We start from the raw sequence: 260,699 nt of genomic DNA, 5'->3' as shown, positions 1-260,699 counted from the left end.
TATTGTTTACTATATATATTTTTTTTGCGTCTGTGTCATTGTGGGTTTTGGTTCTTCTGCTGTTGTCGTCTGTAAGGACCTTTTAAAGCAACTGAAATCATTTGGTGAAGTAATATGGAACTGTAATGCGGTCAAAACCTGCTGGAATGTTCGTCAACCAATCAAATTCAAGCATTCAACAGTTTAAAAAAAAAGGTTCAATGGAGTTCTATATAGAACTCTAGTGTTCTTGACTTAATTATAAAGAACCCTTTATGCCAAAAAGGTTCTATATCCAGGATCCATCTAATTGTAACGTAAGAGTGGCGCAACCATTTGTAAATGTTTGAATGTGTCTGACTTCTGCAGTCATTCGCTTCCAGTTATATTTAGCTGTTTAAAACAGTTTGTTATGCTGCTTGATATAGTAAACTGGTGTTTATTATATTATGTAAGGTCATAATTTTAAACAATGGTTTGTTGCGCAAATAGTTTTACCGTTTAATGCACTTTGTTATTCTTCTAGTCAATTCACAGAAAATAGCTTACTTCCACGTTGAGAAATATAGGGAGAAATGTCTTTAATAGCAGTCAACAGTCAAACTTTGTAAGACAAAGCTTTGTTAATGTTTCTCAGTTGTCAACAATGTAGAATCAAGAATAAACACCAACCTGTTTGTTCCTCAGTATCTTCATGTTTTATTCTGGATGGTTCTGGATCACTCATGTCTTCAATCTCCTCTTTAATAAACTCCATCTTTACTCTAGTACGGCACACAGACTGGAGTGTCTCCTGCTTGTTTAGATGCACTTCTAGCCTTGATGATGAGAATATTCCCAGCATTTATTGCTGAATTATTTTGGAAGGGCTGTGATCACTCTGAGACAAAAAAACCTAAGAGAAGAAACATAAAACACAATCTCACAAAAATTATAATCTTTCTTCATTATAACTCATTCTGAGATTCCTCAGATGTCAACCAAAATTTGAAGAAACTGTAACCAAGTAATGTAAAAAAAAAAAGAAAGAAATGACAGCATAATATAGAAATTAATGTATAAATAACAACAGATCTTCATGTTTGTCTACAACAAATTTAACTGACTGATGAATAAAATGCTCTTATGCTCCTCTAGGAATAATATAATGAAAATGAATAAAACTAAAATAATGCAGTTCTGACAGCATCTTTATTTAATCTGCAGTCAAAGAAATATTTAAAAATGCCATAGTGTATTATTCCTAACGAAAAATAGCATGGAGTAACAGGAATCAGGTTAAAATTAGGTTTAAATATATATACACATTTATGACCAAAGTGATTAATTAAGTAAATCTTAATCATATATGTATCACATAAATATAAATCATATATGTATTTAAAATAGACTTTGCACAGAAAAAGGACACGATATTCTCGGGCACTCTAGTAAAATAAAAAAGAAGGCATGTGCTTGTAATAATAATTACTCATTATTATAATAATACCTAAACACTAAATATTAAACGGACAGGTATGAATTTCGCGTTTGTTTACAAAAGATCCTTACGCTGTCTACTGGTCTACTGCCATGTTACTGCCGCAAACGTGTTCAGAACTGTAGTAAACATCTACCGTACGGCTCATGCGAGTGTCGCATTGAGCAGCAAACACAAGGGGCGACGAACATAGACGAATGACTCCGAAAACCGAAACCTTAAAGATCAAAAGAGTTTGTTTAGTCTACAAAGTATTATAGTTTAAATATATTAAGGCCAAATAACAAACAAAAATTACACAAGATAAATCTCCAGTGACGTGTTAAAACACAGACAGTAAGAAAACAAACACAGTTTGAACCGTGGGTGAAAAACTATTTGTGGAGTTTCCTTTAGTTTCCTCTAAATCAGAAAAATCAAACCATTATTATTATTTATTTTTTTTGCATTCCACAGAAGGACACAAATTAAAGGGACAAAAGCAAAATTTTACTCTCAGAGAATACATCATTATTTTATTTATTTTTGTTTGTTTAATTTATAGAAAAGGGACCATGTACAATTTTTAACATAGGGCTAAATGTTTCCATTTAATGCATTTATTTGAAAACGTATTTTCCATTGCACAACAAACAAAGCAAATTCTTTTAAATAATGTGAGCAGCAGGTCTTTTACATGTACATAGACACAGCTTCATTTTATCATTAACTTTATAAAATACTGGACATGCTAAGGCAATATTCTGGTCTGTTTTGACATTTATTTGATTGAGCTATTGATTTTTCATTATTGAATTTTTTGAGGGACAATGCGCAATTTTTTAAATTTATGATACGGTTGCTTATGTGATTCGTAAGGTTCCCTTTTTGCACAAAACTGTTTTCACACCGAGAGCAAGTGAAAGTAAAGTGGTTTCTTTCTTCATTTAGTTCTTCCCTTTCCATTTTTACTTCCATCAAGTCTAAAAACGAACATATTAAATCATCTAAATAAAATCAAATAGAAAAGCAAAAAGTAACATTATGTAATCTTTAATATGATATAATATATATGAATAATGTTCCTCGGTAGTCAGTAATAATGAAGAATCAAGAATGGACACCAACCTGTTTGTTTTTCAGTATTTTGTTTCATTTTGCATGTTTCTGGATATTGACGTCCTTATTCTCCACTTTAACAAACTCCATAGTATTAGTAACATTTATTTACCATAGTATGTCAGATAGATTACAATTGTTGTTACATCTTGAGTTTCTCCTGCTTGTTCTTCTCTTGTATGTCAGGAATATTCCGAAAATATTTTATTTGATCTGACAAAACCAAAACTATTTGATAATAATTTACATATTTAGTACATCGGTTTAACTGATTATCGACATAATTTTCTTTCATTTTATAATATACTATAACATAAAATAACATATGACACAAATTAAATTGAGCAGTGTAAATTTAACACTGGGTTTGGCGGCGCGCGCAAGTGCAGCGGCTTTGAGCTCTCTCGTTCGGTGCTTCTTAGTATGTTTAATAGGTGTTATGTGGCAATTGTATGGTGAACTTTGCCAAGCACAATGTGTATATAGTCGCATGAACCTGATCAGCATTGGTTTACGAAGTAGTGTTCCTATCACGGACTATTTTCAACAAGAAAACAACATACCGCTCGAAATATCGAGGACACCGGGATCTCCGTGGACTGTCACAGGCTCCTGCAGGCAGCGTCGTCGGCGGAAAAACAGGAAGCAGAAGCGAGGATGTCGAGCCGGCCTGCTATCGCGGCTAAAGAAGTATCCACACAAGCCCCCTCTTCCTAGTGTTTTCCTCACAAATGTAAGATCCATCGTGCATAAAATGGATGACCTGGAATTACGGATAGCAACTAACAACTTTGTCCGGGATTGCTGTGTGATGATCCTGTCCGAAACCTGGCTCCACCCTGCTATCCCCGATAATGCTGTACAGCTAGCAGGCCGCACCATACACCGACAGGACAGGAACAGCGATTCCGGTAAGAACAGAGGAGGCGGACTCTGCATCTACATTAACAATGACTGGTGTTCACAAAGCCATGTAACATATAAATATTGCTCTCCCCATCTTGAGGTATTAACTGTCATCTGCCGCCCCTTTTACTTACCTAGGGAGATAACTGTAGTAACCATCACGGCCGTTTACATCCCTCCAGATGCAAATGTAAATATAGCCCTCAGCTATCTTCATGGGTGTATAAGTAAACAGCTGCAGGCGCACCCAGATGGGGTACATATAGTAGCGGGAGATTTTAACCGGGCATGCTTAAAAACTGTCCTCCCTAAATTCACCCAATATGTGAAGTGTGCCACCAGGGAGAGCAGTACACTTGACCATGTTTATTGTAATATAAAGCATGCATACAGAGCAGTGCCCCAGCCACACGTTGGTCTGTCAGACCACCTCTCACTGCATCTCATACCTGCCTACATTCCTCACATCAGGAAAAATAAGCCTATCATCAGAGTGATTAACACCTGGTCAGAGGATGCCCTCTTCCAGCTCCAAGACTGCTTCTCAACCACGGAGTGGAGTCTATTTGAGAACCTGGAGGTGGAGGAGTATACAGAGACTGTCCTATCTTATATTACATTCTGTATTGAAAATGCAACCGTCCCTAAACAGATCAGGGTTTTCCCAAACCAGAAACCCTGGATGACAAGGGAAGTGCGGCTCCTTATTAGGGATCGCAACACAGCATTCAGATCAGGGGACAGGGCACAGTACAGCTCAGTTAGAGCTAATCTAAGGAAGGGCATTAGGGCTGCTAAGGTAACATACAAAAGGAAAATAGAGGGATACATCGTGGACAAGAACCCACGTCAAGTGTGGCAGGGACTACAACACATCTCAAACTACAAGGGATACAATATCACATCTAACCCCCCTGATGTTACACTGGCAGAGGAATTAAATAGTTTCTTTGTCCGGTTTGAGGTGAATGGTCAACCAACTCCTCCCCCAGCCTTCACCAGCACCTCACTATTCCTTCAGGAACATCAGGTGAGAAGAGCACTAAGGGATGTAAACCTGAGGAAGGCGGCTGGCCCCGACGGAGTACCAGGGAAGGTACTTAGGGCCTGTGCAGACCAACTAACGGGGATTTACACCAAGATCTTCAACATCTCTCTGACCCGAGCCATAGTTCCATCTTGCTGGAAATCCGCCATCATCATCCCAGTTCCAAAAACATCAGCTTGGAAAAGCCTGAACGATTTTAGGCCGATTGCACTAACATCACTTGTAATGAAGTGCCTGGAAAGGCTGGTTGCCAAGCACATCAAGGCCTGCCTCCCTCCATCTTTAGACCCTCACCAGTTTGCCTATAGGGCAAACCGCTCCACGGAGGATGCTATCGCCATCACCCTCCACTCAACGTTGAGTCATCTCGAACACCCAGGCAGCTATGTAAGACTACTCTTCATAGATTTCAGCTCAGCCTTTAATACAATAATCCCGGACATTCTGATTAAAAAACTTTTGGGCCTACACCTCCCTCCCTCCACCTGCGCTTGGATAAAAGATTTCCTCTCAAACAGACCACAACAAGTGAGACTCGGCCATCATCTCTCCTCCCCCCTTACAATCAGCACTGGCTCCCCTCAAGGCTGCGTGTTGAGCCCACTCTTGTTCACTCTTTATACATCTGACTGCTCCCCCTCTTATCCCTCCAACCTTATCATAAAATTTGCAGACGACACCACGGTGGTCGGTCTCATCTCAGGTGGAGTTGAGACAGAGTACAGAGACGAGGTCCAACTACTGTCCACCTGGTGTTCATCAAACAATCTACTGTTGAACACAATAAAAACTAAAGAGATCATTATAGACTTCGGACGAAACAGCACAGCCCACGCCCCACTCCACCTGAATGGAGAATGCGTGGAAAGGGTCTCATCTTTTAAATTTCTGGGAGTGCACATTACCAAAGACCTCTCTTGGTCCACTAACACTAAAGCAATAACAAAAAAGGCCCAGCAGCGACTACACTTCCTGAGAATTCTGAGGAAAAACCATCTTGAACAGAAGTTGTTGGTGTCCTTTTACCGGGCAATCATTGAAAGTGTACTCACTTATTGCATCATAGCATGGTATGCGGGATGTTCGGTGGCAGACAGGAGGGCTTTGCAGAGGGTCATAGGGTCAGCCCAAAAGACCATAGGGTGCCCCCTTCCCTCCCTGGAAGAGCTGGCCAACTCCCGCTGCCTTAATCGGACTAGATCTATTCTCAAAGACACTGTCCACCCTGCACACCACCTGTTCAACTTGCTTCCCTCTGGCAGGCGCTATAGGTCAATGAGAGCACGCACTGCCAGATTAACAAAGAGTTTTTTTCCCTGGGCCATACGTTCACTGAACAAACAATAACCTTGTGAAATAAAGGAAATTCCTCCTTTCACTATCCTCCTGTCACGTCCACCCACATTACCTCTAGATATGATCTCATCTTGAACATTCTCTTTTTTAATGCTGAAACCTGCTGCTATGTCGAAATCTGCTGCTATATTATACATATGTGTGTGGGAGGGTGTGTGTTGTATGGGAGGGAGGGGAGTAAGGGATGGGGGGTGTTTGTTGCTTTCTTGTGTGTGTTTATATTTATCTATTTAAAGCACTGATCTGGAGTAGCTCTTGAAATTTCGTTGTGTTAACACACTGTACTTATGCAATGACAAATAAAGCTTGAATTGTATGCCGCAGTTGTACATGTTCAAATGACAGCAGCAAATTTATCTTAGCTACACTGAAAACAATGAACATAGCAGATCTTTGAAATTACACAAAAAAGCATGCACAACTCAATTAATTTATGTTTCATCAACATTGATTCCAAAATTAGATCTTAAGTATGAATATGACAATGAGTGGGTCCTGACACATGTTGCAACTGCAATAGAGTTTAAGATGTCTGTAAATGTCAATCTCAATGGATCTTTTTCATTATCCACATGATATTAAAATCACAATCACATTATGAAATAAATGTTTTTTTCCAAAACATGTTGGCCACAATTATTGGCACCCCTAGAATTTTTTTATGAGTAAAATATCTCTTTAGTATATTCCCATTAATATTTACATAAACACATTATATCTATTGAAAAATGATAGAGTTCCCTAACAAGGATGTGCAATTAAGCTATACTATTTAAACAATACTCGACTAGGAATGACTGCTGTTGCACAAGTTGTTATCTCGTCTGTCCATGAACAAATTTAGATTAAATAAACTCATGACCATTTCTCACACATTTCTCTGTTTTTTTTTCCTTCAGATCAGCCATCAGTGGTTTATCGATATGGAGGCCAGTCTAGACCAACTGGGATGCTTTTTCATGCTTTTTTTGCGTATTGCCATAATCTCATAATCAATGGCACTGCGAATTGGGTAAGAGACAAACATAAATTACGTAATTGGGGAAATTGAGAGATGAAACCATGCTGATGACCTGGGTCTGTTGTGGAGTGGTGAGTTTGACATGTTATTAAAATCAGGGTTCTGTGGGGTGCGGACTGGATCGACTCCATTCCTAGGGCTTGAGGACAAATCTTTGGGGTGCAGACTGATGGGGCAGTGAACCCGTGACTTAGTCCTAGAGCTCCTCCTGTACGATTTTAGGGAAAAATCGGGTCTATTGGATACGTCCAATAGATTTCTAAGGTGCGCCGCAAGAACACCACAGACACAGTGTGATCACCATGGGAAAATCTCAGAGTAAAATTGGGAGTTGTGAAAAATATGATACTCCAGTGTTTTGCCAGATGGAGAATTTTATCTATCATATTTTTACTCTTTTAATTCATTTTATAACTGTATCGTACATCTACTTTGGCTACTGACGTAACCTCAGTTGCCTGAGATGAGGGAATGAAGTATTAAGTAAGCTAGCTTACGCTATGGGAAAACCCCTTTTCTCGAGAATACTGAAGTCAAAACTTTAAAACGCAGTGTAGCTGCACAACAGACACAGATGAGCGCGAGTGCGGTCATTGGCTGTGCTGCGGCAACTGCTCGAACCTATGGCGAGGCAGCTCAGACGCTCGAACCAATCACGGCATTTAGCGCCCTGACACGTCAGAGCCCGCCAAAATGGGCGTGGTCCGTGTCTATAAAGGGACCAGGCCTCGTCTAGGGAGCCCAGGTTTAATCGACTGAAGCGATACCCAAACACAGCACAATAGCACGGCGGGTTACGCAATACTTCGTTCCCTCATCTCAGGGAACTGAGATTACGTCAGTAACCAAAGTAGTTCCCTTTCGAGAGGTCTCTCATATTGTGTAAGCTAACTAACGCTATGGGAACCCACTTCAAAACGCTGTGCGTGCTTAACTTCACTCCATACTATAGCCCGAAGCAAGATGCCTAAGGCCCATAGATGAGTAGAGTTATGAATCCCAATAGAAACTAGTCATTTGACGAGCCTCGTATAGGAAAGCAAGGAAATGGACCTAACAGGCCTAAATCCTTATAATGTATGTATATAAATATATAAGGACCGTAGTCCGAGTTTAGCCAGGACCAGATATGTATCGGGCCCTATGGCCTAGGGCGGTTTGTGCTTGCACTTACACTAAAAGACCTCTTGCTTGCAAAGCAGGAACTTCCAGATTATAAAATCTGATAAATATGGACGGCGAGGCATAGCCGGCCGCCGCACAAATATCTTTCATGGGTGTTCCACTTGACCAAGCCCATGCCTCTTGTGGAATGAGCTCTTGCCTTGGCTTTAGGACGACTCTGGAGTCGTTAGGCCCAAACAGGAAGCGTTTATTGACAGCACCTATAAATCGCCCACTCTTGACTGAGGCGAGCGTCCGTAAGAGAGCGTTTTTTAGCGAGGGATGCTTTAGGTCCGCAGACCGCAGCAGCTCGAATGGGGCCCCTTTCAGTGCTTCCAGGACCGTGGAGATGTCCCAGATAGGCACAGAAGGAGGTCGCGGAGGGTTCAGCCTCCTTGCCCCTTTAAAGAACCATACGACAAGGCAGTTGGCCGGACACAAGAACGTGAGAAGCTGTCATGGCCACCACATACACTTTGAACGTGGAGGGTATATTACCCGCACCCAAAAGCCTTTGTAATAAGGCGAGTACACTCGATACTTCGCAAGAATAGGGGTCCAGGCTCCGTGCAGCGCACCAGTCAGAAAATACCACCCATTTCTGAGCGTAGAGGCATCTAGTTGATGGCACTCTTGCCTCAGTGATAGTTTTCAGCACCCCTTTCCGGGAGATACCCTGGTATCCTTCGAGGGACCAACATGAAGGGCCCACAAGTCGGGACGGGGATGGCAGATTAATCGGTTTGCCTGTGTGAGGAAGTCTCTCCTCAGCGGAACCCGCCATATGGCTGTTTCCAGCAGCTGTGCCAGCCCGGAGAAACATAATTGGGTCTTCCAGAGAGGTGCTATTAGTACACAAGTACTGCACACTTGCTCTCCTTGATCCGTTTGATGACCTGTGGTAACATTGTGACTGGAGGGAATGCATACAGCGGATGGCTCGGCCAATCGTGGTCAAGCGCGTCGCTGCTCTTTGAGAAAAATATTTGGCAATGAGCATTGTCTTTTGAGGCGAAGAGGTCGACCTCTGCCCAACCAAAGATGCTCCATATTAGCTGAACCATCTGTTGGTGAAGAGACCATTCCCCTGGGGGAACATTGTCTCTGGATAACATATCCGCACCCTGGTTCAGAATGCCTGGATCATGCACCGCCCTTAGGGAGTGTAGGTTGTGCTGAGCCCATAAGATGAGGTTTTTGGCCATGGCATGCAGGTTGCTTGACCTGAGACCACCCTGGCGATTTAGGCAAGGCAAGGCAAGGCAAGGCAAGTTTATTTATATAGCACATTTCATACACAATGGTAATTCAAAGTGCTTTACATAGAAGAAATTAAAATAATCAAAAGAAATCAGAATAATTAAAACAGTTTAGAATAAAAAGATAAAATACAGAAATCAGAATAATTAAAACATAAAATAAAATACAGTGCAAACAGTCGGACGAACAGTGGCACAGTGCTCATTCAGTAAATGCACAGCTAAACAGATGTGTTTTGAGTCTGGATTTGAATGTGACTACTGTAGGAGCACATCTGATCTCTTCTGGAAGCTGGTTCCAGCTGCGGCTGGCATAGTAGCTAAAAGCAGACTCGCCATGCTTAGAGTGAACCCTTGGTATTTCTAGCCGATGTGATCCTAATGATCTGAGTGATCTGTTGGGTTTATATTCAGTGAGCATATCTGCAATGTATTGAGGTCCTAGGCCATTGAATGATTTATATACCAGTAATAATACTTTAAAATCAATCCTAAATGTAACTGGCAGCCAGTGTAAAGACCTGAGGACTGGTGTGATGTGTTCATATTTTCTGGTTCTGCTCAGAATCCTAGCAGCAGCGTTCTGTATGAGCTGCAACTGTCTTATGGTCTTTTTGGGAAGGCCAGTGAGAAGTCCATTACAATAATCCACCCTACTGGTGATGAAAGCATGCACAAGTTTTTCTAAGTCTTGACTGGAAACAAAGCATCTAATTCTTGCAATATTTTTCAGGTGATAATATGCTGATTTAGTTATTGCTTTGACATGACTACTGAAACTAAGGTCTGACTCTAGAGACACACCCAGATTCCTGACTTGATTTTTAGTTGTTTGACCCCTAGACTGAAGGTATGCGTTCACCTTGAGAACTTCATCTTTGTTTCCAAACGCAATGACTTCAGTTTTGTCTTTGTTTAACTGAAGAAAGTTTTGGCACATCCAATTGTTTACTTCATCAATGCATTGGCAAAGGGAGTCAATGGGGCTGTAATCGTTAGGCGATAGGGCTAAGTAGAGCTGTGTGTCGTCTGCATAGCTATGGTAAGCGATTTGGTTCTTTCTCATTATTTGGCTCATTGGGAGCATGTACAGGTTGAATAGGAGTGGCGCAAGAATTGAGCCTTGAGGGACTCCGCATGTCATGGATGTCCACTCAGACTTATGGTCTCCTATACTCACATAATAACCTCTGCCTCCTAAGTATGACCTGAACCATTTTAGGACTATCCCAGAAAGCCCGACCCAGTTTTCCAGCCTGTCAAGAAGTATTTTGTGATCGACAGTGTCAAATGCAGCACTGAGGTCGAGTAGTACCAGCACTGATAATTTGCCTGTATCAGTATTTAAGCGAATATCATTTATTATCTTTATGAGCGCGGTCTCTGTACTGTGGTGCGGTCGGAAACCAGATTGAAAATGGTCAAAGTATCCATTCGAGCTTAAGAATTTGTTCAGCTGATTGAAGACAACTTTTTCAATGATCTTGCCTATGAAAGGAAGATTTGAGATCGGTCTATAGTTGTTTAATATGGTCTTATCCAGATTGCTCTTTTTCAGGAGGGGCTTGACAACAGCAGTTTTCAGGGAGGTCGGAAAACTCCCAGAGAGAAGTGAGGCATTTACCACTTCTAGGAGATCTGCTTCTAAGCTGTGTAACACATTTTTGAAAAAAGATGTGGGAAGTGCATCAAGGGCGCAGGTTGATGTTTTTAGTTGCTGTACGGTTTCTTCCAAAATTTTGCCATCAATTTCTTCGAAATCAGACATAGTTGCTACTTTCTCGTGCTGTTGTTTGATCTGCCTGACCCCAGCGCAACTCAAGGATGAGCTGATCACCTTTCTGATATTATTGATTTTCTCAGAGAAGAAAGAAGCAAACTCACTGCACTTTCTCACTGAGAGCATTTCACTGGGAATCTGGCTTGGGGGGTTTGTCAGTCTCTCTACAGTAGCAAAAAGAGTGCGCGTGTTGTTTATATTGCTGTTTATAATATTCGAGAAAAAAGTCTGTCTAGCTTTGCTTAGTTCCTTATTGAAAGCATGGATGCTGTCTTTGTAGATGTTATAATGGACTACAAGTTTTGTCTTCCGCCACATGCGCTCTGCTTTTCTGCATTGTCTTTTCATATTTTGCACTGCTGTTGAGTTTCTCCAAGGTGCTTTTTGTCTGCCACTCTTCTTCCTGACTTTCACAGGAGCAATATCATCAATTACACTCTTAACTTTTGAGTTAAAAGAATCAAGGAGAAAATCAACAGAGTCAGCAGATATGCTTGGTGTTAAAGATATAGCCTTCATAAATAGTACACTAGTATTCTCATTTAAGCATCTCTTCTTGACAGACACAGATCTAGCTTCAATGGCAGGAGAGATCAATATATCAAAGAAAATACAAAAATGATCAGACAGTGCTACATCCTTAATAACAATTGATGAAATGTTTAGACCCTTACTGATAAGTAAATCTAGAGTGTGTCCACGATTATGTGTGGCTCCATGTACATGCTGAGTCAGATCAAAAGTTTTTAAAACAGTTTTGATTTCTTTTGCCATATTGTTTTCTGCATTATCTATGTGAATGTTAAAATCTCCAGCAATGGCAAAGCAGTCAAACTCTGAGGAAATAGAACTTAACAGTTCTGTTAAGTTCTCAGCAAAAGCTGGAGAGTATTTTGGAGGCCTGTAAACAATGATAAGTAAAATGCGTGGAGCACCTTTTAACACAATACCCAGATATTCGAAAGACGGGTAATTCCCAAATGATATTTGCTTACATTGATAGACATCTTTATAAAGAGCAGCTAAACCTCCGCCTCTTCTGACAGCTCTGCAGACACTCATAAAAGTAAAGTTAGGAGGGGCTGTTTCATTGAGGACTGTTGCACTGCAACTTTCTTCTAGCCAAGTTTCATTTAGCAACATAAAATCCAGGTTGTATGTGGTTATTAAGTCATTGACTAAAAGTGATTTATTTTTAAGTGAGCGGATGTTTAAAAGTGCTAACTTAACAGTCTTACTTTTTGTCCCCACAGCAATCTTGGTATGTCGTGTAATAGGCACCAGATTAGATGGGTTTGCTGTACGGCTTTTGAAGGCCTTAGACTTTCTATCATGTAATTGAACAGCAATAGAAAAACATACAGGCACACTGGGTTCCCGCTTGTTCCCGCTTGATTTATATAGGACACCACTACCATGTTCTCTGTCCGGACCAGGAGGTGGTGCCCTTTAAAGTACGGGAGAACAGCTTACAGCGTTAGATCTACTGCTCTCATCCCTAGACAGTTTATATGCAGGCCTTTCTCCAGGCCTGACCATAGGCCAGAGAGGGGCCTGCCCTCGTAAAGGGCCCCTCAACCTAGATTGGAGGCATCTGTCAAGATCACTTTTCTCCTTGTAATCACACCCATACTCACTCCTTACTGATACCAGTCGTCACTCTGATGTGAGGCGCGCTTTCATTTGTCTATAGGCTATCATGGAATTGATATTACGGTGGTCTCATTTATGTGTAGGGGTCCACACTTCATAGTGGGCAGGCGGATTACGTTCATTAAACTCTCTGCTGGAAAGCCTGTACTGTGTCAACAGTGCTTTTGCGTAGGAGTGCGTACTTCATAGTGGGCACATTATCTACTTTTAATGAGATCTCCGTGTGTGTGAGTAGGGGTGCATGCTTCATAGCGGGCACACGCACTACGGTCATTAAGCTCCCGGCATGAGCTGGAGGAAAACTTGATACTGTGTGAACAGTGTTTGCGTGTAGAAGTGAGCACTTCAAAGTGGTCACATGACCTACAGTTAATTTGTTTCCAGCGTAGATTGTGGGAGAATTTAGGACTGTGGGAACAGTGCTTGTGTGCAGGGGAGCATACATTACAGTGGACTCATAACTTGAGCTTGAGCTAGAGAGGATTGCTGTTCATGCTTAGTCCAATTGTTTTTCACTTATGCTGCGCTTAGATGGGGGGTGGAGACAAAGTTGAGCCCGACCAATCCCCGTCTTCGGACGCTGCCAAAGAGAGTGAGTCACGCAGGGCGGGTGTGCGCTCGTCTGCTTTGGTGAAAAGATTACGTTGGGAGACACGTAGCCAGGATTCGAACTCGGGTCTCCGTTGCGAACGTCTTATATTCCACCACTGAGCCACAGGGTGGAGTGAATAACAATGGAGAAACTCTCACTTAGTAGAGAATGAATCTATGCAGAATGTGAATCATGCGGGGCCGGTGCCGGCGTGGACTCACCTGTTTTTGAATGCTCTGAAACGGGAGGGGTGGGGTCGCTTCCTGTACGTAAGGAAGCTGGCCGCGAGCGCAGTGAAGAGAACAGCATGTCCTAGTGAGAACAGCTGTTGTGACTTTGAGTGAATGCAGTTTCAATGTGGCTGTATCCCAGGCAAGAAAACACATTCATTGTGTCCGTCCGAGTCATGTAGACAGTTCATACATGACGTGCAAATCGGACATTAAAATGTGCTGAATCCATATCACCTCCTATCAGAGCTGGGATTCGAACACGGGTCTCTGGTGCGGAAGTCTTAGAATCCACCACTGAGGCATAGGGAGGGAATAACGCAAGACAAGTTAGCGCAAGTACATAGGAGAGCGGCATGTTCTCAGCCGAGAACAGCTGTCGTGAGAAATGCAGTTTCAGCGTGTTTGGTTGCCAGGCCGGAAACTCACTCACAGTATCTGTCTGGGTTATGCAGAAAGGTCGAGAGGGCTCTGCATGACACATGACACAGAGCGAGGCATGTGAGGACTGGCCCGGTGTGCGTTCGCTCGTGTCTGTCCGCTCTGGCATCCTTAGTGAGCGTCGCTTCTTTTTGCGCGGCTCAATCAAAGGGAGAGAGGGAGCGGGAAGCGCGGGGTCGTCGTCCGCGAAAACAGCCAGTCGAGCCAGCATTGTGGGTCGATCCATTTCGTCACACTCAGGGCAGCCACCCTTAGCGAGTGCAGCTTCCACGTGGTCCCGGCCCAGACAGGAAGCACAGATGATGTGACGGTTTCCGCCGTAGAGAGGGCCTCTGACGAGGCGCATTTTAGAAAGAGGCATTTGAAACAACGCCTCGGAAATTGCTCTTTTAGAAAAAGTGTGACGCAACGTCAAACACACTACTGCATTAAAAGGATATAGCGCGCCTGATGGCACAGCAGAAACGGCGGGCTGAAGGCGGTGAAGGGAGCCGACGTCCTCAGAACTGCGATGCAGCTGCTCATCCCGCTGAAAGCTTTTCAACGGTGCGAAGGCTTGTATCCGGAGGTCAGCAAAGTCGAGGTTCACTGAAAGAGTTAATCTGGGCTCGCTAGGCGAGGCCTGGTCCCTTTATAGACGCGGACCATGCCCATTTTGGCGGGCTCTGATGCGTCAGGACTTGAAATGCAGTGATTGGTTCGAGCGTCTGAGCTACCTCGCCATTGGTTTGAGCAGTTGCCGCATCACATACAATAACCGCACTCGCATTCATCTGTGTCTGTTGTGCAGCTACAATGCGTTTTAAAGTTTTGGCTTCAGTATTCTCGAGAAAAGGGGTTTTCCCATAGCGTAAGCTAGCTTACGCAATACGAGAGACCCCTCGAAAGGGAACTCTTTTAATTCCTTATATAACTGTTTTAAAGTGCCCCTATTATGCTATTTTAAATTTTCCTAATGTTGTTTTGGAGTCTCCTACAAAAGGTTTACATGCATCAAAGGTCAAAAAACTGTTTCATTTTCTCATAATATACATTTGCACATCATCACATTTTTCAATGATTCTCAAACGACTCGACAGATGAATCAATCTCTCTAAATCCCTCTTTCCACGAGCTACTCTGTTCTGATTGGTCAAACAGCTCAGTCTGTTGTGATTGGTTTACTGCGTACAGCGGTAGAGAACGTGCTACGATTGGTCAGCTCTGTAGCCGTTATCTGATTGGCTTGAGTAAATGGTGGGTGGAGTCCACTTATTTGTGGATTTGTCTGCACATCCATGCTAGAAGTGTTTCAAAATCCACAGATGCGTGAAGGTATTTACAAATGCACAGAAAGCTGTTCTCAAATAAATGCCAGACAGAGTTGTGTTTGTGACATAAAACACATTTGTAAATATATATTTTTGTATTTGCAAATCTCATTTAATTTATTTGTGTTAATTGAATTTGATAAATTTTTGTGAATCTCAATCTATTTACTTGTAATAATGCAAGGGAATAGAGAACGTTCTCTAATAGAGAACGACTGACATCTCTCTCTTTTCATACAGATTAGCCTACATAAACAGAGAATATTTGTTTTCGTTTTGAACTAAATGATTATAAAGATATATTGCTCTTGCCTGTGTGACTAGTAGCTATTTGCTGAGTTTTGTTCAAGTTTAGAGACGTGCTCCAGAAAAAAAAAGTTCACATACACGGAGAGGCAGAAAGCACACCCTGTTTATTTTCTTTATTTTACAAAAGCACAATTTTTTGTTTCAATTATAAGTGGACACATAAAAAAGTAGAAATTTAACAGTTTATTTTTTCATATTTCTTAAGTCTGAATGATCCTAAATGACAGAGTATTTTAAGTATATTTTGCTGCCGCGTTTGTCGACCCAAGAGGGTTAAATTGTTTTTTTTTTTCCCAGAGTGAATGTGCAGATGATACTTGAGTCTGGATGAAGACGTGAAACTCTTTCCACACTGAGTGCATGTATACGGTTTCAGTAGTACGGCTTCTCTCCACTCGCTCGTGTGATTTCAGAGATTTTCAGGATTTTCTCCAGAGTGAACACGCAGATGATGATTGAGAGCCGTTTTATTTCTAAAACTCTTCTCACACTGAGTACAGTCGTACGGCTTCTCTCCAGTATGAACGCGCTCGTGTGTTTTCAGAGATCCAGACTGAGTGAAACTCTTGTCACAATATGAGCACTTGTACGGTTTTTCTCCAGTATGAACCCGTTGGTGCAGTTTCAGATTCTCAGCTCTAGTAAAGCTCTTACCACAGTCACAACACATATAATCTCTCACTTCATTGTGTGTTTTCTGGTGCAGTTTAAAACTGTCCAGCCGTGAAAAACTCTTTCCACAGAGAGAACACACATAAGGCCTCTCATCTGAATGAACTTTCAGGTGATATTTAAGTTTTGATGATGAAATAAAATCTTTACCACACTGATCACAGTTAAATTGTTTTTCTCCAGAGTGAATGTGCAGATGATACTTGAAAGCTGATGAATGAGAAAAACTCTTTCCACACTGAGTGCATGTATACGGTTTCTCTCCAGTGTGAATTCTCATGTGTATGTTAAGGTTTCCTTTCTGTGTGAAACTCTTTCCACACTGAGTGCAGGTGTGCGTCTTTTTGGCTTTTGTTCCTTGAATTGTTAAGTTACGATGTTCCTCCTCCACTTCATTCAGTTCTTGTCTTTGCTCTTTCGCTCTCACCTGGTCTAAAATACACAGAAATACAGTTAGAATCAGTTCAAGTGAATCATTCTTTATAGCAGAAAGCAAAAGAGATCAGATCTTTCACTTTTTGAAAAAGTCATTCATTGTTAATATAGTAAAACTATATTAGTGGGGTGGTGATGGCAGAGTGGATAAGACACATGCCTGAGAGACCCGGGTTCGAATCCGCTGTGAGACACCAATGTGTCCCTGAGCAAGACACTAACCCCTAACTGCTCCAGAGGCGTGCAACCTCTGACCTATATAGCAATTGTAAGTCGCTTTGGATAAAAGCGTCAGCTTAATGAATAAATGTAAAATGTAAATGTACATACTGCTATATACAAGGTTATGATCATTTGGACATATGCCTCCATAATCATCCATATGCTTAATAATTCACATCAACTAAGGCAGTCACAATGAAGAATCAAGAATGGACACCAACCTGTTTGTTCCTCAGTATCTTCATGTTTTATTCTGGATGGTTCTGGATCACACATGTCTTCAATCTCCTCTTTAATAAACTCCATCTTTAACAGTCACACAGATTTCAGCTGCTACTCCTGGAGTTTGTCCTTCTCTTGTAGGATGATGGGAATATTCCCAGTATTTATTGGTGAATTGTTGTGGGAGGGGCTTCACTGCAGGTGTGAACTGTGATCACTGTGTTTTTATCCAATCTGCATTTAAAAAGTACAGGGTCATCATGTTTAACTGAGCTGCTGAAAAGCCTCTTTGTCTCCAAAAGTTCCCTGTTTTCAGCTCATTCATTATGGTGATGTCTGAGATCTTCTGTAAATTGTCACATTAAATCGTTTTATTGGTGTCAACAGGCTGAAACAAACTACAGCATCATCACCTTTAACTTCAGTTCTTGTCTTTGCTCTTTCACTTCCATCGGCTCTGAAACATTAAAACATATTCAGTCGTTAGAATGAGTTCTGGAGGATAAATGTGAATTCTCAAGTGAACCATGATTTAATAACAGAAAACAAGTGAGATCTGTTTATCAAATAGGCCTATTATATTTTTGTTGTACCAAAGGTTAGTTTTGTCATCCTCTTGTTAATAGTCAAAATGTGAATGACAACTACTGTACAAGATTATGATCTAAGTGCATTCATGTAATATATTCCTAGATTAATTGCTCATTTTTCACAGCTCTTATGATTGGTATCTAACAATATAAAAACTAAGCCAAACAGTCTGTGATCATCATAATAATAATAATTTGTTACATTTATATAGCGCTTTTCTGGGTACTCAAAGCTCTTTACATAGAAGGGGGAATCTCCTCAACCACCTGGATGATGCGACGGCAGCCATATTGCGCCAGAGCGCCCACCACACACCAGCTTACTTGTGGAGAGGAGACAGTGATGAAGCCAATCAGTATATGGGGATGATTAGGAGGCCATGATGGACAGAGGCCAAATTTGTCCATTATGCCAGGGTTACATCCCCTACTCTTTTTTTTGAAGGACATCCTGGGATTTTTAATGACCACAGAGTCAGGACCTCGGTTTAACGTCTCATCCGAAGGACGGTGCTCTTTGATAGTATAGTGTCCCCGTCACCAGGGCCGCATTAAGAGCTCACTGGGCCCCTGGGCTTTGAGTTACTTCAGGGCCTCCCCCACCACTTTAGGTCACCAACTACAGAATGAGAGAAAAACCCTCCCACATATATTGTATAAAGTAATCAAATATACAATACATAGTTTTCACTATAAATTCAACAATCATTCTTATTTATTTTACAAAAGTGATTCAGTCAAGGGCAGTAAATTACTTTCCTTCTGATGTTTGATTAACATTATTGACACAAATGGCGACAGCAGCTTTATTAGCAGCTTCTGTCACTTTAAGACCTCAGGGTCGGAACTCAAGTGCGCTGGGCAAAAACCGTCTCAAGTTCACCATGGTCTCAAACCTGGCACTTACAAAATGAATTCTCTCCCACTGCTTACTGTGCCTGAGCAGTTTAAAATAATTTGTTTCTAAACCACAATGCTTATAAACGCGTTTAAATTATAAACTTACATCATGATGGCGCAGCAAAATTGACATATTTCTAACAGATATATTATCGCCAGCCCTTTAGGCGAATATAGAGTTTGATCAAACACAAAAAGCAATATCATACATCCATCAAGTTAATAATCAAACTTAGACAAAAATTGGTGGGGTCGATGATGACGCTGTGTCTTTATCTGCTCCAACATGTGCCCGGTGTTCTTACGATTTGTGCTGCCTTCTCAAAAAATGCTACCCAAGCGTGAATCGATCACAGCGAATGTCAATTCATTCTCTATTGTTTCCATAATGGTGTAGATCTCACAATATTATAACATCGTTACTTCATTTAAATCAGGGTAAGTGTATGGGGAGGATATTTTGATATTTTAAATGAACTAGCAATTATCACATTTGATATAAGAAGTAAAAATGACATTATTATATGAAATACAATTAGGCCTATAATAAAATTCGAAGTTATGAGTACTGTATACTGTACTGTTTTTATTTTTAAAACGGTGTGAAAAGTAACAATTATCATCAAATATTCATCTTTGACCTGTCAAAGTTTCCTACAAGTCTCCACAGCAAGGATGCATAGATTTATGGGCGTGGTAAGCAGAAGAAAAATGAGTCTGAACATGCACATTTAACCAGTAAGTAGCACATCTCGATGGGTAGCATGAATAGTCAGAACCATGGTCAGAACACCGGCCCACTTGCTGTTCCACAACTTCTCCGTGATCATCAGCTTTATATTTTTTTTATATTAGTAAAATAACCAGATAGCTTGGGGATTTTACTGAGCAACTCATGTTTCCTCTGCTGTTTAGCTTTTTTTTTAAATCCTTTTTTGAGCGCCACTCAAACATGTTTTTTAAAGATGACATTTTTAGCTATGCTATCGAAGACGAAGATAATAAGTGACAATTTTAAGAATAGTCTAGAATGAAGTGAAGAGTGGAGGCGATTGATTGGTTGATGCGTATATTCTAATAAGGCGCAGGCAGCCATCATCTGATAGGCCTACGTGCAGCAGCAGTTCGGTCGTTCACAAGTTAAACATAGAACAAATGTATTTGAGTGGTATATCAAATTAAAACGTGACGTTTCAATTCACCATGCCCTGCTGCCCACGGGGGTTTGATTGACAGGCGACCTGACCAATCATAACGCCGAATACGCAATTTTGTCTGACAACAAAGCTGTCAGTAGATTAACGTCGGTGGACTTGAACTTGAAAAACGGTATTGTTTAAATTACTTAAATGACAATATTTGAAAGTTGAGACTTTGATTCATATCAACAGTAAGCTGCTCTGAGCTCTCTCTTGTATGTCGGTGCGTAGTCACTCAGTGTAACGTTAGTCTATGCCCCGCAATGTATTTTTCACTGCGTGAGTGAGAACATGATGTGCGTGACTCGTTGGAGCCGGCTTGTCACACATGAACTGAAAAAGGTGGGTCTTTGCGAACGGTCACTATAGTATTAATGATAATGATTCCATGATAATGCATGGAATATACCGCAAAGCGACACTAAATAACAGGGATAAGTTGTAGGGGGCGTGGTAAGGCTTTGGCAATCAGATGGCTAGTAGTAGTAAATCTGCTCCACAGCCAATCACGGGCCCCCTCCTTGCTCGGGCTCCGGGGCTTTAGCCCCGCCTAGCCCTATTGTTAATGCGGCCGTGCCCGTCACTATACTGGGGTCGTTAGGGCCGACACAGACCACAGGGTGAGCGCCCCCTACTGGCCTCACTAACACCTCTTCCAACAGCAACCTGGTTTTCTCAGGAGGTCTCCCATCCAGGTACTAACCAGGCTCAGCCCTGCTTAGCTTCAGTGGGCAACCAGTCTTGGGCTACAGGGAGTTTACCATTCCCGACGAGTATGAAAACTGTGTTGCTATTTGTCATGTAGTCAACAAAGGGACAGACTTGGAGCCTGACTTGGTGATTGCTGGTGAGAGCTGTTGCTGGGTCAGACAAATTCGTGCCTTGGATTGTGGAGAAGATACAGGCACTGACAACCAGGGAAGTGTGCATACTAGGGGTGTCACGATTCTCCAAATCCTCGATTCGATTACATTTTCGATTCTAAGGTCATGGTTAGATTCGATTCTCGATTTTTTTTTAAGCACAGGTTGCTGTTGCTCCTAAAAAGCTGACATCAGTTCATCGCAATCTCACACATCTGTTATTATCAGTGAAGCTGACTGTACAATGAATCTTTCATAATATATATCCTACACTTTGTTTGTTATAATTAGAGGATTTGCCAGCTTACAGAATTCAGCACTGAACAAAAAGTCCGTTTTGAGCGGTGAGGAGAGTCTATCTTAAATGCTTCTGATTGGTCATGGCGTTCAAGAAATCAACACATATGTCAGTGATTGGCTAAATCGCTCAACGCTGCAAATGTTATAAATAGAAACTCTGGCCTGTAAATCGTTTCTATTTTGTTTTAGTTGTTCTTGTTGCTTTTCTGCAACAGATGAAAAAAATGTATTAGTTTTTATGTTTTATTCATAGATATTTCTAGTTTGCAGGAGTCCCGCGAATCGTTTTATTCTCCCGCACACATAGAGTGAGTGCATCACCGCCCGCGCTCGCACTTGGCCATCAGATCTAGTCCCGCGCCGTACTCTATTGCGTTGGGAGTGCATGTCTATAGATCAAGAGCCCTGCCCGAGGATAGTGACGGGAAATATCGGCCAAGTTCGGGCTCGGGCATAGAATCCAAGTTAGAGGACTCACAGCCTTTCAACACGTGTGTTTTTTTTCCGCGGCGTGATGAGTCGTTCATGAACGATCCGTTCATTGCCTCTGTCACGCGACAAATGAACAAAAGACTCGGAAGGTCAAGTAATTATTAATGTTCCCTGTAAATTACTTTTGACTGCATTATAATGATTTCTTAATTCAGAATATGATCAAGATTGCGTTGGTGGATGTACTCGGGGAATTTGCCTGTTAAAAGTATAACATTTAAAGCACCTGAAATGACTAGAAAAAAGATTAGTTAATTTTGATGAACGAGATTTAACAATAGAGTCAGTAAAACGATCCGAACTTTCCATCACGGGCACGACATGGGGGCGTGGCAGTATCGACGATTCCATTTTTTATTTCGATTTTTGAGTTTGTGAATTAATTTCGATCGATTTCGATTTAAAATAGAAATCGTGACACCCTTAATGCATACCATAATGGGCTATAAAGTAGAAGAGCTGGTAGATTTCCAGAAGAACGATCCTACCATCAGTTCTTTCAGAACCTTCTGCGATTGCAGGAGAAATCCCTCCCGCTCTGAAATATCTTGCCTTTCGAAGTCCACCTTATCTCTGATAAAACAGTGGAAAAGTATCCAGGTTGCTCCAGTCGCATGGTTTATTTTATCAGATTGTGAAGGATCAACATCAAGGTGAATGTATTCAAATGTATTCGTATATCGAATTGCAACAGTTGCTCTTACCTGAGTGTTTAAAAGAACCTGTCCTCGAAAGTGTGTAATGAATGAAAACATGGGACATCAGGGGATTGAGCACACCATTAGTCTGTGGAGACCGCGGTGCTTCTGGGTGGGTATGTACAACGATGTGGAGCAATGGATCAAAAAGTGTCAGATATGCATCTTAACAAAGATGCCACAGCCCAGAATACATGCTCCGATGAAGCAGTTTCTAGCGTCTAGACCCCTTGAAGTAGTGGCAGTTGATTTTACTGTGCTTGAACCTTCCTCTGATGGACGGGAAAGTGTGTTAATCGTGAACGACGTCTACACAAAATTCACACAAGCATTCCCAACTAGAGATCAGAGAGCTGAAACTACTGCTAAACTCTTGTTGGGGGAATGGTTCATGAAGTATGGTGTTTGTGTATGCGCTTTAATCGAACGCTCCATGATTTGCTCCGCACACATCCTCCTGAAAAGAAAAGGCGCTGGCCAGAACACCTTGATGAGTTGTTTTATGCATACAATGTCACGCCCCATGCAACCACTGGATACTTACCATACTACTAACTTTTTGGAATCCATCCACATCTTCCCATCGATACCCTGCTAGGTCACGAACAACCTGTGGACAGAAAACAAGACCGGTTAGTGGTTCATCAGGAGAGATTGAAGGAAGCACACAAAAAGGCACTGAGAGTTTAGCCCCTCTGAATGACAAGATGTATTATCCTGTGATCAAGGTTGGTCTGCAGGTGTACCTGCGTCACCGACCTTTGGGTAGGAATAAAATACAGGATTCATGGGGTCCTACCGTTTACAAGGTCATAGATGTGCAAGGTACCACACATACCGTTGAGCCTCTTGAGGGTGGCCCTATAAAGAGACTGCATAGAGCTGACTTGCGGCCCTGCGTCACTTATGCTCCTGACCCAGAAGTGATGGAGAACTGTCCTCCTACAACACCACAGCCAAAAAGAGTTTCTGAGCCGATTGAAGTGCATTCTGATCCTGATTTTGTTGGTCTAGAGGAAGTCACTTACCCCAGTTTGCAGGAGACAACACAGATTGGAAGTTCTGCGGAAGATGAAGAAGCACTGGTAGATCAATCCAGCTTGGTTTCAGCTAGTACTGAACAAAATGATTCTGTACTTGAGCAGATTGCCCCTGACACTAGCTGTGCTCTAGAAGTGGAAGAACCAGTACTGAGAAGGCCTGTACCAACGCATAGGAGAACAAAAAGGGCCAATTCTGGTCTACACTCAAACCCCTTTAATGAGCCGAGATCAGTATGTAATGCAGTGTCACTTAGCCCCAAAGTCTTTTCTCAGCTGTTAACAAGTTTAGGCAGTGATTTCTTTGAGAAGCTGTCAAAGAAGTGAAGGATATGTATTAGTCATTGAGGACAATGACATTTAGCAGGGGAGAATGTAGCCAAGTGGGATGAGTTTTACAAAATATGACACTAGACATAAATTGGTCGTGGTTCCTTTAAGAGATGGTGTTGCAACTCTCACTTTACGGCATTGCCTCTTGTAATGTGTATGCAGTAGTTTCAGCGAAGAGAGTGATTGCACTCAAGAGCTCCTGGTTTTGGTCATATACACCTATTTAAGGTTTGGTGAGGTAAATATTAGGGCTGGGTAAAAATAACACATCTCATTTTTACGAACCGATATCGATTCTTAAATCCCAAGAATCGATTAGTCATCCTGTTTTCAGCTGATGAATGAATGGAACATTATAGCGCGCATCTCATCCAATAAACGCAATAATCTTTGTGCTTTGTTACTATTGATATGAAACAAAGTCTCAGATTTCAAATTACGTCCATTTTCTTACGAAATTCAAGAACATAACCATTTTGGCGCTGTGGCGTGAGATCGCTCTGGCGCGTGCAGCTCAGCTCAAGAGAAGCAGCAGCGCCGAGCACACATGATCTTCTCTTCCGCCTTAATATTACCAGTTACAGCGCGAAATAAACATGAACAAGCATCTGAAAGTGTGTTAAAAGATAGAGTATAACTTATCGAAATCCTTATTGTCACATGGAATCACTCAGTCAGTGTTTCAACCGTGGAAAGACGTCAGTGAAACAGCTAGCTTGTAAACAATGTCTTGTAACGTCACATTTACCTCAGAAAAACCATATCCAGTGACCATGAACTCGTTAGTCAGCTAGAAAAATTAACTCTAGAGAGGAGCATTTTGCTAAATATATGCACCATATTACATATGCATTTTATGTTATTTTATAATTACTTTATGCTCTTCAATATTTAATGCATGTTTGAATAAATCTGGCAAGTTTTTATGACAGCCACATTTAAATATTTATATTTCATATAACTTTATTATTAGAAAAAGGCTAATGAAACAATTTTAATGATACAACTGACTCCCATAGTTTACAACATTGGTTAAGAGATCTGTTTTCCTTGAGAAAATTTGCCATGTATTGTACCTGATATCCAAAATAATCAATATTGAATCGAATCGTAATCGAATCGAATTGCAGGCTTGTGAATCGAAATCGAATCGAATTGTGAAATTTGCGTCAATACCCAGCCCTAGTAAATACACATTCTCATACCAGTGAACAAAATGTTTTAATGTTATATTTGCGTATCACATATGTGTGTTCAATGGGAAATGTTTTATAGATCGTCTTTTAAGGACGCCTGTGAGTGTATGTGTGAGCTGGTTTGATCACGCGTGGGACACGTGTTGTTGTAATAAACGTTAATTCAATTTTGTTCGCCTTATTCAAAGCCCAGTGTTTGTGAATGTTTAAATTAAATGTGCATGTTAAAAACAGTGGGTTCTTAAAACATTTAACATCTGGTTAAGAACTATTGAAACTTATTGAATGCTGTTTGAACAGTATATTAATTTCTCTTTATTTAAAAGTGTATGCAGATAACTGAACTTTGATGGTAGACTAATGTACTGTATTCGCCACTGCTGGAGATACGATAAGCTAGGAGAGATCCCAAATTATCCTAGAGAATACAGAACGGTTTATTTTCCTTCAGAAAAATTGATTATTTTTGCAAAAATTGCTAAATAATATGTTGAATTTATTGACATTACCAGTCCTTTAAACTCATTTGACAAGTATAAGAAATAAACACAAAAATAATTGTGCATTTCCCCCTTACTACTATTTTTTATTAGGCTAGTTGTTTTAATATTTTTTATTGAATGGGAACCGGAACTCGTTTGGCGGAACCGAAAAATTTCTTAAAATTCCCAACCCTATACCTGTTAGACATAAAAATACACTGTCTTTATGTTGTTTCTACATTCATTTGGAGATTAACTGTGAAATGACTACATTAAAAAATATATAGCTTTTAATGTAGTCTATAAAAAATATATAGACTACATTAAAAAATATATAACTACATTAAAAAATATAAAACTTGTGTTATATATAATAATATATAACACAAGTTTTTTAATTGTGAACATAACAGAAATAAAACTGTGATTAATCTAGTTAATTTTTGCAATCGATAAAAATAAAAAAGATACATGAATAAGTATTGTTCATGTTTCTTTTTATTTAATATTATGTGTGCATTTATGTTAATATCTGCGCAATTAATGTGTATTTAGCCTGCCTCTGCCATCCAGCACCCCCCATAACCCCCCAGGTATTTTCAGGTTATATGGCAATGTGTAAAACAATTACCAAAAAAATGTTTAGTTTAGACTGGAGTGAGGCGTAACAGGAAAAAAAAAGTGCAAAGCAAGTTCTTGTTAGCTAGTTGCTATTGTATTCAATTGCATATTGTAGAAAATTTGACTATTAGTTAAAATAAACGTTTTAATGCAACTTTTTTAAATTGATATGATTATATACCAAAATAATGATTTGATCTAGCAAAGAAGGATTTTATCTTACAAAGCTATAAAAATCCAGTGGTAAAATCACAGCTTTAAAAAAAAAAGGGTAAGAAAGGATGACAGTGTCCGTCGGCCACCATCGAAGAACAATTTTAACCCAGTAAACAATCGAGAAAGAAAATGGATGCATATTATATTGGATCCGTGCATTCATCTTAATAAACCCTATAATATAAATCGCAGCTGTTTGTCACCAATGTTAATCAAACAACAAAAAAGAAAGAGAAAATTACTTTTGCTGCTTTAACAAAGATAATTAAATTAATTATATTTAATTTATTGTGAAGACTATATGCAGTGTTATTACATTTGATTATTCAATGTCTGACTCTGTAAATCTAATACAGTTAGATTTACCTAGAAAAAAAGTCATTCATATCTTTGTTCTATTGTCTATGCTTGTAATTTGTTTAATTTCTATGCAGATTTACTTAATTACAAATCACCCCAGTCATTCTAGAATGATTCATTCTTTCCAAATTTCTTTCTTTCCGAAGCTATTCAAGTCATCTGGTGAAATTGTTTTCATATCGCTGAAAAATAAAATATCGCAATGTGATTTTTTCCTAATATCGTGCAGCCCTAGAGACAATCAACACACACACACCTTCGGATTCACTCTTTCAGGTGAAGGATGCATGAGAAAAGACACATTAATTGTCCTCCCTAACAGTAACTGCAATTCATCTAATACACAGGACACAGATATGGCTATAAACATACATTAACATCAAAATAAAAGCTAAACCCATTTAAACGAAATTTCCACAGACTCAATCCACCAAAATGATATGCGGAGATATATATATATATTTTTTAAACTCGCTTTAAGCAAACACAACAGTAGAGACAAAGCAACTCGTAATCTGTAAACAGGCATGAGGTCAGGCCAGCAAACTTACATAAATCAGGCCACAATAGAAACAGTCCAGGGCAGGCAGCAAAGAATCACGAAGAGCATAAACAGTCCAAGAGTAATCCACTGGAAGACAAAACCGCAGGCAGAAACGCTCAGAGATGTTCACCAGGGCAAAACAAAACTTCACAACGAGGATCTTCTTAATTGCAGTTTGCAAACAATGTGCATTACCGCCATCTTCTGGATTGAGGTGTAAACTCATTGGGATGTCATTTTAAATATGTTACAAAACAAAAAATAAATACAATTAAAATAAAAAATAAATAAAATAAAATAATAAAACCTAAATCCTGAGTTTCTTTCATAAAGTTCATAACATCCTTAATAATAGATTGTGTGCCAGGCAAACTCAATATGTTTTTTAAACTCAGTCCATTTTCCCTCTCTAGTTCTTTTCTTTTTTCAGAGTACTTTCTACATATCAAGAGTATATGTTTTACATTTTTCACTTCTCCACAATAAATGCATAATCCAGTCTGGTGTTTTCCTATTAACTTCAGGCAGCTAATTAATCTTGTGTGCCCTATTCTCAACCTTGTAGTTTACTCCTGTCATCTTATACTGTTCTTTTTAACCATCACTTCTTTTTGGATGCTTTTAGTGCAGCAGATTAGTAAAAAAATCTTCACTTTGGTATAGAAGCATGAAATTTGGCACAGATACTCTCTAAGGACCACTATTTTGGAAAAAGCGTTGGCCACTCATAAATTCAATGTGGCGGCCAATTCTCAAGATGGCCACCATTGCCAAAGGCAAAGCCCCAACTTTTGTCCCCAACCCGCATCTCCTCCCGCAGCTTTTGCCACAGACCCACAAATGAGGCATCAAATCGTGCGGATTATTAGGAAATGGTGTGCTATGACTTTTATAAGTGATCGGGGGTACGATGTTCGCCCCAGGGCCGAAAAAGCGGCCGAAAAAAATCCCATAGACAGAACATTGCGACAAACTTTGACGATTCATAGCTCCGAGTGAGGATTTCGCAGAAACGTGCGGTTTACCACATTTGAAGAGGCTGGCAGGCTCTGTAAGAACATACCTCACAATGGGGTAAAAGTTGCACCCCTGGGGGGCAGGAGCTGCCCAAAGTTGCCCCATTGACTTACTATGGTGTAGGACGGCCCATGAAATTGTCACGTGATGAGGAAAATAAGGAAGACGAGGATTCAAGTGCAGGAAGGTAAGTTTAATTAAACGACTACAAAACAACATGAAAACTGAAAACCAAAACTGCCCCGTAGGGGAAAACCAGAGAGCTATCAGGCATACACAGGAAACACAAGGGAAACAGATAATAACGAAACAACACAGGACTGCAAACACAAGGAGACTAAATAGGGAACAAATGACAGAAGGTAACAAGCAAGACAGGTGAGGGAGATAATACAATTAACAGGTAACGAGATGGAAGGGGCTGACAATAGACAGGAGAGCACATGGCACAAAGGAAACACATGACAAGCCATGTGCTCACAATAAACAGAACTGGAACACAAGAACATGACAAACCAGGAATGTCAGACCTCTGTCACCAACTTAAGCCTAGTTCACACGGCAGGATAATTAGGCCGATTTTAGCCCCAATTTACCCCTTCCAACAATCTTAAGTATGCTCCGATTATCGTAAAATAATCTGATCAGATATTCCTGCTGTGTGTGGTGTTAAGTCTGCTCTCGTCTGCTCGAAAGGACGTCGGGACCGCTCTGATCTCAAATCGGGGATATCCAACATGTTGGATTTTTTGGGCCGATTTCTCCTCGTGTGTGGTGTCCCCTGGGGACAAACGAGCACGCAGCCTATGGACTGTGGCATGTAGCCAATCAGAAAGCGAGGTGACGAGGCGCAGAGGAAGTACCGGGAAACAAAATCAAAACAGCCGTCCATGCTCGCGTTGTCTCCACTTCTTTGACCATCGACTTTTCTTTTGATAACTTTTTTTTCGGTTAAAAACAAACTACAAACTATCGCCACTGCATCCTCCTCGTCCGCCATGATTGTTTACTCTGAAGTCACGTTTGATCTCGAGGGATTTTGCGAGATTTTCCGTCTGACCTGGGAATGCTCGGGAGTCAAATCGGTTCGAGTGTGATGTGTTGATTTTGCCGTGTGGCTGCGCACCACACACTGTACGACCAAAACTGTTAGACCCGTGATTTTTTATCGCCGTGTGTGGGGTCTCTCAGGTTTGGAAAATCTACCGACAATTTTAAAATCGTCCTGTGTGAACCAGGCTTAAGATAAGACCAGACAGAAGTGACAGAACCCTGACAGAAATGGGCAGTCATACACATTGCATAGGGATTTTGTATTGAACATAGCTCTGGATCACAGTGTCATAGAGACAAGGGGACGTGCTCATTTTACTCAGACGACCAATCAGTCTCTCAGGATCATTGTGAAGCTATTAAGCCACACCCTAGCAACCATTTACAGCACCTTAGCAACAAGTTCCATTGACTTCCATTGAAAGAGATAAAAGGGATATCTCTGGATAGAAGTATCATAGAAAGATGAGTGTGGTCTCGTTTTACCCGGGGCAGCAAACATTCAATCATGAATTACCTGAACACTTCTAGCCCCTCCCTAGCAACCATTGTTGAGCACCTTAGCAACCAAAATCCAAAGAGGTATATCTTCTATTCTTAATGTCACAGAGACATGGGAGTTGGTTTATATCATTCATAGTGACACGCAGCCTTTAGAGTTTCATGATTGGCAGCTGCCAAGCCACTCCCTAGCGACCAAAGAGAGTACCCTAGCTACCATTTTGCAAGACCTATACTGCCCTACAAAGGCAAAAGACCTTAACTCGCTAGAGTGTGGAACTAAGAAAAATGACTAAAGATTTTTAGTTGTCCCGCCAAATTAATTATAGGTAGGACACTGGAAATCTGGCAATTAGATGTTTAAGTAATAAAAATTATCTACGTAAAGAAATCTTGAGCTCAAACTTGACTTTTGACCACTATTTTAAAGTTACTGTACTCTGCCTTTGTATTGTCAGCAAAAAGTGAGAAGTCATTCCAAGGCAAAAGACAGTAACTTCCACATTATCAATATTTGGTTGCTGATCACCATTAACAAAATCATTATAGTAACACCTGTATACAATCTAGTGATCATGCCATTTATTTTGAATGATTTACAATTACTTATAGCTATCTACTTATTGTGCTTTGGTTGCATTCTGGTGGCCCTATTAATTCATTAGACATGACAAAATACTTCCGTAGCGGTAAAGAGTATAGGCTATCTTCAAGTGGTACTGAGTGGCATAAGACTTGCTAAACACGCGTTCAAAATGATCACAATAAAACAGATCCTCGCGCACATTCGACCCGGAAACTGGATTATAGCGATGGATCTGAAAGACGCATACTTTCACAGACGCTTACCGAGATTCGTGTTCAAGGTGTCACGCTCCTCGTCCGTTCACGAAAAGTAGCCTATGCAGTGCTTTTCCCCTTGAGACTCAGTAGGTAGCACGTTCTGGACTACCTAGACAACTAATGCATTTATAGTACAACCTTCTGTGTTCTGTGTCTTTTCAGTATGCAGTGGTTTCAGCTGCATATCTGCCCTATTATTGTGCTTGTGCACTTCGCTCGTCCCGCGGATTTATTCCGGATGCTGTGATTGTATAACCTGCTTGTAACAGCTGAGCAGGTCTGATGTTGAATGCACCAGCACTTGTTTCATTATGTTGTATGCACCAATATACCCTTGTTGCTTCATTATTATCACTCCCTGTGATATATTTCTTGCGTCGGCTCGACCGTGTTCAGGGCGGTGCTGAAGGCTAGGGCTGTCGCGATAACCGCAATATTGTAGTACCGCGCTACTGACAGGCCAGCCGCAGAGGAATGCAAGTAACTGCAGCAACCGCAGAAACCGCAAACCGCGTTTTCTTTTTTCATAAGGCCACCCTTCGTAGTTCGTACCATGTGTATTGAATGTTAAATAAGTTAATAATGATAACAAGACTGTTTATCATGGTGATTTGTACAGAGGCTTTGTGGATTTGGACTTAAGCCTAAACAGACAGTGAATGAGATCGACTGAGCGCGTGCGAATACCTGCGTGCGTCTCTTTGAAGTCAAGTATATTCGTGAAAAGTTTGCAGTTTCCAAGGAAAGCGAAATATTTGTCGTATCATCCTTTTAACGTGTGGTATTTACCATGAATGGCGTCAGCGCTGGTCAGCATTACACAGCGCGAGGAAGCCGTGGGGCGGGAAAGCAGCGAGTCACGCATTGAATCAATGCCATTGGTCTCTATTAAGTGAAGCATTGCTTCGGCTTTGCCCAAAAGTGAAGCATTGCTGGCCAGCTGAGCCTTTAAAAGTGGAGCTCAAAGTTAAAAAATAATTAACACCTTGTTTCATTACATCTATCATTTAAGGAATCAGCTTTTTGAACGTTTTCGTTGAATGAACGGGTTTGTCATCCTCATTTATATAGCGCTTTTAACAATGTAGATTTAACAAAGTAGCTTTACAGAGATAAACATATAATTTAAGGTAACAGAGATTGGTTTGGTTGTATAGTGGCTCTTAAAAATTTTTTTTTCCAGCTAAAGTTAGTTTTGATTGATTCACTTCCGTCTAAATGATCATTTGTTATTAAATTAGGGGCCGCTAAGACGACACCGTTCTCTCTAAACAGACTTTAAACGTGAACCTGTGATAGACGCTGATGGCGTTCACATGCGCATTAAGAATTGATTCTATAGTTATGTGCGTTTGAATATATGTGCGCAGGTTTGTAATTCCTTACAAACCATGCCTAAACAAACTACTTGTCTATAAATTTTGATGCAGAATTTTTATTTTATCTTATCACTTTGGGTAGGTACGCGAACCGAAAAATTCCACAACGCTTTATCTGTAGAGTGGTATAGGGATCCTCCATAGGGAGAGGCACTAGTTGGCACTTCAGCACTGCATTGTCATCAGGTCCAGGCGAAAGTCCTTCGTCAGATCTGGAAACGGCCTGGATCCAGCAGGCTGCGGGAAAACCTCGGGATAAACAAAGACACTAAAATTAGCGTAGATGCCATTCTTCTTATGATGTAACGAGTACATCAGGATATGAGGGAAGTGTTCCCAGTTCCGGCTGACCTAATCTAAGCAGCCTAATATTGAATTATAGTTATTAATAATCCTAATATATAATTATTAAGTCTATAGAGTGTTATGTGAATGCTAGGTCAAAGAGATGTGTTTTTAGTCTAGCTTTGAACTGACAGACTGTGTCTGCTTCCCGGACAATGTTAGGAAGATTGTTCCAAAGTTTTGGTGCTAAATAGGAAAAGGATCTACCGCCAGCAGTCGATTTATATATTCTAGGTATTATCAACTGGCCGGAGTTTTGAGATCGCAATAGACGTGAAGGTCTATAATGCGTTAAGAGCTCGCTCAAGTACTGGGGAGCTAAACCATTTAGTGCTTTGTAAGTAATCAGCAATATTTTAAAATTTATACGATGTTTAATAGGGAGCCAATGCAGTGTTGACAGAACCGGGCTAATATGGTCATACTTCCTGGTTCTGGTAAGAACTCTAGCGGCTGCGTTTTGAACTAGCTGTAGTTTGTTTATTAAGCGTGCAGGGCAACCACCCAGTAGAGCATTACAATAATCTAGCCTTGATGTCATGAACGCATGAATTAGTTGTTCCGCATTTGTCAATGAGAGCATATGACGTAATTTAGATATATTTTTAAGATGGAAAAATGCGGTTTTACAGACACTAGACACGTGACTTTCAAATGAAAGATTGGTATCAAAGAGCACACCCAGGTTCCTAACTGACGACGAAGACTTAACAGAGCAGCCATCAAGTGTTAGACGGTATTCTAGGTTATTACGTGTGGAAGTTTTTTGTCCAATAATTAGGATCTCTGTTTTTTCAGAATGTAGAAGTAGGAAATTACTAGTCATCCAATTTTTGATATCAACAATGCATTCCGATAATTTTGTGAATTGGTGAGTTTCGTTAGGTTTGGAAGAAATATAGAGCTGAGTATCATCAGCATAACAGTGAAAGCTAATTCCATGTTTCCTAATGATTTCTCCTAAAGGTAGCATGTACAGAGTGAACAGCAGCGGTCCTAGTACTGAGCCTTGTGGTACGCCATACTGAACTTGTGATCGATAAGACATCTCTTCATTTACTGCTACAAACTGATAGCGGTCAGATAAATCTGATTTAAACCATGCTAATGCAATTCCACTAATGCCAACATAGTTTTCTAGTCTATTTAAGAGAATGTTGTGGTCAATGGTGTCAAATGCAGCACTAAGATCAAGTAACACTAATAGAGAGATACAACCACGATCGGATGATAAGAGCAAATCATTTGTGACTCTAATGAGAGCTGTCTCAGTGCTATGGCGCGGTCTAAATCCTGACTGGAAATCCTCGCAGATACCATTTCTTTTAAGAAAGGAACACAGTTGTGAGGATACTGCCTTTTCTAGTATCTTTGACAGAAAGGGTAGATTTGAGATCGGCCTGTAATTGACTAATTCTGTAGGATCAAGTTGCATTTTTTAAAAAAGCGGTTTAATCATAGCCAGCTTAAAGGTTTTTGGTACGTATCCTAGAGACAAAAGATGAATTAATGATGTTAAGAAGAGGATCTATGACTTCTGGAAGCATCTCTTTCAGTAGTTTAGTCGGTATAGGGTCTAACATACATGTTGTCGATTTAGATGAATTAACGAGTTTGCAAAATTCTTCCTCTCCTATGGCAACAAATGAATCAAATTTTACCTCGGGGAGACTATAATGCACTCCCTGATGTGATGCTGTAGTAGACGGTTGCATAGTTATAATTTTGTCCCTAATATTATCAATCCTATAAGTGAAGAAGTTCATAAAGTCATTACTGTTGTGTTTCTTGGAAATTCTTTGATAAAATCTTTATGGTGCCCTGGTGGCCTGTAGACAGTTGCCAGCAGAATTCTCAAACTTGATTTATCGTTTACATTATATATTTTTACATTAAGCACCAACACTTCAAAATAAATATATTTTAAACTAGATTTTTTAGTGGTTTTGAAAATATTACTATAAATTACAGCAACACCTCCCCCTTTACCTTTCAGGCGAGGTTCATGTTTATAACAGTAATCATGGGGGGTGGACTCATTTAAAGTAATGTAATCGTCTGGTTTTAGCCAGGTTTCTGTCATACACAGCACATCTAGGTTATAATCTGAAATCATATCATTAACTTTGAGTGCTTTTTGAAGTAAGGGATCGAATATTCAGCAACCCAAGCTTTATCGTTTGCTCATCTGTATTATATCTATTTTTTATTTGTTGAATATCAATTACATTTTTAACCTTAGATCGGTTTGGACGTTTTTTGGATTTCCAAATTCGGGGAACAGACACAGTCTCTATATGATGATATCTAGGTGAAAGAGCCTCTATGTGATGGGATTTATCTGACCTTGGTGACGCGAGGCCGCTAGCAGACGGTCGGTTTAGCCAGTTTGTCTGCTTCCTGACCTGAGCCCCAGATTGTCATGTTTTGTCTCTAAGACTATGAGCCAAATTACTAGAGAGAAGAGCAGCACCATCCCAGGAGGGATGAATACCATCTCTTTTCAACAGATCAGGTTTGCCCCAAAAACTTTTCCATTTGTCTATGAATTCTATATTATTTTGCGGACACCACTTAGACAGCCAGCCATTGAGTGATGACAATCTGCTAACTATCTCATCACTCCTTCGAACAGGAAGGGGGCCAGAGCAAATTACAGTGCCTGACATCGTACTTGCGAGTTCAAACACCTCTTTAATATTAATTTTGGTGATCTCCGACTGGCGGAGTTGAACATCATTAGTGCCGACGTGAATAACAATCTTAGAGAATTTACGATTAGCATTAGCCAGCACTTTTAAATTTGCTTTGATGTCAGGCGCTCTGGCTCCCGGCAAACATGTGACTATGTTGGCTGGTGTCCCTATTTTCACGTTCCGTGTAATAGAATCGCCAATTACCAGGGACAATCAACAGAATTCTTAGTGGGTGTTTCACTGAGTGGGGCAAATCGATTTGTTGTGGTAATCGGAACGGAAGAGTGGTTTTTTGATCCGTGACTAGAGCGATCCCTCGCTGTCACCCATCTGCCTGGCTGCACAGGCAATAATTCAGCCGGAACCGAATCATGTAAAGAGTTCACTATGCTAGGCGCATCCAAAGTAGAATCTAAAGCTCTAGCACACTTACTATCCTCAATTAAAGTTTGGATGCTTGTTTCTAATTCTGAAATCTTCTCCGCCAGCCTGACTGTTTCCTTGCATTTATCACATATAAACCCTATATTGCCGACGGGGAAGGCTATGCTAAACATGTAACATGAAGTGCAGGTGACAATAACAGGACAAGTAATTACTCACCGTGTTTGTTGACTGATTCTTACTCACCTGGGCTTTTTATGAACTCAGAGGCGCGGGCGCGCGAGAGAAAAATAAAGAAATAACTGAGCGCACGGGTGGCGCGTTAACAGGCTAGCGAGTTACTAGCGTGTTGTTCTAACAATAACGGAAGCTAGCGATGTCAGGTTAATCTGAGATGTTGTCTAAACTGTATTTAGTAGTATAAACAACTAGAAATGGTAGTAAATGATGGTTCAAAACAGAAAGAAATACAAAGCTAATACGAGGCTTAGACGGAGCTTACAGCCTCGAAGCAAACAAAACACAGAAGGCAGCAAGGAAGACAGGAGCAATCGATCAGGATCAGGAACAGCAATCGAACAGCAATCCAAACAGTGACAGGTTTAATGACTCACTCGACAGTCCGTTGGCGTAACAATGTAACTGCGCGCTGAGTGACAGTCTTTCAATGCGCAGAGACGCTGTTTAGTTCGGTTACATTGTTTTTGTGAATGCTGACCATATCATAACACGTATTTATATAACAACAAATAAATAGAAATAAATAAATGGCGGTAATACCGCATATCGCTCTATTGAGCCACTCAAAATTACCGCAAGGGAAATTCCTTCACCGCGACAGCCCTACTGAAGGCGCCGGCGAAGTTTTGGCACTCTGCCAGCTAAATGCATGATTGTTTCAACCAGGTCCGGTACCCGAACTGGGTGAGGCGGGGCTTTAGTTCTTTGTTGTATTCACCTGCTAAGGCATGTGTAACACTTTTCTGACAACTCTGCACATATCCTTCGCGATCGATATCACACGTTTGTCGATGGAGCGGGTTAAGAGCATACTATCTGACCGCATCAGTAGAGGACAAGGCTTTGAGGACATCAGAAGTTACAGGGACTGATGGCAGCTGTAAGTACACAGGCCAAAAATGTGCCAAAAATATCAATAACTCATTTTCAACCAAAAACGAAGTTACGGTCTTTTGCCTTTGCACGGCAGCATATCTCTACATCAGAACATCGTATAGAGATGGGGGTTAACTCTTTTGACTCATGCTAGCAAACAGGAGTTCCAACATGCTACACATGCTAGCTGTGAACAGCTACATGCTAATAGCGACTAAGTAAGTGCTCAATCATGCCAAGAAAATGCTAAGAACTCCAATAGTGACCATCTGTGACAACTACTAACCACCTACCAACACCATAACAACCACACAGAATACCCTAGCAACCGCCTACCAACACCATAGCAACGACCCAGAACACTCTAGCAACCACCTAGCAACCACCTGAACACACAAATAAGCCATATCTCGGCACCAGAACATCGTACAGACATGTTTGTTGGCTCGTATGCAATCATGTGGCGAGTTTTGCCACTGCAAGCACCCACTCACATTTTCTTCTGGAAATGTACATTCTATGGCCATCTTGAAAATGGTCGCCATCTTGAATTTTTGATTGGCACACACCTTTTTCCATGATAATGTTCCTTGAAGAATATTTGTACCAAATTTCATGATAGCATCACCATTTGAAAAAAATATGTAAGGATTCAAGAAAAATGGTGGCCATCTTGAAAAATGGTTGCCAACTTGAATTTGAGGGACAAGCACTGTTTTCCAAAAAAACATTCTGAAGAGAGTATTTTCACAAAATGTTATGCCTACATGATATCAATGTTTGAACGATTGACATAATGAGCATTTGACAGAAATAGCGGCCATCTTGAAAAAATGTCCGCCATGTTGAATTTTTCGGTGGCCAACGCCTTTTTCCCAAAAAATGACCCTTGGAGAGTATCTGTGCCAAATTTCATGCTTCTATACCAATTTGAACGATTCTCTTGAGATATGCCATTAATCTGCTGCACTATTTATAAATGTCTTCATTTCTCTTCCTGATCCCATATATCCTGCCACTTTTTATTCATAGTGTCTTTAATGATAACTTTATGGAGTGAAAACAGTCTCAAATCCTTCCACAAATGCACGCGAGAGATCCACATGTGCGCGCACCGATCCACAAATGCAAGCGAGAGATCCGCATGCGCGCGCACCAATCCACAAATGCACGCGAGAGATCCACACACGCAAACCAATCCACAAATGCACACCAGAGATCCAGACATGCAAACCAATCCACAGATGCACGCGAGAGATCCACACACACACACACACAGCAATCCACAGATGCACGGGAGAGATCCACACATGCAAATAAATCCACAAATGCACGCGACAGCTCCACTCAAACACAGCGATCCACAAATGCACGCGAGAGATCAACACACACACACACAAAGCAATCCACATATGCACGGGAGAGATCCACACACGCAAATCAATCCACAAATGCACGCGAAAGATACACACACACACACACACACACACACACACACACACACACACACACACACACACACACACACACACACACACACACACACACACACACACACACACACACACACACACAGCAATCTACAAATGCACGCAGAGATCCACACACACAGCAATCATGCATTGTTTTCCTTACTCACATTGCTTTGCTCACAATCTACAAATCAGAATCAGAATCAGAATCAGAAAGAGCTTTATTGCCAAGTGTGCTTGCACACACAAGGAATTTGTTTTGGTGCTGAGGCTTCCAGTGGACATATACAAATACAACAAGAAACATGAAACATAATACTACAAATTATAAGAATAAAGAATAAAAATATAAATATATGAGAATAAAAGTATCACAGTTGGGTTTAGTCAGAATAGACATTTCCAGATTTACAGATTATGAACATATATTTACAGTGTTTTGAATATTATAAATAAATAAATCTACATATAAGTATCACCTGAGTTGTAGGATATTGCACTAAACAGTGGGAGTATTGCACTTAAAGGCGTATGCCTTGGGAGGTGTGTTAACTGATCAGGAGGGAAATGGCCTGTGGGAAGAAACTGTTCCTGTGCCGAGATGTTCTTGTGGCCAGTGATCTGAGTCGCCGTCTTGACGGTAACAGTTCAAAAAGGAGGTGTCCAGGGTGAGTGGAGTCTGTGATGATTTTACCTGCTCTCTTCCTCACTCTGGAAGAGTACAGGTCCTGGAGGGATGGCAGGGGGGCACCAATGATCCTCTCCGCAGTCCGGACTGTCCGTTGTAGTCTCCTGATGTATGATTTGGTAGCTGAACCAAACCAGACAGTGATGGATGTGCATAAGACAGACTCAATGACGGCTGAGTAGAACTGAATCAGCAGCTCCTGTGGCAAGTTGAACTTCCTCAGCTGGCGAAGGAAGTACAGTCTCTGCTGGGCTTTTTTTTACAATGGAGTCAATGTGATTGTCCCACTTCAGGTCCTGAGAGATGGTAGTGCCCAGGAACCTGAATGACTCCACTGCTTCCACAGTGCTGTTCATGATGGTGAGTGGGGGGAGTGCTGGGCTGTTCCTCCTGAAGTCCACGATCATCTCCACTGTTTTGAGCGTGTTCAGCTCAAGGTTGTTGTAACTGCACCAGACAGCCAGCTGTTCAACCTCCAGTCTGTAAGCAGACTCGTCACCGTTCCGGATGAGACCGATGACAGTGGTGTCGTCAGCAAATTTCAGGAGCTTGACAGTGGGGTCTTTAGAAGTGCAGTCATTAGTGTACAGGGAGAAGAGCAGTGGGGAGAGAACGCACCCTTGAGGGGCGCCAGTGCTGGTGGTGAGAGTCCTGGATGTGTGTTTCCCCAGTCTCACTCGCTGCTGCCGGTCCGTCAGGAAGCTGGTGATCCACTGACAGATCGAGGATGGTATGGAGAGCTGGGTCAGTTTGGCTGTGAGAAGATCAGGCATGATGGTATTGAAGGCTGAACTGAAGTCCACAAAGAGGATCCTTGCATAAGTCCCTGGTCTGTCGAGATGTTGCAGGATATAATGCAGTCCCATGTTGACTGCGTCGTCCACAGACCTGTTTGCTCTGTAAGCAAACTGAAAGGGATCCAGCAGGGGTCCAGTGATGTCCTTCAGGTGTGCCAGCACCAGTCTTTCAAACGACTTCATGACCACAGACGTGAGAGGCGACAGGTCTGTAGTCATTAAGTCCAGTGATTTTGGTTTTTTTGGGGACAGGAATGATAGTGGAGCGTTTGAAGCAGCAGGAACTTCACACTGCTCCAATGATCTATTGAAGATCTGTGTGAAGACCGGGGCAAGTTGGTCAGCGCAGGCTTTTAAACAAGCAGATGAGATGCCGTCTGGGCCTGAGGTTTTCTTAGTCTTCTGTTTTTTGAAGACTCGGCTCACGTCCTCCACACAGACCTTAAGCTCAGGTTGGATGGCAGGAGGGGGGAGTGGGATTGCAGGAGGTGATGGTGAATGTGTGAAGTGCAGGTTAGAGCCGGTGTGTGGTGTGAATGAGGGCTTTTCAAACCTGCAATAAAATGAATTTAAATCGTCAGCCAGGTGTTGATTGTCCACAGATCGGGGGTATGATGACTTTTAGTTAGTGATGTTCCTCAGGCCATTCCAGACTGATGATGGGTCGTTAGATGAAAACTGGTTTTTCAGTTTTTCAGAGTAGTTCCTTTTAGCAACTCTGATCTCCTTTGTCAGTCTGTTTCTGGCCTGGTTATACAAGATTTTATCCCCACTTCTGTAAGCATCCTCTTTGGCATGACGAAGGTGTTTGAGTTTCCCAGTAAACCATGGTTTATCATTAGTGAATGATAAGAATGTCCTGGTAGGAATGCATGTATCCTCACAGAAACTTATATATGATGTTACAGTATCTGTGAGCTCATCCAGATCGGTGGTAGCAGCTTCAAAAACAGTCCAATCAGTGCAATCAAAGCAGGCCTGTAGATCCTGCTCTGCTTCATTAGTCCATCTTTTAACAGTCCTTAACACAGGTTTAGCTGATTTCAGTTTCTGCCTGTAGGTCGGATTAATATGAACCAAACAGTAATCAGAGAGCCCCAAAGCTGCCCGTGAGACTGAGTGATACGCATTCCTTATTGTGGTGTAACAGTGGTCCAGTATATTACTGTCTCTTGTGGGACATGTAACGTGCTGTCTGTATTTTGGTAGTTCACGGGAAAGATTTGCTTTGTTGAAATCCCCAATAATTATTAGAAGAGAGTCCGGGTGCCTTTGTTCCGTTTCAGCCATTTCTTCAGCCAGCTGTTGTAGCGCCGCGCTCACACACGCGTCTGGAGGGATGTAAACATTCACGAGAATGAAAGATGAAAACTCCCGTGGCGAGTAGAAAGGTTTGCAATTAATGAAATGGGTCTCTAAGTTAGGAGAGCATATCTTGTTCAGTGTTGTTATATCTGAACACCAATTTTCGTTAATGTAGAAACACAATCCACCACCTCTCGTTTTCCCCGTTAGCTCCGCGATGCGATCAGCTCGGAACAGCTGGAAGCCCGGCAGATGTATTGCATTGTCCGGTATGGCTTCACTCAGCCAGGTTTCAGTGAAGCACAGAGCAGCAGAGTTAGAAAAGTCCTTGTTAATCCTTGTGATATAATAATGACTAAACACAGGACAAACGAACAAAAACAACACAATAGCTGGAGAGCTCCACACCGAGGCAGCCATCTGCGGCGCCATCTTGGATCTTGGTCAAGATGGTCATCTTGGATCAAATGCTTTATCTGTACCTGTAATTTGATGCACAGCAAATCACGTGACTTTTGAGACTGTTGTTCCGCGGCCTTGATTCACAAATGCACACAAGCCTATCTGTATCTGTCCACATTACCTGCAAGAATGCGATTTGGTGTCTTCCTCCAGAGGGCGCTAACCGGCCTTCGAGCTGAATCTTTCAAAGGGCTGGATTCATTTCGTTGCCGGACTTGGGAGACAACTGAAGTCTAAACATTTTTCACTAAATACCATATACATAAATGCAAATATAGAGTAAAACCAAACCTATTATTTTTTATTTTTCAACGTATAATCAGAATATATAGCCTATTAAGAAAACCATTCGGATAACAGGACAGCTTTAAAGTCTTTAAATTATCTTATAAATTATTTTCTTTTTTTATATTATTGTAATTCTGAATGTACTTTGTGGTAATGTAATAACCCCTCCCCCGACAGAAATATTAAATGGAAAATAATATATTTTCAGCAATTACCTATATGTTACCTATGTGAAGCGCTTTGAGTGTCCAGAAAAGCACTATATAAATGTGATGAGTTATTATTATTATTATCTCTACTTTTGTATCTTCCGGACATACTGTATCTTTCTTTGTAATGAATTAAACCTCTTTGTTTGCCTTAGCTAAATATATATAGTAGGTTACGATAAAATTTAAATATAATTTAAGCACGGTGAAATTAGGCATTGGTAAAGATAACATGCTTGCTGGGCACATAATTATCATGATTACTTGATGCACATGATGTTGAATAACGTTAATGGTCGCGGAATATAACCACACAATCGCGTTAACTGTTATCTACATCACAAGAGAAATGGACGAATCAGTCATATAAAAAAGTTAGTAAATCGCTTTGGAAAAAAGCGTCTGTTTTGGCCTGTTAAATAACATATTGATAATAGATGGACAATAACGAATGTCACCAATAACATCTATAAGTAATGGTTGCCCTTTTCATAGGTTCAAATACTAAACTTTTTAGCTGCACTGTTACACCATGGCCAACAACAGAGGTAAGCCGTGTAGCTATTGTATACTTTAGAAATATAGTATAAAATATGGAAAGCAGCATTGACCAAGACAAGTTACTTGTGTGTGTTAAAATCTGTTTACTGACACTGACAAAACAATGTTTTGATTGTGATTCTGTATGCTATTTATTCCTCTTAGAGGAAGAGCAGCCCCGGATGTCCTGCTGATTCACTGTGGTGGGAACGACTCGGGATGCAGGAAGAACATCGATCTCGTCGCAACAATGAAGCAGTATCTGCAACATCTCCATCGGTGGTTCCCTCAGATGATCATCGTTCTGTCTAACATCACACAGAGACATCGGTGGAGATCGGCCTTCCGGGGAAGATTGACAAGTCCCGTAAATGGGTGAACAGTGTTATGGTATCTTGGAAATGCAGGGGGGTATCGTCCATCACCCTCAAATTGTATTTGACAAGCCTCAACTGTTTCTTAGGGACGAAGTTCATTTATCCACTAGGGGTAATGATATTTTTTTAAATAATTTAGCTGAAGGCTTGAGAGCCTTAATCCAGTAGGGGTGATGCTGGATTAAACCTCTCAACATGTTTTAAACATGAAACAGTTGAAGATTGTTAAATTATTTTGGGGTTGTGTATGTGCCTTTTTTCTTTAGTTTAACACATTATCACATTGGTAGGCATAACACTGTTCAATAGTCACTGCTCTTTCTCCCCTCCGTGCCATTTATGTATCACCCTAGCCATCCACCCCATGGCCACTCTCTTTTATTCCCCACGACGAATGTAGCTAGAGAGGGGATAGGGATTTCTTATTTATTATTATTACTTTTTTTAAATTGTTTTTATTTTTGTTTATGGTTTAAATAAAGAAATATTTATTAACCAAATTATTGAATATGTATTATCAAAACACACAGTAGACACTTCAAGGAGACATACTTTGACAGAAATGTCATGTGGTTTTATTACTTATGGTTTAGAACTTCGTAATGATACATATTCAATGTCAGTGGCCTACACAGTGAATATTGATAAGGGAGGTGTCAAGACAAAAAAAAAAAGACCTGAAAAAGCTTAACTCGTAAGAAGAGACTTGTCACTTGGAACACATGTATGCTACACAGCAAGACATTTTCGCACGAGGCACAATATGCTGGCAACAAGTAAATTGTAGTAAATGGGAAGATGAAATCACAAGAAGAAAAAAAAGGCAACAAAATACAACCTATAACACAATACTTGTGTTGAATGATGATCAGAAGTTTCCAAGGTCAAAGTATCACGGCTCTCCAGAAATGAGGGTTTTGACTAGCCAGATGTTATCATAGAGCGCAAGCAAGCTAAACTCGAACGGTCAATGATAACATAATATAATGTATATTAATATATTACAATAATATTAATATAACATCTTACGCTATATAAATACAATATAACATCTTACATTAAAACATTATAGGCCTGACAAAAGTGGCTAAAATCGTCTTTAAAATATAGCCTACCTTTGGATTGTAATCGTTTGGGTAGCCTATCTGCAGTTCTTAGTCATTTTAGTTTAGTTTATTTTGAACATGTTTATTATACACACACACACATGCACGCACGCACACACAAATGCACACACACGCGCAGACACACACATGTACACACACGCGCAGACACACACACACACACACACACGCGCGCAGACACACACACACACACACACACACACACACACACACACACACACACACACACACACACACACACACACTGAACCTAAACCTTTACTTTTATTTCTAGCGAGTGATGATGAAAGAATATGATGATGAAAATCATTAAAACTATTCTTACACTAGTCTCTCCAGTTTATAATGTGGATCATCCTCCAGATCCTTCAGCAGCTTCACTGAGTCTCCTAGTTTATTCTCAGACAGATCCAGTTCTCTCAGGTGTGAGAGGTTTGATCTCAGAGCTGAAGCCAGAGCAACACAACCTTCATCTGTGACACCACAATCCCTCAACCTGTAGAGAACAATGACACATTAAGCTTATATCCAGAGATAAACATAATAATAAAATAAAAAAAGTGTGTGTGTGTGAGGGTGGGGGTGGGGGGGGGGGGGGTTCAGATAATTTTTTGTATATTGTGAAAAAATATAATTACAGTTACAATACATGTCAACTCCTATTTTCACTGTAGGAACATTTTAAATGTAAAGCGATTTCAGAGACCCCTATTGTGGACCGTACCATTTTTAAAGGGCATCTGGCAGGTAAAAAAAAAGAATTCTAAATTAATACATAACCTTGTATGAAAATACCACATGAAAAGTTAATGCAGGATTTAAAATGTTTTAGAACGCCATAAGGGCACCAATTTAGTAGATAAAGTGAGCGTTTCTTTGACTGCTCCTAAAAACTGCTTTTTTTCACCATCGCTTCATTTTACGTCACGAGAGGGAGTTGTGTGTGTGCTCTGCGTCAGCTCAGTGCAGAGTAGGTTGGTATTCAGTAAGAGCGGTCATGATTCAGTGTTTTCGGTAGTTTTTGTATTTTAATTTATCATCGTCATGGTAAATTGTGTTTGTGGAGGTTGCAAAAAGTCTCAGTCCCGGAGAGAGGAGCGGAATAATGCCAGTGGGGGGGGTTTGTGTGACGTCCACCTGTGAATGCAGACACGATGGCTGATAGCGTTTACATTACACTGAGATCCGATCACAATGCGTCCTTGACTTCCTCTGGACCGGGACACGCTGATCGAGAACATTCCCATCAGAAGCGCGTTTGCACTTGTGTTTCAGTGTGTGTGTGGACAACATCCGGATACAGGTCGCATGTTAATGCCAAGTGTGAACACAGCCTAGGAGTGTCGTAATATCCCTCTCAAATGGAGCGTGGAAGCGGCGTGAGACTGAATCAGTGTTGCCGACTTAGCGCATTTGCCACTATTTTTAGTGACTTTTCAGACCCTTTATTGACATTTTTTCAAAAAAACGACTAGCTTTTAAAGACATGTCTTTTTTTAGACATGAAGGCTGATGTAGTAAGAGAGAATCAGAAGAACGGAGAGAACGTGGAGGAGTATAAGGGCTGATGAGATCACAAAGGTACTCTGGTGCAGTCGCATGTAGTGCCTTGTATGTTAGTATAAGAATTTTAAAATCAATTCTCGCATTTATGGGTAGCCAGTGCAACTGTGAAAGCACCGGTGTAATGTGTTCACAAGGAGAAGCACGAGTGAGCACACGGCGGCAGAATTGTGAATATACTGTATCCTGCTCAGAGTTTTATCTGGAAGACTAGAGAACAAGGCATTACAATAATCTAGCCTACCTGTAATAAAGGCATGTATAAGCCTTTCTGTGTCTGCAAAAGAGAGAAAAGGCCAAAGACGAACAACGTTTCTCAGATGGTAAAAAGCCGTTTTAGAGATGTTTTTTATATGTGCTTCAAATGTTAGCAGTGGATCAAAAATGACAACAAGTTTCCGCATGTGTGAAGTGGGAATTACCATGCTAGAGTCCACAATCACACTAATCTCGGCCTTACGAGTAGCCGTCACTGTACCAATCGCATCAATTTAGTTTCAGGAAGTTAGTCTGCATCCATAAACTGATCTCTGCTAGACAACTACGCAAAGCTATTAATGAGCAATGAACTTCAGGACTAGTGGTGATGTAAATCTGCGTATCATCCGTGTAGCAGTGATACCCAAGACCATATTTCCTGATGATCTGCCAAAGTGGAAGTGTAATTGTTCCTTTTGTATGTAATGGAGTGATTCTACTGTTTCGAAAATAACACAAAATAAACAAAGTAAAGATGAATTTGACTGATAGCATTATTATTATTATAATTTTTCAATATTTCCATAGATATGGTGATATATAGTTATCGTGTGTAATTTTGGCCATGATAATCACCAGTGGGTGATGATGGCGCAGTGGGTAAGACACATGCCTTTGGTGTGAGAGACCCGGGTTCGAATCCACTGTGAGACACCAATGTGTCCCTGAGCAAGACACTTAACCCCTAGTTGCTCCAGAGGCGTGCGACCTCTGAAATATAGCAATTGGATAAAAGCGTCAGCTAAATGAATAAATGTAAATGTAAATAATCATGCAGTGATAAATCTGATATGCTGTCAGTCCTGGTTCAGGTGAAACACACACCACTTCCCTCTTTTCAGCTGCACACACACATATACACTCACCTAAAGGATTATTAACAACACCATACTAATACTGTGTTTGACCCCCTTTCGCCTTCAGAACTGCCTTAATTCAAGGTGCTGAAAGCATTCTTTACAAATGTTGGCCCATATTGATAGGATAGCATCTTGCAGTTGATGGAGATTAGTGGGATGCACATCCAGGGCAAGAAGCTCCCGTTCCACCACATCCCAAAGATGCTCTATTGGGTTGAGATCTGTTGACTGTGGGGGCCATTTTAGTACAGTGAACTCATTGTCATGTTCAAGAAACCAATTTGAAATGATTCGAGCTTTGTGACATGGTGCATTATCCTGCTGGAAGTAGCCATCAGAGGATGGGTACATGGTGGCCATAAAGGGATGGACATGGTCAGAAATAATGCTCAGGTAGGCCGTGGCATTTAAAACGAAGCCCAATTGGCACTAAGGGGCCTAAAGTGTGCCAAGAAAACATCCCCCACACCATTACACCACCACCACCAGCCTGCACAGTGGTAGCAAGGCATGATGGATCCATGTTCTCATTCTGTTTAAGCCAAATTCTGACTCTACCATCTGAATGTCTCAACAGAAATCGAGACTCATCAGACCAGGCAACATTTTTCCAATCTTCAACTGTCCAATTTTGGTGAGCTCTTGCAAATTGTAGCCTCTTTTTCCTATTTGTAGTGGAGATGAGTGGTACCTGGTGGGGTCTTCTGCTGTTGTAGCCCATCCGCCTCAAGGTTGTGCGGGTTGTGGCTTCACAAATGCTTTGCTGCATACCTCGGTTGTTCCGAGTGGTTATTTCAGTCAAAGTTGCTCTTCTATCAGCTTGAATCAGTCAGCCCATTCTCCTCTGACCTCTAGCATCAACAAGGCATTTTCGCCCACAGGACTGCCGCATACTGGATGTTTTTCCCTTTTCACACCATTTTTTGTAAACCCCAGAAATGGTTGTGCGCGAAAATCCCAGTAACTGAGCAGATTGTGAAATACTCAGACCGGCCCGTCTGGCACCGACAACCATGCCACGCTCAAAATTGCTTAAATCCCCTTTCTTTCCCATTCTGACATTCAGTTTGGAGTTCAGGAGATTGTCTTGACCAGGACCACACCCCTAAATGCATTGAAGCAACTGCCATTTTATTGGTTGATTAGATAATTGCATTAATGAGAAATTGAACAGGTGTTCCTAATAATCCTTTAGGTGAGTGTATAATAATAATAATAATAATATATAATGTGTGCAGATACACATTTTGAGGCAATGCTCACGCTTTAGCAAGGGTCTGTTTGCACAAGCATTACAAGGCAAGTTGATTTACAACAAACATTTGTGCTTTAAAAAACCTCTTCACTGTAACCTGCATCTGTTGTCTGGTTCGTAGTTCGTCCGGTTTATTTAACTGTAAGTTTTACTGTGTTTTGGGGATAATAATATAGTGAGATGTAAATGTTCCTCTTCAGGGAGACTCCTCACCGCTGCCTTCTACCGCCGGCAGGATCTGACGGATCAAGCAGGAATCTGTAGCTGAACCGCCGGATGGGGCTTACGCCAAAAATTTATTATATACATTGTCTACATATTAATACTTATTCACTCAGAGTCTTTTTGGTAGAGATGATCTTACCACAGTCTCTCCAGTTTACAGTGAGGATTCTCCAGTCCAGCAGAGAACAGCTTCACTCCAGAGTCTCCTAGTTTATTCCCAGACAGATCCAGTTCTCTCAGGTGTGAGGGGTTTGATCTCAGAGCTGAAGCCAGAGCAACACAACCTCCATCTGTGATACCACAATCACTCAACCTGTAGAGAACAATGACACACATTAAGCCTATATCCAGAGATAAACATAACAATAAAATAACAAGACAATGCTGTCAATATAAAATAATAAATATATAAAATACTCATTAGTTCATATTGTTAAAATACATCAGTTAGGATTAGGGGATTGAATACAGTTTAACAGTATAAAAATCATTATTTATATGGAAAGTCGCCATAAAACATGGAAACCCAACATTAGTGTGACTGAGTGAGTGTGTGTGTGTGCGCGCTTAGTGTATTTGTAAACATTTTAAGGTTCTGTGTGTGTGTGTGTGTGTGTGTGTATTTGTAAACATTTTAAGGAATGTGTTTGTGTGTGTGTGTGTGTGTGTGTGTGTGTGTGTGTGTGTGTGTGTGTGTGTGTGTGTGTGTGTGTGTGTGTGTGTGTGTGTGTGTGTGTGTGTGTGTGCGCGTAAGGGATGGGAGAAAAAAAACGATTCACCTATCGCAATTTTTTTGTTTAAGATTTTAAAATATTGTTTTTATTCCAATATCGATATTGATTCAAATTAAATTGCTTTATTTTTGTCCTTACTTATAGCCGAGGTTAACAGAAGTTAGCCACACTTGTTCAACAGAGGATGAAGTGTGTCGTTATCTATGAGTGTCGTAATATCCATTTCAAGGGGAGCGTGGAAGCGACGCGAGACTGAATCGGTGTTGCCGACTTATCGCATTTGTCGCTAAAAATATATATTATTTATTTTTATTTTTTATTTTATTTTTTTAGCGACTTTTCAGACCCCTTTAGTGACTTTTTTTTAAGCGATTAGCGACAAATCTAGCGACCTTTTTTTGTGGAGAGTTGTCATGAAACAGCTTCACAAAAGGCCTTTATAGTAGTATCATTATTTCTGTGATACAACATTTCAAATGGTCATAGAAGTACTGGGATAAAAGTTTAAAGTTCAAATATAAACACTGATGTCTACGGTAGCGATCACAATAGAGTAAATCAGCTTTTGATAGAAACTTGGCGCTTAAAATAACGCATTTATTGATTACATTGTTTCTCCACTAGGTGGTGACAAGTGACTTAAATTTATTTGTTATTGAATTATTTGTTCAAGAGAATGTAGTACTGTATGATGCTTCTGAAATGAAACTCAGAAAGATGTGATGGATTGTTTTTGTATATATGACTCATCTTATACATCATGTAAAGTCTGTATTAGGGCTGAACGATTTTTGAAAATAATCTAATTGCGATTTTTTTCACCAATATTGCAATTGCGATTCGATATGCAATTATTTTTTAAGCTCTTTGTCTTCTGTATGAAACGGTTCTTTCCTGGAAGCCAGACCTCTGTTATGATGACAATAGGTGATGCATGAATTGATGAATGACATTTTTATTTAACTACTTCACTCAATAGTATATTTGAACTTGTAATCTTGTAAACATCAGAACATAAATATAAATTTAAAAAATCTGTGGCTTTACCAAATTACCACACTCAGTTTTTCAGATAATTCACTTTAATTGAGTAAGTTAAGAAACATGATATATAAACATGTGGATTTCACTTTTTAAACGCCATCTGTGAACTGCTAGACAGTCTTTAAATAAATACATAAAAAATATACACACATCTTCCTGATCTCTCCAGTCAGTAACATTACACACAAATTGCAGAAAAATAAAAATAAAGGAGAGCAAATACCTGCCTGAACCTCTTTGAAAATATTTAGGTAAATCAAAATTAGGGCTGGGTATCGTAACACAATTTTCGGTACCGATACCGATACCTTGACTTCGATACCGGTTCCTGAACGATACTTTTTTCAATACCAATTTTATCAATATAACATTACCTAAAAAAAAAACTTTTATTTTTTCAGTTTGTTGACTTTTTTACACTCATATTTTGAGTCTGTAAAAAAGCACCAATGCTAAAGTTTTCTAAGTTTCCTAATCATTTAACAACATGTATTCTTTACTTCAATGAGCTCATTGTTTCTGCCTTAACTTAATGCATTGTTTAACAATGAAACTGAATGAAAATGAATTGAAATGCATTACACACAGTCACCCCTGATAACAGATCACTCTAAATTGTAATTTAGACACATGCATTTTCTGTAAAGCTCCTTTGAAACGATATGTTTTGTGAAAAATGCTATACAAATAAATGTGAATTGAATTAAATATAGGCTACTGGGGTGCGGGATATATCCCTCTTGTCAGCACACATGAAGCTTGCGCAAAGCACTGGCAGAAGTAGCCTAATGATTATGGATGTGTCGGGAAACGATAGCAAGGAGATATTTTAATTGTTTATTAATGAACAAGTGTTTACTAAACGTGTTGGCTGCAAAGATGATTATTGCGAATTTGCGATGCTGACTCGTCATCCCTGCAGTAGTGAACGCGCACGCGCGCCTATATGGATTAGGTAATCAAACTATTTATATCTAATTGTTTAGTTTAAAAGTAGACATATTTTGAACATATATAGAACTATTTCTCATGTCTGTGAGGCAAGTATCCTATACGCTGAGTTTTGGTTTATATGTGACGCGCTCCAGTTCTTGTAGTCGAAGGCTGATAAACTTTCTACTCTCGAGTGTATTCTGTGCGCTTTTAAGTGCCTTATCAGATTTACCTGTGTTGGTGGTCTTGGCAGCAATTATCTTGTCGAAAATATTGCATCGTGTGCTTATGGCATCGAGTCGGGTACATAGGTACACTTTTGATCATTTCCACATATTTTCTATCTATCTGGGTTGGACGCTTACACACACACACACACACACACACACACACACACACACACACACACACACACACACACACACACACACACACACACACACACACACACACACACACACACACACACACACACACACACACACACACACTACAGCCTCACGTGCGACAAGCCACGTCTCTGGGCAGCCGCGTAAACTAGTGTTTTTCCGCCACAGCCAATCATGCTGCATGTTTATTGTTTCACTGACGTTGACGAGATTAACCACTTAGGTACCGAAACTTGGTACCGAAAAACAAGACATGTTTCGGTACTCGGTAGTATCGAGGCAATTCAGTCGGTACCTAAAAAGTACCGAACTCGGTACCCAGCCCTAATCAAAATTAACAAAATATAACAATTGTAAAAAAATAAAAAAAATATTTATATATATTTATACACACTCTTTTAAATGAAACCTGCTGAACATCTTGGTTATCTCCAGTCACTAACAGCAACACACCACACAAACTAAAGTGCACAATGAGTAGCCTATGGCACTGACAGCCATAATGATCCTAGCTTAAAGGTTTTTTGCTTGGGTGATTTCCGCGTGCAGTTTTGAAGTGCGTTCATATGGCGTAACACTTTCAAACATTTCGGTCCATGATCCTTGCTGAGTACTTGGATTATTTTGCACATGCAATGTTCAATTTAGTAAAATTTTGTAAACTTTAATAGTAATTTAAATACCTTTACTCAATTATCTGGACTGCGAAACTTTAGGAGATTATTTATGAATGTCTATTCTTTGAAATTAGCAAAAAATTAGTTTTTCCACATAATCGGCCCATATCTTAAAATGGAACGTTGCGACTTCCGACTCATTTCGCCAGATCGGGTCACATTTGTATATAGTCTCTTAATATATTAACTAGAGCTTATAACTATTATATACTATACCTTAACTATAAACGAATAGTTTGAAAATGATTTATGAGCGCTTTGTTACTGTGTACTTGTGATAAAGTGTTACCATTATTTCAAACTGGTCGCATTGTGTAATTATTCCTTTTGTATGTGACGGAGTGATTCTTCTTTTTCAAAAATAACACATAATAAACAAAGTAAAGATGAATTTGATTGATAGCATTATTATTATTATTATTCAATATTTCCATAGATGTGGTGGTATATTGTTATAGTGTGTTATTTTGGCCATGATAATCATGTAGTGATAAATCTGATATGGTGTCAGTCCTGGTTCAGGAGAAACACACATCAATTCCCTCTTTTCAGCTGCACACACACATATATAATAATAATAATAATAATAATAATAATAATAATAATAATAATATATAATCTGTGCACACACACATTTTGAGGCAATGTTCACGCTTTTGCAAGGGTCTGTTTGCACAAGCATTACAAGGCAAGTTGATTTACACCAAACATTTGTGCTTTAAAAACCCTCTTCAATGTAACCTGCATCTGTTGTCTGGTTTGTAGTTCGTCCGTTTTATTTAACTGTTAGTTTTACTGTGTTTTGGGGATAATAATATAGTGAGATGTAAATGTTCCTCTTCAGGGAGACTCCTCACCGTTGCCTTCTACCGCCGGCAGGATCTGACGGTTCAAGCAGGAATCTGTAGCTGAACCGCCGGATGGGGCTTACGACAAACATATATTATATACACTATCTACATATTAATACTTATTCACTCAGAGTCTTTATGGTAGAGATGATCTTACCTCAGTATCTCCAGTTTACAGTGAGGATTCTCCAGTCCAGCAGAGAACAGCTTCACTCCAGAGTCTCCTAGTTTATTATATGACAGATACAGTTCTCTCAGGTGTGAGGGGTTTGATCTCAGAGCTGAAGCCAGAGCAACACAACCTTCATCTGTGACACCACAATCCCTCAACCTGTAGAGAACAATAACACACATTAAGCCTATATCCAGAGATAAACATAATAATAAAATAACAACATAATGCTGTCAATGTAAAATAATAAATATATAAAATACTCATTAGTTCACATTGTTAAAATACATCAGTTAGGATTAGGGGATTGAATACACAGTTTTACAGTATAAAAATCATTAGTTCTATGCAAAGTCCTCATTAAACATGTAAACCCAACATGTGTGTGACTGAGTGAGTAAGTGAGTTTGTGTGTGTGTGTTTGTGTGTGTGTGTGTGTGTGTGTGTGTGTGTGTGTGTGTGTGTGTGTGTGTGTGTGTGTGTGTGTGTGTGAGAGTGAGAAAGAGAGAGTGTGAGAGAAAGAGAGTGTATGTGTGTCAGTGTGAGAGAGAGAGAGTGTGTGAGAGTGTGTGAGAGAGAAAGAGAGAGTGTGAGAGAAAGAGAGAGAGTGTCTGTGTGTGAGTGAGTGAGTGAGAGGTGAGTGTGAGAGAGAGAGAGAGAGAGAGAGAAAGAGAGTGTGTGTGTGTGTGTCTGAGAGTGTGTGAGAGAGAAAGAGAGAGTGTGAAAGAAAGAGAGTGTCTGTGTGTGAGTGAGTGAGTGTGAGAGAGAGAGAGTGTGTGTGTGTGGGTGAGTGAGTGAGTGAGTGAGTGAGTGAGTGAGTGAGTGAGTGAGTGAGTGAGTGAGAGAGAAAAAAGAGAGAGTGTCTGTGTGTGAGTGAGTGAGTGAGAGAGAGAGAGTGTGAGAGAGAGAGAGTGTCTGTGTGTGAGTCAGTGAGTGAGTGAGAGAGAGAGAGAGAGAGAAAGAGAGAGAGAGAGAGAGAGAGAGAGAGTGTGTGTTTGTGTGTGAGAGAGAGAGTGTATGTGCTTAATGTATTTGTAAACATTTTGGGTGAATTGCTTAAAGTTATTGAAACTTTAGAGAGATTAAGAAGCACAGATACAAGAACAATAAGGAACGGGACGTGCTTGATGATTTAAAGGGTTAGTTCACCCAAAAATTAAAATTCTGTCAGTATTTACTCTCCCTCATGTTGTTCCAACCCCGTAAGACCTTCGTTCATCTTCAGAACACGAATCAAGATATTTTTGATGAAATCTGAGAGCTGGATCACTCCTCCACAGGCTTCTTGAGGGATTGAACTTGCCAGCCCCAAAAAGTTATTACAGATATCGTTAAAATAGTCCAAGTGACTACAGTGGCTCAATCTTAAGTTTATCAAACGACGAGAATACTTTTTGTGCGCAAAAAAACAAAAATAACGACTTTATTTCAACTATTAATTTCCTTCTCTGTGGGCCTCGAGTCAGTTCACTAGTGTAACAGCGTAAGCTTCTGTTGTTGTACGTCACACGCATCACACACATGACCAGCGTCGGCCAATAGTGAGCCTACGTGTGACGTAGCTCTACGCTATTACACTAGTTTAACTGACTCGAGGCCCACAGAGAAGGAAATGAATAGTTGAAATAAAGTCGTTATTTTTGTTTGTTTTTGCGCACAAAAAGTATTCTCGCCGTTTGATAAACTTAAGATTGAGCCACTGTAGTCACTTGGACTATTTTAACGATGTCTGTAATAACTGTTCGGGGCCTGCAACTTCAATCCCTCAAGAAGCCTATGGAGGAGTATAGAGGAGTGATCAAGCTCTCAGATTTCATCAAAAATATCTTAATTCGTGTTCTGAAGATGAACGAAGGTCTTACGGGGTTGGAACAACATGAGGGTGAGTAAATACTGACAGAATTTTCATTTTTGGGTGAACAATCCCTTTAAAAGCACATTAGAACTCAAATCGGCACTCACACAATGGCTTCTTGTGCCGTCTGTCAGTGTGTCCCGCTCCGTGGCGTTTGAATGGTCAAATACACACACAATTACGTAATAAACACACATCTTGCTTGTGCGCGCAATCATTTTTTGAAGGACATTTCACAACAGTCTGGAGATGATGTAATCGTGTCACATGACAATGGTAAGTGCTTATGATTTTGTATATTAAGATATGAAGTATTTCTTTTGGCCAGTTAGATTGGTTTATGCTGAACTTCATGGATTTATGTATTATAAGTCTGAGGTGTTTTTATCTGCACCATCATATTACAGACGACTGCTGGGGTAATTATGCAGTTGTGGAGACGAATGATGATTCCAACGCAAATCATGCATATACATTACAGTTACAAGTTTTGGATCGGTAATATTTGTAAGGTTTTTAAAAGAAGTCTCTTCTGCTGCATTTATTTGATAAAAAAAACAGTAATATTGTGAAATATTATTCCAATGTAAAACAGCTCTTTTCTACGTGAATATACGTGAAGTGTAACTTCATCAAAGAATCCTGAAAAAATTTCCACGACTGTTTTCAACACTGATAATAATAATAATTAATGTTTTTTGATATTAATTATGCACTATGACACAGTTGTGATTTGTGAACAGGCAGAAGGTCAGAGCTCAGAAAACCAGTTCAAACAAACTAACAAATCCAGAGGGTTTCAGGACAAGAAGGGTTTCTCGGCTCCACAAACTTAGGTAACTTTCAGGGTAAGTCAGTCGCCATAGCTTTCATAGGATTCATTGCTCTGTTGAGAATGTCTGGCGTGTTAACCATGAAATTAAACAATAAAACCAAAAATTGTGGTTTAATCAACCAAGAGTTCAGGGTATGTTTGACGGTAAGATAAGCCTGCTTTCTGGAACACCCCCCAGGACACAGGCAGATATCAAAACCAGGAATAGCAGAAAACAAGGAAAACGCGCAGTAATGCCGTGGAACTCTAGACAAGACTCTACGATGAGACAAACAACTGAACTGGGTAAATACGCAGACAGACTGAGGGATCATGAGGTGATGGGAAACAGCTGCACATGATTACACAGATGACACACAAAGCATGGTGGGAAACTGAGTCCATGCTGTGTGTAGAGTGAGCGGTAAGAGTGTCCTCTGCTGGCGTACAAGCGCACTCACAGCTGTGACAATATGAGCTCAGTTTCTTTAATATATTACTAAGAGCATAAGTGAAGATTATGCTAAAGATATTGATCCCCAACATTAACATTAACAGGACATTAACAGTCATAACATGAAAAACGCTTAACGTGGCTTAATGTACTAAGACAATATATTATTAAAAGGTCAAATTCTGTACACACCTTATTAATAAACCATATGTACAGAAAAAAGCTTAATGTGGTTTTCTATGGGAGGATGGTATTGCGGTTTCCACAACAAATCCTTTAAATGGTATTCAATGCAAAACAAAAATGAAAAATATAAGTAGCCTATAAAATAAACATAAATTATTGTGGCATTAATTAGCCCAAAACCAATATTTATTTTAAAGCCTAAAAGGATTTATTTAATGCAAAACTGAAACCAGCGTTGAGAGTTTATCTGTAATAGACTAAGTGTTGTATTTGTTTATATTATTATTAGTAGTAGTATTATTATTTATTATTATTTTATTACTATGTGCATTTTAATATTTTTCTATTCAGGATTTTTTTCTTTATTTTACAACAGAAAAACGTGTTGTTGTTATAATGAATGTACACAAAAATCGACCCTTTCCTGCGTTCACACTTGGCATTAACATGCGACCTGTATCCGGATGTTGTCCACACACACACTGAAACACAAGTGTAAACGCGCTTCTGATGGGAATGTTCTCGATCAGCGTGTCCCGGTCCGAAGGGAGTTGAGGACGCATTGTGATCGGATCTCAGTGTAATGTAAACGCTATCAGCCATCGTGTCTGCATTCACAGGTGGACGTCACTCGTTTCCATTACGGCATCTATCCACATTATTAGTGTCACGGTATATGGATCCAGTGTCTCTCTCTAGTCTCGTGCTTTGTTGTTTACATGTGTGTGAGTGTGTGAGTGGGTGTGTCCGGATCGTCACAGTCAATCAGCATCCAGCTGTGATCACTCACCAGTACCAGCTGCCACTCATCTCGCTTCCTATAAATACTTACCACTTTCTCACTCCCATTGTCAGATCGTTGTATGAAGTCTTCGTGTTACCTGTTCCTGTTCCAGTGCTTCGTGTCCCGTCTCGAGTTCCTGTGTTCCTGTTTTCTTCGTGTTGGATTTCGTTTCGTGTCTGGATTACGTCGTCACCCTTCAGGGCACCCTGCACTTCATCCATCACTCTGTGTCTGACCACCGAAGTCCCTGCGCCACCGCCTGCATCACCTGGACTATTCATCATCATCATCATCATCATCTTTATTTACACTCAATAAAGTGTTTGTACTTGCATCTTGTGTCCTCGTATCTAACGTAACAGAACGATCTGACCAAGAATGGATACAGCAAGTACACCAGCGCCGACCATGGAGGACTGTTTAAGTAACAGTATGGCTCGTCTGGACATCCAAGAGAAAAATTAAAACGATACTGGTCGCGCTGTTCAGGCGTTAGTGGCGCAGGTGTCCGAGCTCACCCGGCAGATCCAACAGCTACGAGCTCCCACTGCGCCGCCCACACCGGCCGTTCCTCCCACACCATCAGAGAACCCATCCCAGTCGGAGCCATGCCTACCTACCCCAGAGCATTATTCTGGTGATCCAAGATTTTGCAGAGCCTTTTTAACCCGGTGCTCCATGCATTTTTCGCTCCAGCCTCAGACTTTCCGGACTGAGCGTTCCAAGGTCGCCTTTGTGCTAACCCTCCTGACTGGGAAAGCGGCATTATGGGGAACGTGAGTAGATGCCATGAGTAGACGCCCTCTGGCAGGAGCCGAGGGGGCACGAGTTGGAGGCGGGGACGCGGTCAGCCCCGTCAACGATCATGAGCCCATGCAGGTGGGTCGAGCTCGGCTTTCCCGGGAGGAGAGGGAAAGGCGGAGGTCCCAGGGCCTTTGCCTGTACTGTGGTGGAACCGGACACTATGCTTACAACTGTCCGGTAAAAGGGCAAGCCCGATAGTAAGCATGAGGCTACTATCGGGTGGGATCTCCGCCGAGAAGACCTCATCAACATCTACCCTCCTTCCGGTAAGACTGAGGTGGTCAACACTCACACACGACTGTCGAGCACTCTTGGACTCCGGAGCAGAAGGTAACTTCATGGATCACTCATTCGCACGTCAATTCAAGATTGCCCTCAAGACCCTCACTCATCAGATTGCTGTACACGCACTTAATGGACAAACACTTCCCAACATCACGCTTGCCACAGAAGACATCACCCTCACCACATCAGGCAACCACACTGAGATCATCTCCTTCTATATCCTGAACACCCCCCTTGCACCCATTGTCCTCGGTCACCCTTGGCTCACTCTGCACAACCCTAAAGTGGACTGGCAACTCAAGTCTGTGTCTTCATGGAGTAATCAGTGTCATAAGTCTTGTCTAGTGTCTGCCTGTCCTTCTGTTTCTGTCCCTGTGTTGCAGGAGGAGGCAGTGGATCTATCTAACGTGCCCGCGGAGTATCTGGACCTGAAGGAGGTGTTCAGTAAGTCTCGGGCTGCTTCTCTCCCTCCGCATCGTCCCTATGACTGTGCCATAGACTTATTACCAGGTACGGCTCCGCCCAAGGGCAAGTTATATTCGCTCTCTACACCTGAGAGGGAGGCCATGGAGAAATATATTTCTGATTCTCTAGCAACAGGGTTCATCCGCCCTTCCTCTTCTCCGGCGGGGTTCTTTTTTGTGGGGAAGAAAGACGGGTCTCTGCAACCTTGTATTGACTACCGGGGATTGAACAACATCACGGTAAAGAATACTTATCCTTTGCCGTTGATGTCTTCAGCCTTCGAGAGGTTGCAGGGAGCGACCATCTTCACAAAATTGGATTTACGTAATACCTATCATTTGTTCCGCATCAGGGAGGGGGATGAGTGGAAGTCCGTGTTTAACACCCCCAGGGGACACTTTGAATCTTTGGTTATGCCTTTCGGGCTTTCCAACAGTCCAGCGGTCTTCCAGGCACTCGTCAATGACGTGCTGCGACATATGATAGATCAGTTCATTTATGTCTACCTGGACGGCATACTGATTTTTTCTTCTTCTCTCCAGGAACACGTGCAGCACGTCCGACGAGTGCTTCAGAGGTTGCTAGAGAATGGGCTTTTTGTCAATGCGGAGAAATGCGATTTTCATGCACAGTCTGTTCCATTCCTAGGATACATTGTGTCGGTTGAGGGAATGCGCATGGATCCTGAGAAGATCAAGGCTGTGGTAGAGTGGCCAAGTCCAGAGTCTCGTAAGGCCCTACTGAGATTTCTGGGGTTCGCCAATTTCTACAGACGTTTTATTCGTAATTTCAGCCAACTAGCCGCACCTCTGACCGTCTTGACCTCCCCCAGAACAACGTTCAGGTGGACAGACGCAGCCGAGGCTGCGTTTGCTAAACTGAAAGGTTGCTTCGTTTCAGCCCCCATTCTGACAACCCCTGATCCATTACGTCAGTTCGTGGTGGAGGTCAACGCGTCAGAGGTGGGGATAGGAGCAGTGTTATCCCAGCGCTCTCTTTCAGACGACAAAATACATCCTTGCGCGTTTTTGTCTCACCGTCTATCCCCTGCCGAACGCAATTATGACTGGCAGTCAAGTTAGCATTGGAGGAGTGGCGTCACTGGTTAGAAGGGTCGGGGGTATCTTTTATCGTTTGGACCGACCACAAGAACTTAGAATACATTCGGACTGCTAAAAGGTTGAACTCCAGGCAGGCTCGGTGGGCACTTTTTTTCGGTTGTTTTGATTTTACTCTTTCGTACCGCCCGGGTTCTAAGAACATCAAACCCGATTCTTTATCGCGCATTTTTGATCGTTCCGAACCCCCGTCTACACCCGAGTGCATTTTACCGGAGAACCTATTCATCTCCACACTCGTATGGGAGGTCGAATCGAAGGTCAAGAAGGCCTTAGAAGGGGTAACGCCCCGAGTCGGTTGCCCACCGAATCGTTTATTTGTGCCTGAGGGTCTGAGGTCCAGCGTTATTCAGTGGGGGCATTCTTCCAATGTGGCTTGTCATCCAGGAGTTAATCGCACTAGGTTTTTAGTCAAACAACGGTTCTGGTGGCCGCTCATGGCTCGTGACATTCACAGTTTTGTTTTGGCTTGCTCAGTTTGTGCCACTGGTAAGACTTCCAATCGACCCCCAGATTGGTTACTCCAACCGCTGCCAGTCCCTTCGAGACCCTGGTCCCATATCGCTCTAGATTTTGTTACCGCCCTCCCACCCTCCCAGGGTCATCCGGTAGTTTTGACCGTAGTGGACCGGTTCTCGAAGGCGGCTCATTTCATTCCCTTGCCCAAATTACCCTCAGCCAAGGAGACAGCGGTGATTGTCGTTGACCACGTCTTTCGGTTACATGGCCTCCCGACAGACGTGGTCTCTGACAGGGGACCCCAGTTTGTGTCAAAATTTTGGCAAGAATTTTGTAAGCTTCTGGGGGCGACTGTCAGTCTGTCCTCAGGGTTCCACCCCCAGAGCAATGGCCAAACTGAGAGAGCCAACCAGGATTTGGAGAGAACGTTACGATGTTTGGTTTCCAAGAACCCTTCCTCATGGAGTCAACAACTTTCTATGGTGGAGTACGCCCACAACACTTTGCATTGTCATCCACGGGCCTATCTCTGTTTGAGTGTAGTGTAGGTTACCAGCCACCAAATTTTCCTAGTCTGGAATCCGAGGTCGCGGTCCCCTCTGCACACGCCTTCATCCAGCGGTGTCACCGCACTTGGACTAGAGCCCGTGAGACTCTTCTCCACGTGGGGTTGCGCACCAAGGCTAAAGCCGATCGCCACCGGTCTAGGCCTCCCGTATACGTCGTTGGTCAAAAAGTGTGGCTTTCTACCAAGAACATTCCTCTCCGCTCCGTGTCTAATAAACTTGCTCCCAAATTCATTGGCCCGTTTACTGTCACCAAGATCATTAGTCCGGTGGCAGTCCGCCTCAAACTCCCTCCGGTGTACAGGAGAATTCACCCCGTCTTTCATGTATCCAAAATTAAACCCGTATTTCATTCTCGCATTAATCTGCCTACCCCGGTTCCTCCCCCGCCGCGGCTCGTAGATGGGGAACCAACTTATTCGGTCAATCGTGTGCTGGACTCAAGGCGGAGGGGGCGCGGATTCCAGTACTTGGTGGACTGGGAAGGTTACGGTCCTGAGGAGAGAAGTTGGGTACCTGCTAGAGACATTCTGGATCACTCCCTTATCGATGATTACAATCGACAGGTAAGGAGTCCTGGGAACGCCAGGAGGTGTTCCTAGGGGGAGGGGTACTGTCACGGTATATGGATCCAGTGTCTCTCTCTAGTCTCGTGCTTTGTTGTTTACATGTGTGTGAGTGTGTGAGTGGGTGTGTCCGGATCGTCACAGTCAATCAGCATCCAGCTGCGATCACTCACCAGTACCAGCTGCCACTCATCTCGCTTCCTATAAATACTTACCACTTTCTCACTCCCATTGTCAGATCGTTGTATGAAGTCTTCGTGTTACCTGTTCCTGTTCCAGTGCTTCGTGTCCCGTCTCGAGTTCCTGTGTTCCTGTTTTCTTCGTGTTGGATTTCGTTTCGTGTTTGGATTACGTCGTCACCCTTCAGAGCACCCTGCACTTCATCCATCACTCTGTGTCTGACCACCGAAGTCCCTGCGCCACCGCCTGCATCACCTGGACTATTCATCATCATCATCTTTATTTACACTCGATAAAGAGTTTGTACTTGCATCTTGTGTCCTCGTATGTAACGTAACAATTAGTACCTACAATTAGTACAGCCTCTTCATTCTCCTCATTCTGCCAGATTTGTAAAATGTCCCCCGACTGAAAACTGTTTTTAAAAGAAAACCCACCAGTTCAGGTCGACTTTCAACGTTCTCGGACACGTTTCTCTGTACCGTATAAAAATATATTAAGTTTATTAAACGCAAAGTTTTTCATTTCAAAAGCATTTATATATTCAGTTCATATTTCCAACAAATGAAACTCCGAGGCAAAATAATGAAGTAGTCCCCCGCCCATAAGCGCTGATATACATTAATAAGTTCATAAATAAAAATATAAAAATCCACAGTAACACTTTATTTTACAGTGTCCTTGTTACATATGTTACATGTACTTACCATAGTAATAACAGAAAATTATGAATAATTACATACAACTAACCCTCAAACAAACCCTAATCCTATAGCAAGTACATTTAGTTGCTTAATATTACTCAGTACTTAAATATATAATTACACTGTAACAATGACACCATAAAATAAACTGTATAATCAAATCCACATAGTAATAATAAATATAACAAATACAACAATAAAAAAAAAATCCTGCTAAAACACGATTTCACTTTTCTAACTTTAGTTAGTGTGTAATGTTCCTGTTTGAGTATAAACAACATCTGCAAAGTTGCAGTGCTCAAAGTTCAAAGCAAATGGAGATATTTGCTTTTAAAGAAATCAATTTCTAAGAACTACAGCAAACAGCCGGTTTTGGACTACACGACATTCCTCCAGGGTTGCTGTCGTCAGTAAACCCCATTATTCACATAAACCCCTCCTCCGAGAATAGTTAATAAGCGGGGCGAGGCCATTTTATATTGCGTTGGAGAAGAGTTGTTGTGGTATAGGAGTGTTGTTGCCGCCACAATGTCGTCGAAACGCTGTTATTTTCATCAGTGCCCGGATTGCAGGTCCACTTTGTTCAGCCTTCCTAGGGTCGCGGGAGTTGGGGATCAATGGTTAAATTTTTAACAAGGTCCCTAATAATTATGCCCCAAATCTCGCTCTCTGTGCTGCACATTTTACAGAGGAAAGCTTCCACAATCTTCGCGAGTTCAATGCAGGATTCGCACAACGGCTTGTGCTGAAAGATGGACCAGTTCCAACTTTAACAACAGAAGCAGTAGTTTACGGGACACAACCTGTAAGTATGATTTATTTTTCGTCGATGTGTTTTCCTGTAATAGTTCATATTGTTAATTGTACATTGCAGCAAGGAAGTAACCAAATGACAACGCTGTTTGGCTCTGCAAACCAGCTTGTTAAATGCTCATTCAAACCTAACGTTATCCGACAAACACCTAACGTTACAAACTTTTTCAAAATTTCAACAGCGAACTTGGAATTAGTGTAAATTATTCTTTGATTAGAGATTTAATGTTTATCTACATGCTTGTTAATCTACAGGCATGCTAAACATGGTTCTGTGTTTGATTTGGCTAACTTACTGTAGTAACGTTACAGCCGATGTTTAGTGTTCGTTTTGGGTTAATAGTTCTGTCGACAGATATTTGGCTACAATCGTTCTAAAAATACAAAAGTAACGTTGGCATACAGTCAGAAACGATCACTATAGATCCGCAGTCTTTACTCAAAATAATCCCTTTGAGGACTGTAGTATAATTTGTTAGAACGATTATATGAAATTCTTGTTTATGAAGCTTATTTTTTTGTAATACTATAATAATTAGTACAATTAAATAACAGCGTTTCTAAAAGGTAATGAGACAACAAAAAACAAACCTTTCTGAAACGTTGTTTAACAGCCGTTCTTGAACAGGTTCTGCTCGATCATCTTCACTAACATTCTCTGGGTCCGATTCGGGCTCAAATTGGTATGGTTTTATTGACGCCATTGTTTATAATACACCAAAGCACAAACTACCGGTTTGTAGTTGTAGAGAAACTCTCGTAGCTCTCCTCAAAAAAACGCTTGTTACACACACACAGTTTGATTGTGTCGGTAATTTCTGGCCAACCAAACGCCCGCAGCTAGTCTGGGCCTGACAGCATCACGGGGGAAGCCTGCAACACTTCAGCTCTTGCACTATGGACACACACACTTGCGACCCATGAACACCTCTCTAAACTACTGCGTGATTTTACCGTTTAAAGCGTCTGTCACAGAAAAACACCATGTGCAGTCATGAATAAGAGGAATGTCTTCTCATAGGATAAGAACACACAGTCTCATTAATAATACACACATATAGTGTACTATAGTGTTTCTCCATGTCATAATCTGTGACATTGACATGATGTAGATTTTAAACCTAGAGAAAAATCTCTACAATATCCAGTTTCCTCCTAAAATTACAATTAATGGAAAGTGTTAATCCTGACTGTGCTGAGATTGAGTGTGCTTAAAGTAAAGGGGGGTTAAATGTATATCATGATGTCAAAGTGTGTTTTTCAGTGTGACTATCAGTCCTGCAGTTTCAGCTTAATGAGAAGCAGCTCATGTGTTAATCATTTACAGATCAAACACATGAAATCACAGTGCAGGAGAAATACACCAAACGCTTCTAACTCAAACATATTAATCCTCTCACATCATATGAACAGACCTGAAATTAATTTAATGAATTTGATCATGGTGTTTCAATAGATTTGCTTGTAATGAATGCAATAATAGTTATTTGCCTGCATTTTATTCCATTTTGATTATACTTTATGAATTCACAGTGACAGTTTTATGCGAGTCACGTATGATCTTACCTCAGTATCTCCAGTTTACAGTGAGGATTCTCCAGTATAGCAGAAAGCTGCTTGATTCCTGAGTCTCCTAGTTTATTCTCAGACAGATCCAGTTCTCTCAGGTGTGAGGGGTTTGATCTCAGAGCTGAAGCCAGAGCAACAAAACCTTCATCTGTGACACCACATTTATACAACCTGTAGAGAACAATGACACACATTAAGCCTATATCCAATGTTTTTCTTAATTGTGTTTATAATTTGTGCAATCTCTTTTTTTAAACAATATATTAAATGTATCAGGAAGTTTAGCTGTTATTCTAAGAGAGTATGTCTATGTGAGGGAGAAAGATTATATAAAACTGATTAAATGTAATACATTGAATACATCTGATTTTTCCCCTAAATATAACTAAATTAAATTAAATATAAAAAGTCTAAATATAAATGTTTATATCCACACTAGGGATGCACTGCTCTGATATTCAGTATCGGTATCGGCTCCGATACTGCCATTCTTTGCCGGATCGGGTATCGGTCAGACGAGGCCGATCCAAATCCAATATTGTGCGTATACTATTCTGTGTTATTGTTAAGCCCCACAAAAGGCACAAAAACATTATAAAGCACCATAAAGTTTTCATGCACTATATTATAAGTGTTCAGAAGCCATTCTATAGTATAATAGAAATTAATATTTAAGTCGATAAATTCAAGTTCAAGTAAACTTTTCCCTCCGCTGCGTCTGTCAGTCATTCTCTGAATAAACTATTGCATAGATAGATACCGTATAATACACTACGCATCAATATGTTTTTCCTTAGTGCTTTGAACTTTAATGCGGACTCGAAGAGCTGCGCGCTGACTTGCTTCAAGTGCATCATTCTGCGCTCGGGATGCGGATAAGCGCTTTGTGCCGCACTGTATTGGAGCCTTTCATATCATAATACTTTTGCGCAGTGAAAGATTATTAATAGCCTTTCTTGTTCTGTCCTATCTATCATATGTTGCTGCCTCATTAAACAGCTGGGCTATACATTTAAAAAATGTCTTAATTTTATAGTATAGCCTACTTTTTTTAGTCTTTTTTTTCTTGTTTTTCATGAAAGTATTTTACAACAATACAAAGAGCAGTGTGTAACGTTTTACCAGATTTAGTACTACACTATTTGTTTCTTATTTGTTCCCCAAAATAATTTTTTTTCACTAAATGTTTAGATTTTATAAAATTATTGCGCACTCGTGATTTTCTCTAGAGTAAATTTTACTGCTGAATTATCCACTAATCTATTTTATAACAGCTTTTTTGTCATAGATTATGATCATATATTTTTTTGATTTGTTGTTTTTCTTTATAATGAAATGGTGCTGGTATCGGATCGGTTCTGAAAATAAGTTCTATGTGTGCATCCCTAATACATACATTATACATGCATATATTTGAAAATAAATTTCTCATACAAATATCATAAAAAACAGTTAAGATCATCACAAATCATGTCACATGGGTGGAGGGTTTAAAAGCTGAAGTGTGACACTAATATTATTTGTTAAACCATTCATTTATAATGTTTAAGTAAGAAATGTTATAATGTTTTAACAGTGATGCTTGTTCTCAGTGTTACTTACCAAGCTGATCTAGTTGCTGTAACCACAGGCATCAGCTTCTGAAGTACTTCATCTCCAGTGTTTTGTGGGACACTAATTGAAAATAAAAAATAAACAAGTTCATTATTAATGCTAACAATAATAATAATAATTCATGACATAAGTAAATAATACATTATACCTTCCTAAATACCCTCAAATATTGTTTTAAGTAAACACTGCTTTATAAAGGACATGCAAAAAGTTGTTTTAGTGTCTATAACTGTAGAAGCCTCGTATTCAGCAACACAGATTTGTTTTTTCTTTATCTTGTTAATGTCGCTTGTCAAGGTCTATTAGTCTACATTTACACTACAACACTATTTTGACATATCAGATTTTTTGTCCTGTCAAATGCGTATATTTTCATGAATCAAGAAGTATTTTGTGTTAAACAAGTGGTTTTGAAATGAAAAGTAGGCTAATTGTGATAGTCGCATTAGCTGTGCACACACACACACACACACACACCTCATTCATCCATGTCTCGTTCCTCCCTCACATTGCCGCTATCATAGGAGCGCCTGCACGAGATGCTTATAGCACATGGACATTCATCCATTTCTCCACTCTCACTTCCATATCCCGGTCATTTCATACACTTACACTGCACTGTCTCGTCGTTTCGGCCCTGTGTTGTGTGTGTTTGTGTGTGTGTGTGTGTGTGGGCGCAGTCAGTCTTCCAGCGGAAAGTTGCGCGGGTGTGGTAAACGAACGAATGATCGAGCGGCAGCCGCTGTTGACGTCATAGCCGAGTCACGCCGGCGCATCGCAACCGGAAGCTGACGAAACAGTCTAGAGTGAATAGGTGGTCGTGTGTGTATTTAAATGCAAAGATTATGTTAAGTGTAATATGTGTGAATGGATTATGTGTTTATTATTAATATATATATATATATATATATATATATATATATATATATATACATATATAATTGGGAATGGATTATTATTGATTATCAAATAGATGAAGTATTTGTATGTGATTTCCACATCACATACAAATTCCACACAGAGTTCCACTGGGTGGCGATCACCCTGAGTGCAAAATGAATGGGAGTCTATGGAGCTAGAACCTCTCTTTCACCCGACTGCCGTTGATAAATCACAGATTTGATTGTAGGTTTTTCAAGTTCAACATGGGTTATAGGTCGAAAGTTAAATGAACGAGTACTTATGTCCTTTCGGTTTCTTACAGGTTGAGTTGTTGTTGCCTATTACATGCTAGCATTCTGCTAATGAACGCTGATTGGTCAGTGAAGGACTGATTACGGGCAGAGATACCGCTTGATGGCATCGTGGCATCCGAAGCGGAACCAGAATGTGTGTGTGTATTTTCGGCGTGGTCTTTTAAAACAACAAAACAAAAACTCTTCTAGCACAAGTTTACCCATGTCAGCTGTGTTGTCGATGCCTCGAGAGAAAAGAAAGTGCAGAGCGCGAAAGCACCAAAGTGACTGATGGATTGCCGTAAAGCAGTATCTCTGGCCATATGATGTGTATGACGTCATTGACATTTTAAAAGACTTTTTAAAGCAAATAAGTGACTCTAAAAAATCTAACACCCAACAATGAGTAATTTCTTTGCATCTCCTTTCGAATACAACATTCAGATTACTAGACAAAAAAATTATATCCTGAGAAAAGTGGATTTTGTGGGGTATAGCTCCATAGACCTCCATTCATTTTGCACTCGTCCTGTGAGCGCCCTCATATGGAGCCAGAGTGGAACTGCGACCAGTTCAGAACCCGGAAGTTTACTGCGAGTGAAAGTTCTCCCCTTATTAGACATTCTCTGGTTACATGTACCCGAAAATGGTGTGGCACAAAAAGGGGCGGGGTTTGGCTTATAATAAGTCTATTGTGATTGTCAAAACATTTTAGTTACAAAACAGATTTTTATTAGGTTTAGTGACAACATGTTACAATGTTTACATGGTACAATTTCTGGTAAGCTACGTTTTTTTTATTATTGCTTGACACACATTTCACGATTTCAATTAAATTCTTGTGATTTGATTCAATATTGACTCATTTGGACAAATATTAGGTACACAAGATAGGCGTTAATTTTTCTCAAGAAAAAAAACCTCATTTAATGCTGTAAACATACAGAGAGTATGCTAGTATTATTAAAAATTAATAACTTAATTAAACTAGAATGTACATTTCCAGACGAAAATGTGAAGTGGTGCTTGCAGTGGCAAAATATAATAAATATGTAATATAGTACACATATTTAGCAAAATACTCTCTATAGCTCTTTTTTCTAGCCAACTAACGTGCTATATATTATGATCATTAAATGGCTTTCCTGAGGTAAATGTTATGTGATATAATTGTTCTTCTGCTGTTTTATTGACCGCGGTTGAAAAACACTGATTGATCAAGATTATGTATGAGGCATTTACATTTCGGTAAGTTGTACTGTATCTTTCAACATTGTTCATTGGTGATTATTTAGCTAGTAGAGATAATCGGTTCACTTGCCGTTGGAACTGAGGCACTAGGATCTGTCACGTCACATTTACAAGAGCCAAAACGGTATTTATTGTTTGAATTTCGTAATAGAATTGACAGAATCTGAGAGCTGATTTTTTATATCATAAGTAACCTGCTCTGTCTTGTCTGTCGGTTTCCGTGTCCTCTTTGCTTCACGATTTTTCTGTGCGTGAGGCGTGAGGTCGTGTGAAAAGTGTGAATTGCGTGAGTCTCCCGCTGAATGGCTGAGAGTTGGCAGCCCTGTTTAATATGCCCTGCGTGCCCATACGCTACACCACTGTGAAGACCTGAACGCCACCGGGAACGCCATCAAGGACATTCACTGTTTTATCAAGTTTACTTTGGCCGTCCGCATGACGTCATTTTCATCATCAGGAGGATCCGCGGATGTCCACTTGCTATTAAAACTTAATTTTGGAAAAATACTTTCTATTAAATGTTTTTATATTAACTGCCTTTTCAATTAATGCAATACAGTGAACGACAGCCGTCTGTGTCTCCCAGTGTCTTACATTATTGTCAGTTTAGTGTTCATTGATTAATTTACACAGAAGCAAAATATAACATGTATGCCTTCATCTCAGAATACATTATCTGTGTCTTACATTTCATAATGAACTCAGATAAACTCAGTTCCGACTCGTTTTCCATCAGTTCTTTTACATGAACTGGAATATGTGCAAAGGATTGAGGGAGATTGAAGAACACGAGGGATACACTTGATGCATCCTTCAAAATGAGCTGAATTAAAGACACGAAATGAAGTCTGTCTTCAAAAGATCTTTCAAACTGAGACGGCCTTCAGAGGCACTTGATGACGTGGCAGTCGATATATGCAGCCTTACTAGGACACAGCCACGGTTTGAGAAACACCCACAAATTAGTCTGTGCCCCGTGAATTAAACACCTCTAATCTCTGAGTTTCTCTTTGTTCAAAATGTTTTAGACTGTAATGATTGCACTCAGTGTTACTTACTGATCATTTCTGTCTCCAATTAAGCTGCTCAGGTTAAACTCCTGCAGTGTCTTCTCGGAGGACAACAACACAAACACTAAAGCTGACCATTGAGACGAGGAGAGTTTCACATGACGTAATCCGCCGCGGCTCATATGAGGTTTAGCTTCGTTCACTAGAGAAAGATCACCCAGTTCATTCAGACAGTGAAACAGATTGATGTATTTATCTGGAGAGGGATTCTCACTGATCTTCTCTTTAATATAGTCAACTGTTTTCTCATTGTTGTGAGAGCTGTTTGCTGTCTGTGTCTTTAGTTCTTGTAAGAGACTCTGATTGGACTTCACTGACAGACCCAGAAGGAAACGAAGGAAAAGGTCCAAATGCCCATTTTTACTGTGTAAAGCCTCATCCACAGCTCTCTGATGGAGATCAGACAGTGAAACTGTGCCTCCATTAGTTGGTTTGGTAATCTGGTCAAACACATTGATTTTATTGTTGATAAAGGAGAGATGCACATATAGAGCTGCTAGATGTTCCTGAATGCTCAGATGAACAAAGCAGAAGACTTTCCCCTGATACAAGCCCAACTCCTCTCTGAAGATCTGAGTGCACAATCCTGAGTAAACTGATGCTTCTGCCACATCCATGCCACACTCTCTCAGGTCTTCCTCATAGAAGATCAGGTTGCCCTTCACAAGCTGCCGATACGCCAGATTCCCCAAGTTGACAATCATGTCTTCATCTTTCACTTTCTTCTCATAGTCCTTCTCATGTTTGATGTTGGTCTGAATGAGCAGGAAGTGTGTGTACATTTGAGTGAGAGTCTTGGGAAACGTTCCTTTCCGTGATTTCCTAAACATCTTCTCAAGAACAGCGGCTGAGATCCAGCAGAACACTGGGATGTGACACATAATAAAGAGGCTCCTTGAGGACTCCAGGTGTGAGATGATCCTGTGGGCCAGACTCTGATCACTGATCCTCTTCCTGAAGTATTCCTGCTTCTGTGTGTCACTGAAGCCTCGTATCTCTGTCACTCGATGGACACACTCAGAGGGGACGAGATCCGCTGCTGCTGGTCTGGAGGTGATCCAGATGAGAGACGAGGGAAGCAGATTCCCTACAATGAGGTTCGTCAGCAGCTCGTCCACTGAGGCTGATTCAGTCACATCACACAACCTCACATCGCTCTGAAAATCCAGAGACAGACGACACTCATCCAGACCATCAAAGATCAACAGCACTTTATACTCATCACTGGATATGTCCATTTCTCTGGTTTCAGGGAAGAAGCGATGAAGAAGATCTGAAAGACTGAGTGTTTTGTCCTTCATCAAGTTGAGCTCTCTGAAAGCGAGTGGAAATATGAGCTGGACGTCCTGATTCTCTTTCCCTTCAGCCCAGTCCAGGATGAACTTCTGCACAGAGACTGTTTTTCCAATGCCAGCTACTCCCTTTGTCAGCACAGTTCTGATGGGTTTGTCTTGTCCAGGTAAAGGTCTAAAGATGTCACTGCATTTGATCGGTGTGTCCTCTGTTTCTGCTCTCCTGGACTGTGTCTCAATCTGTCTCACCTCATGCTCATTATTGATATCTCCACTTTCACTCTCTGTGATGTAGAGTTCTGTGTAGATCTCATTCAGGAGTGTTGGGTTTCCCTGCTTTGATATTCCCTCATACACACACTCAAACTTCTGTCTCAGATTTGATCTCAATGTGTTGAGGACATCAGCAGGTTTAGAGTCATGGCTGTAAGATTAAAATACACATTATTACACATGTCAGAGAAGTAAATAACCATAAATTACAGAAAAATATTTATGGTACACAGAACATTAATAGGTTTCTGAAATGTTTCAATTATTTATCATGTGTTTGAATGATGTGTGACTTGAATTGAAACACCTAAAATTAATCAACAACAACAAAAGTCCTGCATTTTACCTGAAACCACGATACATGCTTTCATTAAAGTCCTGTGGTTGAATCACAGGCATGAACAAAGTTTTGTTTTTAACTGGTCTGGATGGAAGATTTGACCTTAAATCAGAATGAAGAGTGTAAAGAATCAGACACTGATATTGATGTAATAGTGTCATTAACTGAGTAACAGACCAACAGCTTTTACAGTGTGTGAATGTATTAACAATACAATACATAAAGCTTTACACAAGAGCACAATGTTGATCATTAATAGACTGAAACTTACAGGATTGAACTTAGAATTGTTTGGTTCAAATTCAGATCATTAAACTGCTGTATGTTAATAATAATTTCATGAAAATCCAATTCTATAAGAAAAACATATAAATGATATACCTGAGATCAGACTGCGTGTCTCCACTCTTAAACTTTAGTGGCTGCTCCATAGAGCGGTTACTCTTCACAGACACACAGCTGGACTCTGGGTTTGAGCTCTTCTGCTGGACTGAACTGGTTTCAAAACTAAGTAAAATAAAAAACATACAGACTTATAAATGTTGTATACTTTTACAGGAATCTTCTGTCTTAGGAAACACCAGGAAGTGTTGTAACACTTTTGCTTTGGCGTCTGTAACTCAGTGATGTTTTGCACTGTGTTTCAAACTTTGATTATAATTATTTTGAGAAATTAACTTACTGGTTTGCAAATGTTAAGCATGATTCAAAAGATGAATCAAAGCAATTAAAAAAACTGTTATATTAGAAATTAGGAATTCAAAACAAACAAATTGAATACAACTATAGAATTATATAATGACTTAAACTCAGGTGAACATCAACAATGATCACATGACTCTTTTCAAAGGCACAATGGAGGACGAAGACTCAACCGACTAAAGAGAACAATGTGTTGCTGAGCTTTAAAGATAAAGCAGCTTACTGTACTCTAGTAACGGTGCTCTTGCTGTGAAACATCACTGTTCTGACCAGACACTGTGAAGCTTTCAACAAATCTGAACCAGCGGTTAGAAAAATCCTCTCAATTTTACACCTACTGCATTATATAAAGGTTGAGAAAATCTCAGCTTACATTTACTTGATGTCATTGCTAGTGTTAGACTAACTGACTTAAATATATAAATACATCCAACTCAAAAGTGTCATACTATAAGCACATCTTATAGAAATGATATACCTGAGATCAGACGGCGTGTCTCCACTCTTAAACTTTAGTGGGTGCTCCATAGAGCGGTTACTCTTCACAGACACACAGCTGGACTCTGGGTTTGAGCTCTTCTGCTGGATTGAACTGGAACAGAGAACAGATTAAATTTGATCCTCTAGATTACTGTGTTCATTCTTTATGAGAGGAACCATTTTAATATAAACACATTAATTTTTCATCAAAAAGCATTTTGATGAAACTTTATGATCTTTTTATTTAATATTTCATGTTAGTTTCCAAACAAAAACACAGGCAAAAACAAAACAAAAAAAACCCTGTAAACTTTCTTTGATCTGTGTGTCTGTGGGGTGGGTAACTCTTTTTCTGAGATGTGAGACAATATTTAACAGTGTTTGTTGAAAGTACCTGCATCCTGGAGATAAATGTCCATCTCTGGATCCTTGTGAATCAGCCATGATGAAGATGCAGGAGAATCTGATGAGTTTGATCTCCTCCACTGACTCTGAATGAAGAAACATTCACACTAAATTAAATGATTAAACGAATGAAACATCCTTCTTAATTTAGCTGAATATGTCTGGAGTGTGTGTGAAAAAGGATTGTGTGACTGTGTTAACTCAAGCTCATGTTTACACATATGCTGTTAAACTTTTAAAGAATCACAATCATCATGAAACACAAAAGAAACATTACAGTGAAAGAAACCTTTCATTAAATATTTCATATAAAACAATCACTTAAAATGTCCTCCAGAGATTCGTATTAATATGAGAAAGTCACACATGAACTCACCTTGATCAAAATTTTACAAGATACAGGATCTCAAATCCTCCAGCTTTAACATTATAAAGATACACAGAAATTCCTGCGTAAATGTTTCTATTAAACACTTTGATGCTGTTTTTCCGTATCGTATTGGTATTTTACATGCTTAAAATGTCGACAGGTGAACTCTAACTTACTTTCACTTTTGTTGAGTAGACTGTCAATGGAGGTACGCCTAACATTTAACTTATTTCGTTTAAAATTCATAAAATGTATACTGAGCGAGTACATCATAAATCAATCTTCCAACCTGTTTTTGCATCATCCTGAATGACTACGGTACGCCTATAATAAGTGTTTATTTTCGGAATATTTTAAAACACTGCGGGGTAGCACAGTACCTGCGTGACTCGTCATAGACATAAACAGAGAGAGGTAGATCCGGCGGCTACAATGTTCTTCCGCAAGACCCAGCAGTTTGTTTGTTAACCGCTAGAGCGCCAAAAGTTACATAGTTTAATTAATGCCTTTAAAAACATCTTCATTTGTGTTCTGAAGATAAACGACTCTCTTACGGGTTTGGAAGAATATGTGTGTGAGTGATTAACGACAGAAATGTCAGTCTTGGGTGAACTAGTAACACACAGAGCCATATACACAGACATCCCAAGTCTCCCGGAAGTTCTGCTTTTTTTTGTTCATATTTTTTCTATCATATTTTTATTTTGTTTAGGCCTATTTATTTATAATGTTCGTACTACTCAATTTATGTTCATTATTTTTTTTAATTCATATTTTATCACGGATATTTTGTTTTCTTAAAATCACAACAATAAACAGACAGTTAACAAAGAATAAACACTCACAGAGAATGATGTTCAGTCTATGTTAAATATATAATGTAATAATCTATAAGCCAAATCATATTCAATTTCACTCATTCACTTCACCTCGAAAGCAAGTATGATCCATATGTGTCCCAGTGCACTAAAATATTTCATTAAAGTAGGCTACTTACTATTTTGACGTTTGTTCTTCGTTAATATATCATGTTTTCTTCTTCACGGCACAGTCTGAAAAACACTTTCAGTTGAACTGAACTTTGTGTTTAGAAAAGAGTGTGTATAAAAGGTTTTTTTCTGGATTCGGCACATGACCTACTCTGACTGGAGAGAGAATATAAACCACCGAACAGCACCATCAGTCCCTGAAAATCAAACGAATCCTGCGGGAAAACTCTGATTCATGTTTTCAAATCAAAACATACACATACTCTGTAAAATACAGGATAAGATTCAGCAAACAGAATAAATAAACAAGGTGAACTCTAACTTACTTTCACTTTAGTTGAGTAGACTGTAAATGGAGGTACACCAAGCGGCAACCTCCCTGTCTCTCTCTTGAAACCAACACGGAAGTGAATTAAACTGCAATTCATCGCCTGGCCGCTTGAGGCTGGCAGCAAAGTGAGTCAAATCTGTGTCTCCCCCATGTTAAAATGCCCAACTTTACCGCAGAAAAAAAATGTTTACAGCCTGGTGTCCTAAGTTGTTTTGGTCTATACAGCTAATTTTGCCCTTCATGACAACTGTGAGGGGGGTGAATTTTTTTTAGAACTCATCCGTTTAAATTATATTAAGCCTTAAAATGCTACATAATCAAGGGCGTGGCCACTTGAGTGACAGGTGGATTGCCGCTGCTGTTACTAGCCGTTTGTCTGCTCTCTGTTAGCCATCATGTCACCTCAGCTGATTCCAGCTGCTGAACTTGCCATCTCTACCGTGTTTATACTTTTTTGGGGATTATTTCATACTGTTTACACGCCGCCCTTATACCTTCGCCCACGCCGTTGGATTCCGTTGTTGTCGAGGATCGAGAGAACAACCAGCGCTGTTCAGTTGTTTTCCTCTGTGAACATGCACTCATGGATGTCTGACAATATCGTTGCTTTTTGGAGTTCAGATTTAAAAACGTCTAAGATCTAGAGGCCACACTCGTTCTGCGGTGCCGTTGATCTTACGGAGCAGATAGACGATAATATGCTTATTTAACTTTATAGTGTTCAATAAAAAGTACTGTCAGTTGAAATCCTGCAGGTGTCAGTGCTTTCTCTTCGTCCCTTAAATGAGCGCAGATTTCTAGTGCATTTACTTGAACTTCTTAGGTAATATCAGAATTGAAAATGGACTGAATAAAGCTCTCTACGAACTTGACGTGCGATGCCGCGCTGACTGACATGTATGCGCATGAATCACTGTCACACTTACACACACGCTCAGAGCAGATATTGTAAGTTATTGCATGAGAATAATAATGCATCACAATACACATTGTCTCACGGTTAGTTATGTCTTTTAACTATTATAGTATTTCAAAGGGCAAAAACATGAACTTTAACTATTGGCTTTAGGTCTACTTCTTCAAGTCAGCTGTCACTTTAGCGCGAGGCCAGTAGCACATTAGCTTAGCCTGAGCAAACTCGATCACATCGAGCTAGGCGGGCGTAGTTTCAGCATCCAGGCACCTCAACTCCACCCACGTCCCGCCTTTTTGCCCATTTTCGTTTATCCGGGAGTGACGCACTGTGACGCGCTTCCAAGATGGCGACGAGTGACTCCGCCCACTTTAGGCTTCAAAAACGCTCTTCAGAAACCTACGGGTGACGTCATGGACACTACATCCATATTTTTTTACAGTCTATGAGGTACACCTAACATGTAACTTATTTTGTTAAAAAATAGGAGATAGAAGAGGACAAGAGGAAGAAGCCAAGCAAGAAATAAAGGGACAAAACGTGTTAATTCTGTGAAGACCAGCGGCGGCTCGTCAGGGGAGGCGAGAGGCACAGCCGACACAAAACTTAATGTGTCAGAATGTGTTTTTCTTGTTGGTCATTTGACGTCTGTAAGTGTAACCACTCCTCGCTTCTTCAAGAATGTGTCGAATCTGCAAAGTGCGAGTCTGAAGATCGAGAAGGAGAGGCAAATGCATAGCCGGAGACTTGTGTTTCACAATCACAACTGAATATTTCACTTTCAGCGTTTAGGAGTGTGGAGAAAAGTAACATGGCAGAGGAGGCTGAACCAATCATCACTAGTGATGGGAAGTTCGGTTCTTTTCCGCGAACCGGTTCTTTCGGACAGTTCGTTTCAATGAACCGGTTCAAAAAACTCGTTCAACGGTTCGTTTACGTCATCACGTAATGACGTCATAAATTCTTTCATCGCGCGAGGATCATCGGTTCTCTCTCAGATGTCGGACATGTCCGAAAGAAACAGTTTTCGGTTCAGTGTACTGGTGATTCGAAACTGCAACAATTCTTGAGAATCGCTGTAGCAAAACGGCGCTGATCGGGCGTGCGTGCGAGAGAGAGAGCTGGCGGCTCCATATGCTTTTGAACCGCTCTCGCTGTACTTTAATGAACTTATTTAGAAATAAGCTGTTCCTGAAAATATCATGCATTCATGTTAACACAAATAGCCTATATGTTTAGTTTGACAGTTTTACAAAACATGAATTGTTTCAAAGCTTTAAAATGTAGGAGTTGTGCATTCATGTTAATTATTTTGCTGTAATGCTTTATAAACGACATTCATATTTCTGAATGTTAGATAGCCTAATTAAATCTGTGTTCAATATTGCAAGATAATAACAGGCATTGCCTGCACTGTTAACAAATTTCTTGTATTTTTACAATACAGTACTGGCAGCAAGGTTGCCAGCAAGTTACTGTATTTTGATGTACAGTAATTGTACTGTAATTCAATTTACAGTACACATAAACAGTACTGTAAACTACAAAACAGTACTGTACTGTATTTTTACTGTATTTTGTAATTTTTGTCTACTTCTGCTGTAATTAATTATACGGTATTGTACAGTAATATCTATATTGATACATTATTGCACAATATTATAATTTTAAAATTACTAATAATGATGCTATAAATAATATGTAGCCTAGTCATTACAGTATATAAATCTATAGGTAATTAGAGTATAATGCAACTTCAGAATAACTGCAAATCAAAAGACAATCCAAATAATGTTCTTGTCAAAAATGTTTTTTATTCATAAATTACACTATTAAAACCATTTAAGAACATTGTATGTCAAGTACACCAGCAGTTTACAGGTATAAACAGCTTTTAAAGGGATAGTTAAAGGATTAGTTCACCTCAAAATGAAAATTTCCTAATAATTTATTCACCCCAATGCCATCCAAGATATCCATGTCTTTCTTTCCTCAGTGGAAGAGAAATTATTTTTTTTTAATAATGGACTTCAATGACAACCAGCGTTTTGAAGTCCAAATCAATGCAGTTTCAAAGGTCTTTGAAGTGCTTCAACAGTCTGTGCACGATCGCAGCTGAGGAGGAGGGGCTTATCTAGCGAAACCATAGGTCATTTTCAAGAAAAAATATATATATATACTTTTTAACTACAATTGTTCGGATTAAGCTGATCTGCAACGCGCCGGGAACTACGTCATCATGTTGAAAGGTGACGCTCGATGTCACCGGCGGAAGTACCGCCCCACTCGACCGTGCGAAGGAGGATAGTTCAAATTGTATTGGTTGCTTTGTAAACAGTGGGGCGGTACCGCCGACACTGGCGATATTGAGCCTGACCTTTCAACATGATGACGTAATTCCCGGCGCGTTGCAGATCAGCTCAATCCGAACAATTGTAGTGCTGTAGGTTTTTACAGTACTGTGCTGCTAAATCTACAGCGACAGTTAACAGTGTGAGTTAAATACAGTGCAAGTGCACTAGTTTTCAACAATTCTTCTTTGTTAAACTTTAATGGTGTATTGTTTGAAACACTTTGACAGTTTTATTAAAACAGTTTATTTAATACAAACTAAATTTGTGAATGTGTCATTAACTATAATTACAGTACAGGAATTTCATAAATCGCCATACATCTTTCTGTTAAAACAGCCTACTGTAACTCAGTTATTTTTTTCTAAAATACCTTATTGAGATCATAAAACACTCTTCATTTAGCCTTCAACAGCATCTTCAACTAAAACAATGCACAGTCATTTAAGATAATATATATAGCCTGTTTTTTTAAATAACAATTTAATACTTTCGCTCCACCAGTTGTATCAAAAACTCATACAGTGATAATACAGTAATTAAGTCATAAACATTTGCAATATTTTTTATTTTGTAACACTTTTTGGTTTGCAAAAAAAATAATAAAGTAGGCTAGGCTAGGCTAGCATGTATTTCGTCCGAGGAAAATAATTACACGGGGGATACTAAACAACAACAAAAAAAAAACAACAAAAAAAAAACTAAGTTTCTTTCATTATAAGTTTCTTTCATAAAGATCATAACATCCTTAATTATGAATTGCATGCCAGGCAAACTCAATAGTTTTTTTTTTAACTCAATCCATTTTCTGTTGCCTTCGAGTAGCAACAACTCGCACTAAAATTTTTGCAAAAAAGGAAGGTTGGAAATGGGATGAAAATGATTTAGATTGTCAACGTTTGTGTTAATTGTGTTGTGTTGTTTTAAATGTTGCCGGCACCACACCAGTGCACAGAGAATCATTTATAATACTCAGTACAGCAGGACATAAAATAGCAAAACATGATTGGAACAGAAAAGTTGGTAGAGGATCAATTTTGTCAATTATCTGTGCAAAATAAGCAGACCTTGCCAATGCAATTTGGGTCCTATATTCAAGTAATTGTTCCTTCCAGGCCCGGTGAAAGGCAGTCAAGCCAGACACACGCCACCTACGCTCCATTGTACGACACAACTCCTTCATAGCACACAGATTCTCATTATACCAGGGAGAAGAATGACCGAAGGAAACCAGACGTGATTTCAAAGGTGCAAATAAGTCCAGGTCCGATGAGAGAACAGAATTTAACATGAAAACTTTATCCTCAAATGCATCAGATGGAGAAAAAAATGCTCAAGGAAGAACAAATAAAATCAGAGAAATCAGAGGGTTCAATCGATCTTCATTTGCAATAGTTAGAACACAGTTATCCAAAATAAGTCAAAATCAAAATAAAATCTATTGTGAGCGAAGAGTGCTTATTTACTGACTTCATCTACTTACTCATCTACTCACTTTATTAATATGAACTCAGAACGCTCCCTTATATAGCGCAAAGGAAAGGGTTAAAGGACATGTTCGGTATTTTACACTTAAAGCCCTGTTTTAAGATCGTTTCTGATGAAATAGAACGGTTAAGATTGAAATTTGGACAAATGCTGCTGTCCCGAGAATTTTCGGTTTCTGTATTAGCACCCCCCCACCTCGACAATGGTTTCATAGGGGCACTGATAGAATCATTCATAAAAGTTTAGTTTACAAAGACATGAAACTCACCGAGTGGTCTGGGGTGTTCACTGATATGCTCACACAAAAATCGCTGCAAAAGATGCTTTCCAACAGGTGTTTTGCCATTCGCTGTAAAACTGTGGACCTATTTTTTCAAACGCCTCACAACCGGACATTCTTCCGTTGAGAGCTTGAATAATAGACACTCCAGCCCTTGGTGGCGATAATGCACCTTTGCCAACGTTTGGATAGCGTAGCCTACCAGAGTCCGTCTATGGAGAGTCTTGGCACTTCCTATTAGCCTCGTTGTATATCATCTTATTTGCAGTTCCATTAGAATTCCACTGGAGGTGATCGCGGGCGAGTGCAGAATGAATGGGAGTCTATGGAGCTAGACGGCTAAATGTATCCCTTTCTCCTGCTTTTCGTTGAATCAACGTAGATTTTATTGTTGATTCTGCAAGTTCAATATAGATTATCGACCAAAATTCAAATGAACGAGTACTTATGTCGTTTAGATTTCTTACAGGTTGAGTCGTTGTTGGCCGGAACACGCTAGAATTCTGCTATTATGTGACATCATCACATTTTTTAACGGATTTTTAGAACAGATAAGTGAACTTAAAAATGCAATTTTCAGCTGAGTGTATTATCTTAGCCCCCCCTTTTGAATGCAACTTTCAAATTACTTGACAAAAAATGACATCCTGAGAAAAGTGGATTTCTGGGGGTGAAACCCCATAGACTCCCATTCATTCTGCACTTGCCTGCGAGCGCCCCCGCATGGACAGAGACGTGTTACTGCAGCCAGTCCAAAAACCGGAAGTAATCGGACAGTGCCAATTCTCCCTTTATTAGACATTCTCTGAGCCTACGGTACCGCGACTGCATAACTACAGAAAGACTACAAACAACCCCATTTCCGTCTCCGGTTGCGGAGAGTAATACCGTTACCTCACAGAACATCCTATACAAGTCAATGGAGTTGGACAAAAACTACGATAAAACCTGTTGGAAAGCATCTTTTGCAGCGTTTTTTGTGTGCATATCAGTGAACACCCCAGACCACTCGGTGAGTTTCACGTCTTTGTAAATTAAAGTTTAATGCGTTTTATGAACGATTCTTCCAGTGACCCTATGAAACCATTGTGGAGGTGGTGGGGTGGTTATACAGAAACCGAAAATTCTCGGGACAGCAGCATTTGTCCAAATTTAAATCTTAACCGTTCTATTTAATCAGAAACGATCTTAAAACAGGGCTTTAAGTGTAAAATACCGAACTTGTCCTTTAAAAGCGCTACATGGGTATATAAGGGTAAGTGGCAGAGCAGTCTTTGGGAACCTGTAACCAGGAAAACCTCCATGCAGTGCTGTGTAATGTCTTCCCGAGGCTTAAACTCGTAACACACTCACACACCACTGTGTGTCTCTGTCAGGGATGCATTTCTTGCTCTTAGAGTCATCTTTGAGCAATTGGTGTCATGTATTTATTATTTCTGAATTGGCTTCTAATTATTTACATATATTTTTACCTGACAAATAAAATGTTATATTTGATTTAGTCTGGACTCTCCTGAAATCATTATGACCAGATTATGAGGCTGATGCTATCGCAGATCTGTGTCCAGGATAGATCAAATTAAAGACACATGTATTGTTGTATACAATATTTTACACAATTATGTATTGTTTTAAACAATACAATATACAATATTATTTTATTGTTTAAATCAATTTTGGGTTTATTGCCTCTATATCTTTGCTCTCTTACCCAACACAAACCTGTTGGAGTTTATTCTTTGCGCTCACAGGATTTGTATACCCTCTCAGTTCCACTCGCCCGAACTGAATTTGGAAAACAAGCTTTTCGGTATGCGGCACCCAGCGATTGGAGCTTTTTACAAAATGACCTGCAATTGCACACCCTGTGTCACGGTTGATGAAGTCGCTGTTTCCTTCTTGTCTCATGTGTATGTTGTGTGTGTGTTGTGCGTGTGGGCGGCAGCGCTGATCACCACCTCTGATCTTCACCAGCTGCGGCTCATCAGCACGCCAGCTGCAGTCGATCAGCACGCCCTATTTAATCCCTCTGTTTTCACCTTGTCTTAGTCAGTTCGTTGTTGGATGTACCTGTGATCCTGCTTGTCTCCTGTTCTCCGTGTTCCGGGCCGTCTCCAGTCCTGTTGTTTGTTTGGTCGTCTTGGCACTCAGTTTGTCTCAGCGATTCCTCCGATCTTCCTGTCACCTGGATTACAGACCGTTCTTCACTTCTACTCATCTGCCGTTTGTGGCCGGTTCACCCACAGCGTGTCCCTGTGCTACCTTGTGCCTTCAATTGGAGACTCTCATCATCCTTCTGTGTTCATTAATAAATTTACCTTTACTTGCATTTGAATCCTCCGCCTCTTTTTCCGTTACAGAACAAACTGACCAACATGGATTCAGCAAGTAGCACGCCAGAGTTAAACGAGTTCCTGTCTCGCAGCATTGCCAGAATGGATCAACAGGAGGAGAATCTGGCAGTCACCGGACGTGCCGTTCAAGCCTTGGTAGCACAGGTGTCCGAGCTCACCCAACAGCTCCAACACCTGGCTAGTCCCACCGCGCCCAGCCCACCGCCGGTTCCCCCACCTCCACAAGCACTCATTCGTCAGTCTGAACCACGTCTACCCGCACCCGAGATGTATGCTGGGGAACCAAACTTTTGTAGAGCATTTTTAACTAAGTGCTCTATGTTTTTTTCCTTACAGCCCCAGACCTTTAGCACTGAGAAGGCGAGGGTGGCTTTCGTCATGACACTACTACAGGTTGTGCAGCGATGTGGGGAACGGCGGTGTGGGAAAATCAACATCAGTGCTGTTCCTCGTTCCAGACACTATCGGAAGAGATGAAGCGGGTCTTTGATCGGGCTACTACCGGACAGGAGGCAGCTCGTCAGCACACCGACCTTCGCCAGGGGAACTGCTCCGTATCTGATTACGCCATCGACTTCCAAACCCTGGCTGCCGAGTGTCACTGGAACGAGGAAGCGCGGTGGGACATGTTCCTGCATGGGTTGGCTGGCCGCATCCAGGAGCAGATCTTCACACTGGACCTGCCTGGGAGTTTCGACGGACTCGTCGAGCTAGCGTTTAGGGTGGACGCCCGCTTACACCAACTGGAACAACGTAACAGAACGACTCAGTGCCCCGCAAGCATCAGAGATTTTCCGTCCAGCGGCAGTGATGCGGTCAGCCCAGTCTGTGATCCCGAACCCATGCAGGTCGGTAGAGCTGGGCTTACCCGGGAGGAGTGGGAGCGTAGAAGATCCAGTGGTCTTTGCCTCTATTGCGGTGGACCCGGGCATTACCTGAACACCTGCCCGGTAAAAGACCGAGCCCGGCAGTGAAAGAGAGGCTACTGTCGGGCGGGATCTCCGTAAGCAAGACCTCGTCCTCTACTCTCCTCCCGGTAAGACTGCTGTGGGGAATCTGGTCCCATCTCACACAAGCCCCTCTGAACTCTGTATCTGAGGGTAATTTTTTAGACCTCACCTTGACTCAGACACTTGGATTACTCAGATTTAATTTCTCCTTCTGGACTCACCAATGGCACCCATTGTCCTCGGTCACCCAACTTCAGCCAACTAGCCGCACCGCTGACTGCTTTGACCTCTCCCAGAGTGACGCTCAGGTGGTCCGACACAGCCGAGTCTGTGTTCGCCAAACTCAAAAGCCGCTTCGTTTCGGCTCCCATCTTAGTCGCCCCTGATTCCTCACGTCAGTTCGTGGTAGAGGTTGACGCGCCAGAGGTGGGGGTAAGTGCAGTGCTTTCTCAACACTCTTCCACAGACGACAAGAGGCATCCTTGCGTGTTTTTGTCCCATCGTCTGTCGCCTGCCGAACGTAACTATGACATTGGTAACCGAGAGTTGTTGGCAGTCAAGTTGATCTTCTGATCTCTGATCTTCACCAGCTGCGGCTCATCAGCACGCCAGCTGCAGTCGATCACCGCACCCTATTTAATCCCTCTGTTTTCACCTTGTCTTTGTCAGTTCGTTGTTGGATGTACCTGTGATCCTGCTTGTCTCCTGTTCTCCGTGTTCCGGGCCATCTCCAGTCCTGTTGCCTGTTCGCTCGTCTTGGCACTCAGTTTGTCTCAGCGATTCCTCCGATCTTCCTGTCACCTGGATTACGGACTGTTCTTCACTTCTACTCATCTGCCATTTGTGGCTGGTTCACCCACAGCGTCCCTGTGCTACCTTGTGCCTTCAATTGGAGACTCTCATCATCCTTCTGTGTTCATTAATAAACTTACCTTTACTTGCATTTGAATCCTCCGCCTCTTTTTCCGGTATGTGATTTGCAAAACGGCCGGCAGATTTTGAAAATACACAACTCATAAGGTCCTACCTACTTCTCCTCCAATGCTGGCTCTGACTCCACCCATTCGAAAAACATGGACGCGCAATCAAGCACGAGCGAAAACTCAGATGCCCGTACATAGATACAATCGCTCACATTAGCTTCCTCCCCAAACAGGTTGTTTAGCTAGCTAGTTCTACATATGGCTGGGCTATAACGTTAGAACAGCTACAATTCTCGTGCGCATATCGTCAGTAAAGACAGTTCCCTGATTAGTAGTAAATACTACAAGATAATCGGCTTCTCACCTGTCAAGCAGAAAAAATGCCAAAGCCGCATCTGTTGGAGGTCCTTCCTGGTCCTTCAGTTGCCGCCAACGTTGAAAAGCATCGCCTAGAATGACCCTTGTTTTAGACCTTTCTCTTTCGGCCGTTTTGTTTTGTTTTGTTCGCAATTGCTCTCTCGAAAATAGATTTCCTTTTCTGTGATGGTGTCTTGTCTGACATTCTCCAAACGGAAGCAACTATACCTTCTCCTTCTCTCTCTGTACCGAGGCAACTTGCACTTCCTGTGACCGGGCCACGAGCTTTGAGTATGCGCAACGAACGGGACACGCGCGCGATGGGGGTGGGGGGAGGGGGGCATGGTAAGACCGTTTGAGTGACGCATTCTCTGTCCAATGATTCTAGACGGTCTTGAAAATGATTGGCTGGAGTTTTTCGAGTCCTGCCCGTTCCACAGATGATTAAATTGCTTAATTTTCATTTCAGTGCTTCTAATTTACTGCCAGCAAGTGGGTCAGGAATAGGATTTCAAGTAATTTTGAAAAAATGGTCAAAAAAGAAAATCACATACCCCACCTTTAAAGGAAGAAACAATTTGTAAATGTTTTTAATTGTTTTGACGATATGTTTATACGTGGTGATTTATTTCTTTTTTTAAATTTTCTGATAATGTTGTGCTGCTCATCTTGGCCAAGAGATTTTTAAACTCAGAAAGTTTTATCTGGTTAAATAAAGGGCAAATAAAAAATGTATGAACGGAGCATTGTACAGTTCATCTGAAGACCTTTTAATTTCTGTCTGTCACTGACTTGGCAGGTTTTACGGAAGTGGCTAAATCAACTACACTTTCTTTGTACGAGTGAGCAGTAGGCAACTGACTAAAGAGGTGTTAGCAAACCTACACCCTCTGACCAAGATCAGACTGGCGAGACTGTGTCCGTGAGATCCACGTAGTCCCTTAATAAACGAATAATTGACGTATGGGATACCCAGAATAATCAAAAATCTAAATTTAATCATAATCAATATTTATGATCATTTTCTAATCAGATTTCTAAATCCGATCTAAATTTGATAATCATTTGAAATTTGAGTCAGATTAAGCACAGAGCTAAAGTAAAATTGAAACTAAATTCAACAAATTAAGTGAACTTCAAAGAACGCTGAAAAGACATACACGCATTATACCTTCGCCCACACCATTGGATTCTGCCATGGGCCGATGGGTGGCCTTTACACTAGATAGTGTTACATTAAGCACCATCACTTCAAAAGAATTATGTTTGAAATTAGTCTTCTCAGTTATACTGAAGATATTACAATAAATTACAGCAACACCTCCATTTTGCCTTTCAGACGAGGCTCATATTTATAACAGTAATCTTGGGGTGTGGACTCATTTAAAGTAATGTAATTGTTTGGTTTTAGTCAGGTTTCTGTCAAACACAGCACATCTAGATTATGATCTCTAATCATATCATTTACAAAAAATGCTTTTGAAGAAAGGGATTGAATATTCAGCAACCCGAGCTTTTTCATTTGTTCATCTGAATTATATCTGTTTTTTATTTGTTGAACATCAATTACATTTTTACCCTTAAATGGGTTTGTGAGTTTTTGTGCATTTACTAATTCGTGGAACAGACCCAGTCTCTATGTGATGATATCTAGATGAAAGAGTGTCTATATGACAGTCGGTTTAGCCAGTCTTTCTGCTTCCATACCCGAGCCCCAGTTAGTCAAGGTTCAACTCTAAGACTATGTGCCCTATCATACTCCCGGTGCAATGCAGCGCCAGGCGTGACGCCTACCATTTTCCCCGTTGTTAACCTAGCAAAAGTGGATTCGGACTCGCCCTAAGTGCACTTGCGCCTTGGACCATGAACTTAGATTGTTAAAATAGGGCCCTATGTGCCATATTACTAGAGAGAAGAGCAGCCCATGAGGGATGAAGACAATCTTTTCTCAACAGGTCAGGTCTGCCCCAAAAACTTTTTCCAAATGTCAAGTAAAGACGTGACATCGAGAATGACCAACTGAAAGGGAACATGTTTAAAAGCATTAATGCATGTATTATATTTATATTAATTTAAAAGCAAAATGTAATAGTACTCGTCAATTAATAGGATATAATAACTATATGAATATATTACATGAAACAAAATTAATTATAACTCAAATGATATAAATATAATAAATAATTAGCAGCAAAAGATGGACAATTTGGTCTCTAAAGTTTGTTTCACACTATAAACTTTCACACTTCACACTTTCACACTTTCACACTGCTTTGATTTGGAGTGAGAGATAAAGGGGGAGTGGCTTTATTGTATCAGATACATGTCACTGCACTGGTTAGTGAGTTTTGGTCTGCGATCTCTAACTCAGAATAAAACCTGCGCCAGAACAGGTTAAGCCTAGTTCACACTACATGATTTTAAGCCCGATTTAAGCCCGATTTGCAAATCGTTGAGCTCGCCGACAGGTCAGGGTGTTATCGCGTGCAAATCGCGGGGGATTAGCGAGCGATGAACGCTTGCCAATCTGTTAGTATGAAAGAGCCAACAACGCATCAAAGACCCTCGCAGACGCCTCGCAGACGCGTCGCCGAGCCTAGAAAAATATCTAGCATGCTAGATATCCAGAGCTGTCGCACAACTCAATCTCACTGATGTCATGAGCAACAGCCAATCACAGCAACGCATGAGTTTAGGTCACCGGGTAAATACGTGATTTTTGCCATCAGCTAAACATAAACATGCAGCTACATCTCCGATAGGCTATAAACATGCTGTACTCACCTCCAACTCTCTCTGTAGCACAGACCTGCTCTTCGCGTATGCAGATCCACTCTTTCCCCCATACTCTCTTATTTTTTCTTTTTTTGCGTTTTTTCTCAGAGCAAATCATCGCGCAAACAGTTTGCAGCACTAGTTTCTGTCTGACGTCCATATTCGCGTGTTGTGTTGTTCTTTGCTGTGTATTGGCGCGTTCTGTTTCGCGTCAAGATAGACATTAGACAGACAGATTTGTAGACAAGATAGAATCGTTGGGTGACAGAGTTGTTGTCAACTCGTGTAGTGCGTTACCTCCTGTTGCGGATCAATCATGCTGTGTCGTGTGGTGTGAACAACTCAACAACTTGAACACTCCTGATTTCTCAGAGAGCAAGTCATGTAGTGTGAACCGCACAGTTCAGCCCGACGTTTTAAAATCATGTAGTGTGAACTAGGCTTTAGTCATGTAGAGTAAGTTACCATGGTGATGATCACAACTAAAAAACAATCCACTTTCTTGAGCCTGAAAAGGCCAGAGTTTGCTCAAACTAATCTCGAACTTTACCTGTTAGCAACTGTAACAGGTTTTGTGCAACAGGCCACAGGATGTTTTTATTGTTGTTGTTTTACTAGAGACAAAGAATTGCCTTATACTGACAGCTAAATGACAAGTCAGAAAGTTACAACTCAAAAACAACCTCCACAAAACGTCCCAGAATTAAAGTTTATTTCACTATAAGTTTGCTTTATCTGAATCTCACAATTTATTTTGATAATTGAATCTGTAGAAACCTTTTACTCACAAAATCACACATTGTAAGTGAAATGGTCATTTTATTTGTTGTTATTGTAGAGAGTTATTGTACATACATCTGTTTATGTAATAACAGACTTTAACTAAAAAAATGAATAAAATAAGATAAAAAACCTGATCAAATTCAGGGAATTGTTTCATACATAAAAAATAACTGATTGTTGCTGTTTTTCTGCATTTGTTTCCAGTCTCTTTTAATTTAGGTATTTCTTTGAGAAAGCGTTCAATCAAAATAATTTTCAATAATATTCTTATTCTCCAACATATAAAACCCAAATCTTGTGGCATTTCACAGTAACACTAGTTTATTAGTTAACTAACTACACATTTACTTAATGGGAATCTAACAAAACATTTGCTCACTGTGACACAGAACAATGCTTTTTAATATGATTCACTAGATTATTTGATCGGGTGAAACTCTTCTCACACTGAGTACAGTGGTACGGCTTCTCTCCAGTATGAACTCGCTCATGTTCTTTCAGAGATCCAGACTGAGTGAAACTCTTCTCACACTGAGTACAGTGGTACGGCTTCTCTCCAGTATGAACGCGCTCATGTTCTTTCCGAGATCCAGACTGAGTGAAACTCTTGTCACAATATGAGCACTTGTAAGGTTTTTCTCCAGTATGAATTCTTTGGTGCTGTTTCAGTTCACCAGATCTAATAAAGCTCTTCCCACAGTCACAGCACACATGATCTCTCACTTCATTGTGTGATTTCTGGTGCAGTTTAAAACTGCCCAGCCATGAATAACTCTTTCCACAGAGAGAACAGACATAAGGCTTCTCATCTGAATGAACTTTTAGGTGATCTTTCAGTTTTGATGATGTAATGAACTTTTTACCACACTGATCACAGTTAAATGGTTTTTCTCCAGAGTGAATTCTCATGTGTGTCTTAAGGTCTCCTTTCTGTGTGAAACTCTTCTCACACTGAGTACAGTAGTACGGCTTCTCTCCAGTATGAAGTCGCTCGTGTGATTTCAGGTTTCCAGACTGAGTGAAACTCTTGTCACAATATGAGCACTTGTAAGGTTTTTCTCCAGTATGAATTCTTTGATGCTGTTTCAGATGCTCAGCTGTAGTAAAGCTCTTCCCACAGTCAAAGCACATATAATCTCTCACTTCATTGTGTGTTTTCTGGTGCTTTTTAAAACATTCCAGCCGTGAAAAACTCTTTCCACAGAGAGAACACGCGTAAGGCTTCTCATCTGAATGAACTTTCAGGTGTTTTTTTAGATTTGATGATGAAATAAAATCTTTACCACACTGATCACAGTTAAATGTTTTCTCTCCAGAGTGAATGTGCAGATGATAACTGAGAGTTGATGCTTGAGAAAAACTCTTTCCACACTGAGTGCATGTATACGGTTTCTCTCCAGTGTGAATTCTCATGTGTGTGTTAAGGTGTCCTTTTCGTGTGTAACTCTTTCCACACTGAGTGCAGGTGTGCGTCTTTTTGGCTTTTGTTCTTTGAATTTTAAAGTTACAATGTTCCTCCTCCTCTTCATTCAGCTCTTGTCTTTGCTCTTTCACTCTCACCTGGTCTAAAATACACATCAAGTTAGAATCAGTTCAAGTGAACCATTATTTATTAAAAGAAAGCAACAGATCAAATCTTTCACTTTTTGTTCCGTCATTCACTTGTTAATATAGTCAAAATATGTTTGACAACTGCTATACAAGGTTATGATAATTTGGATGTATTTCTACATCATTTATCACCCATATACTGATTATTAATTCACATCTACCAAAGCAGTCAACAATGAAGAATCAAGAATGGACACCAACCTGTTTGTTCCTCAGTATCTTCATGTTTTATTCTGGATGGTTCTGGATCACTCATGTCTTCAATCTCCTCTTTAATAAACTCCATCTTTAACAGTCACACAGATTTCAGCTGCTACTCCTGGAGTTTGTCCTTCTCTTGTAGGATGATGGGAATATTCCCAGTATTTATTGGTGAATTGTTGTGGGAGGGGCTTCACTGCAGGTGTGAACTGTGATCACTGTGTTTTTATCCAATCTGCATTTAAAAAGTACAGGGTCATCATGTTTAACTAAGCTGCTGAAAAGCCTCTTTGTCTCCAAAAGTTCCCTGTTTTTAGCTCATTCATTATGGTGATGTCTGAGATCTTCTGTAAATTGGCACATTAAATCGTTTTATTGGAGTCAACAGGCTGAAACAAACTACAGCATCATCACCTTTAACTTCAGTTCTTGTCTTTGCTCTTTCACTTCCATCGGGTCTGAAACATTAAAACATATTCAGTTGTTAGAATGAGTTCTGGAGGATAAATGTGAATTTTCAAGTGAACCCTTTTAATAACAGAAAACAAGTGAGATCTGTTGATCAAATATCACATTTTTGTTGTACTAAAGGATAGTTTTGTCAATCTTGTTAATAGTCAAATTGTGAGTGACAACTGCTGTACAAGATTATGATCTAAGTGCATTCATGTAATATATTCCTAGATTAATTGCTTATTTTTGGTGTGAGAGACCCGGGTTCGAATCCACTGTGAGACACCAATGTGTCCCTGAGCAAGACACTTAACCCCTAGTTGCTCCAGAGGCGTGCGACTTCTGACCTATATAGCAATTGTAAGTCGCTTTGGATAAAGGCGCCAGCTAAATGAATAAATGTAAAACTAAAGACGCCTCAAATATCCTGTCGGATACTCAATGAACTTAATTTAAGTGCCTAAAAGCTCTTTCTCCTATAGTAGGGTTACTGGTGGAGCATTGGCAATCTTTGCGGTTCTGTGAGGCCAGAATAAGATTATTATCATCCTATTATTGTTACATTCACATTTAATAATTTAGCAGATGCTTTTATCCAAAGCGACTTACAAATGAGGAGAGCAAGTATGTAAGTGCTGTGACCCTTCCCAGTTTAGTCTGACGCAGTATACGTTAATTATTTCATTTTTTTAAACAGATATAAAGTAGATGAGAAAGGTCTACTGACCATTGTCAGCAGTGTAGCGGCATAATGTATGAAGCACAGCTCACACAGGAGTGAGTTAGGGTTAGGTTTTCGGGTTAGGTTAGGTTGGGGGTTAGGTTAGGTTGGGGGTTAGGGGTTAGGGTTGAAAGTGAAACACACTTTCAAGCAGCTTTCTGTTGGTCAAATCCAGCCAATTCCAGTGACCAACTTGGTCCCATAGTGAAATTTTTGACCACACACAAAATTGCAGATTGTGTGGATTCTTATTGAAATGACTGGAATTCACCAGTGATATTTACAGAACAACAGATAATTTTACTGCACCTTAACTGTTATAATCTCTCCCCTTGACAAAAGAGATCAGAGTTGATAAAAGGAACTACTCTGATAAACTGAAAAACCAGTTTTCATCTAACGACCCATCATCAGTCTGGAATGGCCTGAGGAACATCACCAACTACAAGTCACCATCCCCTCGATCTGTGGACAATCAACACCTGGCTGACGATTTAAATTCATTTTACTGCCGGTTTGAAAAGCCCTCATTCACACCACACACCCGGTCTGATCTGCACTTCACACTTTCACCATCACCTCCTGCACTCCAATTATCACTCCCCCCTCCTGCCATCCAACCTGAGCTTAAGGTCTGTGTGGAGGACGTGAGCCTAGTCTTCAAAAAACAGAAGACTAGGAAAGCCTCAGGCCCAGACGGCATCTCATCTGCTTGTTTAAAAGCCTGCGCTGACCAACTGGCCCCGGTCTTCACGCAGATCTTCAACAGAAAATTCTCCAAAGAAGTGTATAACATCAACCAGTTGTGGAACTGATGTATTTACATCCGACAAGAATAGCAGAATATCGTCTGCATAAAGTGAAATCTTGTGTTGTCTGTCACTTATTGAATCCCCTCTAATCAATTAATCATATCTTATCGCTTCTGCCAAGGGTTCAACAACGGCAAGGGCAAACAATAATGGCGAAAGTGGGAAGCCCTGCCTGTTACCCTTACTCAAAAGAAATGTATTAGATCTGATGCTATTAGTGATGACGGCAGATGAAGGTTTATTATAGAGCAGCTGCACCCCCCTCAAGAACTTGTCCCCAAACCCAAATTTCTGCAAAGTATAAAATAAGTAGGGCCACTCAACACGATCAAATGCCTTTTCGGCATCTAATTAAATAACTAAAGTGTCAAGTTTTTTGATTCTGTGAGATATTAATTATGTTTAAAAGCCGTCTGACATTGTGGCTAGAACTCCTTCCTTTAATGAAACCAGTCTGGTCCTCACAGACTAATATTGGCAATTCTTGCTCTAATCTAAGTGCAAGTATTTTGGATAACAGTTTCAAATCAGAATTGAGTAGTGCTATCGGCCTGTAAGATCCACGGTCCTCTGGATCTTTCCCTTTTTTTAAATCAATGAGATATCAGCCTCTCTTAGTGAATCGGGCAACAATCCTATTTCAAAAGAGTGGTTTAACATCTCAAGAAGGGGATCCAGCAGGACATAATGGAATTCCTTATATAATTCAGAACTTATGCCATCCGGGCCCGATGCTTTACCGGGTGGAGACTTTGAAGTGCTCGCATAGCCTCACCTCTACTAACTGGGGCATCAAGAAGGTCCCTATAAGCTTGTGGGAGAGTTTTCAAGGGCAAATTGTTGAAAAAGGAATACATTCGTTCTGCACCATCAACACATTGCTCAGATTTATATAAATCCGAATAAAATTCCCTAAACACATCATTAATTGAAGGATTATCAAAATGTTGTTTGCCAGATGTGTCCGACACAGAGGTAATTAATTGTTGTTTTACCCTAATTTTAGTCAACTGAGCAATATATTTACTGGGTTTGTTACCATTCTCATACAATTTCTGCTTAGAAAAAAAAAAAAATGTAGTAGCTTTTTGTGTTAACAACAAATCCAAAGAGGTCCTAAGGTTAGATATTCTTTCAAGTATTTTAGAATCTGATGTTGCATTAAATTCCTTTTTAGCATTATCAAGTTCAGTTTCAAGAAGTTTCTGCTTTGCCAATTGTCTGTGTCGCATGCTAGATGAGTATGAAATAGTCAGCCCTCTAATATATTGTAACGATGTTCGGTTCAGTATCGTGGGGATGGAAGAAGACAGAGGTCGGTGTGACTGGGTCTGGTACACTTTATTTAGAAAAGTAAACAAAACGGCTAGAGAAAGTTGCGCGGCAGCGCCTTCACCATAGGTCAACTATAGCACTCAGAAAAGGAAATAGTCCATAAGAAATGTTGTTTCGCTCAGTCCGTTTGTGCACCAGATCCCAGTCCTTCTCTCTCCCCCAGCTCTCGCACCCGACTGGCTTTTATCTGGTCTCCCCACGCCAATCACTGTAATCAGAAACAGGTGTTCGTCATTTTGCACTTGACCCACTTACTTACCGCTCGGCTCCGCCCCCGCTCTCCTGCTGCAGACCTCGCTGAACCACGCCCCCACTACATACCCCCACCGCCCGACTCAGGCCGGGGAGCCATCCGGACTGCAGCCCCCCCCCCCCTCCTCCTGGAAAGGAAGTCGGCCACAGCCATCTGTACACCCGGCCTGTGGACCAATTTAAAAGGTTGTAACGCTAGATACCAACGGGTGATCCGCGCGTTGGTATCCTTCATGCGGTGGAGCCATTGCAGGGGAGCATGGTCCGAACAGAGGGTGAACTCCCGTCCCAAGAGATAATAACGGAGGGTGAGAACGGCCCACCTGATGGCTAGGCATTCCTTTTCAATGGTGCTGTACTTAGTCTCCCTTTTCGATAGCTTTCGACTAATGTACAGCACCGGCCGCTCTCCACCCTCCATCTCCTGGAACAGGACTGCGCCCAACACCCTGTCCGACGTGTCAGTCTGCAGAATAAAAGGGAGAGAAAAGTTAGGAGCCTGTAAGAGCGGTCCGCCACATAGAGCAGCCTTTATCTGGGTAAAGGCCTGCTGACACTGCTCCGTCCACTGGACGGTATCTGGTGCCTCCTTTTTAGTTAGATCAGTCAGCGGGCTAGCGAGGTCCGAATAATTAGGCACAAACCTTCTATAATATCCCGCCAGCCCCAAGAACTGTCTAACCTCCTTTTTGGTCTTAGGTCTTGGACAGGTCGCAACTGCTGCCGTCTTATCAATTTGGGGACGCACCTGTCCATGAACCAAGTGGAAACCCAGATACCTGACTTCCACACGCCCAATTGCACACTTCTATGGGTTAGCCGTGAGCCCAGCCCCTCGCAGCGCTCTGAGGACAGCCCGCAAATGCTGCATATGGCGCTTCCAATCGTTACTATAGATGATGATATCATCCAAGTAGGCAGCGGCATATGCAGCATGCGGCCGGAGAATTCTGTCCATCATGCGCTGAAAGGTTGCCTGAGCCCCGAACAAGCCGAAAGGAAGGGTGACAAATTGGTGTAATCCAAACGGCGTGGTGAAAGCTGTTTTTTCTTTAGACATTGGAGTTAGGGGGATCTGCCAATATCCTTTCGTTAAATCCAGTGTCGAATAACAACGAGTAGTACCCAGCCGATCAAGTAGCTCATCAACCCGAGGCATTGGATACGCGTCGAATTTCGACACGGCATTCACCTTGCGATAATCCACACAGAACCGAATCGAGTCGTCCGTTTTAGGTACTAAAACTATCGGGCTAGCCCAGTGAATGTTGGATTCCTCTATTACCCCCATGTCCAGCATCGCCTCTAGTTCCTCCTGAACCACTTTCTTTTTATGTTCAGGCAAACGATATGGCCGGCTGCGCACTACCACGCCCAGATCCGTCTCAATGTGGTGCTGCTGAATGAGATTCGTTCGGCCAGGTAGGGGCGAAAACATGTCAGCAAATTCGGCTTGTAAACTACGTATATCAGTGATCTGGATTTGCGAGAGGTGGTCTCCTCCAAGTGCCAGAGCGAGAGATTGTGATTTTGAGCTCGTCTCTGGACTGAGATCCTCCTCCCACTCACCACCGATACCAACATCACTGATTCCACCTCATTCCACTTTTTTAACAGATTAAGGTGATAAATTTGACGTGATCCACCCCTATCTGTACGAATAACCTCATAATTGAGATCTCCAACTCGCCGTGTAACCTCAAATGGTCCTTGCCACTTTGCGAGTAATTTAGAACTGGACGTGGGAAGTAATACAAGTACCTTATCTCCCTGTGCAAATTCTCGCAGCCTAGTCCCCCTGTTGTACAGCCGACTTTGCTTTTCCTGGGCTTGTAACAAATTTTCCATAGAGAGCCGCCCCAACGTGTGGAGTTTTGTTCTCAGGTCCATGACATACTGAATTTCGTTTCTGCTATTCGAAGGTCCGTCCTCCCAAGTTTCTCTAAAGACGTCCAGCACACCACGGGGCTGACGCCCATAGAGAAGCTTGAAGGGGGAAAACCCTGTGGAGGCTTGGGGGACCTCGCGTACAGCGAACAATAGGGGTTCTAGCCATTTATCCCAATTTCTGGCGTCTTCCTGAACGAACTTCCGAATCATGGATTTCAACGTGCGATTAAATCGTTCCACCAGTCCGTCTGTTTGTGGATGATAGACGCTGGTGCGAATCGATTTAATGCCCAGTAATTCGTAAAGCTCGCGAATTGTACGTGATATAAACGCCGTGCCTTGATCGGTGAGAATCTCTTTCGGGGTTCCCACCCGGGAGATTAACTGAAACAGTGCACTCGCCACGCTCTTCACGGAAATAGTACGAAGTGGCACTGCTTCTGGGTATCGCGTTGCATAATCCACTAGGACTAAAGCAAAGCGATGCCCTCGTGCAGATCGCTCCAATGGCCCGATGAGGTCCATACCAATTCTTTCGAAGGGGACCCCTATTAAAGGAAGAGGGCACAAAGGTGCTTTTGGGTTGGCCGGCGGATTCACCAGCTGACATTCACGACAAGAGGCGCACCACTTGCGCACATTCTCGTGGATGCCCGGCCAAAAAAAACGGGTCATTAGACGATCAAGTGTAGCTGCCTGCCCTAAATGCCCAGCCATTGGATTACAATGAGCCGCCTGGAAAAGCATTTCCCGGCGGCTTTTTGGAACTAATAACTGTGTTGCATCTTGCTTTGACTGGGTGTCTTGGGTCACCCGATACAACTTATCTTTTATGATCGCAAAATAAGGATAAGAAAGGGGTCGGTCCGGGTGAAGAGGCTGTCCGTCGATTGTGCGGACCTAATCAAATGCATTTTTCAGCGTTTCATCTCGGGACTGTTCCAGAGGAAAATCATCGCGCTCTGAATGATCTGTCCTTTCAATCACGCTCCGTTCCTCCGAAACGGGCTCCGATGGTCCCGGAACAGCCTCTCCCACCTGAGCAACCGCCTTCCTCCCTTGCCTCTTTTTTATCCCAGAAGCACCCGCACATAAATGTCCCAATAAAGTTTTAAACCCTGGCCAATTGGTCCCCAAAATCAGCGGATGCCGGAAATGCTGACTAACCGCCACCTCCACACTATGTTTTTGTCCCCTGAATTGGATAATGACTGGTATTAACGGGTATTCCATCACCTTCCCGTGCACATACCTCACCTTAACCGCGCGGCTCTTATCCAATGCCTCGGACTGCATCAGGCTTTGATGAATCGAGGTTTGGTTACAACCTGAATCCACCAAAGCCTGATAGGTACCCCCCTTTATACTCACAGGTATTTGGTACAATCCGCTATGACCGGGGGCAGCCTGTGGTGTGTCGGGGACCCCTGACCAGTGTCCCTACCTCCATCACCGGACACTGGTCGAGGAAATGCCCAGGGTCCCCGTAACGCCAACAGGCCGGCCCAAGTGGGTCAAGCCGGTTGGGTCCCAAGTGGGCCCAAGTGGGTCAAGCGGTTGGCGTGGGGAGAGCGAAAATGCCGGTGCGGGTACGCCGCCGGACGGGGAAATGACCCTTCGAGGGGGCGCCCTGGGACCCGTACTGGACTCCGTTGTGTTCCCAGACCTCCATCTCGGCGCTGGTCGGGGCGGAGCCGTTCCTCGGTACCTGGGTGCAGGGACAGGAGGAGAGGAAGATGAAGAAGAAGAGAGAGAGGATGATGGCAGGCTTTCACCGACCCCTGGACACGCCACCAGCTAGTCCTCCGCCAATTGGATGGCCTGATTCAGCGACGTCGGGCGGTGGCACTGGACCCACTGCGCAGTCTTTTTGGGCAGCCTTGCCACGAACTGCTCCAGTACCACCTGATCGATCACTCCCTCGACGTCGCGTCCTCCGGCCATCAGCCACTTGCGGCACGCGTCCCGGAGCTGTTGCGCGAAGACGAAGGGTCGGCCAGACTCCCCGAGTTCTAACGACCGGAACTGTTGTCTGCTTTCCTCAGGGGTCCGACCGACCCGCTGGAGAATGGCGCGCCTTAGGTCCTGATAAACCAGGAGGTTCTGGACTGGCAGTTGTTGTGCGGCGATCTGCGCTTCCCCGGACAGCAGAGGAATCAGCGCACTGGCCAGTCCATTAGGGGCCAGCCCCCAGCCTCGGCCATCTTCTCCAACAAGTCGAGGAATGCCTCCGGATCGTCGTGAGGTCCGATCTTTTGTAACGGTATAGATACGGCCGAGGCCGAAGCTGGTGTTGATGGGGCGCCCCCGACCCTCCCGGTCCATCCAGCTCCGGAACAGCTCGCGGTCCTCTTGTTGGGCCCTGAGGAGCCTCTCGAATCGTCGTTCCTGCTCCTCTTTGACATCCAACAGGGCCCGGTGTTGTTCCTGATGGAGTCCCGCGAGCGCGTGGATGATGTCCTCAAGTGGCGACGGAGTAGATCTGCCGGTGGCTCCTTCTTCCATACCGGGTTTCGGCACCAGTGTAACGATGTTCGGTTCAGTATCGTGGGGATGGAAGAAGACAGAGGTCGGTGTGACTGGGTCTGGTACACTTTATTTTAAAAAGTAAACAAAACGGCAAGAGAAAGTTGCGCGGCAGCGTCTTCACCATAGGTCAACTATAGCACTCAGAAAAGGAAATAGTCCATAAGAAATGTTTTTTTCGCTCAGTCTGTTTGTGCACCAGATCCCAGTCCTTCTCTCTCCCCCAGCTCTCGCACCCGACTGGCTTTTATCTGGTCTCCCCACGCCAATCACTGTAATCAGAAACAGCTGTTCGTCATTTTGCACTTGACCCACTTACTTACCGCTCGGCTCCGCCCCCGCTCTCCTGCTGCAGACCTCGCTGAACCACGCCCCCACTACATATATGCTTTGCAAGTTTCCCATACTAAAGACACAATACAATACAAAACAATTTTATTTGTATAGCACATTTAAAAACAACTGATGTTGACCAAAGTGCTTAACAAGGCCAAGAGACATAAAATACAAGTACAATGTGAAGACACACACATCAAGATATATTAAAAGCTATTGAAAAGAAATGAGTTTTCAAAGAAAATTTAAAAATTGACAGTGTTTGGGCAGATCTGATGTGACCCGGTAAGCTAGTCCATAACCTAGGTCCGAAGGCTGCAAAGGCGCGATCACCCCTATTTTTTAGTCTGGTTTGAGGGACAGATGGTAAGTTAGAGTCCCCCGATCTGAGTGATCTTGACTGTGTGATTGGGCGAAGTCATTCAGATAGGTACTGTGGAGACTGGTTCTGTAATGACTTAAAAACAAATAAGAGAACTTTGAAATCAATTCTGAATTCAACCGGTAGCCAGTGAAGCAAGATCAGCACTGGTGTAATGTGTTCAAATTTACGCTACCCTTTGAGAAGGCGTGCAGCTGCAGTTTGGACTAATTGTAAGCGAGTGATGCATTTCTGAGGGGCACCAATATATAAAGAATTACAATAGTCCAATCTGGATGTTACAAATGCATGTATGGCAATCTCAAAGTGCTTAGCAGACAAGAAGGGCTTAATCTTGGCTAAAAGACGGAGGTGAAAGAAACAGGACTTAACCACAGCACTTATCTGCTTATCAAATTTAAGGTTGTTATTAAACCAGACCCCCAAATTCCGAACACAGGTGGTGCTATATGGTAACAACGTTTGTAGATCAAAATCATGAGTACTACGGTCATTGGGGCCAAACAAGATAATTTCAGTTTTGCTCTCATTGAGACTCAAGAAGTTACTGGAAAGCCAGAGTTTCAGTTCATCCAGACAGTCCAATATTGGCTTTAAAGCAAGCTTGTCATCACGCTTCAAAGGCAAGTACATTAGAGTGTCATCGGCATACAGATGGAAGGAAACCCCATGTCTAGATAAAATAGAACCCAAGGGGAGCATGTATAGATTAAACAGTTCCGGGCCAAGAATAAAACCCTGAGGAACGCCAGGCCCCAGTTACATTTCTGAAGAACACTGTTGCCCAATACGGACAGAGTAAGTCCTATTAGATAAGTACGAGCGGAACCATTGTAGCTCTGTACCCCGAAAACCCATACACGCTTCAAGACGAGAAATTAAAATATTGTGATCGACCAGGTCAAAAGCAGAGCTAAGATCTAACAAGACCAAAGCCAGAGATTGCCCGGTATCAGTGGTCAGCAATATATCATTCATGACTCTTAAATGTGCAGATTCCGTACTGTGGCGAGATTTAAAACCAGACTGAAATTTCTCATAAATCTGACTATCATTCAAGAAAGACTGGAGTTGACTCAAAACCACTTTTACAAGAATTTTTGAGATAAAGGGTAAATTTGAAATTGGGCGGAAGTTACTCAGAATTGTCGAATCCAAACTAGACCTATTAAGCTTAGGAAAAGCTGAAGCATGTTTCAGGCTGTTGGGAACAACCCCGGTGTGAAGACATTTGTTGATATTCGACAACAAGTCAGGACCGATAGCATTAAATACCTGCTTAAAAAATATAGTGGGAATCACATCCTGAAAACAACTAGTAGGTATTAAAATTGTAACAATCTCATTTATAGAGTCAAAGGAGACAGGCTCAAAGACAGACCATATGGAAGAACATTCGGGGACTCCAAGTGGCATACAGGCTGACAAAGGCATTTGAGATCTAATCAGTGAGATCTTCTCATTAAAATATATGGCGGATTCCTCACAGGGAGAGGGCGACATCTCTGGGAACTGATTAGAAGGGGGATTTAGAGCAGAATCAATTATTGAAAATAAAACATTGGGCCTATTACTGTTAAGTCGAATCAGCTCAGAAAAGTAGTTACATTTAGCAGCTTTAGCAGCTCGCTGGAAAGGAGAGAGGGAATCCTTTAAAATTTCATAGGAAACATGTAGTCTGTGCTTGTTCCCTAGGAGGAGCAACAGAATTTAAGGCATTAGAACAAATATAATTAAACAAATTCAAGTGATTATCAGCATCTAAGGAACTTAAAGACGGAACCATGTCTAGATTCTCATGTAAACTGGAATATAATGCCACAAGTCCTTCTTTGAACAGTCATTAAAAATTTGAGTTATCCATGAGCAAGTATGATGCTTATGTGTAGTATCATTAAAAGGTAGAGAGAACAGAATCGGAAAATGATCTGACATGCCAGTATTACTGATGCTAATGTCTGATACAAGTAAACCACATGACAAAATTAAATCTAAAGTATGTCCCTGAATATGAGTGTGGCCAGACACCCACTGATCCAAGTCAAAAGAGGCAGTAAGATTTAGAAACTCTTTGGAGAGTGGCTTAGAGTCACAGCACACATGAATGTTGAAATCACCCAAAATAAAAATTCTATCATATCTAGTAACAAGATCCCCCACAAACTCTGTAAACTCGTTTAAAAAAATTCGGCTGAGGCGGACGATAAACCAAGGCAAAAACCAGTGAGTTAGTTGATGTGGGCTGCACCAATTGCACTTCGAAGGTGCGGCAAGTGCTAGTTATTAGACTGCGGCAGGGATAATATTTTTTAAACACTGACGCTAGTCCCCCACCACGGCCAGAAAGCCGTGGTGAATTAAAGAAAAGGCAATCCTGTGGAACTAGTTCAGTGAATGGACTTAACTCATCAGGCTTAATCCATGTCTCAGTAATACATAAGATATCCAAATCCTGCGTCGTGAAGAAATTGATTATTAAAAATGTCTTGTTTACTACTGACCGGGCGTTGATCAAAGCCACCTTAAGTGGCGGTGCAGCTTCCACCAGCTGTGTTGTACGCATTAGCGAGCGAAGATTGAGAAGATTCACTCCATGACGTCGAAAGCTGGGGGAGACGATGCGCAATTCCACCCCACTTGCCACGCTTCCTCCGACGCCCTCGCCTACAAGGAAGATCAGCGGGATACCAGCGCAGTTGTGCAGGAAGGTGCTGGTGCGCAGGTGGTGGAAATCGGCAATATTCATCAACATCACTCTTGATTGAATCGATAGTTATGCGGATATTTAGTAATGTTTGACGATCATACACAAATGACATATTGCAGTCCGAAGTCAGTAGGGACAAACATAAAAACAAACATAAAATCATAAAAAGACGGGCTAATTGAGTCAGTAGAGTTAATTGAAAGAAATATTTTGAGCTCTGTATAAAAAAAAGAGAGAAAAGCCGTATCCTTAAGTAAGCTAGTGTTAAACGCCATCTTTTCGTTGTGGGACTCCCTGAACTAATATATCTAAATATACAGCAGCATGATCTGATACTAAAATATTACCCAACTCACAGCCAGCGACCGATTGCAAAAACAGCTTATTAATGAGAAAATAGTCAATTATTGTGTGACATTTGTGTGTGGCAGAATAGAAGGTAAAGTCCCTTTTTGTGACGGTTTAATGTTCGCCAAGCATCCAAATAGTCTAGTTCTTCACAGATAGCTACTAATGCCTTTGACTGCTTAGTATGAGAGGGATTTCAAACAGGCCATTTGTCCATCAAAGAGTTCATCAGGCAGTTAAAATCCCCTCCAATTATAAGTGTTTCAGAGGGATATACAGAGAATTTAGCAAGGGTTGACGTGAGAAATTCAGGGGAAAAGTTTGGAGGAAAATATACATTTAGCAACGACACCTCTTCCCCATAGAGAACCCCATTAAGATAAACGTATCTACCAAATCGGTCACTCATTACAACATTAAAGGGGATGTTCTCATTAATAAGTATAGCAACCCATCTACTACTAGTTGTGAATGATGAAAAAAAGATTTGGCCAATCCAGTTGTGTTTTAACTTTAAATGTGCCTCATCATCCAGATGTGTTTCCTGTAGTAGAGCAATATCTACCCTTTCCTTAACAAGAATAGACATTACCCACCTCAATTTCAGTGTTCCATGCAAACCCCTAACATTCCAAGTACATATTCTTAGTTTACTACCCAACATTAATTTATAGAGCAAGTATTAATTAATAGAGCAAATACAAAGATATGGAACTGCACCTCCCTTTTTATAAAGTAGCAGATTAAGTACTCAAATGAAAAAGAGCCTGCCCAAGCTTCAACAGTGAACATTATAACAAATAGTATTAAAAAAACAAAACAAAAAAAAACAAACAATGAACAATACCTTTACAAGGGGTATTTCCCCCATAACAAGGGGAACGATGTGCAACAATAAAGCGCTGTTCAGCGCAAAAGGCTCTTGCTGTGCTACGATGGTAACTCGGAGTTTAGCTGGATAAAGCATGACATACTGAGCTCCCATCTGCTGTAGCTTTTGCCGCGCCGCATAGAACTCCTTCCATTTGCGCTGAACAGCAGCGGAAAAATCCTAATAGAACGATATTTTACAGCCATTGTACATCAGATCTCCTTTTTGTGCCGCACATCTGCTGGCATCAACAAACCGCTGCTTATCCTGAAAGTTGTGGAAGTGAACAAAAAGCGGACAAGGCCAACCCCTGGCGTCAGCTTTCGGCATAGAAATGCGATGAGCTCTCTCTAGTTTAAGCATTCCCGACTTTGTTTCGATGTGGAGGAACTCTGGGATCCAAGGCTGAAGAAATGCGGTCGGATTAGTTCCTTCAGCATTTTCAGGAAGGCCAATGATGCGTAAATTTTTCCTCCGACCTCGATTTTCTATATCATCCAGGTGTTCGGCGAGTGACGAAACTCTGAGTGACTGAAGCCGCGCGTTCGCTGTATCGACTGACGACTCACCCTCAGCAATTCTGTTCTCGGCTTCATTAAATCTGCCCGCCGTTTGCTCAAGTTGTTGTGAAATTGCTTGAATAGTGTGCGCAAGTGACCCCAGCTTATCATCAATCACCTTTCTGATTTTCTCAGTCATCTCCTGTAGCTCCCTGGATAACGCTGGATCAATCTGGCCAACATCGTTGCTCGAGTGGGAATCCTCGCTAGCTGCGTCCGCAGGTAGATCCTTTTTCTCGAGTTTCTTCGCTGGTTTCGGCATTTTCACAAAAGAATCAGGCCAAAAAGTTTCTAATGACATAGTGCCTCAGGTTGCATTGTGCCTCAGGTTGCTAAAATCGATTAAATTACATACTCAACTGAACAAATGATGAATTCTATATTGAGTGAGGCAGGAGCAACAGCAAAAGCATCCACCTTTCATGCCGCCATCTTGGCCCCCCATTTAAGCTTTTCAAAGGCCAAAGTGTACATTACAGTCTTCAGTCTCACGGCATCCCAGATTTCAATATTTTACGATTCAAAATAGCTGAATCATTCTGAGATTTCGGTATAGAGATAAAAGTTAAGATCATAATTTTCAGGAATATTACAGCACAATGAGTGTATATTAGCACTGTTTGTTGTTGGTTTTTGGCATCTGATAGAGCTTTTGGATTTGGAAACAGTGACGTCAGACTTAAGCTTAACAAGTTAAGTGAAGATGCACATTTTTAATTTGGGTAATCAAAATGTTAATGTCAATTTTCTTTTACATTGATTTATTACATGGAACATATGTGTTTGAGCAGATGTCTTTTCTTGTACAGCCTATTGTATATATATGGTTGATTATTCATGTAGCTTATGTATTATACATTTTATGTGTATTGTATTTATTGATATTAATCTACTAGCTTTTTCCCCCAAGTGCATGGAAGTGTATGTAATAAAATGGATCTAAAATATGTAATAAACAATTCTTATTTTGTATTTGGTTCAGTGTGTTTATTATAATAGAAGTTAATGGTCCCATTAGTAATAATACCATAGTAACAATACAATTTTTTCCTGGAGGCACCCAAAACGGTTTCACACAGTGCCTTATATAAGAGTTCCTCAGGAAACCTGTGTGGTTCCTCAGAGAACCGTCCCTTTTTAAAGGGTGCCTAGAGGATCTACAGATGGTTCTGCCAGTGTGGCAAAGTGAAGAACCCCAAAAGGTTCCTCCAGGCATCTTTTATTTTTACAGTGTAGAAGGTAAATATAGAATTAAATAAGAGAATCTGGCTATTAAGATAATAGGCTACATGTTTGGTTTTTGAACTTTCATTATACAAATCAAATTACACACCAGTGCATGTTGTCAAAAAATGTTTGTCCTGTAAATATATAGCAAATTTCACCCAGCAACACAAATGAACCAGTTTATTGACAGAGGACAGACAATAAACACTCACACCTTCAGATTCACTGTCTTTCAGCTGAAGGATGCATTAGAAAAGACACATTAATTACCCTTCCATTAATTACATGAATAATCAAAAATCTAAATTAAATCATAATCAATATTTATGAATATTTTTTAAGAAACATGATCTAAATTTTATAATCATTTGAAATTGGAGTCAGATTAAGCGTAGAGCTAAGGTAAAATTGAAACTAAATTCTACAAATTAAGTGAACTTCACAGAACGCTGAAAATACATACACGCATTATACCTTCGCCCACACTGTTGGATTCTGTCTTTGGGCCGATGGGGGGCCTTTACTAGATAGTGTTACATTAAGCACCAACACTTCAAAAGAATTATATTTGAAACAAGACTTCTCAGTAATACTGAAGATATTATAAGAATTATAAGAAATAGAAGATACTATAAATTACAGCAAAACCTTTGCCTTTCAGACTGTCATGTTTCAATGTGTTTAAGTTCTGTTTTGTGATCTGGTTTACCCCTGTCTTTGTGATTTTGGTTCAGTCCTGTTAGTTTTCCCACTCCTCGTTTGTGTTCGGTTTCTTCACCTGTGTTCTTCAGTTAATTATCCCATTAGTCCCAGTTCTTTTAAGCCCTGTGTTTTCCCTCAGTGTTGGTTGGTCGTCATCCGTGTATGGTTGTGTGTGTTTTGAAGTCCTGGAGAGTTTCCTCTGTTTCTGTCTGTGCCTGTAAGTTGACTTTCAGAAAGAGCTTTATTGCCAAGTGTGCTTGCACACACAAGGAATTTGTTTTGGTATTGAGGCTTCCAGTGGACATATACAAATACAAATACAACATGAAACATAATACTACAAATTATAAGAATAAAAATATAAATATATGAGAATAAAACTATCACAGTTGGGTTTAGTCAGAATAGACAATTTCAGATTTACAGATTATGAACCTATTTACAGTGTTTTGAATATTATAAATAAATAAATCTACATTGTAAATAAATAAACTATACTTCAGTTCCCGTGTCCTCGTCTTCAGCTACCTGCACTCAACCTGACAGAACGACCAACCCAGACAAGATGGATTTGGCTGGCCATGACCTGACGAATTACCTCATCAGGATCCTGATGGAGAGAGGTCTCCGCATCACCATCACCCCGGTGATGGCTCCAACCATCTTCGCCATGCCATCCATCCTCATCCATGATGTGCTGGTCCCGTCCAGTTCCGAGTCCCATGATGTGCTGGTCCCGTCCAGTCCTGCGCCAGAGCCCACTGATCCTGCACCAGATGCGCCAGAGCCCACTGATCCTGCACCAGATGCACCAGAGCCCACTGATCCTGCACCAGAGCCCACTGATCCTGCACCAGAGCCCACTGATCCTGCACCAGAGCCCACTGATCCTGCACCAGAGCCCACTGATCCTGCACCAGAGCCCACTGATCCTGCACCAGAGCCCACTGATCCTGCACCAGAGCCCACTGATCCTGCACCAGAGCCCACTGATCCTGCACCAGAGCCCACTGATCCTGCACCAGAGCCCACTGATCCTGCACCAGAGCCCACTGATCCTGCACCAGAGCCCACTGATCCTTCGCCAGTCCTGTCCAGCCCAGAGTTTCCTTTGCCGCTGGTCCTGCTTAGCTCAAAACCCTCTTCACCACTGGTCCTGGCCAGCCCAAGACCCTATTTGTTGCCGGATCCCCCCTTTCCTGTCAATTTCCCAATTCAAATTTTGGGGGGGGGGGGCGCCCACCCAAAGGGTCCTCACCGCCAGGGCCACCCGAAGGGTCAGCTCCACCCTGGACAACCGAGGGTCCGACAGCTCCGCCCTGGACGCCCGAGGGTCCGACAGCTCCGCCCTGGACTCCCCGAGGGTCCGACAGCTCCGCCCTGGACGCCCAAGGGTCCGACAGCTCCGCCCTGGACGCCCAAGGGTCCGACAGCTCCGCCCTGGCCACGCCCACAGCCTGCTCCGCCCTGGCCACGCCCACAGCCTGCTCCGCCCTGGCCACGCCCACAGTCTGCTCCGCCCTGGCCACGCCAAGAGCCTGCTCCGCCGTGGCCACGCCCACAAGCTACCAGCTCCGCCCTGGAGGGTTCCCGCTCCTGTGCAACCGCGCCCTCGTCAGCCTCCAGGGCACCCACCCTCCCACCCCTTTGGATGTTATACGGCACGAGGACGCGCCTTCGGGGAGGGGGGAGGTACTGTCATGTTTCAATGTGTTTAAGTTCTGTTTTGTGATCTGGTTTACCCCTGTCTTTGTGATTTTGGTTCAGTCCTGTTACTTTTCCCGCTCCTCGTTTGTGTTCAGTTTCTTCACCTGTGTTCAGTTAATTATCCCATTAGTCCCAGTTCTTTTAAGCCCTGTGTTTTCCCTCAGTGTTGGTTGGTCGTCGTCCGTGTATGGTGTGTGTGTGTTTTGAAGTCCTGGAGAGTTTCCTTTGTTTCTGTCTGTGCCTCTAAGTTGACGTTGTAAATAAATCAACTATACTTCAGTTCCCGTGTCCTCGTCTTCAGCTACTTGCACTCAACCTGAAACAGAAGAGGCTCAGTCAAACACAGCACATCTAGGTTATGATCTCTAATGATATGAGGTAGTGGCTGGTACCCTAGACTACACTCAAATATAATTTTCCCTTAGGCGGAGACATACCTGGCAGTAAATCTATGGCACAGTCATAGGGACGGTGTGGAGGAAGAGAAGCAGCTCGGGACTTACTGAACACTTCCCTCAGGTCGAGATACTCCTGAGGCACGTTTGACGGGTTCACTGGTTCCTCCCGCAGCACAGAATGAGAGACAGACGAACAGGCAGACACAAGACATGAGGCATAACAATAAACACTCCATGCAGAGACAGAGTTTTGACCCCACTCTACCTTGGGTTTGTGCTCCACCAGCCATGGGTGTCCCAGTACCACGGGAACAAGAGGTGACTCGGTGAGCAGGAAGGAGGTCATTTCGGTGTGGTTGCCAGAGGTAGTCAGGGTGATGAGACCAGTAGAGTGAGTGATACCCGGGAGTTCTTGTTCATTAAGTGCGTTGACCATAGATGACGTGTTCCAGTGATGTGATGGGGATTTGAAGCTGTCGGGCCAACGAACAGTCCATCAAATTGCCCTCGGCTCCTTAATCCACCAGAGCCTGTATTGCCGACCAGTGGCGACGATGTGTTCGAACTGTTGATCCATCCGGCACAATTACTCACGAGCAGATGAACTCGCTGAACCAATCACTTGGTTCAGGTCGTTCTATCATGACTATAGTAATGAAGACAGAAGGTTTCAATAGCAAATAACACAAAGTATTCATTAAAGTAGAGATAAATAGAAGTAGATGCCGGTCAGAGTCGAGGTGGGCGAGTCAAACTCGGTAACGCAGGGACGCAATGGGCAGACCAAGAACAGCAATAGATCCACAAGGAAGCACAGGAAATAATCCACAGGAAATAATCCACAGGAATACCGGAGTGACGATCCAGAGAACAGCAAGGAACAACGGAGAGAATCTCTGGAGAGCCTCGACAACAATCTCACAAAGACAAGACGAGATAGCAAACAACATAGGACTACTCATTCAAAACAATTGGCACAGATCAACTCATCAGCCGCGCTAATGAGCGACGCCCATACATACACGCACACACACATAGCGAGGGCGAGTCAGTGAATCCATGAACCGTGACACATATCATTTACAATAAGTGCTTTTGAAGAAAGGGATTGAATATTCAGAAACTCAAACTTTATCATTTGTTCATCTGAATTTTGTTTCGCACTATAAAATGCTTTGATTTGGAGTGAGAGATAAAGGGGGGAGTGGCTTTATTGTATCAGATACATGTCACTGCACTGATTGAATAAAATAAAATAAAATAAAACCTGCTCCAGAACAGGTTAGCCGTGTAGCGCAAGTTATGGTGATGAACACAACTAATAACCAATCCACTTTGTTGAGCCCGAAAAAGCCAGAGTTTGCACAAACTAATCTCAAACTTTACCTGTTAGCAACTGAAACCAACTTTGTGCAACAGGCCACAGGAGGCTCTGTTGTTTTACTAGAGACAAAGAACTGCCTTACACTGACAGCTAAATGAGAAGTCAGAAAGTTACAACTTAAAAACAACTTCCACAAAACTAACATCTCAGAATTAAAGTTTATTTCACTATACATTTGCTTTATCTGAATCTCACAATTTATTTTAATCATTGGATCTGTAGAAACCTTTTAAATCACAGAATCACACATTGTCAGTGAAATTTTATTTGTTGTTATTGTACAGTTAGTGTGCATACATTTGTATATGTAATAACAGGCTTTATGTAACTTAAAAAAAAAAAAAAAAAAAAAAAAAAAAAAACCTGAACTAATTCAGGGAATTGTTTCATATATTAACAATAACTGATTATTGTTGTTTTTCTGCATTTCTTTCCAGTCTCTTTTCATTTTGGTATTTCATTAAACAAGCGTTCAATCAAAATAATTTTCAATAATATTTTTGTTCTCCAACATATAAAACGCAAATCTTGTGGCATTTCACAGTAACACTAGTTTATTAGTTAACTAACTACACATTTACTTTATGGGAATCTAACAAAACATTTGCTCACTGTGACACAGAACAATGCTTTTTAATATGATTAACTAGATTATTTGATTTGGTGAAACTCTTCTCACACTGAGTACAGTGGTACGGCTTCTCTCCAGTATGAACTCGCTCATGTTCTTTCAGAGATCCAGACTGAGTGAAACTCTTGTCACAATATGAGCACTTGTAAGGTTTTTCTCCAGTATGAATTCGTTGGTGCTCTTTCAGATGATCATATCTAGTAAAACTCTTCCCACAGTCAAAGCACACATGATCTCTCACTCCATTGTGTGTTTTCTGGTGCTGTTTAAACCTGCCCAGCCTTGAAAAACTCTTTCCACACTGAGTGCATGGATACGGTTTCTCTCCAGTATGAATTCTCATGTGTGTCTTAAGGTTTACTTTCCGTGTGAAACTCTTACCACACTGAGTACAGTAGTACGGCTTCTCTCCAGTATGAACTCGTTCGTGTGATTTCAGGTTTCCAGACTGAGTGAAATTCTTGTCACAATATGAGCACTTGTAAGGTTTTTCTCCAGTATGAATTCTTTGGTGCTGTTTCAGTTGGTCAGTTCTAGTAAAGCTCTTCCCACAGTCAAAGCACACATGATCTCTCACTTCATTATGTGTTTTCTTGTGATGACTAAAACTGTCCAGCCGTGAATAACTCTTTCCACAGAGAGAACACACATAAGGCTTCTCATCTGAATGAACTTTCAGGTTATCTTTTAGTTTTGATGATGAAATAAAATCTTTACCACACTGATCACAGTTAAATGTTTTTTCTCCAGAGTGAATAAGCAGATGATAACTGAGAGTTGATGAATGAGAAAAACTCTTTCCACACTGAGTGCATGTATATAGTTTCTCTCCAGTGTGAATTCTCATGTGTGTGTTAAGGTTTCCTTTGTGTGTGAAACTCTTTCCACACTGAGTGCAGGTGTGTGTCTTTTTGGCTTTTGTTCTTAGAATTGTAAAGTTACGATGTTCCTCCTCCTCTTCATTCAGTTCTTGTCTTTGCTCTTTCATTCTCACCTGGTCTAAAATACACATCAAGTTAGAATTATTTCAAGTGAACCTTTATTTATTAACAGAAAAGTACAGAGATCAGATCTTACACTTTTTGTTCTGCCATTCATTTGTTATTATAGTCAAAATATGTTTGACAACTGCTATATACAAGGTTATGATCCTTTGGATGTATTTCTACATCATTTATCACCCATATACTGCTTATTAATTCACATCAACCAAAGCAGTCAACAATGAAGAATCAAGAATGGACACCAACCTGTTTGTTCCTCAGTATCTTCATGTTTTATTCTGGATGGTTCTGGATCACTCATGTCTTCAATCTCTTCTTTAATAAACTCCATCTTTAACAGTCACACAGATTTCAGCTGCTACTCCTGGAGTTTGTCCTTCTCTTGTAGGATGATGGGAATATTCCCAGTATTTATTGGTGAATTGTTGTGGGAGGGGCTTCACTGCAGGTGTGAACTGTGATCACTGTGTTTTTATCCAATCTGCATTTAAAAAGTACAGGGTCATCATGTTTAACTGAGCTGCTTAAAAGCCTCTTTGTCTCCAAAAGTTCCCTGTTTTCAGCTCATTCATTATGGTGATGTCTGACATCTTCAGTAAATTGGCACATTAAATAGTTTTATTGGAGTCAACAGGCTGAAACAAACTACAGCATCATCACCTTTAACTTCAGTTCTTGTCTTTGCTCTTTCACTTCCATCGGGTCTGAAACATTAACACATATTCAGTCTTTAGAATGAGTTCTGGAGGATAAATGTTAATTTTCAAGTGAACCCTGATTTAATAACAGAAAACAAGTGAGATCTGTTTATCAAATATCATATTTTTGTCGTACCAAAGGTTAGTTTTGTCATCCTCTTAATAGTCAAAATGTGAATGACAACGGCTGTACAAGATTATGATCTAAGTGCATTTATGTAAATTTTACATAACTTTTATGATTGGTATCTAACAATATATAAATATATATATATAAACTAAGCCAAACAGTCTGTGATAATCATGCATTTGAACTAATTGAAACCATTCATAAAATCAGCCATGATTTTTTTGTGTACACTGTAAAATCTAAAAGTGCCTCAAATATCCTGTCTGGTACTCAATGAGCTCGAAAATGTAATTTAAGTGCCTCAAAGCTCTTTCTCCTATAGTAGGGTTACTGGTGGACCTTTGAAAATCTTTGCGTTTTTTGCTGGATTTTATGGGATCCTTTAAAGGAGGGATGGGCAACTCCGGTCCTCAAGGGCTACTGTACTGCAGAGTTTAGCTCCAACCCTAATTAAACACACCTGAACAAGCTAATCAATGTTTTCAGGATTACAAAAGAATAATTTGTCAGGGTTGGAGCTAAACTCTGCAGGACAGTGGCCCTCGAGGACCGGAGTAGCCCATCCCTGCTTTAAAGGAACACTGCACTGTTTTTTGAAATAGGGCTTATTCACCATCTCCCCTACATTCAGATAGATGGGCAAAAGCATTTTTGTCTCAGTGCATGAATTGTCCTGGTTTGGCAGCCCCGACGCTAGCTTAGCATAATGAATGGAATCCTATGTCCAGCTGACTTGAAGTAAGTAGGCCTAATGTTCATGTTTTTGCCCTTCGAAATACTATAATAGTTAAAAGACATAACTAAACATGAGACTATGTGTATTGTGATGCATTATTATTCTGCTAGATAAAAATGGATTATCATGCAGTAACTTACAATATTTGCTCGGAGCGTGTGTGTGACAGTGATTCATGCGCATGCATGTCAGTCCGCGCAGCATCGCACGTCAAGTTTGTAGAGAGCTTTATTCAGTCCATTTTAAATTCTGATATATTACCTAAGAAGAAGAAAAGCAACGAAATTGTCTGACATCCATGAGTGCATGTTCACAGAGGAAAACAACTGAAAAACAGCGCGGGTTGTTCTCTAAATACTCGACAACGACGGAATCCAACGGTGTGGGCAAAGTATAAGGCGTGTATTAAATTTTATGAAATATTCCGGAAAAAAAGTATAAACACGGCATAGATGGCAAGTTCAGCAGCTGGAATTAGCTGAGGTGAGATGGCTTACAGAGACCAGACAAACGGCTAGTGACAGCAGCGGCAATCAACCTGTCACTCAAGTGGCCACACCCTTGATTATGCAGCATTTTAAGGCTTAATATAATTGAAACGGATGAGTTATAAATAAATTCACCCCTCACAGTTGTCATGAAGGGCAAAATTAGCTGTATAGACCAAAACAACTTTTTGCACCAGGCTGTAAACATATTTTTTTTCTGCTGTAAAGTTGGGCATATTAACATGGGGGAGATACAGATTTGACTCACTTTTGCAGCCAGCCGATGAATTGCAGTTTATTTCACTTCCTTCTTGGCTTCAAGAGAGACCGGGAGGTTGCCGCTTGGTTGCGACGCTCGCTTTACGGCATTGCCTCGTGTAATGTGTATGCAGTAGTTTCAGCGAAGAGAGTGATTGCACTCAAGAGCTCCTGGTTTTGGTCATATACACCAATTTAAGGTTTGGTGAGGTAAATATAAATTCTCATACCAGTGAACAAAATGTTTTAATGTTATATTTGCGTATTACATACTGACTTCCTGCTCAGCTACTGTTCGGGCGCTCTCGTTTACTGCTCCACGCTTTGCTCTATCGCTTTTATATTTCTATATTTTATCTCCTTTTATCACCTAATTTTAACTTCAGCAAATCAGCACAGTGCTCAAACGCTTGGATTACTACAAAAAAAAGCAGAATTATTTTATTCGACCAGCCTCCCACTGAAAGCTTACATTCCGGGGAAGAGAAAACACAACTGCCTACATTCATAAGGATAAGAAAATGCCTCCTCTGGAATCTACTTGCTGCTCCAACTGCCACAGTCTTTTACAAAGTATTGTAATTCTTGAAACAAAGTTAATTGCGGGACCACCAAACCAGACGGAACACACAACAGAGCTTCGTCATGGACGCCCTCAGCATACAGCCGGTGAGTCCCATGAATCTAATGCTTCTCGACAGGCCATACTGAGTGTAGAGAAACAAGCCGGTCGACTTACTAATCGATGGCACAAACAGGGTGCGAGACCCAAAGGCACTCGAGACATCAGATTGTCACGAGCATCACATATTACTGCAGTAGCATCCTCTACCCCAGATACGGTTCTGACAAGGACTGCAAACACTGGTCTCCTACCACCGCCTATACATCTTGAGAACAGATTTGAAGTATGAATGAATGAGGAATCCCCAAATTTGATGAATGTGATCGAACACAGACTGAATCAGCCAGTAGCTAACACTGATGCTAACTGGGGATCAAGGTCGAGCAGACAGCAGCACTCAGCTCAGAGCGCAGCCGGGCCCAGGACTCTGATAGTGGGCGACTCCGTAATCAGAAACATTAATAGCAGGGATACAACAACATGCTGCCTTCCACAAGCAACAACATCTGATGTAAACAGGGAACTTCAGAACATTCTGATGAAACATAAGACTGCAAATCGACTCATCATTCATGTGGGGAAGAATGATATTCATAAAGAGCAGTCGGACTTCTTAAAAAGGATTTCAATTCACTTTTTTTTGAAACACTTAAAAGACTGAAAGTTCAGACATTCATCAGTGGACCACTCCCAGCAAGAGGAACAAACAGGTTTTCACGGTTGCTTGGGCTTAATACATGGCTGCAAAAAACCTGCAATATAAAAGGAGTGAACTTTATTGACAACTTCAATCTTTTCTGGAGTCAGAGGCAACAGTTTCAACAGGATGGCCACCACCCAAACAAACTTGGTTCAAGAGTGCTAAAGGACAATATCTACTTCTCCCTCCGTCATCCTTCTGCAATGTGTGCCAATCCATTCAACCTGAATGGCACACACACACCTGGATACAGTATGAATGACCACAGGATTTCACTTCAGCACCTGAATGGACATGCGGTTGACACATCACACAAGGACAGTGATAACACCACTCAGCCACAACAACCTCTGCTCACGGACACAATCTCAGCTGAGCCCGGCCCAGAGAGCTCACCACAGACAGACTGTGACATACTAGCACTGCTCCAAGATACAGCACCCAAGGACGACTTTCTGGAAAACAGCCAGTGAAACCAGGACAGCATATTACAGCCTCCAATAACACCAGAGCAACAACCCCTCTCACCAGAAACGTTATCCCTCTCTCCAGCATCTCCACTTCTGTGCTTCTCAGAGAAAATGGAACAACTGGTGCATGCTGGAACTAGACTATCCCACTCTTTTGCTGCGAGCCCCCAGATACCAACCAAAAAAACGCCAGGCCCCACAACCACCAAAGCCTGCGGGCCCAGCTCGCCCTCTCCCTCCCCCTGTGAGAGCTCTTCGGCCTCTGCCACAGCGCCAGGGCCCACACCCTCCTCCAGCGGCTCGAGGTGAACCAAAAAAAACTGATACCAGCTCTCAATGATATGTGTCGGGTCCCCGCTATGATAACAATAACTTTCTCAAATGTTTACAGAACAAGCGGGAACCCAGTGTGCCTGTATCTTTTTCTATTGCTGTTCGATTACATGATAGAAAGTCTAAGGCCTTCAAAAGCCGTACAGCAAACCCATCTAATCTGGTGCCTATTACACGACATACTAAGATTGCTGTGGGGACAAAAAGTAAGACTGTTAAGTTAGCACTTTTAAACATCCGCTCACTTAAAAATAAATCACTTTTAGTCAACGACTTAATAACCACATACAACCTGGATTTTATGTTGCTAAATGAAACTTGGCTAGAAGACAGCTGCAGTGCAACAGTCCTCAATGAAACTACCCCTCCTAACTTTACTTTTATGAGTGTCTGCAGAGCTGTCAGAAGAGGCGGAGGTTTAGCTGCTCTTTATAAAGATGTCTATCAATGTAAGCAAATATCATTTGGGAATTACCCGTCTTTCGAATATCTGGGTATTGTGTTAAAAGGTGCTCCACGCATTTTACTTATCATTGTTTACAGGCCTCCAAAATTCTCTCCAGCTTTTGCTGAGAACTTAACAGAACTGTTATCAACAATTTCCTCAGAGTTTGACTGCTTTGCCATTGCTGGAGATTTTAACATTCACATAGATAATGCAGAAACCAATATGGCAAAAGAAATCAAAACTGTTTAAAAACTTTTGATCTGACTCAGCATGTACATGGACCCACACATAATCGTGGACACACTCTAGATTTACTTATCAGTAAGGGTCTAAACATTTCATCAATTGTTATTAAGGATGTAGCACTGTCTGATCATTATGTATTTTCTTTGATATATTGATCTCTCCTGCCATTGAAGCTAGATCTTTGTCTGTCAAGAAGAGGTGCTTAAATGAGAAAACTAGTGTACTATTTATGAAGGCTATATCTTTAACACCAAGCATATCTGCTGACTCTGTTGATTTTCTCCTTGATTCTTTTAACTCAAAAGTCAAGAGTGTAATTGATGATATTGCTCCTGTGAAAGACAGGAAGAAGAATGGCAGACAAAAAGCACCTTGGAAAAACTCAACAGCAGTGCAAAATATGAAAAGACAATGCAGAAAAGCAGAGCGCATGTTGCGGAAGACAAAACTTGTAGTCCATTATAAGATATACAAAGACAGCATCCATGCTTTCAATAAGGAACTAGGCAAAGCTAGACAGACTTTCTTCTTGAATATTATAAACAGCAATATAAACAACACGCGCATTCTTTTTGATACTGTAGAGAGACTGACTAACCCCCCAAACCAGATTCCCAGTGAAATGCTCTCAGAGAGCAAGTGCAGTGAGTTTGCTTCCTTCTTCTCTGAGAAAATCAACAATATCAGAAAGGTGATCAGCTCACCCTTGAGTTGCGCTGGGGTCAGGCAGATCAGACAACAGCCTGAGAAACTAGCCACTATGTCTGATTTCGAAGAAATTGATGGCAAAATTTTGGAAGAAACCGTACAGCACCTAAAAACATCAACCTGCGCCCTTGACGCACTTCCCACATCTTTTTTCAAAAATGTGTTACACAGCTTAGAAGCAGATCTCCTAGAAGTGGTAAATGCCTCACTTCTCTCTGGGAGTTTTCCGACCTCCCTGAAAACTGCAGTTGTCAAGCCCCTCCTGAAAAAGAGCAATCTGGATAAGACCATATTAAACAACTATAGACCGATCTCAAATCTTCCTTTCATAGGCAAGATCATTGAAAAAGTTGTCTTCAATCAGCTGAACAAATTCTTAAGCTCCAATGGATACTTTGACAATTTTCAATCTGGTTTCCGACCGCACCACAGTACAGAGACCGCGCTCATAAAGATAATAAATGTTATTCGCTTAAATACTGATGCAGGCAAATTATCAGTGCTGGTACTACTCGACCTCAGTGCTGCATTTGACACTGTCGATCACAACATACTTCTTGACAGGCTGGAAAACTGGGTCGGGCTTTCTGGGATAGTCCTAAAATGGTTCAGGTCATACTTAGAAGGCAGAGGTTATTATGTGAGTATAGGAGACCATAAGTCTGAGTGGACATCCATGACATGCGGAGTCCCTCAAGGCTCAATTATTGCGCCACTCCTATTCAACCTGTACATGCTGCCAATGAGCCAAATAATGAGAAAGAACCAAATTGCTTACCATAGTTATGCAGACGACACACAGCTCTACTTATCCCTATCGCCTAACGATTACAGCCCCATTGACTCCCTTTGCCAATGCATTGATGAAGTAAACAATTGGATGTGCCAAAACTTTCTTCAGTTAAACAAAGACAAAACTGAAGTCATTGCGTTTGGAAACAAAGATGAAGTTCTCAAGGTGAACGCATACCTTCAGTCTGGGGGTCAAACAACTAAAAATCAAGTCAGGAATCTGGGTGTGTCTCTAGAGTCAGACCTTAGTTTCAGTAGTCATGTCAAAGCAATAACTAAATCAGCATACCATCACCTGAAAAATATTGCAAGAATTAGATGCTTTGTTTCCAGTCAAGACTTAGAAAAACTTGTGCATGCTTTCATCCCCAGTAGGGTGGATTATTGTAATGGACTTCTCACTGGCCTTCCCAAAAAGACCATAAGACAGTTGCAGCTCATACAGAACGCTGCTGCTAGGATTCTGAGCAGAACCAGAAAATATGAACACATCACACCAGTCCTCAGGTCTTTACACTGGCTGCCAGTTACATTTAGGATTGATTTTAAAGTATTATTACTGATATATAAATCATTCAATGGCCTAGGACCTCAATACATTGCAGATATGCTCAGTGAATATAAACCCAACAGATCACTCAGATCATTAGGATCACATCGGCTAGAAATACCAAGGGTTCACTTTAAGCATGGCGAGTCTGCTTTTAGCTATTATGCCAGCCGCAGCTGGAACCAGCTTCCAGAAGAGATCAGATGTGCTCCTACAGTAGTCACATTCAAATCCAGACTCAAAACACAACTGTTTAGCTGTGCATTTACTTAATGAGCACTGTGCCACTGTTCGTCCGACTGTTTGCACTGTATTTTATGTTTTAATTACTCTGATTTCATTTGATTATTTCTGTATTTTATCTTTTATTCTAAACTGTTTTAATTATTCTGATTTCTTTTGATTATTTTAATTTCTTCTATGTAAAGCACTTTGAATTACCATTGTGTATGAAATGTGCTATATAAATAAACTTGCCTTGCCTTGCCTTGCCTACATATGTGTGTTCAATGGGAAATGTTTTATAGATCGTCTTTTAAGGACGCCTGTGAGTGTATGTGTGAGCTGGTTTGATCACGTGTGGGACACATGTTGTAATGAATGTTAATTAAATTTTTTCGCCTTATTCAAAGCCCAGCAGGGCCGGCCCGAGGCATAAGCGAACTAAGCGGCTCTTGGGGCCCCCTGGCCACCAGGGGGCCCCCCAATCGAGTTTAATCTTTTTTTTTTTTTTTTAGATGACTTAAACAAGTGACATAAATGAATGAATGAATATGAATGAATAATTCAAGACAAGAAAATTCTGATTTCATGATCAATATACCTGCCAACAACTGCTGCGGTGTCTGCCAGCGTTTAAGTCATGCGCACAATCTAGTCACCTCGCGAGTGCATAGACAATTCGTGCGCAACTGCGCATAGTCACGGTATCGGTTTAAGTTGGAGAAAATAGCCGCAGGGGAACTTAACCTTCTTGGTGTAAGGTTAGCAGTTTGAATAAATAATAAACATAGCAGTTTGAACTCTTCTCCACTTTATTATACCACACATCAGATCACTAACTCCAAAAACCCACGACACTCCAGTACCAAGTGCGCACGACCAATTCCTATCTACGGCAAGCCACGAGGGGAAAAATAGATTGCATACACACATACAATGAGCGCCAGTACATTACCGGTATTATAGTAACAGACTTTTTTGGATTCTGTCATGTACAATCCAACAAAGTCTGTTACAATAATAATAATAAAAAAGATTTTGAGGACAGTTACACTGTATTGAGACAGTAGAGAAATAATAATAATAATATATTTTACAGTTTTCTCCCTCGGTAGCGCACAGCAGAATAAGAGTCCTCCGCTGCTGATGATGTGCGGATTCTTAACTCGTTTATTGCAACTACATTTAATCTTTTTCTCATCAAACAACCAGACTAACGAATGGCTCGACACAACCCGTACCGGGGAAGAGCCTACAGGGCTTTCTTCTGTGTACAACAGCAGTGCTCAAGTGCCAGGGGGTCCGTGAAATAATTAGCTATTTCCCTATTTTCCGGACTGAAAAGTCACGTTTTTTATCATAAGCACGCTGTGATTTATTCCTAAGTGATTTAGGCTTATATAATGCATTTTACTTCAGATAATCTAAATGCTGACTTTCAAAAGTAGGCTCGCCAAAAAGGCTGATCGCTGTATTTTGGTTTATTTTATGGTGTGCGCCAGAAAGATGTTCAATGAGACAGAGACACGCTTAAGCAGCTCATCGGGTTGTTTTCTTTATTTTTCAAAGGCATAACATTTTGTAGTCATTTTGAATGTACACAAATTAAAATATACATTTTACTGTTTGGAATGACAAAGTATTAAACGACAGAGTATTAAGTTATTTCCCCAGCCGAGGAACAAATCCAAGTGATGGCGCCAGCGCATCGCACTTACACAACATATTATCAGTTCACTTCTGGCATTACAAACTTGACACGCAGCCTGTTCATTATTAAAATAAAACAGCCAACCAAACATATAAAAAGTTATTCTGCCTAATTTTATTCGTCTTTTGTACAATATAAAGACTGTGCTGGTCAGTCATAACTTTCTGTTCTTCCAAACTCATTTCCCTTGAAGATGCTGATTTAGCCTTTGTCTATATTAGGACTCGACTGAAGTACGAAGCCTTCTTTACATTAATTGTTAGCATCTAAATGTTACATTGCAAATATGGAAACGTTGGGCCAAATGAGAGATGCGCAAACCTGGTGCGAAACCAACGTCGGTACAGTTTCAGTTTTGATTCAAATAAATTTGTTTAGGCTTCGTGTTTAAAATAGGCTAAATGTTGTTTGTAATAAAGGGCACAATAGGCTATTTTGATAGGCTACTATGTATATTTTTTATTATATGTGGCTACATTTTTTTAGTCTTGTTGTTTTCTTAATAGGATAGGCTACCATTCATTTAAAGATTTGACATAGGTTACAGTAAGGGGAAGTAAAATACACATAGCATGTCATTAATAGGGTTTATAATGTTCATTTAGTATTTTATTTACCGTTCTTTTACACTATTTCTGAATAGGCTAATTATAAAATGCGTTTTTTACAATGTGACGCGCACGTGTTTTTTACTCTTAGCATGACCCGGTGCCCCACGCACAAGCGCGCATCCTTTAGATTATAGGCTAATACATTTGAATAAAACACAAGGCCTACGTCATAAAACTCAGAAGAGTATGCATTTTAATATCCATGATGGTCTCTGTTCTCTAGTTGTTAGATAGTCTGGCTGATGACAGTTCATGCGTGAACAACGTTAGGCCTATTATAGGCAATTAATTATTCTTTCCTTTTAATATTAGTGTTTAAAATATTTAATTTACAATTAATTATATAATTTTTTAAAACTTACTGGGCGAAGGCGACCATGCTAGCAGCCGTCATTTAGCCTACCCTGCCATACCAACGTAGGTGAATTTAGGCTAGATCTACACAGAAGAAAGCCCTGTAGGCTCTTCCCCGGTACGGTTTGTGTCGAGCCATTCGTTAGTCTGGTTGTTTGATAAGAAAAAGATTAAATGTAGTTGCAATAAACGAGTTAAGAATCCGCACATCATCAGCAGCGGAGGACTCTTATTCTGCTGTGCGCTACCGAGGGAGGACTGATGACGACAGAGTTTGATCTTCGACTGACAAATCAGAGGAAAGGGGCGTTTTATTCTCGCTCACGTGTAGAAATCGAATATTCAAGCTGTTTATTCATTTTTCTACCTCAGAACGAAAAACGAAAATCAAGCTGAATTCTTGTTTTTCGATGTTTGGAAAAAATGAAAAAACAAAAGGAGCTGTTTTTTCTCATTTTTCTACTTTCAATATTTAATCAAAACACGACTGAACGAATGATACACGGATTCAGATAACTAGACTAATGTACTGTTTTTCTTTCATTTGACTATTAGCCTCTTTTGTATTTCATTCCCGTATTTGTATTATACTCAATTGGAGTATTTCATTATTCCAATCTAGGCTATTTCATTTCATTAAATTTGTATTACCAATTGTCTTTCATACCAAATAAGTACACCAAAGAAATCAGAAAGACTTTGTCATTGCTGATTCATTTGTAAATTGAGCATCGCTCATAAAAAGCGATGAAAGTTGAAAAAGAAAAAGATGCGCCGTTTGCATCGCTGCATATAACAAGATTTGGGCCATACAAATTACGGGAGTTTCACGGGAGAAATAACAAAACGGGAAGGGGGCGGGAGATGGATGTGAAATACGGGAGACTCCCGGGGAAAACGGGAGTGTTGACAGGTATGAGCTACACCTGCCAGGAGCTCTACAGACACATAATGAATGAGAAGGCCCTTCTCGAAGCTGCCAGATCAGACAAAAAATATAAATTCAAGATACACTGAATCCGGTAAGAACGCATTTAATCTTTCTAGTCTTTTCTAAAGGAATTTATGTGCTTATTTGGAAATGTTTTTTTTAGCGATTGGATTTTTATTTTCCCTTAATTATTTAGATTGAATAGACCCTTTCTGTTAAAATGAGTTTTATATTACACTGTAAAAAGTAATTGCTGATTCTACTTAAGAAAAACTAGTGCATTTAACTTACTTTGGAAAATTAGTTGATTTAACTTGATTAGACTGTGTACTGTGAACTTTTAGGTGGATGCAATAGTTAAACTAAACAAATCTAGTACATTGTACTTAAGATTGGTAAGTGTATTGTACTAAAGGCATGTTCTCACTGTTGCAAATTTCTGTAGCACAGAAACTGGGCCCTCATTAAATTATAGAATAATTGTTAAAAAATTTATAAAATAGGCATATTTGTGGAAAAAATATCTAATATTTGTGTTACATAAAAGCTTTTTATTTGTTTTCTTCCTAATTGTCCTTTAAATAATGGTCAAGAACCCCCCCCCCACCCCCCCAAAACAAAAATGGCTTGGCCACTGATCAAAATTTGATGTTGTCATTTGATTTGAAGTTCAGTAGGCTAACGTTACGCTCAAAATGTCTGGTCAGCACAAGTCCGGTGCTCGGAAAAGAAAAGAGCAGAAGAGAAGAAGAAAATAGAGGCCTTCGAGTCGAGATGTCCTAAACAAATATTTGTAAAAATGCTGGTGGAATGATCTCCCCACTCTCATCCGCAATGCAGAATCCCTGACAGCATTCAAAAGACAACTGAAAACTCATCTCTTTCCCCTGAGTACTTAACATAAAAAAAAAAAAATCCTTCTCTTTTAAAATCTTTCCTTCCCTTTTAAATCTTCCCTTGTCTGGCTTTGCTACTCTGAGCAATGCCTGAACTTTGTATTTTGAGCACTTCTTGCGTTGTTCTTCCCTCTTCACGATGACTCGCTTACTTTAGTCCTCAGTTGTAAGTCGCTTTGGATAAAAGCGTCTGATAACCCACCCAGCACCAGACGTCATTAAGACGTTGTTTTTTGGGCTAAATCAGGTCGGCCCGTCATAGCCTTCATTTGGCCCAAAAAAAGATGTTGAAAATTGGTCTTTGTTTGGTCCGTCTGATTTGGTCCAAATTTAGCCCAAAACATAGACTTTGAAAAAATGACTTTGTTTGGTCCGTCTGATTTGGTACAAAAAAAAACGCTCTTAGGGCAGCGCCAGAGAATTATTAACGCAGGTGCTGAGGGGGTGCTAGATCATTGACAGGGGAGCTGCGCAATTATGTATAAATAGGCTACTTTTAATAAATGAGCAAAACTTGGCCACTCAATATATAATATTCAATTATTTTAATTACCTCAATTCAGGTTTTAATTTAAATTGAACAAGCACAACATCCAGCATTCAATCAAATATTCTTATGTATTGTTAATAATGTTATTTCAACATAATATCTTGTTATTTCGACATAATATGTGTGCGTGCAACAAGATGTATTTGTAAATCCGGTGACACGCATGCATTGATTTTTATTGCATTTTATTTTTATTAATAAACTAGTGTTCTGTGTCAGCTGCAAAATATGAAGTTGAAGATCTCCATCTCCGTAGTGAACGCGCCTAGTTAGAAAAATGCACATAATTGACAACATAATCAGAGAGTAGCCGAGGCACGGTGCCAGGATTCCAGGTTTGGATGGGCCAGACCAATTGAGTGTGCCTTAAATTAAACGTTATCCAATCACTGTTTAACCTAATAAAAATTACTGACCAATATATCTGTACGTAGGCTATACATAATATAGACTTTAACAGCTTGATGCTCTTTAAATATTTTGTTGCATTGTTAAAAAGTTTCGGTGCATATGGAGTCAGGACGGACCTATCTGCGATCGCTCTCCTTGGTTCTGACCAAAGAAGAGCACTTTTGGAATCTCCATTACGCATCATACCTGGGCTGCGTTTCCCGATAAAAGAAAAAGCGGTGTTCTTTATAAGAGAAGCACTTCAGAAATAGTTGACATTGCATTTATTAGGGCTCATGGGATAGGTAGAGGCGCTGGCGCCGTCCTAGCAACGGCACTGGTCGCGCTAGCTGCGATAGTCGCACTATAGCATCCTGGGGTGGCAGAGACGAAGGTGATGTGGATCTCAGCTCTCCTTCATCTCCTGGTTGCAGCGATGACTCAGAGACTGTACGTGCGCGTTTAATGTACAACGACTGTTGCAACATTGTCTTTTAATTATTTTCACACTTTGACAAGCTAATGATAAGCGCTGAAGCTGCAATATTTCTGGAGACATGGAGTGGGTAAAACATTATTTTGACCACTTGAGTTTGTTTTGTAGAAAGACTTTTTTCTTTTTTAAAGATTTTCGTTTTGTATAAATTGTATCTTACTCTTGATCAATGTTTAATCAACCAATTGCCTGTATTTAATAAATAAGAAGCAAATATATAGCAGATAATGTAATAAGGCGCCGGCACGATCACTTGCATTGCACGACAACTGGAGCATGTTCCGCCACAGAGTGAAGAGTAAAAAATGTAATTGCGATTTTTAATCTAACAATTCTGACTTTTCATTTCAGAATTACGTGTTATAAAGTGGCAATTGCAGGTTAGCTATAAAGTCAGAATTGCGTGATATAGGCCTAAATTTGCAATTGTATGTTAAGTCAAAATTGCGTGATATAAAGTGCGAGAAGCATAGCTTGAAATTCTGACTTTTTTTCACAGAATTGCATGTTTATATCTCGCAATTCTGACTTTATAATATGCAATTAGGAGATATAAAGGCAGAATTAGATGATATAAAGTCACAATTGCGTGTTACAAAATCAGAATTGAATTGTGAGATATGAACTATTCTGGGGTAAAATAAAAAAAAAGCAATTGCGACTTTATTTCAAGCACTTCTGACTTTATAACACGCAATCGCTGCTTTATTTTACGCAATTGCGACTTTATTTCACGAAATTCTGATTTTATACCTCAAAATTCTGACTTTATTTCTCAGAATAAACTCGCAATTGTGAGATAAAAAGTCGCAATTATCTTTTATTAATGTGCGTTATATGTTGAAATGTATGTTATTAAATTAAAATTCCACAAAACAAAACCAAGAAAATATCTTTCTATAAGTGACCCTCAAAATCTAGTTTAAAACAGGCTAAGGCGGTAAAAAGCATAACCAAAGAGGGGGGATGCAGAGATTTTACCGCATCTTTATGAAATTTTCTGATTGTTTAAATGATCAGCCCTTAATGGAGTCATAATGTGCAATTTTCACTTTTCCATGCGAATCAATGTATGTTATAATTGACTAACAATTATACATTGGCCGGGATGCCGATATTCAAAAGTGAAGCGTTTGTTTACCACAGGGTTCTTAAACTAGCCAACGTGCACGCGCTCTCAAATACGAGATTTCAATTTCTCCCCCGACTTGACGTCAAGACGGGGCCTGATATACCATATATGGACACCGCAGAGGAGGCCCGCCCTGCCCCTATCCCCATCATATTCAGTCAAGAAAGATGCAGAAACGTAGTGCACACGTGAGTTGCTCTGTGGTTGACTGTCATAATCCACATTCTAATGTTTTTTCTTTACCCAAAACTGACCAAACTACAAGGGACAAGTGGATAAAATTTATTTTTAATGACGCTGTTCCAACAACCATCTCAACTTGCTCAACGTTAGGTGTCTGCGCTAAACATTTCACAAAAGAATCTTTTACAAATATGGGTCAATATCAGGCGAAGTTGGCATCGAAGCTACGTTTGGAAAAAGGTGCCATTCCAACAATCAGGGACTTGCCTGAATTTGAAACGGTAAGACTGTGTTTTTATTACTATATTTTGTGTAACAAACAGCAGCTAACTACTAATGCGGTTAATGTATGTGATGTAAACACGGGGAATGGACTCTACGAATGCTAGCCACATCTTTCCACTTTGTTTTACACTACAGTAACGTTAGTTACGGTACAGGAGTCCATGCTCAGTGCCTAAAACCATTTGCTAAATGTAATTCTGAAAACAATATACCACAAAACATTATTAGAAAATTATTAAATATCTAAAAAACCACAACGTCAAAAAAGGCAAAAACAACACATTATAGCAAACGTTAATCTCTATAACCACTGTAAGCTGAAAATAAAGAAGACTACATCTCCGTTAATGTAATCTACATTAAATTAAAGCTAAACTTATGTGGGAGAAAATAGCAAAAAACTTTTAGCTCGTTACTGATGTTAATGTATGTCTCAGTCAAAAAAATTGTCTTTACCATTCAGAGACATGTTGATGTAGACGTCCTTCAATTGACTGTTGTTCCTCTTTTGTTTCCAGCTCTGGTTCAGAGTCTGGCTCAAACATAAACGGTTGAATCCCGTAGGTCGCGGCCAGGTCGGGTTCATTAACAACTTGCGCCATGATCTCTTTTTGGAATGATATGCTGAAGTTACCTGCGGTGTCAAGCCCCCTCCTTCCTGCCACCAATCAACGCGCCCCTCATTTGCATTATTAAAATGACCGTCCACGACAGCCAAAACCTCGCATCAGATCTCGCGAGACAATAATGCATTCAGAAATAAGGGTCAAACGAGCTCTGTGTTTATTTTTTTCCAATTTTTCTTTTTTAGAAGGGCATGAAATGACTATAATAGAGCGTGGGTATCAAAGTTAATACTACATTATGACTCCTTTAAAATGTGGGCCCCTAGGCATTTGCCCGCCTTGCCTTGTCTATTGCCTCTGTAAGCAGCGCAACTGTAGCCATGTTTCCATCCACTTGTCAATCGAATTATCTGAAGTTTGGTAAAAAACCTCATGCGAATAAAGCTGATGAAAGTGTGTTTCCATCAAACGGCTTTAAAGCGGATAAAAACCTGTGCGTAATGACGTCACATGCTGTTTTGCGATCAATTCGGTATATTGAATTGATTTGAGACATGTTAAGGTGTTTCCATTCATTTTCTCACCGAATTGCACAACATTCAAGCCAACATTTGCGAACAAAGTTTTACTAGGCAAAATGGATCGCACCATTTGAATTGACGCGTTGTTACATTTTTGGAGAGGTGCACGTCAGGGTACGCCGGAGGGTATGCGCGCTACGCACAGCCTACGCCATAGCTACGGCGTAAGTTTGACGCAGAAGTATAAATTGGGCTTTAGCTTTAACTTATCACTGTTAAAGGTCTATATGAATATAATTCTGAAGTTTTAATACACCCAGACAGTGTTCAATTATGCTAATTCAAGTGTTTTCATGCAAAGAATAAAATTGTCATTACACTGATTGTTGTTAGAATTTTAATTATATTAGTATATATACCTAATAAAATTTGATAAATTTATTTTAATTAAAGAGCGCTTCTAAAGGCCAGCGAAAGCATAGGCTACTGTCAGTTAAGTCCTATTCGGACGCTAATATTGTTTATCATGGGCTCTAAACATTTACAGGGGTAAGTCGGTTATTTTAGTGCCGTCCAAATCCATAATATTAGTGTTTTTTTCTCACCCAACCCGCGTAAAAATCTCTGTCCAAATTAGTACCTTCTGATTTTTGACAAACAGGTCGTGTGGTAATGTAATTGCCGTCTGAATCCACATCTCTGAGTTTACAAGAAGAGATTAAAAATTCACTGTTTAAATCCATTTTGATCACTGCCGAGCACCGTAGCTATGTGACGTACACTTTTATTACTGAAATGCTTGAAAGTATTTACAAGAACAATAGGCCTATTTCATCGCAGCTCACCTCAGCTAACAAAAATGGGAAAGAGAAGAAAGCACATAAAAAAATGGTTATTATGGCAGCAATATATGATACAATTTTAAAATATGTAGGCAAGGCTATTATAGGCTGTTATAGTTTGGATTATTTTTTATAATATCCCATGAGTCCTAGTAAATGCAATTTCAACTATTTCTGAAGTGCTTCTTTTATAAAAAAACAGCGCTTTCTCACATAAACAGCCCCTGCACGAGAGAATAATTGGTTCTCGAGTCATCGATATCAACAGATTCAGCACCATCGCCACGGACAGCAGCCGGTAACGTCGCACGTCAGAAGGTATATCATAAGCAGCTTTCTAAGGTATAGCTCGGCGAACACGCCTAGAAATGGTATACCTTCAGTTAAGTTATACCTTAAGAGTCTTCGTAGCACGCTAAGAGACAACGTAATCGGGAAACTCAACCATAATCTGTTTCCCAAAAGCATCGTAACTTAAGTAGCACTTGAAAATCTTCGTAGAACTACGAGTGCTCGTAATCCCCAAGTGCATCGTAAGAAGACAGAGTTATGAGGTGCAGGACAACCGGCAGATTACACTTTTTATCTAGATTTAACAGATTGCACTGCAACGTGAGTATAATATAAGGTTTTGATTGTACTTTATCGTACACTTTATTGTACTCGTGTTTTGTTTAAATTAATTTATAAATGAAATAGTTAAAAAAGGGAAGAAAAAAAATCTAAATTAAATGAATGAAAAAAAACTTATAAAAGAAGTAATGTGGGATTTACGCTTTAAAGACTGGGCAAAATAGGGATGAATTCCAAAAAATCTGTCAATGACTTGCTGACGTGCAGGAAAACCAGCCATGTATTGGGTATTTCTTGCGGACCTCCTTCCCTGATCTTTGAACACACCTGGTTGCAGTTAGTTTTATTTTTTGAATTTGTTTCTTCAAGTAACAAATCACGAAAGTAACAATTGCTCATATTGTGATTGTGATTTGACGGGAGGCAACTAAAACAACATTGAATTAAGCCATATTCTAATTTATATATTTAAAAAATAATTTCCGCAGTGAAATTATGGTTATAACATCACTGCAGTCTCATGCGCAGATGCGAACCCAAAACGGAAGGGCCTGTGTACCGTTGCCTCTCTAATTAATTATTTTTGAGTAACAAACTGAGCAGAACACAAATGTTTTTCTTTGTCATCATTACAGATGCAATCAAAAAGTGGAACAGCAAGGCCACTAATCACGAGATCTACAAAGCCGTGGGAGACCACCTTATACATGCCCCTGGACGATCTGGCGGTGGGGGATATGTGGCTAAATAATGAGTTTTTCGTGTGTTTTTGTCAATAAATGGTTTCTTGTTATTTTTTTGTCAGTTCTATTTTGAGAGTAATAATAATAATAATAATAATATATAATATAATGAATATATTACATTATAATGCATTTATGCTTGAAATTAGGCTAAAGCCTGAGAAAGACGTCACTTTTCAACCAAATTTCGACTTAAGATGGGCATCTTTTAATAGAGGCCTTTCTAACATGAAAATGATGATTTTCCCCTTTCACTTTTCAAATAAATTTAGACCTAAAATGGACGTCTTTTTATAGACGTCTTTTCAACAACTTGGAAAGGACGTCATTTCCCCTTTCACTTTCAACCACATTTAGACGTAAAATGGACGTCTTTTTATAGACGTCTTTTCAACGACTTGAAAAAGACGGCTTTTCACCTTTCACTTTTCAACCAGAATTTAACGTTGTTTAGACGTCTGGCAAAGTCGTCTTTTCAACGTCTTTTCAACGTGTTTTTGCTGGGTGGGAAATGACTAAATGTAAATGTAAAAAGGTGGTGACAGTGAAGCTGGAACTAACATTAGTAAAGTCAACGTAGAGCAAGGTAAGAAACAGCGCAGCCAACGTTTATGAGTGTTGTCGAAGACCCGGTACTTTGGTACCAAGTCGGTACTCATTTTTTTTTAAACGACAAGCCATGCTACCAAACCCGGTACTTGATGCGCGTGCAGTTGCGTCCTCTTCATAGAAGTGCTGAGACATTGCGACCGGCGGTGCTGCTGATGTGGTGGCTGTAAATCCACTTGTTGATAAGAAAGGAGGCTCTTCATGATGATGAGGAAGTATTAGCAAAGAATTAATTGATTTCTAGCCATTGCATTAGCTTTACAACTAGATATATTTATGGAGATGAGAAATAAAAAGCCGGCTGAAATGCGTCACTGTCGGCATCGGTGAACAGATAATGGGCCAGATCCGAGTCTATTTTTGCTGCGCTGCTCATGCTTAGTTAAAAGTGAAAGCACACTTTTGATGGACAAAAAATAAATATGATTTCACACAAAAAGTGCCCAAAATGCACAGATTTTGCATGTCTAGTGTGTTTTAACAAGAACTGCAGTAGGCTATGTAAGAAAAGAAAATGAAGACATTTATAGAAAATGTACCCATTTAAATGTGTTTTTATTATTCAGTTTAGGTAAAAGTAGGCTATATGGTGTTTTATAAATAAAAAAAGGAAGTCTACTGAAGATAGAAGAGCAGGAGAACAGGAGAGGAAGAGCAAGGGAAAAGGAGAGATCTGGGAGGGGGGGCCCATCTGAGATTATCTTGTCCCGGCCCAGGCAAGACTGTCAGCTGGCCTGACTACCAGTGCCAAAACATGGATGTTTCATTTCCCCTTTAATAACATGCTTTTACTCCAAATTCACTTCATAACGACAGTTGAGCATACTTCTGTGAGATGATGTGGCTTTCTTACACAGAATTAGGCAGTTGTGTGTTTATAAGTCATGTTTAATCAAACAAAGCGTTTCAATCTTCTGTTTATTCAGCTACAGCGACAGGGATTTCCTGGAATGATGTGTGTTATTGTATTTCTGCAGCGGAGCGTATTTGGCGTGTCTGCGTTAGAGCGCCCGCGAGATATATCCAGCTGCAGACCCGCAGCACCACCATTTTCAGAACCCCAGTGCCAGAACCCCAGCGCCAGAACCGGAAGTGAGGGAGGGGCGGAATTATTTACAATGACACAACCATGGTTATTTTTGCAAGTATTTAAAAATATTAAAAATTGTTGCACCTTTTAAATAATATTTAGGGTATGTTTTTATTACACAGTGAGTCACTGCTCGTTGTATGAACTATAACTGGTATGTGACAAATAAAGAGCAAGACAGTGCTCGTGTTGTTTGAAGACGTGAGAGTGCGCGCGCGCGGCCGGGGCTCTCTCTCTCTCTGCTCGTTAAGCGCCCTGTCATGCGCAGCAGTCATTCTATTCCGCCAAAAAGCGGACGATCTGACGGGTTTTAGAAGATTTAATACAACCTGAAACTAAAAAACAGACCCGACCTCTATTTGAGACCGGACTTATATTTACCCAGACCTGCAGCCACACCAGGCGTGTAAAGAGACAATCGTCTATTTGGGTCTCGGCTATTATTTGAAGTACGGTACATTTTTATGGTTTCTTTTAAAACAATGCCGGATTTTCTCTCTCTTTTTAGATTTTTGACATTATTTTACATAAATAAAAATGCATGCTGCACATGTTCTTGTGAAATAAAGTATATTTTATAAAAAATGACCATAAGTTTCAAGCATTATTTTCACGATCAGGAAGTAACTCTCATAATACAATAAAACGGATAACTATATAGAATTATATTACACAAAATCAATGTTTTAAATGCTTATTGTACTATACCTTAATGTATCATTATAATAAGTATAAAGTATGACATTTCGTGTGTAATAATGACGTTTCGTGTCTAAGCAAATTACGCTCCAAAACGTTAGGTGGCGTTACTCGGTTTAGAACGTAAACTCCGCCCCTCACTTCCGGTCCTGGCGCTGGTGTTAGAACGTAAGCTCCGCCCCTTACTTCCGGTTCTGGCGCTGGGGTTCTGAAACTGGTGGTGCTGCGGGTCTGCAGCTGGATACTATTGGAGCCCGCTGGTGTTCAGATGGAGCAGCGTTTACTACGATCAGCCGCACTGCTCTGACAAGCTGCGCATAACATAATCGCAGCCTTTGCTAAATCGCGGTTTCATTGTGATTAATCGTGCAGCCCGTACCACTATTTTTTATTAGGCTAGGCCTAGTTGTTTTAATCATTTTTATTTAATGGGAACTGGAAGCAGAATCATTTGGCGGAACCGAAAGATGCCCATACCTGTTAGACATAAAAATACACGGTCTTTATGTTGTTTCTACATTAATTTGGAGATTAACTTTGAAATGATTAAATAAAAAAATATATTAAAAAGGCAAGTTTTTTTTAATGGTGAACATAACGGAACAAAATTTGTGATAAATCTAGTAAATTTTTGCAATCGATAAAAATAAAAAGGAACATCAATAAGTATTACTCATTTTTCTTTTTATTGAATATTATGTATTTATTTATTTATGTTAATATCTGTGCAATTAATGTGTATTTAGCCTGCCTCTGCCATCCAGCACCCCCCATAACCCCCCAGGTATTTTCAGGTTATATGACAATGTGTAAAACAATTACCAAAAAAAAAAAGTTAGTTTAGACTGCGTGAGGCGAAACCAGAAAAAAAGCACAAAAAGCAAGTTGTTGTTAGCTAGCTGCTATTGTATTCAATTGTATATATTGTAGAAAATTTGACTATTAGTTAAAATAAACTTTTTAATGCTACTTTTTTTATTCCACTTTTTGAAATTGATATTTTTATATACCAAAATAATAATTTGGTTTAGCAAAGGAGAATTTTATCTTACAAAGCTATACAGATCCAGTGGTAAAATCACAGCTTTAAAAAAAAAGGGCAAGAAAGGATGACAGTGTCCGTCGACCACCATCGAAGACCAATTTTAACCCAGGAAAAACCCTGAGTATTGGAAGCAATCGAGAAAGAAAATGGATGCATATCATTCATTATATTGGATCCGTGCATTCCTATTAATAATAAACCCTATAATATAAATCGCAGCTGTTTTTCACCAATGTTAATCAAACAACAAAAAAGAAAGAGAAAATGACTTTTCCTGCTTTAACAAAGATAATTAAATTAATTAGATTTAATGTATACAGTGAAGACTAAATGCATTAATATTTTACATTTGATTATTCAATGTCTGACTCTGTACCTGAATACAAGTAGATTTACCTGAAAAAAAAAAGTAATTTATATCTTTGTTCTATTGTATTTATTACAGATTCACTGTCTTTCAGCTAAAGGATGCATGATAAAAGACACATTAATTACCGTCCTCCCAAACAGTAACTGCAATTCTTCTAAGTTAATAGCCTACACAGGACATGGCTATAAACATACATTAACATCAAAATGAAAACTAAAACCATTTAAACGGAATTTCCACAGACTCAATCCACCATGATATGCAGAGATTTTAAAAAAAAAAAAATTAAAAGCGCTTTAAGCAAACACAACCGAGACAAAGCAACTCGTAATCAGGCATAAGGTCAGGCAACAAACTTACATAAATCAGTCCACAATAGAAAGGCAGCAAAGTATCACGAAGAGAATAAACAGTCCAAGAGTAATCTACGGGAAGACAAAACCACAGGCAGAAACGCTCAGAGATGTTCACCAGGGCAAAACAAAACTTCGCAATGAGAATCTTCTTCTTCATCTGTTTTTTTATTGGCAGTTTGCAAACAAAGTGCATTACCGCCATCTTCTGGATTGAGATGTAAACTCTTTGGGATGTCATTTTATATTATGTTACTAAACAACAAATAAATAAAATAAAAATAATAAAACCTAAACCCTGAGTTTCTTTCATAAAGATCATAACATCTTTAATTATAGATTGTGTGCCAGGAAAACTCAAAAAGTTTTTTTTTTAACAATCCATTTTCTGTTGCCTTCTCTAGTTCTTTTCTTTTTTCAGAGTATTCTACTCACCAAGAGTATATGTTATACATTTCCCTCTTCTCCACAATGAATGCATAATCCAGCCTGGTATGTTCCTATTAACTTCAGGCAGCTGTTTAATCTTGTGTACCATATTCTCAACCTTGTAATCAATGTAATGACACATGTGTCATTCTTTTTGGTGAAATGGTCCCACACACTACGTTTCTTTGCACGCTTCATCCTGTCGTCTGCCCTGGCTCTAACCTCGAGTGTTTTAGCCTGTAGCCTTTACTTTTCGCAAACCTTGTGAGCGCGCGAACCCAAACGCTGTGACCTCGCGCCAAATGTTTTTATTAGTTTATTAAGTACAAACAGGCGAGATATGAAAAATTGAGTGTGAGGGATTTATTCACTTCACACAAAAATATGTTGGAATGAGATGGCTAACTGTAGTAGCGTTTAGCCCACTGTCTATAATAGCCTAATTTAGAGATCACTTTTTTTTAACCGACCGATCAACTTTGATCGGTTAACGTTGAGACGGTCAACCATCGGTCAAACGGTTAGCATCCCTACTTACAAGGTTGAGAATAGGGCACACAAGATTAAACAGCTGCCTGAAGTTAATAGGAAAATACCAGACTGGATTATGCATTCAATGTGGAGAAGTGGGAAATGTAAAACATATATTCTTGATGAGTAGAATAGGCCTACTCTGAAAAATGAAAAAAACTAGAGAAGGCAACAGAAAATGGATTGTTAATTTTTTTTTTTTTTTGAGTTTGCCTGGCACACAATCTATACTTAAGGATGTAATGTAAGAATGTAGATGTAATGTATTACTACATTTAAGCACTGTATCACTCAAGTTGCAACTTACTGCAGTAAGTTAAAACTTGAGTGATGCAGTGCTTAAATACAGTAGTAATAGGCTACATTACATACATTTCAGTGGTAACAGATAAGGTGATGATCAGGGGCGGTTCTAGAGGCGGGGCCACAGGGGCCCTGGCCCCTGCTGAAATCTGATTGGCCCCTGATTGGCCCCCATTTCTAGGAGTGGGGGGAAAGACGATTCTTAGATGCATCGCAATGCGGACGTGGACGATTCTGAATCGATTCACAAATGTCAAAGGTCGATTTTCTAAAATATATATATATTTTTTTCCTAATAACATAATATTGACGGAATGCAAAAGGCGGAACTCTAAAGCGGACGTGCAGTGCGCGGACAGTCTATGGCGTGCACATAACAGAGTCGCGCTCATAGACGCATGATGACTGAGCGCCAAATTCGAACGGCACCCTCTTCGTTAAAAGCTATAACGTATGGAAAATTGACAATTTCATTGTTACCTGTTTAGTATTTTTTTAATGAGAGCTGCTTCTGTATTGTTTAGTTCCCTTTCGAACGGTCACTTCGTATTGCGTAGCTATACGCAGTGGGGGAAACTCCTTTTCCTCGATTTACTGAAGCCTTTATGTAAAGCGCATTTGCAGCTGCACAGCTAGAACATGAGCGTCTGGCTCGCTCATAGGCTGCGCTGCGGCAACTGCACATCCAATGGCGCGGGCGCCTCTGACGTGCGACCAATGAGATCACTCTGCGTCATACACGTCAGAGCCCGCCAAGGGGGCGTGACCTCAGTCTATAATAGTCCCCGAATTCGCCATTATAGCAGATTTTACTCCTTCAGCGACAAACTTCACGTCTCTGACCATTTATTGAGCCTTCGCCGTCGAACAAGCCTTCAGCCTGAGCGAGCTACAGTTCAGCAGACTACACATCTCAACCGTGTTTCTCCTGACGCCGTCTCTCCTGTGGCTATCCGGCGATATCCTTTTCAATATCTGTTTATTATGTGTTTATATCTGTATCAGCGTTGTTCCATATGCCTCGTGTTATGCGAGGCCTACGAACACGCGAGCTGCATTTCATGCCTGGGACTCTACCACGCAGAGAATGCACTCTCTGTCGGCGGATGTGCGGCCTGCGCGTGCATGCCTATCTCCGTGCTGCGAACTCGGCTAACGTTAGCTCTCTCTCGAGACGGCGGCGCCGCGTCACCCGCGCTCCCTTCTCCGGCCCTACTTCAGCCGAGGAAGAAGAAGCGCCGCAGCCAACGGCATCCAGAGAGCACGGACGTTTGTGAATGCACGCCGGCCACGTCCCCGCGTGCTTCACTCACTCCAGCTGAGTCATCTCCGGTCCCGTTCGAGGGAGATCAGCGCCCCCCCACCACCACGTGGCGGGCCTCGTCTCTTTCGGCGGACCCAGCGAGGCAGGACTAACTCCGACGCTGAAATGCTTCGGATCCTAACACAGGCCGTCGCGGACCTCGAGCTCGAGTGGAACTAACCGTGCTAGCTGGCGCCGACCAGCAAAGCCGGCGAAACAGGCCTCTCAGCCCCGCCCTGCGGCTGATGCCGAACGCTTCCCGCCAAGCCGTCCTAGCACGCAAAGGAAAGAGAGGGCACGTGTCCCGCGCTTGCCGGACCACCCTCAAAGAAGCCAGCAAAACTTCCCACAGCCCCCTGTACAGTTCAGGCGGCTGGGGATTTTATTATTGTAAACAGGCCCGCAGGAGTGAGCGCGTCTTTGCAAACAAACGCCGTTTTCACGGCGACCCAAATAAAGCACACGAGCACAACACATGGGTTCACGGTCCCCCTTCACTAGGCGGCCCCTCCCTTGTTGTAACACTGACTTCCCCACACGCAAATGCTTGTGCAGTCAGTCCAACATTCAATGTGTGCACAAATCACAATATATGGGTTCACGGTCCCCCTTCACTAGGCGGCCCCTCCCCTGTTTTAACACTGACTTCCCCACACGCAAATGCTTGTGCAGTCAGTCCAACATTCAATGTGTGCACAAATCACAATATATGGGTTCACGGTCCCCCTTCACTAGGCGGCCCCTCCCCTGTTTTAACACTGACTTCCCCACACGCAAATGCTTGTGCAGTCAGTCCAACATTCAATGTGTGCACAAATCACAATATATGGGTTCACGGTCCCCCTTCACTAGGCGGCCCCTCCCCTGTTGTAACACTGACTTCCCCACGCGCAAATGCTTGTACAGTCAGTCCAACACTCAATGTGTGCAAAAATCAAAATATAAGGGCATCAGGTCCCCCTATGTTAGGCGGCCCGTCCCAATCAGTGTGTCAAGCCCTAGCCACACGGGTTATAGCCTGGCAAGCTATCCCCGATGTGTCGAGTTGAGTTATAAACGCTATAAAGCGAGGCAACTCGCTCCAATTCGCTCGCAGACCCCCAAAGTTTCAGGCGGTTCTCGAGACTTCGGTGAGAAGCAACGTGGGTCACATGCTTCGCACCGATGTACAGAATTCATTAGCAAAAGGGGTGATAGAATTAGTCCCCCCTGTGCTAAAACATACGGGTTTTTACAGCCGCTATTTTCTAATTCCGAAAAATGACGGCGGCCTCAGACCCACTCTAGATCTGAGACATTTGAACAAAGCTCTCATGAGACGGCCGTTCAAAATGTTAGCTATCAGTTTCACAAGCACAACACATGGGTTCACGGTTCCCCTTCACTAGGCGGTCCCTCCCCTGTTGTAACACTGACTTCCCCACACGCAAATGCTTGTGCAGTCAGTCCAACATTCAATGTGTGCACAAATCACAATATATGGGTTCACGGTCCCCCTTCACTAGGTGGCCCCTCCCCCGTTGTAACACTGACTTCCCCACACGCAAATGCTTGTACAGTCAGTCCAATACTCAATGTGTGCACAAATCACAATATAAGGGTATCAGGTCCCCCTACGTTAGGCGACCAGCCCCAATCAGTGTGTCAAGCCCTAGCCACACGGGTTCTAGCCTGGCAAGCTATCCCCGATGTGTCGAGTTGGGTCATAAACACTATAAAGCGATTATAGTGCGATTATAGTCCAATTCGCTCGCAGACCCCCGGAATTTCAGGCGGTTCTCGAGACTTCGGTGATAAGCAACGTGGGTCACGTGCTTCGCACCGAAGTACAAAATCTATTAGCAAAAGGGGCGATAGAATTAGTCCCCCCCGCGCTAAAAAATATGGGTTTTTACAGCCGCTATTTTCTGATGCCGAAAAAAGACGGCGGTCTCAGACCCATTCTAGATTTGAGACATTTGAACAAAGCTCTCATGAGACGGCCGTTCAAATTGTTAACTATCAAACATATCCTCGTGCAAGTGCGCCCGGGGGATTGGTTTGTCACAATGGATCTGAAAGATGCTTAATTTCACATTCAAATAAATCCTCGTCACAGGCCATTCTTGAGATTCGCCTTCGAGGGCCGGGCTTATCAATACACCGTTCTGCCGATCTGTCTATCGTTGGCACCCCGTACATTCACGAAGTGTGTGGATGCAGCGCTTTCTCCTCTGAGATTTCAGGGAGTGCGCATGTTAAATTATCTCGACGACTGGCTGGTGCGGTCACAGTCGAGAATCGAGCTATTAGCTCACAGGGATTTGATTCTCGGACATCTAAAATGCCTGGGTCCGCCTTTCGAACCACTCCAATCGGTTGATCTAAAAACCCTCTCGCTGAAGACCGCTCTCCTTATGGCGTTGGCATCTATCAAGCGAGTGGGAGATCTGCAGGCGCTCTCTGTGAGCCCTGCATGTTTGGAGTTGGGTCCAGATGACTCCAGAGTCATCCTCAAGCCCAGACATGGTTACGTTCCTAAAGTGCTCTCAACACTGTTCAGAGCACAGGTGGTGACATTATCAGCCCTCCCTCCTTCTGCAGAGGATGGAGAGGTTAATCTTCTCTGCCCTGTCTGAGCGCTGAGAATCTATCGGGAGCTTTCTGCGTCTTTTAGACAATCAGAACAGCTTTTTGTCTGCTTTGGTGGTAGATCCAAGGGGGATCCAGTCACTAAGCAAAGACTGTCTAGATGGATAGTGGATGCTATTTCTATGGCTTATACCGCAGCGGGTCAAGTTTGCCCTATAGGTATCAAGGCCCATACGACCAGAGGTATGTCTCATCATGGGCTTGGTCATCTGGCATTCCCATTAGTGATATTTGTGATGCGGCCGGCTGGTCCTCGCCTTCCACATTTATGAGTTTCTATAATAGGGAAGTGCCTTCCCTGCAGGCGAAGGTGCTTTCGGTATGATTAAGACCCATCGGTGGCTGGTCTTGTCATATATTACTGTGCACTATCACATTCACATATATATATAAAACCCGCTGCTGGCTGGTTGTATTCATGCAACAACCCGCTGTTGCCGGTTATATTTACATATATATAAAACCCGCTTTTGCCGGTTATATTCCATACATATATAAAACCTGCTTTGGCCGGTTATAATTTCATATATAAACCCACTTGACTGGTTATATGTTCATATACCAATAACCCCGACAGTGTCTGGGTTCATTGGTGTAGTATGTTGGGTTATTTCTAACTGATGTGTACTATTTTAGACCTGACGGTGTCTGGTCTATTTATACATAATTATGCGGTTATGGCTTGTTCTGTATGCTCAGGGGCCTGAGTTGCAGTGGCAGCCAGTTACTCAGTGCGGCGTTTTGCATGGCGTCCCCACTGCGTATAGCTACGCAATACGAAGTGACCGTTCGAAAGGGAACTACTCGGTTACTCACGTAACCTCAGTTCCCTGAGTTAGGGAACGAGTATTGCGTAGCCAGCCGCACTATAGTAACATGGCAAGTTGTCGCTTCAGTCGTTAAACCTGCTATAATGGCGAATTCGGGGACTATTATAGACTGAGGTCACGCCCCCTTGGCGGGCTCTGACGTGTATGACGCAGAGTGATCTCATTGGTCGCACGTCAGAGGCGCCCGCGCCTTTGGATGTGCAGTTGCCGCAGCGCAGCCTATGAGCGAGCCAGACGCTCATGTTCTAGCTGTGCAGCTGCAAATGCGCTTTACATAAAGGCTTCAGTAAATCGAGGAAAAGGAGTTTCCCCCACTGCGTATAGCTACGCAATACTCGTTCCCTAACTCAGGGAACTGAGGTTACGTGAGTAACCGAGTAGTTTTCACATCAATATGCTGTAAACCGATCTGTTAATACTGCCCTGCAATATGTGCAATGCCAGTCACAAAAAGGTGCATGCGCTCTCTGCAGATGTTCTTTCCCTTTTTTTGTATAAGCTATTTTTGAATGTGGTATACAGCAAACATTTCAAGTCATAACTCTTTATTATTTAGTTGTGTATAAGAGCGGCTTTGTATGTTACTAATAGCAGCTAAGTCCACAAGCATTATGTTTGTATGAGATCTGCTGGTACATAATTCTATATTTTTGAACGAAAACTGTTTGTGAATTTGCTACAGCAAAATATTTATTTTTGTCTGAAGGATTATATTGCTCATTGGAAACAACAAGAGGATGTTGGTTAGAAGTCTATTATGCTAGAGATTCAGAATATGCTGAAGTTTGTATTAATGTAGGCCTACTACAAGTACGCTGCTAGAACAGGCACACATTTATTTTCCTTTTGGTTCTTTGCAATGTTGGGGCATATGCTGGCAAATGTAACCTTACAGTTGACTTACCAAATCACTTCCATTTGTTTTATTAATAAAAAATTATTATAGTTAGTATTGGAAGTAAGTTAATTATGGGTCATCATAAATACTTGCTTTCAAAGTACCAAGTAGTAAAAAAAAAAAAAATTTGTTAATAATCGATAATCGTTACCCTCTGAACCGTAATCGAATCGTGAGGTGCCTAGAGATTCCCACCCATCAATCGTTGACGAGAAGAGCAACCAGAGAATTCTTCACAACGATCATGCAATTCCACCCCCAAACAATTAACAATAATTTACTGTTTATAAGCGACGACATGATTATGAAACTTAAAAGGTGGAATTCAGAAAGAAGTGCATTGTGCCATTTATGCACCGTATAAATAAATGAATAAAATCATTAAGAACTTTACTGGCTCATAATTTTTTATTAGAGCGTTTGAAAAAGGAATGACTGCCGAAATGTATTTGCACCGTACTGAATAAATTATTTTGTGTGCTTGTATGTACCCTGTATTTGGCCCCTGAATGTAACATGTGGCCCCTTAATGGCCCCTGTTACAGAAAAATCCTAGAACCGCCACTGCGTACACTTAAACTTATACACATGAAACAAAAGTATATAAACTTAAAAACACAAAAGTATGATTCGGCAATGCATACCTGCATAGAGAATGTATTTTTATATAAACAGGCCGTCACACCAGCTTCATCTCGCATCAGTAACACTGCCAACAAAAATAACATTCCCCAAATATACCAATCCATATTGTATAAATATGATCTTACATTTGTGAATAACAAAATAAATAAAAACAACTTATACATCGTGTATTTATTATGTGTGTGTGTGTGTGTGTGTGTGTGTGTGTGTGTGTGTGTGTGTGTGTGTGTGTGTGTGTGTGTGTGTGTGTGTGTGTGTGTGTGTGTGTGTGTGTGTGTGTGTGTGTGTGAATTATTTTTAACCAATGCTAACTACTAATCTGTAGCATGGAACACAGCATACCTCTTCGTTCGGGAGAAAGGCAGAAAAGACCGCTAACAGAGCAATACGGCTGATAGAGCTGCCTGGCCCGAACCACTTAGTTGTAAAAAGGAGGGGGGGTTGAACCATCACCTCCTTACAGACCCTTTTTAATGTATTTTATACACTTGTAGAACAATTTTAACTGTATAATAACAGAAAAATCTCATGAAATAAAAACTATTTTAAACTCGTTACATAGGTTTGCTTCCAAAGAGTATTGTTTCACCCTGAAAGTGTGCCCTAACATTCGTAATAATTGAACTTTTTGAGAAATTGACACTTTGTAAAGCTTTACTTAATTTTCTGTTAAGATATTTGTTTATGTAAAATGTAATATTACATGAATCAAAATGAATATAATTCAAATAATATAAATATAATAAATAATTAGCAGCAAAAGATGGACAATTTGGTCTCTAAAGTTTGTTTCACACTGTAAACTGCTTTGAGTTGGAGTCTGAGATAAAGGGGGAGTGGCCTTATTGTATCAGATACATGTCACTGCACTGATTGGTCCAGTTTTGGTCTGCGATCTCTAACCCAGAATAAAACCTGCTCCAGAACAGGTTAGCAGTGTAGAGTAAGTTACCATGGTGACAAACACAACTAATAACCAATCCACTTTCTTGAGCCTGAAAAAGCCAGAGTTTGCTCTAACTAATCTCGAACTTTACCTGTTAGCAACTGAAACAGGCTTTGTGCAACAGGCCACAGGACGTTTTTGTTGTTTTACTAGAGACAAAGAACTGCCTTACACTGACAGCTACGCAGGGTTCCCACGCCTTGGTTAACTTCAAATTCAAGGACCTTTCAAGGACTTTCCAGGTCCAATATCCTCAAATTCAAAGACTTAATGTGGGGACAGATTTCACTTGAGAGCAAGGTTACATCATGTTACCTTGTAAGATACATTGTTACAGTTTTGCGTGTGTGAACGTCATGGCAACGTAGAACACAAAGTAGACTACCTCACGCGGAAAACACTTAACGTAACGTGTAAATGAGTGTAACTAACGTAAATCAAACAAGCTACTATGCATATTGCATAGGCCACGAAGTGTTGATGAAATTGTCATGGGGACACACAGGAGAACAGGTAGATCCAAAAACAGTATGTTTATTGTTAGGGCAATTCGTCGTCATCCATGCAAAGGTCAAAATCCAAGTAATCAGAATCGTAGTCATCCATGCAGGGGTCGAAATCCATATTAATCAGTCCAAAAACAAATACACAAAATAAACAAGAAACAGACTAGTAACAGACCTCAGAAGTGTAGCGTGACATACAACAACGACTCCGTGACAAACACTAAAACAGACAGGGTATATATACACACAGAACTAAACAATATATAACAGGGAACAGCTGGGTACAATGATGATGGGGAACAGCTGAGTGCAATGAACAGTGATTGGGACAGACAAGGATTGTGGGGAATGCAGTTCCAGAGTGAATGGTGACAGTATGGGGAAGAGACCCCTCGGGCGGCCAGGGCGGAGGCGACCCCTCGGGCGGCCAGGGCGGAGGCGACCCCTCGGGCGGCCAGGGCGGAGGCGACCCCTCGGGCGGCCAGGGCGGAGGCGACCCCTCGGGCGGCCAGGGCGGAGGCGACCCCTCGGGCGGCCAGGGCGGAGGCGACCCCTCGGGCGGCCAGGGCGGAGGCGACCCCTCGGGCGGCCAGGGCGGAGGCGACCCCTCGGGCGGCCAGGGCGGAGCAGACACCGGCCCAGGAGCAGACACCGGCCCAGGAGCAGACACCGGCCCAGGAGCAGACACCGGCCCAGGAGCAGACACCGGCCCAGGAGCAGACACCGGCCCAGGAGCAGCCGACACTGGCTCCGGCTCAGGAACAGACACCAAAACTGTAATAGCCACAAGAACAGACACAAACACAGAAACAAACACTGGCTCTGGCGCTGGAACAGGCACTGGCTCTGGAACAGACATTGCCTCCGGCTCTGGAACAGGCACAGGCTCTGCCTCCGGCTCTGGAACAGGCACAGGCTCTGCCTCCGGCTCTGGAACAGGCACAGGCTCTGCCTCCGGCTCTGGAACAGGCACAGGCTCTGCCTCCGGCTCTGGAACAGGCACAGGCTCTGCCTCCGGCTCTGGAACAGGCACAGGCTCTGCCTCCGGCTCTGGAACAGGCACAGGCTCTGCCTCCGGCTCTGGAACAGGCACAGGCTCTGCCTCCGGCTCTGGAACAGGCACAGGCTCTGCCTCCGGCTCTGGAACAGGAGACAGGGGGAATGTTCAGGATCCGAGCCAGACGCTCCAGATAGTCCAGGTCCAGGAAGGCATACGGCACTGGCTCTGCCTCCGGCTCTGGAACGGGCACTGGCTCTGCCTCTGGCTCTGGAACGGGCACTGGCTCTGCCTCCGGCTCTGGAACGGGCACTGGCTCTGCCTCCGGCTCTGGAACGGGCACTGGCTCTGCCTCCGGCTCTGGAACGGGCACTGGCTCTGCCTCCGGCTCTGGAACGGGCACTGGCTCTGCCTCCGGCTCTGGAACGGGCACTGGCTCTGCCTCCGGCTCTGGAACGGGCACTGGCCACAAAACTTGGCCAGACGGGTTCCCCTTAAAGATTCTAGGTCATCGGTGGAAGGGTGCTCAAGGGAATTGACCGCCATGGCCTCCTCAGTCTGGCGGGCCCATAATGCAAAGCATTGAAAAATGTTAATACGGGTAGGGACCTCTTCGACTGGCGAATTCCCTCTCTGTTGCCTCCTCTCTGTCTTCGTGGTTGGGAAAGAGCCACAAAAATCCATACCGCTGGATCTATGTTGTGACGGAGTCGTTCTGTCACGGGTACACACAGGAGAACAGGTAGATCCAAAAACAGTATGTTTATTGTTAGGGCAATCCAATTCGTCGTCATCCATGCAAAGGTCAAAATCCAAGTAATCAGAATCGTAGTCATCCATGCAGGGGTCGAAATCCATATTAATCAGTCCAAAAACAAATACACAAAATAAACAAGAAACAGACTACTAACAGACCTCAGAAGTGTAGCGTGACATACAACAACGACTCTGTGACAAACACTAAAACAGACAGGGTATATATACACACAGAACTATACAATGTATAACAGGGAACAGCTGGGTACAATGATGACGGGGAACAGCTGAGTGCAATGAACAGTGATTGGTACAGACAAGGATTGTGGGGAATGCAGTTCCAGAGTGAATGGTCACAGTATGGGGAGGAGACCTCTAGTGGACACCTGGGGAAACACAAACCAGACACTGTGACAGAAATAACACATTAGCTGACCGGAGAGAATAATATGGAATTTTTAACAGTAAACTTCTTGCACAAAATAAATTCAGGTACTTTCAAGGACCTGTATCTATCTATGTATGTTTATTTTCAAAAACTTTCCAGGGCCTTGAAATATTTTTTTCATATTCACAAACTTTCAAGGATTTCAAGGACCCATGGGAACCCTGTTAGTTAGAAAGCTACAACTTAAAAACAACTTCCACAAAACTAACGTCACAGAATTAAAGATATTTCACTATACGTTTGATTTATCTGAATCTCAGAGTTTAATTTAATAATTGAATCTTTAGAAACCTTTTACTTACAAAATCACACATTGTCAGGGAAATGATCATTTTATTTGTTGTTATTGTAGTTATTGTACATCTGTACGTTATTGTACATCTGTTTATGTAATAACAGGCTTTATGTAACTGTTAGACAAATAAATTGTCCAACGAAAGTGCCAAATCTTGGTCTTTATTCAAAAAGATATGAATGAACAATCTTCCCGCACTGGAGAGAAGAATCTCAACTTCTAATATCTGGGTTATACAATATAAGTTTAAGGGGAGTAATACAAATCTAACCAATAGAACCATACATTACATCATAGCATATCATATATATGTTATATAACAAGTCTATTAATGGTCAGTATCCGGCGAGATCCCCTCTAGGTCCTTGAGAACCAAAAGGCTTCTATAATACATAATACATAGGAAGGACAGAACTCTCTCTCAGAGTAAACTTTCTTTGAGTAAGCAATCAATCAAAATAATTTTCAATAATATTCTTGTTCTCCAACATATAAAACACAAATCTTGTGGCATTTCACAGCAACACTAGTTTATTAGTTAACTAAATACACATTTACTTTATGTGAATCTAACTAAAAATTTGCTCACTGTGACACAGAACAATGCTTTTTAATATGATTCACTAGATTCTTTGATTGAGTGAAGCTCTTCTCACACTGAGTACAGTGGTACAGCTTCTCTCCAGAATGAACTCGCTCGTGTGATTTCAGGTTTCCAGACTGAGTGAAACTCTTGTCACAATATGAGCACTTGTAAGGTTTTTCTCCAGTATGAATTCTTTGGTGCTGTTTCAGTTCACCAGATGTAAAAAAGCTCTTCCCACAGTCACAGCACACATGATCTCTCACTTCATTATGTGTTTTCTGGTGCAGTTTAAAACTGTCCAGTCGTGAATAACTCTTTACACAGAGAGAACACACATAAGGCTTCTCATCTGAATGAACTCTCAGGTGTTTTTTTAGATTTGATGATGAAATAAAATCTTTACCACACTGATCACAGTTAAATGTTTTTTCTCCAGAGTGAATGAGCAGATGATAACTGAGAGTTGATGCTTGAGAAAAACTCTTTCCACACTGAGTGCATGGATATGGTTTCTCTCCAGTGTGAATTCTCATGTGTGTGATAAGGTTTACTTTCCGTGTGAAACTCTTTCCACACACGACCCCTCGGGCGGCCAGGGCGGAGGCGACCCCTCGGGCGGCCAGGGCGGAGGCGACCCCTCGGGCGGCCAGGGCGGAGGCGACCCCTCGGGCGGCCAGGGCGGAGGCGACCCCTCGGGCGGCCAGGGCGGAGGCGACCCCTCGGGCGGCCAGGGCGGAGCAGACACCGGCCCAGGAGCAGACACCGGCCCAGGAGCAGACACCGGCCCAGGAGCAGACACCGGCCCAGGAGCAGACACCGGCCCAGGAGCAGCCGACACTGGCTCCGGCTCAGGAACAGACACCAAAACTGTAATAGCCACAAGAACAGACACAAACACAGAAACAAACACTGGCTCTGGCGCTGGAACAGGCACTGGCTCTGGAACAGACATTGGCTCCGGCTCTGGAACAGGCACAGGCTCTGCCTCCGGCTCTGGAACAGGCACAGGCTCTGCCTCCGGCTCTGGAACAGGCACAGGCTCTGCCTCCGGCTCTGGAACAGGCACAGGCTCTGCCTCCGGCTCTGGAACAGGCACAGGCTCTGCCTCCGGCTCTGGAACAGGCACAGGCTCTGCCTCCGGCTCTGGAACAGGAGACAGGGGGAATGTTCAGGATCCGAGCCAGACGCTCCAGATAGTCCAGGTCCAGGAAGGCATACGGCACTGGCTCTGCCTCCAGCTCTGGAACGGGCACTGGCTCTGCCTCTGGCTCTGGAACGGGCACTGGCTCTGCCTCCGGCTCTGGAACGGGCACTGGCTCTGCCTCCGGCTCTGGAACGGGCACTGGCTCTGCCTCCGGCTCTGGAACGGGCACTGGCTCTGCCTCCGGCTCTGGAACGGGCACTGGCTCTGCCTCCGGCTCTGGAACGGGCACTGGCTCTGCCTCCGGCTCTGGAACGGGCACTGGCCACAAAACTTGGCCAGACGGGTTCCCCTTAAAGATTCTAGGTCATCGGTGGAAGGGTGCTCAAGGGAATTGACCGCCATGGCCTCCTCAGTCTGGCGGGCCCATAATGCAAAGCATTGAAAAATGTTAATACGGGTAGGGACCTCTTCGACTGGCGAATTCCCTCTCTGTTGCCTCCTCTCTGTCTTCGTGGTTGGGAAAGAGCCACAAAAATCCATACCGCTGGATCTATGTTGTGACGGAGTCGTTCTGTCACGGGGACACACAGGAGAACAGGTAGATCCAAAAACAGTATGTTTATTGTTAGGGCAATCCAATTCGTCGTCATCCATGCAAAGGTCAAAATCCAAGTAATCAGAATCGTAGTCATCCATGCAGGGGTCGAAATCCATATTAATCAGTCCAAAAACAAATACACAAAATAAACAAGAAACAGACTACTAACAGACCTCAGAAGTGTAGCGTGACATACAACAACGACTCCGTGACAAACACTAAAACAGACAGGGTATATATACACACAGAACTATACAATGTATAACAGGGAACAGCTGGGTACAATGATGACGGGGAACAGCTGAGTGCAATGAACAGTGATTGGTACAGACAAGGATTGTGGGGAATGCAGTTCCAGAGTGAATGGTCACAGTATGGGGAGGAGACCTCTAGTGGACACCTGGGGAAACACAAACCAGACACTGTGACAGAAATAACACATTAGCTGACCGGAGAGAATAATATGGAATTTTTAACAGTAAACTTCTTGCACAAAATAAATTCAGGTACTTTCAAGGACCTGTATCTATCTATGTATGTTTATTTTCAAAAACTTTCCAGGGCCTTGAAATATTTTTTTCATATTCACAAACTTTCAAGGATTTCAAGGACCCATGGGAACCCTGTTAGTTAGAAAGCTACAACTTAAAAACAACTTCCACAAAACTAATGTTACACTTTTAGGAATGAGGCGATGTCACTTCCTGGTGCAACACATTTATTTATCTGCATAAAACACAAGAAAAAGCATTGTTCAAGCAAGGAGCACATTTCTCTGCACTTTCGCGCTTCATCTCGTGCTGGATACTACTTCTACACTCTTATCCTGTGATACCTTCACAAATTATCCTCAACAATCACATATCTGATGTCTAGGCTGATATGTCACACTAGACACATTACTCTTTATACAATACTCAATTCTAAAGAAATACATGTTCTATACACAAACACATTAACATAGATCTAAACATGTATTGTGCCCGCTATCAGATGACATAAAAGGAAAGGTCTGACAAATAACATCATTAAAGTACCACAAACTCTATAAACAAACATGTAAATAGCATTTGGAATTAGAATAGATATTCAGATATCAGTAATAGTTTAGTCTATATTCACATTACTCTAGCATTGATAACTGCACATATATTTCTAATACTCTTTCATATCACTTTCACTTGTCTTTAATCCGTTTTTTTACTCTTCCATGAAATATGCTAATAATGAACTGACTACATTATGAACTAGGTTTCAACCGTTTAACAGTTACCGTGTTATCACTATAAACTCTCAAAATGATTAATAAACTATTTTACCTCTAAACCTGACTGGGGTTCTTATTTAACAGTATTGACTTAGTTTTTTTCATATAATAGCTGACAAAGCAACGCTAAACGAGGGTAACATGTATATGCGAGGACTAACAACAGTCACGTGTGCCTTGTTAACTCAAACTGCCTAGACTCGTCACTACACACATCTTAATCAACGTCCGTACACATTTATTCGGTTAATTATGTCTCGTCCCGCACTCACATGTCGAGTATATCTCTTTTTAAGCTTTGATTCCTCCGTTTTGCTCACGTTAAAAGTTACTAATTTTCCTGTTGAGTAGTTAACACTCTCGTCCGCCATTTCACGCATGACACTCTTAATCACGGTCAAAACTTCACTTTTCTTAACGTCTCAGGCACGAACTACGGCTCTATACGAACACAACACTGTTATGCATTTACCAGTATATAGGTTATTGTCAGCTTACCTGCATAAAACACAAGAAAAAGCATTGTTCAAGCAAGGAGCACATTTCTCTGCACTTTCGCGCTTCATCTCGTGCTGGATACTACTTCTACACTGCTAGCTAGTCAGCCACCCATGCGTTGTGCAACTCACGGGTGCCCCCTGCTGACGACTCCGAGTCTCACCCAATTGAACACAATGCAATAAAGTAATACAAGTAACTAACAATAACATTACCAGTTCGAAATTTAAAGGGGGGTGCACTGATATCGGTCCCGTTTTATATTCTAAGGGCTACACTCTCCCCCACAAAACTAAATGTCTCCTGACATTTCCCGGAACAACTGAACATTTCTTTAGAAAACCTCAGCCATCCAAGGCCTCCAGTAACCCTTAGTCTGTGCTACCTGACTCTCTGTTATCTTACAGTCTCGTTTTACCAAGGACGGTTGACCCAATGTGTCATAACTCAGTACCACAGGCTGACGTCTCAGTCTCTGGGGTCGCGGTCCTACCGCATGTCGCTCTCCTAGCGTCCGAACCAGCGGGTCGGCCTCTGATTCAACATTCTCAGACCTGTCAGAACTCACATCAGGTCTCTGAGATTGTAGTGGCACATCCTCTTCGCTATGTAGTGGCACATCCTCTTCGCTATGTAGTGGCACATCCTCTTCGCTATGTAGTGGCACATCCTCTTCGCTATGTAGTGGCACATCCTCTTCGCTATGTAGTGGCACATCCTCTTCGCTATGTAGTGGGTGAAAGGGTTCTGCCAGAGGATTCAGTGAAGTGTGACTCTGCTGTCTCCCCCTGCCAGATCTCAGATTCCACTGGTAGGTACCACTGTCTTCGTCGTCAGAGGTTTCACTTGGCTCTGGTTGCTGCTGTCGTTGTGGCTTGGTTCTTTTCTTTGAGGAGCTCAGGGAGCCTTTCCATGGCTGACGAAGCCCTGCCGGTGTCTGATCAAGGGGTAGGAAATCACAGGGCAACAGCAGATTTCTGTGAACCACTCTGTCCCTTCCTTTACCATTTTCTGGACTGATCTCATAAACAGGACTCCCATCAGCTTTCCTCTCCTTCACCCTGTACACCTGACCTTCCCAGTAAGACTGAATTTTTCCAGGCCCCCCTCTGGGAGTGAGATTTCTGAGAAGGACTCTATCACCTGGCTGGAGGTCTCTTCCCTGCACTTTCCGGTCGTAGAGGACTTTTCCACGAACTGCTCCTTTGACCGCTGTTTTAGCCGCAATCTCGTATGCCTCTTGCATTCTTGTCTTCCAGTGACTCACGTAGTCATCATAGGTGTCGTGGGCCTCATCTTTTTCAAGACTAAAGAACAGATCAATGGGCAGGCGAGGAGAACGTCCAAAGGTAAGGAAATAAGGCGCGTAACCCGTTGCCTCGTTCTTTGTGCAGTTGTACGCGTGGACAACTTTCGCGAGGGACTCCTTCCAATCCTCCTTCTCCTCTTCCTCCAAGGTACGCAGCATGGACAACAGGGTGCGGTTAAACCTTTCCACCTGCCCGTTACCCTGGGGGTGATATGGTGTTGTGTGCGAGCCCTGGATGCCAGAGAGTTTTTTTAAGCTAGCCATCAGTCTGTTCTCAAACTCTTTGCCCATGTCGTGATGTAGTCTGCTTGGAAACCCAAACTTGAGTGCAAAATCGTTGAAAATCTTGTCAGCTACTGTTTTGGACGATTTATTCTTTGTTGCGTAGGCCTGCGCAAACCTCGTAAAATGGTCCATGACCACTAGTATATACTCATAGCCATGCTTGCATTTCTCCAAATGCAAGAAGTCTATCGAGACGAGCTGGAAGGGATAAGTGGTCTGGATGGGCACTAGAGGTGCACGGCTCTGCTTACTCGGCTTCTTCTTCTTGAGACATTCGCACACATTACTGACAAAATGTTCAACATCCTTGCTCATCTGTGGCCAGTAAAATCGTTCTCGTATCAGGTCAAGTGTCCTTTCGACCCCCAAGTGACCCATGTCCTGGTGCAGTTCTTTAAAGACCAGCGGATGATAAGCTTTGGGGAGCAGCAGTTGTTCTCGACGGGAAGTTCTGCGGCGCAAGACACCATCTGGACCAACTTGAACCTTGAGCCATTGTTTTAGCAGTATGGCCACTGCGGGGTTCTCTGCTTTCACTTCAGATCTACTTGGCCTCTTGTTTTGTAACTTGTACCAGAGGACTCTGGCCAGGATTTCATCCTCTTCCTGCGCTTTACGGATTTGATCTGTGGTAAGAGGTTTGCTGGTCTCACGGTCTTTCACTAAGCTCAAAGCACTGACCTGGATCAACCCAACACCCCGGCAAGGGTTCGTCTTTTCTGCTGTGACTCTCTCCATAGATGCACTGATGACATCTTGACTGGCCTCAGCCGTACAGCTACACATGTAGTCCTCAATGTCCAACGGCATCCTTGATAAACCATCTGCATCGGAGTTGTTTTTGCCTGGGCGGTACCTGATTGTGAAGTTGTAATCGGACAGCTCCGCCACCCATCTGTGTCCTGTTGCGTTCAGCTTTGCGGTGGTGAGTACATACGTTAGTGGGTTATTATCTGTATATACCACAAATGATGGGGCGTGATAAAGATAATCCCGAAAACGTTCGCAGATGGCCCACTTCAACGCTAAAAACTCCAGTTTTCCAGAGTGCAGATGGTATCTCTTCTCTGCTGGACTCAAGGTGCGGGAGCCATAGGCGATCACTCTCATCCTCCCCTGCTGTCTCTGGTATAACACCGCACCCAGACCAACTTGGGATGCGTCACAATGCAATACAAATTGTTGGGTGAAATCCGGATATCCGAGGACAGGGGGCTTTGTGAGTGCGTCTATCAGCTGAGTCAATGCTTCCTGATGGGAGCTGGTCCACTGTATAGGCATCTGTGATGGTAAATGACCCTGCTTTTTCTTTCCAGTTTTGTTGGACTTCTTCCTGATCGGCTCTAGAGTACAACTTTCGGGGTTTGGAATGGTGAGTAGGTTATAAAGTGGGTGGGCCACGCGGGAGAAATTGGGGATAAAGGGTCGGTAGTAGGAGAGGAACCCAAGAATCTGGCGCACATCACCCACAGTGGCAGGGGTCTTTTCCTTTAGCGCCTGCACTGGAGCCATCTCTTTAGGGTCCATTGTGTATCCCTCTCCTGTCACCAACTTGCCAAGAAACCTCACACTTGATTTAAACAGCTCACATTTCTTTGGGGTCAACTTCACACCATGTTCCTTGTAACGCTGGAGAACAAGACGGATGTGCTCCAAGTGCTCTTTAAAGCTCCTACTGTGTACCAGGTTGTCATCAAGGTAGGGGAGGCAAATTGTGTCTCTCAGATCCGCCAAACAGTGCTCCATACTCCTCTGAAACTCTGCGGGTGCCGAACTCAGGCCAAAGGGTATGCGCACCCATTCATACAGCCCCCAGGGTGTGATGAAAGCTGTGAGAGGGCGGCTCTCCTCATCCAGATAGCCCTGGTGGTACGCTTTACCCTGGTCTAAGACCGAGAACCACGAGCTCCCACCCAAAGCATCCAACATATCCTGAATCCTCGGTATCGGATGGCGGTCGGGGACTGACTTATGGTTGAGTTCTCTGAAGTCAACACAGAGACGAAGACTGCCGTCCTTCTTGCGGACACACACCACCGGCGATGAATAAGGGGATCGAGAATGTGTGATCCACCCTCTTCTCAATAGATCCTGCAAGTACTCCTTAACTTCATTGTGAAGAGGCTTTGGGACGGACATGTAGGTCTTCTGGACAGGGCTGGTATCTTGGAGGGTTATATGCATCTTGAGGGATGGTATACAACCCACATCATCACTGTCAAAGGAAAAGGCTTCACATTCCTCCCTCAACACTCTCCTTACCGCCTCCTGCTGCCCTTCTGGGAGATGACAGAGATCTACAGGGGGGTCCCATGACATTGGTCTTCCTGCTTGCTTGTTATCTGGCTGTGTTTTACTTACTTCGCTAGACTTTGTCTCTTTGTTGTCCATTACGGCTATCGTCTCCTTCTCCTTCGTTTGCACCGCTGATGTGTATACGGTCTTGATGGGCTCCAGGTAACCAATCACTCTGTGACGGTCAAGATAGATGGTGCGATCCGTAGTGTTGGTCACGGAGATGGGTATGTATGGCACTCTCTTTTCTGGGATCTGCACCAGTACATCATTGTATATCACGCCTTCTGGTGGAGGATTAAGCATGTCAGGTGAAAAGAACATCTGTTGGCCTTGAGCTCGTGAACTCACATGCGCTCTTATATAGACGGTGGTAACTTGTTTTGATGGTATGGGTACTCTTTTTCCGCCAGTACAAACTACTCCAGTCTCTGAATCAGCATTCTGCATCAACTTCACCACACGATGAGCAGTTTTCACTGTTATCGCAAAAGCTTTACTCACTTTGTGTGCCAACTGCTTCCTTTCACCTTCAGTGTTTTCCTCTTTTCTGTTGAGGATGGCCTCAATGACGTTGTAACCGATAATGGGGTCACTGGCAACGGCTGGGTCGCTTGACACCAGTACTGGCACTTGTAAATCATTTGTCTTGGTGTGGTCACTGCCTAGTCTGAAACTGACTTCAATCCACCCGATATATGGAATGGGTGTGTCATTAGCAGCATAGACTGTCAGTGTCTCACCCCCCAATAACTCTGAGATGGGTTTGACAACCGTGTGGGGTAGGTGGTTCAGTCGCCAGAGGTCATTCACAATGCTGGATTGTGCTCCCGTGTCCCACAGGGCTCTAACTGGGCAATTGTCCATAACGCAATCCACAATGCATCGGCTACCCACAAGGCTTATCAACTGTGGCTGGTGTCGAGGCGGTATGTAGTTAATCACACTTACAGCTGATGATGCTCCGGCTACTCTTTTTTCACAGGCTGTTGTTGGTTGCATGACTGGGATGGGCGGTGGCTGCTCGTTTCGGGGCAATTGGCTTTGGACTACTGCTGGCCCCACCTCAATAGTCCCTGCCCGTTTCCCGACGTGGTTCTGCACCCGCGAGAGAAGTGGCCCTCCTGCCCACATTTGAAACAGTGCGAACAGTTCTCGCCTATTCCTTCCTCCTTGCACTTTTTGCAGCCTCTCCCTCCCTGCTTCAGTCCATGAGGTCGGGGACTTGCTTCCATTACAGCCCGAAACATCTGCTGCATTTCCTTACGAAGCTCTTCCATCATCTGCTGTGCGTTTATGCTGTCAGGCTTAGTCTCATTCCGCTTTACCGTTTTAATTGAGGCTGTTGAGTCGGACTCCATGTGTTTAGAGGGGCTCTGAACAGCTGTGGATTTCACCTGAGAGTCTGCTTGAAGCTCTTGTACTTTGAGAGTTTTACTAGCAGTGGATCTTTTTCGTTTCTCCTGTCTCTCACTTTCGACTTTGGCCGCCTCATCCACTTGCTGTATCAGTTCCTCATCGGTTATGCTCACATCGCTGAGGTGGGGAAGAATTTGGAACTTCACAGAATCGCTCAACAGTCCAGTTTCAATCGAGCGGAGGAACTTGCGCTGAATGACAGCTCTGCTGTACTGCTCATCGGTGTCTTCGTTCGTGGCTTTCCATAACAGTTTCTCTTTCAGCTCGATCGCCCGGAATACAAAGTTCAGGGCAGTCTCTTTGGGCTCTTGAGAGATGTTAAGAAGCTGGTGGTAAAGCTCTGTCGAACTGTCTACTCGATAGTGGCCCTTTAGGATGGTGAGGAGTGCACTGAGGGTCAGCCCACGCTTGATCTCTAACATGTCTCTCAACGGCAATCCTGGACTGACAGCCCTGATTACAGCCTCGACTACTTCAGTCTGTGTGTGCCCCTTCTGTACTCCCAGCTCGATCTGGCGGACTAAACTGAGATATGACAATTTGTCCCTCTGACCACTCTCTCCAATTTGCCCACAAATTTTAAACTCTCTTCGCATCGTTACCTCAGGCAATGGGCTAATGGGCTCTAGCCGGCTCTTGAATGGTGAATCGGTCTTTAAAAGAGAGGTGTGTGGTGAGAAATCCTTTTTTAGTTCTTCTTTTGGAGCTGGCTTCTCTGATGGGTACCCTTTCTCCGATTGACCACGCCCCTTACTGTGTTTTTCAATGAATGATAATAACTCAACACAGTACTGTTCGCCTTCATCGCCGTCTAGTTTCTCCTCCAGCCCATCCAATTGACACTCGGCCATCCTGATGAGTGCCCTCCGTGTCCTGCTGCGGGACTCTCCACTGTCCAGGCTATCACATTTCAGGTACCTGCAGACATCCACAAGAGACTCTTCCCCTAACTGCCACAGAGCTGCACTCACTTGATCACGCACGTTCTGACTGGCGTCCATCTTGTTTCAGGTTCGACTCGTTGGGAAGGAGGGGGTTAATGGTGTTGGTCACTATCGCCTCCTCCTGGCTGGCTCGCCAAAATATGTTACACTTTTAGGAATGAGGCGATGTCACTTCCTGGTGCAACACATTTATTTATCTGCATAAAACACAAGAAAAAGCATTGTTCAAGCAAGGAGCACATTTCTCTGCACTTTCGCGCTTCTTCTCGTGCTGGATACTACTTCTACACTCTTATCCTGTGATACCTTCACAAATTATCCTCAACAATCACATATCTGATGTCTAGGCTGATATGTCACACTAGACACATTACTCTTTATACAATACTCAATTCTAAAGAAATACATGTTCTATACACAAACACATTAACATAGATCTAAACATGTATTGTGCCCGCTATCAGATGACATAAAAGGAAAGGTCTGACAAATAACATCATTAAAGTACCACAAACTCTATAAACAAACATGTAAATAGCATTTGGAATTAGAATAGATATTCAGATATCAGTAATAGTTTAGTCTATATTCACATTACTCTAGCATTGATAACTGCACATATATTTCTAATACTCTTTCATATCACTTTCACTTGTCTTTAATCCGTTTTTTTACTCTTCCATGAAATATGCTAATAATGAACTGACTACATTATGAACTAGGTTTCAACCGTTTAACAGTTACCGTGTTATCACTATAAACTCTCAAAATGATTAATAAACTATTTTACCTCTAAACCTGACTGGGGTTCTTATTTAACAGTATTGACTTAGTTTTTTTCATATAATAGCTGACAAAGCAACGCTAAACGAGGGTAACATGTATATGCGAGGACTAACAACAGTCACGTGTGCCTTGTTAACTCAAACTGCCTAGACTCGTCACTACACACATCTTAATCAACGTCCGTACACATTTATTCGGTTAATTATGTCTCGTCCCGCACTCACATGTCGAGTATATCTCTTTTTAAGCTTTGATTCCTCCGTTTTGCTCACGTTAAAAGTTACTAATTTTCCTGTTGAGTAGTTAACACTCTCGTCCGCCATTTCACGCATGACACTCTTAATCACGGTCAAAACTTCACTTTTCTTAACGTCTCAGGCACGAACTACGGCTCTATACGAACACAACACTGTTATGCATTTACCAGTATATAGGTTATTGTCAGCTTACCTGCATAAAACACAAGAAAAAGCATTGTTCAAGCAAGGAGCACATTTCTCTGCACTTTCGCGCTTCATCTCGTGCTGGATACTACTTCTACACTGCTAGCTAGTCAGCCACCCATGCGTTGTGCAACTCACGGGTGCCCCCTGCTGACGACTCCGAGTCTCACCCAATTGAACACAATGCAATAAAGTAATACAAGTAACTAACAATAACATTACCAGTTCGAAATTTAAAGGGGGGTGCACTGATATCGGTCCCGTTTTATATTCTAAGGGCTACACTAACGTCACAGAATTAAAGATATTTCACTATACGTTTGATTTATCTGAATCTCAGAGTTTAATTTAATAATTGAATCTTTAGAAACCTTTTACTTACAAAATCACACATTGTCAGGGAAATGATCATTTTATTTGTTGTTATTGTAGTTATTGTACATCTGTACGTTATTGTACATCTGTTTATGTAATAACAGGCTTTATGTAACTGTTAGACAAATAAATTGTCCAACGAAAGTGCCAAATCTTGGTCTTTATTCAAAAAGATATGAATGAACAATCTTCCCGCACTGGAGAGAAGAATCTCAACTTCTAATATCTGGGTTATACAATATAAGTTTAAGGGGAGTAATACAAATCTAACCAATAGAACCATACATTACATCATAGCATATCATATATATGTTATATAACAAGTCTATTAATGGTCAGTATCCGGCGAGATCCCCTCTAGGTCCTTGAGAACCAAAAGGCTTCTATAATACATAATACATAGGAAGGACAGAACTCTCTCTCAGAGTAAACTTTCTTTGAGTAAGCAATCAATCAAAATAATTTTCAATAATATTCTTGTTCTCCAACATATAAAACACAAATCTTGTGGCATTTCACAGCAACACTAGTTTATAAGTTAACTAAATACACATTTACTTTATGTGAATCTAACTAAAAATTTGCTCACTGTGACACAGAACAATGCTTTTTAATATGATTCACTAGATTCTTTGATTGAGTGAAGCTCTTCTCACACTGAGTACAGTGGTACAGCTTCTCTCCAGTATGAACTCGCTCGTGTGATTTCAGGTTTCCAGACTGAGTGAAACTCTTGTCACAATATGAGCACTTGTAAGGTTTTTCTCCAGTATGAATTCTTTGGTGCTGTTTCAGTTCACCAGATGTAAAAAAGCTCTTCCCACAGTCACAGCACACATGATCTCTCACTTCATTATGTGTTTTCTGGTGCAGTTTAAAACTGTCCAGTCGTGAATAACTCTTTACACAGAGAGAACACACATAAGGCTTCTCATCTGAATGAACTCTCAGGTGTTTTTTTAGATTTGATGATGAAATAAAATCTTTACCACACTGATCACAGTTAAATGTTTTTTCTCCAGAGTGAATGAGCAGATGATAACTGAGAGTTGATGCTTGAGAAAAACTCTTTCCACACTGAGTGCATGGATATGGTTTCTCTCCAGTGTGAATTCTCATGTGTGTGATAAGGTTTACTTTCCGTGTGAAACTCTTTCCACACTGAGTGCATGTACACGGTTTCTCTCCAGTGTGAACTCTCATGTGTGTGTTAAGGTTTTCTTTTCGTGTGAAACTCTTTCCACACTGAGTGCAGGTGTGCGTCTTTTTGGCTTTTGTTCTTTGAATCGTAAAGTTACGATGTTCCTCCTCCACTTCATTCAGTTCTTGTCTTTGCTCTTTCACTCTCACCTGGTCTAAAATGCAAATAAATACACTCAGTTCAAGTGAAACATTATTTAATAGCAGAAAGCAGCAGACATCAGATCTTTCACTTTTTTTTCTGTCATTCACTTGTTTATATAGTAAAAATATGTTTGACAACTGCTATATACAAGGTTATGATCATTTGGATGTATTTCTACATAATTTATCACCCATATACTGCTTATTAATTCACATCTACCAAAGCATCAACAATGAAGAATCAAGAATGGACACCAACCTGTTTGTTCCTCAGTATCTTCATGTTTGATTCTGGATGGTTCTGGATCACTCATGTCTTCAATCTCCTCTTTAATAAACTCCATCTTTAACAGTCACACAGATTTCAGCTGCTACTCCTGGACTTTGTCCTTCTCTTGTAGGATGATGGGAATATTCCCAGTATTTATTGGTGAATTGTTGTGGGAGGGGCTTCACTGCAGGTGTGAACTGTGATCACTGTGTTTTTATCCAATCTGCATTTAAAAAGTACAGGGTCATCATGTTTAACTGCTGCTGAAAAACCTCTTTGTCTCCAAAAGTTCCCTGTTTTCAGCTCATTCATTATGGTGATGTCTGAGATCTTCAGTAAATTGGCACATTAAATCGTTTTATTGGAGTCAACAGGCTGAAACAAACTACAGCATCATCACCTTTAACTTCAGTTCTTGTCTTTGCTCTTTCACTTCCATTGGGTCTGAAACATTAAAACATATTCAGTTGTTAGAATGAGGTCTGGAGGATAAATGTGAATTTTCAAGTGAACCCTTTTAATAACAGAGAACAAGTGAGATCTGTTGATCAAATATCAAATTTTGTTTGTACTAAAGGTTAGTTTTGTCAATCTTGTTGCTTGTCATATTGTGAGTGACAACTAGAGCTGGGTTTCGATTCAAATTTCAAGAATCGATTCGATTCCGATTCTCAAGATCTTGAATCGATTATCATTATTCGATCCGATCCGATCTGATCCGATCTTCGAGATTTAGACAGATGTTTTTGAAAAAAGCATTTTTTTCCAGCTGTTACCTGAATTACAGGTATGCAACATATTGATAATATTATTAAAGACATTCAACTGCAAATTAATGGAGTCGGGGTTGCCAACTCTCACGCATCTGGCGTGACACTCACGCATTCAGCCTCAATCTCACGGTCTCACGTTCAACAAAGAAATCTCACGCTAAATTAGACATTCTTCTGTGCTGTATTTTTTCCACTCATGTGCACTAATTTCCGAATTACTATGAGCAAGTTAAGGCTTTTAACTACTGATTGGACCACTGCATTTTCTCATGCAGAGAAAAATCGCGGACAAAGAGGACACTGACACCGACAGACTAGACAGAGAAGGTTACTTTTGATATGGAACAAATTCTCAGCTGTCAGATTCTGTCAATATTTCCAACGTTTTGGCGCTTTTAAATGTGACCGATCGCTGTAGCGCGTCAGTTCAAACGGCACGTGATACAGTAGCCTAGTAGTAAATAAAATTACAAAACCTTTAGAAAACACAAGTGTGTCACAGTTTTGTGAAAACCTTCAAGTACTCCAGGTATAAGACAGATCGCAGCTTTGAGTGTTTGTGGACTTTTCAAAGCAACCGCTTGCTTAACGTTCCTGACCGCCATGTTCGTTGTTTTAATGTCCTTCCACCTCACGCGCATGCGTGAATTCAATGACGCGGCAAGTTAAAGTTCATGGGGAAAATGTAGGGCTATTATTAAATCGATCCTCTGAGTTACGGATCGATCTTTAGAAATTAATATGAAAATCGATTCAGAATTGGTGAATCGATTTTTTCAACACAGCCCTAGTGACAACTGCTGTACAAGATTATGATCTAAGTGCATTTATGTAATATATTCCTAGATTAACTGCTTATTTTTGGTGTGAGAGACCCGGGTGCGAATCCACTGTGAGACACCAATGTGTCCCTGAGCAAGACACTTAACCCCTAGTTGCTCCAGAGGCGTGCGACTTCTGACCTATATAGCAATTGTAAGTTGCTTTGGATAAAGGCGCCAGCTAAATGAATAAATGGAAAACTAAAGACGCCTCAAATATCCTGTCGGATACTCAATGAACTTAAAAATGTGATTTAAGTGCCTCAAAGCTCTTTCTCCTATAGTAGGGTTACTGGTGGAGCATTGGCAATCTTTGCGGTTCTGTGAGGCCAGAATAAGATTATTATTATCCTATTATTATTACCCATTTTGGGTACCCATACCCAAATGAAATATATTAGATCTGCTGCTATTAGTGATGACGGCAGATGAAGGTTTATTATAGAGCAGCTGTACCCACCTCAAGAACTTGTCCCCTAACCCAAATTTCTGCAAAGTATAAAATAAGTAGGGCCACTCAACACGATCAAATGCCTTTTCGGCATCTAATTAAATAACTAAAGTGTCAAGTTTTTTGATTCTGTGAGATATTAATTATGTTTAAAAGCCGTCTGACATTGTGGCTAGAACTCCTTCCTTTAATGAAACCAGTCTGGTCCTCACAGACTAATATTGGCAGTACTTGCTCTAATCTAAGTGCAAGTATTTTGGATAACAGTTTCAAATCAGAATTGAGTAGTGCTATCGGCCTGTAAGATCCACGGTCCTCTGGATCTTTCCCTTTTTTTAAATCAATGAGATATCTTCCTCTCTTAGTGAATCGGGCAACAATCCTATTTCAAAAGAGTGGTTTAACATCTCAAGAAGGGGATCCAGCAGGACATAATGGAATTCCTTATATAATTCAGAACTTATGCCATCCGGGCCCGGTGCTTTACCGGCCTGGAGACTTTGAAATGCGCGCATAGCCTCTTCTCTACTAACTGGGGCATCAAGAAGGTCCCTATAAGCTTGTGGGAGAGTTATCAAGGGCAAATTGTTGAAAAAGGAATACATTCGTTCTGCACCATCAACACATTTCTCAGATTTATATAAATCCGAATAAAATTCCCTGAACACATCATTAATTGAAGGATTATCAAAATATTGTTTGCCAGATGTGTCCGACACAGAGGTAATTAATTGTTGTTTTACCCTAATCTTAGTCAACTGAGCAAGATATTTACTGGGTTTGTTACCATGCTCATACAATTTCTGCTTAGAAAATAAAAAAAATGTATTAGCTTTTTGTGTTAACAACTAATCCAAAGAGGTCCTAAGGTTAGATATTCTTTCAAGTATTTTAGAATCTGATGTTGCATTAAATTCCTTTTTAGCATTATCAAGTTCAGTTTCAAGAAGTTTCTGCTTTGCCAATTGTCTGTGTCGCCTGCTAGATGAGTATGAAATAGTCAGCCCTCTAATATATGCTTTGCAAGTTTCCCATACTAAATATACAATACAATACAATTTTATTTGTATAGCACATTTAAAAACAACTGACGTTGGCCAAAGTGCTTAACAAGGCCAAGAGACATAAAATACAAGTAAAGCTTAATTAAAAGCTATTGAAAAGAAATGAGTTTTCAAAGAAGATTTAAAAATTGACAGAGTTTGGGCAGATCTGATGTGAGCTGGTAAGCTATTCCATAACCTAGGTCCGAAGGCTGCAAAGGCGCGATCACCCCTATTTTTTAGTCTGGTTCGAGGGACAGATAGTAATTTAGAGTGCCTCGATCTAAGTAATCTTGACTGTGTGATTGGGCGAAGTAATTCAGATAGGTACTGTGGAGTCTGGTTCTGTAATGACTTAAAAACAAATAAGATAACTTTTAAATCAATTCTGAATTTAAACTGGTGATATGTGTTCAAATTTACGCTTCCCTTTGAGAAGGCGTGCAGCTGCAGTTTGGACTAATTGTAAGCGAGTGATGCATTTCTGAGGGGCACCAATATATAAAGAATTACAATAGTCCAATCTGGATGTTACGAATGCATGTATGGCACAGTGAGAGCACAGGCACCACCAATCTGCCCCAGCTCGAGCCATTGCGGGCTCCTCGTCCGCGGCAAGCAGATCGTCTGCATCGGCTGTGGTGGCAGCAGCTTCAGCCGCCTCCGGTTCCTCCATAGCCCTCAGCTGCTCGTCGCTATACTGTGGCTCATAAAGGTAGCCACGAACATCCGTTTCTACCATAACTTCGTCAAAATCCAGATCCTCCATAATGCATCCGCCTGTGTATTCAGTACCTTCGTCCATATTTTCAAAAAGTTTCTCCCGGTGAAATCAAACGCACCGGCACTGATATGATAGGTCTGTTAGCGCATTAGGTCCAACCCCCTATGGGCGGGTTTGAAAGGGTGGGAACTAGTGCTTGTAGTCTTCAAAGAAATCCCCCCCTTTTACACTTCCTCCTACAATGACGTAAAATGACAATTTTTGCGTCATTGTAGGAGGAAGTGAAAAAGGTAAATAGAGGATTTCTCTCGTCTCAGGGGAAAATGAATGAGTGTTGCACGACCAATCAATAGTATGACTGGTTTTCTAACAATGGAAATCTTAATACAAATGGGTGGAGTAACCCTTTAAGGTTGTTATCAAACCAGACCCCCAAATTTCACACACAGGTGGTGCTATATGGTAACAACGTTTGTAGATCAAAATCATGAGTACTACGATCATTGGGGCCAAACAAGATAATTTCAGTTTTGCTCTCATTGAGACTCAAGAAGTTACTGGAAAGCCAGAGTTTCAGTTCATCCAGAAAGTCCAATATTGGCTTTAAAGCAAGCTTGTCATCACGCTTCAAAGGCAAGTACATTTGAGTGTCATCGGCATACAGATGGAAAGAATCCCATGTCTAGATAAAATAGAAACCAAGGGGAGCATGTATAGATTAAACAGTTCCGGGCCAAGAATAGAACCCTGAGGAGCGTACGAGAAGTACGAGCGGAACCATTGTAGCACCGTACCCCGAAAACCCATACACGCTTCAAGACGAGAAATTAAAATATTGAGATCGACCAGGTCAAAAGCAGAGCTAAGATCTAACAAGACCAAAGCCACAGATTGCCCGGTATCAGTGGTCAGCAATATATCATTCATGACTCTTAAAAGTGCAGATTCCGTACTGTGGCGAGATTTAAAACCAGACTGAAATTTCTCATAAACCTGACTATCATTCAAGAAAGACTGGAGTTGACTCAAAACCACTTTTTCAAGATTTTTTTAGATAAAGGGTAAATTTGAAATTGGGCAGAAGTTTCTCAGAATTGTCGAATCCAAACTAGAGCTCTTAAGCTTAGGAAAAACTGAAGCATGTTTCAGGCTGTTGGGAACAACCCTGGTGTGAAGACATTTGTTGATAATAGACAACAAGTCAGGACCGATAGCATGAAATACATGCTTAAAAAATATAGTGGGAATCACATCCTGAAAACAACTAGTAGGTTTTAAAATTGTAACAATCTCAGTTATAGAGTCAAAGGAGACAGGCTCAAAGACAGACCATATGGAAGAGCATACGGGGACTCCAAGTGTCATACAGGCTGACAAAGGCATTTGAGATCTAATCAGTGAGATCTTCTCATTAAAATATATGGTGAATTCCTCACAGAGAGAGTCCGACATCTCTGGGAACTGATTAGTAGGGGGATTTAGAGCAGAATCAATTATTGAAAATAAAACATTGGGCCTATTACTGTGAAGTCGAATCAGCTCAGAAAAGTAGTAACATTTAGCAGCTTTAGCAACTCGCTGGAAAGGAGAGAGGGAATCCTTTAAAATTTCATAGGAAACATGTAGTCTGTGCTTGTTCCACTTGCGTTCAGCCCTTCTACAGATCTGTCTGAGAGAACGAACATTGTCATTGAACCATGGTTTTAAAGCATGATTATGTTTATGTTTCTTTTCCCTAGGAGGAGCAACAGCATTTAAGACATTAGAGCAAATATAATTAAACAAATTCAAGTGATTATCAGCATCTAAGGAACTTAAAGATTGAACCATGTCTAGATTCTCATGTAAACCGGGATATAATGCCACAAAGTCCTACTTTGAACAGTCATTAAAAATGTGAGTCATCCGTGAGCAAGTATGATGCTTATTTGTAGTATCATTAAAAGGTAGAGAGAACAGAATCGGAAAATGATCCGACATGCCAGTATTACTGATGCTAATGTCCGATACAAGTAAACCACCTGACAAAATTAAATCTAAAGTATGTCCCTGAATATGAGTGTGGCCAGACACCCACTGATCCAAGTCAAAAGAGGCAGTAAGATTTAGAAACTCTTTGGAGAGTGGCTTAGAATCACAGCACACATGAATGTTGAAATCACCCAAAATTAAAATTCTATCATATCTAGTAACAAGATCCCCCACAAACTCTGCAAACTCATTTAAAAAATCCTTGTTCGGCTGAGGCGGACGATAAACCAATGCAAATACCAGTGAGTTAGTTGATGTGGGCTGCACCAATTGCACTTCGAAGGTGCGACAAGGGCTAGTTATTAGACTGCGGCAGGGATAATGTTTTTTAAACTGACGCTAGTCCCCCACCGTGGTGAATTAAAGAAAAGGCAATCCTGTGGAACTAGTTCAGTGAATGGACTTAACTCATCAGGCTTAATCCATGTCTCAGTAATACATACGATATCCAAATCCTGCGTTGTGAAGAAATTGTTTATTAAAAATGTCTTGTTTACTACTGACCGGGCGTTGATCAAAGCCACCTAAAGTGGCGGTGCAGCTTCCTCCAGCTGTGTTGTTCGCGTTAGCGAGTGAAGATTGAGAAGATTCACTCCACGACGTCGAAAGCTGGGGGAGACGATGCCCGAGAGCGCAGATGAAGAGCTTCGAACAACAGGTCGAAGCCACCGATGTGAGGGGAAAGACCATGCAAAGGCACTGGCGAAGCGCCACTCGCAGGTTAGCGCAGGACCAATACACATGGGCGAAGACCGCAAGAGACTTCAAACGAGTAGCAATTCCACCCCGCTTGCCACACTTCCTCCGACGCTGTCGCCTCCAAGGAAGATCAGCGGGATACCAGCGCAGTTGTGCAGGAAGGTGCTGGTGCGCAGGTGGTGGAAATCGGCAATATTCACCAACGTCACTATTGATTGAATCGATAGTTATGCGGATATTTAGTAATGTTTGACGATCATACACAAATGACATATTGCAGTCCGAAGTCAGTAGGGACAAACATAAAAACAAACATAAAATCATAAAAAGACGGGCTAATTGAGTCAGTAGAGTTAATTGAAAGAAATATTTTGAGCTCTGTACAAAAAAAAGAGAGAAAAGCCATATCCTTAAGTAAGCTAGTGTTAAAACGCCATCTTTTCGTTGTGGGACTGCCTGAACTAATATATCTAAATATACAGCCGCATGATCTGATACTAAAATATTACCCAACTCACAGCCAGCGACCGATTGCAAAAACAGCTTATTAATGAGAAAATAGTCAATTATTGAGTGACATTTGTGTGTGGCAGAATAGAAGGTAAAGTCCCTTTTTGTGGGGTTTAAAGTTCGCCAAGCATCCAAATAGTCTAGTTCTTCACAGATAGCTACTAATGCCTTTGACTGCTTAGTATGAGAGGGATTTCTAACAGGCCATTTGTCCATCAAAGGGTTCATCAGGCAGTTAAAATCCCCTCCAATTATAAGTGTTTCAGAGGGATATACAGAGAATTTAGCAAGGGTTGACGTGAGAAATTCAGGGGAAAAGTTTGGAGGAAAATATACATTTAGCAAGGACACCTATTCCCCATAGAGAACCCCATTAAGATAAACGTATCTACCAAATCAGTCTTTGTCACTCATTACAACATTAAAGGGGATGTTCTTATTAATAAGTATAGCAACCCCTCTCCTACCCAGAAAGCAAAAAATATCCGCACGGCTTCTTTTTTGCCGCCGGCCCTAAGCTGTCGGCTATAGGTGCGTCCCACTGGCGGGGATGAAACGTTTGCCGCCGAATTCGTCACTCCCATTTCTTGCGAGATGCTGACTGCTTCATTTTCTCTGGTGGTTGCCTCCGTCTAATGGACCGCGATTTGAAATAAAAGGATTTCTACTCTCAAAATCGACCAGCCATGTTGGCTATTATTTTTTTTTGCTCCAAAGCCATTAGGGTTTATAACAGATTCGTGACTCTTGATTCCATGATAAGGTAAGGTTTAGGAAATGACATTTAAATTACTTTGAAACTCTGAAGCGATTATACAGTAAAATATATTGAATTATTTTATGCACTTAGGTGAAAATTGTTTACATTTCTTTGATTGGTGCACATTTGAGACATGCACCAATAAACCAAAAATAATTCCTTTTGTAAAACTTACTTGGCAATAAATATCTTTCTGATTCTGATTAGGTTTTAAAATAGATATTTAATTCATGGTATGAACAATTAAGCAGAATAAATTGATGAAGAAGACTTTTCACCAATGCCTGACTATCAGTGAACAGTGAAAGACATCTGCAACATGGCCAAAATCTTGGTTATACTTTATATATATTTTTTTTTATTAATTTGCAACCATGGTAATATCTATCAGCATAAACATGAAAATCCCTATTTTGACGTGAAGGATAAACTCAATGAAAAAGCTAAATTCTCCTCTGGTTTCAGTTGCGCAGAAATGTCGTTTATGTCTTAAATTTTTTTCCAACCTTGATTTTTTAGTGATTTTACCTTTTACAAGTAAGGGATTCATTTGCAATTACGACCTGTACAAATGATTAAGAAAGTGTTAAAGTCCCTGTAAAGGCAATTAAAAAAAAATCTAAACACATTATAAATGTTAAAAATGTATTGCTAAAACACATTACAAAGACTGAACTGTGAAGTACTGAATTGTGGAGTTAGACCGCACCTGCTGTGTTCAGGATTCTTTTGGGCGGGGCTAAAACGGTGGCTCGATCGCACTGGATTCTGAACTCGTTGCAGTTCCACTCTGGTTCGAAATGAGGGCGCTCACAGGACGAGTGCAGAATGAATGGTCTATGGAGATATACCCCTAAAAATCAACTTTTCTCAGGATATAATTTTTCGTCTAGTAATTTTAATGTTGTTTTCGAAAGGAGATGCAAAGAAATGACAGATTACTGGGTATTAGATTTTTTAGAGTCACTTATTTGCTTTAAAAAGTCTTTTAAAATGTCAATGACGTCATACACATCGTACGACCAGAGAACTGCTTTACGGCAATACTTCAGTCACTTTGGTGCTTTCGCGATCTGCACTTTCTTTTCTCTCGAGGCATCGACAACACAGCTGACACAGGTAAATACACGTGCTAGAAGAGTTAAGTCCGCCTTAACATTCTGGGGCTCGTTCTTCGTACGTTGCTTAAAACATCCGAGATCAAATGAGACATCCAAGATGATATCATCGTGCTAATCATGATCCGGCTAATTGGATTCTTCGAACACACCTGTTGTTTATGATTAGTATCGCTGGATTGAGTTATCTGAGATAATTGCGCGTTCATGCGCTGGGTTAAAAGGGGATATGTATCGATAGTAGAAACAATGATCAGCAACGCTGCTATTGGCTGTTCAGCATGGCCAAAGAACGCGCCCAGTTTTTCTCCCAAGGAGAACAAGAGCCTTTAATGGAAGGTTATGCCGAATTTGAATCTTTAATTAAAACGACAGGGAACACCTCGAAGTCTGCGAAATCCAGGAGAGAGGGCTGGCAAAAAGTAGCAGACAAATTAAATGCGTAAGTGCTGTCCATGGTAGATGTTTCTATCACTTTCTACAGTATGTATTTTTGCATTTTAATAATTTCATATTTATTTTGTTCTTTTATGTCAGAGCCTCCGCGGGACCCACTAGAACATGGGGACAAGTAAAAGTGAAGTACAAGAATTTTCTACAAAATGGTAGCCTTTAATTCTTATACTGTCTTTATTTTAAAAAGCCAATTTTTTCCTCTTTTTAAAAGCCACTGTTAAATAATGTGTTTGTCTGTTTATAACAGCCACCAAGAAAAAGGTGGTCCTGCACCACCACAATATACCCCAGCAGAGGAGCTGGCCCTTGGGTTGAATGAAAACCGACCCATTGTGGAGGGCATCCCTGGGGGCAGCTCTTCCTCAGACCCAAAGCCAGGGACCAGTAGCAGCAACACCTTTATTACTGGTAGGCTAAATGAGTTTTCAATTCTCTTAGTACACTGTAAAATTATTTGTTGCTGCATTAAATGAAGTATAATCCAAATGGCTTGTACAGTAATTTAAACCGTTTGTGAAAGTGAAAACTTTTAGTTAATATAAAATATATTGCCATGAGTTATTGATCACATTATATTTTTTACAGTGTTGTTAATTGTAATGACAATTTTTTTTGTTCCCCTCTTTTGTGCAGTTTTACATAATACACCAACACTTTTACCTGTTCCCAAGCAAGTGGTGGCTGAAGCATATGCAGTAAGTTGTGTACTTTTTCTAACTTGCATAAAGGGAAGAAAGTGCAACACTTTGTAATACCCATTTATTTCCATTGCACAGGACAGTGAAGAAACCCTCTCAGATGACTGTCCTTTGGAGGAAGAACCTGTAAGTGCATAAATAACTTTACACTAATTTGTATATACTTGTGTACCTATTCTTTCTGTCTGCAATATGAGTTGCAGGAGTCCACGCCTACAGAAAGGCCTACAGAAAGGCCTACAGAAAGGTCTACAGAAGAGTCTGCACAAAGAACTGATACAGAGGTGGACAGTGTTGTACTTTTACTTTTTACTTTTGTTGCATGAGGCATGTTTTGACCCTTTTTCTTTCACAAAATGACACAGGGTGACATCCGTTCCCTATATAAACGGCATCTTCAACAAAAAATCGAGTATTTTGACCTGAAAAAACACAAATTAAGAGTAGAAATTGAACTTGACAACTTGAAAAAGAGAAAAATTGCACTAGAGATAGAGTTGCTTCAAAAGGACCTTCAGAGTAAGTGCTAATACATCATTTGACACATAGTAGTATTGCTGACTTTAGATAACTATCTCTTATTGCAGTCAAAGGATGACTTGCTGGCTTTTCTTTATAAAGAATTGTTTAAATAAAACTCCAGGAACTAAGCATTTTTGTCTTGTCTTTTATTACACATTCAAAAATGGTGTTCCACAATTCTGTCCCGTGCAGCTCTGCCACTAGGTTGGTCCAAGTGCACTGGCTGGAGGTCATCATCAGGCTGCACCCCCACCACAGGGGTCCTCTCCTTTCTGATAGTGGCAATGTTATGCAATATGGCACATGCAACAATTATGTCACAGGCCCTGTCAGGTGCAACCCTCAGACCCTTCAGACACTGAAATCTTTCCTTTAGTTGCCCAAAGGTCATTTCAATGCGTGCCCTTGTCCTGGCTAGAGCTGCATTGTAACGGGTTTGTGGTCCAGGGTTTGGGTCAGGGAATGGCGTCATGAAGTACTGCCTGCAGGCATAGCCCCGGTCACCAAGCAGGACCCCGTCAAAATTCCCTGTATAATGGAAAAATGCAGTTTTGTTAGGCTCAGCATAAGTGTGTGTAATACTGTGAGCTTGACATTTATAAGTTCCCTTACCACGTTCAAATAATGTGCATAAATGTGACTCTCTGAAAATTCTTGAGTCATGCACTGATCCTGGCCATTTTGCTTCCACATTTGTTATATGGAACAGAGTCACACACCATCTAAGAGAATTTAGTCAGTCAACTGCATACTTTTTGATTACATTCATTTTTTTATGTAATATATTACTAATCTGGAATATTATAAATTGTAATAGTAACTTGCCTGCACATTTACACTGTGAACCCCCTTTCGGTTCACAAAATCCCCTTCATTGGGCCCTGGTGGGGCCTTGATGGGGACGTGTGTGCAGTCTATGGCACCAATCACGTTAGGGAAGCCTGAAGGACACATACTGTTAGTCATACTTTTTGGCATGGTCATGATTGCATGTCATTAACAATTATAAATGTACCTGCAATATCAAAAAAATTCTGCTTTACAACCTGGGGTCTTAAGTGGCTTGGAAATACCACAAAACCCCCTAAAAACTGCTTGAGTGCCAAGTAAACTTTGCGAATGGCACGACAGACAGCACTTTTCACTAAGTTCTCTGCATCTCCAATAGTGTAAAGGAACGTGCCACTCGCAAAGAATCTCAGGGCAATGCACACAGTCTGTGCAGTTGTCAAAGCCCGACTCCTCCGTGTTGAACATTTAATGTGTGGTTCCAGCAAATTAATGATGTAAATAACACCCTCACGAGAAAAACGATATCTCTCAAAAATTACACTGTCGCGCTGCGCTAAAGGATCCTGTCTATCCTGCAATACGCGATTAATTCGAAAAGCTCTGCGAATTATCCTCGCACCTTCCGCAACAGGTTGCTGTCGTAAAAATGGACAAGACATGGCTACGACAGACTTCCCGTATCACCTCCGCTTATAAAGCCGCAATCTAATCCTGTTTACATGAAATAAGCCTGCTCGCGAGCAGGTTCAAGCTGGCGCACCTGTTGCTATGACAGCAAGTCTAGGATGAGCTTCGAAGAACCAAACGATCCAAGATCATGCCAAATCGCCAACAATCAAATCCAGCTAACTGAGTTAGCGACGTACGAAGAACAGGCCCCAGGTCCCGCTTCGGATGCCATGATGCCATCAGGCGGTATGTCTGGTTGTTATCAGTCCTTCACTGACCTATCAGCGTCCATTAGCAAAATTCTAGCGTGTTATGGGCAACAACAACTCAACCTGTAAGAAATCAAAAGGACATAAGTACTCGTTCATTCAACTTTCGACCTATAACCCATGTTGAACTTGCAAAACCTACATTCAAATCTGAGATTTCTCAACGGCAATCGGGTGAAAGAGACAAATTTAGCCGTCTAGCCCCATAGACTCCCATTCATTTTGCACTCGGACGATCGCCACCCAGTGGAACTCTGGTGGAACTACAACCAAAATTCGGTACAATAGGGCTTAGTAAGGAGTGGCCAGGCTTTCCGTAGACGGGCTTTGGCTGAACCCTCCCGTAACAACATTTGCATCTGTTTGACGCTCAATCACGAGTTACTGTAGCCTACAGTTTGCTAGCTAGCAAAGTCATCGACTACCATAGTTTAGGTAAGTACATGTTTCCTTTTTGTGTAACGCAATATTATGTTCACATTTTTTTTTAGTTTATCTTTTTAAAATATCTAAGTTAGTCATCTTTGTTCCTGCAGTATGCTGCTAGTCCGGTAGCTAGAGTGGCTTGCAAGTGTTAGCTAACACATGCTGTTTTGTCTTTGTTACAGTACATAGCACACTGAGGTTAAGCAATGTTGCTAGTAGCGTTATGTAGAAATGTAATTAGCTACTTACAGTAGTTAGCCAACGCTTTACATCTAGAAAGACTAAGTATAACTTGTGTTTTTTTCTAACAAAACATAATGATGTATATGGGTTGTGTAAATGATTTTGTTTGTCCGAACAAGTATGCTGCTAGTTCAGTTCACAGTGTAGCTACAGTGGCTAGCAAGTGTTAGCTAACACATGCTGTTTTGTCTTTGTACAGTACACACTGAGGTTATGCAATGTTGCTAGTAACGTTACATGTAGAAATGTAAATAGCTACTTACAGTAGTTAGCCAACGCTTTACATCTAGAAAGACTAAGTATAACTTGTGTTTTTTTCTAACAAAACATAATGATGTATATCGGTTGTGTAAATGATTTTGTTTGTCCGAACAAGTATGCTGCTAGTTCAGTTCACAATGTAGCTACAGTGGCTAGCAAGTGTTAGCTAAAACATGCTGTGTTGCTACTGTACTTTTAGGATTTAATGGGATTATGATGAGTTCAATTTCTCTGAACTGTTGTATTTTTTATGTTTGAGGACAATGCTGTGTTCACTTGAAACACTGCACTGAATGAATACATTTTATGTTTAGCAATTTCTCTGTTCCACATTTGGCTGTTCAGTTTTTCCCCACAGCATGGCTACTGTATATTCCTAACGTTAACAATGTGGTTTTGTTCACATTTTCCTTCAGATACCTTGACCAGAGCATAACCAGTTATCTTCACCCAAGAGACCTACTGTTGGACAATTGTTTTGGCTTTAAAGGTAAATGCATTGTTAGTCACAATGTCTAGTTACTGGGCCAAAAGGAGAAGAATATTGAAAGGAGTTGAGAGGGAAAAACAGGAAATTGAAGCTGCAAACAATGTTCTACTTGCTGTTATTCCTGAGTTTGACCAAGTAAATCCTCCTGTTAATGAACATCAACATGGAATGGCTACAACAAGCCATGGACAAATTGTAATCCCTGAAGCACAGGAAATAACTGGAGATGAGGTATATGAACCTAGTGAAATGTTTTCCTGAAGCACAGAAGACACTCCGCTTTAACCATATAGCAAATGTGCAGAGGAAATATTATCTTCTTCCTTGCCCGGATGGAAAGGCTGGTTTTCCATTGATCCACTTGTAAAAATGACACTTTTTTTGAAGGGGTGAGAATTTTTCATGTTATTGATTCTGCCTGGAAATTAATCAAAATGTATACTTTATGCTAATCTTTCTTCTATTTTAGATGCTGTTTGCCATTGCTCAGTTTATCAACGAGGAGGATCTGCCATTTGCAGTGGTTCCACAAGTGTGGCTCAGCAATGACATGTGCTGTTTGCCCCCATTTAACCTCCGCAAAAAAGACAAAGGAAACAATTTAGCCATCCGCTGTACGTCTCCACACAGCACCTGGGAGAAACATCATTTTAAGTTTATGAAGGGAGCAGGTAAATGGGTCTGACTTGTGCATTTGATTTTCCTGCATTTCATCTGTGTCATTTCTTTGTCTGTTTATGGTGGATAACTGACTCTGTCATTCATTATTCCCTGCTCTAGAATCTTGGCAAGAGGCGATGAGATATTTGGTGCGCTTCCAAACAGGTTCCAGCGTTGAAACGACGGATGATGACAAGAAGGGAAAGCGAAAGAGAATCTCAACTTCCAATTACAGACCCCAGGCCTCTTCTGATGAAGAGGAGTCTAGTCTTCCAGATGCACCAGCAGTGCTGTCGTTTCAGCAACCTCTTTTGAGCTTTGAAAACATCCGGTTCCCGGTAACAAGGTTTCAGTGCTGCCCGATGCTCCAGAAGTTGCATCGATTCCAGAAAACCAGGAAAATGTTGAGCCATCTGTAGATTTCAGAGCTGGTATGTAAAATGTATTGCTGTGATGTTTGATTTGTGATCCTGCCACTAAACTATACACTTTGTTAGATTTTCAAATTTCTGTTTCCTCTTTCTCAGAACCAGGTTTCTCTCCAGTAATCCAGACTCCACTTCAGAGACCCAAGAGTTTGAGTACAAGTAAGTTATGTAATTTGTGACGCTTTTTGTCTTGGAAACTATTGTTTCTATTTAAGATGAGGAATCATTTAATCATCATCTGTTTTTCATTAGGACACTTGACGGGTTACTCGCCGCAGCAGTTTCATGATGAAAGGTGTCGAGGTGTGTTGTACATTCCATTAGCTTTGCACAGTTCAATTATTGTTTCATTACTGAATATGCAATACTCTGCAGTGAAATTAAAGCTGTTATGTTTGCTCCCCCAGCTCGTCAATTATTAAGCTTTACACCCCCAGCAGCAAATTTACCCTGGCAGCATATGGGTGAAAACGCTGGAGGTATGTAATACGTTGTGCTAAACTAAGTGTTACATTTAAGTCCAATTCATTACATGTATCCAATAACTTCAAACATATTTTTAAATGTCAATGATTATCAATAGGAGAAAGTCATCGCTCAGTTATTGGTCCTTGGACTCTCCTGGGATCTCGTGTACAGCATGAAGGTATATTCTAGGCCTATGTCTTAGTGTCCAGTGTTTTAACATTATTGAAAATAGTGTCTTTAGTTGTTGTATTTTTTATTATTTTATATCTACATTATCTTAATGTAGATGTCCAGAGACTCCAGAATGAAAAACAAGCCGTGATTGATGAGAACCGAGCCCTGAGGGATGAGAACCGAGCCTTGAGGGAGGAGAACCAAGCCCTGAGGGAAAGCAATGCACCAGCAGGTGAGGACATGCACTCTTTCTTAAATTTTACTTTTTTGTGTGTGATGTAGGTCCAAAATTACCACATGCCTGTCATTTTGTAGCTTCGAATGACAACGGCTCACTTCAAGAGCAGGTGAAGCAAGTTCGGACAATGTTGAAGACGTTTGCTCGCACTGGGCAATCAGGTACAACTTGCAAACAACACCTGTGGTTGTTGGTTTAATTCCCAATGGGGCCACCTGTACATGTAGTAAACCTAGACAAAAATGTGATAGTTTAGTAGTTGAGGGACCAGGACTGACTACTGTATTCTTCTATTCTGGGAACCCCTGTAGGTGCAGATCAGACCCTAATGCTGCGACGTCTTGGAGAGTTTGGAGATGTTGTGCGTAGCATGGACAACAAAATGGACACTATGCTGCAACATTTCAGTGCCAATGTGTCTGTTGGAGAGTTTTCCCTGCCAGGGGATCTGTTACTCCCCCTAGACACCCAGGAAGATTTGGCGTTGCTTGACAACAGTTTGAGGCAGGACAAAGAGCTCCAGCAACGATCTAACAAGTTAAATTAAGATTGTACACTGCATATTCTACAGTCTGTATCCACAGCCTGTCACATTTTAAATTTATGAGAAGCTTCAGAGAAATGTAATTTGTAACACTTTTTTTGGTATTTTCAGCTTCGGTTTTTGGCAATCAAATGTGGGAGGTGTGGTGAATGCTTCCGAGTGTCTTCTCTAATCACCTTTCCATCAATACAAACTGGACTGGTGTAGAGGATAAAGCATGTTTTAGAGACATGTTCCTGAAGACAATTGTTCAAAGTAAGTGGGATATTTTTTTATATTTCTAAGTAGATATGTATGACCTTATGCCATTCAAATGGAATGACAGATCTTTATTTTCTACAGGAGCCATCCGGAAGAACCCGGCAACCCAGGATGCCACTGATGAGGCGATCCAGGTTAACGTTACGCATTACCTGAAAGGAGCATCTGACCGTGAAGGTGGAAAAAGGCGCCGCACAGCTGAGAGGGACCCACACCCGACCCCTTAAACCTAGGCTGACTACTGACACCCCAGCATCACTGACAACTGGAACCCTTTCTTTATCCTGTAGTCAGTAACATCAAGACCCCTAAACAAGTGTCAGACTACACTCACCCAATCCACACTGTTCACTGTGGAAATTGGTCTTATTTTTTTTTAGTTCTAGATTATACATCTAATACTTGATATCTGCACATTATCTGGTATTAAATATTCTACTTACCGTGACTTTAGTATTGGCTTATTTCATTACGTCAGTGCTTAACGATTCTATTATAGTTTGTAAATCCTATTTCATGCCTGAAATTTGATATTGCACATTTAGTTCCAAAAATTCTACTTTCATTCCATCAGTGTGCTTATCTATTCTATTAAAAATAGCTTGAATACTATTTCATACCTCTGATACTTGATATTGTACATTACCTGGTACCAAATATTCTACTTCATTCCGTCACAGTGCTTAACTGTTATTATATTGTTAAATATAGCTTGTAAATCCTTTTGCCACAGGTCAGCATTGCAGTTATAATGGTATATTCTACTCCAGAGTTTTACTCTAAATTATTACCATTTATCCTATTGTTAGAAATTACTTGTAAATATGATGTTATACCTCAATTTATTTGGTATCCTGCACTTTCTTTGGTACCAAATATCCTCTTTGCTTATGTTTACTGGTAATTCTTTTCATCCTAGAGCTGACCTCTTTATTTTATTAACAATTATTGTAAGTGTTACAATAGTGTTTTTACAAAAGTGTATATATATATATATATATAAAATATGTTTGTATTTTTCTGTTAATTTTTTCTGCCGGCGGTGCGCCGTCAAACGTGTTTGCGATATTGCCATTCTGCCGCTTCTACTGCCGCTGGAGGACCCCAGAGGACCGCCAACACATTGCTATCTGGGTACTAGTTGTGAATGATGAAAAAAAAAGATTTGGATTTGGTTGTGTTTTAACTTTAAAGTTGCCTCATCATCCAGATGTGTTTCCTGTAGTAGAGCAATATCTACCCTTTCCTTAACAAGAATAGACATTACCCTCCTCAATTTCAGTGTTCCATGCAAACCCCTAACATTACAAATACATATTCTTAGTTTACTACCCAACAATAATGTATAGAGCAAGTATTGATGAATAGAGCAAATACAAAGATATGGAACTGCACCTCCCTTTTCATAAAGTAGCAGATTAAGTACTCAAAAGAAAAAGAGCCTGCCAAAGCTTCAACAGTGAACATTATAACAAATAGTATTAAAAAAACAAAACAATGAACAATACCTTTACAAGGGGTATTTCCCCCATAACAAGGGGAACGATGCGCAACAATAAAGCGCTGTTCAGCGCAAAAGGCTCTTGCTGTGCTACGATGGTAACTCGGAGTTTAGCTGGATAAAGCATGACATACTGAGCTCCCATCTGCTGTAGCTTTTGCCGCGCCGCATAGAACTCCTTCCATTTGCATTGAACAGCAGCGGAAAAATCCTAATAGAACAATATTTTACAGCCGAGGGATACAGGATACGGCCGAGGACGTGGCAGAAACAGGAGCAAAAGCATAGGAAGAGGAGAACTAGGAGAGGCAGAAAGAAACTGGGAACCCAGATGGACACGGAGCAGAACCAGACACGAGTCGTGATTATCATATCTGGAAAAGCCCTGACGGAGGAGAGCACCCTAGTCCTTTCTAAAGGGCTATCTTTTGCACCAACCTACTCTGCTAAAGAATTTGATACAAAGATTGAACTCTTCCGTTTCTACAGGAATTTACATCTCAAGACCTGGTACAAGTCTCAGGCTACACCTGCAAGCTCCATAGACACAGGTCAGACAGTTTCTTTTTCCCATAGACGCCTTTTCAAACCTAAGTCTACTTTTTGCCCATTGGTTCAGAATACAGCATTACAGATATTTGCTAAAAAGGTTAATTATGATATTGAAAATTTGTTTAAACAGAAAAGACCACCTAGGCAGAATAATTTGTCTCACACTGAAAAGAAGGCCTTGGAAACATTATCCAAACATAGTGATGTAGTTATTAAAAATGCAGATAAAGGTGGGGTTATAGTAATTTGGGGAAAGGATATGTATATAAAAGAACCTTTCGTCAGTTAAACAACACAGAATTTTATCAACCATTGACATTTTATCCTATTGAGTCTCTTAAAGAGGAATTGAGACAACTATTACATGTGGCCAAAGACAATGATCGGATCTCTGAATCTGAACTGAGCTTTTTGTGGAATGAAAACCCAAGAGTGGCATCATTTTATATGCTACCCAAAATCCACAAATGTGTTGATAACCCCCCAGGGAGACCAGTTATCTCTGGAAATGACAGCCTCACTGAACAAATTTCTACATTGACTATTTTATCAAACCTTGTCTGCCTTCACTCCCAGCATATGTTCAAGACACCATGGATGTTCTTAAAAAGATCACACAACTACAAAATATAGACTCTGAAACATTTCTAGTCACTATGGCTGTAGAAGCATTGTATACTAACATTAAACATACGCAGGGACTTGCATCTTTGACACATTTTTTGAGTAGAAGACCTGGGTCAGGATTGCCCCCCACTGAGTTTTTGGATTCATTAACTGAATGGACATTGAATAAAAATATCTTCATTTTCCAGGATAAGACTTTTAAACAGATAAAAGGTTGTGCTATGGGGGCCTGTTACAGCCCATCATATGCAGGTCTATTTCTAGGAAAATGGGAAGAAGATTTTGTCCTTAACCAGGAAAAGAATGCCTTTTTCAAGCATATTATCTGGTGGGGATGTTACATTGATGATGTTTGCTTGTTTTGGTCTGGTTCAGAGACAGATTTGAAAGAGTTCCATGTTTTTTGAATAACATTAACCCCAACATTAAACTGTCTTTGGAATACAGTAAAGATAGTATTAATTTCCTTGATCTTAACATATCAAAAGACGATCATGGTGCCCTACACACTTCAGTTTTTAGAAAACCTACTGACAGGAAAACTATCCTACATGCTAAGTGGTTGAAGGAAAATGTTCCTTATGACCTTATGACCGAGACAATTCTTTTGAGCACAAAGCAAAAGAGATGATGTCACGTTTTAAGGAACGGGGTTATAAAAACACAACTCTCCAAAAAGCATACAGCAGGGCCAAATCTGCTAACAGGGAATCACTTTTAGAAAGAAACCCCCCTGAGCCTGTAAAAGATATACCCATCTTTGTTACTACATATAGTACAGAGGCAGAAAAAATCAAGAGAATAATAATAAATAACTGGGGTATTATTGAGAGTGATGATGTACTTGGCCAGTTGTTCCCTGAGCCACCTTTGGTTACTTTTAGAAGGTGTCCTACAATTCGTGATAAACTAGTTCGGAGCCATTTGAAACCAGAAGGCCAACAAACATGGCTGGGATCTAAACCCAAAGGGTCTTATAAATGTCACCATTGTAATCACTGCACAAATGTTATACAGACTAAAACCTTTGATGATATTTTATTCCGAAAACAGTTCAATATTAACCATTTCATAAACTGCAAAACTGTGTTTGTTATATATAGACTGGAATGCCCTGAATGCAAAGTGTTTTATATAGGAACGACAAAGAGACGTTTGCAGGACAGATTGGCTGAACACAAGTATGCAATCCGCATAGGCAATATGAACTATCCTATGGCGAGACACTAAATGGAATTCCATAAGAGTGATCCTTCTACTGTACAGATTTGTGGAATTGACCATATCCCACTATCATTAAGAAAAGGGGACAGGCAAAAACCAGAGAAAGTTTCTGGATTTATAAACTGCAGGCTATAAAATATCCAGGCCTGAACGAAGAACTTGACCTGAGTGTTTTTCTCTAAATTTTGTTGTATTTTCTATTTGATTTTTTCTTTGTACTTTTGTAGTGATATATGCATTTCTTGTAACTTTGAAGTGTTTTTTCACAAATATTCTACTAAGCGTCAAGGAGGCCATCTAGTGGCCTTTGTTATTATCTTACAATTCTGAACCTACTGTTGTCATTTGCCAAATGGAGGTTTCTGATTGGTGGTTTGAGACCTTATAAGGCTCCTCCTGTTTGTTGAAATGTAGTGACTCCCGGACGAAGGCTTGTATGTCGAAACGCGTAGTGTTTTAATAGTTTTAATAGTGTTGATTATGACCAAGCCATAGAAATAAAGGCTTTTTAACTTTTCTAAAGAGAGTGCCTTGGATGTTCCTGATGATTTCTACATGTTTTTTCTATCCAAAGAGCACCTCAAACTTATTCACTTGTGTCCAGGAAGTGCTTCTCTACAGACATTTGTTTAATATTTTACAATCGTTGTACATCAGATCTCCTTTTTGTGCCGCATTCTGCTGGCATCAACAACCCGCTGCTTATCCTGAAAGTTGTGGAAGCGAACAATAAGCGGACGAGGCCTACCCCTGGCGTCAGCTTTTGGCATAGAGATGCGATGAGCTCTCCCCAGTTTAAGCATTCCCGACTTTGTTTCGATGCAGAGGAATTTTGGGATCCAAGACTGAAGAAATGCGGTCGGATTAGTTCCTTCAGCATTTTCAGGAAGGCCAATTATGCGTTAATTTATCCTCCGACCTCGATTTTCTATATCATCCAGGTGTTCGGCGAGAGACGAAACTCTGAGTGACTGAAGCCACGCGTTCGCTGTATCGACTGACGACTCAGCCTCAGCAATTCTGTTCTCGGCTTCATTAAGTCTGCCCGCTGTTTGCTCAAGTTGTTGTAAATGGGCTTGAATAGTGTGCGCAAGCGACCCCAGCTTATCGTCAATCACCTTTCTGATTTTCCCAGTCATCTCCTGTAGCTCCCTGGATAACGCTGGATCAAGCTGGCCAACATCGTTGCGCGTGTGGGAATCCTCGCTAGCTGCGTCCGCAGGTTTCTTTGCTGGTTTCGGCATTTTCACAAAAGAATCAGCCCAAAAAGTTTCTAATGACATAGTGCCTCAGGTTGCATTGCCAAAATTGATTAAATTACATACTCAAGTGAACAAATTATGAATTCTATATTGAGTGAGGCAGGAGCATCAGCAAAAGCATCCACCTCTCATGCCGCCATCTTGGCCCCCCATTTAAGCTTTTCAAAGGCCAAAGTGTACATTACAGTCTTCAGTCTCACGGCATCCCAGATTTCAATATTTTTTGATTCAAAATAGCTGAATCACTAACCATCTGAGATTTCGGTATAGAGATAAAAGTTAAGATCATAATTTTCAGGAATATTACAGCACAATGAGTGTATATTTGCACTGTTTGTTGTTGGTTATTGGCATCTGATAGAGCTTTTGGATTTGGAAACAGTGACATCAGACTTAAGCTTAACAAGTAAAGTGAAGATGCACAATTTTAATTAGGGTAATCAAAATGTTAATGTCAATTTTTTTTACATTGATTTATTACATGGAACATGTGTTTCCATGCATTTTGAGATGTCTTTTCTTGTACAGCCTATTGTATATATATGGTTGATTATTCATGTTGCTTATGTATTATAAATTTTTTTGTGTATTGTATTTATTGATATTACTCTACTAGCTTTTTTCCCCAAGTGCATGGAAGTGTATGTAATAAAATGGATCTAAAAGCACTGAATCGACTGTAGTTCCTTATGAATCTCTGGTAGAAATTAGCGAATCCTAGAAACCGCTGCAGATCCTTCACCGTCCAAGGAAGGGGCCAGTTCTGGATAGTTTCCACCTTCCTCTGGTCCTTCCGTACTCCGAACTGATCGATGACATAGCCCAGGAACTGGACTGAGGTGGTGTGAAACTCGCACTTCTCCAGCTAGAGGTACAGTTGGTGGGCTCTTTATTTCTTCAGGGCCAGAGAGACATGATGTCGATGTTCAGACAGAGAAGATGAGTAGATGAGAATATCGTCTATGTTGACGACCACGAACCTGTTAAGATATACTCTGAAGACCTCGTTCATGTACCCGGGGAAGACGGCTGGAGCGTTAGACAGTCCGAAGGGCATAACCCGGTATTCATAATGACTGGAGGGCGTGATGAAAGCCGTCTTCCACTCATCGCCTCGACGAATACGGATCAGGTTGTATGCACTGCGTAAGTCGAGTTTAGAGAAGATGCGGGCTCCACGCAGCTGCTCCAGAGCTGCTGGGACCAGAGGAAGGGGATAGCTGAACTTGACGGTTTGAGAGTTGAGGTGACTGTAATCAATGCACGGCCTCAAGCCTCCGTCCTTTTTGGCCACAAAGAAGAAGCTGGAAGCGGCAGGGGACGTGGATGGACAAATGTACTCTTGCCTGAGGGCTTCCTCCACATACTCCTTCATGGCCTTCTGCTGCGGGATGCACAGAGGATAGACACGACCTTTAGACAGAGTGGCTCCAGGTAGCAGGTCGATAGCGCAGTCCCATGGCCGATGAGGTGGTAGTTTGGTTGCCAGTTGTTTGCTGAACACATCCTGGAACGCCCTGTACTCTGCGGGAATCTCCACCTGGTGTTGGATCTCTGGACTCTCAATAGACGTGGAACAAACGGGAATCTCGGGGCTTCCCTCTGAAGAAGAAGAACTCTGATGAAATCTTTTTGCCGTCGATATGCAGGAAGGAAAACAGTTTTCACCCCAACGAAGGACCTCCCCGGACGTCCAGTCGATGGTGGGTTGGTGTTGGACCATCCAAGGGCGTCCCAGGATGAGCTCAGCAGTGGACTCCTCCAGCACCATGAAGGAGATCTCCTCCGTGTGGAGGCAGCCAACGCAGAGCTTCAGTGTGGGGGTGACATAGCAAATTCGACCTCGACCCAGCGGTTTACCTTGAATGGTTTGAACTCGGAGATCTTGGAGGTTTCGTTGTTTGCGGATGTTCAGTTTCTGGAGGAGTTGCGTGGATATGAAGTTCCCCGCGGAACCAGAGTCGAGGAGGGCTTGTGCTGAGACACATACATGAGAGGTTAATAGGTGGACAGTAGTACGATTCAGAGGTGCTATCTTGGGAGGAATTTGAATAGTGCTTACCGCTGGGCGTTGAGGTCGAACAGGGCAGGTGCTGATGAGATGTTTATCACCCCCACAGTACAAGCAGAGGTGATGTTGAATGCGACGCTGCCTCTCAGAAGACGAAAGATGAGTGGAGTCTACTTGCATAGGCTCGGGTGCTGGAGGAGGGCATGATGGAGCCGGAGGTGGAGGACATGCAGCGGAAGCAGGGTTATTGCAGGCAGACAAATGTTGGGACACCCGAATGGTTTTCTGAATGAGACCTTCTATTCCAATAGAATTTTCAAACACCACGATCAGCTGGCGGATGTCGGGGTTGAGACCATGACGGAAAGCTGTTATCAGAGCGGTTTCATTCCAGCCGCTCAACGCCGCCAATGTACGAAACTGGAGTGCATAACTGGTTACTGAGGACGCTCCTTGACGGAGATTGAACAGCTGATCGTGCATGGAGAGATCGGATGCAGTCTGACCAAAAAACTTCCTTGAAATGCTGCACAAAGTTCGATAAAGTTTTCACAACAGGAGAATTTGAATTCCACAAGGACTGGGCCCATTGGAGTGCTCGACCGGATAACAGGGAAATAATAAAGGCCACACGGGCTGAATCGTTCGAAAACTGATGAGCTTGCATCTGGAAGTAAAGGGAAATTTGCAGGAGGAAACCGCTGCAGTCCTAGATCCACAAGGAAGCACAGGAAATAATCCACAGGAATACCGGAGTGACGATCCAGAGAACAGCAAGGAACAACGGAGAGAATCTCTGGAGAGCCTCGACAACAATCTGACAAAGACCAGACGAGATAAACAACATAGGACTACTCATTCAAAACAATTGGCACAGATCAACTCATCAGCCGCGCTAAAAAGCGACGCCCATACATACACGCACACACACATAGCGAGGGCGAGTCAGTGAATCCATGAACCGTGACACATATCATTTACAATAAGTGCTTTTGAAGAAAGGGATTGAATATTCAGAAACCCAAGCTTTATCATGTTCATCTGAATTTTGTTTCGCACTATAAAATGCTTTGATTTGGAGTGAGAGATAAAGGGGGAGTGGCTTAATTGTCTCAGATACATGTCACTGCACTGATTGGTCCAGTTTTGGTCTGCAATCTCTAAACCAGAATAAAACCTGCTCCAGAACAGGTTAGCCGTGTAGCATAAGTTATGGTGATGAACACAACTAATAACCAATCACTTTGTACCAATCAACTTTGTTGAGCCCGAAAAAGGCAGAGTTTGCACAAACTAATCTCAAACTTTACCTGTTAGCAACTGAAACCAACTTTGTGCAACAGGCCACAGGACGTTTTGTTGTTTTCCTAAAGACAAAGAACTGCCTTACACTGACAGCTAAATGACAAGTCAGAAAGTTACAACTTAAAAACAACTTCCACAAAACTAACATTAAAGAATTAAAGTTTATTTCACTATACATTTGCTTTATCTGAATCTCACAGTTTCTGTAGCAACCTTTTAATCACAAAATCACACATTGTCAGTGAAATGGTCCTTTTATTTGTTGTTATTGTACAGTCAGTGTGCATACCTTTGTAATAGATAAACTAAAAAAAAAAACCCTGTACAAATTCAGGGAATTGTTTCATATATTAACAATAACTGATTATTGTTGTTTTTCTGCATTTCTTTCCAGTCTCTTTTCATTTTGGTATTTCATTGAACAAACGTTCAATCAAAATAATTTTCAATAATATTTTTGTTCTCCAACATATAAAACACAAATCTTGTGGCATTTCACAGTAACACTAGTTTATTAGTTAACTAACTACACATTTACTTTATGGGAATCTAACAAAACATTTGCTCACTGTGACACAGAACAATGCTTTTTAATATGATTCACTAGATTATTTGATTTGGTGAAACTCTTCTCACACTGAGTACAGTGGTACGGCTTCTCTCCAGTATGAACTCGCTCATGTTCTTTCAGAGATCCAGACTGAGTGAAACTCTTGTCACAATATGAGCACTTGTAAGGTTTTTCTCCAGTATGAATTCGTTGGTGCTCTTTCAGATGATCATATCTAGTAAAGCTCTTCCCACAGTCAAAGCACACATGATCTCTCACTCCATTGTGTGTTTTCTGGTGCTGTTTAAACCTGCCCAGCCTTGAAAAACTCTTTCCACACTGAGTGCATGGATACGGTTTCTCTTCAGTGTGAATTCTGATGTGTGTCTTAAGGGTTCCTTTCTGTGTGAAACTCTTTCCACACTGAGTACAGTAGTACGGCTTCTCTCCAGTATGAACTCGTTCGTGTGATTTCAGAGATCCATTCTGAGTGAAACTCTTGTGACAATATGAGCACTTGTAAGGTTTTTCTCCAGTATGAATTCTTTGGTGCTGTTTCAGTTGGTCAGATCTAGTAAATCTTTTCCCACAGTCAAAGCACACATGATCTCTCACTTCATTATGTGTTTTCTTGTGATGACTAAAACTGTCCAGCCTTGAAAAACTCTTTCCACAGAGAGAACACACATAAGGCTTCTCATCTGAATGAACTTTCAGTTTATCTTTTAGTTTTGATGATGAAATAAAATCTTTACCACACTGATCACAGTTAAATGTTTTTTCTCCATAGTGAATGTGCAGATGATAACTGAGAGTTGATGCTCGAGAAAAACTCTTTCCACACTGAGTGCAGGTGTGCGTCTTTTTGGCTTTTGTTGTTTGAATTGTAAAGTTACGATGTTCCTCCTCCACTTCATTCAGTTCTTGTCTTTGGTCTTTCACTCTCACCTGGTCTAAAATACATATCAAGTTATAATCAGTTCAAGTGAACCTTTATTTATTAACAGAAAAGTACAGAGATCAGATCTTTCACTTTTTGTTCTGCCATTCATTTGTTAATATAGTCAAAATATGTTTTACAACTGCTATATACAAGGTTATTATCATTTGGATGTATTTCTACATCATTTATCACCCATATACTGCTTAATAATTCACATCAACTAAAGCAGTCAACAATGAAGAATCAAGAATGGACACCAACCTATTTGTTCCTCAGTATCTTCATGTTTTATTCTGGATGGTTCTGGATCACTCATGTCTTCAATCTCCTCTTTAATAAACTCCATCTTTAACAGTCACACAGATTTCAGCTGCTACTCCTGGAGTTTGTTCTTCTCTTGTAGGATGATGGGAATATTCCCAGTATTTATTGGTGAATTGTTGTGGGAGGGGCTTCACTGCTGGTGTGATCACTGTGTTTTTATCCAATCTGCATTTAAAAAGTACAGGGTCATCATGTTTAACTGAGCTGCTGAAAAGCCTCTTTGTCTCCAAAAGTTCCCTGTTTTCAGCTCATTCATTATGGTGGTGTCTGAGATCTTCAGTAAATTGGCACATTAAATCGTTTTATTGGAGTCAACAGGCTGAAACAAACTACAGCATCATCACCTTTAACTTCAGTTCTTGTCTTTGCTCTTTCACTTCCATCAGGTCTGAAACATTAAAACATATTCAGTCGTTAGAATGAGTTCTGGAGGATAAATGTGAATTTTCAAGTGAACCATGATTTAATAACAGAAAACAAGTGAGATCAAATATCATATATCATACAACAAGTGAGATCAAATATCAAATATCATATTTTTGTTGTACCAAAGGTTAGTTTTGTCATCCTCTTGTTAATAGTTAAAATGTGAATGACAACTGCTGTAAAAGATTATGATCTAAGTGCATTTATGTAATATATTCCTAGGTTAATTGCTTATTTTTCACAACTTTTATGATTGGTATCTAACTATATATATATATATATATATATAAACTAAGCCTAGCAGTCAGTGATCATCATGCATTTGACCTAATTGAAACCATTCATAAAAACAGCCATGATTTTTTTGTGTGTACACTGTAAAATCTAAAAGTGCCTCAAATATCCTGTCGGATACTCAATGAGCTTAAAAATGTAATTTAAGTTCCTCAAAGCTCTTTCTCCTATAGTAGGGTTACTGGTGGAGCATTGACAATCTTTGCGGTTTTTGCTGGATCTTATGGGATCCTTTAAAGCAGGGATTGGCAACTCCGGTCCTCAAGGGCCACTGTACTGCAGAGTTTAGCTCCAACCCTAATTAAACACACCTGAACAAGCTAATCAATGTTTTCAGGATTACTAAAAAATAATTTGCGTCAGGGTTGGAGCTAAACTCTGCAGGACAGTGGCCCTCGAGGACCGGAGTTGCCCATCCCTGCTTTAAAGGAACACTCCACTGTTTTTTGAAATAGGGCTTATTCACCATCTCCCCTACATTAAGATAGATGGGCAAAAGCATTTTTGTTTCAGTGCATGAATTGTCCTGGTTTGGCAGCCCCGACGCTAGCTTAGCTTAGCATAATGAATGGAATCCTATGTCCAGCTGACTTGAAGGAAGTAGGCCTAAAGCCAATAGTTAAAGTTCATGTTTTTTGCCCTTCGGAATACTATTATAGTTAAAAGACATAGCTAAACGTGAGACTATGTGTATTGTGATGCATTATTATTCTGCTAGATAAAAATGTATTAGATAAAATGTATGCAGTAACTTACAATATTTGCTATGAGCGTGTGTGTGACAGTGATTCATGCGCATACCTGTCAGTCAGCGCGGCATCGCACGTCAAGTTCGTAGAGAGCTTTATTCAGTCCATTTTTAATTCTGATATATTACCTAAGAAGGAAAAAAATAAATTGTCAGACATCCATGAGTGTATGTTCACAAAGGAAAACAACTGAAAAACAGCGCTGGTTGTTCTTTCGATAGGCTACTCGACAATGACGGAATCCAACGGCGTAAGCAAAGTATAAGGCGTGTATTAAATTTTATGAAATAATCCGGAAGAAAGTATAAAAACACAGCAGAGATGGCAAGTTCAGCAGCTGGAATCAGCTGACGTAATGGCTAACAGAGAGCAGACAAACGGCTAGTGACAGCAGCGGCAATCCACCTGTCACTCAAGTGGCCACACCCTTGATTATGCAGCATTTTAAGGCTTAATATAATTTAAACGGATGAGTTATAAATAAATCCACCCCCCTCACAGTTGTCATGAAGGGCAAAATTAGCTGTATAGATCAAAACCACTTTTTGCACCAGGCTGTAAACATTTTTTTTTCTGCTGTAAAGTTGGGCATATTAACATGGGGGAGATACAGATTTGACTCACTTTTGCAGCCAGTTTAATTCACTTCCTTCTTGGTTTCAAGAGAGAGACCGGGAGGTTGCCGCTTGGTTGCGACGCTCGCTTTACGGCATTGCCTCGTGTAATGTGTATGCAGTAGTTTCAGCCTAGAGAGTGATTGCACTCAAGAGCTCCTGGTTTTGGTCATACACCAATTTAAGGTTTGGTGAGGTAAATATACATTCTCATACCAGTGAACAGACCCGTCCCTTTGGGCGGGCCATAGGGGGCCGGGCCCGCCCCAAAAAATGCTTGTGCCCCCCCACTTGAGGCACAGATAATTTAATTTTAAAGGGGGGGTGAAATGCTGTTTCATGCATAGTGAGTTTTTCACACTGTTAAAGAGTTGGATTCCCATGCTAAACATGGACAAAGTTTCAAAAATGAAGTTGTAAGTTTGATGGAGTAATTCTGTTCCAAAAATACTCCTTCCGGTTTGTCACAAGTTTCGGAAAGTTTTTTTCGAATACGGGCCTGTGTGACGTCAGAGTCGCCGGAATTTCCTTATACGGGTCTTAAGGGCACTTCTCCCGGAAGGGCGCGCGCGCATCTGTAGCCTAGTGCGTGCGAGAGTACGCCTATGCCCATCAGAGCGCTGGGCTCGGCTGCGCTGCAATTAAAAAAATGGCACCAAAAAAGTGTGTTTTTGGTTGCCAGGGCAAGACAACATTACACAAATTTCCAAAGAAACCTGCGTTAAGGGACCTGTGGATGGATTTTGTTTTTCCAGAGCAGCAACGGAGTTGTGCAAGTGTTTTTGTTTGTTCCCTTCATTTCGACAGTAATAGTTTTATAAACAAGGCCCAGTTCAACGCCGGATTTGCAGATCGCCTAATACTCAAAGATGGAGCAGTCCCAACGATAAAGGTTCACGGTCGTGCGTTGGAACCGCAGGCGGTGAGTAAAACTGCTTCAAATGTCTGTGAGTTGTTAACTATCGGCGTGTAAGCACAGAAAGTAAACAACATGATCACATACTGTTACTCCCCTCGAGTTTTAATAAAGGCTCAAGTCATTCCTGGGTTTTCACGGGCATTTATTCGATGACGGGCATGTCTTTACATGTTCACTTGTAGCATTTCCAAATTGCCGTCAGAACTGGTATATAAATAAAACACAGAAAAACATAAATTAACCTTTAAATTCTTGACATACTTGCAGACAATATTAAACAGAATCACATAGAAACTAAGAAATAAAGCATACATTTGTGACATGTAAAATAATATATATGAACTTGCTTGTTACAAACACCGTCACACCGTCGTGTAACACAAATAAATGACAAAGAAAGGAAAAATATATATACCTCATTGGCCGCATGAACCCGAGAGGGTAAACTTAGAAGGGTATTCGTCTTCACACTTCACCAACAACTTATATAACTTTTACAATCTTCCGTAGCTTTTAGAAAGCAGGCTCGCAAGCCACAGCACATATCTCTCTTCTAGATCTTAGCGAGTGCACCCATACAGCGTCCCTATAACAACAAATTATAATTTCCGCACGGAACAAAAAAAATAAGTTCCACCTTTTTCCTCACAGTTTTTTCACAAAAGAAATAAACATGCAATTACTATTTATTGGCCATGAAACATAATTTCAATCATATGATTTTTAACCTCATGTATATTTATATTTTAATTGTGAACCATATTTAACAGAGATTTATGAATTGCCTTTGATTGCAGCTACACTCCCACCAAATCACTTGTGATTTCAACCAATGAACTATGTGTGAGCGATCACTGTAAGTTAAAGATATGTTAGTCAGCTTCAAGTAATGTGACTGTCTTGTGGATAGGTCTCTCCAGATAGACTGGTTTGCTGAGTCTCTTTCCTTGATCATCTAATGCGGAGTCGCTGATCAGTAACTGGACCTTCCGCACACATCCATCTTCAGATGGATACACATTAGCGACTTTAGCCAGCTTCCATTCATTTCTGGGTGCAGTATCGTTTTGTACAATTACTATATCATTAACCTTCGCATTTCTCCTCGTCTTGTGCCACTTCTGTCGTTGTTGTAAACTCAATAGGTACTCCTTTTTCCATCTGTGCCAAAATTCATTGGCAAGGTATTGGACTCTACGCCATCTCTTGCGGAGGTAGAGGTCTTCCTTTACAAAGTTTCCAGGTGGAGGCAAGATTATTGAGGACTTCATTGTCAGAAGTAAGTTGGGCGTAAGAGGCTGAGGACCTGTTGGGTCACTGAGTAAGAGTGTTGTCATAGGTCGGCTGTTTATGATTGCCATCACTTCATAAAGATAGGTCCGTAAGGATGAACTGTCGAGTGTTCGGGATGACTGATCCAGGATGGATGTTAACACACTTCTGATTGTCCGGATCTGCCTTTCCCAAACTCCGCCCATATGGCTAGCAGAGGGAGGGTTCATTACAAACTCGCATCCTAGTTTTTTAAGGCATTCTTGATCCATTTCCTTTACTGCTTCCAGGAATTCACGCCTCGCTCCAACAAAATTGGTGCCCTGATCTGATTGTAGTTGACGAACGTTTCCACGAAGGGCAATGAAGGCACGAAGTGAGTTAATGAATGCATCGGTTGATAGATCGTCTAGTAACTCTATGTGCACTGCACGAGAGCACATGCATGTGAACAATAGTCCATAACGTTTCAGCTCTTTTCGACCTTCTTTGATGTAAAACGGACCGAAACAATCCATCCCACAATACGTGAAGGGAGGAGTTGTCTCCATTCTCTCACGCGGCAGGTCTGCCATTCTCTGTTCTTCAGTGTGACGTCTAAACGTTCTGCACTTGACGCAGTGGTAGATGACTGATGACACAGCTTGACTACATCCGAGGATCCAGATGCCATTTGATCTCAACTCGTTTATGGTCATGCCACGCCCCTGATGTTGCACTTGTCTGTGATAATGATCGATCAGTAACCTTGTTATGTGGTTGTTTTTTGGAAAGATGACTGGATGTTTGATGTGTGGATGCATGACAGCATGCTCTAATCGACCTCCTACTCTAAGGATGCTCCTGTGGTCTAAGAAGGGATTGAGTCGGTACAGCCTATTGTTTTTGTCTTTGGTCATCTCCCCTTGTGACTCAAGATCATTGATCTCTTTGGAGAAGACTTCCCTTTGTACAATGAGCATGATGGCAAGCTCCGCATCCTGTCTTTCCTGAAGACTTGTGGCTTCATTGGTTCTCTGTATTGTACCCTTAAACTCCTTGAGAAATCTTTGGAGTCTGGCGATTGCTTTCACTAGTCTTGTCCAGCTTGAAAACTTAAGAAAGCGATTAGTGAGTGAATCTGTTGTTGTTGAGGTCTGGTGCACAATGACCCTACGCACTTCTGGATCTTTGGCATCAAGTTCTCTCATCTTAACCTCACCGCTTGGAAGCTCTTCCTGCCAGAGAAACTCTGGACCACTAAACCAATTGGAAGCAATGAGCTCCTTTGCCTTAAGTCCTCGTGACGCATGGTCAGCGGGATTGTCTTCTGACGTCACGTATTTCCACTGAGTTGGGTTTGTACTTTCCTTGATGCGCTGTATGCGGTTAGCTACGAAGATATGAAACCGTTTCGCGTCATTATTAATGTATCCTAAGACGACATTTGAATCTGTCCAGAAGAATTCCTGGGCATCTTCAAGCTCCAATTCTCCTCTGAGCATGTCACTTGTGCGTATTGCTACAACTGCTGTGGACAGCTCGAGTCTTGGCACCGTAGTTAACTTTGTGGGGGATACTCTGGCTTTGGCCATAACTAGGACGCAGTGTATCTGTCCTGTTGTACTGGTTGCTCTTAGATAAGTACAGACTCCATACCCCGTGACACTTGCTTCTGAAAAATGGTGAATTTCATACTTGTGAACGGTCTTGAAATCTACTGGTAAGTAGCATCGCTCAATATTGACATTGGCTAAGCTCTGTTGATCCAATAGCCAGGACTCCCACCGTGACCTTAGCTCATTTGACATTGGCTCATCCCAGTCGATCTTCTCACGACACATCTGTTGAAGTATTTGTTTCCCAAGTAGGACGAAAGGCGCCACAAAACCAAGTGGATCGAAGATAGAGGCTACTGTGGACAAAACTCCTCTTCTAGAGAGAGGGCGCTCATTCACGACTACTCGAAACTGGAAATGATCTGAAGCGACACACCATTTTACGCCTAGAGCTCTCTCAATCTGTTGTTCGCCAAGAGCTAAGTCTTGTTTCATTACTGTCTCTGCACAGTCTTCCTTTGGGAGGGATGCTAATACTTGTTAGCTGTTTGATATGAACTTATGAAGTCGCAACTTGCCTGTATTGCAGAGTTGTCTTGCTTCGTTTACCAACTGAATAGCCTCTTCTTCTGAGCGGACACTTATTAGGCCATCATCCACATAGAAGTTTCTCTCAATGAAACGAATTGTAGCTTCACTGAAATGACCTTGCCCTTGAGCTGCGATGTACTTGAGGCCATAGTTTGCGCAGCCGGGTGATGAAGCGGCTCCAAACAGATGGACACACATACGGTAGACGGAAGGGTTGGAGTAGAAGTCTCCATTGTCCCACCACAGAAAGCGGAAGTAGTCTTGATCTTCTGGCTTGACATGGAATTGGTGAAACATGCGTTCTATGTCGCACATCACCGCTACTTGACCCTTACGAAACCGACATAGAACACCAACCAGGGTGTTGGTCAACTCTGGCCCGGTGAGCAGAAAGTCATTTAAAGACACACCTTCGTACCTTGCAGAGCAGTCGAACACGACTCTTATTTTTCCAGGTTTCTGGGGGTGGTAGACCCCATGGTGAGGGATGTACCAGGAGGGGCTTTTGTCCAGTTCGTCAGGTGGAACCTTTTCCGCATCTCTACGTGTTATTGTTTCATTCATGAATGTTGTGTAGTCTTTGTGGTATTGCCTGTCTTTCTCAAATCTTTTCTTTAGACATTTGAGTCTGTGTTCGGCACAGATTTTATTATCTGGCAGATTTGGTCTGTCCTTCTTAAAGGGTAAGGGCAACTCACAGTGACCATTCGCTTTCATTTTTACTTCTTCCTCCATTATGGAAATGAAACGCAGATCCTCTTGAGAGAAATGAGAGTCCTCCATGCGGCGTTCATTGAAATCGGACTCCAGTACTTTTATCACATCTAGTGGTGTGACTAGCTCTTTGACTTGTGTACGACAGACGTACCTGACTTCATTTGGTAAGGGGGTTGGTGACTGAACAGAAGGTGTCACTTCTTTAACTATGACTCTGTGGCTGCTTCCTATAGCGTCACCATAGTCCACACAGGGATCAGTACTGCCGACTATAGTCCAGCCAAGGTCAGTTCTTTGAGCGAATGGTTCATTGTCCTTTCCTGACACCACTTCTCTGGGTAACAGAGCTTGCGAACAGTTGTACCCTATAAGCAGGCCGACATCACACTCTATCATGGGAGCGATCTCTTCAGCAAGGATCTCTAAGTGAGGCCATGCTCTTGCTGTCTTGGGTGTGGGAATATGACTTAGATTAGCAGGGATAAATTCTCTTGTGTATGTCGTTGGGAGAGGAATTCTCTTGGATGCGTAGAAGCCTCTAACTTGTAGCCCAAATAACTTTTGACTTCGAATGACTGTGTCCCTGGATGACAGTGTGGACAGTTTCAACTGCACTTGTTTCCTTTCTGCGACTAGAGCATCTGCCTTTTCTTGAAGAACGAATGTGGTGTCGCTCTGACTGTCCAGAAGGGCATAGACAAGAACCTCGTGTTCTGGATCGCTTGTTGTGGACAACCAAACTGGAACGATTGTGGATGTGAAATCACTGTTAGTGTTTTGTAGAACACGGTTGGATATTGCCTTGTTTGATGTTTCTGCACTCGGTTGTTTGGTTTCCCTTGTGTCCCTTTGTTCCTTGTCAGGATCCTTTGTCCTTTTGACTTCCCTGTCACGTTCCTGATGTAAACATGTTGGATGTTTCCCTTTGCATGTATTACAAACACTTCTCCTTTCACATTTCTTTGAACGGTGACCCGGGCTTAGACATCCAAAGCACAAGCCCTTTGTTTGTACAAACTTGACTCGATCAGTAATTGACTTGTCCATGAACTTTCGGCAGACATGAATTCCATGGTTTGGTCTTTCACAAAAGATACACATCTTAGTGTCTGATTTCTCTTCAGAACTGCTTGCTAACACTTTTGCGCCAACACTACGGATCTTTGAGGCCTTTGGTTTTTCAAAGTCACTTGCCTTTAGTGCATGAAGCGATGTTATTGGATTGCACGCTATCTTCGCCTCTCTTGTAACGAAGTCGACAAAGTTGCTGAATGCTGGAAATGACCCACTTTGTTCTTGTATGTCAATGACTTTTCTATTCCAGCTCGCCGTTAACCAATCAGGAAGCTTACTGAGCATTTTCTGGTTTTCGCTGCAGTCATTGAGAACTTCAAGATTCTTAATCTGGAACATTGCTGCTTCACAGCCTCTGAGAAAGTCTGAGAACTCTCGTAGTTCAGCACTGTCCTTTGGTCCAATCCTTGGCCATGATGTGAGCTTATTCCTGAAGGCTTTGGCGATTACAAATGAGCTTCCATACCTTTCCTCCAGAATGTTCCATGCTGCAAGATACGCTGTGTCCGTTCCCAACAGGAAATAGCTCTCAATTGCTTTTCTTGCTGGCCCACCAACATACTTGCGAAGGTAGTAGAGCTTTTCATTTACAGGGATGTTCTTCCTGTCTATCAGGGTTTGAAAGGACATTTTCCAATCCTTGTACTTGAGCGAGTCTCCAATGAAGACTGAAGGTTCTGGTACTGGTAAACGACTTATGTTGATTGACTCTGCTAATGCTCTGGCTAATGCAGTAGTGCTATCTTCTTGTGTAGCATTGGTTGCATGTTGCGGGTTAATAGTGGGTTGTGCAAAGTGAACTTCAGGCAAACTAATCAGGTAAGGTGCCGGTTCTTTCGGCTTTGACTTACTGTGTAGAAGGTCTGATATTTCTTCATCTGAAGTTGATTCTTGTTCGTAGACCTGTAGACGTGCTTTGGCGGCTCTCATTTTCTTGACAGTTTCTAAGCGTTCTATCTGCCTACGCTTTTCCTCTAATGTCTTTCGTTTTTCAGCATTTTCTGCTTCTTGTTGTGCAAGTCTTTTTCTGTTTTCAGCTTCAAGATTTTCAAGCTCCCTTTGCTCACGCTCCATTTCTTGCATCACTTTCAAGGTAGCTTCAGTTGCAGCCAGTTCTGCTGCTGCTTCTTGTTTCTTTGCAGATGAATTACTCGAATGGCTTGAACGCGTGATTGCACTACCTGTACGTTTGGATCTGTGAGATGCTGAAGATTGGAACACCGAGCCAGCCTCACTCCAGTGAGTTGACCTTTTAGCTGGGTATTTACCACTTTCGCCTTCTTTAAGAATCTCTGCTGCTTGTTCTATTATCCTTACAGAAACAGCATGACATGTGTCTACTCGACGACGAGTGTCACTGTCAGGAGTGTCGTGACTGCGCAACTCGTGATAGGTTTGCTTTACTTCTCCTGAAGCATTTTGGACCCTTACAATGTGATCCTGTAAGCTTGCAGTGCTAGGTGCATCGAGTGCTCTCTTAGCTTGTTTGGCAATAGCTTTCCATTTGTCATAATTAGTCTTAAAGCGAAACTGAAGCTTATTCACTCTTTCTTCGTGTAGAGCCTGGCCCTTTTCAGTAAGCTTTCTGTTTCTTTGGGTTTTTCTCAAAGCATCTTCTTCAACTACTTGACTTGTATTTGCCTCTTGCTGTGGGCTTGAGTCTACAGTTTCTTCATCAGGGCTTGCTTGATCCTGCAACTTTACAGCTTCACTTCCTTGGACTTCAGGCTCAGCCATTTCCCTACTTGAGCTAATGTATGTGTATTGACTTAAATTCAGATTACTTGTGAGTTTGTATAATTACCTAGATTATTTTAAAGCACTACGGGATGTAATACTATTTAACTTTAAATATGAACTCTGTTAGAATTAACCTTAAAAATGTGTGTAAACACCTTAAAGCAAATTATTTTCACCTTGTATGAAATAGAGAATTACCTTCAATGTCAAAAAACAACAACAATATGCCTTGCTCTTTGCCTTGCCTTAGTGCACCTTTAACTTACACAATGAAGTGATTAGACTTGCAATTAAATCACCTTACAAAGAAATAAACATACAATTAAACTTAAACTTAATTGCAGACACATACACTTCAACCCCTTTTAGCACTTTAGAGTCCCTTTAAAAGTTAGCAGGATTAAACTACTTCTTAACATTTAAACTTGCTTAAATGTGTTACTTCTTTGTAGCTTCACCCCACGACACTTCTGGTCCCGGTTGCCACTTGTCGGGTTTCCGTGCACGCACGCAGTCCGTGATGTCTTTGATGCTTGTGAGCGTAGTTAACGATGTAACGAGCTGCTCGTTAAAGGCTCCGTTGCAACAGGCACCGCTCTCTTCTCCTCCAGCACGAAGCAGGCTGAGTTCTGACTGTTACTCCCCTCGAGTTTTAATAAAGGCTCAAGTCATTCCTGGGTTTTCACGGGCATTTATTCGATGACGGGCATGTCTTTACATGTTCACTTGTTGCATTTCCAAATTGCCGTCAGAACTGGTATATAAATAAAACACAGAAAAACATAAATTAACCTTTAAATTCTTGACATACTTGCAGACAATATTAAACAGAATCACATAGAAACTAAGAAATAAAGCATACATTTGTGACATGTAAAATAATATATATGAACTTGCTTGTTACAAACACCGTCACACCGTCGTGTAACACAAATAAATGACAAAGAAAGGAAAAATATATATACCTCATTGGCCGCATGAACCCGAGAGGGTAAACTTAGAAGGGTATTCGTCTTCACACTTCACCAACAACTTATATAACTTTTACAATCTTCCGTAGCTTTTAGAAAGCAGGCTCGCAAGCCGCAGCACATATCTCTCTTCTAGATCTTAGCGAGTGCACCCATACAGCGTCCCTATAACAACAAATTATAATTTCCGCACGGAACAAAAAAAATAAGTTCCACCTTTTTCCTCACAGTTTTTTCACAAAAGAAATAAACATGCAATTACTATTTATTGGCCATGAAACATAATTTCAATCATATGATTTTTAACCTCATGTATATTTATATTTTAATTGTGAACCATATTTAACAGAGATTTATGAATTGCCTTTGATTGCAGCTACACATACAGTTAATGCATCTATGGAGCATGCGATGTATGGTGTGTGTTTAAATACATTTGTTTAGCTGGCCACTGTATGTGTCAGTTTTTTTATTGTAAAAATAAATCATGTCCTCATAAACCAGTCTGTCTGTTTACAACACACAAATGTTGTAAAACTCGCGCATGACATGGTGTTCTAAAAACACTGCGCTCAAGTTCAAATCATTTCTATTTTTAAAAAAACGCTCGAGACCTTATGTTTTTCACCCATTTCACTGCCCATCTCATGTTTTTGTGAGCAAAAACGCGTTCTGTATGAACGAGCCCTTATATTGTTTAAGTTATAAGTTATAAGTTATACCGTTCCAGTAGGCCTACACACCACATAGAGAGGTCCTGCTGTAGTCGTTGCTGCTGCTGCTGGTCGTCTTCAATCTCAGCCTCGGGATCTGATTCTGGATCAAAAATGTATGGCTGAATCTGATTGTTAGCCATGGTTTATTTTCGGATGTCACTCACAGCTTCCAGACGCTCTCAACGCAAAAGCTTCGCGCGCTCGTGTCGTGATTATTTAGCTCCGCCCACACGGTACGCCTCCACCCGCTCGTGTTTTTCCGGAAAGACTCGGTACAGCCTATCTTTCTTTTATAAATATAATAAAACTAAAGACTTTTTGGAGATATGAAGGATGCAATACTACTCTATAGATACTCAAGATTAACATGAGATTGAGTGAAACTGAGCATTTCACCCCCCCTTTAATATTATCATAGTTGCTAATTTTGTGTTGCATTAAAGTTGCATTCTTTATCATTAAAATATTAAAAATATAAAGAAACAATGGTGTGATTTAGTTTGATTGATGGGAATCTACACTGCAACAGCCTATCACGGCCTTACAAAAGAACGTTAGGCTACGTACGTGACATACAACTAAGCCGCTCAACAGTTACCGCGCATTTTTAAAAGCTGTTTCACAACGAGTTTTCGCCGGCTTACTTGCTTCAGTTCCTTCCGAGTGGAATGATACTTTGATGAGGAGGTTCTGCTCGGAGAAATGCTTCCTCCCGCTGTACTGGGACTGGACAGAGGACAGCGCTGCCTCCACTCAAAGTATCTGTGTGAGTGTAATTGCGTGCTAGTGTATGTATATATGTGTGTGTGTGTGTGTGTGTGTGCGCGTGTGTGTTTGTCATGGCAATGCATATCCCTCTGTTGACTGCTTTAAAATTCAATGTTTGAGAGATGCTTCTAGTGTTACATCTAATATGTTGTGTAGTCAAGTGTTTTATGGATATTTATAACATTGCTTCTGTGTAATGTGGTGTAGGCTAGGCTACCTGGTCATATTGCTGTTGGTATATGTTTAACGTGATGATTACGTGCTGCACGACTAGAGTTGATTATTATAAATATACATACTGTAGGCTAATAATAATTGTGCCCCCCCATACATTTCATATGCCCCCCTTAAGACTGAGGTCTGCCAGTGAACAAAATGTTTTAATGTTATATTTGCGTTTTACATATGTGTGTTCAATGGGGAATGTTTTATAGATTGTCTTTTAAAGCTCCAGTAGGTACCTTTTGTAAACAAATATTTGTTAAAACTGTCATTATGTCCAGACAGTAGAATAGGAGACCGATAATCTGTGAAAAAAATCAAGCTCCTCTGGCTCCTCCCTGTGGTCCTATTGCCATTTGCAGAAATACACCGCTCCCGGTCAGAAACAACCAATCAGAGCCAGGAGGAATGTCTTAGCAGTGTCAATCACGCTCGTGTACGCGCTGATCACCCCTCTCTTGCACAGCGCGAGCGCGTACCGTCGTTCGTGACTCTCCTGTTCGAACTCGTTCATCCAAATGAATGAAACGAACGAAATGACTCGAAAAAAGATTTGTTCATTTTGAACGAGTCTTTTTCGGAGTCATTTCGTTCATTCAACGAACGAAATGACTCGAAAAAAGATTTGTTCATTTTGATGAACGAGTTCGAACAGGATCACGAACGTGCATCACAGAACAGAGCAAGGCGAGCATTTGTGCTTATAAAACTTAAAGTTTTGTATTTATTTTTGAAATGACCGATCGTTTCGCTAGATAAGACCCTTATTCATCGTTTGGTATCGTTTAAAGCCCTTTGAAGCTGCACTGAAACTGTCATTTGGTCCTTGAAACGTTTGTGTCCTAATGAAGTCCATTATATGGAGAAAAAGCCTGGAATGTTTTCATCAAAAACCTTAATTTCTTTTCAGCTGAAGAAAGAAAGACATGGACATCTTGGATGACATGGGGTGAGTAAATTATCAGCAAAAGTGTTTTTTAAAAGTGAAAAGAAATTGAAAAAGTTTTTTAAAGTGAATCCTTTAACGTTATCTTACTAGCCATTTATAACTTATAGAAAGAGTGCAACGTTATAAAGTTACATGTATTGCAAAATACCTAATGATTTGAGGACCAAGTTTGTAGTCAAAGTTGTTGTTAGCTAGCTGCTATTGTATTCAATTGTATATTGTAGAAAATTTGACTATTAGTTAAAATATACTTTTTAATGCTACTTTTTTTATTCCACTTGTTGAAATTGATATTTTTATATACCAAAATAATTATTTGGTTTAGCAAAGGAGGATTTTATCTTACAAAGCTATACAGATCCAGTGGTAAAATCACAGCTTTAAAAAAAAAGGGCAAGAAAGGATGACAGTGTCCGTCGACCACCATCGAAGACCAATTTTAACCCAGGAAAAACCCTGAGTATTGGAAGCAATCGAGAAAGAAAATGGATGCATATCATTCATTATATTGGATCCGTGCATTTGTCTTAATAATAAACCCTATAATATAAATCGCAGCTGTGTTTCAGCAATGTTAATCAAACAACAAAAAAGAGAAAATGACTTTTCCTGCTTTAACAAAGATAATTAAATTAATTATATAATTTATACAGTGAAGACTATATGCAGTGATATTTTACATTTGATTATTCTATGTCTGACTCTGTACCTGAATACAGTTAGATTTACCTGAAAAAAAAAGTCATTTATATCTTTGTTCTATTGTATTTATTACAGATTCACTGTCTTTCAGCTAAAGGATGCATGATAAAAGACACATTAATTACCGTCCTCTGCAATTCATCTAAGTTAATACACAGGACACATATGGCTATAAACATACATTAACAACGCGCTTTAAGCAAACAAAACAGTAGAGACAAAGCAACTCGTAATCCGTAAACAGGCATACAGTAAGGCAGCAAACTTACATAAATCAGTCCACAATAGAAACAGTCCAGGGCAGGCAGCAAAGAATCACGAAAAGAATAAACAGTCCAAGAGTAATCTACGGGAAGACAAAACCACATACAGAAACGCTCAGAGATGTTCACCAGGGAAAAACAAAACTTCGCAATGAGAATCTTCTTCTTCATCTGTGTTTTTATTGGCAGTTTGCAAACAAAGTGCATTACCGCCATCTTCTGGATTGAGATGTAAACTCTTTGGGATGTCATTTTATATATGTTACTAAACAACAAATAAATAAAATAAAAATAATAAAACCTAAACCCTGAGTTTCTTTCATAAAGATCATAACATCCTTAATTATAGATTGTGTGCCAGGAAAACTCAAAAAGTTTTTTTTTAACAATCCATTTTCTGTTGCCTTCTAGTTCTTTTCTTTTTTCAGAGTATTCTACTCACCAAGAGTATGTTATACATTTCCCTCTTCTCCACAATGAATGCATAATCCAGCCTGGTATGTTCCTATTACCTTCAGGCAGCTGTTTAATCTTGTGTGCCCTATTCTCAACCTTGTAAGCATAGTTTCCTCCTGTCGTCTTATACTTTTATTTTTAACCATCACTTCTTTCTGGGTGCTGTATAAATGTCTTCATTTCTCTTCCTGATCCCATATATTCTGCCACTTTTTATTAAGAGTATATTTAATGATAACTTTAATTTCTAATTTGCTAAGTGGAACTTGTATGTTTATATTCTCTGCCTTCAGGGCTTCTTTTGCTAATGTATCCACCTTTTCATTTCCCTCAATACCCACATGTGCTGGAACCCAGGTAAACTGTAAAAAAAATGTTGTTGAGTTAATCTACAAATGAATTGATTTAGTTCATCTAAAAGATCTTGCTTGCAATATAGATTTCCACTCTGAATACTTGATAGAGAGGACATGAATCTGATCAGATTACTATCATATGTGGTTAAACTTCCTCTAACCCATTGCAGTGCTAAAGTAATGGCCATTATTTCAACTGAGAAGACTGAGAGGGGATCTGAAGTTGTTTTTTGGATGTTAATGTTGTATTTTGGGATGAATACAGCGGCACCTGTCTTGCCAGTTATTGGATCTTTGGATCCATCTGTAAGTAAGTAAGATGTATTTTATAGCACATTTAAACACAGCTCGCGCTGACCAAAGTGCTGTACATAGCGCAATAGCCACACAATAGGCACATGGTCAGAGAGAAATGCATCCCTCAATGCCAGTGTTGGGAGTAACGCGTTACAAAAGTAATGCATTACAGTAACATATTACTTTTTGCTGTAACGCAGTAGTGTAAGGCATTACTTATCAATTTTCAGTAATATTTTACTCGGTACATGTTCAGTAAGGCTTGCGTTACAACAGACTTTTAGTTTTAATTGTAAAACAAACAACAACAAAAAACAGCAAGACCGCGAGACATTAACGAATGAAAAATGCAAGTAGGCTAAATTACCTGTTCGTGGTCAGTCAATAGCCGCGTGTGGTGTCCAAGTCTGTAAATAAAGACTAAATGGCAGCATCTGATATATTTGTATAGCGATTTATTTTTTACAGGAGTGCCGTGAGGTATGATTTAGGCCTCTGTGCTCGCGCTGGCCAGTGGAAAAGTAGCTAATGGTGAAGATGGCATGAAGAAGACTATACATTCGCGAGATGGACGTATGGGCATTAGGCTATTCGTTCTGTGTTTTTTTTCTAAACAGTTAGGCTATGTTTATGTGCTATTTTTCATGTTTTCATCACGCAATCATGTTTTTGATGCGGTGGTGACGCGTTCATAAGGGCGGCGGCGCTGCCGATAAAGCACCTAAAAGCTGTCACAAAGAACCGGCAAAAGCAATGATTATGAATATGTCAAATATAGCAAGGAGACATTTTAATTGTTTATTAATAAAGTCAAGATGAAGTTGACGATGCTGCCTCGCGATCTTCGCAGTAGCCTAGTGAATGCACCAGAGAGAAATGCACATTTCATTTCATAAGCAGAGAGCAGTCTGTTTTCTTTCGTTTTGAATTGTTCTGTTTACAAGTAGACATTTCAATATAGATATATTTTTCAAGTCCGTGAATAGGCTACCTTATACGCTGAGTTTCGGTTCATTTATGAGACGCGCTCCAGTTCACGCGCTTAAATCCAGGCAATTGGTTGACGAAACATTGATTAAAATTAAGATACAATTAATACAAAACGAAATTCACTTTAAAGAAAGGCTTTGTGTGTGTGTAAGGTCTCTGTGAAAGTTTTAAAGCAGTCTTTTAGTGCCGCTTCATAGCGGTCGCGTCCATAACGGAGAACTGTCACGTCTGTAACATTGTTTTTTCCTCATAAATGCGAACACGAAAAATAAAATAAAATGAATATTTTATGTTCTGTGGAGAGCCAACCCTTCTTCATCCGATTTGCGCAGTTTAATTCACAGAATTACAACAACAAAAAAATCGTTGCCTCCTAAAAGTTAAAGATTTTTTTTTTGTCACGCATGACTGTCTATTTCCCTAATATTAAATATAAAACGCATGTGTAGACTGATATTTTTCTAATGTCTGGACTCCTTTCAGGGAGGAGCCTATGGATAAACAGACGTTTCAATATTTTGGTATTAATGCATTTTCTGAGAATTTATATTTCAAGTTTTGACTGCAAATGTAATGTCCATAACGCTGGAATTCCCAAATTTTAAATAATTTATCCTCAACTAGTTTTGTGGTGTAGGTCTACGTATTTTATAATGTTAAGTTAACTTCAGATAATACTAATAGTAATTTAAAGATGTGGTATTTTGGATCTGGACGGTATGGATAACGCTGGGAGTTGGAAGGGGTGTGTCGCGATTCTGCAGGTTCGTGGATCTGAGTGTCGCGATTTCGGTTTCATATGATATGGCATATCCTTACAGCCCTAGTCATTTTAGAATGTTAAGTTCTACTCTTGTATAGTTATTTTGGTGAAAGTAACTCAAAAGTAATACAGCAGTAATGTAACGCATTACAATTCTGAGACAGTAATATTGTAAGGTAATTAATTACTTTTAAATAACAGTAACAAGTAATATATAATGTATTACAGTTTGGGAGTAACTTGCACAACACTGCTCAATGCTTATGTTATCAATGGAAAACCCATGGGATAAAATCAAACCAAGGGTGTGCCCATGCACATGGGTCACCTGATTTATGTGCTGAAGGAGGCCGAATGACTCCATTACATGGCAAAACTCACTAACCAAGGGTTTACCTGGGCTACATACATGCATATTAAAATCACCCAAAATCAACAACTGGTCAGAATTATTTTATGAAATGATTATTTGGTTTGGGAGGCCTGTAAACAAGTGAGCATATCAATGGTGTGGTAGCAGATTCTACCTTTACACATTGTACTTCAAAGGAAGAAAAGCTCCCAGCAGAAAGTGTGTTATGTCTTCATGACAAGAAGCACAAGCACGTAGAATTCTCTTAGTTAACTCTTTAATAACTTATGCACAAGCAGGATAACATGCAAGCACATGTTCAGCATTCACTCTTCTTCTTTTCTCTCCTACTTCACATGCATCTCTAACCTAAGGAGCTTGAGTGCCATCTAGTGGAGTATTAATGTAAGGACATCACATTTTCCCCTCTTAGTTGAATGAATTATTTCTGTAGCCAACAATTGACATGAAATAGAAATAAAGAACATCCAATCCTTAATGTATTAACAATTTCACATGTATAAGAATACACTAAGAAACACATTACATGAATGCAAAGGTGCATTTCAAAAACAATATGAACAAAACTACTCAACTGCTATTCAGTACTTGAATGTTTATGCGTGTGCAATGTGTGCAAAAGTCCATGTCAGTTTCTGTGACTAATAAACATAGTCCTTTAACCAACCTGGCTCACGTCTTTGACGTGTCTCACGTGAACAAGCATCAGGGGACACTGAATTTCCAGACAGTGGAACTTGAGAGGGAATCAGGTTTTCTGCATTTGTGGTCAGTCTAGTATCCATTGCATTAGTCGGCACAGATGCGAGACACGATGCATGCCACTTCTTTCCATTGCCCAAGAGGTAGGTGTAAGGGCCAACTTTTTCTCTAACCTCAACTGGAGGAGTGAATTTTGGGTGTCCTTTTGGTACATGTACTGACTTTTTTTATGCACACTTTATCCTCTTTTCGGAAAGAATAATGATGCACTCGATGCTTGTGATCAAAGCGAGCTTTCATGACATCCTGACGTGCTGAAACACGCTTCTGCAGTTGTTTAGGTTCATGACCAGAAGGTGAGAATTTCAGGAAATTGAGGCGGGTACGCATTTTCCTCCCGTGAAGCAATTCGAAGGGGGAAACACCTGTCACAGCATGAGGTGTAGCACGATAGATCTGCAGGAAGTCAGTTACTGTTGCTTTCCATGGTGCTGATTGTAGGATTGCTGATTGAATTGTACTTTTCAGAACTCTGTGCAAGCGTTCAATAGCTCCATTTGCAGAAGGATGATACACTGGTGTGCAAATTTGCTTAATATCTCTGTTTTTCAGGAAAGCAGCAAACTCTGGTGATGTAAATTGAGGCCCATTATCACTCACCAGAGTGGTCGGGTTGCCATGTCTACTGAAGACGGAGGTAAGAAAAGCAGTCACCCGTTTTGTTGCAATAGATGCAGTAAAGGCTACCTCGGGCTATTTATTATAGTAGTCAGTGAGTGTCAGAGCGTATCGACAGTCCCAGACAGCAGTCTCGAAAGGGCCCACAATGTCTATCACCAGTTTTTCCCAAGGTGCAGATGGTAAAAGAACAGGCTGGAGGGGCACAGCAGAGGTTTTCGCAGTTTTGTCCAGAGAAAGACATAACTGACAGGCAGTAATCTTTTGTTCCACAAGTGTGTCCATTCTGGGCCACCGATACATTTCACGCAGGCGTTACTTTGTTTTCACAATCCCCTGATGGCCCTCATGTGCAATGCGGATCAGTGACTCACGAGGTTCTCCGGGTACCACCAGTCGAGACCCTCTAAACACAAAATCAGCTTGCACATTGAACTCATGTCTCAGTTTGTAATATGGGCGTAGAAAAGGATCCAGAGCAGCCGGAGATGGAGGCCAGCCACGGACAATTTGTGTGCGAAGTGCAGAGAGTTCAGAACAACTAGCAGAGGCAGCAGCAAATTCATCCTGAGATATGGCAGTCGGACCAGTCGACAATAAAGTAACAAATTCGGGCTCTGTATCTGACTCAGCATCCGAGGGGCAGGGGCAGGGGCAGGCGGGACAAACAGTCTGCAGTGTAATTTTGAGGTCCAGCACGATACTCAACAGTGTAATTAAAACAGAGCAACCGAGCAGCCCACCGAGCTATGCGCATGCCAGCTCTGTCAGTCCCTTTTGTGGTCAGCAGCGTCGTCAAGGCTTGATGGTCAGTCCACAGAGTAAATCTGCGACCCCACAAGTATGTCCTCCACTTCTCCACTGCCCAAACGCACGCCAGAGCCTCCTTTTCGACAGTGAAGTATTTTTGTTCAGCTGAGGTGAGTGTTCTGGATGCGAAAGGGACAGTACGTTCTTGACCATCAGTGCTTATTTGTGCGAAGACAGCACCTAGTCCGTAAGCAGACGCATCAGTAGAAATGACCACTGGCAGCCACGGTTCAAATAGTGCAAGAGCAGGACTGTTTACAAGTAGCTTTTTGACTTCAGCTAATCTTTGTTGAACTTCATCGGACCAGTGAAATCCACTCTCATCTCTCAGGCACGCACGCAGAGGCATCACTACGGAAGCAAAATTAGGAATAAATTTGTTGTACCATGAGAGGAGACCCTGCAGAGAACGTAACTGAACAGCATCCGATGGCGCAGGTCCATTGATTATTGCAGAGAGACGTTCCTGATCCAGCTGAATACCCTGTGATGTCACCATGTGTCCTTAAAAGTTCAAGCTCTGCTTTCTGAATTGACATTTAGACTCATTCAACACCAACCCAGCATCTTTGAGACGTTGCAGCACATTCTCTAGCGCTTGATCATGCTCCTGTAGGGAGCGTCCCCACACGATGATGTCGTCTAGATAGTTTGCAATGTTCTGGAGTCCTTTTAGAATGACAACCATCATCTTTTGGAATGCAGATGGAGCAGATGCCAAACCATAAGGTACCCTGCGGAACCTAAAGAGGCACTCATGCGTAATGAACGCAGTTAGGTCCCGGCTGTCGTCATGAAGAGGTACCTGATGATATACACTTTCTAAGTCTATAGTTGAAAATACAGTTGCACCTTGCAGTAATGTCATCATCTCCTCCATGTGTGGTAATGGGTAGCTGTCTACTATAACTGCCTTGTTGGGCCCTCGCAGATCCACACACATGCGGATCCCCCCCCGTTTTGTTTTGGACTACAACAATTGGCAAAACCCATGGAGAGGAGTCAATTCTTTCAATTACACCAGCATGCAAGAGTCGTTCCAGTTCGGCGGAAACAGCATCTCTGACAGAAAAAGGTAAGCGACGCAATTTGTGTCTGACAGGAGGTACAGAGTCAGAAATGTTAACCTTGTGTGTAAAATTTTTTACACAGCCCAATGCAGTACGCTGTGATGGAGGAGTGGAGAGGGCATAAACTGAAGCGGATTGTGACGGCGGCAGCTCAGTGTTTCCATCGAATCGAAGCTGGAGTCCCTTAATCAGGTCCATGCCTAAAAGCTGTGCCATTGTCAACAATGAAGAAATGTGCAGGACAGGTAAGGCCATTTTTAGACACTGTTGCAGGTAAACATCCAAGCACTGAAATTGTCTCTTGCAAGTAAGTGACTAAACGGGCAGATGGAGCTTGTAACGGCACAGTGCGAAAGTGCTGCTCATTAAAATGTTTTGGCAGAATGGACACTGATGAACCAGAGTCTACTGTGAGTTGAAGAGACACATGTGTAACAGCAGATGTAGCATTTATAGTCGCATCACACATCAAACGATCAGATGTTCCAGGTAGATAGAGAATACAAACCTCTGGTAATTCAACTGAATGCACTGAACGAATAGGAGCAGAACAGCAGACTCGTGCAAAATGTCCAGTCTTATTACAATTTTTACATTTAGCAGATGCAGCAGGGCAATTCTGTGCGTTTGCAAGATGTCCAGTGCAGCCACAGCGCAAAAATGTCCGAGCTGAAGAAGCAGTATGAGGTTTTAATGAGGCATGTGTTTGAATTTGGCCTTTGAATGCTGTCGTCCAGTCGCTGGAGTGGCATGTACGGCTTGTACTGAAGCAGAACTGCTTGTAGTCATAGATTTTTGCCTGTGCATCAGCGGCCTCTAGCTGCGTGGAAATTGTAATTGCAGTCTCTAGTGTCAATTTATATTCCACTAATAATCTTTCACGAATGCAATATTTCCTACTAGCTGGTCACGCAGCATATCATCAAGATTGTCATTAAATTCGCAAGTAGTTGCCAAATCTCTCAATGCAGCAATATATTGCAGTACCCTTTCATCTGTCCTCTGCACTCGTTTCCTGAAGCCATGTCTTTCCACGACCACATTTCGTTTTGGAATGAAATGCTCCTCCAAAGCTTTAACAGCAGCTGCAAGATTGTCACCGGTATCGGGCAATGTATAAAATAGTCTCTGACCTTCAGTTCCGAGGCAGTGAGGAAGTAAAGTCCGTTTTCTGGCTTCTGGCCAGGAATCTCCAGTAGCATTGATGACGAGCATGTAATTCTCAAACATTCTCAGCCCTGTTACAAGTGGTATAGCGGGCTCACCGGGACAAAGCAAAAATGGATTGGGAAACGAAGCACTGACTGAAGCCATCCTCAGGAAATCTTGTGGGGGAAAAAAATCTTCCTCGTCGCCAAATTTGTTATGTCTTCATGACAAGAAGCCATCTAGTGGAGTATTAATGTAAGGAAATCACAAAGTGTTTGTACCTTAAGCCAATTTTTAAAGATCAAAGCCACTCCACCTCCTCTTCCCGAACTCCTCGGAGTGCTTATGAATGAACAGTTTGTAGGGCAAAGTTTGCCAAAAACCGATGACTCACCAGCACCGGAACCAATCCATGTCTCCATTAAAAACAACATGTCTAGATCTCGCTGGATAAAAAAGTAGTTTAAAATGAAGGCCTTGTTTGACACAGACCTGCAGTTCAGTAGCGCCACCTTAGCCGCAAGGTAATCCAAAGGCTGTGGAAGTTGAGCGTTGCAATGGGCGAATGTTCCGGAAGTTCACCTTGCCGCTTCGGACACGCAGTCTTGGTGGAGCTGCAGGGCAATCTGGCGCAGTTGACTGAGCTGGAAAAATTGAGAGATGACAGGAATATCTCAGGTCCCATGATCGACGAGCCAGGTAAAACAGACACAACATCACGCGGACAGGTAGGAGCTGACTGCAAACCGACCAAAACACTGGCGCCATCTTGTCTCTGTGATGTAAAGGCACAAATCGGTTTATACTGTATATCTGTATTGAGTCATCATACTTTACCTTTTTCGAACTTTACCAGTTAGCAACTGAAACCGGCTTTGTGAAACAGGCCGCAGGACGTTTTTATTGTTGTTGTTTTACCAGAGACAAAGAACTGCCTTACACTGACAGCTAAAAAACAAGTAATTATTGAATCTGTAGAAACCTTTTACTCACAAAATCACACATTGTCAGTGAAATGGTCATTTTATTTGTTATTGTACAGTTATTGTGCATACATCTGTATATGTAATAACAGGATTTATGTAACCTAACTAAAAAAAAAACTGATCGAATTCAGGGAATTGTTTCATATATTAACAAACAATTGATTGTTGCTGGTTTTTTGCATTTGTTTCTAGTCTCTTTTCATTTTGGTATTTCTTTGAATAAGAGTTCAATCAAAATAATTTTCAATCATTTTCTTGTTCTCCAACATAAAATACAAATCTCGTGGCATTTCACAGCAACACTAGTTTATTAGTTAAAGGAGAACTCCGGCCAGTTTTTAATCGTTACACCTTTGTGAGTAATGTCTATAGAAAAAAAAAAAACGAAACGGATTGGTGCTTGCAACACGGAGCTGTTCCCGCAAATGCCCAGAGCTCCCACTTAGCTAAAACGGCAGTTATGGGGGCATATACATAAAGAGTGTCTTTGTGCCTCATAACAGACACGAAATGCAATTAAAATGTCTGTCCATTTTTGTAGTCTTATTTGCAAAACTTTAATTATTTCAATAGCTTCTATGTCTTCAATTATATTTTTATATATAATATACTCCCACGTGCTCACTGGTATTTACCTTTTTCCGGCTACAACTGAGTTCCCACGGGACTTCAGCCTGAGACTACAGCTAGCCGTCTAAAACACTATTTAGGTGAATTTAAACAATGGCTAACTTGCTAAACGCATCTTGTTCACATGTAAGGGGCCTGTTCATTAGGCTTGGGTATCGAGTATCGATTGGAACCGGGACTGGCTTTGCGATTTTCCCGTTATCGTTCAAAAGTTTAAATTTCGATTCCTAGTTTCGATTCACAGTCCGCCGACCGGAAGAAGAAACCGCTGAACACCAACAAAGAAGCGTCCACTGGAAGTGTTGGCATAACCGAGCGAAGCAACTTGAGAGTCGTCCTAATGCTGCTAATAGCGCGTCAAATTCGAGCCTACCGCGTCTAGTTATACGCTTGAACACTCTGAATCCATTTGCACGTCAAGAGCGAAATTGACGCACCTAAAAAAAAAGAGTATTTGCGTCTATATAAACATAGACATTATAAACTGAAAAGCGGGCCTGTCCCCATTCGCGCGGCAGGATTTTTTTTTCGCGCGTAACGCGTCTTTGCATTGAAATCACGCGCCAGATGCTCTATTCGCGTCTGGTGTGAACGCAGCATCAAACCAAGACATGGATATGTTCCAAAAGTGCTCTCGACGCCGTTCGGAGCACAGGTTATTTCGCTGGTTGCTCTCTCCTCGCCAGATGACGAAGGTTTTACAAGTTGTTTCTTAGCTATTCTGCACTAGGTTAGCCCAAAAGTGGGAGCACGGTAACATGTTTAAGTACCTGCAGCATCATACACTCATGTGTTTTCATGAGGTTTTCAAAAATAAAGCTCTCTTGAGGAAAGTGTACCCCTGTGAAAATATATTCATAATTTATAATATTTATATTCAAGTTCATAGATTTGATATTTATATTGTAGTTGAAAACAACCCTGTGAGAAATTCATAGTAAAGTTCATAAAAAGTAAAAAGTTCATAGAATTAAAATTGATGGAGAAGGTCAGACTATTTCCTTCAGAAAGATCGTTGGTTGGCTAGCTCATTTAAAAATCCTAAACTTTTTGACCCTGCCTCTTAAAAGAATCGGAATCGAGAATCGTTAGGAACCGGAATCTAAACAAGGAATCGAAATCGAAATCGTTCAAATTCAAACGATACCCAACCCTACTGTTCATGTTGGACAGACATTTTAATTGCATTTTGTGTCTGTTATGAGGCACAAAGACACTCTTTTTGTACAGTATATGCCCCTATAACTGCCATTTTAGCTGAGTGGGAGCTCTGGGCATTTGCGGGAACAGCTCCTTGTTGCAAGCACCAATCCGGTTCTTTTTTTTTCTATAGACATTACTCATTAAGGTATAACGATCAAGATTAACTTTAATTGACCGGAGTTCTCCTTTAAAGGGGTGGTAAAACACATTTTTTCAAAGGCTTGATTGTGTTTGTGGGGTGCACTGTAACGTGCTTCGTTTTTTGAAAATGCTTCGTTTTTTAAAAATTGCATTATTTTTCATATATTTTACCTTTATTCTACACTGCTCTGCCCCTCATTGTAAAAACGTGTTTTATTGTAGCCAGCAGTCGTCCGCGAGGGGCTGCTGGCGGTATTTTAGTTTGTTTGGTTTATTTTAAATAAAGTTTATTTGATTGTAAAAAAACAAAAAAAAAAAACAAATAAAATGCAGGCCTGTTCCTCTCTCGATCATCAACGTCGTCGCTCCTCCTTTATGCTTCCGCTCCTCCGTGAGAGATGCGAGACCGGTGTGCTTCACAGGTGTTGCTCATTAGCAATCGCACCACCGGCCTCGCGCCGTTCTCTCACGTCCCTCGGCCGTCCTGTTCGCCACACGCTCAAACAGCAACATTACACACTAGCTAAAGTTAGAAAAGTTACATTGTGTTTTACCACCCCTTTAACTAACTACACATTTGCTTTATGTTAATCTAACAAAACATTTGATCACTGTGACACAGAACAATGCTTTTTAATATGATTCACAAGATTATTTGATTGGGTGAAACTCTTCTCACACTGAGTACAGTCGTACGGCTTCTCTCCAGTATGAACTCGCTCGTGTGATTTCAGAGATTCAGACCGAGTGAAACTCTTGTCACAATATGAGCACTTGTAAGGTTTTTCTCCAGTATGAATTCGTTGATGCCGTTTCAGATTGCCAGATACAGTAAAGCTTTTCCCACAGTCACAACACACATGATCTCTCACTTCATTATGTGTTTTCTTGTGATGTTTAAAACTGTCCAGCCATGAAAAACTCTTTGCACAGAGAGAACACACATAAGGCCTCTCATCTGAATGAACTTTCAGGTGTCTCTTTAGATTTGATGATGAAATAAAATCTTTACCACATTGATCACAGTTAAATGGTTTCTCTCCAGAGTGAATGTGCAGATGATGACTGAGAGTTGATGCTTGAGAAAAACTCTTTCCACACTGAGTGCATGTATACGGTTTCTCTCCAGTGTGAACTCTCATGTGTGTGTTAAGGTGTCCTTTCTGTGAGAAACTCTTTCCACACTGAGTGCAGGTCTGCATCTTTTTGGCTTTTGTTCTTTGAATTGTAAAGTTACGATGTTCCTCCTTCACTTCATTCAGTTCTTGTCTTTGCTCTTTCACTCTCACCTGGTCTAAAATACACAGAAATACAGTTTGAATCAGTTCAAGTGAACTATTATTTAATAGCAGAAAGCAACAGAGATCCGATCTTTCACTTTTTGTTCTATCATTTACTTGTTAATATAGTCAAAATATTTTGGACAACTGCTATATACAAGGTTATCGTCGCTGTTCGATGAAAACCGCGTATGTCCATTTTGCCGATTTTGAGATTATTCGACGGATAGAATGTCCAGGTTCATTTCTGCATACAGTATGCTTCACATTATCTAAATGACCAATGAAAAGTTGTGAAATCATGTCATCGGATTTTCACATATATCGATTTGGTGTCAAAGCTGTCAATCACGCCGTGTATCTCCAACCCTGTGGAGGCATCTCGCCGTCTCGTGAAGTTTCATCTTTCGTCTCTGGAAGGTCAGCATTGGATAGGCGAATAACACTGTGAGGTAAAGTATCAGCAAATGTTTGTTTTTGACAACTGTTCTCAAGTTTATTATATATTCACAAAATTACGGTAGGACTGTGCAAACAAAGTAATTACTATAACTTTTGAAATTACGGTGTTTTTTTCACTTCCTGAAAAGTAACCGTTTTGGACATACGTGAGTTTCATCGGGCAGCGACGTTATGATAATTTGGATGTATTTCTCTATCATTTATCGCCCATATACTGCTTAATAATTCACATCTACCAAATAAGTCATAATGAAGAATCAAGAATGGACACCAACCTATTTGTTCCTCAATATCTTCATGTTTTATTCTGGATGGTTCTGGATCACTCATGTCTTCAATCTCCTCTTTAATAAACTCCATCTTTAACAGTCACACAGATTTCAGCTGCTACTCCTGGAGTTTGTCCTTCTCTTGTAGGATGATGGGAATATTCCCAGTATTTATTGGTGAATTGTTGTGGGAGGGGCTTCACTGCAGGTGTGAACTGTGATCACTGTGTTTTTATCCAATCTGCATTTAAAAAGTACAGGGCCATCATGTTTAATGGGTTAGTTCACCCAAAAATGAAAATTCTGTCACCAAAAAAATACTCACCCTCATGTTGTTCCAACCCCGTAAGACCTTCGTTCATCGTCGGAACACGAATTAAGATATTTTTGATGAAATCTGAGAGCTGGATCACTCCTCCATACTAGTCCATAGGCTTCTTCAGGGATTGAAACTTGCCAGCGCCGAAAAGTCATTTAAGACATCGTTAAAATAGTCCAATTGACTACAGTGGCTCAATCTTAAGTTTATCAAACGAATATAAATTTATTTATTTATTTATTTATACAAAAGAATATTTATTGTGCGCAAAAAAATCCAAAAATAACATCTTTATTTCAACTATTCATTTCCTTCTCTCTGGGCCTCGAGTCAGTTCACTAGTATAATAGAGTAAGCTTCTGTTGTTGTACGTCACACACGTCGGCAACAACAATAGTCGGCCAATAGTGAGCCTACGTGTGACGTAGCTCTACGCAATCACACTAAGTTAACTGACTAGAGGGCCTGTGTAACACACCGTGAGGGTGAGTAATTACTGATAGAATTTTCATTTTTGGGTGAGCAATCCATATAACTGAGCTGCTGAAAAGCCTCTTTGTCTCCAAAAGTTCCCTGTTTTCAGCTCATTCATTATGGTGATGTCTGAGATCTTCAGTAAATTGGCACATTACATTGTTTTATTGGAGTCAACAGGCTGAAACAAACTACAGCATCATCACCTTTAACTTCAGTTCTTGTCTTTGCTCTTTCACTTCCATCGGGTCTGAAACATTAAAACATTAAGTTGTTAGAATGAGTTCGGAGGATAAATGTGAATTTTTTAAGTGAACCCTGATTTAATAACAGAAAACAAGTGAGATCTGTTTATCAAATATCAAATTTTTTTGTACCAAAGGTTAGTTTTGTCATCCTCTTGTTAATAGTCAAAATGTGAATGACAACAAGATTATGATCTAAATGCATATATATATTCCTAGATTAATGGCTTGTTTTTCACAACTCCTATGATTGGTATCTAACAATATATATATATATATATATATATATATATATATATATATATATATATATATATATATATATATACAGTATAAACTAAGCCAAACAGTCAGTGATCATCATGCATTTGAACTAATTGAAACCATTCATAAAACCAGCCATGATTTTTTTGTGTGTACACTGTAAAAACTAAAGACGCCTCAAATATCCTGTCGGATACTCAATGAGCTTGAAAATGTATAGTAGGGTTACTGGAGCATTGACATATATATTAGGGGTGTGACGAGACGCTTATCACGAGACGAAACACGAGATTGGGTTCACGAGAACAAAATGAGACGAGATTTTTGCACAATTTTTCAGAAATCATCAATGACAAAATTCATGACTGGAAAAATAGTATGCATGTGCATTTTGCAATGTTTTAACTAATAATCAATGCATGTCATTTCAGGTCTACTTTATGAGTATGAATTATCAAATGCATTGAAAGAAAACAATATACAAGCACTGTAAAAGGTTTTTTTATTGATTGGCTTTTCTCCTGTATGATTTCACATTAGTCTCTTCAGACCTTACTGTACATTTAAGAGCTTTCAGAACTTCTAATTGAGGCTGTGTGTGACCTCCTAACTGAACTCCTTGAAGTCTTAAGTGCAAACAATAAGTGCAAGTCTAACCATAATCAACGTTAGCACACAGACTCTTTGTAATTGTTTTGAAATTGCTGTTATTTTGCACCGGCAGTTATAGGGTTAATGTGGTGAGTTTGGAAAAGGCCGGGTAGAGAGAAACTAGTGATGTGGTGATGTGTTTGTCTCTACAGTTGTTCTTGCGTTCCGATTATAAGTTCAGAAACAGAGCCTCCCTTGTCTGTTGTCCTTAAGACATTACAGTACTCTCTCAATATTCGAAGAGCAAACAGAGACCATAGCCGCAATTATCAAATGCATTGAATATCAAATGCATTGTCAAATATCAAATGCATTGTCCTTCGAAGGATGCAGCCTTCACATTGGGACACAGCTACTATGTTGCGCAACGAATCCTCCGCCATCGTCACGCGATCAGTGAACTGTGATTCGTGCTGCACTGATTGTAACGGCAACTCGTGCTGGATGAGCAGAGCAGACTTTTACATTAGTTTATAATGGTTTTTTATTTGTTTATAAAAACAGCAAAACGATAGTTTAGGCGAATGTGAGTGTAGCGGTGGAATATTCTATTGTAATCTCACCCTCACACTCAGTCATGGCGATATCGCGAGATTTTGTGGCACGAGATCTCGTCACACCCCTAATATATATATATATATATATATATATATATATATATATATAAACTAAGCCAAACAGTCAGTAATCATCATGCATTTGAGCTAATTTAAACCATTCATAAAATCAGCCATGATTTTTTTGTGTACACTGTAAAAACTAAAGACGCCTCAAATATCCTGTCGGATACTCAATTAGGGCTGTCGCGGTGAAGGAATTACCGCCATTTATTTATTTATATTTATTTGTTTCTATATAAATACGTGTTATGATATGGTCAGCATACACAAAAACAATGTAACCGAAACTAAACAGCGTCTCTGCGCATTGAAAGACTGTCACTCAGCGCGGAGTTGTTACGCCAACGGACTTTCTTTGAGTGAGTCATTAAACCTTTCATTCAACAAAAACGTTCAAAAAAGCTGATTCCTTAAATGATAGATGTAATGAAACAAGGTGTTAATTATTTTTTTTACTTTGAGCTCCACTTTTCAAGGCTCAGCTGGCCAGCAATGCTTCACTTTTGGGCAAAGCTGAAGCAATGCTTCACTTAATAGAGACCAATGGCATTGATTCATTGCGTGACTCGCTGCTTTCCCCCCACGGCTTCCTCGCGCTGTGTAATGCTGACCAGCACTGACGCCATTCATGGTAAATACCCTTTACACGTTAAAAGGATGATAGCCTACGACAAATATTTCGCTCTCCTTGGAAACGGCAACCTTTTCACGAATATACATGACTTGACTTCAAAGACAGACGCAGGTAACGACACGTGCTCAGTCGATCACATTCACTGTCTGTTTAGGCTTAAGTCCAAATCCACGAATCCTCTTTACAAATCACCATGATAAACAGTCTTGTTATCATTATTAACTTATTTAACATTCAATACACATGGTACGAACTACGATGGGTGGCCTTATGAAAAAAGAAATCGCGGTTGCTGCGGTTACTTGCATTCCTCTGCGGTTGGCCTGTCAGTAGCGCAGTACTGCAATATTGCGGTTATCGCCACAGCCCTATACTCAATGAACTTAAAAATGAAATTTAAGTGCCTCAAAGTTCTTTCTCCTTTAGTAGGGTTACTGGTGGAGCATTGACAATCTTTTTGCAATTCTTGGTGGATCTAATGGGATCCTTTAAGCACTTTGTATTCAGTTCAGAGGTTCTGGAGTCACCTTTTAATTACCATGAGACCTCGAAGTGCTTTGGGGGAAATTAGAGGAACTCGAATGCTATAAAAGGGTTATTGTAAGACAGTGGCGGCTGGTGATAATTATTTTTGGGGGGGCGGGACGAAAATAAATTTCAGATAGCTGTTTGAGGGCTCTTACCCCCGTTATTGCCCAGAAAACTTCAGTGCCGACACGTTTCTCATAACACGCGCTGGTGAAGTCGTCCTCTGTCACTGGCTGCTGCCGGATTTGTAAATCGGGTTTGTCCGGTCCGAGATCCTTTATCCTTTTTTTTTTCTTCCAGCGAACGCCTTTTTTTGTAAATCAATGACAGAATTTGGTTTAACTGCTGCCATTATCTAGAGCCCTATAATTTCCGCGATCGCCAATTCGCGGAATTGGCAAATTAACGCGGAATCTAGTGTTAATGCGGAATTTCACGGAATTTTACATATTTGGAATGAAATTATGTTTTTGTGTGGGAGAAGAACGTATGTCTGGGGAAAATGCAGACCGGGGGAAGCAATTCTGGGCGACAAACCCCTACCGCCATTTCAGCTGCCTCTCCCCCTTCAAAACAACGAAAGCACGGCGAAGCGGCTCTCCATGGCTCTGCTTTCGTCAGCAAAAAGGTTAAGAAACTTGACGCTAAGCCCTCGGTACCGAGCCGAGCAGTTCCCACGTGACTTTTATGCAGTGTTTCCCACAGACTAATTTGTCGCGGTGCGCCACAGAATCAACACCGGCCACCACATATTGCGTTTCATTATAAATTTTTTAACGCTATTTAAAACACGCAGCGTATTCTTTCAGTTGCATTTCCTTTCCCTGCTCTCCCTCCGTCTCTGTCACTCACGCGTCTCTCTCACACAGTGGCGTCATGCCCATTCAAAGTGAGGGGGCACGTGCCCCCTCAGATTTTTCCTCCCTGGTAATTTTTTTGTCACAACTTTATTCCTATTATGCTCCATAATTACCAGAGCCTTTAACGACTCAAACGTATTCTTCTGGATGTGTAATAAATCGGTCAGCCTCAGCCCGCCCCTTTTTCCTAATATGGTGTCTGTGTATATCAAATCTAGTCTAGTAATTATATAAAATTGCTTGAACATACACAGCAAAGATTCTAGAGCGCTACGCGCATAGCGTTCCAGAATCTTTGCTGTGTATGTTCAAGCAACTCACTTGTCTCGCACGTTGAGCTGGCAATGTTTTACAGATGGTCTTGAAGTGGTAAGTGGGCAAAGCAACAAATCGGCATTGAATTAGTTATCGGATGATATTAAAAGGTAGTGGGATTATTTGTGGTTAACCTGGAAATTTTAACTTGATAAAAAATGTAATGGATTGATATTAGCTGCGAATTCAGAGCATTCATTTAAATTGTGTCAGTGTAACGTTATCGATAGCTAGCCTAGTCTAACCATAAACTAGTTGGTTAACGTTACTGCCTGCCATTTAAAGCCAATAAGCCATAGTAGGTTAAATGTACAAGTTACAAGCTTTTCTGTTAGCTTATAAATTACTCTTTACAAGTTCCTTATTTAAAATATAATAATGAGCAGTGTAGCTACAGTATTTCAATGATTTTACTAAAGTAATGTTACATATTACATTTGCTTTGATAACTTTTTTACTTTTCTTTCAAATATTAACCATTTTCAAATAAACGGGGTAGTGTTAACCTTATTCAGCACTGAGATCTGTCAAATTTCTTTCAAAGTCCTTCATCACATATTAATATTAAAATAACTTAATTTCAGAGTACCACAAAGTCAGACCTCAGCACCTTTATGTACCTTTAATGTAAGATCGTTCTTAGGTCACATACCAATTTAAAATCATAACATAAAAACTGCAATGGTACTGTTTTTAAAATAATGTGTAGTAAGTGTACAGTAAGTGTGTGTGTAAACATGCTTTAATGAAGTAGACTTCAAAAGCTTTTGATTTTGAGCTTACAGTTCTTTCATCAACCTGTCTTTTACATAAACTTACAAAATATATACTTTAACTTAGTCCTCAGATAGAGGAGGGTTGTTGCTAGCTCCGTTAAGGTATTTCTGTCCCTCCCAAACTGCATTGAAATGGTATGTTTAGCAGCCAGAATTTTAAAATTCAGGGGGAGAAACCCTCGACCCCTCCTAACATGATCCATATCACCCGTCAGAAAACAATTGCAACGTCTCAGATTGTGCCCCCCCAGAATTTTTGCTTGCATGACTCCCCTGCTCACACACGCACACGCACACACACACACACACACACACACACACACACACACACACACACACACACACACACACACACACAACGTGCTCCGGACTGGACAAAATCGAAGCGAACTCCACGAGCAACACTGCGCGAGAGAGACCGAGTGTGTCTGAGAGCGCGTTCGATAGTGCGCGAGAGAGACCGAGTGTGTCTGAGAGCGCGTTTACAGTGCGCGAGAGAGACAGTATGGCAAGCCGTTTTAACTTTTATTCATTTCCAGGATATGAATTCTTGATATCAACAATTCAATTTTAACTAGTTAAAATTATAGTTATTGATATCAGGAATTAGATTTATACTAGTAACAATGGCAATTTTTGATATCAGAAATTACATTTCCACTAGAAACAATGCTAATTCTTGATATCAACAATCACATTTTTACTAATTAAAATGCTCATTCTAGATATCAAGAATTGTATTTCAACTAGTAAAAACTATAATTCTTGATATCTGTAATTGTATTTTCACTAGTGAAATGTCACCATAGGCTGCCATTCAAAATCAATTGTTGATATCAATAATTGATTTCTTACTAGTTGCAATTCCAATTTCACATATCAGAAATACAATTCTTACTAGTAAAAACCTTTATTTTTGATATCAAGAATTCAATTGTCACTAGTTGAAATGTCTATTCTTGATATCAACAATTGAATTGCTACTAGTAACAATGTTCATTTTGGACATCAATAATTCCATTTTCACTAGTGACTATGTTAATTTCTGATATCATGAATGTGATTGTTACTAGTAAGAAAGCCATTTTAGATATCTGAAATAATATTGATATCAGAAATACATTTTCAGATGTCAAAAATGAAAGTTTTTACTAGTAGCAATTAAATTGTTGATATCAAGAATAGACATTTCAACTAGTGACAATTGAATTATTGATATCAGGAATTCACATTCTTACTAGTAACAATGTAATTATTGATATGAAAAATTATATTTCTACTAGTAAGAAATCAATTGTTGATATCAACAATTGATTTTGAATGGCAGCCTATGGTGACATTTCACTAGTGAAAATACAATTACAGATATCAAGAATTCAATTGTTGATATCAAGAATCTAATTGTTGATATCAAGAATCTAATTGTTGATATCAATAATTAAATTGTTGATATCAATAATTAAATTGTTGATATCAAAAATGTAATTGTTGATATCAAAAATGTAATTTTTGATATCAAAAATTGAATTGTTGATATCAAGAATTCATATCCTGGAAATGAATAAAAGTTAAAACGGCTTGCCATAGTATGGCAAGCCGTCCTGGAAATGAATAAAAGTTAAAACGGCTTGCCATAGTGACTGAGTGTGTCCGAGAGCGCGCTCGATAGTGCGCGGGAGGGAGAGACCGAGTGTGTCCGAGAGTAGAGGTGGGCGGATCGATCCTGAAGTATCGATACTTTCTATACTGACGTTGTATCGAAAGGATCGATCCTCACATTAAAATATCGATTCAAATGTGTGTGTTTTTTACCAGTAATTTGTATTAATTTAGAACGCAATTCAGTGTGTAAAAAAAACCTTATAAGTTGAAAAATACGCGAATGTTAGCGAATAATTGTGTAGGGTAGAACCAGAGAATGTCTAATAAGGGTAGACGGAGACGGGCTCTGGTAGAACTATTTCTCCTAGTCATCTGGATACAAGATGAAACCAATCAATCCCAGAGAGCGTTCGATGCTGGTGCTTCTGTCACAGTGTGTTTGGGAAACGAAGCCTTGACAGAGCCGGCGCCAGCCGAGCGCTGATGAGGGGGCGTCTGAAATACCGAGAGGGGGCGTTAACGCACGTCACCACTTTTTGCCAGGGTCTCCCCACCACTTTTTAAAACATCTTTGCGGCACGGATGTACCAATACAAAATAATAAAACATCTCCATTTAACTAGCAGAGCATTAATTTTGTTCATTTGTCAAATTAGAGTCGTTCTAGCGCTAAAATGTGTTTTGTTTTGTTTTTTTAAATCAAGTGATCAAAGTGCTTGACGCTTCGATCAGTGAAGCAGATACATTGTTGTCTTGTGGCTCGCACGCGCGCTTCAATCCGTTGCGGAGACTAACGTTTCGTTCTGGTGAAATCACAACAAAATGTGCAAAACACCCACACACACACACAGTCACACACATACACACACACACACAGTCACACACACAATTATAGCCTACACAAATGAACTTGTAGTGCTATTACCATACAGCAAAAAAAGAGGTTGAAATGAGATCAGATCCAGATGGATTAAGCTGAATAAAGCATTTAGCAAAGCAAATAAAGCATTCTTGTTTATTTTTGTTACATTTTAATTACATTTTAATCATACACGTGTGTAACAAAAAACTTTCTCTGTACTTTCTCTGAGGTTTGACTGTAGTTATAATAATAATGCAAAAACGAGTACACTTCGAATAAAATAAAAAAATATAAACATTGACAAACAGTATTATTTGAGAATTACTAAATATATACACTGAAATTCACACTTTAGCTGTGTCTACGTGCTCGTCTAGGCAGGCAACACCATTGGTCCAGAACACTAAACAGTTAACAGTGCTATTTTCTCCCTGTTCACCATAAATCGTTTCTGGATCACTTTTAAGGGCATCATCATGTATTGAGGGCCTAGTCTCTATTTTAAATCACAAGCAAAATATTAGATCGTAGGCTACCTGTAGTCTCAGTAGAGCTGCAATCTTCTCTTTGATGAGTGAAACCTCCTCAGCAGTAACTCTTTCCATTCGTCTCTGAATTTTCTACTTAGGTCATTTTCAAATGCCAGCTGGATCAGATGTGCTTTTCGTCTATGCAACATGCTGCGTCTGTGCTCAGAAAAAACATTCTTAAGCGTTGAGAAAGAGTTCTCGCACATAGCAGTCGATGCCCCAAATGTTAGTGCGTGTTTTTAGGCAGTCATCACCACTGGCATGGCTTGGAAAACGCTGGAGTACTTTGAAAGAAGTTTGACCAATGTCACTTTCTCGTCCTGGCCTGTGGACAGTGTTTGCCAAAACTGACGTGCAACAGTGAACTGAGACTCCACCATTTCGGTGTTCGTTAAATCCAGTAGTAGTTTCACTTTCCCTGCATTCAAAAAGTTCTCACTACCAGGGTCCAGTGCATCCAAAGCTGCCATGTAGTTGCCATTACGTTCGCTGAAACGAACGGACATTTCCCCCAAAACAGAGTCAATAATGCTAAAAAAAAGCCGCTTGCACTCCTGCTCAATGTTCACTTCACGCTGACCAAAACTTTCATCCACAATGTAGTCTTGCAGAGTCTTGCTGGCCTGTCGCTGCCGTTTCGGAGGGGCAGGAACCGCATCATCTGCACCTATACTTTCAGCCCACAGTTTCGCAAACTCTGCATCTGATCGTAGACTTTCAATGCATGAAGAAGCGCTGCCAATGAGCCGAATTGCCGTCACTAGATCCGTTTGTTCAGCTTGCAGCATCCTATTCGGTGGATCCATCAGGCACAAAACTTTGTACATCACACAGGCAAGAAATTTGAAAGTCAGTTCTGTGATGGCCTTGTGAAGTCCAACAGCTTCAACTTTTATGTCAGCACCTTTTCTTGTGGTTGCGATTCCATTCAGAAAATCCACAAGGGTGTCGTGCGATTTCAGCACCACGGACACCGTCTCAAGGTGTCCAGTGCATCGTTGATCTAGCAGCCTTTTAAGCTTCTCTCCCTTATACTGTGCAGCTACAGTGGGCTTTCTCAGAAATTTGTACAGTGCATTACAAATGGCAAAAAAATCTTCAACGGCGCTCTCGGATGAAACTGCATGCACTATAACCAAATGTAATTGATGATTAAAACAATGAATGTAGGGCACTTCTCTGTTTAATTTGTTTTGAATATGTTTCTGCATGCCTCCTTCTCTTCCAGACATAACGCTGGCCCCGTCATAACATTGACTTAATATTTTATTTATATCGAGACCAACATTTGACAGCTCCTCAAGTACGATGTTTGTGAGTGACAGGGCATCGCACTTGTCTGTGGTCAATACTGACAACAGCCTCTCTTTCACTGTGCAGTTCTGGTCAACATATCGAAGAACAACAGCGACATTCTCATTGCCTGTTGGGTCCTTGGTTCCATCCACTTTAATTGTAAACCATGACTCCCCATCATCTTTAACAATGTTCTCTGTCACGATTGTACTCATCAGTTCAATTAAATCATTTTGAACATCGTGTGATGTGTACGTAGCATTTTTTGGAATTGTACTGAAGGCCTGCGCTAGCTCTTTGTTTTTTCTCAGCGTGTAATCAAATAGAGACAGGAACAGTCCACTGCCTACGTCACCTCTGTCATCAACTGAATCTATGGTACCCCTCAATGGCAGTTCGTTTGATACCAGGAATTCAATAATGTCAATTATTGAAGACACATAAAGGCGGTTTCGAGAAAGCTGATCTGAATTAACTAGGGTTGAAATCTCTTTTCCTGTGGAACATCGCAATTGCTGCTCTTTCCAAATAGCCATGCAAGCCAGATGCTCTTTACAGTTAGCATGTCTGTAAAATCCTTTCGCTTTATCTGTCGCATGCTTCCAGTTGCAAAAACCAGTACTTGTAAACACAGAGTCACTCCCGCCAAATTTCCGACAGGGAAAACAAAATGCCGAATCTGTTTGCTCTGAATATTCTAGCCATTCCCTATCATTGTACCAATTCGCCGAAAAGGACCGTTTACAGTCGTTTTTATGTTGTTGTTTCTTTGGAAACTGCTTTAAACAGACCTGGACTGGCTTGTTTTTACCAAGGTCCTCTGGTACACTATACGATGACGGCGCCGGCGAGTCCTTGTTTTTGGTGGGCTGAGTGACTGGCAGTGCCGTTAGCGGGGCTGCATTGTCAGAGTCCACACTGCTTATTTGGAGCTCAGATGAGCCAGAAGAAGTAGCAGCAGGTGTTGTGGGTTCTTTCTTTTTAATCCATTTGCGAATGTCCATTGTGAAACCAACGATATGATGCAATATGCAACCTTGATATGATATGAAATAAAATATGTGTTGTGGTTCAGCGCTGTGGCACGTGACAAGCAATGACGCATCACCATGGAAACATTAAAGTGACAGACTCTAAATAACGGTTGCCTTGGAAAACTCACGCAGTTAGAATATTTTAAACTTACGTGTGAAAGGGTTAACTAAAATATTATTAATTTAGCTTAATATTCACAAAAATAAGAAAATGTGAAAATTTAATTGGCAAATGTGATTTTTAAATAGCATATTTTATCAGTAAAATCCTGTTTACATTCATGGTGATCTGAGGGGGCGGGAGAGTCCCGTTGAGGGGGCGTCGCCCCCTCACGCCCCCCCGTGGCGCCGGCCCTGAGCCTTGATGACAGAGAAACAATCGAGAGTTATTTCGCAATAAACAAATTAAAAGTTTACATAACGGTTAAAAATGTTTATGTCAGTAAGATTTGTTTAATGAAATTAATATTTTTATTCAACAAGGATCAATGCATTAAATTGATCGAAAGTGACAGTCAAGGGTTTTACACTAGTTAAAAAAAAATCTATTTCATATAAATGCTGTTCTTTCAACATTGTTCATCAAATAATTTTGCATAAAATGTATCATGGTTTCCACAAAAACATGAAACTGTTTTCAACATTGCTAATAATAAGAAATGTTTCTTGAGCAGCAAATCAGCATATTAAAATGAATTCTCATCATGAAGAATCATGAAGACTGGAGTAATGATGCTGATGTTACAGTTTTTACTGTATTTTTGATCAAATAAAGGCAGAAGAGAATTAAAAATCTTACAGACCCCAAACTTTTGAACAGTAGGCTAGTGTACAATAGTGCATTTACTATAATTAGGGTAATTTAGTAAAAGTCACTGATTAATTACAGGCGAGTTGAGAGCACAAATCACAAAATATTTAGTGGTCATGAAAACGTATTCAGATTTAGCATATTGATGATGCATTTGTAACGGGGCACTTATTATAATGTAGAGTGAAGTGCTACCTTTCTAAGGAACTTTTCAAAAGAGGAGTAGACAAATGAAAGTACCAAAATAGTTTACTCAGAACATATAGCCGGCATTTATTGAACATCAAATATCAACCAGTATGACCTTGTTTATCTTTTCTTTGTAATGTCCTTTTAGTTGTGAATATCAGTGTTTCTCTTAGTTTTGACTTTTTTTCACACAAGTTGGGAAATATGAAATAAAATAAACTCAGAGCTCTGATTAAATAACCACAAAATAATAAACCAAAGTCCATCTACCCGGGTAGTATGTTTTTTTTTTCCTTTTTAAAAGTGGGGTGAGATCTCGCGCTTATCTGTACGATGCAATGAAGAAATGGTGAGTAGAAGCAGTTCGTGTTGCAGGAAAGATGATCATTCGCGCCCTCTGCTCTTCTGCCTCGCGTGTCCGATGGTGAATTTGTCCAATGGAACTCCCTCTGGAATCATGCATCCAAAAAAAACCAACCGGAGAAAAAAATCATAAAGTAGGTAAGCTCCTTGTCGTAATTTCGACCCTTTGCTCTGTTATTTCCGCCTTAGAAGTGTGTTTGGTGGGAAAAACCCTTTTAACCAGCTCTTAAGTGTTATATTTTCTAACTTTATTACTCAGTGTGGAATAGAGCCCGACCGATATATCGGCGGGCCGATATTATCGGCCGATTTTAGGCATTTTCCTAACTATCGGTATCGGCATTTATAATGGCCGATAAATGAATATTTTAAAAAATGCGGGTACGGTGATTCATGTAAGGGTGGCGCTGCCAATAAAGCACCTAAAAGCTGTCACAAGAACTGGCAAAAATAATGATTATGAATACAACAAATATAGCAAGGAGACATTTTAATTGTTTATTAATAAACAAGTGTTTTCAGTCAGTGTCAGCCAAAGATGAAGTTGACGATGCTGACTCGCAATCTTCAGTGAGCGCGCGCCAGAGAGAAATGCACATTTCATACGATTACATGAGTCTGTCTGTCTTTCGTTTTGAATTGTTCGGTTTAAAAGTAGACATTTCAATATAGATATATTTCAATTCTCAGGTCTATACGCTGAGTTTCGGTTCATGAGACGAGCTCCAGTTCACCCGCAGGCGCCTCCGTGTCGAGATTGTCTATCGTCTGCTATATTTACTTCTTATAAATTAAATGCAGGCAAAAGGCTGATGAAACATTGATTAAAATTAAGATACAATTAAGACAAAACGAAATTCACTTTGAAACGAAAGGTTTTGTGCTTTCTGTTTGATGTCTATGTGAAAGTTTCAAAGCATTAGTGCCGCTTTCAGAGCGCTCACGTCCGTAGTGCTGAACTGTCGCGTCTGTAACATTGTTTTTTCCTCATAAATGCAAACACGAAAAATAAAATAAAATAAAATAAAATGAATATTTTATGTAGCCTGTGGAGACTGAGAGCCAACCCTTCTTCATCCGGTGGGTAGTAGCCTACTTGTGATTTGCGCAGTGTAATTCACAGAATTGATTTCTCTGCTACAAGCCTCTGTCACGTATTGTGTGAGCTTGTGACTATTGCAAGCGCGCAGCTGAGAAGTCCTGATTATATTGTCTGCTATATTTAGGCCTTCTTCTTATTTATTAAGGCAATTGGTTGATGAAACATTGATTAAAATGCGTGGCGCGAGCGATCTCCGACAGTAAACTAATTCTGCTTTGTCTAGGGTAAACAGCTGTTGCGACGCGAGCAGTAACGGCCGCGTCCGGTGTAGACACAGTGTTAAAGCTCATTCTGCCTGATAACGCTACGTTACAACATCAAGCAATATTCCAAAAATGTATATAATTTTAACACTTTATATAGGGCCATTTTGCATTAAGAGTAGCCTAGTTTCACGTTTAGTACATTTTGCTTACTAATTATTTAAAATAGTATAAAAGTACTGTACATATGTAATTAAAAACGTTTTCATTATGATATTATTCATTTTACTTTAGTAAAAAGATCTGAGTTCTTCCTCCACTGGTAGAGATTAGAGGAATTAAGAGTAAAAATAGAAGATAATAAGGTTTTGTCAGTGACACTTTTTATATATTTATTGATACAAGTTATGACTAAATTAAAAGACAAAGTCGTCGTTAGTGAAGATTATGCAACAGTATTTAGAATATAATATAATATAATATAACATGCAATGCAAACTAGTTTGGTTACAGCTCAGCTGTATAATTCTCATTCTATCATTCCCCCTGCCTCCATTACATATCTGTGTCACACAAGTGTTTGATTACCACATTTGAGTGATCATTGCAAAACGTGTTTATAAAATATATTTATTCTGTTTATAGCTACAGTGTAAAGTACCCATCAAAAGTTTGTACACACCAATAGGAAAGTGTCCAAACTTTTGACTGGTATACTGTACTATAATACACAAATAATATTGCTACTGTATTATAATATACACATAAATAATATCGGCCGATATATCGGTATCGGGCTTTTTTTACTCCCTAATATCGGCATCGGCCCCCAAAAATCCATATCGGTCGGGCTCTAGTGTGGAAAATCAAAATGGGGCTTCAGCTCTATCGTTCTGCTGTTCGCGATTTTTTGTATTCTTCTCCGAGAATCAGTGTAGCAGTTTTCCTCTCTATGCAGCGCCACCACTGCCATCTACTGGACAAGTACGTTGTGCAGAGAAAACATAACTAAAAGTAATCAAGAAATCAGATATTAAACTAGAATAACGTAATCCTGCTAGTAGGCTATTTTCAAGTGGGTTACACATTCACCTCATAAATCATGACACACTGCCCTAGCACAGGAAAGTGCATGTAAGTTTAAGTGCATACTTTTAAAATTAAAAAGTATTGGTATCGGTATCGGCGATACTGGCCCTGTATTTACTTGCTATCGGATTGATACCGAATTTTGCAGTATCGCCCACCCCTATCCGAGAGCGTACTCGATAGTGCACGAGAGAGAGACTGAGTGTGACATTTATTTAAACTTATATAAACTAATATAATTTATTTTACTGGACAATTTAAAGCTCATAACCATTAATATTTTGCTGTTACCTGAAGTACTTCGAGTGCAGTGTTTGCATCATGCAGAATTTGTCCTGAAAAGTAAATGTGATGTTTGTTACCTCAATAAATTTAAGGTCATTCCTGTTTTATTTGTGTACATTTTAATCATTAACATTAAAAGGACACTCTTTTTACGACTAAAATAACAGTAAAGGGTAAAAAAAAATGAATTCCCCAAAATTAAAACGGAATTTGCAAAAATTAAAACGGAAAAAATGTAATTTAGGAAAAAATAAAACGGAATTTGGAAAAAAATAAAACGGATTTTATAGGGCCCTAATTAGCTCTACGAAAGTGATCGGCCTATCAAGGTTTTGGCGGAGTCGCCTGCGCACTCGCAGTAGTGGCCAATAGCATAAAGTTTAATGACAGGTGATGAGAACCAATCAGACTGGATAAAATAACATGTATCAAATTCTGATTCGCCAGGGACGCAGCGACCTGCGGCCGGAAGGGGGATCTTTAAGAAACCAATTAGAGACCAGCTTCAGGTCACATGCTGCTGAAAATTAGACATCCATTTGTCCGGCGTCCCTCGCCCATGAAACATATGGAAAAACATAGAAAATAGTTAATCGATTAAAGACAAGGCCTCGACTCAGTTCACATAGAGTAAGCTTCTGTTGTTATACGTCACACGCATCACACGCATGACCAGCGTCGGCCAATAGTAAGCCTACGTGTGCCATAGTAAGCCATAGCTCTACACAATCACACTACGTAAACTGACTAGAGGCCCACAGAGAAGGAAATGAATAGTTGAAATAAAGTCGTTATTTTTGTTTGTTTTTGTGCACAAAAAGTATTCTCGTTGCTTGATAAACTTAAGATTGAGTCACTGTAGTCACTTGGACTATTTTATCGATGTCTTTAATAACTTTTCGGGGCTGGCAAGTATCAATCCCCTAAGAAGCCCATGGAGGAGTGATCCAGCTCTCAGATTTCATCAAAAATTTCTTAATTTGTGTTCAGAAGATTAACGAAGGTCTTACGGGGTTAGAACAACAAGAGGGTGAGTAATTACTAACAATTTAAATTTTTGGGTGAACTATCCCTTTAAAGTTTTTGCCCATCAAAATACTATAATAGTTAAAAGACATAACTAAACGTGACTATGTGTATTGTGATGCATTATTATTCTGCTAGAAAAAAAATGTATTATCATGCAGTAACTTACAATATTTGCTCTGAGCGTGTGTGTGACAGTGATTCATGCGCATACATGCCAGTCAGCGCGGCATCGCACGTCAAGTTCGTAGAGAGCTTTATTCAGTCCATTTTAAATTCTGATATATATTATCTAAGAATTTCAAGTAAATGCACAAGAAATCCGCACTCATTTAAGGGACGGAGAGAAAGCACTGACTCCTGCAGGATTTCATCTGACAGTACTTTTTATTTAACACTAAAAAGTTAAAATAAGCATATAATAGTCTATCTGTTCCGTAAGAGCAACGGTACCGCAGAACGAGTGTGGCATCTATATCTGAAGTTTTAAAATCTGAACTCCAAAAAGCAACAAAATTGTCAGACATCCATGAGTGCATGTTCACAGAGGAAAACAGCGCTTCGAAACTTGACAACGACGGAATCCAGCGTGTATCAGGGTTTCCGTTGTCCGGTATTTACCGGACATTGGCCGGGAAAAAAATGAAATGTCCGACAAAATTAAATCTCTCCGGTAGGGCTGCACGATGTATCTTTTAGCATCGATATCGCGATGTGCGGATCCACGATAGTCACATCGCAGGATGTGCGATGTCAAGTATAGGGATTGTAGTTGATCCGTGATTCATGATCAGTAGGCTGCGGGCCAGCAGCTCCCCGGCCCGTAATCCTTGTGATTTTCAATTTTCAATCCTGATTAATTGCAAAGTTTAACCATCATAGAGTGAGAGTTTATCAATTTGCAAGTCCTGTCAGTTTAAACATCAAGCACAAGAAGACTGGAACTTGCGCGCTGTTTTCTGTCAGCCTTACTAAAGCGTATTTTTGTCCCGCCAAAGCCTTATTTGACCGGTGAGAGTCATGTAGATGACTGACTGCTGCGCTTGTTTAACAGAACAAGCAGAGTGAAAGCCCCGGTCGCGCACGCGCACTATCACCGTCTTCAAACTGTCTTGCTCTCTCTCCCTGCCTCGCGCATATTAATGAATTGAGCTGACCGATTATCTTTGAGAATACATGATGGTAAAAGGTCGGAAGACCGAAGGTTTTTTTTTTTTGAACTACCGCTGGTTGTGAATTGTGCTAAAATAACGTTGCCTTACCTTTTCTGAAAAGCGTTCCACAAACACATTCAGATGACATAAACCACACTTTCAATTAAACAAAAAAAATAAACAAAAAAAAATCTATCCAGTGATGAAATTTTTTCTGTGTTGACACAAATCGTGTGCGATGTCCTAAACTGCCGGGATAATCACACAACATGTGCCGTGGTCCGTTAATGACAGGTCCGATTCGCGAACGAACCGATTCACTTTTGAATGGTTAAATTAACTGATATGTCCAACACTGAACTCAAGAGACATAAATCGGAAAAACTTTACAATAAGGTTCCATTTCTTCAACTCTATAGTTAACTACATTAGTTAACATTTTTATTAATATTAGTTTCTATGCAGATTTACTCCATGACAAAACCACAGTCATTCTAGAATGAATCATTCTTTCCAAATAGAGCTATTCAAGTCATCTGGTGAAATTGTTTTTATATCGCAATATATAATCGCAGAAAAATAAAATATCGCAATGTCATTTTTTACCAATATCGTGCAGCCCTACTCTCCGGTCAAATTGTCCGATTAAAATTGCCTAATAATCCCTAACACAATCTGAATTTGAGAATAAGCCTAAAATGTATAAAGCAAAAATACACCGACCTCTTGCTATGTTATAAAGGAACAGGCTCTACCGCTTGAAAGTTATTAAACAACACCGCATGCTGCATTTCAAATAAAGCACACGCCTAAAACGGCTGTAGGCTAATATAGACCTAAACAACGAACGATTGAGTGAGATGTTTCAAATATGGCCAGGCCCAGGCAGACTAGCCTTAAAAGCTTTTTTCAGAGGCCAGACGTCCACTTTTCCACAGATGTCCACTTGTCCAGAGCCAGAGCTCCACGCCTCCACCACCACCCGACGTTCATGTTTTTCCGTCTATTTGAAAGTTAGGCTAGTGGCGGCTCGTCAATAGAGGGCGCTGGGTCCCTGGCGAATCAGAATTTGATACATGTTATTTTATCCAATCTGATTCTGGTTCTCATCACCTGTCATTCAACTTTACGCTCTTGGGCCACTAGTGCGCAGGCGACTTTGACAAAACCTTGCTAGGCTGATCACTTTCGTAGAGATAATGGCAGCAGTTAAACCAAATTTAACCCGTCATTGATTTACAAAAAAACCCTTTCACAAGGCGTTCGCTGGAAGAAAAAAAAAAAAGGATAAAGGATCTCGGACCAGACCAACCCGATTTACAAATCCGGCAGCAGCCAGTGACAGAGGACAAGCTTCACTCGGAGCTTCACCCGCGCTTGTCATAAGAAACGTGTCGGCACTGAAGTTTTGTGGACAATAACGGGGGTAAGAGACCTCAAACAGCTATCTGAAATTTATTTTCGCCCCGCCCCCCCAAAAATAATTATCACCAGCCGCCACTGCATGTTGCATTCTATACGACCTGATTATGTCATTTTTTAAATTACATAGCCTGCCTCCAGTTTTCCTCAACTTGATTAATTAAGAGGCGATATGACCGGCATATCATCAAAATGTCCGTAAAACGAAATGTCCGTAAAACGAAACCATTTTTTTCTAGCAAAAACTCTGGCGTGTATTAAATTTTATGAAATAATCTGGAAAAAAGTACAAACACGGCAGAGATGGCAGGTTCAGCAGGTGGAATCAGCTAAGGTGATGTGATGGCAAACAGAGAGCAGACAAACGGCTAGTGACAACAGCGGCAATCCACCTGTCACTCAAGTGGCCACGCCCTTGATTATGCAGCATTTTAAGGCTTAATATAATTTAAACGAATGAGTTATAAATAAATTCACCCCCCTCACAGTTGTCATGAAGGGCAAAATTAGCTAAGGGGGTGGATTGGAATCCACTGCTGCTTCAATGTATATGTAATAATTGATTATAATTAAGGTATTAATCAATATTTTTCCTTCTAAATATCAAATGAGTTGAATGACTTCTCTGGAGATTTTACTTTGTTATAAAAGTTACCAGTGTGATTACTGAAATGTTCTTTTCATGTATTCTTAAATGTCTGTATTTAATACCTGAATTCAGTAACAGTGCTTGCTTATTCAGCCCGGATTTCAGAAATAAAATAGGCACTTGTTTTGTGTTTGAGAAAGGACTTCAACATGTTAAAACATATAGGGATCTATAGATTAAGAGACCATTTCTCAGTTAAAGCCTATACTTTCCATTTAGACTAAAGTTTAGCTATCCTTGAGAGAAAGAATGCATTATCTTGATGTATGAGAAGTAGGGATGGCGAAAACTAAAAATTTTCTTGACCGACCACCGAACCTCATTAGCCGGTTGAAACCGGTTAACCGATTAGTTTAAAATATGCCATGCTATTTGAAATAACAGCCATTTCGAGCCACGCCTGCAATTTCGCAACTGTCGCATCTCTCTCTGCCTCCCACTCACTCACACACACACACACACACTGCCCCGGCGCCGCGCTTCCACTCACGTCACTTTTTTTAAATCCCCTACAGCGCGAAACATGTGTCCCGCAAACGCGGCGCCGAGGAGCTTGTATGTAATCGGAGGACAAATGGCTCCTTAGTTTTGAAATGGTTTGGGTACAAGGTGATCGCGTTGAAAATAAAGGCGTTGGTCTAGCGTTAGAAGCTCATTTTAAACATTGCCGAGGCTCATTTAAGAAAATGACAGCTCCGAACGAAGAGACCCCACTTTAGTTTGAGGTAGTGCTAACAATAATAAAGAAAGATGATGATCATCATCACCTTATCTGTTACCACTGAAATGCAGATGTAATGTATTTCTACAGTATTACTACTGTATTTAAGCACTGTATCACACAAGTTGCAACTTACTGTGAAATTCTTTTTGGTGAAATGGTCCCACACACTACGTTTCTTTGCACGCTTCATCCTGTCGTCTGCCCTGGCTATAACCTCGAGTGTTTAAGCCTGTAGCCTTTACTTTTCGCAAACCTTGTGAGTGCGCGAACCCAAACGCTGTGACCTCGCGCCAAATGTTTTTATTGGTTACTCGCCAAACAGGCGAGTTATGAAAAATTGAGTGTGAGGGATTTGTTCAATTCACACAAAAATATCTTGGAATGAGATGGCTAACTGTAGTAGCGTTTAGCCCACTGTCTATAATAGCCTAATTTAGAGATCACTTTTTTTTTAACTGACTACCGACAACTTTGATCGGTTAACGTTGAGACGGTCAACCATCGGTCATCGGTTAGCATCCCTATTGAGAATACTCTCCTGTTTATAGTTCGAGCCTGGCCAAATCCAACCTTGGAAAAGCTGTGTGTCGTGTGTGTGTGTGTGTGTTAGTCTTTTTGGTCACAGGTTAAGGAACCACTGGCATTATTGGAGATTGACTGAGTTGCTGTTCTGGACATGCTGGCGCCCAGCAACCCAAATCTGCGACCTGGAAGGTCATGACGTCACGTCACTAACTTCAGCTGCATAATCGATGTAGATATGCTTCAGTCTATCTGTATATGTGTGGAAAATTACTGTTTATCTATTTTTTAGCCAATGAGAATCATTCATCTTGTAAGCAATGACCTAGCTTAGACCTTGGAAATGGTATAACTGCTGTGATCTTTGAAACTGTAAGCGGGGCGGCCTACGAACTCCTGTGAGAGTCTTGAAGCTGACTTCTGCTGATGAAACTGCAAACCATCTTCAGAAAACTTTTCTTTAATTTCTTATAATTCTGACTCTGGGTCATCATTCTTCATATCTGGTTCTGGGTCTTTGACTGTATACCCCTTACACTATATAGACCAAAACCACTTTTTGCACCAGGCTGTAAACATATTTTTTTTCTGCTGTAAAGTTGGGCATATTAACATGGGGGAGATACAGATTTGACTCACTTTTGCAGCCAACCGATGAATTGCAGTTTAATTCACTTTCTTGTTGGTTTCAAGAGAGAGACCGGGAGGTTGCCGCTTGGTTGCGACTAGGGCTGAAACGATTAGTCGACAATGTCTTATTGTCGACAAATATCTTTGTTGTCGAGTAGTCGTTTGATCCCACATGACCTAATGTAAGGGCATGCAATATTGCGATTTGACCGCTACGACGCTGTAGCGCTAGAGTGTAATGCAGCCCTTACTAATGCTATTGGTAAAAGAAAAAACAGCGCAAATTATGACGAATCCGAACGAATGCAAACGAATCCGAACTAGCAAGGTTTGTTTGGGAAAGTTTCACAAACTTCAAAACAAGAATGCTGTCGTGTGAATTACATGCAAGGCGGAACTTGCTTTTCACGGGAGCACAACATGCACGTTGGAGCACTTAAAGAGGAAACATCCCGGCAAAAGAGGAGCCGGTGAGAATTGAGTGTTCTCCAGCTAGAGCTAACTAACTAGCGGTAAATCTCTTTATTACAGAATGCAATACTACTAATACTACTAATAATATTATCAAAAATAATATAATTACAGTAATGATGATTTATTTTGCATAAAATAAAGCTTGATCGAGCTTAGTAGTAAGGGCTGTTTTTATTATTGTAACACTATTAGGTATTATGGTCTTATCACTTGCCTTTATTTTGTTCCATAATCACGATTTGCAAAAGTAGATGTTAGGAAGAATATCATAGCAGTTACTTTTTCATACAGTAAATTAAAAGGTGAATGAGAACGTCTCTGTCACCTCAATTGTCATGTAAAAAAAAAGATTGTAATTTTATACTTATAATAATGGTTTGCAGATTAATATTTTACCATTCTTTGTGTCCTGAAGTAAATGTCCCTTTTTTTGTTTCAGTTCTAAGAAAAGCAGTGGGCCTATTAAACAATGCTTAGAGAGCATTTGTGTGTGATTTGAGTTGGACCGAAATCTGAAAACTTAAAGAGAATGACATGTTTAGTTGGCTCAAAGTTTATTAAAACAACCATTTCAAAAGCTGAACTGATTTAAATTTTTTATATTATAGTAAGAATATGTATAACTCAATGTTTTAACTAATTGAAAAAGCTGAATAATCGTTCCAAACTTACTGATTAGTCAGTGAAATAACCGACGATTAGTCGATTAATCGTTCTAATAATCGTTAGATTAATCGATAATCAAAATAATCGTTTGTTGCAGCCCTAGTTGCGATACTCACTTTATCGCATTGCCTCGTGTAATGTGTATGCAGTAGTTTCAGCCCAGAGAGTGATTGCACGCAAGAGCTCCTGGTTTTGGTCATACACCTATTTAAGGTTTGGTGAGGTAAATACACATTCTCATACCAGTGAACAAAATGTTTTAATGTTATATTTGCGTATTACATATGTGTGTTCAATGGGAAATGTTTTATAGATTGTCTTTTAAGGACGCCTGAGTGTATGTGTGAGCTGGTTTGATCACGCGTGGGACACGTGTTGTTGTAATAAATGTTAATTCAATATTGTTCGCCTTATTTAAAGCCCAGTGTTTGTGAATGTTTAAATTAAATGTGCATGTTAAAAACAGCGGGTTCTTAAAACATTTAATATCTGGTTAAGAACTATTGAAACTTCTTGAATGCTGTTTGAAAAGTGTATTAATTTCTCTTTATTTAAAAGTGTACGCAGATAACTGAAGTTTGATGGTAGACTAATGTACTGTTTTTCTTTCATTTGACTATTAGCCTCTATTTTATTTCATTGTATTTCATCTACCGTATTTGTATTATACTCAATTGGAGTATTTCATTATTCCAATTTAGGCTATTTCATTTCATTTGAATTCATTCAATTTGTATTACCAATTGTCTTTCATTCCAAATAAGTGGACCAAAGAAATCAGAAAGACTTTGTCATTTAAAGCAGCACTATGTAGTTTTTCAACCTTCATAATATATTTCCAAGACCCTTGAGATGGTACATCGACTTACAATAGGTTGAATGACACATCTGCCATAGCCTGACAGTATCTGTATCGCTTTTAGTGGCACTATGCAACTTCAGATTTCGGGTAGTAACCCGAGCACAAAAAGAACTACAAAATTCGACTGCTTTACGGCATACCTCACTTCCCTGACTTCCTCAAATTCTGACGTGAGAGCCCAACTAGCGTTTGATTGCCGTCTGTATGTTGTTGTCATGGCCTAAGCAATAACTAAAAGGAAGAAGGCAAAGGTTTTGTTGGAGGAGACTAGAAAGAGAAAAAGGGAGAGGCCGGACGAGGATCAATATTGGTCCAGCGTTCGCTCGCTGGCGTGAGCTAGAGGAGGGGTGCCAGTATGCGGTAGTCCTGTGGGCGAAAATGCCTTGTTGATGCTAGAGGTCAGAGGAGAATGGGCCGACTGATTCAAGCTGATAGAAGAGCAACTTAGACTGAAATAACCACTCGTTACAACCGAGGTATGCAGCAAAGCATTTGTGAAGCCACAACACGCAACCTTGAGGCGGATGGGCTACAACAGCAGAAGACCCCACCGGGTACCACTTATCTCCACTGCAATTAGGAAAAAGAGGCTACAATTTGCAAGAGCTCACCAAAATTGGACGGTTGAAGACTGGAAAAATTTTGTTTGGTTTGATGAGTCTCGATTTCTGTTGAGACATTCAGATGGTAGAGTCAGAATTTGGGGTAAACAGAATGAGAACATGGATCCATCATGCCTTGTTACCACTGTGCAGGCTGGTGGTGCTGGTGTAATGGTGTGGGGGATGTTTTCTTGGCCAACTTTAGGCCCCTTAGTGCCAATTGGGCCTCGTTTAAATGCCACGGCCTACCTGAGCATTGTTTCTGACCATGTCCACCCCTTTATGGCCACCATGCACCCATCCTCTGATGGGTACTTCCAGCAGGATAATGCACCATGTCAGAAAGCTTGAATCATTTCAAACTGGTTTCTTGAACACGACAATGAGTTCGCTGTACTAAAATGGCCCCCACAGTCACCAGATCTCAAACCAATAGAGCATCTTTGGGATGTGTTGGAACGTGAGCTTCGTGCCCTGGATGTGCATCCCACAAATCTCCATCAACTGCAAGATACTAGTTTCTGTATTAATTTGGAGATTAACTGTGAAATGATTACATGATCAAATATATTAAAAACGCAATGTTTTTTTTAATGGTAAACATAACAGAAAAAAATGCGTGATTAATCTAGTTAATTTTTGCAATTGATAAAAAAAAAAGAAACATGAATAAGTATTATTCATGTTTCTTTTTATTGAATATTATGTATTTGTTAAAGGGATGGTAAAACGATTTCACTTTTCTAACTTTAGTTAGTGTGTAATGTTGCTGTTTGAGCATAAACAACATCTGCAAAGTTACAGCGCTCAAAGTTCAAAGCAAATGGAGATATTTGCTTTTAAAGAAATCAATTTCTTAGGACTACAGCAAACAGCCGGTAGGGACTACACGACATTCCTCAAGGGTTGCTGACGTCAGCAAACCCCAATAAACCCCTCCTCCGAGAATACGAAATAAGGGGAGCGAAGCCATTTTATATTGTGTTGGAGAAGAGTTATTGTGGTATAAGAGTGTTGTTGCCGCCGCAATGTCGTCGAAACACTGTTATTTTCATCAGTGCCCGGATTTCAGGTCCACTTTGTTCAGCCTTCCTAGGGTCGCGGGAGTTAGGGATCAATGGTTAATTAATTATTACCCAAATCTCGCTCTCTGTGCTGCACATTTTACGGAGGAAAGCTTCCACAATGTTGGCGAGTTCAATGCAGGATTCGCACAACAGCTTGTGCTGAAAGATGGAGCAGTTCCAACTTTAAGAACAGAAGCTGTTGTTTACTGGCCACAACCTGTAAGTATGATTTATTTTTCGTCGATGTGTTTTCCTGTAATAGTTCGTATTGTTAATTGTACGTTGTAGCAAGGAAGTAAACAAATGACAACGCTGTTTGGCTCTGCAAACCAGCTTGTTAAATGCTCATTCATACTTAACGTTATCAGACAAACACCTAACGTTACAAACTTTTTTTAAATCTCAACAGCGAACTTGGAATTAGAGTAAATTATTCTTTGATTAGAGCGTTTATGTATTGTTTATCGCTTGTTTTTCTACAGGCATGCAAAACATGATTCTGTGTTTGATTTGGCTACAGTAAAGCCAATGTTTACTGTTCGTTTTGGGTTAATAGTTCTGTCGACAGATATTTGGCTACAATCGTTCTAAAAATACAAAAGTAACCGTGCGTCCCATACAGAAATGATCACTATAGATCCGCAGTCTTTACTCAAAAAATCCCTTTGAGGATTGTAGTGTATAATTTGTTAGAACGATTATATGAAATTCTTGTTTATGAAGCTTATTTTTTTGTAATACTATAATAATTAGTACAATTAAATAACAGCGTTTCTAAAAGGTAATGAGACAACAAAAAACAAACCTTTCCGAAACGTCGTTTAACAGCCTTCTTGAACAGGTTCTGCTCGATCATCTTCACTAACATTCTCTGGGTCCGATTCGGGCTCAAATTGGTATGGTTTTATTGACGCCATCGTTTATACAACCCCAAATCAGAAAAATAGGCATATATTTGGATTGTACAGAGACATAAACTGCCATCAAGATGACATGTTTCCTGGGAAGCAAGACAATACCAGGCCTCATTCTGCACATGCTAAAACTGAGTGGTTTCTAGACACTCTGCACCATAGAAGGGATGTGCCTGCCTATTTACTGCAGTCCAGATATGTCTCTTATGGACAATGTATGACCCATCATGAAAAGGAGAATCATGCAATGATGACCAGAGACTGTTGAGCGGCTGTCTTGTATCAGACAAGTTTGGGCAAATAATCCACTAGCAAAACTCCAACAATTGACCCTTCGCTAAGCCCCGCCCTCCTTAGTTACTGTTGCTACGCCTGTCAAGCTTTAGCGTCTAGCACATCTATTACAGTGCGTAACATGCACCGGTGTCAGGCATTCCCAATGAGATAATTAGTAATTTTTGGCGAACATGTGAAATATCTGAGAGAGCAAGACAAAAGGTACTGCAGTATGCATTCGAGGGATGTATCCACAACATAATATGCAGCCGATTAGAGAATAATTTCATAAATATTTAAGCTAAAGCCGATATTCGCAGCAGCCGCCGCCTCGTACGCTGACCATTCAAATGGGAAACACACAAATTGAGGAACAGCTATGTTCGTGCACAGCAGGGTAAGTGAAATGTGAAACTAATAATTATACATCAAACACTTTATCCATAAATCTTGTGGAATAACACTAACACCGGGAGAGCCGCGATCGGATTGGGTTAAAGTTAACGTTACTCAGGAAGGGGTAGTAGGCCGTCCATTAACAAAATGCTGAAATATATTTTAAAGTATGTCAGTGAGCCTCCCTCTTGTCTTTAAACGTCTTATTTTATGTTAAAACATGTACATTATGAACAAAGAACCGTCATTATTTCCAACTTACAAGCAATATGTGTTTTTGTTAATCCTGTCGACACTTAGTTGTGAATGGGGTCTCCCACACTGTTGATCCACGCACATCATTTCTCACCTTGGCTTTTAGATTTTCGGGAAGGAAAACAAATTACACTCCTCGTCCAAACTTTTAGGATACCGGGTATCAGATTTGCACAATCCATACGCACAACGCTTCGGCATGTTTCCCTCGCTCGAAAGCTCGCCAGACCTCCCTCGCCTAGTTACGGTTGCTAAGACACGATTGGCCAGTGGCGGTTTTCGGGCGGGGCTTAGGGTCAATTAAAAAAATCTAAATTAGGTCAATTAATCCTCAACTCCCAAATGATTAAAAAGTTAAATTAAAAGGTTAAGGTGATGTGACACAGTGGTAAACAGGTCTCTGTCCCAACTTTTTTGGTGTGTGTTGCAGCCATCAAAATCAAAATTTGTTCATATTTACAAAATACAATGTGGTCAGTGAAAACATTGGAAAATGTTTCTTTGTACTTTTGTCAGCTAATAAAAGGTTAAATAGAATGAACAAATCAGATTCTTGATTTTATTGCATTATACAAAATGTCCCAACTTTTTCTGATTTGGGGTTGTAATACATCAAAGCACAAACTAGGCTACCGGTAAAGGTACGGGGCGTGTTGTTTCCGGAAAATGTGCACTAGGCGGTTAGCGAATCACAACACACTGGGCCAGCTAAACCAATCTGAGCCCATTGCGTAGTTTTGAGGGACTGGCTTCATAGAACCAGGAAACCATCAGACCGTTTTTACGAGGAGGGCAGAATAAAGGTAAAATATATAAAAATTGTGCAATTCTTTTAAAAACGAAGCATGAACACACGTTACAGTGCACCCCACAAACACAATCAAGCCTTTGAAAAAATGTGTTTTACCACCCCTTTAATATCTGCACAATTAATGTGTATGCCTCTGCCATCCAGCAACCCTATAATATAAATCGCAGCTGTTTGTCACCAATATTAATCAAAAAACAAAAAAGAAAGAGAAAATTACTTTCGCTGCTTTAACAAAGATAATTAAATTACTTATATTTAATTCATACATTGAAGACTATATGCAGTGTTATTTTACATTTGATAATTCAATGTCTGACTCTGAACATGAATACAGTTAGATTTACCTGAAAAAAAATCATTTATATCTTTGTTCTATTGTATTTATGTAATTGTAATTTGTGTATTACTTTCTATGCAGATTTACTTGATTACAAATCACCCATGTCATTCTAGAATGATTCATTCTTTCTAAATAGAGCTATTCAAGTCTGGTGAAATTGTTCATATCGCAGGAAAATAAAATAACGCAATGTCATTTTTTCCTATATCGTGCAGCCCTAGAGATAATCAACACAAATACCTTCAGATTCACTCTTTCAGCTGAAGGATGCATGAGAAAAGACACATTAATTACCGTCCTACCTAACAGTAACTGCAATTCATCTAATACACAGGACACAGATATGGCTATAAACATACATTAACATCAAAATGAAAGCAAAACCCATTTAAACGAAATTTCCACGGACCAAAATGATATGTGGAGTTTTTTATAATTTATTTTTAAACGCACTTTAAGCAAACAAAGTACAGAAAAAGCAACTCGTAATCTGAAAATAGACATAAGTTTAGGTCATGCAGCAAACTTACATAAATCAGTTCACAATAGAAACAATCCAGGGCAGGCAGCAAAGAATCACGAAGAGAATAAACAGTCCAAGAGTAATCCACGGAAAGACAAAACCACATACAGAAACGCTAAGAAACGTTCACCAGGGCAAAACAAAACTTCGCAATGAGAATCTTCTTCTTCATCGGTTTTTTTATTGGCAGTTTGCAAACAAAGTGCATTACCGCCATCTTCTGGATTGAGGTGTAAACTCTTTGGGATGTCATTTTATATATGTTACTAAACAACAAATACATAAAAATAAAAATAATAAAACCTACGTTTCTTTCATTATGAGTTTCTTTCATAAAGATCATAACATCCTTGATTATAAATTGCATGCCAGGCAAACTCAATAGTTTTTTTTTTAACTCAATCCATTTTCTGTTGCCTTCGAAAATGAAAATGATTTAGGTTTCCAACGTTTGTTTCAATTGTGTTGTTTTAAATGTTGCCGGCACCACACCCGTGCACAGAGAATCATTTATAATACTCAGTACAGCAGGACATAAAATAGCAAAGCATGATTGGAACAGACAAGTTGGTACAGGATCAACTATGGATCAACCAGGATCCCAGGACTGACTGGATGCGCATGCGCGTGCGATCTGTGTTTGTGTTTGGAGCTCCGTCGAATTGATTCATTAATCGCTGATTTTCTTCTTTACCACTCATTTATAAACAAGCACTTTCTATTTTTATATCATGTGAACTTATCCTCGACACTATTCCTTATAAAAAACAATCGGATTGCTTTGATATCGCTACTTAGATCCAACTTTCCGAATCTCGGCTACTAGCCTTTAGCCCGCTAGCATTTCACGCGTGGCCTCGCGCCTATCGACCCTCTCATTTTACACCCGTTTGACTGAAAGGATACGTGTTATATCCATCATTTCAGTCCTAAATTAGTAGTGATATTGGTAGTATCACTACTAATTTACTGTTCATCTGTTATAATGGCGAACATATCGGATGTGTGTCTAACGTTACCTCTGAGTGCAGGTGAGGACACATTCGAGCTGGTTTCGGTACGATTGGAGCTGGAGTCGGTGGAGAAACAGATCCGCGTTCTGCTGGTGAAGCAAGCCGAGCTGCGAGATCGGCGATCAACGCTCGAAACATCACGCGCCGATGCTCACAAGTCAGTGGTTAGTAACTTTTTGACTCCGACTTCGTCTACTCCGTGCGTTTCTCTGCCCAGGAGGACGCGATCATCTCTGCCTTCATTCACTCCGGCACCGAGGCAACACCACGGACCCTGGGTGATCCCACAGCGGAAGACACGAGCCAGGACCAGACCAAGGACTTCCCCCCCCCTCCCGGTCTTCGAGATCTCCACCCGGAACCGCTTCTCCCCTCTTCGCGAGCCGGAACGTGACGCCGCCGTGATCATCGGCACTTCCATGGTCCGTCATGTCCGTGCTACCTCAGGTAAGCGTAAGGTGCGCACTCACTGTTTTCCTGGTGCTCGTGTTCTTGATGTCGCCGCACAGATTCCCGAGATCCTGAACGGTGACGAGCGCGTCGGAGCTGTGGTCCTACACGCCGGGACGAACGACATCAGGCTGCGGCAGACGGAGGTTCTGAAGAAGGACTACAGAAGCCTGATCGAGACGGTTCGCAGCACATCGCCTGAAGCAACTATCATCGTGTCTGGACCGCTTCCCACGTACCGACTAGGACAAGAAAGGTTCAGTAGATTATTTGCTCTAAATGAATGGTTAATGTCATGGTGTAATGAACAGAAACTGCTCTTTGTAAATAATTGGAATCTGTTCTGGGAGCGACCTAGGCTCTACCGTGCTGATGGCCTGCACCCCAGCAGAATCGGAGCGGCTGTTCTGTCCGACAACATCTCCAAGACGTTACACACCATATGACTAGTAAGTCAAAGTCCAAATCACAGTCTTTGCTGTCCCAACTTAATTGATATAAGTAGTGTAGAACATTATATAGAAACTGTGTCTATTCCTCGCTTAGTGAGGCCAAACAATAAATCTAGTGTAGGATCTAGCAAAAATCTTATTGTAATTAAACCAGAAAATCTAAATATCAGTGAACAAAAACAATTTCTAAAGCTAGGTCTTCTAAACATTAGATCGCTCACACCTAAGGCGGTTATTGTAAATGAAATGGTCACAGATAATAGTTTCGATGTACTTTGCCTTACTGAAACCTGGCTTAAACCAAATGATTATTTCGGTCTAAATGAGTCCACTCCACCAGGATACTGTTATAAGCATGAGCCCCGTCTGATCGGTCGTGGCGGCGGGGTTGCAACAATCTATAGAGATATTCTTAATGTTACTCAGAAAACAGGTCACAGGTTTAATTCGTTTGAAGTACTTGTGCTAAATGTTACGCTCTTAGATGCAAGAAACAAATCCATATTATCTCTAGCCTTGGCTACCCTATATAGACCTCCAGGGCCCTATGCTGATTTCCTAAAAGAGTTTGCATACTTTCTCTCAGATCTATTGGTCAATGTCGATAAAGCAATAATTGTTGGAGACTTTAACATACACGTAGATAATACAAATGATGCGTTAGGGACTGCGTTTACAGATTTATTAAACTCCTTTGGGGTCACGCAAAACGTCAGCGGTCCCACTCATCGTCTAAATCATACACTAGATTTAATTATATCATATGGAACCAATCCAACTGATATAAATATTATACCGCAAAGTGATGATCTCACTGATCATTACATGGTAACTTGTATAATACGTACTGCTGAAATTTGTCACGTTGCGCAACGTTATCGACCAGGCAGAACAATCCTTCCAACCACTATAGATAGATTCTCAAATAGCTCAAATACTGTTAGTCAAAATGACTAGCAGTTTGAGCACCATGTTCTCTAGTACACTAGATATTGTTGCACCAATTAGATTAAAAAAGGTAAGAGAGAAAACTAAAGCACCATGGTACAACAGTGCTACGCATGCAATCAAGAGAGAAACTCGTAACTTAGAGCGTAAATGGAAACAAACTAATTTAGAGGTCTTTAGAATCGCGTGGAAAGACAGTATGTCACGTTATAAAAAGGCTCTAAAAGCAGCAAGGGCTGAGCATCTCCGCAAACTAATAGAAAATAACCAAAATAATCCAAGGTTTTTATTCAACACCGTGGCTAGACTAACAAATAAACAAACATCACCAGAGCAAAATATTCCATTACAATATAGTAGTAATGATTTTATGAATTACTTCAATGAGAAAATAGAAAGCATCCGAAACACAATTGTAAATATACAATCCTCTATGATGTCTTATGATTCAGCCTCAATTATGGCCCCTCTAGAACAACTACACCGATTTACAACTATAGGACAGGAAGAGCTAAATAAACTTATCATTGCATCGAAACCAACAACATGTTTATTAGATCCAATACCCACTAAACTACTGAAAGAAGTGTTACCTGTAGTCGAAGAGCCTCTTCTTAATATTATTAACTCGTCTTTATTTTTAGGTCATGTTCCAAAAATATTCAAGCTGGCAGTAATAAAACCTCTCATTAAGAAACCGCAATTAGATCCAAATAACTTAGCAAATTACAGACCCATCTCAAATCTTCCATTTATGTCTAAAATACTAGAAAAAATTGTGTCCGCTCAATTGTGCTCTTTCTTACAAGAAAATGATATCTATGAAAAATTCCAGTCGGGATTCAGACCGCATCATAGCACAGAAACTGCGCTAGTTAAAATTACAAATGATTTACTTTTAGCTTCTGACCAAGGCTGTATCTCAATACTAGTTCTACTCGATCTAAGCGCTGCGTTCGACACTATCGATCATAAAATACTCCTGGATCGACTACAAAACTACACTGGTGTTCAGGGACAGGCATTAAGCTGGTTTAGATCTTACTTATCAGACCGTTACCATTTTGTCTGTCTAAATGGGGAAAAATCAAAGATAACGTCAGTAGACTATGGAGTGCCGCAAGGATCGGTGTTAGGCCCTCTGCTATTCTCAATATATATGCTGCCACTTGGTAATATTATAAGAAAACATGGAATTAATTTCCACTGTTATGCTGATGACACTCAATTATATATCTCATCACGACCAGATGAAAACACTAACTTATCTAAATTGACAGAGTGTCTAAATGATATAAAATGCTGGATGACGTGTAATTTCCTGCTATTAAATTCAGATAAAACGGAGGTACTACTTATTGGTCCAAAAAACTACCCACAAAATCCCTTACAATACAACTTTAATTTAGAAGGATGTCCTGTTACTTTATCCACTACAGTAAAAGACCTGGGTGTTATACTAGACCGCAACTTGACTTTCGAAAATCATATTTCATATATTACAAGAACAGCCTTTTTCCACCTTAGAAACATTGCTAAGCTACGCAACATGCTATCTGTTTCTGATGCAGAAAAGTTAGTTCATGCTTTCATGACCTCGAGACTAGATTACTGTAATGCTTTATTAGCTGGCTGTCCTACATCCTCAATTAACAAGCTACAGTTAGTGCAAAATGCAGCTGCTAGAGTTCTTACTAGATCAAGAAAATATGATCATATAACACCTATTTTATCATCTCTACACTGGTTACCTATTAAGTTACGTATCAATTACAAAGTATTCCTACTGACCTATAAAGCCCTAAATGGTTTAGCTCCTGTGTATTTAACAGACCTTCTATCGCCATACAATCCATCGCGCTCTTTAAGATCACTAAATTCGAGGCTTCTGGTCATTCCTAGGATATCTAAGTCCACTAAAGGAGGGAGGGCGTTCTCGCATTTAGCTCCTAAACTCTGGAATAGCCTTCCTGATATTGTACGAGCCTCAGACTCGCTGTCCCAGTTTAAAACTAGATTAAAGACGCATCTCTTTAACCAAGCATTCACTTAATGCTTAACCTTTGATACTGCTGAATCGGTTCGAATGCATTAACATTATGAACATCAGCTATGCTAATTATTTCCCATCTGCCTTTCTGCTGTTATCTCGGGACGCTAGTCCCGAGGTAAATAGCGTTCGTCAGCTCCAGTTTGTATCCAGCCTCTCACGGAGACTTCAGATGCCCCAACGCCTGTGAAGAGACGACTCGACGCCTGTGAAGAGACGACTCAAAGCCGGCGATATGTTATGCCATAAATTAATACTTGATTAACTAACTGTATTTTTCTATGTACATTTCCGAAATGCAATTTCTGTAAAGCTGCTTTGAGACAATGTGTATTGTGAAAAGCGCTATACAAATAAATTTGAATTGAATTGAATTGAACTATGGAAGTGGCAATTTTCATTTTTGAAACCTCATTACAAAGAGAATGAGAGTCCAATAAATAAAAATTTGAGAGAAGGATACCGGAAAATTCAGAAGTAATTGAGGGAGGAAGAAATGAAAGAAGAGCAGAAATAATAAAATTACGAATGTTATCAATCTTGGAGCTGAAAAAAATCAAGAAACTTATTACAGAGGTGTGTATGTTGAAGCTGGAACAGTTGAATAACTGTTACATTTGAGTAGTTTGTTAATAGAATTAAACAATTGTCTTGGGTTAATCTTATTGTTGTCAATTATCTGTGCAAAATAAGCAGACCTTGCCGATGCAATTTGGGTCCTATATTCAAGTAATTGTTCCTTCCAGGCCCCGGTGAAAGGCGGTCAAGCCAGACACACAGCACCTACGCTCCATTGTACGACACAACGCCTTCATAGCACACAGATTCTCATTATACCAGGGAGAAGAACGACCGAAGGACACCAGACGTGATTTCAAAGGTGCAAATAAGTCCAGGTCAGACGAGAAAACAGAATTTAACATGAAAACTTTATCCTCAAATGCATCAGATGGAGAAAAAATGCTCAAGGAAGAACCAATAAAATCAGAGAAATCAGAGGGTTCAATCGATCTCCATTTGCGATAGTTAGAACACAGTTACCAAAAATAAGTTAAAGTGATTAAATAAAATTTTTGATAAAACAAAGTTTATTAATACGAACTCAGAGCGCTCCCTTATATATCTACAAAGGAAAGGGTTAAAAGCGCTACATGGGTATATAAGGGTAAGTGGCAGAGCAGTCTTTGGGAACCTGTAACCAGGAAAACCCCCATGCAGTGCTGTGTAATGTCTTCCCGAGGCTTAAACTCGTAACACACTCACACACCACTGTGTGTCTCTGTCAGGGATGCATTTCTTGCTCTTAGATTCATCTTTGAGCAATTGGTGTCATGTATTTATTATTTCTGAATTGGCTTCTAATTGTTTACATGTGTAAATTACACAATATTTTTACCTGACAAATAAAATGTTATATTTGATTTAGTCTGGACTCTCTTGAAATCATTATGACCAGACTACGAGGCTGATGCTATCGCAGATCTGTGTCCAGGATAGATCAAACTAAAGGCGCATGTATTGTTGTTTACAATGTTTTACACAATTATGTACTGTTTTAAACAATACAATATACAATATTTTTTATTGTTTAAATCAATTTTGGGTTTATTGCCTCCATATCTTTGCTCTCTTACCCAACACAAACCTGTTGGAGTTTATTCTTTGCGCTCACAGGATTTGTATACCCTCTCAGTTCCACTCGCTCGAACTGAATTTGGAAAACAAGCTTTTCGATATGCGGCACCCAGCGATTGGAGCTTTTTACAAAATGACCTGAAATTGCAGACCCTGGTGTCAATGAATATGTTTAGATCTTTGCTTAGTGAGTTATTAAAGGAAGAAACAATTTGTAAATGTTTTTAATTGTTTTGTGGATTGGTAATCCTCAACTGGAAATCCTCACAGATACCATTTCTTTCTAAAAAGGAACATAGTTGTGAGGTAGATTCGAAAAGGTAGAAAAGGTAGACTCAAACACACAACCCATGAATTAATACAAACAAAATGTGAAGAAAAGTATCATTCCATGTACAACAATAAGATTCAAACCTTTGGGTAATGCTTTACAAAAATATATTATTAGTATTACATTATTATATTATAAAATATATAACTACTTCAGTTAACATGAACTAAGAATAAATAATACTTTAAGCATTTATTAGTCTTAGTTAATGTTAATTTCAACATTTAATAATGCATTATTATATTCAAAAGTTGTGTATTAAAATTAGTTAATGCACTGTACATTTACATTTAGTCATTTAGCAGACGCTTTTATCCAAAGCGACTTACAACTGAGGACTAAAGCAAGCGAGTCATCGTGAAGAGGCAAGAACAATGCAAGAAGTGCTCAAAATACAACGTTCAGGCATTGCTCAGAGTAGCAAAAACCAGACAAGGGAAGATGTAAAGGAGAAGAAACTTTTTTTAAATTTATTTATTTATTTTATTTATGTTAAGTACTCAAGGAAGAGATGAGTTTTCAGTTGTCTTTTGAATGCTGTCAGGGATTCTGCATTACGGACGAGGGTGGGGAGATCATTCCACCCGCATGGAACCGTGAATGAGAATGTTCTGGAGAGTGCCTCGCTCTGATGGTACCACAAGCCGTCGCTCATTGACCGATCGTAGGCTTCTGGAAGGGATGTAGACTTGTAGTAGGGAGTGAAAGTAGGAAGGAGCTAAGTCTGTGGTAGAACTGTAAGCAAGCGTCAAAGCCTTGAATTTGATGCGAGCAGCGAGTGATAGCCAGTGCAGTGAGATGAACAGAGGAGTGACTTGGGCCCTTTTGGGCTCGTTGAAGACAAGGCGGGCTGCAGCATTCTGGATCATTTGTAGAGGTTTAGTTACACATGATGGAAGTCCAGCCAGAAGAGCATTGCAGTAATCAAGTCTAGAGATAACCAGGGCCTGGACGAGAAGTTGTGTTACATGCTCAGTTAGGAAAGGCCTGTTCTTCCTGATGTTATGCATAGCAAACCTGCATGATCGAGCTGTCTTTGTAATGTGGTCTGTGAAGGACAGCCGGTCATCAAATATTACTCTCAGATTTCTGACCGACCTTGATGGGGTGATCGGGGATGTATCTAGCTGGATAGTGAAGTCGTGCTGTAGAGATGGATTGGCAGGGAGGACGAGAAGCTCAGTCTTCGCCAGGTTGAGCTGCAGGTGATGTTCCTTCATCCATGCCGAGATGTCCGCCAGACAGCTTGAGATACGTGCAGCTACTGTGGGATCATCTGGTTGAAATGAGAGGTAGAGCTGGGTGTCATCAGCATAGCAATGGTAAGAGAAACCATGTGCCTGTATGATGGGTCCCAGAGATGTGGTGTAAATGGAGAAGAGGAGGGGTCCAAGAACTGAACCCTGAGGAACCCCTGTGTTCAGTTGATGTGCTTTGGATACCTCGCCTCTCCATGCGACCCTGAAGGACCTGCCTGTGAAATAGGACTCAAACCAGTGGAGGGAAGTTCCTTTGATGCCCAGTGATGAGAGGGTGGATAGAAGGATCTGATGATTCACAGTGTCGAAGGCAGCAGAAAGATCCAGCAGAATGAGAACTGATGATTTGGAAGCAGCTTTTGCGATCCGTAGGGCTTCTGTGACCGACAGTAGTGCAGTCTCTGTTGAATGCCCTTTCTTGAAGCCAGATTGGTTGACATCTAACTGGTTGGTCAGGGACAGGAAAGATTATACTTGGTTGAAAGCAGCTCGTTCAAGTGTTTTCGCAATGAATGGTAGGAGAGAGACTGGTCTGTAATTCTCTAAAGTGATGTGTCTAAAGGCCTGTTCACACCGGGACGAATTTCGCGCGCGATATTCGCCGACGTTTAACGCCTCGTGATTAAACAAAGGGCGCCAATGTGAGTGTGCACACCGACGCGAAAAACGCCACGCGTAAAAGCGTCATTTTTTAAAAAACGCCTTGGGTTCGTTTTTTTGGATCAGACCAATGAGATTGGCGCTTTTGCTCACGTGTCTGGAGCTTCTGAAGTTACAGTAAAACACAACTTGGGGGCGCTCAAACACAAAACGGTCTTGCCGAGCACACATACATAATGGCGAAGAAGATATACGCCAAGTAGCGTCTACCATAGACATCTATGGCGTCTACACACTGCCGGGAAGAAGACGAGGATGATGCAAGCCAAGATAAATGTAGAGCTGCTGGTCTCGTTGTTGTCGGAACATAAGGAACTGTATGACAAACGCGACAGCGACTACAAAAATATTGATAAATGAGAGAACTGTTATGGAGTGGTATTGCAGAGCAAATGGTCCTTGATGGTGAGTTGTCTTTCATGTACATAGGCTTGTAACTTTTTCCAACATTTTCTGTTATTTCTGGGTTATTTCTGTTTTACATTAAGCGACATCTAATGTCAGGGAATGAATTTGCATGTTCACTCGGCTCATCGTCAGCAAAAATCGCTTGGGTGTGAACACAAAAAACGCGTTGAAAAACGCGGGCGAATAACGCGCGCCGATATTCGTTCCGGTGTGTACGGGCCTTAATGTTGTTATGTTAAGCAGTGGAGTTACCCGAGCCTGCTTGAATGCTGTAGGGAAACTAACACTGCACTGTGAACTAACATAAACAATGACTATAAATTGTATCAACTAACTTTAACCAACTATATTTTAATTAACTAATATTAACAAAGATTAATAAGTACTGTAAAAAAATGCTCATACATCATGTTGGCTAATACATAAACTAATATTAACAAATGAGACCTAATTAAAGTGTTACCGAACCTTGTTACTTTTAGCTCTTAAACCTTTATTAGCACCAAAATTAAACAGGACTTACTTACTAAAAACAAAAAACAAAAAAAACTGAAGAACTCCAAAGGTAGCCTGGCATACCAGACCTACATCAAGATCTTAGGTCTGGGAACTCTCCATTGGCATGCCTCAATCCGAGGGGCGGGATAAACGGTTGTCTTTCAAATTCCCTCTACACACAATAGGATAGCGCTACAACCAACCAGAGCAACGAAGAAGGTGACGTAGTCAGAGCGACGGAGTCAGAGTCAGAGCTTCTTTGTTCTTGTTTCAAAGAAAAGTTTAACTTCAAATCCTCCAGAGTCACGGCCAAAGCCGAATCAAAAGACCGCTGTTACCCAGCAGCAGCAGCCATTCTTTGTTTTCAAGTAGCAGTGAACCGTCGCAACTCTGTCATCATTATGTTAAGCCCGCCCGCCGACTCTATACACGATCTGATTGGCCTGACCAGTTTTTGTTTTTTCCAGCTCTAAAGTCAACGGAGAGTTGCTAGACCACACTGGCTGCAAAATAATTTTTGCTGCCGCTAGGGTGCGTCTAGATTTCTAGGCTACTCCAAAGGCACAAAAACAAGAAAACCAAAATTTTTGAAGTTGTTGGAAAGTGCTGTTTATGTCATTGTCCCAGATGCTCTCCAGAGTATATAAAACATCTGGTATTGGTTGTAAAGTGTAAAGATAATCACGACATGCTTTACGGAAACGACGTCACACACATCAACAACAACATATGAAGCACGAAGATACTTGCACACATTTCAAACGTGATACTCGACGATGGAAAAAGCTAAGAAAACGCAGTCGGAATAGACTAGGAAAAGGAAAAGAGAATCTGACCGCGTGAGGAACCGGATAAGAGTCCCACTTAGTCAGGCTTTCACTGTTAAAGTTGATTCCTGCGATTATCATGAGAACAGTTGTGAATATCTCACATAATTATCAGGAACTAAATAAGGCTACATGTTGTAAATAGTGTAAACAAGCGCTATTTGCAAACTATTGTGATAAATTGCAATAATCATGTCTAACGACATCATAACGGACAATGTTATGAAATAATGCGCAGACATGTAACTTTATTGATATCATCTGGCATTTTGTAATGTTTACATTACACACACAAAAAAACACAAATGAAATTATATAGTAGGCCTAGGCTATTTATTTAGCTGCAACCATGTAAAAACGTAATAAGCCATCAAACGAGGTAGGCTACTTTAACGTTATTATAAGGTAGGCTAACGCTTGGCAAACTCATTATTATCCTATTACCATCATCAGTAGTTCATCTTCGATAGCACAATATATAAAATTATGCAGTAACCTAATATTTGTATGAAATCGTGAAACATTACCTGGTCAATGGACATCTTCGGAGTCTAGGAGGGGGGGGGGGGAGGGGGGGTATCAGGCCGTGAGTGCAGTTCTACCAGAAAGACTCGGAAGAATACATACTGTAACAATAAATACGTTTATTGATAGCCCAGCAAGCAATAAAGTTCTTTGGCGTAGGCCCCGTCCATAGCTCGCAATCCGAGGGTCCGGACTCTGCATTTCCTGCCTGAAGACGAAGGCAGCGGCGCAGCTGACCCCCTGGGAGGTATAGGAAGGGACCATCCTGGTGGTGGTTGGAAGGATGGAAGGGAAGATGGAGGTAAATGAAAGCGTCAGCATCTGCGAACTCAAACATGTGTAAGTACCGGTCTTTTATACCGCAAGTATTAGACACGATTGGATAGATGAGAAGGTAATAAGTGACATAGTAATTGAGTCTTCCTGGCAGAACTTAACGCTTAAGCTTCCATAGATGCTCTGCGTGAGTGGTATTTACCGAGGCCCTGGACTCGGGTATAGTAAACAGCTATTAAAGGGTTAGTTCACCCAAAAATGAAAATTAAGTCATTAATTACTCACCCCCATGCTGTACCAACCCCGTAAGACCGTAAAACCCCGAGAGTTCAAGAGATTTCCGCGCGCATGCGTCGTGGAAATCTCTTGAAATCTCTTCTCAGGCCCACGAGGAAGAAAAGGAATAGTCGAATAAAGTCGTTATTTTTGTTTTTTTTCCCCGCTCAAAAAGTATTCTCGTTGCTTGGTAAACTTATAGTTGAGCCACTGTAGTCACATGGAATATTTAAACATTTTCTTCAATGACTTTCTGGGGCGTCAAGTTTCATCCCCTTAGGCAGCCTATGTAGCAGTGATCCACCTCTCAGATTTAATCAAAAATATCTTCATTTGTTTTCCGAAGATGAACGAAGGTCTTACGGGGTTGGTACAGCATGGGGGTGAGTAATTAATTACTTAATTTTCATTTTTGGGTGAACTAACCCTTTAACTATTTTATGCATGAATTATGACAACCTCAGACAGTATTTTTGTCCTATGTGTTTTCTTTGCTCCAAGGACATGAAAAAACAAGTTTTGACTTTCTGATAGCTGTCCACTGCTGCAATCTCTAAACATAAACGGATTTATTTAGAAAAATTAAGCATTTAAAGTTTATAAACATGCTCTCAGTAATTACATAATTTTTATTTTTTAACAGGGAATCCATCCTGAAGCAGTGGATTGATTACTTGTGAGGAAGCCAAAAACCTCTAGCAGAAGTGGTATGAAGTCCACTCTTTACAGGGCCTACACAGGTGATTAGATTTGCATTATTTTATGTCTAGCAAAAATATGTACAAATTAAAGGGCTTTTAAAAATATTATTTCTATTTTCTTTTGGTTTGTTTTTAGGTCCTATTCCCAATAATCTGGTGCTCTCTTCTGTGGAGTCTTTAATAAGTGTTAGGCCTCAGTCACTGATCTGCAAGGCTCTGCATGGCTTGTCAGAGATGAATCTGGTGGAGTCTAAGTTTGGCCTGGTACCCAAAGTTTCTATGCTGTCCTATCACTGCCCTGCTGAGTCATCAAGGGATTGTAATGATTAAACGACGATGGTTCAGTTGCAAGTAAACAGTGTTTATTGAGAGAGAGAGCAGGTAAGTGACTGGGAGCGTGAAGGAAATAATGTCCAGTGAGATGAAGCACTTGGCAGCACAGGACTTCTGGAGAAGACTGAAGGCTGATGGTGATGAATTATACAGGAAGACGGAGATGAAACAGGAACCGGAGATCAGGAAGTGAGTAGCATGGTAGACTGCAGTGCTGGATGACAACGAATAACAGGAACTGAAGACAGGCGGGAACACAGCGAGAAAAAGGCAGAAACACACGGGAACATCCACACGGGATCATCCACACAAAAACATCCACAAACAAAAAAAATCCACAAAACAGAGGGTGAAAACAGAGGGACTAAATTGTGATCGTTGATCAGCTGTGGCTGGTGCGCTGATCAGACGTGGTTGGTGGAGATCAGCAGCACTGATCAGCGACTCCGCCCACACGTAAACACACAAACACAATACGAAAAAAGAGACAGCGAATTCATGAACCGTGACAGGGATGCTGTCAAACATGCAGAAGCCCTTTCCCTACGCTTCGTCTGTATGGGTACAAATTTAAAGGAAGATTTAAATTTGTCCCGAATTTCCATATGTTTTTCTGAGAAAGCTTGGCAGTCATTCAAGAACTAAGCACAGTAATTGAAAAAGACACACGGGACCAGTCACAGTCTTCTCTATGGAACCAAATGTGTACACCAGGCATTACATCAAGTAGATTCTGTGAGTTGTGTCATGTCAGAGGAGAGTCTACCAGCCAGGCACTAGCTGCCCAAATCATCAAAGGGGTTCGTCAGACTTCTGCAATGAAGCGTGGACTGGATCTTGAGCCTGAAGTGCTATTTCAGTACTCTGGTATGATGAATGTGAATGTTTTACAGTGTGGGTTTGTTGAACATCCTGATGCGCCACACCTTGGCACAAGCCCTGATGGCAGAGTCTATGAACCCTCCCTTTGGACTTGCTGAGGTAAAATGTCCTGACGTTGATGACATTTCTCAGGTGACATAAAATTTGTATAAATACTATATAGCCATTCAGCACATTTGGAGAGATGAGAGTTTAATTGTCTTGATAAGGGGCAAAGTAGAAATTTTTTTTCTTTAATATATACATTAATGTGTATTTTAACTCTAGGAGTTGTTAAACTAATACTGGTGGTGATTGATTGTTTGTTTCTCTGAATCTCTTCGAGGCCAACAGGTAGTCCTTCTCCATGGCCTCAACGAACTCCTCCCAGGCCAGATTTTTTGCCTCCACAACCACCCGGGCTGCAGTCCACTTGGCCTGCCGGTACCCGTCTGCTGCCTCAGGAGTCCCACAAGCGACCCAGGCCCGATAGGACTCCTTCTTCTGCTTGACGGCATCCCTTACTTCCGGTGTCCACCACAGGGTTCGGGGATTGCCGCATCGACAGGCACCGGAGACCTTACGGCCACAGCTCAGAGAGGCCGCATCGACAATGGAGGTGGAGAACATGGTCCACTCGGACTCAATATCTCCAGACTCCCTCGGGATCCAGTCGAATCTCCGCCGGAGGTGTGAGTTGAAGATCTCTCTGACCGGAGACTCGGCCAAACGTTCCCAGCAGACCCTCACAGTACGTATGGGTCTGCCGAGTCTGTCCAGCTTCCTCCCCCATCATCGGATCCAACTCACAACCAGGTGGTGATCAGTTGACAGCTCCGCCCCTCTCTTCACCCGAGTGTCCAAGACATGTAGCCGGAGGTCGGATGAAATGACCACAAAGTCAATAATCGACCTCTGGCCTAGGGTGTCCTAATGCTACGAGCACAGGTGGACACCTTTATGCTTGAACATGGTGTTCGTTATTGACAAACTGTTACTTGCACAGAAGTCCAATAACATAACACCATTCCGGTTCATATCAGGGGGGGCTGTTCCTCCCAAGCAAGCCACTCCAGGTGTCGCTTACGCTGCTCAAGTGGGCGTTGAAGTCCCACAGTAGAAGGTCGGAGCACTTTCCAGCACCCCTCCCAGAGACTCCAAGAAGGCTGGGTACTCTGCACTGCCGTTTGGCCCGTAGGCGCACATGAGAGTGATAGACCTAGCCACGACCTGAAGGCGCAGGGAAGCGACCCTTCCGTTCACCGGGGTGAACACCAACACATGGCGGCTGAGCTGGGGGGCTATAAGCAAACCCACACAAGCCCGCCACCTCTCACCATGGGCAATGAGTGGTAAAGAGTCCACCCTCTCTCAAGGAGTATGGTTCAAGAGCCCAAGCCGTGCGTGGAGGTGATCCCGACTATCTCTAGTCGGTAGAGAACCCCATGGGGGGAGGCCCGGCCATCAGGCACTCGCATTCGTTGCATATTTGCACTCTGCTTATTACACACACGGGGACGCGCAACAGCACACAAACATGCCAAATATTGAAAATAAAAGGATTACAATGTTAAAGATTATTATTGTGTACATAAAGATATGGTGGATTCTTGCTTGTCCTGTAGATGGTCTCGCTTAAACCTCACACATGAGCAGATCCGTTTGCGCTCTGGAGATGCGTTCGGTCTTCCACTATTAAATTCTGTCATGTAAATAGTGAATCCGCCATGGCACGCAACACACCCATTACTCATTAAGAGAATAGGGACAACCCTTTTAATTTGGTCTCAAAAGTTTTTTTCTCACTATAAATTGCTTTGATTTGGAGTGAGAGATAAAGGGGGTCTGGCTTTATTGTATCAGATACATTTCACTGCACTGACTGGTCCAGTTTTGGTCTGCAATCTCTAACCCAGAATAAAACCTGCTCCAGAACAGCTTAGCCATGTAGCGTAAGTTACCATGGTGATGAACACGACTACAAACCAATCCATTGTTAGCAACTGAAACCAGCTTTGTGAAACAGGCCATAGTTTATTTCACTATAAGTTTGCTTTATCTGAATCTCAGTTTATTTTAATTATTGGATCTGTAGAAAACTTTCTCACAAAATCACACATTGCAAGTGAAATGGTCATTTTATTTGTTATTGTACAGAGTTATTGAACAGATGTATGTTATTGTACATACATCTGTTTATGTAATAACAGGCTTTATTTAACTAAACAAACAAAAGTAAAAAAAAAAAATCCTGATCAAATTCAGGGAATTGTTTCATATATTAACAAATAACTGATTGTTGTTGTTTTTCTACATTTGTTTCCAGTCTCTTTTAATTTAGGTATTTCTTTAAGCATTCAATCAAAATAATTTTCAATAATTTTCTTGTCAAACAAAACAAATCTTGTGGCATTTTACAGTAACACTAGTTTATTAGTTAACCAACTACACATTTACTTTAAGTGAATCTAACAAAACATTTGCTCACTGTGACACAGAAAAATGCTTTTTAATATGATTCACTAGATTCTTTGATTGGCTGAAACTCTTCTCACACTGAGTACGGCTTCTCTCCAGTATGAACTCGCTCGTGTGATTTCAGGTTTCTAGACTGAGTGAATCAGTTCTAGTTAAGCTCTTCCCACAGTCACAACACACATTGTGTGTTTTCTGGTGCAGTTTAAAACTGTCCAGCCGTGAAAAAATCTTTGCACAGAGAGAACACACATAAGGCCTCTCATCTGAATGAACTTTTAGGTGGACTTTTAGATTTGATGATGGAATAAAATCCTTACCACACTGATCAGTTAAATGGCTTTTCTCCAGAGTGAATGTGCAGATGATCACTGAGACCTGATGCATCAGAAAAACTCTTTCCACACTGAGTGCATGTATACGGTTTCTCTCCAGTGTGAGTTCTCATGTGTCTTTTAAGGTTTCCTTTAAATGTGAAACTCTTCTCACAGTGAGTACAGTCGTACGGCTTTTCTCCAGTATGAACTCGCTCATGTAGTTTCAGAGCTCCAGACTGAGTGAAACTTTTGTCACAATATGAGCACTTGTAAGGTTTTTCTCCAGTATGAATTCGTTGATGCTGTTTCAGTTCACCAGATGTAGTAAAGCTCTTCCCACAGTCAAAGCACACATAATCTCTCACTTCATTGTGTGTTTTCTGGTGCAGTTTAAAACTGCCCAGTCGTGAAAAACTCTTTCCACAGAGAGAACACACATAAGGCTTCTCATCTGAATGAACTTTCAGGTGATCTTTTAGATGTGATGATAAAATAAATTTTTTACCACACTGATCACAGTTAAATGGTTTTTCTCCAGAGTGAATGTGCAGATGATAACTGAGACCTGATGCTTGAGAAAAACTCTTTCCACACTGAGTGCATGTATATAGTTTCTCTCCAGTGTGAATTCTCATGTGTTTGTTAAGGTTTCCTTTGTGTGTGAAACTCTTTCCACACTGAGTGCAGGTGTGCATCTCTTTGGCTTTTTTTCTTTGAATTGTAAAGTTAAGATTTTCCTCCTCCACTTCATTCAGTTCTTGTATTTGCTCTTTCACTCTCACTTGGTCTAAAATACACAGAAATACAGTTAGAATCAGTTCAAGTGAACCATTATGTAATAGGAGAAAGCAACAGAAATCAGATCTTTCACTCTTTGCTGTCACTCACTTGTTTATATAGGAAAAAATATGTTTGACAACTGCTATATACAAGGTTATGATCTTTTGGATATTTCTCAATCATTTATCATCCATATACAGCTTATTAATTCACATCTACTAAAGTCACAATTTAGAATCAAGAATGGACACCAACCTGTTTGTTCCTCAGTATCTTCATGTTTTATTCTGGATGGTTCTGGATCACTCATGTCTTCAATCTCCTCTTTAATAAACTCCATCTTTAACAGTCACACAGATTTCAGCTGCTACTCCTGGAGTTTGTCCTTCTCTTGTAGGATGATGGGAATATTCCCAGTATTTATTGGTGAATTGTTGTGGGAGGGGCTTCACTGCAGGTGTGAACTGTGATCACTGTGTTTTTATCCAATCTGCATTTTAAAATAAACATGGCCATCATGTTTAATTGAGCTGCTGTAAAGCCTCTTTGTCTCCAAAAGTTCCATGTTTTCAGCTCATTCATTATGGTGATGTCTGAGATCTTCAGTAAATTGGCACATTAAATCGTTTTATTGGTGTCAACAGGCTGAAACAAACTACAGCATCATCACCTTTAACTTCAGTTCTTGTCTTTGCTCTTTCCCCTCCATGTGGTCTGAAACATTAAAACATATTAAGTTGTTAGAATGAGTTCAAGGAGGATAAAATGTGAATACTGAAGTGAACCCTGATTTAATAATGGAAAACAAGTGAGATCTGTTTATCAAATATCATATTTTTGATGTACCAAAGGTTAGTTTTGTCATCCTCTTGTTAATAGTCCAAATTTGAATGACAACTGCTGTACAAGATTATATATACAGGAATTACAGGATTTAATACATTTTAAGACCTCATCGTCCACTTTTACATCAGCAACATCTTAAATTTACTATATATTAATTGAAAGATAGCACAACTAAACCGTGTTAGTTTGTGATTTTATTTTCAAGTCCTTATCAATCCAACATAATTTAGAAGGGTGGGAACGAAGTACAAGATAATTAAATGAGTGACTAACACCTATGAGTACGATATTTGCTGATACCTCAAAAATTCTGCGATTCGATTCGATTCAGGGCCTAATCGATATTTAGATATTATGTTCACACAACCAGATATGTTTTTATTAACTCACAAATGCAACCAAAATATATAATATGAACGTTTAATTAAACCTTTTGAAAATTGCATGCCCTCTCCCAACTGGGACATTTACAACAGAAGAGGTAATTTGCAAGAACGTTTTGTTGTGTGCATTCCAAGTAATATCAAACTACAGCTGGGTTGTTTTGATTAATAATAACTTAAACAATGACAAAATTAAAGCGAATTGAAAGTATGTTTTTTATATATTTAAAGTTTTTTTGTTGTTGTTGCAGAAGCAGATAACTCCACATTTCATGTTACAGAGTTAAACAAAACCAAGTAATTATGATACATAATAACAAAGACAAAGTTTGCTGTTGTGATTAACGTACACACACTACTTTTCCCTCAACACTAAACGTGCTGCTTTAGTGAGTTTCCATTTAAGTTTTATTTTCCTTTTACGCCCCGAAGAAGAAATCACGGGAAATCAAAGTTCGTTGAAATTATCCATCCTCAATCACTTTTAGTCAGCTTTGATGAAACTCCTCTTAGCTAGCGCATCTTTTCAAAGTGATATCTGACATAAATACTGCGCACTGAGTCTCTAAAACGGACTTATCGTGTTGTGTTCAACAAGAAGGGCTACTGCTTGTTGGTTTCTGCTGTAAAACATGAACTCGTGATGCATTGAGAGTGGACAATTCCGGCTTTCATGACAAAACGTGTTTAGGGTTCAGTCAATATTTGTCAGGCGTCTATTTCAGCTGAGGAGATTAACGTTATAAAGACACACCGGCAGACAGTATGGTGAGTAAACGAAAATGCACGCTTTGGCGGAAGGATGAGAATGTGGAGAGTGTCAAAGTAAAGGTACCTTATATCGATATTTTACGTGTGGCATCGATGCATTGTATCGTCGATGCATCAATCCATATCGATGTATTGTTATACCCCTACAAAACAATTGACAAAACTTATTGCAGAGAGAAAATAAACCTCTCTGAGCTAACGGGACAATGACTTCACACAGTATATTCAATAGATGTATTTGTAACATCGACTCTTATAACTATCTGCAATTTGTGATACACTTCTCATGACAAACACCTGATTGGTCAGACAGTTTACCTGCGATTATGAAGTGCTTTGTGTTTCTGGTTTCACGTTCCCTGGTGCTATTTTACAGTTCCAGAAAACAACTAGATTACAACTGTTTAACTGAAGCTAATTTTGGTGGGTTTCTCGCATCCCCATACAATGTTACTTCTCTGTATTTTGAGGCCCTGACGAGAACGTCGGTCTCCTCGGCTGTGAACCGCTCCTGGCGTTCCCCTGGCAAATCCGGCATTATAATAGCAATCCACCATGGAACAAGCGCGCCTGCTTTTAAAGGGAATGTGAGATGGCGTTCTGATTGGTTTATTGCACATTACGCCCAAACCCCACCTATGAGTAATGTAGCTACTGCAGACCAACACATTTTAGATTTTTAGAGATCCGTCCACAAAGTTACTTGCGTTTCAGATTGTAAAAATAGGGCCCAAAATGTTTTTGTTCTTTCAATTTTTTTTGTTTACATATTGTTTAATATTTTCAACTAAAATAAAACCTTACGATGTAACGTAAGCTTGTTGTGTATATTACATTTCCCCATTAGTCAACGATGTGGTTTAACATCCGTGCGTAAAGGGACATATGCGCTAGTCAGTCAGAGAGCGCAGTAACGGATGACGTCAAATCTAGCGGGATTCCATAAATAAACTGCACGGAATCCCACTATTCGCCTACGCAATTATTAAATTCAGGCAAACTTTAGCATACAACTAGCCTGATGTCGTCATACTCAGACTCTAGTCAGAATATGAGTCTGATACTGCTCCATTTGGCTATGATTATGGGCCGTGTTTCAACCGAACCAGGAAAGAAAATGCCTCTGCACTCAATTGGATAGACCTACAACCAATCAGAGCAACGGAGTAAGTGACGAATCCCGTAGGAAGGACGGCAAAAACATTTCTGATTGACAAATGCCTTGATCGCTGTTCTCTGTTCCTCTTTTAAAATTAATGCGCTGTATCTACACAAACTAATTCAACCCAAGCAGTATTTGGTGACGTGGATTGATTACGTTACTGTTGATCATCTGTCCATCATCGTATGAAGCCCGCCCTGACATTTTGATTGGTCCGAACAGCTTTGGTTCAAGCATAGTTGCTCCACAACGGATCAAGTCCAGACCGAACTTCCCGACCTCAAATGTTGAGGGTGGAGCTAAGTTCGGCTGGCATCCAGGCTAGCATACAACCTCTTTGGACAAATATACATGGCTGAAAAGATGATACAAAATATAATACCTTGGCAAATGGAATTTAAGACTTTTTAAGGGCCTTAATTATTTCTCTAAATTCATTTATAAACTTTTAATACTTTTTTTAAGTATACAAGGACTGAAATGGGTAGTAGGAGGAGAGTGCTTGGCTTCTGGGATGTGACTACCACCAATCAGAGCATACATGGATGACATGACAACCATGACTACAACAGTACCCTGCACTAATCGGTTATTGGGGAAGTTAACCGATAACATTGAATGGGCACAAATGCAATTTAAACCCTCTAAATCAAGGAGCATCTCGATATTTAAAGGCAAGGTGGTAGATAAAACATTCTTCATTAATGGTGATGCAATACCAACAGTTTCTGAGAAGCCAGTGAAGAGTCTTGGGAAATGGTACGATGGGGATCTAAAGGATAGTGTTCGAGTGGGAGAAGTTAGACGACAAGCAGTGGAAGGGTTGAAGAGCATAAACAGCTGCGCTCTACCAGGGAAACTAAAACTCTGGTGCTTTGTGGGACTTTATAGTAAAGGAATATTGCAGCTGCCAGTCTCTGCTTTAAGTCAAGTCAAGTCACCTTTATTTATATAGCGCTTTTACAATACAAATTGTTTC

The 260,699-nt window shown here is 40.9% G+C and overlaps 7 protein-coding genes and 2 long non-coding RNA genes across 25 annotated transcripts in view; 2 read left to right on the top strand and 7 right to left on the bottom strand.

The window, feature by feature from the left end:
* Positions 1 to 3,852, bottom strand: part of LOC143715428 (uncharacterized) — a 6,861-nt gene extending 3,009 nt beyond the window's left edge. The window contains exons 1-3 of one of the 4 annotated variants that reach the window (XM_077207217.1): positions 3,598 to 3,852; positions 3,121 to 3,496; positions 652 to 874 (exon numbers count right to left, since the gene is read on the bottom strand). In XM_077207217.1, coding sequence (XP_077063332.1) covers positions 652 to 823 — 172 coding nt within the window. In that variant the 5' untranslated portion in view covers positions 824 to 874; positions 3,121 to 3,496; positions 3,598 to 3,852. Of the gene's footprint in view, positions 1 to 651; positions 875 to 1,530; positions 1,586 to 2,566; positions 2,792 to 3,120; positions 3,497 to 3,597 lie in introns of those variants that run through there. The other 3 variants (XM_077207219.1, XM_077207216.1, XM_077207218.1) reach the window with 3 other exon arrangements.
* Positions 3,853 to 17,182: 13,330 nt separating this feature from the next.
* On the bottom strand, positions 17,183 to 198,676 carry LOC143715437 (uncharacterized). 12 transcript variants are annotated; one of them, XM_077207232.1, is made up of 8 exons: positions 198,510 to 198,656; positions 194,355 to 194,666; positions 187,396 to 187,566; positions 187,065 to 187,184; positions 185,500 to 185,575; positions 184,323 to 184,366; positions 183,916 to 184,143; positions 182,397 to 183,664 (listed from the first exon to the last, which is right to left on the bottom strand). In XM_077207232.1, exons 7-8 carry the CDS (start codon positions 183,998 to 184,000, stop codon positions 182,727 to 182,729), a joined length of 1,023 nt encoding a protein of 340 aa, XP_077063347.1. In that variant the 5' UTR covers positions 184,001 to 184,143; positions 184,323 to 184,366; positions 185,500 to 185,575; positions 187,065 to 187,184; positions 187,396 to 187,566; positions 194,355 to 194,666; positions 198,510 to 198,656; the 3' UTR covers positions 182,397 to 182,726. The 12 variants fall into 12 exon arrangements, 7 of the variants coding, with proteins under 7 accessions (XP_077063347.1, XP_077063344.1, XP_077063350.1 ...); XM_077207229.1 differs by lacking the exon at positions 187,396 to 187,566 and having other exon boundaries at positions 194,342 to 194,666; positions 198,510 to 198,676; XM_077207235.1 differs by lacking the exon at positions 187,396 to 187,566.
* LOC143715488 (uncharacterized) lies at positions 87,845 to 89,685 on the bottom strand. Its single transcript, XM_077207322.1, has 2 exons — positions 89,463 to 89,685; positions 87,845 to 89,209 (listed from the first exon to the last, which is right to left on the bottom strand). Exons 1-2 carry the CDS (start codon positions 89,551 to 89,553, stop codon positions 88,032 to 88,034), a joined length of 1,269 nt encoding a protein of 422 aa, XP_077063437.1. The 5' UTR covers positions 89,554 to 89,685; the 3' UTR covers positions 87,845 to 88,031.
* On the bottom strand, positions 108,328 to 132,607 carry LOC143715424 (uncharacterized). 3 transcript variants are annotated; one of them, XM_077207203.1, is made up of 4 exons: positions 132,076 to 132,607; positions 110,375 to 110,418; positions 109,961 to 110,195; positions 108,328 to 109,709 (listed from the first exon to the last, which is right to left on the bottom strand). In XM_077207203.1, the coding sequence occupies exons 3-4, from the start codon at positions 110,043 to 110,045 to the stop codon at positions 108,688 to 108,690; spliced, it is 1,107 nt and encodes a 368-aa protein (XP_077063318.1). In that variant the 5' UTR covers positions 110,046 to 110,195; positions 110,375 to 110,418; positions 132,076 to 132,607; the 3' UTR covers positions 108,328 to 108,687. The 3 variants fall into 3 exon arrangements, with proteins under 3 accessions (XP_077063318.1, XP_077063320.1, XP_077063319.1); XM_077207205.1 differs by lacking the exon at positions 110,375 to 110,418; XM_077207204.1 differs by lacking the exon at positions 132,076 to 132,607 and having other exon boundaries at positions 110,375 to 110,547.
* On the bottom strand, positions 155,616 to 159,112 carry LOC143715738 (uncharacterized). Its single transcript, XM_077207475.1, has 2 exons — positions 159,109 to 159,112; positions 155,616 to 156,890 (listed from the first exon to the last, which is right to left on the bottom strand). The coding sequence occupies exons 1-2, from the start codon at positions 159,110 to 159,112 to the stop codon at positions 156,121 to 156,123; spliced, it is 774 nt and encodes a 257-aa protein (XP_077063590.1). The 3' UTR covers positions 155,616 to 156,120.
* Positions 166,807 to 167,471, top strand: LOC143715497 (uncharacterized). The gene is made up of 3 exons (XR_013195769.1): positions 166,807 to 166,944; positions 167,170 to 167,231; positions 167,313 to 167,471. It is a non-coding gene; the product is annotated as an uncharacterized LOC143715497 (long non-coding RNA).
* On the top strand, positions 172,790 to 173,386 carry LOC143715503 (uncharacterized). Its single transcript, XR_013195777.1, has 3 exons — positions 172,790 to 172,868; positions 172,952 to 173,035; positions 173,186 to 173,386. It is a non-coding gene; the product is annotated as an uncharacterized LOC143715503 (long non-coding RNA).
* A 7,984-nt stretch (positions 198,677 to 206,660) lies between the features above and the next one.
* LOC143716537 (uncharacterized) lies at positions 206,661 to 239,779 on the bottom strand. Its single transcript, XM_077209088.1, has 5 exons — positions 239,491 to 239,779; positions 211,444 to 212,161; positions 211,125 to 211,359; positions 210,120 to 210,401; positions 206,661 to 206,791 (listed from the first exon to the last, which is right to left on the bottom strand). The coding sequence occupies exons 3-5, from the start codon at positions 211,207 to 211,209 to the stop codon at positions 206,661 to 206,663; spliced, it is 498 nt and encodes a 165-aa protein (XP_077065203.1). The 5' UTR covers positions 211,210 to 211,359; positions 211,444 to 212,161; positions 239,491 to 239,779.
* Positions 239,780 to 255,105: 15,326 nt separating this feature from the next.
* Positions 255,106 to 260,699, bottom strand: part of LOC143715449 (uncharacterized) — a 19,324-nt gene continuing 13,730 nt past the window's right edge. The window contains exons 2-4 of the mRNA XM_077207260.1: positions 257,229 to 257,272; positions 256,814 to 257,048; positions 255,106 to 256,565 (exon numbers count right to left, since the gene is read on the bottom strand). Of these exons, the coding sequence (XP_077063375.1) occupies positions 255,790 to 256,565; positions 256,814 to 256,898 (861 nt within the window). The 5' untranslated portion in view covers positions 256,899 to 257,048; positions 257,229 to 257,272 and the 3' untranslated portion in view covers positions 255,106 to 255,789. The remainder of the gene's footprint in view (positions 256,566 to 256,813; positions 257,049 to 257,228; positions 257,273 to 260,699) is intronic.

The sequence above is a fragment of the Siphateles boraxobius genome, unplaced genomic scaffold (assembly GCF_051911475.1).
Source record: "Siphateles boraxobius isolate OS27281-9 unplaced genomic scaffold, OSU_SipBor_1 6, whole genome shotgun sequence".
Classification (NCBI taxonomy): Eukaryota; Metazoa; Chordata; class Actinopteri; order Cypriniformes; family Leuciscidae; genus Siphateles; species Siphateles boraxobius.
The sequence above is the reverse complement of the archived record's forward strand: the minus strand, read 5'-3'. Positions and strand labels throughout refer to the sequence as shown.

Coding starts and splice junctions, on each gene's coding strand:
- LOC143715488 (XM_077207322.1), bottom strand. CDS start 89,553: ATGGAGTTTATTAAAGAGGAGATTGAAGACATGAGTGATCCAGAACCA. Junction 89,210..89,462: donor TGAGGAACAAACAGGTTGGT/GTCCATTCTTGA, acceptor ACCAGGTGAGAG/TGAAAGAGCAAAGACAAGAG.
- LOC143715424 (XM_077207203.1), bottom strand. CDS start 110,045: ATGGAGTTTATTAAAGAAGAGATTGAAGACATGAGTGATCCAGAACCA. Junction 109,710..109,960: donor AGATACTGAGGAACAAACAG/GTTGGTGTCCAT, acceptor TGTGTATTTTAG/ACCAGGTGAGAATGAAAGAG.
- LOC143715437 (XM_077207229.1), bottom strand. CDS start 184,000: ATGGAGTTTATTAAAGAGGAGATTGAAGACATGAGTGATCCAGAACCA. Junction 183,665..183,915: donor AGATACTGAGGAACAAATAG/GTTGGTGTCCAT, acceptor TATGTATTTTAG/ACCAGGTGAGAGTGAAAGAC.
- LOC143716537 (XM_077209088.1), bottom strand. CDS start 211,209: ATGGAGTTTATTAAAGAGGAGATTGAAGACATGAGTGATCCAGAACCA. Junction 210,402..211,124: donor AGATATTGAGGAACAAATAG/GTTGGTGTCCAT, acceptor TGTGTATTTTAG/ACCAGGTGAGAGTGAAAGAG. Junction 206,792..210,119: donor ATTTAACTGTGATCAATGTG/GTAAAGATTTTA, acceptor CAATTTTTCCAG/CTCAGTCAACTGCGCCAGAT.